We start from the raw sequence: 288,358 nt of genomic DNA, 5'->3' as shown, positions 1-288,358 counted from the left end.
TACTACCATAATAATTAGCAATACAGTCATCACTGTGTTCATTTTTCAGCCTGCCTGTGCACCTACAGTATTTAGACATTATTGCAACATCAATAACCTAGCCAGTATCAACACTAGTTGCTGTTACAACACCATTGTTGGAGGTGTGGCCCCTTTTCTGCCACGTGCCATCAAACGCCACTGTGAGGTCACGACTGCCGTCATTTTCTTCCACTGCTTCTTCCACAGCAACCTGCATTGACTTCTGTGCTACATCTTCAACTGCAGATCCTAGTACATAATTGTAAGCTTCAAACTTTGAAGGTGCACTTGGAAGATTTAGAACACCACATAGCATATCACCAGCTGCTTTGCCCTTACCAATTGCTCGCAATCCATAAACTAACCTAATATTTACACTATAAAGTTCAGTTTTCTTGTATCCATTATTTACAGTTACTGAAACCGAACTTGGAAACTTACAGCTGTATTTACAAACACTGCATATTAAATTAAACTGGGCAGCCAGGCCAACATGGGATTCTACTTTCAGAGAAACGTTTCCATGACATTTTTTGCAGCACAAACTGTTTTCAAGAGCTTCACACAATATATTCGTATCAATGAGTTCAAAAACTTCATTCCCTCTATCAAGTAAATTATATTTCTCTTCCAAATCTCTTAGTTTTTTATGAGAAGCACTGTTTTCATTTGGTGTAAGTTCGTTCGGCAAATCAGTAATAAGTGGATTCACATTTTCCAACAGTGATGATGATGAACTGCTTTGCTTTGCTAATGAATCATTATTTCTTTTCTTTTGCCAGTTCACACGCTTTTTAAATACTTTTGCTTTAGCTCTAGGCATTTTCACTGCGAAAAATGAAGCACTAAATACGAAATAACTCAACAACAACTACTTTCTTATATCACACTGTTTACAAAACAGTCCCGCCACAAAGTCAAAGAGTAACTTGAGGAAACCAGAGAGAAACATTTTCGGGCAACTAGTGTATAAATAGTCGCTGGAAACCGGGATATTTGAATTCATGTCACTTTAAAGGTACTGCGAAAAAGTTCATGGTCAGCCACGAGAGACGTGTATAACTAAAGCGCAATACCCGATCTCACAAATATATAAAAATAAAATAGTTATAATTGTAGTAGAGCTATGTATGATACGTCATTTTAAAGAGGAAACATGGCAGAATATAATACGCCAATAAAAAAAAATTCGATTTTTTAACCCAAAATCCGATTCCGTATCCCCTTAAGTTATACTGCCCAGCAGGAATTTCTTCCATTTCTCCATCGCAGTATAGTTTATTATTTATCAATGTAATATTTGGAGCTAGAAAAGCTGAATAAAAACCAACTAATGCAATAATATTAAAGCCGTCTCATATAGTTACAGTCAATCTTTTTTTGACAGCATATGACTTACCACTCAACTGAAAAAATCTACTTATTTATTAGTGAAAAATTATTTAATTAAGCGAAAACTGATTGGGAGCCAAACGTAAGAATTCCTGAAAAGAAATCAAAAAATAAACACAGTAACCTATTACCAAATTCAATTCGATGTGCAATAACTAGCCCTAGTGGATGTGGAAAAACAACATTAATATTGACAATGATATTTTAACCCCTGGTTGGCTGAATTGGAATAGAATCAATCACTTTTACATTTATTCTAATAGTTTAGAACAGCCAAATTACTTGGAATTTATAAAAGGATTTGAAAAAATTAAAGAGAAGGTCATCACTTTTATTGCAAATAGTGAAGAAATTATTCCATTAGACCAACGTCAAGATAATTCTGGTTTATTTTTTGATGACTTCATTCCAGAAAATCAAGATATAGTTAGAGAATATTTCAGTAGAAAAAGACATAAAGGAATAGATTGCTTTTATTTGGCTCAAACTTACTCAAAGAGATCCAAACAGTTAGTAAGACATAATCTAATTGTTTAAAATATCTTTAGACAAGATTTTACAAATTTAAATCACATTTAACATGAGTTTGTTGGAGGCGATTTGAAGTTTGATGAATTTAAAAAATATGTAGTAAATATTAGAATGAACAGGTTGGTTTTATTATGACAAATATGACAAGAAAACTAAATGATGGGAAGTTCAGAAATCAAATACAGCATTTATTAAATTTTTATTCTACATAAATGGACAGCTTAAAAATGATATTGCATATCTATTAGACCACAGTGATAATGTTTCACCACAACATATAGACGCATTTAAAAAAGGTCTTGATTATATACCAGATTATGAAAATTTAGAAAAAGGTAATGAACATAGCACTAATTGCCCATGGTCTGTTGAAGAAACTACAGATGGTCTGCATACATGCAGTTGCTATTATATCGAAAAGTGTATAATAAGAATGCGTTAAATGGTGAAAAGATATACAAAGGAACCGATGCTTTAATGAATCTTTTAACTGAAAAGAATATTATTATGGCTGATATGGATGAGAAATTCAGTTTAGTTGATATATCAAATTATATTGATATTTTGCATAATTCAGGAGCTATTTATTCTGAAAATAACCCAAATAGAGTCATAACAAGTGCTGGAATCAAATATAAAGTTTTGATAAGAGAAATTGTTAATGACTATTTTCCAACTTCAGAAGACCATCTATAGATTCTTCAGAAATAAGTTCACCTGAGAGAAAGGTGAAGCCTTAATAAAAAAATATACAGAGAAACCTATTGAATATGTTTGGATGTATGATGTCCATCAATTATTTGATAGATCAACTGTGATACATGGGGAAGAATTAGCTGCAAATAAAAATTTTCACAGTGAAAAAGTTGGAATAATGCAAATGCTGACAAATAAATTTAGTGATTTTGTCATCAACAATCCAAAAGGAATTCCAAATTTGATTAGAATTTTGAACAATCTTCCTCGTACTTTTTGGAAGTACGAGAAACATGGTAAACAGTTAGTCAATTGGGTTTTAAATAATATACCAATGCCTGAGATGCAGCTACCCAGCTATGAATACTGCAGGTCGTTCACTAAACTTGAGGAAAGACTAGTGCATAGTGAACCGGGAATTATTCCACTAGATGAAGCTTGTGAAAAACATTATATTGCTTATCATGATAATAAAAATTTAGAAAAAGGACATAAAGGGGATAAAGAACTTCAGTTAGTTGCAAAAGAAAGAATGCATGCAAGTGACGCTTCTTTAGGTGAAAAAGTTGCAGCAACGGCAATTTGAGGTATAATGTATGGAAGGAAAAAATTAGAAATGGGCGCAGATCGTGCTGGCCTAGGAATAATGACAGTGGTTGGGGAGTTTAATCTTTATTAAATTTTTAATCTAGATAAAATGAATAATTTTTCAATTGATTATACTTTGCTTCTGAGTGGCAAAACTAAGCAAAAATCAATTGAACTCAAGTTCAATAATGAACAATTAAATGGGATTGAACCATTTAAAACCGATGTACAAAAAAGAAAGAAAGATAAAAAAAAGTTGGTGGAAATTTTATTGTTACATGAACTATTCCCATTGTGAAAAGTATTGTTGAATATCTAACAAAAAAGAAACACAAAGGTGGATTTCTTCCTTTACTATCTTACCTTGCAACAGTTGGCTCACTTGCTGGTGGATCTATAGCAATCGCAAATGCTGTAATAAACAAGAAGAAAGCCAATAAGGAGCTAGAACAAAAAAGACATAATTTGGAAATGGAAAAGAAAGCCAGAGCTGGGCTCAAAAAAGCAAAAAAAATTATTAAAAAATTGAGCACTCCTTTATCTAATTTCTAAATAGAAGAATTAGTTAAACAATTAAAAATTAAACACTTTAGAGATATTTATATGATTGATAAATTGCCAAATGAAGTGAACAATTTAGAATGAGGAATAGTTAATTTAGATACTTATGATCATGTTGGCACTCATTGGATTTGCTACTATAAAAATAATGATAAAAATTCAGTTTTGGCTCATATGGAGGAAATATTCCCAAACAGCTCGTTAACTATTTGGGAAAAAATTATCTGTACTACAAAAGCGAGAGAAGTCAAAATTTCTATGAAATAATTTGCAGTAATTTGTGTTTGTTTGTTATAGAATTGTTTTGCAAAAATTATAAGTTTAGTGATATTTTAGATTAACTAAATGTATATTTTTGGGAACAAATTGGTTTTTTTCAGTCATCATAAGGTTTAATCACACAGTTTCGTAAAGAACTGGCTTCAGCACCATTTTTAAAGTAGCTAAAGGGTATATTGATTTTAAAGGCAGAAGAATTGTAGATATAAAAGATCTGGTAACTGGTTATGTTGCAGTTACCACACAATACTTAGAAAAAGAATATGTTACAAAACCTGAATACACAAGCATTTTAACACATTTCAATAACTATTTCACTGCTGCAGAGCTTAATGAAAAAATTTATCAGTTTCATCAAGATAACTATAACTCCAGAAAAAATTTCTTTACAAAAAAGGAAGTAGGAATAACTTTTAAAGATTATTTTTCAAAGGCAGATTTAACACCATACCTAAATCAAATAAGTGATCTTCAGAAAAGAATGTATGACAACCATAAACTGAAATTTTTTGTTTAATACTGGTACAGTAATATTGAAATGCATATTTGTGTATGTTGTAAAAATCAAGATAATTATTTTATTTGGAGCCAATGTAAATCGTAACCTGTCACCCACTGATTTTAAAATAGAGATAAAAAGATTCAATGCTGATGAACTGCAAATTTTATATCCAACACAATTCACTAATCCATCATTTGAAATGAGAAAGAAAGATGAAATGTAAATTATATTATAACATTTTTTAATCTATTTAAATGAACAATAACAATTCGCACTCAGCTCTTCAGAGTGATCACATTTATTGTTGGAAGTGTAAAAAATTTAGTGAAACACATAATCCTCACAGAGTAACAACTAAAAATGGCAGACAGAGGATTGAACGTCTTTAAATAGTAATTTTTAGGGGAACGTGGGGGCAGCAGAAGCAGTCTTCCTGGCTGTGCCAATCTTCAGACTGCATCTGCTTCAGCAGGTGGTGAAGGGGTGAATAAATCGATCCATCAAGAAACCATTAATGAGTTACATAAACTGATGAGAAAAAATTTTAAATGACGAAATGTAATTTATTTCGCTATTGATGATCTATGGCAAGCTGATCTAGTCGAAATGGACTCCTGACAGTTGAAATGAATTTCGAAGATAAATCGAGGATACAAGTATTTGTTATCTGTTATCGACGTCTTTTCTACATTTGGTTGGCCTATCCCAGTTAAAGATAAAACAGCTAGGAATGTAGTTGATGCATTTGATAAAATATTCATCGCCCAACGCCTTACAGACAGATAATGGCAAAGAATTCTACAATAAAGAGTTTCATGAGCACATAAAAAATATAGCATTAATCATTATTAAAGTTTTACAGAATTAAAAGCATCTGTTGTTGAACGATTTAACAGAACATGAAAAGAAAATATGTGGAAGTAATTTGCTGTTCAAGGAAATTATAAATGGGTCGATCTAGTTTCGAAATTAGTTGATGAATACACAGTTCATCGAACTATAAAAATGAAGATAATAGAAAGACCCACAAGATAGGCATCATTGTGCCTAGTGATAAGGCTAAATTTGAAAAAGGAGATAAAGCGAGGATCGTTGAACTTAAAGAACTTTTTGAAAACGGATATACTACCAACTGGTCAACAGAAACTTTCGATATTGAGGATGTTACTCATTCCAATCCAACCATGTGTAAACTTAAAGATGTCGAAGGTAATTTTTATGCGCAAGAGCTGCAGAAGACGAAATATACAGATGGGTATCTTGTTGAAAACGTTTTGAGAAAGAAAAGACTTAGGTTTGTGTAAAATAGCTGGCCTTTGATAATTCACACAACAGTAATGTGAATAAAGATAAAGTAATAGTTGGTGATTGATTGCTACTTGATTCAGTATATATTTTTGGTTTCATGATTAAAGAATAGAGATCTGCCTAATTGATAAAAACAGTATTTGGCTGCAAGTTTGAAGGGGTGAACAAATCGTTCACCCCTAGTTTTCCAAATATTTTTTTGCAAATCTACTACAAATTTTTCTATAGAAAGTTACCAAACAGTATGAATGAGGAAACTGGCACTTTCATTCTTTCTATCTGTAGGCTATCCTGATGATGAAAAAGATATAATCTCTACCTTCATAAATCAATTAACTGTTGAAAGTGTTAATTATTTATACAATCTCATTGGAGATGAAATTTGTGTTGTTAACGAATATTTTAGAAAACAATTGTGAGTTATTTTTTTCAGCCATCAAATAATTGACTGCTGGATTGACATCTGTAAAAGTCGAGAAATAATAAGATTCCTGTGAAATTCCTGTTTCTGCATTTGCTTCAGCCAGAATTCCAAAAATGAATGAAACACGAAATTCCTTATATCTGCAGTAGATCTGCTAGAATTCTTTTTTTTTTTTCTTGAAAAAGTAGGGTCTAAAAAACCATTCTCTGTAATTCTATAAAGAAAGTTAAATTTTTGTGAGGGGAATGAACAGACGTGATTCAGAGCATCACAGTAGCAAACATTGCCATGCCGACTTTTATTAGTTTAAGATATGCAGAGGGGGAATAATCCCCTCTGGAATTCCATAAAGAATTGACAGTCTGAAAAATCGACCATCATAAAAGTTGGTGACTGGGTGAATCACCCAGTATATGTTTTTCATGATTAGAGACTGACCTCATTGATAAAAATAGTATGCAGCTGTGTATTTAAATGGAGGAACGAATCTTCAGACTGCATCTGTGTTTGGGCACTGGATTTCGAGGAATAATTAGATTCCTGGTAAATCTTTACCACCTGAATTCCATAACCTCTTTTATATTGTGTTAACTTTTCTGGCAGGAAATCTTTCCTGTCTGAAATTCCATAAAGAATTAAAATTCTACTACATGAACTGTCTAGATTTCGTCATAAATATTTTTTCACTTCTCGCAGGGAAGGGAAGATTACAAGTGAACAAACACTGGGCGACACTAGTAAGCCATAATGCAGTGAGATGAACTTACTGAGCGACTGAATGATGAAAGTACTAGACTATATGTGTACACCATCCAACTGAAAAAGATATCAGCAGTGAGAGCTCCGTCTCGGAAACGTCTGTCTAGGGAGTGAAAAAGTCACCCTCTCAGTTTCTGCGTCACTTGCAATGCACATATTTATAAATCTCAAGTGGATATTTATCGAATAACGCAATTGCATAAGAAAACATACTCGACAAAAGCTTACTTCTACAAAATTCAAATAATACCCACAACTGTTAAGAGCTCCTTTAAAGTAGCATATTGTGTTACATTTCTTTTCATCTGTTGAAGAGGTCTTCATTTGTACTGTGTGGCAGTTCATGAGTACTTTTCAGTAGAAGTAGAAAGACATCATTGTTCAAACTACGACCAATCAATGTGATCTAATGGAGGTTAGACTTATTCAGTAATTATTCTACAGCTGTCTCCATTTACTTAATTTTATGGTGCCTTTTAGGAACATGGCTGCCAAGGAGGGGAAGGAAGCCAGTGTGCACTCCATGTGCACACCAGAGGGAGTCATTCTGGATGTGGAAAGGCTGCTTCCAGATGCCATGAAGAGTACAGGGTGCAGCCAACTGCAGGTGGTGGCTCATGTCGGTACCAATGACGTATGTCGCTTCTGATTGGAGGAGATTCTCTCTGGTTTCGGGCGGCTAGCGGAATTAGTAAGGACTGCCAGCCTTGCTTGAGAGATTAAGGCGGAGCTCACCATCTGCAGCATTGTCGATGGAACCGACTATCGTCCTTTGGTGCAGAGCTGAGTGAAGGGTCTGAATCAGAGGCTCAGGAGGTTCTGTGACCGTGTAGATTGCAGATTCCTTGACTTGCGCCATCAGGTGGTGGGTTTCGAGGTTCCACTTAATAGTTCAGGAGTCTACTACACACAGGAAGCGGTTACATGGGTAGCGCGGGTCCATGTGGAAGGACTGGGTGGTCTTTTAGGTTTGAGGGTCTCAAGGAACAACCGAAAGGGTATCCATCTAAAAGGGGGCAGATAAAACACCGTAAGTTAGTTGTAGAAACGATCGGTATTGTAGTTGTAAATTGTCATAGCTGTGTTGGGAACCAGAACCCAAGCCCTAATAGAAAGCACTGAAGCTCAAACAGTTACAGAAATCTGGGAAAAGCCGGAAATACGTATAGCAGAATTTTTTTCAAACAATCTAGCAGTGCTCAGATAGGATATATTAACTACAATTGGTCGTGGAGTATTTATTGCTGTCAAAAGTAGTTTGCCTTGTAGTGGAACTGAAGGAGATAGTTCCCGCGAAATAGTGTAGGTAGAAGCTACACTTGATAGTCTGACTAAACTACAGTATTAACTGGATCGTTTTACTGACCCCCTGAAGTAGTAAGTGGGTATGTTGAGCGCAGTCGCAGACAATCTTCTGATGGAAGATTGTCGGCAAGCAAACCCAGCGCACCCGCAAATGAAAATTCAAAAAAGACTCTCGACGAGCCCTGAAAGCCCTCTGAAAAGCTACTTCAAAACCATACAACGAACTCCAGATCGTGAAATTCGTTCTGATTACTTTTAGTTTTCTGCATTCATTTATATTTTAGTTTAATGTCAACGTCTTTAAAAAATTGAAAGTCCCAGTCAGTTATTATTTTATTACACTTTTCTTGCAATATAATTTTAAATTTATTATAGAGCTCAATAGAAATTTTCTCGCCATATCTAGTTTTTAAACGTTCACAATCACTAATAGAATACCACTCATTTACTTTAAGCTCACTAATCTTTCTAAACAAATTAGAATTGCTTGCATTATTTAACTTCTGCATTAGAACCGCGATTTATATAGCTTAAAAATTTAATAAAATTAAAATTTTAATCTTATTAAAATTTTTTATATGATAAATAATTTTCTGTAACCATAAGGCACAGTTTCATAATTTTTTAGTACCACTCTTTTATCATACCGAAATGAGAATTCTTTTTTAACGTTTGTTGACCAGATTTTTAGTATCAACATCTCTAGGTATCTGATTGTCTTCTAGGTCTATCTTTTCTTTCACTACACTGTCTATTAGCCTTATCATCTATTTTCCATTCGACTTTTGAATATTCTTGTAATTTAGAGTGAATCCCTTTACTTTCATCTCTGTTTTTTATCGTTTTTCTCATAATAGTAACTTTTCAGGCCAGTTGAAGCCCAATCCGAAACACAGTTATTTCCCAATTCATACAGCCTGTTTCCATAGTATTGTCACTGTCATCGATATATACTACAGAATCGGTATCAAAATATATAACAGATTCTGCTAGTTTATCTAACATATCATGTGATCTAAGTCTTGCATTTGATGTGCTAAATGCAGCTATGAAAACATTTGTAGTTGTATTATTTTCCACATAATAATCCTTGAAATTATATCTCATCTGAATCATGTGCTCTGTAATAAAATTGATACCTTAATTATCTAATCAGTCATCCAGCAGTATCTCATAAGAATGCTGTAAATTTGTTACATATTCTGTTCGACTCATATTTCACATTTGTCCAAATTTCCTCCATAATGAATTAAGACATATCTTAGCAACAGCTCGTTTTCCTGGATTTTCCTTTATCCTGTCAGGATCTAAGTCAATATCCATTTTCTCTTTAACTGTTTAGATATACTCTTCATCATTTTCAAAATTATGTGCACTGGTCTCTAATTTTATCTTCCAAAAATCTCTCACATAATTTTTAAAAAACCTATTGCTTTTATTTTTAAAATCACATCTTATGCACATTTAAAATTTCAAATCATTTTTCTACAGCTTTCTTCACTTCAGCAGTCGTTCAAATTCCAATAAAATTTCTTTCATCATCGTTGTGATTGCATTTATCTATTTTTTCTTTTTTTCTTGAGCACATTTGACACACAATGGAAACAACAGTTTTTCATTTTTATCGATTCGTATATTTACAGGCAAAACAGGGTAATACAATCCTCTGGAGCCAATAAATTACATTTTATTAAGCCATACCAAATTTTAGAATAATATTTTGGTCTATATATTTTTCTAGGATGTTGTTCAGGATAAAAGTCATGAAAACGCAGAGTAGGATAAAGACTACATACATCAATATCTCTTATTTTTGTGCTAACACCACCTGTTTTAGATCTTAATTTTACTGCATTCGTTTGACCACCATAAAAAGCATCTCTTGGATTGAATGGTTAGACAATTTCAGGTAACTGCTTTAATTTCTTAAGCTTTTTATAATCTGCTGAGTTCCGTCAATCACATTCCCACATCTCTACCAGACTGTATCCAGCATTTCGTATTTCTGCACTTCTTCTCAAAGTCTTTTCATAAAGGTCATCCATTGTCTCCTTATTTTTATTGTTAATCGTCTCACTTTTGAAACATTTTTTACATCCATGCCAGTAACAGCCATGATATTGATAAACAGTATTAGCTTCTTTATCAAATCCATCTACTTTTGCACCAATTATTCTTACTTCCCCACCATCAAGAGCATGTTGAATGTTATAACTGTTTAATCAAGTTATGGACTCTTTATTATAATTCTCTTTCTGTTCTTTATCCAATACAGCAATCGTATCTTTTGCTAAACATTTAGATCTGTAAATAGCCATGCAGACTCCAGCGATTGCTAAATAACAGAATGGATCAATGTTGGCAACGTCTAGAAACTGTTTTCTTAGTTCCAAACAGCCTCTTCTTAATATATCGACATCAGAATTACAGTAATCGTTAATTTCTTTCTTCATATTGAACACATAATTTTCTTTGACTCTTGAGCTGTGCCATTTGAGAGACGCTTTGCCTTTTGGCTTGATAGTGGCAACACAGTAATATTCAGTGTCAAGAATCAGGCCAATATAATTTTCATTTTCTGTTGCATTGAACAAATGTGGGAAGTAGCTTTTCTTCAATTCTTTCAAATCAAAAGTTTTTGGAAAGCTACTGAGCGGTCCTTAAATAAAGTTACTCCTATCTATAGCTCAGCTGTTTGATATCCAATAACATCAGTTTAGTTCCTGTGTAGATGGTATATGGCCTTATTGTATTTTCTACACAGTACTTCAAAATGAATTGGAAATTGTAACCTTCTGCATAGTGAACTACAAATGTGTGATAACTGTTTCTTTCCGATATCATCCAACGACAGAATTCATCATTTGTCTTAAATTTATAAGCAGTATTGAGCTCCGTCTTTAGGCCACAAGTGGCCCTTCCGGGACCGTCCGGCCGCCGTGTCATCTTCCGAAGAGGATGCGGATAAGGAGGGGCGTGTGGTCAGCACACCGCACTCCCGGCCGTTAGGACGGTATTCTTTGACCGAAGCCGCTACTAATCGGTCGAGTAGCTCCTCAATTGGCATCACGAGGCTGAGTGCACCCCGAAAAATGGCAACAGCACGTGGCGGCGGGATGGTGACCCATCCAAGCGCCGGCCACGCCCGACAGCGCTTAACTTCGGTGATCTCACGGGAACCGGTGTAGCCACTGCGGCAAGGCCGTTGCCTTATAAGCAGTATCACCTCTAAAATTTTGAACAGTTATGAGATTTGGAATGTTGTTCCAGTTTCTTGAGTTGCTTCATTATCAAATCACATATACCTCTCTGTATAAGTACAATTCACTCTCATAGGGAATCCACCTTTGCTACATTTAAAACCTTTACCTGCAACTATTTTATTGCATTCGAAGCATTGGTAAACATAAAAATCTTTGAATTCCCCATTAGTATAACAACCTTGGACTATAAAACCCTCATCAAATTTTCTTTCACAGATACCACCTTTTTGCATTAGATCTATTCGCCGTTTTCAGTAGACAGCATTAGTGGAAAGTAGTCGTGCAAGTTGTAGGTTGTAAGTGTCATACAGTAACCTTAGAAATTTGAGAACATAACGCCATCAAAATATTAGTCGATATTTTAATTGCATCTTAAAGTTATTCTGAGCTGAATATGTCAACTTACAAGCCCAATTCTCGTCCTCTGCGGGAGGTTTTAATTTTCTGATTTGATATGAAGAAATCTGCGGCTGAGACTCACAAAAGCTGGGCAAGACCTATGATGAGACGCCTGTTAGTGACAGAACTTTGCAGAAAATGGTTTCCATGCTTCAAGAACGGTGATTTTGAGGTCGAAGACCGGCATGTTTGAGAAAGAGATAAAGCTTTCGGTGCTACTGAACCAATGGTAACAATCACAGGAGATCATTATCGAAATCAATTGATGTGTTTCAGCAGAGCACTGAAAGAAAAACGGCCCCAGTACAGCAATAAACATGAAAGGATGTTTTTGCGGCATGACAGTGCACGACCACAAATCGAAAATCCAGTCAAAACATACTTGGAAACGTTGAAATGGGAAGTTCTACACCACATGCTGTATTCTACGGATATTCTTCCGTTTGATTACCACCTTTCTCGATCTATGGCACACGACCTAGCTGACTAGCACTTGCAGTCGTATGAACAAGTGCAAAATTGGATCGATTCATGGCTCTCCTCAAAAGATGCCCAGTCTCTACACTGTGGGATTCGTATGGTGCCATAAAACTAGGAGAAAGCAGTGGTCAGCGACGGCCAACACTTCGAATCGTAAAGTTTTTTTAAGGTTTTCACAATGAAGTCACGATCTTCGAGAAAAATCGTCAGAAGCAAAGTTGTAGACCATATAACATTTATGATTTGTAATTATTACTACTTATTTACAGTTTCTGCAAAGTTCAAACCCACATTTATGTTCTTTAGATCTAAAACAAATCTTTTTGCATCTTTCAAACTTGAAAGCTGTATCACAAACTTCTTGGTGATTGTTAAAGCATTCCTCATTGTAACAGTATCTGTTGCATTTCTCATAATAAATCTTATTTTGTTCACTTTGATGTTCTGGACTTTGGCATAATATGCATATTTTCTCTCTACTTTACATCTGTGAGCATCCTTGATGTTATATGGCTTATTACATTTATCACAGAAATACACTGCTCCTAGCGAAGCTGTCATACTGTTAATTACATCAAAATAGCTGTGATCTTTATACAGATGTATGTTGATTTCTTTCTCAGTGCCACTATAGATAACCAAATTGAAATTTTCAGCACATACTACATTTATTGGGATATTTAACAATTCTTCAATATTTTAAATGACATTCAGAGTAAACCCTTCTTCATTGTATTTAGCCAACTGTTCACATAATATGTCAGTTAGCTCTCTTTGTAATTTCTATTTATCTCCTTCGCTGATTTTCTTACTTTCGCCTGTACTTAGCTCTCTTTCAAAAATGTTGTTTTTATGCCCCAATCACTGCTCTAGGACAACACAAGTTATCATTGTTATTAATTCTTGTGATACATCTTTTAGTCTTTTAGTCTTCAGCTATATTTTTTTATCTTTACCACCTCTATGAATTGCTATCATGTGAATATTAAATGAGGCATCTGCTGTATCAATAGTCTCATTAGATGTTAAGATATCTCTCATTTTATTGCACAAAACTTGAGCAGACTGTCGAGTATTATTTGTTGCTTCATATCCTGTGGACATTGGAGAAAACATTTTGGGTTGTTGATTCTTAAATTCAACTTATCCCCTTTTCTAAAATTAATTATCTTTATAGCTACTTTTACCATGGAATTGTGCGCTTTCGTTATACAATCTGTTTTCTCGCTGATGCTATCAAGTTTGCCAATACTACCATCATTAAAGACAATTTTGTAGTCAACATCTAATTTCTTTAATCTCACATAAATGCATTTTAGATGGCTCAGTCTCTTTTTCTTGCTCAAATATTTTGCTACTGAAAGGGTAAATTTGATCTAGTCTCAATATTTTTTCCTCACTTGGTGGATGAGGCTTTTCAAAAAAAGGCATCATCAAATATGTAGAAATAATTTCTAGTGGGTACACGTTGTTGTTTCGATCTTGCTGCTTGGAATACTTCTGGATGATATGTAAACTCTTGTAATCCAATGGCATTAATTAACTCTGATTTCTTTAATCTACTGTTTCCTCTAATGTCAAAATTTTTAGTTAGACCTTCGAGTTCCTTTACTGTCAAATCAGCGAGAGTTCTTGTAGGAGAAGGCAGATTATTTGAAACGATTAACTTAATTAAATCAGCTTCATTAATTCCATTATAAACTGGTATATTATTCCTTCTGCGATTATCGCGAAGTTGGGCAACTGTAAACATCGTCAACAGACGCATAAATTTAAGTAAGACAAAAAACAATAAGCCCTCAAAAAATTAAGCTTCAGTTAATTTCTTGTGCTTGTTTGGACATAAATGTCTTTTGAGACTACTTTTAACTATTTCGTTGCCACAACACACTATTTTCTTATTTCGATTATCTTTTAGTTGAAAAATCTTGCATTTACTTGCGAGCTTGTCCCTAGATGTGTTATTCGAGTAAAAACTATCAAAATCTTTAATTTCTTGACAAACAATACATTTTTTAGAATAAGCATCAGTTTCATCTCTTTCAGCAGCCATAGCATCAGTTACTTTTTTCAACATTTTAGTACACTCTTCACTAGAAATTTGTTTTAAAAAATTCTTATGATTAGATATATCCTGTTTAAAGTGCTCTTTTTATATTATTATATATATTTCTACCATAGATTCTAGCACATTTTTCACAAATATATGAAAGCTTATCCTCTGAGTATTTGTGTAAATGAAAGTATCAGTTGACTTCTCCACTTCGCATTCCTTACACTTCTTCAACTTTTCCATTTATTAATAAAAAGTTTCATGCTTAAATGAATCCACTTTCTTATTGCTGTGCACTAGATAGTTGTGTAGATAAAATATTTACACTCTTAATTTTTTCATTGTAACTAGCATTCCTACTATGTATTTTTTATTTCACATACACATTTCATGAAAATTGTGATATATAACACACTCTTAAGGAAATTACAGATGGAATTCCAGGTGCCTGAATAATCAACAGAATTTCAGTGACCATAACGCCGACCGCTGGAAAACAAATTTCATTTCATTAAAGTATTTTCATTCTATATAAATGGAGGTCGAATCATTTATGCTGAATACCTTTGAATTCATTGAAGACAGAAAATATGAATTAAATGTGCGTTCTTGGTTTGGCGACATTTGGGATCCATTATTCAAAAAGAAAAACGTTTTGATCACTAACGATATTGCAGCGTTCTTGTGCGAAATTCCTGGCATCAAATATTTGACACTGGGAATTTTGCCGAGAAATGAAAGACATTATGTCCAATTTCTTAAAGAAAGTTACATTCCTTTCATAGAAATTCAACACAATGATCCTCTCGCCGTAGAATACGAATACATCCAAAATGAGAAAAAAATCTTAAGGCCAAGTAACTTAGTCCAAAAAATGGATTCCTTTAATTGCCAATAATTTTAAAGAATCTGTGATAATGTTCAACACAAAACCGTGCAAACAAGTGAGAAAGTAATACTTGAACATCGAGAAAATATTTGTGGATTACTTAAAACACACAACATCTGCTGAAAAAGAGAAATCTCAAAAAATTATTGAACAACAGGCAATAGAAATAGAAACATAAGATCAAGAATATTTCCAATTAATAGATGTAATATCTGATGTAGTAGAGATGAAGAAAGAACAAATTATATGTACTGCACTATCAAAACAGTATGCGAATAAAAAGTCAGAGCCGTATTACCTGAAAATCATCTCCCAAAAAGATTATCAAGCTATAACAGCAGAAGACCTAAAGACGATAAAATATGTTATGTCAGAAAATATAAATGTACTGATTATAATTAACAGAGCAAATGCTTAATATTTATTTTGGTGTAGACAAAAGAAAAGAAATATACAATATGCTCTTCAACAGTCTATCTTACTTTTACTGAGAAATCATGTGACCAATCCAATGATATTGTTGATGAAGTAAATGAGTGAAAAAATATTTATGACGAAATCTAGACAGTTCATGTAGTAGAATTTTAATTCTTTATGGAATTTCAGACAGGAAAGATTTCCTGCCAGAAAAGTTAACACAATATAAAAGAGGTTATGGAATTCAGGTGGTAAAGATTTACCAGGAATCTAATTATTCCTCGAAATCCAGTGCCCAAACACAGATGCAGTCTGAAGATTCGTTCCTCCATTTAAATACACAGCTGCATACTATTTTTATCAATGAGGTCAGTCTCTAATCATGAAAAACATATACTGGGTGATTCACCCAGTCACCAACTTTTATGATGGTCGCTTTTTCAGACTGTCAATTCTTTATGGAATTCCAGAGGGGATTATTCCCCCTCTGCATATCTTAAACTAATAAAAGTCGGCATGGCAATGTTTGCTACTGTGATGCTCTGAATCACGTCTGTTCATTCCCCTCACAAAAATTTAACTTTCTTTATAGAATTACAGAGAATGGTTTTTTAGACCCTGCTTTTTCAAGAAAAAAAAGAATTCTAGCAGATCTACTGCAGATATAAGGAATTTCGTGTTTCATTCATTTTTGGAATTCTGGCTGAAGCAAATGCAGAAACAGGAATTTCACAGGAATCTTATTATTCCTCGACTTTTACAGATGTCAATCCAGCAGTCAATTATTTGATGGCTGAAAACAATAACTCACAATTGTTTTCTAAAATATTCATTAACAACACAAATTTCATCTCCAATGAGAGTGTATAAATAATTAACACTTTCAACAGTTAATTGATTTATGAAGGTAGAGATTATATCTTTTTCACCATCAGGATAGCCTACAGATAGAAAGAATGAAAGTGCCAGTTTCCTCATTCATACTGTTTGGTAACTTTCTATAGAAAAATTTGTAGTAGATTTGCAAAAAAATATTTGGAAAACTAGGGGTGAACGATTTGTTCACCCCTTCAAACTTGCAGCCAAATACTGTTTTTATCAATTAGGCAGATCTCTATTCTTTAATCATGAAACCAAAAATATATACTGAATCAAGTAGCAATCAATCACCAACTATTACTTTATCTTTATTCACATTACTGTTGTGTGAATTATCAAAGGCCAGCTATTTTACACAAACCTAAGTCTTTTCTTTCTCAAAACGTTTTCAACAAGATACCCATCTGTATATTTCGTCTTCTGCAGCTCTTGCGCATAAAAATTACCTTCGACATCTTTAAGTTTACACATGGTTGGATTGGAATGAGTAACATCCTCAATATCGAAAGTTTCTGTTGACCAGTTGGTAGTATATCCGTTTTCAAAAAGTTCTTTAAGTTCAACGATCCTCGCTTTATCTCCTTTTTCAAATTTAGCCTTATCACTAGGCACAATGATGCCTATCTTGTGGGTCTTTCTATTATCTTCATTTTTATAGTTCGATGAACTGTGTATTCATCAACTAATTTCGAAACTAGATCGACCCATTTATAATTTCCTTGAACAGCAAATTACTTCCACATATTTTCTTTTCATGTTCTGTTAAATCGTTCAACAACAGATGCTTTTAATTCTGTAAAACTTTAATAATGATTAATGCTATATTTTTTATGTGCTCATGAAACTCTTTATTGTAGAATTCTTTGCCATTATCTGTCTGTAAGGCGTTGGGCGATGAATATTTTATCAAATGCATCAACTACATTCCTAGCTGTTTTATCTTTAACTGGGACAGGCCAACCAAATGTAGAAAAGACGTCGATAACAGATAACAAATACTTGTATCCTCGATTTATCTTCGAAATTCATTTCAACTGTCAGGAGTCCATTTCGACTAGATCAGCTTGCCATAGATCATCAATAGCGAAATAAATTACATTTCGTCATTTAAAATTTTTTCTCATCAGTTTATGTAACTCATTAATGGTTTCTTGATGGATCGATTTATTCACCCCTTCACCACCTGCTGAAGCAGATGCAGTCTGAAGATTGGCACAGCCAGGAAGACTGCTTCTGCTGCCCCCACGTTCCCCTAAAAATTACTATTTAAAGACGTTCAATCCTCTGTCTGCCATTTTTAGTTGTTACTCTGTGAGGATTATGTGTTTCACTAAATTTTTTACACTTCCAACAATAAATGTGATCACTCTGAAGAGCTGAGTGCGAATTGTTATTGTTCATTTAAATAGATTAAAAAATGTTATAATATAATTTACATTTCATCTTTCTTTCTCATTTCAAATGATGGATTAGTGAATTGTGTTGGATATAAAATTTGCAGTTCATCAGCATTGAATCTTTTTATCTCTATTTTAAAATCAGTGGGTGACAGGTTACGATTTACATTGGCTCCAAATAAAATAATTATCTTGATTTTTACAACATACACAAATATGCATTTCAATATTACTGTACCAGTATTAAACAAAAAATTTCAGTTTATGGTTGTCATACATTCTTTTCTGAAGATCACTTATTTGATTTAGGTATGGTGTTAAATCTGCCTTTGAAAAATAATCTTTAAAAGTTATTCCTACTTCCTTTTTTGTAAAGAAATTTTTTCTGGAGTTATAGTTATCTTGATGAAACTGATAAATTTTTTCATTAAGCTCTGCAGCAGTGAAATAGTTATTGAAATGTGTTAAAATGCTTGTGTATTCAGGTTTTGTAACATATTCTTTTTCTAAGTATTGTGTGGTAACTGCAACATAACCAGTTACCAGATCTTTTATATCTACAATTCTTCTGCCTTTAAAATCAATATACCCTTTAGCTACTTTAAAAATGGTGCTGAAGCCAGTTCTTTACGAAACTGTGTGATTAAACCTTATGATGACTGAAAAAAACCAATTTGTTCCCAAAAATATACATTTAGTTAATCTAAAATATCACTAAACTTATAATTTTTGCAAAACAATTCTATAACAAACAAACACAAATTACTGCAAATTATTTCATAGAAATTTTGACTTCTCTCGCTTTTGTAGTACAGATAATTTTTTCCCAAATAGTTAACGAGCTGTTTGGGAATATTTCCTCCATATGAGCCAAAACTGAATTTTTATCATTATTTTTATAGTAGCAAATCCAATGAGTACCAACATGATCATAAGTATCTAAATTAACTATTCCTCATTCTAAATTGTTCACTTCATTTGGCAATTTATCAATCATATAAATATCTCTAAAGTGTTTAATTTTTAATTGTTTAACTAATTCTTCTATTTAGAAATTAGATAAAGGAGTGCTCAATTTTTTAATAATTTTTTTTGCTTTTTTGAGCCCAGCTCTGGCTTTCTTTTCCATTTCCAAATTATGTCTTTTTTGTTCTAGCTCCTTATTGGCTTTCTTCTTGTTTATTACAGCATTTGCGATTGCTATAGATCCACCAGCAAGTGAGCCAACTGTTGCAAGGTAAGATAGTAAAGGAAGAAATCCACCTTTGTGTTTCTTTTTTGTTAGATATTCAACAATACTTTTCACAATGGGAATAGTTAATGTAACAATAAAATTTCCACCAACTTTTTTTTATCTTTCTTTCTTTTTTGTACATCGGTTTTAAATGGTTCAATCCCATTTAATTGTTCATTATTGAACTTGAGTTCAATTGATTTTTGCTTAGTTTTGCCACTCAGAAGCAAAGTATAATCAATTGAAAAATTATTCATTTTATCTAGATTAAAAATTTAATAAAGATTAAACTCCCCAACCACTGTCATTATTCCTAGGCCAGCACGATCTGCGCCCATTCCTAATTTTTTCCTTCCATACATTATACCTCAAATTGCCGTTGCTGCAACTTTTTCACCTAAAGAAGCGTCACTTGCATGCATTCTTTCTTTTGCAACTAACTGAAGTTCTTTATCCCCTTTATGTCCTTTTTCTAAATTTTTATTATCATGATAAGCAATATAATGTTTTTCACAAGCTTCATCTAGTGGAATAATTCCCGGTTCACCATGCACTAGCCTTTCCTCAAGTTTAGTGAACGGCGTGCAGTATTCATAGCTGGGTAGCTGCATCTCAGGCATTGGTATATTATTTAAAACCCAATTGACTAACTGTTTACCATGTTTCTCGTACTTCCAAAAAGTACGAGGAAGATTGTTCAAAATTCTAATAAAATATGGAATTCCTTTTGGATTGTTGATGACATAATCACTAAATTTATTTGTCAGCATTTGCATTATTCCAACTTTTTCACTGTGAAAATTTTTATTTGCAGCTAATTCTTCCCCATGTATCACAGTTGATCTATCAAATAATTGATGGACATCATACATCCAAACATATTCAATAGGTTTCTCTGTACATTTTTTTATTAAGGCTTCACCTTTCTCTCAGGTGAACTTATTTCTGAAGAATCTATAGATGGTCTTCTGAAGTTGGAAAATAGTCATTAACAATTTCTCTTATCAAAACTTTATATTTGATTCCAGCACTTGTTATGACTCTATTTGGGTTATTTTCAGAATAAATAGCTCCTGAATTATGCAAAATATCAATATAATTTGATATATCAACTAAACTGAATTTCTCATCCATATCAGCCATATTAATATTCTTTTCAGTTAAAAGATTCATTAAAGCATCGGTTCCTTTGTATATCTTTTCACCATTTAACGCATTCTTATTATACACTTTTCGATATAATAGCAACTGCATGTATGCGGACCATCTGTAGTTTCTTCAACAGACCAAGGGCAATTAGTGCTATGTTCATTACCTTTTTCTAAATTTTCATAATCTGGTATATAATCAAGACCTTTTTTAAATGCGTCTATATGTTGTGGTGAAACATTATCACTGTGGTCTAATAGATATGCAATATCATTTTTAAGCTGTCCATTTATGTAGAATAAAAATTTAATAAATGCTGTATTTGATTTCTGAACTTCCCATCATTTAGTTTTCTTGTCATATTTGTCATAATAAAACCAACCTGTTCATTCTAATATTTACTACATATTTTTTAAATTCATCAAACTTCAAATCGCCTCCAACAAACTCATGTTAAATGTGATTTAAATTTGTAAAATCTTGTCTAAAGATATTTTAAACAATTAGATTATGTCTTACTAACTGTTTGGATCTCTTTGAGTAAGTTTGAGCCAAATAAAAGCAATCTATTCCTTTATGTCTTTTTCTACTGAAATATTCTCTAACTATATCTTGATTTTCTGGAATGAAGTCATCAAAAACTAAACCAGAATTATCTTGACGTTGGTCTAATGGAATAATTTCTTCACTATTTGCAATAAAAGTGATGACCTTCTCTTTAATTTTTTCAAATCCTTTTATAAATTCCAAGTAATTTGGCTGTTCTAAACTTTTAGAATAAATGTAAAAGTGATTGATTCTATTCCAATTCAGCCAACCAGGGGTTAAAATATCATTGTCAATATTAATGTTGTTTTTCCACATCCACTAGGGCTAGTTACTGCACATCGAATTGAATTTGGTAATAGGTTACTGTGTTAATTTTTTGAGTTCTTTTCAGGTATTCTTACGTTTGGCTCCCAATCAGTTTTCGCTTAATTAAATAATTTTTCACTAATAAATAAGTAGATTATTTCAGTTGAGTGGTAAGTCATATGCTGTCAAAAAAAGATTGACTGTAACTATACGAGACGGCTTTAATATTATTGCAATAGTTGGTTTTTATTCAGCTTTTCTAGCTCCAAATATTACGTAGAGAAATAATAAACTTTACTGCGATGGAGAAATGGAAGAAATTCCTGTTGGGCAGTATAACTTAAAAAACTTGGAAAAATTTATTCATTTGAAAAAGCCTAATATTCACATTAAAGCATATGAAATTTTAAACGCCGGCCGCGGTGGTCTTTCGGTTCTAGGCGCTGCAGTCTGGAACCGTGGGACTGCTACAGTCGCAGGTTCGAATCCTGCCTCGGGCATGGATGTGTGTTATGTCCTTAGGTTAGTTAGGTTTAAGTAGTTCTAAGTTCTAGGGGACTGATGACCTAAGATGTTAAGTCCTATAGTGCTCACAGCCATTTGAGCCATTTTTTAACAGATTTACTATTGAGAGTGATGCTAAGTTATATAAAGATATAAAAGATAGTATTGGAAGTGTGCTTGGATGTAGTGGCCAAATTGTTGAGGCTAATGAAAAGACTGTTGCTAAAGATGTTCCTAAAATTATTTGAATTAATAAACATAAATTTTAATTTGGCTGATGGGACGTTTGTAAAGCATTTTCACAGAGAAACTAATGTTATTGCTTCATTCAAGCCTAATGCAGAATTTGGTGGGCCAATTATTCACGAAGCGCATTACCCCATAAATATTCAATTTTTTGCTCCAATTCCAGATTTAGAAATTACTATAACCAATGAAAATGAAAATTTGATGGACTTAAATGGTGCTTGTGTAACAGTTGTTTTAGAAATTTCTTAATGTTTTTTATTCTTAAATAAATCATGAACAAAGCTGAGAGTTATCATTTTTACTCATTCCCTGTGAATGAGAAGACTAGAAATGATTTGAATCTCCTCAACAAGAACGCAGAGACTAATATAAAGATTTGAGATGGTTGGGTTCATCCTAAACATGCCCAATTATACACGAACTTCAGTACTATTGGAACCGATGGTACAGATTATCTAACTTATGATGGAAAATCCAATAAAAATTAATCGATAATTATGTATCAAAACTGTTTGATGTTATTACCATAAAAAAGGAAACAATATTTTGTCGAGAGTGGAATTTCCATTTATGTCTTCATCAGCTCTTATTCGATTGACTTAGACTCTAGCCAATGAGCTAACCATGGAAGGACATATTCTTAATAATGGAAAGATAAAAAGTAAGAAAAATGAAGTGCTTTATCGATTAGAATAATGTGGCGGTTTTTTTAAAGATTATAAAGAAACAATGTGGTAAGGAGATTTAACAGTAATTTTTACATGGGCATTGAGAGCTGGAGATTCTGTTCTTTGTTGGGGAGATCGTACCCAAGCAGGAGTTGAAGGTGTGACAACACTTCCAAAAGGAGGAAAAATTGTTGTATATTCGATGGAAATTCGTGTTCCTGCAGTTAAATTTGAACCAGAATATTCGCTTGAATTAGAACAAAATAGACTTAAAACGTCAAAAATTCCCATATCTTTCTTTGAACCACAAACTATAGAGATTGCTGGCTTAGATGAAAAGAGAAATTTTGAGTTAGATATTACAGATTTCTATAACTCTGCAGACTTTGATATGCCTTATTTCATCTTCGTTGTTTTCCAGACAAAAGGAAAAATAATCAACTAAATTGACTCTCCCTTATTCGATCATGTTAAATTACAGAATACCTATATTAAAAATGGAAGAAACGAAGTTTATACTCAAGAAATGTGGAATCAAGATCCAGCAAATAATTATCTAAAAGCATATGATAATTTCTTAAATTTAAAGAGAACTACACAACTCTATCGTGATATTAATGTAGGTCCATTCAACTTTATTGAAAATTAGCCTGTGTATGTCATAAATATGTCTAGAAGAATGAATGTGTTAGCTACACAGAAAACTACAGTGAAGCTGTGTACAAATTTTAATGATAAATTCCGAAACATACACTTATGTATGTGGTAATGTATGGTAAAAAGAATTTGGCATATGATTCACAGCATAGAATTTTGGACACAAAGTATATATATATTTTAAAAAGCTGATAAAAATGCTCTTAACATCGTTTTAAGAGACAGTCTGTACTCCTTCCGATCTGATCATGTAAGCATAGGAAAGTTGTGGAATTATTTCAAAGAGATAGTATCGACAGCTGTTGAGAGATATATACCACATAAATTAATAAGTGATCGTAGTGGTCCCCATGATATACGAAAGAGGCCAGACCACTGTTGCTGAAGCAGCGAAAAAAGCATGCCAAATTTAAAAGAAAGCAATATCCCCAAGACTGGCAAAGTTTTGCAGAAGTTCGAGATATAGTGTGTACTTCAATGCGAGATGCTTTTAGTAATTTCCGCAACGAAACTCTGTCTCGAAATCTGGCAGAAAACCCAAAGAGATTCTGGTCATACATAAAGCACACTAGTGGCAAGACGCAATCAATATCTTCACTGCACGATAATAATGGTGAAGTAACTGATGACAGTGTCACTAAAGCAGAGTTATTAAACATGCTTTTAGGAAACTCCTTCATCAAAGAAGACGAAGTAAATATTCTTGAATTCCAATCAAGAACAACTGCCAAGATGAGAAACATGAGAAAAGATATCCTCAGTGTCGCAAAGCAGTTTAAATCACTTAATAAAGGCAAGGCTTCCGGTCCAGATTATATATCAGTCAGGTTCCTCTTAGAGTATGCTGATACAATGGTTCCATATTTAGCTATTATGTACAACCGCTCGCTCACAGAAAAATCCGTACCTAAAGATTGGAAAATTGTTCAAATCACACCAATACCCAAAAAGGGAAGTAGGAGTAATCCATTGATTTACAGGCCCATATCAATAACGTCGATTTGCAATAGGGTTTCGGAACTTATATTGTATTTGAACATTTTGGAGTACCTCAAAGAAAACGATTTATTGACACATAGTCAGCACAGATTCAGAATATATCGTTCTTGCGAAACACAACTAGCTCTTTATACTCATGAAGTAATGAGTGCTATCGACAGGGGATGTCAAATTTATTCCATATTTTTAGATTTCCAGAAGGCTTTTGACACCGTTCCTCACAAGCGTCTTCTAACTAAACTGCGTGCCTATGTAATATCGCCTCAGTTGTGCGACTGGATGCGTGATTTCCTGTCAGAAAGGTCACAGTTTGCAGTAATAGACGCAAAGTCATCAAGTAAAAGAGACGTATCCAGCATTCCCCAAGGAAGTGTTATAGGCCCTCTATTGTTCCTGATCTAGATTAATGACATACGAAACAATCTGAGTAGCCGTCTTAGATTGTTTGCAGATGATGCTGTCATTTACCATCTTGTAACGTCATCATATAACCAAAACGTATTGGAAAATGATTTAGATAAGATATCTGTATGGTTCTAAAAGTGCCAATTGACCCTGAATAAGGAAGAGTGTGAAGTTATTCACATGAGTACTAAAAGAAATCCGCTAAATTTCGATTACGCGATAAGTCACACAAATCTGAAGGCTGTAAATTCAACTAAATACTTAGGGATTTTAATTACAAATAATCTGGAATGATAACATAGGAAACGTTGTGGGTAGAGCAAACCAAAGACTGTGATTCATTGGGAGAACAGGTCTACTAAAGAGACTGCTTACCTCACGCTTGTATGGCCTATTCTGGAGTATTGCTGTGCGGTGTGGGATCCGCATCAGACGGGACTAACGGATGGCATTGAAAAAGTACAAAGAAGGGCAGCTCGTTTTGTATGATCGTGAAGTAGGGAAGATAGAGCCACAGACATGATAGTGGCAATTATTAAAACAAAGGCGTTTTTCTTTGCGATGAGATCTTCTCATGAAATTTCAGTCACCAGTTTTCTCCTCTGATTGCGAAAGCATTCTGTTGGGACCCATCTACATAGAGACAAATGATCACCACGATAAAATAAGAAAAATCAGGGCTCGCACAGAAAAATTTAAGTGCTTGTTTTCCCTGTACACTGTTCGAGAATGGAACGGTAGAGAGACAGCTTGAAGGTGGTTCACTGAACCCTCTGCCAGGCACTTTATTTTGAATAGCACAGTAATCACATAAATGTAGATGTTATAATCACTACTGCAAATAAGCATCACATTTGAGCGCAAAGGTCTCTATAGTGCACTGTCATGAAATTCAGCTAATCTGTACGCCATGAGAGTGTTGTGGGAAGTAAATAAAAGTATATCTCAGTTTTAGAGAAACCTCAAATATCTGCATTGAAAGTCCCAGTAATTGTACCGTTGAGGACAATGCAGAACTCACCAGTACCTCAACTGGCTTTAAGTGCTTTGGCAAAGATAGTAGTTGTCTCCTGGTCACTATTGCCGAAGTCGAAAATTACGTTGCAGAAAAGGAGAGTGACGATTTCTTGATCACAAACGGAAATGTTACTTACCGATTACTTTATGGGGATAAAGGACAGCAGCAATAAATTTTTTTGTCTGAACCATGTACTTTGCAATACTGTCCAAAAAGCCATCAAATGTATCAGATGAGCATTCACTGGGCACAGTGGTATCGCGCCAAGTGACTATCCACTACTGCCTAGTATGTATCTTCAATCACTCCTTAACCACATGTGTTTTCCCTGAGGCTTGGTAACATGGACCATGGACTAGTAAAGCCATTACCTAAAAAGTGCATTGTCACAGCACCTTCTCATGACTGACCAATTTGAATCCTTCTAACACTGTTGAAGACTTCACACCATATAGTCCACAACCAGTTAACTCTCTAGGTAATTACAGTCAACCTTCTAGTCGAATAACAATCAGGTTTCCATAAATATCGCAGCATGTCAACTCACTTAATAAAGAACAGATGACATGAAGCTTGCCAAAGATAGACAAGAGAAGACTCTCATGCGCTTATTAGACTTGAGCAAAGCCTTTCATTATGTTGTCAACGACAATTTACTTGCCAAACTCTATGCCTAATTTTCTGGCCCAGTACAGTGCTGTGATTTCTTGCACACCCAAAGTATCACATCCAGCAGCATAATGGAACAAAAATGGAGACAGGTAACAACAGGTATTCCCTTCAGTTCGACGTTAGGGCCTGTATTCTTTTCATTGCATGACAATGATGTATCATCACTTTTGTCGTGCTGCAAATACCACATGTATGGTGGTTACCTCCAGTTATATTTAAGCGCAAAACTAGTAAACTAGGAAACAGATTTGGAGAATTTAAATATCGACATGTGTGCAGTTTCAAAATGGACACATAATACGAGGTTAAACTTTAGCCCATTTGAAAATCAAGTGATCCTGTCTGTCTTCTGGGCTCACTATCCGAAATATCGGAAATCTCTTACATCTTTAATCCCAAATGTCATAAATATCAACTTCTCTAAAAATGGTTCAAATGGCTCTGAGCACTATGGGACTTAACATCTACGGTCATCAGTCCCCTAGAACTTAGAACTACTTAAACCTAACTAACCTAAGGACATCACACAACACCCAGTCATCACGAGGCAGAGAAAATCCCTGACCCCACCAGGAATCGAACCCGGGAACCTGGGCGTGGGAAGCGAGAACGCTACGCACGAGCACGAGCTGCGGACTATCAACTTCTCTCCCTCATCAAAGATTCTAGGAACAATAACAGCCAAAAATCTGAGGTGCAGTGTGCAAGAGGACATCAATATATATATGTGTTCTCTCCTCCTCTTTAGACCTCAAAATGGAGCTTGTATATACACTTATGCTTCCCATTCATTACAGCGATGTTTTGTTGCAAGGTCATTCAGAAGAGGGCTCATGACTCATGTTACTGGCTATGAACGCCTGTGAATAGATGTATATTGGGACACGAGCGCAGTTTTATAAATAGGGACATTTTATATACAAATAATGTACAAAATCAAAAGCATCATTTTCTAAATAAAACGAAAGGGAAATATGCACACAGAAAATGGCATTTTCATATATAAATAACCGCAAAAACTCAATTTACACGCTCATGCCATCATAAGAGGGCAAACTGACTGGAATAAATTTAATAAAGTAAAGTAATGCACAGTCAGATTCAGAGCAAAAATTTCAGTTAATGGAACACCTTATCATTATTTTTAAGCTTCTTCATACCTTTATAAATCATTTTAATACTACTATCATCAAAAAACTGAAAGTTCCAACCAGTAATAAATTTTGAGTATCTGTCTCATTATTAAGCTTCACAAAAATGTTCTCCCCATATCTAGTTTTTGAATATACTGTAATAAACTTCATTTACCTCTAGATCACTAATGTTTTTAAACTGAATGGAATAACTTGTGTAATTAAGCTTCTTCAGTAGTATGTTCATTTTTATAAATTAAAAATTTAGTAAGTTGATAAATTTTTATCCTACAAATATATCTAATGTATGGGACTAATTTGAATTTGACATTTTTGTTGAGAGAAGTAATAGACCAGGAGCGACAAGTTGAATGAAATATTTGTAAAAAAATATTCTAAATCATATAGAACATTTGAGAAGTCAGTACTATATTGACAGAATTGATATATTAAAACAAATTTATGGAGAAGAAGAATGCAAAATTAGATTTAGTAGTTACAAGGAAAGTTATATAGAGATTCTTCTATTATTTTTCAATTGCATTCAACTTCCTAAAATTCTCTTGTTTAGTTGGGGGATATTGCATTTATTATCTGGTAGATAGTTACCTGCATCAAAGCGATCAATAATTGATTTTGTATCTTCATAGAAATATTCCGTTTGTATAATAGATTTGGCTGATAGTTGTCCACCTTCTTTAATATACTCTCATAACCGGCATAGATAACAACTGGAACTTTCTGTGTATTCCGATAATTTCTAAAAAGCACATATGATCTTTTCTGTGGTAACTGCACATTTAATGGTTCTTTAACTAAGTAGTTTGGTGTGAGTCTACCTAATTTTTCATTCCTACTGAAGTGGAGTAAGCACATATCACAAATATATTTTGATTCTGTTTTGAGATTTGGACTGAAATGAGTTGCGATAAATCTTTAATCCAACAATACTATGAGTTTCCAACGTTCTATTGTTTTTAAAATATAATAAATTTACATGTTTATCTTTTTTACTTTATTAAATTTTTAATGGAAACACTTGATCTTTTCTAGCAACTGAATAAACGTTAATAGATACATTAATTCCACTCTCAGTTTTTGGAATGTTGTCAAACACCACAGGAAATTAAAAATTTTATAGTGTCTGATCAAGAACAAGACCAACACTTCTCTACTTTACGACCTATTGTGGAATTTATTTACAGGATATAATGCAGATTTTATAGACCACAGAAAACATTTTTGATCATTTTTTAAATAATGCAAACGTGTTTTTTTTCTGGTAATTCGGTCTTAGAAGAACCTCTCAGTGTGACATATATGTTAACTCCTCATCCAAGTCCAATAATTTTATTTAATGTCTATCATCCTGTTCCTTGTAAATTAGATAATTTGGTTAAAAATCTCGTTTTCCATGCTCTAATTTTTTAATCTGATCCTTCTTCATAATGATAGTATAGGTCTTGTTTTGTTGTCCAAATTGCTGAACTTTATCATGTCTGCAATCTCTTCTCACAAGATTAATTAAAATTTATTTTCAAGCTATGAAATACTTTTAAATTTTCTTTAATTGTTTTCAAAATTTTTGCTTTTTTGCATTAAAGAAATGATTAGGTGCAACTGAGTTTATATTAATTTCAGAAGTTATAGTTTGCAATCTGCTTTTAAATGCTGTATCAACTAGATAATTTCTAATTGTTCTTCTGTCTCTGCTTATAAAACGGAAACATTTTTTGCAATGATTTAGATTCTTTACTTTGGAAAGTTTCATCATCATTTCCAATTTAATAAAATGGTAGTTCTTTTCAAAGATGGCTGTTAATTGCAGAATACATCTTAGGTATGTCAGTGGGGGCAGATTCATTTACACGGACTGACATGCCCACTGCAATCAGCTGACTTAAATATTACCGAATAAACCAGCCAGCAAAACCATTTGCAAAGAAGGCACTTGCTAAACAGTATTTTAAAAATAATATTAACGAAAACAGAAGGGCTAAGGAGAGTGACACTGCTAAACAATTTGTTTCTTTAGAAAAGGAAGTAGCATTTTGTAAGAGTGAAAGTTCAGACAGATATCAGCAGAACCATTTCAAAGAGGAACTTATTTTAGAAAGTAAATATGTAGATCAGGAGGTGGGGGTATATCAGCACTGCAGAACAGATGAGAAGCTACCTGTAGATTGTGGAATTAATATTATGGAAACACAGGAGAAAGAGGATGACAGTGTTGAGGAGTTTTCGAATAATGTAAGTGGTGTTCTTTCAGAAAGTGAAGACAAGGAATCAGGAGAGGAAGAAGAAAGGGGTAATACAAATAGTTCTGTCAACACTGCAGGAAGAGTTGCAGAAATGGAATGTATTTTAGGTGAAGAAGAGGAAAAAGACAGAGATCATTCTTCCATTACGAATAATTTAGTGAAAGAGGCTAGTAGTGATAGAAATAAGGTGGAAGAGGAGTTATTATATGTACAGTTAATTTCCACAGGAGGGGTAGGTTTCGATGGGACATGATATGACTTCGCTTTCTGATTTACCTTGAAATCCTCTCATAAAAGCTTCATAGATTTTTTGATGACATAATACAACTTCCCATTCTGATTTATCTTTAAATTCTCTCATAAAACCTTCTGATACACCCTGAAAGCCTGATATATCAATCCAATTTACCTTATCTGGATATTCTCTTATGAAGTTTCTAGACAATTCTTGTTCATATGACAATAATTTCCCAATCTAATTTATCTTGAAATTCTCTTATAAGAACTTCAGATAATTTTTTCATGTGAGACATAACTTCAGTTTGATTTATCTTGAAATTCTCTCATAAAATCTTCCGTAATTTTTGATTTTTTGATTCCTTTTTCCAACTGATTTCATCATGATGTTGTCTCATAAAGTTTTTCAGGTAATTCATAATATGGTATTTCATCCCATTGAAATATATTGAATGGATTTTTCTTTTTATTATAATCAATGATATTATTTCTATATGTTTCAGTTGTTGTTGGACACAATTTATACTATTCCTTAAAATGTAAATTTTGAAAATTATGACAATACAATTCAATAAGTTATTCGTTTTCTAATGCAGACAAACCTTTAATTCCTAGTTCTCCTGCTCTTGCTTTTAATTCATTGGGTTTTAGACTATTTAGACTCACTAATTTATGTAGAAAAAATTGTATTGGATTTTTCAAAATTATGAAAATAGTTTTGGAAAGAATATTTTACGGCATTTTATCTTTTATTCGTTATTAAACTGCAAGAGCTGGGATGGTGGACCCTGAAATATTTAAATGAATAAAACGAGATTTAATTAAATTAATAAAAAGTTTAATTCAAAAATAAACTTTACACAAAATTGCTTTTTATAGTATTCATAAACAATACGTATTTCATTACCTTTAAGATAATACAAATAATTCACATATTAGTCAGTTAATTGATTGATAAATAGAGATGTATGTTCGTTAGGATAACATATGGTTAGAAGGAATGAAAGTGCAAGTAACCATTTATATGTATAATTTTTTAATTTAGTAATAGCTATTTTTAATAAATGGCAGCTATTGTAAGAACATATAACACTGAAATGAATATACTGAAATTAAATCAGAACAACAAACTTTCATGCAACAAGAAGCAAGTGTGTGTTATGGTTGATAAATATAATGAACCCTTGTTTAAAGGTAAAGATGCTGCTGAAATATTGGAGTATAAAGAGACTATATGTAGATGTTTATGATGAAATAAAATATAGAGATATTTTTAACTGCAGTTATTTGCTGGAGTTAACAGGCTATCAAGTTTTTAAATTAATCTAGTTTACATTTTCATTTTATCTTCTAAGAAAGAAGAGGCTAAGAAGTTTAAAAATAGGTAGCTATTGAAGTTTTACCTTCAGTTAGAAAATATGATGAATACAAATCTACAGATGACTATATGACAAGAAGATAAAGATGAGGATAAAGGTAAAGATAAAGAATAACTAGCTACAGATTTGAAAAATCTATTAAAAGTCAAAGAAGAAGAAAAAGAAGAATTAGAAAATGAAAATACTAAGCTACATCAATTCAATATGAATATGATATTCTTTATTGACAAGTTTAAAACTAAAAATGGTTATATTTAAGAGTTACCTCGGGAAGATATTCTTGAATCATTAATTTTAAAGTAGGAAAAACAAGCAATTTGTCTGTTAGAAACTCTAATTTTAATTCTTCACACAATGAACAAGATAAATTTTATATATGTTACTATGATAAAGTAAGGAACTCCATTTATGTGTAAAATTTTTATAAGGTATTATTATTTTTTCTTACCCATCTGTTGTGTGAATTACCAGATCCTAACATTTAACATACACTTCCCTTCTGTTTCAATTTTGTTTTCTAAAACATATAGATCTGGATATTTTGTTTTCATCAAGTCTTGTTCATAAAAATTTTCTTTTGTTTCTTCACCATTTAATTGTCATAATTTCTATGTGGTTGATTTAGAATGAATAACAGATTCAATTTTAAAAAGTTCTGTTGACCAAATAGCTGTAAGTTTACTGATTACAACTTTATCTCCTTTTTTCAAATTTCGACTTTTCATTAGGTACAACAATTCTTTCATTAATTTCTATAGGCTTCATTTTTATTGTCAAATGTTTTGTGTTACTATATTCATGAACTGATCTGGAGACCATGTCTATACATTTATATTTACCATTAAGAGCAAATATTTTCCATGTCTTTTCTTTCAGAGTTCTGTTAAACCTTTCAACAACATTTGTATTTAATTCAGTAAAAGTTGAGGAATTATTAATATTATTTTCTTCATAACTTCTTTAAAATCTTTATTATTGAATTCATTCCCATTATCTGTTTGTAAATTTTTTGGTGACCTCCATCTACATATTTTTTCAAAAGATTCAGTTACATTCTTACCTGTTTCATCTTTAACTGGAATAGCCCAAGCATATTTAGAAAGTAGATCAATAACAGTTAGCAAATATTTATATCCTTTATTTATTTTTGAAATATCTTTCAAATTAGCTGAATTCATTTCGTCTAAATCAGCTTGCCATAAACCATCAATACCGAGAGAAATACATTTCTTCTTTTAAAATTATTTCTCTTCAGTTAATGTAATTCATTCATAATTTCTTCATGAGTGAACGTTTCATTCACCACTTCATCCACAAAATTTTTTGAGGTATTTACTCTTTTTACTTTTGCATAGTGTACAAACATCTTCAATCCTCTGATTCTGTGATGATCTCATGTTCTAGTAAACTTTTTACACTTCGAACAGTAGATGTAATTGTTTATATATATATAGAATAAAAATTTAATAAGATTTAAATTATTTCACCAAACATCTGCAGAAACAGTTATAACTATTGATTTATTACAATTATTTATTTCATTTAGCCTATCAGATACACTTACAGAAATATCAAAAACATCAAATTTCAGATCTTTGTCAACATTCTTACCAACGACAATAATTCTCTAATAAGTGTAAAATCGTATTCGAAATTGTGCATTCTTTGCTCACCTCCAATATAAATATAAATTCAATTATTTGTTTATCATATACTTTATCTTTAAGATTATTTAACTCATTAAGTATAGAGTTAAAACTGGTTTTGAGAAATAATCTGAAAAAGCTTTTTACTTCCTTCTTTGTAAAGCAATTTGATAGATTAGTTTTATTAAGTTGATTCATCTTCACATGAAAATCCTTTTTACTGACATAATTACTCAGATGTGTTAGAATACTAGTCTATTCTGGTTTTACACCAAGATTCGATAACTCATTCTGTAAATATTGTTTGTTCACAACATTTGTTACAACAATTGGATCACTTATATTCATAATTATTCCACCTTTAAAAGCAATATAATCTCTAGTTACTTTGAAAATGTTATGTAAATCATCGTGAAATTGATTAATCATTATCTCTTTTAGTGTCTACTTATGACCGAATATCTCTAAATTTGGTCTGTAACAACTCTAATGATAGTTGTAATTTTCTCTCATTCTGATGCTAATTGTTCCTTAATTTTCGGGTCTATATCTGTTTGAAAATGTTTGATTCCTTTGAAATTCCCAACTGTCTTTAGGATGTAACTTACTTCCAAAAACATCCATTTATTAAAGCGAAAATATCGTTAAACTTATAATTATCAGTTAATAGTTTTATCAGAAATATACAGAAATGACCACATATTATTTCATTAAAATGTTGCATTCTTTCAATATTGTGTAGATATCTATTTCGAAATAATTAAGTAATTGTTTTGCTGTATTACCACCAAATGAATCAAAAAAAATTTTATATTTTATTAATGTAATAACAAGTCAGTTGAGTACCAACATGATCAGATGTATGTAAATTAAATATTCCACATTAGCATTCTCTATTAATATGCCAACAAAATGATTAATTTTTAACTGTTTAACTAATTCTTCTATATCCAAATAACTTACTGCATTACAATACATATAGATCACTTTTTTTGCAGTTTTTTTACTCCTGTTCCTTTCTTTTCCATTGCTAAATTATGTTTTTTGTTCTTCCAATTCTTTCTTGCCTGTCTTAGATTAAGTTAGATTAGTACTTGTTCCATAGCTTATGAATACGACACTTTGTAACGATGTGGAACGTGTCAGGTTAATAAAAGGTGTCCATACAAGATATTACATTACACAAGATATTACATGATGTAGTGCCCCCAGCAGTTTACGAAAGTCTGGAAACACTTGTGTTCCAGCCATTTCGAACAAGTGTTATTTTAAAGCAGGGCATAAGGATGAGCATGGGATACTGCACCCATTTATTGTTTGTGCAAGCGAAACTGGAAGGGAGATAATTCGTCGGCACTGGCAAGTGTTCAGCACGACCTGCCAAGAATAACCAAATATGGCCTGGAAGCTCCGTGGCTGGCTGCAACCGATAACAGCGAGGCTGAAGAGCGATTCCACGATACTTATCCAGAAATATCGTATTCATAAATGATGAAATGATTAAGGGAATCAAGAAAATCGCTGAAGTTAGTCTCAAATCGTCGACGCCGCCGTCTACAAACGCTGACGCTGCTGCACACCAACGCTGACGCTGCTGCACACCAACGCTGACGCCGCCATACACCAACGCCGACGTCGCATCACACCAACGCCGACGGGGCCGTCCACAAAAACCGACGCCGCCGTCTACCTACGCCAACACCGCCATCCACCAACGCCGACGCCGCCGTACACCAACGCCGACGTCGCATCACACCAACGCCGACGCAGCCGTCCACAAAAGCCGACGCCGTCGTCCACCTACGCCGACGCCGCCGTACACTGGTGCCGACACCGCCTTCCACCGACGCCAGGTGAGCTACTACTGTCCTTTGATTGTTTGTGAAGTGTGGGGGGTTGTGGAAATAAGCGAGTGTACTTTTAATGATAACTAGATTAAAGGCAAAACAAAACACAAAGGAAAAAGAACGTCAATCCGTAGAGTCTGTTGGGGCTATGAGAATTGAAAAACAGGGCCAGATTTAGGCGAATTAATGAGGTTCATCAAAGCACAGTTTCAATCACAGAACACAAAACAGGACGAACTGAAGGCAGAATTAAACTCTAAGTTAGATTTGCAAAACACAAAACTAGAGGCTCAAGTTAATATATCCTAAGTAATCAGATGCAAGAATGGAAAAAGAATTGAAAAAAGAATTGTCCGATTCCTTGAGTGAACAGACAAATATTTTATTTAAGGACATTTAGAACAAAGAAATGAAGCTAATCTAAAAGGTTTAGTTCAAAAATTAGAAAATGATGTAGACTGTAAATGTAGCAATTTGGCAACACAGTTTAACGAAAAATACGACTCTTTGAAAAATGTATGTAATGATACATTTGATGTAGTCGAACGAGAATTAACTACGCTAAAAACCAATGTCCAGAGACAAGAGAAGTTGCTCCCCCTCATACAGGCGCAAATTTCAGGGGTCAAATCATGGGTAGAAACTTCAAAGAAAAGGTAATGACTGCAGAGCTTATAAATTTGAACGGCTTAGAAGAACAAGTACAAGAATTAATAGGACTAAAGTTTGAAGAGAAACTAAGTGTTGATATCTCTTCGCCTATAGTAACTTCCGATTTAGATAACACCACGAAAGACTTAGAAAATTTGAGGAAAGAATTCAAGCTTATGCAGGAGAAACTAGAGAAAGGCACAGTTTCCCAAAATATTATATTAAATAAGGACATGATAACTGATTTGCAATGGGGATCAAATTCAGGCTTGTCGAGACAGTTTCCTAAATTCAAACCAGACGGGGAGGTACACCCCACTCATTTCTTAAAACGGTTTAACCAAGCCATACCAAAAAATTGGGAAGATGCTAAGAAAATAGAGTTTGCAGTAGGTTATTTGGAGGGTGAAGCTTCAGAATGGGGCACAATAAATATTGAAAACTTCACATCCTGGGAAGATTTTCAGAGAAAGTTTAAGGAAAAATATTGGTCTTCAAGTGCACAAGAGAAGTTGATCTCAGATTTGTGGGGTCCTAAATACTATAGTAATGCCTGGCGTACAATGTACAAGTATTTTGACTGGCATTTGACAAGGGCGAAATATTTAGATCGACCAATGGAAGAAGAGGGATTAAGTAGTATTTTAATAAAACGTCTACCTACTTATGCTAGAAAAGATATTCTGTGCAGTGGGTGGAAAACAGTGGAGGACCTGTAATCCTTTTTAGATGCACTCGATGCAATCAATAAAGACAGGAACAACAACTTGCATGTGCAAGAAAACCCGAATTTTAGGAGGAATAATATGAATCATAATAATCAGTCAAAGCATTATGAATCCTATCTGGCCCGAGTCCACTGACCTGGCAGGAATGTAAATAGAGGGGGTTGCTCACGAGGACCATTAACGTCCAACCTCAGTCCGGTAACTACGCAGGAATTCGTGCCCAGCAACAGCTGTGGAACAGGGGGTAACGCACTTCCATCGTTTGGAAATTGTCCCATGATTGCTGCCCACGAGGAAAACGTGGAGAGATCTGGACCCAGCGCCAGGGCCCAGGTCGTCGAAATACATTGAGAGGCCTAAATAAGAGGGTACAGGTTTCCTTTATGCATAAAGTACCTACCAAGGAGTGGCTACTGCTGGAGGAAACGAACAAAATAAGTACACCACCACAACCTATTATAACAGGAGAGATAGAAAACCACAAAGTAGACATATTCGTCGATTCTGGTAGTGAAGTATCACTTATTTCTAAGGAATACTTTAATACATTAAAAACTAAAAGTAATTTACCTGTTTTACCAGTAACTGGGGTTTACATAGTTGGTATAACTGGAAAGAAGAGTAAGGTTGTTAAATACGAAACCTTGGCACACTGCCGTATAAGTGATATGACATTTCGACAATCTTTGCTAGTAGTTGAAGACATAAATAGAGACATATTGTTTGGTTTAGACCGGTTAACCGATTTTAATGTTATACTAAATTTCGACGAGAACTGTATTTATGTGGGGGAACCCGAGAATAAACATTGCATTAAGTTTGTGACGGTCAACGATGTGTATAAACAAACATCTGAACACCAAAGATTACAATTAACCGCGTCAGCTCAGTAGTCTCCAGAGATAGAGTTAACTAATACTGCATGTCCACAAGACGACTTTCACAAAAAGGTAAGTGAATCTGAAGTGTTAAATATCGACCAGCAAACGGATTTAGTGAGAATTTTGTCTAAATACCATTCAGTATTTTCAGAGAATCTGGGTACCGTTAGCGATTATGTTTGCAAATTTAAGATTAAGTACGAGACTCTGTTTTTTGCAAACCATACTCTATACCTATAAGTCTTAAAGAAGCAGTTAGGGAGGAGATTAATAAAATGATTGATCAATATATAATACAAAGGAGTATGAGTGTCTATAATAATCCCTTAGTAGAGGTGAAAAAAGCTACAGGTGAAGTGAGATTGGTGCCAGATGCACACACTCTCAACCATCATATTGAAACCGAAAGAGATCGCCCAGTTAATATAGATGAATTATTAACTAAATTTAAGGATGCCCAGTATTTTAGCTCTGTTTATCTGACGGCTGGGTATTGGCAAATCCGGTTACATCCCAATTCAAAAAAGTATACTGCTTTTTTGTACAACGGAAAATCTTACCACTTTAATGTACTACCTTTTGGACTAAATATATCAGTATTGGTATTTATAAGAGCACTTGATAAAGCTATTGGACGAGAGTTATTGTAAGAACTAGTTATTTATGAGGATGACATCTTGATTATTTCACCTACTTGGGAAGAACGTTGTAGGACATCGAAAAAAAAACTTTGGAGCGATTTAAGGAAAAGAGTATCACCTTAAAGTTAAGCAAATCTCACTTTGCGAGGCAGGAATTAAAGTTTTTAGGACACATCGTGGGAGTAAAAGGCCAGACCCTGAGAGAATGGAGGCTATTAAAAACTGTCCACCTCCTCGAAACGTTGAACAACTAAAAGGGTTTCTGCGAATGGCAAGTTATTATCGACGCTATGTGCAAAGCCAAGAAATGAACCACCCTAGACTATTAAGATTATTACATAAAGGTATATCATGGAATTGGGACCAAGGGACCCAAGAAGCCTTTGACAAACCAAAACAAGCTTTAGTAAATATGCCTATCTTACAACATCCTGTAATGAATGAACCTTTTAAGATAGCAACTGATGCCTCAGATTACGGTATTGCAACAGAATTATTCCAAGGGGGATGGGGGATAGAAACCTATGATCATAGATCTATAGCATTTATTAGTCGAAGCTTAAATAAGCATGAACGAAATTATACTGCTATCGTGAAAGAATTTCTAGCGATAGTGTGGAGTATACAAAAGTTCCAAACTTTGATACGGGGTTCGGAAATCTACATTTATACCGAACACCAGGCTTTGTCATTCCTAATGAGTAGTAGATTATTACACAGTAGACTAATGAGGTGGATGTTGTTTTCACAAGAATATGATATTAAAATACAATATATAAAAGGATCAGAGAATATAGTATCCGATGCTTTGTTGCGACTACTTCAAAACATGAAAGATCTACAACATACAGAAGGACCTGGGGTAGTTTTCGCAATCAATTTTATAACAACAGAATATCCAACAAAGGAAGTATACGAGTTAGCCCAAATCATAACGGAAAATATTAAACATGACCCTTATTTTACAGAGATCTATGCCATGTGTATAAGAGAGTCATTACTGGTAAACAAAAGGGAACAGTGGAAGGTAACAAATCACAAATTGTTCTGGAGAAACAGCAAAGAGTCAAGCTACTGGCGGCTGTGTATGCCACAAATAGCAGAGTCTAAATTAACACACTACATTCATAGTGGATATGGCCACTTTGGCGTAAAAAAGTGTGTAGCTCACATGAATAAGTTTTATTATTTTAAGCGATTAGGATGTAAGGTAACTGCTACTATTAAAACGTGTGACATCTGTCAGAAAACTAAGGAGAATAATACCCATGTAAAGTATAAGATGTATCCGATTATTCATAAAGCATTAAATGACCTCACAGCTGCCGATTTTTTTGCACCTATACCCAAAGGGAAGGGAGGTATGGCTTATATATTAGTACTTATAGAATGTTGGTCGAAATATGTAAGACTGTATCCCATTAAGAAGGCTAATGCGCAAATCCTGATCAAGTGTTTGCAAGAATATTTTATAGCTACAAGTAAACCGAGGCGTTTTCTTTCTGATAGTGGACCTCAGTTTACCAGCCATGAAGTTAAGGAATTTTTAGCCTGGGAAAATATACGACACATTTTAATACCCAACTATAATCCATCTTCGAACCCTTGTGAAAGAGTAATGAAAGAGATTGGTAGGTTGTGCCGCACTTATTGCCACGACACTCATACCTCATGGGCGGAAAGAATGAAAGATTTTGGGCTTATTCTAAACGAACTACCGCATTTGTCTTCATGAATGACGCCCGTAGAAGCCATTGGCAAGCCATTTATAGGAGAACCTCTAATTAAGTGTTTTGCGTGGCTGGAGCAAAAAGCTACTGATCAAGCAACTCAGGAAAGAGTTAGTAGAATCTTACATACGAGCGCCCAACAAAGGGCAGATAAATACAATGCAACCGCAACTGACCCAGAATACCACGTAGATGACTTAGTATTAGGAAAACAACACGTTTGAAGTTTAGCACAAATTTTTTCTGAAATATGTAGGACCCTATCATATTCAATCAATAGTACACCAAAAAACCCTATATTTAGTAGAGCATGTGATGGGAGAGGAAAAGGGAATGTACAATGTTAAGGATATAAAACGATATGTACAAAAACCCCAGGGACGTTGACGTTCTGTGTCAACGGGCAGAGTGATGTCCGCCGGTTCCCGAGTTGGGTTAGGTGTTACTTCCACGGTAGTTTTCCTATACCGAACTCCCTTCAGATCTTCGACTATCCTGTATTCTATTTATAGCCCTTAAGCTATCCTATCATATTAGTATTAAAAGAGCCCAATTATGACTAATTTAAGGAGTCACAATAAACAGTAACTTCTAAGCATGAGATAACACTAACAGGGTAACATTGTAACAGGAGATATAATATGATGGTACTATTTAGGAAGAATGATACATAGATGACATAAACTGAACATGTGTATGAAATATAGAGTGAAGTGACTAACTGAATAACTATTTGATTATAGTGTATATAATTTCTATTTTTATAGAATGTTTTATATTTTTTGTAACGTGTGATGTGATTGGGGAGGGTTTATATCTAATTTTGAAAAGGGTGAGTAGCATAGGCACAGACACGACCTACACACCATTCCCTTCATACAACCCTCACAAACAAGTGTGACTGGTTCTTCATCATTTGCAGTTCCATAGGAGTTGCTAAGATCTTTTCTTTGGGGACTTCAAAGGTGACGGTGAGAATGTCCATTCTGCAGGAGACGCCGAACATCATACCTCCTCTGGCTTCTCACTTAAGTACCGGCAAAGTGGGTATCCTGGGGAAGGGGGGTCTGAAGGGTTTCCTGACTTGGGGCTGTCTTCTTTCTTTCTTCGATCTTAGCAACCAATTCTTTTATTTCCTTTCTTACTTCTCTTAAGAGTCCATGCTCATATACTTCTATCATTGAAGTCCTTCTCTTTCCCGTGATTTCTATAAATCTTCAACTAAGCACTCAAACAATTAAATACAAAGACGCAGACAAGTAACACACAGGGAGATGTAGCAACCGTCACAGATAAGGGAGGAAGTAGTGCTCCGGAAGGGCTCGAGTACATATGCTAAGTAATGATGGTTGCACATTTCAAGTGAAATCGTATAGTAAGCTTAAGCTAAAGGAACAAGGGGGAACGAAGTGTATATCACGCTGTGTTCATAGCTATAGCAGTACAAAGTAATATGAATGGAGATAAAAAGAAATAGATATTAAGCCAGAGGTATCGAGTCAAATAAGCTAAAGAAATAAGGGGGGACAAAGTGTATACCCACCTGTGTTCATAGCTACAGTAGTACAAAGTAATATGAATGGAGATAAAAAGAAATAGATATTAAGCCAGAGGTATCAAGTCAAATAGGTTTCTGATGAATAATAGGATTGTGCAGAGCGAATAGCCCAAAGAAAAGAAATAAAGTTACAACCATGGACGAAACATATTTAGTTATTAAGGCCATGTAAGTGAGCTGTAAGCAATAAACAAGCGAAGAATTTCAGCAGGTAGGCGGAAGGACTCAGGAGGAGGAAAGGAGAGGTAGATAGAAATTTTACCAGGAAATTTTAAATAAAGTAGTGTGCAGAGGAGTACGAAAGAGGCAAGACTATGAATCATTGTTAGAGAAGATAGGGAGGGCGCATACGATATAGATGAAATGAGAGAAAGAGAGGCAGGTAGGCAGACCCAGAGGAGGCTGACCTATACTGTGTGAGCAGGGGTACCAAAAAGGGGATTTACCTGTATCATAATTTAGTATAAATAGAAGGGGCCAACCTACCCAAGGATGAGGAAGACGATGATTTCATAGTATCAACCCTTATGTAGATTGGAACCCAAAGGGAGAGGGTGGTATAGTGACCTGAGATTGTAGTCGAAAGTTTCTCCTGGTAAATTTGAATTATAAAATGTTTTAAATAGAAAAGACGAGTGCTGTGCGAGGAGATAGGAAAAAGAGAAAACCCCCAGTACAACAAATTTTTTTCAGACCCGGAAAACTGGTGGTTATCATTGCAACAGCTTCTTAAAAAATGTAAAGACTCTACTCAGAATAACGCCTGAATTTTGAAACTGGATAAGGGGAGGGATTTATTTTGGCTCAATCCTGGAAGCAAGAGTAGATAAATCTACTGGAAATAGCTAATACCTGTTGCACTATTAGTTTATCATACTACTATGTCTATGATAGATGTTACCAACAGCTTAATGAAATACCGGAGATGGAAGGGAGTTTTTGTACCTAATGTTTTTATGTAGTACAAAGTAACAAGCTAAGTGTTAAGAAAAAAAATTATTAAAATATACCTTGTGTGCAAAATAACGAGTGTTCGGGCTAAGAGGAGGGATATGTAGTGCCCCCAGAATTTTACGAAGGTTTGAAGACACTTGTGTTCCAGCCATTTCGAACACGCATTATTTTAAAGCAGGGCGTAAGGATGAGCATGGGATACTGCACCCATTTATTGTTTGTGCAGGCGAAACTGGAAGGGAGATAATTCGTTGGCGCCAGCAAGTGTTCAGCGCGCTCTGCCAAGAATAAGCAAATATGGCCTGGAAGCTCCGTGGCCAGCTGCAAAGAGTAATGTAGCATTGTACTGTTAAAAAACAGCAGTGAAATCTTCGGAGAAGCCTCCGGTGCTAGCAGAAGACATCGGCGCTGCAAGAAAGCAGAACCAGCATTCTTCAACAAGTAAGTCCACGAAAACGCTTAAGCTGTATAGAGAGAGCTTAACATCACACCGGGCCACCTTAATGACAATATTTTTAATATTTTTTTGTGGGGGTTGGGGAAATTACCCACTTAGTATATCCAAAAATTCATCTAATGAGTAGAAGGAGTTGCCATTAAGAAATTCTTTTAATCTTCTTTTAAATGCTATATAGCTATCTGTCAGACTTTTGATGCTATTAGGTAAGTGACCAAAGACTTTTGTGGCAGCATAATTTACCCCCTTCTGAGCCAAAGTTAGCTTTAACCTTGAGTAGTGAAGATCATCTTTTCTCCTAGTGTTGTAGCCATGTACACTGCTATTACATTTGAGTTCGTTCAGATTGTTAATAACAAATTTCTTAAGTGAATATATATATTGTGAGGCTAAAGTGAAGATCTCTAGCTCTCTAAATAAGTGTCTGCAGGATGATCTTGGATGAGCTCCAGCAATTATTCTAATTACACGCTTTTGTGCAATGAATACTCTTTTACTCGATGATGAGTTACCCCAGAATATGATGCCATACGAAAGCAGACAATGAAAATAGACATGGTAAGCTAATTTACTCAGATGTATATCTCCAAAATTTGCAATGACCCTAACAGCATAAGTAGCTGAAACCAAACATTTCAGCAGATCTTCAGTGTGTTTTTTCCAGCTCAACTCCTCATCAATGCATACACCTAGAAATTTTGAATATTCTGCCTTAGCTACTGATTTCTGATCGAAGTCTATATTTATTAATGGCGTCATTCCATTTACTATGTGTAACTGTATATACCGTGTTTTGTCAGAGTTTAATGAGAGCCCATTTGCAGAGAACCACTTAATGATTTTCTGAAAAACATTGTTTACAATTTCACCAGTTAATTCTTGTCTGTTGCGTGTGATAGCTATACGTGTATCATTGGCAAAAAGTACCAGCTTTGCATCTTCACGAATATAGAATGGCAAGTCATTAATATATATTAAGAACAGCAGAGGACCCAAGACTGAACCTTGCGGCACCCCATTGTTGATTGTTCCCCAGTTTGAGAAATCACCAGTTTTTTGCATATTATGTGAACTGCTTATTTCAATTTTCTTCACTCTTCCAGTTAGATATGATTTAAACCATTTGAGCCTTACCCCATTCATACCACAGTAGTTGAGCGTATCTAGAAGTATTCCATGATTTACACAATCAAAAGCCTTTGAGAGATCACAAAAAATCCCAACGGGTGACTTCCGGTTGCTCGGAGCATTTAATATTTCATTAGTGAATGTATATATAGCATTTTCCGTTGAAAAACTCTGACATTTTGTTAAAACTTTATTTTTACAAAGGTGTGAAGCTACTCTACAATACATTACTTTCTCAAGAATTTTGGATAAGGCAGTCAGAAGAGAGATTGGGAGGTAGTTGTTGACATCAGACGTATCCCCTTTTTTATGCAGCTGTTTAACAATGGCACACTTCAGTCTGTCTCGAAAAAAACCCTACTTCAGAGAGCTATTACATATGTGGCGAAGAATCCCACTTGTTTCTTGGGAACAAGCTTTTATTATCCTGCTGGAAATGCCATCAGTTCCACGTGAGCTTTTATTCTTGAGAGACTTTATTATCTTCCTAATTTCAGAAGGAGAGGTGGGTGAAATTTCAATTGTATCAAATGGTGTGGGTAAGGCCTCTTCCATTAACTGCCTTGCTTCTTCTAATGAACATTCGGATCCTATTTTCTCTACAACATTTAAAAAATTATAATTCAATATGTTTTCGACTTCCAGCTTGTTGTTTGTCAAGTTTCCATTTACTTTGATGGTAATGCCGTCATCCTGTACTCTTAGTTGCCCTGTCTCCCTCGTAATAATATTCCAAATTGTTTTGATTTTGTTATCAGAGGTATTAATCTCAGACATGATGCACATGCTTCTGGACTTTTTAATAACCTTTCTTAATGTAGCACAGTAGTTTTTATAATATTTGGCTGTTTCTGGGTCATTACTCTTTCTTGTTGTTAGATACTGTTCCCTTTTGTGCTTACAAGATATTTTTATTCCTTGAGTAAGCCAAGGTTTTTTACATGGTCTCTTATAATTAGATTTAACTACTTTCGTGGGGAAACAGTTTTCAAATTCTCTTACAAGTGTATCATGAAATAAGTTATATTTTAAATTAGCATCAGGTTCCTTGTACACCTCATCCCAGTCTAACTGCTGAAGATTTTCTTTGAAATTTCTAATTGTTGAGTCATTAATTGAATGCACAACTTTGGAGGGTAGTTTTGAACTATTGAATGAAGCTATGTCATATACTGTAACTAGCTGAGCACCATGATCAGAAAGGCCATTCTCAACAGGACAAGAGTTTATGTTTTTAAACTTATCTTGGTCTATAAAAGTGTTATCTATCAATGTGCTGCTGTCCTTTACTACCTGAGTAGGAAAATTAATGACAGATGTCAAATTGAAAGAAATGAGCAAGACTTCCAAGTCGTTCTTCATATTACACTCTTTCAGTGAATCAGCATTGAAGTCCCCACAAATAATAATTTGCTTTCCCCTATCTGACAGATAGCACAACAATGCATCCAAGTTTTCCAGGAATAAATGAAAGTTTCCTGGAGGGGATCTATATACTGTCGCAATTATAAAAGAGCCCTCCTTCAATTTAAGGTGACAGGCACATGCTTCTATATGTTGCTCTAGACAAAACTGTTTTGTATCCAAGCTTTTTACACAGTGATACCTTTTGACATATATGGCAACTTCTCCTCTCACCTTATTCTCTCTACTCATATGTGCAGCTAGTTTATAACCACTGATATTTACCTTTTCCTTATCAGACACAATATGATGCTCAGACAGGCATAGTATATCTATTATATTATCAGATTCAATGTCATCTAAACAAACCAGGAGCTCATCTACTTTATTCTTCAGTCCCAGAATATTTTGGTGAAAAATGGTAACATTATTTTTTACTTTACTTTTGTGAGAATCTACTTTTTTCTTTAATCCACCAATATTTTGGTTAAATATGGTAACATTATTATTTACTTTCCTGTTGCGAGGATCTTGTGAGTTTTGGACCTCTTTAGCACCTGCCTGCCTGAACTTCTCACTGGACACTGATATTAGTCTAATAAAGAGTTACATCCATGAGTACTAGTGACCCCCCTTATGGATTTCGCTAACAACCCTGCCAGTTTACCCTTCCCTTTCCTATTGAGATATAGGCCATGCCTTGAGAAACCCCCCTATTAATAGCCTTGACAGGAACCAATCCAATGTCTGACAGAGTGGCCGCCCTGTGCAACTGATCCAACTCCATATTTACCCTCCTGACAGAGCGGTTCAACTGGGGCTGATTATGCCACACGAAAGCAGGCACCAGCGGAACATTGGTCTGGGTCGTTGCAGAGGTTATTTTCACCAGGTCACACTAAATACTGTAGCCCTGATCCCTATCAATACTCTTTCCCACTCTATCCACTATCATCACATGATCCTGCTTTGAGAAACCCTTGCACAAGGAACCTATATCCTTTGCCACTTGGCTGAGACATGCACTTAGCTTGAAAAAGTTTGTGACCTGGTACCTGTCAACTAATTTTTCCTGCAAAATGTGGCCCACACCTCTTCCATGGCTGCTACCTAGCAACAGAACTTTCCTCTTACTTTCTACTTTTTTTGAAACAGTTGGTTTCCTAGTGAGATTCTGTTGCATCTAAACTACATCTACTTCTACTGGAGCCTCTTCCTTACTTAAATGTGGTAGCAAGGCAAATCTATTTGTTGTGCCAATGAGGAACTGTCAGACACTGTCTTTTCTCTGTGGTCCCTGTTCCCAGCTACCACTTCCCACCGCTGTTTAGTCTCTTCCCCCCTTAACCTCTTCAGTTCCTCCCTCACTCTGTCCAAAACAGCCTGAAGGGCTCTAATTTTCTCCTCCTGTTCAGCTATAATCCTATCTCTTGAGAAAACCCTGCAAAAGAATGGAGGAGCATCGTTTGCTTCCCCAATTCCCACGCCGTTACAATTTCCCCAGTGAAACCACCTGTCACAACAGCTGCACAAAACCCCTGAACTAACTTCCCTACTGCAGCTCACACACTTAGCATCCGTGGTAGTTTGGAAATTAGTTAGGAGATTTACTAAATGATAACGATAATATATTAAATATAGATGCAAAAGGACACTACATATGTTTTGGAAACTAATATGTAAGTAAACTATTACCAAATACACTTAAATTTATGGTATAACGCTAAATATGCAGGATCAAAAATTGGGCCTAAACAGCTGAATGTAAGCAAAACAAACTTTTTGCGATTACTGGAAGAATACGCAAATAAAAGAAAAACCTTTAATGGGAAGCTTGAAGAGCACACTAATGAACGTATTTAATTAGTTAGTCTATACTAAATGCACTTAAGATTGCGGTATAACGCTAAGTATTCACATTCGGAAAGTAAGGCAAAGCCGCGAAGTATAAACAAAACGAACTTTTCGCGATTACTGGAACAATACGTAAATAGAAGAAAAACCTTTAATGGTGAGCTTGAAAAGCACCGTCATGAACGTATTTCATCAGTTAAACTCTAGCAACTGCATTTACAATTGCGGTATAAAGCTAAATATACACACTTAAAAAATTAGGCCTAAGCAGCAGTAAGTAAACAAACGAACTTTTCGCGATTACTAGAACACTACGCAAATAAAAGAAAACTTTTAATGGTGAGCTTGAAGAGTACACTGAAGAATGTATTTAATTAGCTAAAAGTGTTCAACTACAATTAATTACAATCTAAATAATTTATCTTTCACGAGAGCTCTGTCTCCGTATGTGCGGCCTTATGCAAGGCTACCAACACCGACTTATTATTTATTACTGCATTTGCTATAGCAGCAGCTCCTCCAGCTATTGAGCCTGCTGCAGTTAAATATGGTAATGCACCCAGTAGTAATGGTAATAATTCACCTTCATGTTTTGTTAGTCCAGCGTCATCTTTCAGTTTTGTTAGGTATTCTGTAATCTTTTAAACAACTGGTATACCTAGCATAATATGTAAATTTCCATCAGTTGTTTAATCTCCCTTACTTTTTTGAGCATCAGTTAAAATTGATCAATACTATGTAGTTGTTCATTATTTAGTTTAACTTTAACTGATTTCGGTTTAGTTTTACCACTAGATAGCAAAGTATAATCAACACTGAAGTGATTAATTTATATAGATAAAAATTTATAAGGATCAATATTTTTTATATTCCACATCCATTTTCGTCCACACCTAAGCACATACCTAATTCGCGTTTTTCATATACTGTCCATTTAACTGCAGTTGCAACTAATTTTTCACCTAATGAGGCGTTGGAAGTGTGTAGTCTTTCTTTTGCAGGTAAGTGATGTTCTTCATCAGCTTTGTGTCTTTTTTCTAAATATTTACAATTGTGATAGGCAATGTCATGTTGTTTGGACGATTCATCTAATTTATTTATTCCTGTATCCTCTCTACCTAATATTTCACCTAATTTGGTCCCAGGGCAACAATACGAATAGCCTAGTAGATGCATTTCAAATGGTAATTTGTTAATCAAATTGTTTAGTAAACCTTTCCCATATTTTTCACTTTCCCAAAAGTATGGGGAGGATCAATCAAAATCTAATAAAATATGGAATGCCCCTTGGATTCTTAATAATAAAAATCACTAAATTTATTTGTTAACATTTAAATTATTCCTACTTTTTCATTATCATACTTCTTATTTCCAGCTAATTCTACTCCATGAATTACAGCTAATCTATCGATTAATTGATGGACATCATTCATCCAAACATATTTGAGTGGTTTTTATGTATATTTTTTTAATTAATCCTTCACCTATTTTTCATCTATTCTTGAATATATATATTAACTTGTAATATTTTGAAAGATAAAATTCGACAATTTCTTTTCTCAAATTTTTATATTTACTACCTTTACTTGATATTATTTTATTTGGATTGTTATCAGAATGAATGAATGAATCAATCAATATATCTGCCTAATTTGATAAAACAGAACCTGTAAATAGTTTATTCATATCTTCCATAGTAATCAGTTTTTTAGTTAAAAGATTCATTGATCCATCTGTACCCTCAGATGTTATATCACCTATAGTTAATTTAAACCTTTCAAATTTTACTTGTAATCTACCAACACCTTTAAAACTGCCAACAGGTTTTAATCCAAAAACTTTATCTTCACGATAGTTAATATATTCTAGCACTGTTTCACTTCCATTTATTTTTTTTTGTGGGCTGTTTCTCTATATTTTAAACCTCTTCTCCATATTTATGCAACAAATCTTGTATTTGTGACTCACTTAATGTATAATCCGTATCAGAATGCTTAATTGCTGCTATGTCATTAAATTCTTCTAAACAATGTTGATTATAAGGAACCATTTGTTTTTCAACTTCTGTATTTTCTTCAATAGCTTTTAACACATTATCACCTAATCCTTCAATTCCTTGTTTTACTTGTTCGATTGCATTGATAGCAGATTGATCTTTTTTATACTTTTCATATTCTGTTCTTGGTTGTCTTTCCCCATTTTTTAAATTCGTCTGTTAATTGTTCTTCTACTTTTCTGTTTCGACTAGTTTTTTCAACAAGGACTGGATAGTATTTTGTAAACGTTTACTGCAGAAGGTAAAATATTAAGTAAAATTATTATAGGAATGTATTTATATTATCTCTTAACTTACCTTTATTCTATTTTCTTGGTAATAAAACCAAATTCCTCTTTATTCCAACATTTCGTACATTATTCTTCAAAATCATCAAACTTTAAATCACTTCCCACAAACTCATGAAAAACATGATTTAAATTTGTGTCATCTGATCTGAAATATTTCAAAAGTTAAGATTATCGCTGACTAACTGTTTTGATATTTTGAATGAGTTTGAGCTACATAAAAACAATCTACCTTTATCTTTGCCTCTAGTAGAATATTCTCTAACTACATACTGATTTTCAAGAAAGAAATCATCGAAAACTACAAACGAATTTTTTGGCACTGATCTAAATTCCATCATTATTTTCAACAAATTTGCTATTTTTTCATTATGCTTGTTTTCTATTTTTTCACACCTTTCCATAAATTCCGAGTATATTGGTGGGTCTAAACTTTATGAATAAACATTCATGTGATTAATTTTATTCCAATTCAATCACCTGGAGCTACAATATAATAGTCAGTCATTAATGTTTTTCTTTCACATCCGCTTGGTCCAACAATAACAGATCAAACAGAATTTGGTAAAAGCTTGCCATGTTTACTTTTTTATTTCCTCTCTAGAATACTTATTTTTGGTTCCCAATCGGGTTTTTTATATTCAATAATTTTTTTAATAGTAAATTAAATTATTTCAGTTACATGATAAGTAATCTGTTCTCAAAAAAGACTGACTGTACCCATGTGAGACAGCTATAGCAATGATGCACCAATTGGTTTTTATTCAACACTTTAACTCCAAATTTTACATGAAAATAGTAAATTAAATTCTAGTTAGAGATGACAGAAATTCCTGTTCATCAGCATAGTTTAAAAAACTTAAAATTTATTCATTCAAAAAAGGATGATATGAACATTAAAACAGATGAAATTGTAAACAGAGTAACTACTGAGATTGATGAAAAATTATACAAGGATAAAGAAGATACTATTGGAAGTTTATTAGGAGTTAGTAACCAAAATTGTTGAACTAATGAAGATACTGTTGCTAACCATGTCCTTAAAATTATTCTATTCGAATTAATAAATGTAAATTTGACTAATGGAATATTTGTTAAATATACTGATAATTTTCATCAATAAACTAATGTTATTTCTTCATTAAAACCTAATGCTGAATTTGTGGATCAGTAATTTATGGACCATATTAACCTGTAAATATTCCTGTTTTTAATCCTATTCAAGACTTAGAAATAACTGTAACTGATGAATATCATAATTTAATTGACTACTGTAAATGATATTTTAGAAATGTTTTAATAAATATTATCCTTAATAAATGATGAACAAAGTAGAGAGTTACCAGTTTCACTCATTCCCTGTGGATGAGAAGACTAAAAATGATTTAAATCTCCCCAACAAGAACATAGACATTAATATAAATATTGGATATGGTTGGGTACATCCTAAACATGCACAGTACTTTGGAATTGTTATAGTTGATCCTGATGGATTGAAGTCAGATTATCCAACTTATGATGGACAAACCAATAAAAAATTAATTGATGATTATGTAGGAAAACTTAGGTTTTATCACCATAAGGCAAGGAAACAATAGTCAATAAAATTCTTCTGGGTTTGAGGCCGAATTGTCAACAATAAAATTCCAACATTTCCGCAAATATTGCAAGACGTCTTCCTTAGGGTGTATCGCAGTTAGCAATAAACCCTGAGGAAGGCGTCTTGCAATAGCCGCCAAAACGTTGGAGTTTTGTAGTTGACAATGTGGCCTCAAACCCAGAAGAATATTATTAACTATGACAATGTCCGCAGAGGCCTGTTTACAAGAGAAATAATGATTTGTCTAGAATGGAATATCCATATATTTCTTCATTGGCTCTTATTCGACTGGCTACAACTAGCCAATGAATTTACCATGGAAGACCATGTTCTTAACAATGGAAAGATAAAAGTAAGAAAAATGAAGTACTTTATCCACAAAAATTATTTGGTAATTTTTTAAGGTATATAAAGAAGTCATGTAGGAAGGAGATTTTACTGTAATTTTGAGTTGGAGTCTAACTGCAGGAGATGCTGGAGTTGAAATCAATGGAAATCTGTGGTCAAAGTTGAACAGAAAATTCACTTGACCTAGAACAAGAAAGTCTACATTATTCGAAAATTCCCATACCTTTTTTTGAAGTACAAACCGTAGAGATTCCTGGAATTGATCCATAGAGAAAAAATTATATAACTGCAGAATTGATATGTCTTATTTCATCTTCGTTGGTTTCCAGACAAAAGGGAAAAATAAGCAGTCAGTTAACTCTTCTTTATTCGGACATGTTAAATTACAAAATATCTGCACAAAAATGGAAGAAGTGAAATTTTTCCTCAAGAAATGTTGAATGTGGATCCTCCAAACAATTATCTAAAGGCAGATGATACTTTCCCAGATTTTAAGAGCACTACACAATTGAATATTGATGTTAATGAATGCCCATTCAGTTTTATTGAAAATTATCTATGTCATAAATATGTATAGGAGAATGAGTGTTTTAACTACTCATAAAACAACGATGAAGCTGTGTGCAACTTTTAATGATGAAATACCGAATGACATATTTGTGTATATATTAATGTGCAGCAATAAGAATTTGACAGATGATTCAAAACACAGATTTTGGTTGAAAATTTTTAATTACATAAATGAATAATAAATTTGAAAAAGTTTTATAAGAGTAAAGAGAATCAATTTCCTTACCTATATGAAGTATTTTCCGAAAGCTAGAGCAAAAACTGAAAAATATACTATATCAATCAGAAGATATCTAATTACTTTATTATATTTGTTCCAGATATCTCTTAGTATGTAGATTATGTTAACATTTTGAATTTTCAAAATGGATAAATATTTGTTAGATAAATTAACAAAAACCTTTTGCCCTGGACCCTGCGAGCTATGCAACCCAACTTACTTCTATGTATTCCGGGTAGTGGTCTCTAAAGTGCAATGGTACTACCCAAAGAAGTAATCAGAATTAAATTGTCTCTAAAAATAAAAAAAACTATGGCAAAAATAAATTTCAGAGACCCAGTGATCAAGTACTAATTTTATGTGATGTGTGTGTTTTGTATCAAACAGTAAATTTGATGTATATTATATGTGCCAAACTGTACAGCAGATGCATTTTGTGTGTGTCAAACCGTACATCAGTTAGAAAATATGTCAACAGATGGCACTTATGTTTGTTCCATTCAAATTAACAGAGGAATATTCTTGATTTTAAATTAGAATTATGTTGATTTGAGTGCTTTAATTATCATTACATGTTATTTACATTTCATCCCTTCAAATAAAATTCAAAAATTTGAAGAAAATAACTTACTTACACCAAAAATAAACAGATGAAAATGACTAAATTTCTATCAACTTTGCAACTCGACTATCAACTATACATACGATTTTTGAACACTCCTGCATCAGCCAAACTTGACAGAAGCATTGACTGAGTGGAGTGCGCATTACTGGAGGTCATTAAGATGCAAATATGTCAAGAGAGCTAGTCATCTGGCTAAAGAAATCAAACCTTTCCTATTTACATAAAAGTGGCCATAATGAATGGAGTAGTTCTGTTAATCCAGAAGTTAGTCTTCATGTAGCACCATGTACAATGGGTCAGAGGAGTCCTAGAAAATACAACTTGTGAGAGTTGTTTTGCAGTTTTGGAAATAATTTTAATGATCTAGAATTTCAGCTACAATATTAAACTTATACCTGTCAGTTTGATCACACGGCGTGGGATAAGTATGTTAATTGACTTTTTGCGATTATTTACATATAAAAATGCCGATTTATGTGTGTGTAATTACACTCTGTCTCATCTAAAAAATGGGTCTTTTGATTTTTAGCGCGTGTTTGTATATATAGTTTCCATATTTGTAAAACTGCGCTCGTGTAACCAATATGCATCTACTTCTGCAGTTGATATATCTGTGATGTTCAAGTCTTTCATCATATTTGACCATCATATACTCAGCTAACACGGCTGTAGGTAGATGAATGAACAGATGCCCATACACTCTGTCTCCTCCACTGTCTTGTCACTTTACAGTGTCCTTATCTCTCTTCCCCTTAACCTTGTTTGAAAAACATGCAGAAACACTCCTCCCATCAGAACAAAATCCTTTCTGTCCCACTCCATCATTCAGCCACTTCCTCGATTATATCAGAGAACTGAATAACATCTCCAGTTTCAAAAGACAGTTAATGATATCCCCACTGTAGCCACAATAATGTCTGCCGGCCGGGGTGGCCAAGCGGTTAAAGGCGCTACAGTCCGGAACCGCGTGACCGCTACGGTCGCAGGTTCGAATCCTTCCTCGGGCATGGATGTGTGTGATGTCCTTAGGTTAGTTAGGTTTAAGTAGTTCTAAGTTCTAGGGGACTGATGACCTTAGAAGTTAAGTCCCATAGTGGTCAGAGCCATTTGAACCATTTGAACCACAATAATGTCTCTGTAGCCATACACACCCATTATGCCATTACATCTTGGTTTCCAACTAGATCTGCTAGGTGGGATTGACGGAGGACATCGAAAGGGTCCAAAAAAGGACAGTTCGTTTTGTATTATCACGTAATAGGGGAGAGAGTGTGGCAGATTTGATACACGAGTTGGGGTGGAAAGCATTAAAGCAAAGGCATGTTTCGTCGCGGCGAGATCTATTTACGAAATTTCAGTCACCAACTTGCTCTTCCAAATGCGAAAATCTTTTGTTGAGCCCAACCTACATAGGTAGGAATGATCATCAAAATAAAATAAGAGAAGTCAGAGCTCGAACAGAAAGGTTTAGGTGTTCGTTTTTCCCGTGCGCTGTTCGGGAGTGGAATGGTAGGGAGATAGTATGATTGTGGTTCGATGAACCCTCTGTCAAGCACTTAAATGTGAATTGCAGAGCAATCCTGTAGATGTAGATTCACCACTGCTCCTAGTTGGTGTAGCCTACTTAAGTTGACCTCCCTCAGAACTTACTATACCAGATAATATTACTTTTGTATACCTACAAATACTTTTTATATGTGCTACTATCACTATTATTATCATTTTTATTATCATTATAATTATTATTATTATTAGTATTATTATAATTGTTGTTATTGTTAGTGGGAAGTGGGAGAAGTAGTATACTCTAGCTTCACTAGTTCTTTATCATAAATATTTTTAAACATTGTTTCTGCATACAGTCAAATAATTTTCGATTTATTATGCTATTTCATTACTATTCATCATACAAAATTTATTGTTATTACCCATGTAACTGTTAAGTAAAGTAAAAAATAGTGTATGTGTGAAACCCTGGTCCCTTATGGGATCAGATTTGATAGATGAATAAATATATAAAATAACAATAAGTAAAGTATAAGATTTTATTGAATTCATGGCAACCTGACGAACATTAAAATTTGAAGAGTAATGTAGATGGCAAAAAAGAGGACATTTCCGTTAGACTCAATTAACAGCTCACTTTGTAAGTTGTGTGTGCGTTTCTGGCAGTCATGATAGCACAGTTATAAGCTGTCTATTCACCAGTTTCCAAATGTTTCACGAATCTGAAAAGTGCATAGGAATTCTAAATGGTATAAAGATGCAGTAGGAAAGTCAAGTAATTTTTTTTAAAATTGTGATGCACAAAACTAAGAATGTAGAACAACTAGTCAGTTTGAACCTTGCTAGATTGGTACAAATTAGTCACACTAACTAGAAATCAGTTGTTTCTCTCCCAGTGTTTGGGTGCATTACATGACATGCCTTTAAGAGGAAAAACAAATTCAAATGGTGTTTTTGATATTACGTTAATTGCTACTAATTCAGGTTAGAGTTTACAGTGACTGGTATTAATATTGAATGAAATGACAAGTTTAGTTACCAGGTAATAGCTAGTAACAGTGAACTTGCAGTTTTTGTTGATTCACTGTATAGTCGGGTGGTGAAACACTGTGGAAACATTTTGAAATTACCTTAAAACTGTCACCTCTTTTTCTCATGGAAACCAAAATGGCTTCGATTCTGAAACAAACTTTACTGTTTGTACATTATCCTACATGCTGTGCATGAGTGAGATCATGACATGGTTTCCACATAAATCGCTTTGGAAATTGATGTTGGAGCTTATAGTGGAGGTTCAAATACAGATCTTGTAAAAATAAGTAGACTCTGAGGCTACTGCAGGCACAGAATATTTTGAACCTTTGGGTGGACGCCAGTGGGGTTGTAAGAGTCCGGCAATTGAACTGCATTATGGCTTGTAAGGACACAGATGGAACATTACCAACACTCTATGACAAAGGAAACAACGCACCATGAAATAACTACCTGAATGGAACGGAGATTGGTAGATGTAATGTACATGTAAAGACAAACGAATAATTACAATTTTAGAAAAATTGGATGATTTTTTCATGAGAAAGAGCTTAATAAGTTGAGCAAGTCAATAACGTGTTATTCCAACTATGGCTCTTATAGAAGCAGTTACTCAGCTTGCCACTGACTGACAGAGTTGTTGGCTGTCCTCCTGAGAGATATTGTCCAAACTGTGTCCAGATGGTGTGTCAGACTGTCAGAATCCTGAACTGAATGGTGGGATGTGCCAATAATGCTCCAAATGATCTCAATTGGGAAGAGAGCCAGCGATCGTGCTGGCCAAGATGTGGTTTGGCAAGCATGAAGACAAGCAATGGAAACTCCTGCCGTGTGCAGGCGGACATTATCTTGCTGAAATGCAACTGTAGGACGGATTGCCATGAAGGGCAAGTAAATGGGGCGTACAATATCGTCGATGTACCGCTGTGATATAAGGGTGCTGTGGATGACAACCAAAGGAGTCCTATTATGAAATGAAATGGCATGGCATCCTAAGACCATCACTCCTGGTTGTCGGGCCATATGCTGGACGACAGTCAGGTTGGTAGCCTATAGCTATCTGGACTATCTTCAGACATGTCTCCAGCCTGGAATACCATTGACTTCATTAAAATCATCTTCAGTGATGAGTCTTACTTCCAACTGTGCCCCAATGGCGAGTGAAACCGTGTCTGGAGATGCCCTGGACAGCATTGGTATACCAGCCTGACTGCCACCCGCCATATTAGACGACAGCTGGGAGTAATGGTCTGGTGTGACATTTCGTTTTGTAGCAGGGCCCCTCTGGTTGTCGCCTGCCGCATACCTACAGCACAGCCGTATGTGACGATATTCTACACCACAACCTAGTGGACTGGGTCCTCCAAAGAAAGGAGTTGTGTTGCACCATGGCTTCAGCTGGTGTGACATTAAGAAACTATGACCAACTTAACAGGCAACATCACAGCAGGGGTGATATAAGAGGCATCAGCAATAAGACTGAATAAGCACTCTTGCAAAAGGAACTGCGTTCAGGCTGTGCTGAAATCTCAGAAGGTGTACCTATGTCTTATAAAAACAGAAATTATTACATTTTCCCCTTCCGAGAACATCATCAACGTCATGGCTTGTTATGGAACAGACGTACTTAACAATTCTTATTCACGTAGGAATGTCGAAAAACTGCCTAGCAACTATCCACCATGTCATTGCAACCCCACCCAGGTGGTGAACTGCAGGCCTCCTGACCACCCACTGTAGAGGTCATTCACTCCAGCCTCTCCAATCCGTTCATTTTTCTTTCACAGAAGTTCATGATTAAAACCTGGTAGGCCACTGCTCTAGACAAACAAGTGAACAGGCAACCACTTTGTAGTTCTGCAAGTTTATTTTTGTAGACTGAAGAGAGTGACACCGTTTTTTTTAAAGATTTCTTCTGTGTCCACTGTTGTAGTTCCTGCTATTTGATTTACACTTTTATTGGTTTCCATTATTTGCTACTTATGTAACTGGGTATTCAACCTGCCCAGCTAGCTGCACATGTCAATGTGCCACTTTCAGGATTTGGGTATGCAAATCAACCTAAGCTCTAATTCATCTCAGGGATTAATGATGAGGGCTGCTGAACTGACCAACAAGAAGGTGGTTTCTAGGTGGTTTCCAACATTCAACCAGGTAAATATTTGGCTGATACTCATGTCCCACCTCAGATACACATATATAACAAATCATCCTAACACTTCTGCACGAGATTTATTCTGGACACATACAGATGGGGTATGTGGATATGTAGATTCTGTACCGGAGGAACAGTGGCGCCAGGAATGGCGTCCAGTCACCCACTGTTACTTAGAACTGGCAGAACCCAAACTACAATGCCAACGACCCCATCGATAAATGGGACAGAACGAAGAAGAATAACTAGAAGAACAAGTAGTTGTGATTAAGCGAGTTATAATGCCTTATACTATTTAATAAAGTCATTTGCAAGTTTTTCATGGATGTTAAATTCATGGTAATGGCTATCTTTTAAATAAATGCTCTACTATCTTTTTTAGTATAGTTTCATACAAGTATTAAGTGTTATTATAATTGGTTTTGACACAACTGGTCTTCATTTTTAGTTTTTTGTGACCAGTTGAACTTATTCTCTTTTCTGACATATATATATATATATATATACAGCTGTTAAAAAAGTTTTAAATTTAGTCAGGGTAGTGCAGTGACTGCATTTTTTGCTGTCCCTTGATGCATTACTCTACTTACAAGACACCATATCTATCCCAATATGCGGTCGTCATAACCTTACATGTTGAAATTGTTTTCTCAGGATCGACTTTGACTTCTGATGTTGTGTAATGCCATTCCAGTGACTGACATTTAGACTCTGGGGCCATGTGAGAAACCCACGTTTCGTTGCCTGTGGTAATGTTCTTTAAAAATTGATTGTCTTCGTTATGATACTGATCCAAAAAAACAAGATCAGAAGCCATTCTTTCCATTATGTGTTTCTCAGTAAGTAGCCTTGAAATGCAATGTGAACACTGTTTGCAAAATATCAACTTTCCAGAGACAGTTTTGTGCAAAGTTGTTTTACCCACATTTCGAAAACTCAATTGCTAAAATAGACTTGCGAGCTGCTGGTCTTCACAAATCTTTTTGCCCACAGCTATGATGTAATCTTTTGATATCACTGATAAACAGCCTGATTGCAGTTCATTGTGGGCATTTTCCCTTCCATTCTTGAAAGCTCTCACCCATTTACACACTTTGCTGTCACTCAACACACTGGGGCCATACATCTCACGTGTCTGTCAATGAACTTCTGCTGCTGATCAAATGTTTTAAACAGTTTTCATTAATACTATAAACAGCACACAGCAACAACCATCTACTATTCGCATGGGCTCATGAACTAACAGCTCGAAATAATTTTCAGAGAATGCATTTAGGACAATTTCAGATAAGTTTTATGTGTACCTCCAGATTTAAACATTTATTTTCACCAACATATCGAAGGTAAATTAAAGTCACCACAAACTATAATTGTATGAGTAGGATAAGTGTTTGAAATTAAACCCAAGTTTTCTTGAAAGTTTCAGCAGATGTATAATCTGAATTAGGAGATCGGTAAAAGGATCCAATTATTATTTTCTTCCGGTTGCCAGGAATGATCTCTGCCCATATGAAATCACAGGAACTAGCTACTTCAATTTCACGACAAGATAAACTCAGCAGCAGTTATAAATTTTGCCAAGAGCAGAATGTGTAAACATGTGAAACAGAAGCAGAATTTAATAATAAATCATTCTTAATATTAAGTGTATACTGAGTACTAGCAGGTAATTTCAATCTGTTCTAAATCTCAATAAAACTTTCAGTAGAAAACTGAGTAAGAATGTAGGGAAGTTAGCAAAGAGAAAGCAAGTTTTGTTGTTAGGTAGTTCTTGTGCCAGAGGTGTAGGCCAACCTCTTGAGGATGAAACAGGATCATAATACAATGTCACCAATTTTTTTACACCTAGTGCTGCTCTGGGTGATGTGGCATAGGACTTAGGTTTACTTTGTAAAAACTTTAACAAGGAAGCCACAGTGATTATTGTGATTGGGCTAGACAACAGTACTGACAAATCATGAGTACAATACAGAGTGTGATCTACAGAGATTGCATCAGCATCGGGACATACCAGTGTGAGGTTTGCATTGCTTCTGAGGCACCATGTCTGATCTCATTTTAACTCTTCTGTCATGAGAGTTGGTTGGGGACAGGATCACGTGTTGTGGTTCCTATTGATTCTCTCATGAGGTATATTTATACTAACCATGGCCTAGAGCTTAGCAGGAAATGGAAGGGTAAACTGGCTGGGCAAATAACAGGAAATTTAAGTGGGGGGGGGGGGGAGGAAGCACTGCCATGAGGGGTAAAATACCAGTGGTTACAGGTGTTGGAGCAGCACCTTTTTTAGGACAGGCAGAACACAAATGAGACAAGCTCTGAGATATGTCAGGATTGAAACGAATCTTGAATATGAGAAAGAAACTAAGTAGCAGGATTCTGGGATATTGCATCAGCAAACAGAGTTGTTGGTCAAAAATTTTCATCAATCATGGGAAATTATATTTCCTCTCAGTTTTATTTCAGTCAATGTGAAATGGCAACTACTTTTAGGGCATTAAAGATATGAGGACTAAGAAGTAAAATCAATGAACTATTTATCTGAATATCCAACTCAGTTGACATAATCTGCCTCTCTGAACACCATAAGACCACTGATAGAGATGTATGAAGTGTTGCAGTATTTAAGTTAGCTTATCACTTTTCTAGGACAGGGGAATTGCCACATTCATCTGGAACTCCCCTACATTTAATAACATGGACATTCATAAATTTTGCCTATAACAGCATGTGCAACAGAAGCAGAATTTCATATTTAATGTACATTTTCTTGAAAATTCTTTCAGTAAGAACTTATTGCAGTCAATAGCACTATCATTAAAATTAATTCATAGTGTTAACTTTCCAACTAGAACAGCTAAGGGCTTAAAGATAGGCATTGATTATATATTTATAGAAATGTCTGATGAACAAAATTATATTATAAAACCAATAATAAGTAGCCTTGCAGACTCTGATACGCAGTTCCTTTTGCTAAATGTTAGTACTGACTGGGATATAAAACCTACTAAATTTGAGTTCAAGAGTGTACCCAATAAGCCAAAAATTGATGTTTTTGGAAACTTCTCCCATACACAAATTGGAGTGTTGTTTGCAATGCTCACAGCTTGAATGACAAGTACAACACTTTCATTAATAATGCCCTTCACTTATCTGAAAACTTTTTCCACCCAAAACTAACCCAGATTAAACAAAACTATAAAAAGCCACGAATTACTCAAGGAATAAAAGCATCCTGCTAGAAAAAAAGGAAATTTTCTCTGTCAAACAGAAACAGCTCAGATGTAAATGCTATAGATCGTTATAAAACATACTGTAAAATATTGGGTGCAGTAATACGAACATCAGAGGAAATGCATTATCTGAAAAGGATAGTCACATCAAATAATCCAAAGAAAATATGGGATATAGTGAAGGAAGAGACTGGTAGAACCAGCACATAACATTAAAACTAAATGATACACAGGTAACAGATGTGTGTAGTGTTACAGAACTTTTCAATAAGAACTTCAAAGCTGTTACTGAAATGATGGGGTACTAAGTTCAGTAGATGCTGCCACAGAATATCTCAGACCAAGCACTGTAAATAACAAAAATAATATGTGTATGAAATAATATGAGTATGACGCTTACAACACCAGTAGAAATGAAGGCCACCACAAATTTCTTAAAATAAAAAAAATAAAAATTAGTGGCTATGGTAATATATCAACATAGTTAATCAGTGTGCTCTGACTTGACATTTTAAGTTATTTGAGTAACTAAATTTTACTGAAGTTTAGCCTTTCTAGAAGAAAGGAGGTAAAGAAATACCATCAAACATCCATCCAATATCACTTTTGCCTGCATTCTCCAAACGTTTAGGAAATATAATACATTGCTGTCTTCTTCACCATCTGGTCATAAATAAAATATTATCTATGTCACAGTTCTAATTTCTAAATGGCTCCTATATTGAGAAGGCTATCTACACATACATTCACAATATGCTTAATTCATTAGAAAATAAATTACAGGCTATTGGTATATTTTGTGATCTGTCAAAGTCATTTGATTGTGTAAATTGCCACATCCTATCAAATAAACTAGAATATTATGGTGTAACAAGAAATTGTGCAAAATGATTCAAATCCTATATGTCTGACAGAAAATAAATAGTGTCAATAGGAAAGAGACGTGTGTTAAGCTATCAGGCATCATCCATCTAGGAACCAGGTCCTTACTTTTTCTTATGTATTCCAATGATATTTCATTAGTAACATTACCAGATGCTAAGTTTGTTTCGTTTGCAAATGGTACAAAAATTGCAGTAAACATTAAATCAAGTATAGCCTTTGAAAGGTCAGCTAACTAAATTTTCATGGACATTAATAAATTATTTCTAGCAAATTGTCTGTCACTAAACTTTGAAAAAAAACATGCTATCTGCAGTTCAGAACTTGTATAATGTTTTCTCCAGTATATGCCTAAAATATGATGACTATCCGATACAAGAAACTGACAGTGTTAAATTCATGGCCTTACACCTTAATGATGACTTAACAAAGAGGAGCATACCACAGAACTGCTGAAGTACATAAATAAATCTCTACTTGCTATGCAAATGTTGTCAGACATAGGTGATATAAAAATAAAAAAGCTAGAGCACTATGCTTAATTTAATTCCATTATGTCATACAGAACTGTTTTCAAGCCAAGCTCACGTTTTCTGAGCGCAAAAATGCACAGTATGGATTATTTGTCAAGTGAACTCAAGAACGACTTGCAGAAGGACTTTTAAGAAACTGAGGATACTAAGACTGCTTCCCAATACATTCATTCCTTAATGAAATTTGTTATTAAAATATATTTTTCAAAAAAAGAACAGGTCAATTCATGGAATCAAAACTAGAAAGAAGAAGTACACATTTTCAGCAACATGCCAGCAGCCATAAAAAGTTTAACTAATAATTAAGTTCAGTTTGAGAAGAGTCAAAGGGTTTATTTGTGGAGAACTCCTACTCCATTGATGGACTTCTTAGTAGAACCAGTTGGTGTGTATATGTTATTAATAATATCACATAATATGAATAATTCATACAATCTGATTTCTGCAAAAAATTTTGTGCTGAAACGCGATCTTTATAAATAAGTTCTGTAGCCTGTTATTATTTCATGATGTCTATCTACAATAGCTTATGAATTATCATATGCACATATGTTTACTGAACATTTAATATTTGGTGACAAGTTTCAAATATAAATATGCTTAATTTTTTTTTTTTCTTTTTTGACTGGTTTCCCATTTGCAAAGGCAATTTCATTTGGGATTTGTGGAAGGTACATTATTATACCTTTTCATATTTTGTAAATATTTATTCTGTATTCTTGTTTTCTGAGATGTTCCACATCCCAGAGAATCTTCTTACTATGGATCAGTTGGGATGCAAAATACCTCACATCACATGCACTGCTACAGCAGTGTTGATTTGATGGATTGAAGTCCAAGGGCAGTACAGAGATCTTAAAAAACCTAGAATAGCCTAATATTCCATTAATAATGAGTTAGAAGAGGTGTGAAGGAAGCCATAAGTGCCTCCCAAACCTATCTGCACATAGACACTTGTCGGTCTTGTTCTTTTGTAACTTACTTCTGCTACGGCGGAGATGGTTTAAGCCATCTGTAACAGCCTCTCTGCTACAGAGCAGATGGCCCACCGGCTGCTCTTGAGACTGGCAACTCCATCTTTCTGAGGGCCTCAATGCAAACTATAACACCCACAGGCCTGTTCGACAATAATTATGATTCTCAATCATCCCTCACACGACTGCCAACCCTATCCTGCCCTCAATCCACTTGGTGTTTTGTAAACTGCAACCACTCCTAAACTTCCAGGAATGAGATTCCATGCTGCTGTTTCAAGAGTTTTCCTTATTTTGACACTCCACCTGAAACTGCCGCTATCCATCATCCATTTTGGTGTTTGCTAGGTTTTCACTTACAAAAGTGCTGGTATTTTCCGTCTTGTCCTCTTGTTCCCATTAGAAGGAATGTGAAACTGAGTTTCTACTGAGTGCATATTTCCACGTGAAAAGTGAAGAGATCTTATGCTGTGGTTGTTGTTCTACATCTGGTCAATTATATTCAAGATCCAGTGTTGGATATGTTTAATTTTTAGTATCACTGCACCAAAAGCCTTCTACTGTCATTGCTTCCACTAACAAATGAATTTGTTTTTCTCACTGGACAGTTATTCAAACAGACTGCATAGTTATTTAAACCAAATGAGGTTATTCTCTTAGACGAAGCCTTAACTCTTTCTGAAGAGAAAACCGCTACAGGTTGTAATGTGGATACTTAAGAAGTCTAATACCTCCCATTATATCAACATTTGTCAAACATCAACTTATCAGAATATAATGAAATAGATTTATCTTACAGAACTGTCACAATGATATACTTTCTGTACATACAATGTCTAAATCTCACAACTCTATGATGTGCAATGAACTGTAACCAAAGATGTGAAACTACATACAAGTGCAACTCTATAGCTCCATTTTGTACAAATTAACAGGGATGAATACATGTGTGAGCTACACCTGTATCCCTATGTGGCACCCAAGTTAACTTACCATTACTCATCATACATAATTAATAAAGTGATGAAGGATTTCATTTAATCATGTTAAACAAATGATTACTTCATAAACTTAAATCACAGGGTCATTTTCATAGAACAAACATGTACACACTGAATCCAAATGAGTAACATAAATGTGAATGAACAAATGCTTTTTGGAGTCAAGAATAGTTATTTTGATCTTGAAATGTAATCAGTCTCATCTTTCAACAAACTGCATTCATTCAAGTAATTCCAAACGAAAAGGACTGCAATTCTGCAAAGGACAATATCTAAATTATACTCAATTTGGACACAATTCCACAATAATGTTAGTCAAAATACTTTTGCCTGATGTCCGATCATATGGATCATGCTGCCTTTAAACAGAACTACTTCAACCAGAAGTGCCACGTGGTGCTGAGCTAACTTATCAAACAGCAACTGCTAATGATTCTTCTTAGTAATTTTAGGTGGGCTACAAGTTTGGCTGTAGACGTATGTTGTTCTTATGAAATAAACAACTATGAAATAGACAACGTTTTTTAAAATTAGTTACTTAACATTCAGTTACAAAGTAATTCTCACACAGTGAATCTTTGTACCTCCAATGACAGATTTCGCTAGCAAGTGCAAGATAAGTGTTTGGTAATGGTTGTTACGGCACTAATGATATTTGACAGAAATTTCAACTGAAACATGAAAAAATGGTCAATACACCACATGATGCTGATGCTGATGATGACGATGATGACGACACTCATCAGTTATTCATAATATTTGTTTCAGTCTTATTATCTAAGTACCACTAAAAAAATAGAATTTCATTTGGAAAAAGTAATAGTGTCTAAACTTCAGTCCATTTTGTCATTTAAAATCCTATTTGATTATGCTACCACTTTTTACTGCATTCACTCTATTGAGGAATTCCATATTATCATATACAGTGATGGGACTGTTAAAATGGAAGAGTTATGTGCCAGAATGTAAGCTTCAGTATGAGTAGTGCCATCATAAGTTCCTGCATTAGAGGCTCTGTTCTTACTTGAGTAACAATGATTATATCTGTCATTTCTGCAAGTCATTACTGAGAAAACAACATACAGTCTATTATTACTAAAATAAAAGATCCACCTATAGAAAATGATGCAGAAATGTGTAAGTATATTGTAAGAATATTGTAACAAAATTATCATAAGGAAAATTACATAATTTTAAATATAAGCATTTTAAATCCCAGTCACAACCAAAATTTGTTATGTGTGTATGAAGAACGAGAAACCATAAATAATAAATACTTAAAAGCCACTGTGATAGTATAGACAGAAACACATTATTATGTTGCAACATCTATAATGATAGAAACGTTCTCACTTCACTAGCTGAAAGCAATGCAAAACTGAAAAATGCCTATCACTTAATGACAAGTATCTTAGATTACGAGTATGACAAAATGTAACTAGCCACATGTTTTGCAGCAGCAAGAAAAAGATAGGAAACCAAAAATTGACCATAAAAATAAACATTTTTATATATAGGGTGTTCAAAAAGTCTCTCTATGCGTGCTGCATGCTGCAGTGAATATACCAAAATGAAACTCAGTGAAATACAAGTTATTAATTTATTAAATATTCATTTTTACTGAGATAAACGAAACAGTGGAATGTTGGGAGAGTCCACTTGGAGGGAAGTAACCCAGACAGGCGACCAATCATACAGCACGTGCAGCTAACAATCACACGGAACTGCAGGGAGACTTTTTGAACACCCTATATAACAGAACTGTAATGAGAGATTTCTGGAAACATCACTTTTAATCACAAAAATAAAAGAAAATATACACTAAGAATTAATTTTTAATCTATACAGCAGACAATTAAAAAGAAGACAAATAAAAACAAAGCTATTACAAAGAAAGATCATTTGATGTATTTGCTTATTACATTGAAAATTATGCATCTGATTACGTTTCACACCCAGTGATAATGTCACCTAGTGATAATGTTTCAAATATCCTTTTGTTTTATACAATCAACTGGAATTATAATTTAACTCTAGATGAGGCAGTACTTTCAAGTCTGTTTTTGTTCTGCCTTCACACAGTATCCAAAACTAAAAAAATATATAAGATTTAATGCATAAAACCAATCTTCATTATGTAATCATCATGTACAGAGCTTTGGAACACACACAAAGCATTTCACGAGAAATACAGCTCCTAACATGAGAGTAGAGTATTAGTATAAAGTGTGAACAGGCATGATAAATAAAATGTAACAAATGGCAGAGTATTATAGCCTGGTACCTGAGTATGAGTATCTCACAAGCTGTGAATCTTATGCCTGTTCATGTGCTACTATTGTCAACCTCTATGGAAGTTGGCTGACAGATGGTGAAACCACAAGCTGACAATAAGGTGTAAGACACTCACACCTCTCCAATGAACTTGAGGGTAAGAGGTCTGCCCATTCTGTACAGTGAGATAAGCAGCAATCTGTGTCAAATATGAGGATGCAGACATGGTGCAGGCTCAAGTGTTCAGAACCACACAATTCAGCAGGGACTGTTGAATGAGAGGGTTCAATGCATATAATGGCCACATATTCATAGGTTGATCCAACAACACTGTCTATTACAATAGCAGTGGAAATGGGATTATCGAAATTGGATTGCAAATCAATGGAAACATGTCTCTTTTTCAGATAAGCGACACTCTTTGTTACACTAGGTCAATAATGGTACCAAGATCCACCTTTAATGAGGTGAATAGTTGCTTGCAATACGCACAACACAACAGAAGCAGGAAGATGGAGACAGTTTATGCTGTGGATAACATTTACTTCGGTTACCATGGGACAGGTAGTTATAATTGAAGGCCCCAGGACGACAGTGAACTACATGAACATTACTGCAAACAATGTGCATGTCTGAAGTCCTCCATGATGGTCATGGTGTCTTCTAGCAGGATAATTATCCAAGTGACAAGAGCAGAACTGCACTAAAATGATTTGAGCAATGTTATAACTTTAGTCTTGGTCATCCAATTCACCTCATGAGAGGCCGATCAGACACATCAAGGATACTACAGGGCACCAGCTATGTATCCACAAACCACCAGCCTACAATTTATGGGAATTGTGTGTAGACATATAGCCCAACATACTACTGGAAACCTACCAAAGAATCGTTGAGTCCACATCATGTCAAAGCACTGCTGTATTGCAATCTGAAGGTTGAGTAAAATGCTAACATGCAGCGGATCACAATTTTTTTACTTACCACTGCATATTTACCATTATCAAACAGATTGAAATGGAGGATAAGCACAAAAAATGGATACTTAATTACATACATTGTACTACTGTTAAGAAAGTGAATCTATGTCCAATACTTGAATCATTATCAGATTTTTCTGACCTTTCTCTTCTTCACTAGCCTGAGTGAAGAATGTGCTACAAACATTACATTTTTTGCTGTCTCTAGGGATACTTTCATTATCTTTCCAATAATGAACAACAAACGAATACATTTCCTTGGCATATCTAGGGTCCTGATTACTGCATGGTATTTATTTGTAAAAGATTTCACTAAATGAACGAACTTCTGGTATCAAGTATGACTAAAGCATAGCAACATTATTCACAAAAAAAGTCACAACTATGTGATTCATCTGTAGGAACTTTGTGAATATCTTCTTTAAAATGTCAAACTGCAGAAACGTATTAGTCATATTTGCGATCCCTCGCTAGCACATATCAGTACATGCCTCTTCAGAATTCTAGCACATGTTAAGGATTTATCACACAACACAGAATTCTAGCACATGTTAAGGATTTATCACACAACAAATTTGCAACATCTCCCACTACACATACCTGTATGGATCTTGATAACATCTGCTAAATAAATTTATTTGTGCCGAGAACAATATTTGTGAGGTCCCTTTCTAGTGTGTATTAACACATGTTTATTGCGATTACCTGACTGAGTAAATAACTTTCCGCAAACACTACATTTGTGTGGTCTCTCACCAGTGTGGACTATTGCATGGGCCTTCAGATTACGCAAGTGAATAAAAGACTTTCCACAGACATCACATCTGTGAGATCTCTTTCCGATGTGTATTAGTTCATGTTTCTTGAGCGTACCCGACTCAGTAAATGATTTGCCACAAACATCGCATTTGTGCGGTTTCTCTCCAGTGTGTCTTCGAATATGGGTCCTGAGGTTACTCAACACAGTGAAACATTTGCCACATGTATCACATTTGTACTCTCTCTTTCCTGTGTGAAGTAATGCATGGGTCTTGAGATTACCCAACAAAGTAAAAGATTTGCCACAGGCATCACATTTGTGAGGTCTACTTCCAGTGTGTACAGACATATGATTTTTTAGAGTCCCTGACTCCGTAAAAGATTTTCCACAAATATCACATTTGTGAGGCCTCTGTCCTGAATGAATTAAGGCGTGATTCTTGAGATTACTGGACTGAGTAAAAGATTTGCCACAAATAACGCATCTGTGAGGTCTCCTTCCAGTGTGTATTAATGTGTTTTCTTAGAGTACTCAAATCAGTAAAACATTTGCCACAAACATCGCATTTGTGGGGTCGCTGTCCAGTGTGTATCAAGACATGTTTCTTTAGATTAACCAACACACAAAATTTTTTGCCACAAACTCTACATTTGTGTGGTCTCTCCCCAGTATGTGTTAATGTGTGGGTTTTAAGATTACTCGATCCAGTAAAAGTTTTGCCGCAGATATCACATAAATGGGGTTTCTTTCCTGTGTGTGTAAAGGAATGTATCTTCAGAGAACCGCGTACAGTAAAAGATTTGCCACAGGTTTCACATTTATGAGGTTTCTTTCCGGAGTGTATTAATACATGTTTCTTGAGATTGCACGACTGGCTAAATGATTTTCCACAAATATTGCATCTGTATGGTCTTACACCAGTATGTACTAACGAATGGGTCTTGAGATGATCCGACCGAGTAAAACATTTGCCGCACTCATCACATTTGTGCAATCTCTTCGCAGGAAGTAAAACAGTGTGGACATTGAAATTACCACTTGTACCGAAGGTTTCACAATCACCACTCCTGTCTGCCACCCCTGTAGGAAGTGTCACTGTATGGATGTTAGATGTGTCATTAAAAGATTTCTTCAAAGGTTCCAAAGTTTCCTTGGATGAAGTCTGCTTCTCCATGGCAGAAACTGCTCTTTGATTTTCCAAGACGATAATATTTTCATGGTCTTCACTGTAGTCATATTTCTCATTATTGCCTGCAGATAAAAATTCATCACACTCACTCATTTTCAAATGTTTGTCCAACCTATCATTACTGGGGAATACCTCACCACAGGACTTACAAATGTATGCAGGAACCTGCACACCATCAATGTGGGTGAAGACATGCATTATAAGTCTGTATTTTGTAGGGAAGCTCTGCAGACAGAAACTACAGCTGAACGTATCAAATTCCATTCCCCTTGAACTATAACTTAATCTGGTGGCGAATAAGGTGTCTTCTTGTGACGTTAATCCTTCTATATGAGTACCGCATGTGGCGAAATTTGTTGATTTCTCTGTGTCTGTCTCCATCTCATCAAGGACCACTCCTTGACCAACCGTTTCTTGAAAAGTAATGTCACCGCTCTCAATAGTACTTTGAATTAACCTGAAGCATAAGGCGAAAGGCGTTACATGTTAATTTGTAAGATGAATAAAAACAACATTTCAGCATCCACAAAAGTAGGACTACAAGGGAAAAGTAACAAAAAAGTTATGGACAGTAGAAATTACTTAGTCGGTAAATTTGATTACAATTATCAAGATATTGTACAAGAGTGAAAAAGTTTTCCTAAGGTCAAACCCTTTTATAAATAAAAGGACTAGAAGAATATCAAAATGACAGTCCTAATTCACTGCTTATTTGTTTTGCAAAAAAATTTTGTTGGTACTGTAGCTTACAATTCTCCCAACATCGTTAAAATACTGTTCTGCAAACTAATGGACCACACCAAAATATTACAGTTGTCAAAATCATATCCCCCAACTTACTACAAATTAGTTTGCTTGTATAACAAATACCAACAGCTAAAGAAAAACACAAAAAGAAATTAATCAAGATTTTAAAACACAAAAATTAAATAGGCTTATTAGCGCTTATTTCTTTGTATTGGAAAACATGTTCAGCTTTGGATAGAAATCTTTTACATCTACCAACTCAACTATTTTGCGAAGTAAAAATGCATGTTTGGCTATTTGATTTAAAGCGAACCAATAACTACTGTAAGCTGCAACATATTTTTTTTTTTTTTTTTTTTTTTTTTTTTTGTAGGTAGTGGCCAACGGCTGTACATAAATAGGGAATAATATCTGGTCAATAAATGCAAAAATATTTACGTAAATTTATGCGCTGAGAATAAATATGAGTGACACATCAGCACATTGATCCAACATTAGACTTGCAACCTATGTGAAGCCCTGCCTAAATGGATGTACTGTTTGACAGGAAGGGTACTATTGTTAGCTTGCCAAAACATATACAGCCACTATTGTAAATTATCTTTACAACCTCTGAACATCTGGTCAACTGGGATACAAAAACATCCTTAACTGAATCGCACACAGGTGCCAATGGGAACATCATCATCAATCAGGCACAGTGGAGTCTACCATACTATACTAGTGGTGAGTAATGGCACCAGGTGCTTATGATATTCCTGTGGTATCTGGATGCAGTCATACCAACTTCTGTAATCCCATTTCAGCTGAATAGAAATATGACATCTTCAAGCTTCCTTGTGAGTGCATTATATGTGCTTGTGTTTGGTGGGGAGGGGATGATTAGGAGAATGCATGCGTTTGTGCAGATGTGTGCTACTATTAGTCTTCTAGACAGATTTTTGCTTCTAACGTTTTTTTTCTGCTTGATGGATATATAATTTTTTTGGCATGTTATCTGGGAAATGCTGAGCAGCTGTCTTCGATACATTTTCAGCTCTTTATATCTCATTTTAAATCTTCTTGATACTTTTTCTGTATATTGACTTTTAGAGCTCTGTTACTGCAAGAGTAAGTTGTTATATTTCTATTTTTGCATATTTACATGCTGCTGTCTTGGGTTTGGAGATGTGTTTATGTAAAGTTTCATTTGTTCTCTAACTGATGTAAAGGTCTTTTGACTACGTTACTCAACATGTGTTAACTTGTATGCATAAAACTTTAATAACATTTTAAGTGTCCCCATTATTGATACTCTTGTGGTAGCGATTTATATATTATTATTATGTGGACTTTTACTACTTGTGCCCTATTTTATTTTGTAGTTGTAATTTTATTTTAGTAGTCTCAGTACTATTAGTAGGTCTTTGCCACTGGTCCACAGTAATTCATTCGGATATATTTGTTTACTAAGTGGGAGACTATGCTTTAGCAGGATATACCTCAGCTACACCTGTGTTTGACTGTTTGGGTAATTCAATTATATATGTTGATGTGGACTTGCTGCTGAAGCTGGAAGTGAGGATTTTTTTAATGTAAAGTGAACCTTATGTAAGTTGAACTCATTGTGAATTTCTGTCTACATCCTCTCTCAGTATGACTCACTCCTACCTCTTCCTCTACTAAATGCAACAAATTACAATATGAGGAAACTGACCCCTTCTCATGGTTTTTTTTTTACTGGACATTATATGTCATTCATGTACCTACACTTACACATCAGTATAGAACTAGTTAACCTGCTTAGAATAGCACTGTGATATTGGCACCATACATAACAAATTGTTCTTTAAGGAAACTCACAATAAAATGTGCTGATGTCTAAAATCCCCAGTCGCCAAGTTTACGTACATTAAATCTCATTGGTTACTGTATTCTCTATTTAAAAGAATGCACCTACCAAGTATAGTCTAGGGAGGTACATTTCTTATACAGTTGGTGTGAGGTGGCCAAGTTATACAGAATAAATAGTAGTGAAACCAGGGTAAACATGGCTTAAAACAGCTCCTGCTTTCAGAATCCATATATGTCAGGTGCTGACTACCCACCTAAGAGTACTCTAAACATAACTGCTAAAAGTGCCGCCAACATAATTACTCACACACTTGTACATGATGCTATTGGCTTAGGGAAAGTCAGTGTATTTTAGCTGTCATAACTTTACTCAGTTATGCGTGGCCTCCTTTGTAACAGACATCCATCAACTGCTGTCAAAGTTTACAAAATGACTTATGAGGAACTATATTGTTACTAAAGTTAATTATGTTGTGATATTCTATGATATGAAGTGTATAATTACTGAAGTTAAGGCTGTTGTAATATTAACTGTGCAATTAAAAAGTCAATGACAATACCATGGAAAAATGTTATTTTATGCCAAATTCTGTGACTGCTTGATAATGGCCAAATCATTCCACACATTTCAGTTGCATGACACACCTTCATACATGAACCATTGACTATGCTAAAGTGGTGTGGCTTGCATTCCTTAATGAAACAGATAACCACTCTGGTGGGGTGCTAGGGAAGGTCCACAGAAATATATGACTACTGAAGAGGGCCACCAGCCTTTGCAGTAGTTGGAGGGGCTGTGGTTTGGATGACTAAATGATCTGGCCTTGCACCATTAGACAACACGGTCCTGATACACTGGCGTCCAAAGTTAAAGCAACAGATCATTCCCATATCTCATTCATAATATAATCACACAAACTGTCAACGGAAGTCCGTACAATCATGTTCTGTATGGAAGATGGCATTACGGTCAACAGACAATTATGCCAATGATTACGTCAGGGTACCTAGCAAATGGAATAGTGTTTGCCACGTAGTCCCACATCCACAACTGCTGCATATACAGCCACAATGGTGCAGTATGGCACAGAGAAGATGCCTACCAAACTCTCTGTGCTGGAGAGCCATGGAAAAAATGGAAGCAGGACAGTCTCAAACTGATGTGGCCCTATGGCTTAATGCAAAGCACTCTGCTGTTCCTGAATGTGATGACGGTTTATAGAGACTTAAACTTCATCCCAAAGACCATGGCATGGCTGACTACAAGTGAAATCAGAAAGAGAGTACCTTTATTTGACTGTAAGGGCACTATGGCACCGCCTTAGTACTGCATGGCAACTGGAATCTGACCTCGCAGCATCCACTTGATGCGATGTATCAGGGCAAACAGTGTACAGAGACCTGCTGCATGTGCACCTCTGAAGTGTCTTCATGGAAGAGAACATCTAGAGCAGAGTCATTAACATGCCACCTGGACCATCAAACGGTGACCCAAAGTTCTTTTGACAGTTGAGTCCTGATTTGGACTGGAGAGTGATTCTCAATGGATTGACATCTAGAGTGAGTGGGGAACTCAACTTCTGGGCCCAAAAATTGTGGAAAGATATTTGTACTGAGGAGGATCCCTAATGGTGGCGCCAGGGATAACATTGACCACTCAAATACCTCTTCATGAAATTCTACAGGCAAGGTTTAACTGCTGTCAGGTATCGTGACAAGATCTTGGGATCTATGTGTGGTTGTTGTGAGGTGCTGTGGGTTCAGACTTCTTATTGAGGGACGATAATGCTTGACTTCATAGAGCACAGGTGGTTGATGTTTCCTTAGAAACGGAAGGCACTGCATGCATGGTGTGACCTGCTCACTCTCCTGATTTGAATCCCATAGAGCGTGCCTAGGATGCATTAGGAAGACAGGTTGCATCATGTCAGCAACCACCCACCACTCTCCAAGACCTGCGATCAGCTATGCAGAAAGAATGGGTATTATTGCCTCAACATGAGATTGATGACATCATTCACAGCACACCCCATAATTGTCAGGCATGTATTGCTGCCAGAGGTGATGACACTGCATATTGAGCACATTAACCAGTTGTTGGAATGTGTGTGTAAATTAGTTAAGTTGGAAAAATGCAGAACATTTTGTCTATTGTTATGCATGTTGCAGCTGTTTACATTATGGGGTTAAACAGCCCACTGGTTGCAATGGATTTTATAGTCAAATTGACCATGGCTTATATTACATACATAAAAAGTTGAGCATTACAGCTCGTCATACAATTTGAACACCAAAAAGCTCTTGTATGATGAGAGCTGAAATGCTCAACTTTTTACGCATGTAATATAAATTCTGATGAAGACTCCCTTAGTTTAGGGGTCGAAAACATGGTCAATTCGACTATAAAATCCATTGCAACCAGTGGGCTGTCTTTACTACAAAAATAATTTCACACAGCTATGTTTAAAGTTCTGTATTCTTTACATTGTTTCTACTTTACTATGACTTGTTTATAATGTTTTGTGGAAAACTAAACTCAACCTTGCAAAATTTCCATTTGTTGCTTTAATTTTGGTCATCCGTGTGTGTTAGTTCTGTGAACTAACAAAAGCAAGCAGAAAACTACACCTGTTATAATTCCTGAGGACATTCACCTCTCCTGTATGTTTCCATGATGGTAATGTCCTCTCAGATAAAATACTCCAACAGACAAGCAGTCTGCTATTTAGATCTCTGTGGAGGAGCTACTCTAGAGGACATCTTTTCAGGAAAAACCACTAGTATGTTTACATGTCAGAGCATGGACTGTTAAATCCCTTAATCGAGTAGGTGGGTTATAAAACATGATAAAGGGAATGGATAGGCTGAAAATAGATATGGTAGAAATTAGTATTCTGCAGCAAGAGGGAGACAAGATTCCTGTTCAGATTAGCACAGAGTTATCACCACAAAATGAAATAGTGGTTATGCACGAGCAGGACAAATATTAGGTAAATCAAAGTGTATGAATGTGGGTAAACTATTATAAACACTATAGTGAACTCAGTATAACAACCAAGGGCTGTCCAAAATAGTATATATATCCATTAGCTTTGCCAGTGACAAAGAAACTGAAAAAATGTATGAACTCAAACCTACATAAAATTTTGAAGTGAAGCAGGGATTGACAAATAGCTTCAGAAGTTCAGATGAAGAACAGTGTAAGGGCAACGGACAAATAATTCCTTGGCTTTAATTATCTTGTGCAAGGAAGAGCAAGCAGTGCCTAATTCAGAGGACAACTTTCTGTGCATACTGAAGTATTTTACTATAATGCCCACAGGTGTGCCATCAAATCTTACTTAGAGTTAATCGTCTGTAGTAACTAATGCTCCTTTTCCTGGTTCACAATGTTCAGATCGCAGATTTTAGCCACCCTTTGTCACAGCTTAAACTGCAGTTGTCCCTTGTCCAGTTCTAAAGGGAGACTGGATTTGCAATGTTGCAAAACTATTGACAGGACATAATTAATTTCTTTATTTTCTGAGTGTATCCTTCACAAACATTCATCTGGTAAAAACTCATGTAACTGCTGTGTGTGGACCTACATATGTTCCTTATGGACCACTGTGAAGTGCCATTTCAATGGACTTATTTGATATGCATCACACACATTTGAGCAATATTCTAAGGTGCATCACACATTTGTTTTATAAGTGTAAACTTTGTGACCTGAATGCATTTGCCTGGTATTCTAGCACTGGACTGTAGTCAGCTACCTCTTCAGTGAGGTCTAAGTCAATGCGACAATTCCATTTTATGTCTTCACATATAGTTATCCTCAAGAATTTATGAGAGTTGACTCATTGATTTGGAAATAATTATAACAGTCTTGATCACAAAGCACATTTATTGAAAGATGATCAGTTTTGATCATCACGTGATCATCTTCAAGATCATTATATAGGATATAAATTAGACGAATACATGAAAAGAATTTAAAATTAGCTATAAAACTACAAAATGAAGATATACCCATTCTGATGGACAGGGTATGTATGGAGCAGGAACTGCGGAATGATAATAGTCATCTGCTGGAGAGAGCAGTGCAGCGATTTCTTAAATACTGAAGGCTCTGCCTACAGCTGCCAGCATGAGGTCAGCATTGGCTAATCATGCATAAGTTGAGAGAATTGTGTACAAAAATATGTACTTATTTCTAAGTAAAATGCTAAAGCAAAATAAATTAATTTTACAATAAAAAAAGAAACAGCTTGTAAACACACCTATCGTCAAACAAACATAAATTCGCTGTGTATAGATTGCTGTCTAGGGGCATGTTGAAAAATTATTATAGTGGTTTCTATGAAGATGATGGAGGTCATACAAAAGATGTAGCATCAGGGTGATTTCCAAAGAGATGGCTGTCAATATCAATACACGAAGTCCACCATATGACCTCCCACAGATGTACAAGGCAGTTGTTTACCATGGAGATGGAAGATACTGATTTTGGGTAGTTTCCAGTGAAACAGCAACAAACATCGGTAAATGAAGTAAATAGTGTTTCATACATGCAGTCCCAGAATATGAGTAAGTAGTATCCACATCGTAATATTCCAGCAAATATTAACAAATATGATAGGAGAGGCTAGCAACATTGAAGGAAAAACTCATGCCCATATTTCTAAAATAAACTGGTGAAATTGAGTAGTGTCTAAAAGAAATAATTTAAAATGATTTCTTGGAGAATAAATGAAAGTAAAAAATGTAGTGCTATGAGTAACATAATACACCAATTATTTGTCATTGCAGTAATAGTTTATGAAGATGTAAGGGAAAAAATTGAATTTAAAGAAGAACTGTCATGAGGCAGTATACAGAAATAAAATAATGAAGAAGTACACTAATATGGGTCACAATAAAAAGAGTGTGGAGAAGTGTGTAAAAAAGGTTTGTACAGTTATAAAATTAGTACGTCAGAGTTGTTGTTGTGGTCTTCAGTCCTGAGACTGGTTTGATGCAGCTCTCCATGCTACTCCATCCTGTGCAAGCCTCTTCATCTCCCAGTACCTACCGCAACCTACATCCTTCTGAATCTGCTTAGTGTATTCATCTCTTGGTCTCCCCCTACGAGTTTTACCCTCCACGCTGCCCTCCAATACTAAATTGGTGATCCCTTGATGCCTCAGAACATGTCCTGCCAACCGATCCCTTCTTCTAGTCAAGTTATGCCACAAACTCCTCTTCTCCCCAATCCTATTCAGTACCTCCTCATTAGTTATGTGATCTACCCATCTAATCTTCAGCATTCTTCTGTAGCACCACATTTTGAAAGCTTCTATTCTCTTCTTGTCCAAACTATTTACCGTCCATGTTTCACTTCCATACATGGCTACACTCCATACAAATACTTTCAGAAATGAGTTCCTGACACTTAAATCTATACTCGATGTTAACAAATTTCTCTTCTTCAGAAACGCTTTCCTTGCCATTGCCAGTCTACATTTTATATCCTCTCTACTTCGACCATCATCAGTTATTTTGCTCCCCAAATAGCAAAACTCCTTTACTACTTTAAGTGTCTCATTTCCTAATCTAATACCCTCAACATCACCCGACTTAATTCGACTACATTCCATTATCCTCGTTTTGCTTTTGTTGATGTTCATCTTATGTCCTCCCTTCAAGACACCATCCATTCCGTTCAACTGCTCTTCCAAGTCCTTTGCTGTCTCTGACAGAATTACAATGTCATCGGCGAACCTCAAAGTTTTTATTTCTTCTCCATGGATTTTAAAACCTACTCCGAATTTTTCTTTTGTTTCCTTTACTGCTTGCTCAATATACAGATTGAATAACATCGGGGAGAGGCTACAACCCTGTCTTACTCCCTTCCCAACCATTGCTACCCTTGCATGTCCCTCGACTCTTATAACTGCCATCTGGTTTCTATACAAATTGTAAATAGCCTTTCGCTCCCTGTATTTTACCCCTGCCACCTTTAGAATTTGAAAGAGAGTATTCCAGTCAACATTGTCAAAAGCTTTCTCTAAGTCTACAAATGCTAGAAACGTGGGTTTGCCTTTCCTTAATCTTTCTTCTAAGATAAGTCGTAAGGTCAGTATTGCCTCACGTGTTCCAGTATTTCTACGGAATCCAAACTGATCTTCCCCAAGGTCGGCTTCTACTAGTTTTTCCATTCGTCTGTAAAGAATTCGTGTTAGTATTTTGCAGCTGTGGCTTATTAAACTGATTGTTGTGCTGCTACAGAGTATTAAATTAGTCTCCCCGCTGGAGATGTTAGCTGCAACTCGTAAGACCTGAAAAAGCACAGTAATATGGTTCACAATAAAAAGAGTGTAGAGAAGGGTGTAAAACAGGTTTGTACAGTTATAAAATCAGGACGTCAGATTAAGCATTCTAAAGTAGATCATCAAAAAGTTCAAAAAAATGTTTGTCTTTGAAGTCCAACTGCCTATTTATTTTGTCTTTGAAGTCCAACTGCTTATTTATAACAGATGAGGGTTTGTTTTCATAATGTGAATTTCTTCTAACATATTAAGAAGTAGCCCTTTAGATGCATTTATAAAATTTACATGTTCTACAAATGCAACCTTCATGTCTGCTTGTGTCTGTATGTGCGGATGGATATGTGTGTGTGTGCGTGCGAGTGTATACCTGTCCTTTTTTCCCCCTAAGGTAAGTCTTTCCGCTCCCGGGATTGGAATGACTCCTTACCCTCTCCCTTAAAACCCACATCCTTTCGTCTTTCCCTCTCCTTCCCTCTTTCCTGATGAGGCAACAGTTTGTTGCGAAAGCTTGAATTTCATGTGTATGTTTGTGTTTGTTTGTGTGTCTATCGACCTGCCAGCACTTTTGTTCGGTAAGTCACATCATCTGTGTTTTTAGATATACTGCATTTATTGAACATGATCTACTTCATTTATCAATGTTTGTGGTTACTTCAATGGAAACAGCCCAAGATCAGTCTTCCGTCTCCATGGTAAACAACTGCCCAGTACATCTATGGAAGGTCATCTGCTGGACAATACATATTGATATTCATAGCCATCTCTTTGGAAATCATCCTGATGCTATATCTTTGGTACAGACTTCATTATCTTCAAAGAAACCAACAATATCGAAATTATTTTCCAGCATGTCCATAGAAGGCACACCACACACAAAGAATGTAATGTTTATTTTTTTTAAATGAACACACCACCATTTGACTGTATTGTTGTTTATTTAATTATAACCCAGGTTTAAGCCTTTTATACCATTTTCAAGTGATTATATTTATGTCATTAATACATATTGCAGGATATCAAGCTCAACATTGGCCACAAATTAAGAAAAATATTTCCTTCCCACAAAATGCCAGATGTAAAATAATCATCTTGTAAAAACATCAGAAAATAATAGTAGGAGCATGCCATATTTAATAAAAAAAAGTCAACCTGTTTTTCTTAAATATTATTAATTGGGTCATAACTAAATAAAATAACAATAGACAAAAGGTGGTGTATTCATTCAAAAATTATTATATGTCTGCTGTCCAACACAATCAAAAACTGTCTGATGTGTGTGTGTGTGTGTGTGTGTGTGTGTGTGTGTGTGTGTGTGTGTGTGTGTGAGAGAGAGAGAGAGAGAGAGAGAGAGAGAGAGAGAAACTGTTATTATTTTAGTGGCTAATATAATCAGAGCATTATTACTGATAAGATTTAGTCATTAAGTACTTTCTTCCTCACTGCAAGGGCTCTTTGTATGTGAAAGTTTTCTTGTAATGTCAGTAGTAGTTTGTTGTGATTATTTACTCTAATAAATCTCATGTCTAATTCCATGTTGAATGGTTTATGTCCATGTTTTATCAGGCATTCAGTGGAGGTACAAAGACTATTTTCATACTCCCGGCTTCTTGTATGTTCTTTGTACCTATTTTTAAAATATATACCTGTCATCCCCAGATATACTGAGTCACATTCTTGGCACTCTAAATGGTGCATACCTACTCATTGATATCTAATGTGTGCTTATTGTATAACTTGACAGGAAATGCCTGACATGGCTCTGTCATTGGCATTCCTTCTGTTTTCTGTTATTTCACACACACACACACAAAAGATTAAAGATAAATAAACAGCAACAGTTGGGAACACTACACACTTTGAACACACGCATTTTAATCACAAAATTAAAAGTGTAAGTGATGTAAATAATGTGTTGTAACAAATGTGGGTGAAAAAACGATAGATATCGACCAGCTGGGGCATGGGGACTAAATACACATCTCCAGGACCAGACATAAGGACTAACAGCACTGGAAATCGTAAGAACAGAATGATTATTTTGTCTCATGACATCTGTGCTACAAAAGTGGATTGAAATTTAAAAAAAAGATAAAAACATGAAAAAGTCTCACATAGTAACTCATTATAACCACTGCATAATACATTTATTATATGTATAAAAAGAAACATGTATTATAGGCCACTGAAGATGCTACATGTATGGCAATAAACGAATTGCATTTCATTTAGTTACAGAGCTGGAACATACTTCCATTAATTTTGAAGCAACTAAGGAATGACAAAAAAACAGAAAAAATTATGATGTTTATTTTTATTGTAAAATCATTTTATGTGATTCTGAAATTTTATTTACTATATTTACTAATAAATACATTTTTTGGTACATAATTCTCTCGATTGATACCTGATTGGCTAATGCAGACCTCTTGCTCTCAGCTATAGGCAGAGCCTCCAATATTTATGATATAGTTATACTGCTCTCTCCTGCAGTTGACTGTCATCATTCAGCAGATCCTGCTCCATACACACACAGTCCATCAAAATAGGTATATCTACATTTTGAAATTTTATGCTTGAAACTAAGTTCTTTTTATGGATTCTTCCGATTTATATCTTTGTACTGTATTACAGCTGCAGTTTTGATGACGATCATGTGATGATCAAAGCCACTTGCTTTTCAATTAATGTACCTTGCAGTTTAGACAGTCATTATTATTTTCAAATATTACATTTGGAACACTGATATCTCCTGTAATGTTTTCAAATATAATTGACTCACAGATTTTGTAGTTGTAGGATACTATGTTCCAATTTTATGCTTTTTTGGGGGATGAAAAGACTGGGAAAATGGTTAACACAATGTCTGATTTTCTATCCACACTGTCTGCCTTATAGTCTACTCATACTATTCATCCTGTAATATCACTCTACTTACTGGCATTCAATCATTGGTTATGATTGTGTGATGACAATCCTTTCATTTGATCTGAGCCCAACTGATAAGTATTCATTTGACTGTAATGGCCAGATAAACTACTGATGATTTGTTTTGCCACTAAATCACCTAAGTTTGTGTGGTCCAAAAACAAACTGTCAATAGCTCTAGCATGGGCCCAAGAGTACCTGTAGGGAATTTTACTGCAGCAGATTTCTAAAGTTGATCATCAATGATTTTCAAGTGTTCTCAGTTAGTACTATCTGAGAGATAATTGACATTAAAGTCTCTTACAAACAATTCACCAGTTTACATGTGGAATAATCGGGTCTACTGCCAGCTGTTTGTGTCACTCTGGCACAATATTTCAGCCACATAACTCATTGCCTACTTCAGGTTCTGCCCGAGACTGCCGTATTGGAGGATCTTGTCCAGTATTTATGCCCAGAGGGCGCTGGGCACTCTGCCGTCCACGCCCACCGGGCGCTGCTAGTAAGGTGTTGTCTCTTCCCCGGTGCTCCCTCCGAAGTCCGCGCCCAACTGGGTCGACATCTGTGACAGCTCTCTGAGGCGCATCCTGTCGGGCATTCTGTTCGCAGTCTGCACCCACCTGGTGCTGCCCCTGAGGTTTCGGCCCTTCTCTGGTGCTCCCACAGACGTCCGCGCCTGGCTCATCCACCATCTGTGGTCATGGCAGCTGTCTGGGGCCGGACCCGTGTTTGGCGTTCAGTTCATGGTCTGTGCCTGCCTGGTGCTGCTTGTAAGGTGTTGTCTCTTCTCTGGTGCTCCATCGGACGTCCGCGCCCAATTCAGTCATCATTTGTGGTTGTGGCAGCTCTCTGAGGCCCATACTACGTCGGGAGTTGCGTTTGTGGTCCGCGCCCACCTGGCACTGCTCCTGCGGTGTTACTACTTCTTGAGGAGTTTCTTAGTTCCTTTTGTTGGGCCCTGAAAAGCTCCAGAGCTGGACTCCACGCTGAGCTGAGCTGGTAACCACTGTACCGGTTTATTAGGTTGTCTGTGACCTTGATCTCGATGGCCTCCTTTATGACACTGTCCTAAAATCTTGGCGTCTATGTCACAAGTTTGGTGTTGTTCTAGTCCATTGAGTGACCGAGCTCCAGACAGTGCTCCACTATGGCAGATTTGGTTTCCTGTCCAAGTATGGTGTGCCTCTGGTGTTCTTTGTACCTGACGTCCACCGTCCTGGTTGTCTGGACAATGTATGACTTTACACGAAAGGAACCAAGAAACTCCTCAAGAAGTAGTAACATCGCAGGAGCAGTGCCAGGTGGGCGTGGACTGCGAACACAACTCCCGATGCGGGACGGGCCTCAGAGAGCTGCCACAACTGCAGATGATGGACGAGGCGGGCGCGGACATCCGTCGGAGCACCAGAAAAGTGGCAACACCTCAGGAGCAGTGGCAAGCAAGGGCGGACCACAAACGGAACGCCAAATGCGGGTCCGGCCACAGACATTTGCCACGACCACAGATGGTGGATGAGCCGGGCACGGACGTCCGTGGGAGCACCAGGGAAGGGCCAAAACCTCAGGAACAGCACAAGGTGGGTGCGAACCGTGAATGGAGCCCCCGACACAGGACAGGCCTCAGAGAGCTGCCACAGATGGCGACCAAGTCGGTTGCGGACGTAAGAGGGAGCACTGGGGAAGAGACAACACCTTACAAGCAGCACCAGGTTGGTGCGGACGGCAAACACAGTGCCCAGTGCCCTCTGGGCATAAATAATGGACAAGATCCTCCAATACAGCAGTCTCAGGTAGCACCTGAAGAAGGCAACAAGTTACGTGGCCGAAATATTGTGCCAGAGCAACACAAACATCCAGCAGTAGACCCGATTGATTATTCCACATGTCAAGATCTCGCTGGGAAAGCCTGAAGAGTTAATTCACCATTTAATTTTTTATAACCTTACTAAAGATGTCTCCAGCTGCTTTATGTAAGTCAACATACTTCTTGAAGATATACTGTAAACTGCCAGCATTAATGCCTGTGAGTTTCCTTTCATTATTGTGGCACAATATCCGAAGAGTTGATCAACACTATGCTCATTATTCCGATGGGGCAAGGACTCCTATGTTTGAATATACAGCCACTCACCATTTCATCTTACGGGTTCTACAGTAGTATGACAATAGCTTGTAACCATCAAATTGAATCTGCTGAATTTCAGTGACTTCCATATGATAATCAGTTGGCACTACTCAACTGCTGACATTTCAGCTGCAGTTTCATTTTCCAGTGAGGATATTAGAAGTTCACTCCCTTTATTAAGGAACAGAGCCACAAATTGGCTGTTGTCTATAATGCATTACAGACTATACTGCCTTGTAATATTGTTGCATATCAATAATAATGAACAATTATGAAAGTACAATTTATATTTCAAATACAGTACACATTCTTTTAAGGTGAGCTCACTCAAGCCAAATTCTCACATAACACCTGCAGAATTTCTGTTCTGGCAGTGATATACATGATCTTATACAAAGTTTCATTGGTTAATACAAATTTCAGTTAGCATGAATTATGAACCTGTTTTTAGTTGCATCACTAAATTTTTTTCATTTAACCTGAATTGACAAAGGTTTCTCTCTTTTTTCTATTGTTTCTCTGCCGTAGTTGTGTGAGTAACACTGCTCAACAATCACCATCAACAATGACAACAATTATGACACAAAAAGTATGGAAAAACTAAACCCCATTAATAAGTGCAATTCTGAGTTTATATGTGCTTTTACAGTCTTTAAAGAGGGCTAGTATTAGTAATATTAAGTTACAAGCAGTAAGAGGGTAGTCATGGCCACGAGGAAGCAGAAAGCATAGATCTCCTTACAAAACTTAAAATTCTGTGGGAAGTGGCTCATGGTGTATTGCAGAACAGCACAATCACCAAAACATTTAGACTTAGCAAATATACATTATCTATTCTACTTAAAGGTCAGGAAAAAGTTCTTAATGCTGCTATACTGGGTTACAGGTGCAAATGTAAGTAACTTCACAGTGTTATGTATGAAGATGCTGAAACTTTACTTTTAGAATGATTCAACTACATGTGCACTTCCAATCTACATTTAAGTGGAATTATAATTCAGTCAAAAGAAATGAGGCCGCAAAAAATTTAGATGTTGAAGATTTCAATTGTTTTGCCAGTTGGCTATACTGGTTGCAAAAGGTAAACCAAATTTCATCATTAGGATTTATGGTGAAGTTAACAAAGTTGATGAAGGGGGCAAACAACTAGTTTCATGAATTTGACCAAGTGAGTGAAAAGTATGCTTCATCTTATATCTGTGACATAGGGAAAAACTTGGCTTTTTTGGTTATTTTTTCCGAAGTCATCCCCTGCAAATAAAACATGACTTGTAAAATAGTGGAGCGTGCAGTTAACAATATTTAACTATTGTACTTGTATGTAATCCATGGGACAGAGACAAATAATATACTTTTGTGATCTGTAACTCTGAGAAACCACTGTTTGAAGAACATAAACATCTATGCTTTACCTTGCATCTACTCTCACTATAAGAAGACTTGGACTGACATATCATTGAGTGACTTCCTTGTTTTCACTTTAACAAATGTAAAGGTTCACATTTTACCTCCAAGTACACCAAGTCACCTTCAACCTTTGAATGAAGCAGTTATTGTTCTCATTGTGGGAGAATGCAATTTGTGTTGCTGTAAAATGGAAGTGCCAATCAAGATTTCACTGTATGCTATAAAAGCTAGCTCAACATCCTGGAAATCAGAGTCATCATAACACATACAGACCTGTTTTTGCAATGCCTGGAAACATAAAGATCCTAAAACTGTTGATGAGTTAGATGGTGACAATGTTATCATTTCAGCACACAATGGAATATTCTGTAAAACACTGCAAATCCTGGCGTCAATTTTGAGGACTTTATTAATGCAGACAGTGATGTGTGCTCTGGTAGAACCTGAAGTATAAACAGTTTTGACTGACATGCACAACAATGTGAGGAGGACAATATCATTTTGTCTACCCACTAAGAAATGTTACACGCTTTGGGCGTTTTGTAACGCTTTGTTTCAACATTTGAAACATTTACAGCTGGTCAATGTGACATATAAATTTTTGGTGCCTACAGTGTCAAGTCTTTCAGTGTCACACAAATTTTTAAAGGGGATCACTTAAGACTATTTCCAAGGGTTCGCCCCTCTCATTTCTCCCTCATACCACAAAATTGTCATCTGATCTAGTACAAACTGAAAAAATAAATTCCTTTTAAAGCACAGTTTCGTATATAATTTATATTCAAAACCTTACACCTGTGTCATAGAACAAATTCTACATCGAGAATACTTTACACAAGTTTAAGGGAAGAAATGCTTCCGATAATTATTACAGTATTTAAAGAACATCAAAATATGAACAGGCTGAAATGAACAAACAGTACATGAGACTATGTTAATCAATTCAACTGTAAAAAGCTAAGGAGCATATTATTAGCAAAATGAGAAATATGCAAAAGTGAAATGGCAAAATGAGCACTTCTCAGTTGAGAGTAAATCAAAACAATCAGAATGGCTGAAAGAGAGCACAATAACATGAGCCATACATGAATAAGAGCTAAGCAACTAAGCAAATAAGAGAATAGGCAAAAATGAGATGCCAACAAAATGAGATGCCAACAAAATGAGAACTGGCCAAACTCCGTCGGCACTTATATACGGTTGGGCTCGCGGCGGCACCTTGCGGCCCATACGCAACATGCATGCCTGTGACTGCAATGCTCTCTTAGCGCTCGCGGCGGCGTCTAGTGGCCCGTACGCAAGTTGTGCGATTGCTGTTGCAGGTCGACCCTTAATCTATGATGTTACATTGGGAACTTAGCTGGAATTTTCTTTCCTGTATATGCCAGTTTAATATACAGGATATTTGTCACTAGAAAATGATCTGGGAGTACTTTTTTTCAAGTAAAATAAATAAACCTTTTCAGTTCTCACATTTGTTATATGTGTTACTATTGCAAACTAATGTTATAAACAGGCTTGATGTACCTGGTAACACCATAAACCTTCACTTTAATCTTCTGAGATAACAGAGGTACTGCAGTGTTTGCTATGACAATGTGCATAGTTTTACTGAAGTACTTATGTATGTATATTATGTGAATGGTTAATGCATAGAAAAATCTATACTCCAAAAAAAGTTTTATACTTGAACTCCCAGTTTTTAGTCCCTTGGGATTACTGTTTACTTTACTTTCTCACAGAGTAAACAAAATTTTATATTGCTCAAAATATTCTGTGGAGAATAATAGAAATTTACCTTGTAGTAGTAGATATATTCCTTGTTGAGACTGCCACCTGAAATTTAAAAAAAAGCTTTGATTTGAAAGTGATAAAACAGTAAATAAATAAAATTCTATAAACGTCCATTAACATTTGATTATTTGAAATAGTGCTTGGAAACAGCGTTAATGCAGACATGCTGTAGTAAACGTAGCAGTTATTGAAGAAAATTTTAATGAAGTAAAAATTAACACTTTATTTCAACAATTTTTGTTTAGCAAAGTAAATAACTATCAAAACCAGTGGTTAAATCATAACCAGACTTCCTATTTATACTTGAAAAACGAAAGTGGCCTGAAACATCCATCTCTCATCGGTCATGTGCATTGAGTTAGGTGAAGAGAAAAATGTAAAATCAGTAAACTGGTAAAGAGCAGAAATGAAAAAGTTTTCTAGCTTAATTGTTATTAAATGTATTATCACACAACAGCAATTTTAAATATTATGCTGCTCTAATCTGACAGCTCACTTAAAGGAACATCATAGTTAAACATCTGGTCAGTTGCACGCACAGAGGAAATTTAAAGGTATAATATGAAGTGAATCTGATAGGCGACAGACATGCATTTCTTATACATATGAAATAAATATCACTGTTAACATGAGGACAGTGTCGTCATAAAACAAACAGTTGTGAATTCATACGACTTAGAGTGTGCTGCGTCTTGAGAATGACAGAAGAGTAGAAATTACAATAGTGAATAAATACGTTTAATAACAGAATGAGATTTTCACTCTGCAGCGGAGTGTGTGCTGATATGAAACTTCCTGGCAGATTAAAACTGTGTGCCCGACCGAGACTCGAACTCGGGACCTTTGCCTTTCGCAGGCAAGTGCTCTACCAACTGAGCTACCGAAGCACGACTCACGCCCGGTCCTCACAGCTTTACTTCTGCCATTATCTCGTCTCCTACCTTCCAAACTTTACAGAAGCTCTCCTGCGAACCTTGCAGAACTAGCACTCCTGAAAGAAAGGATATTGCAGAGACATGGCTTAGCCACAGCCTGGGGGATATTTCTGGAAACATCCCCCAGGCTGTGGCTAAGCCATGTCTCCGCAATATCCTTTCTTCCAGGAGTACTAGTTCTGCAAGGTTCGCAGGAGAGCTTCTGTAAAGTTTGGAAGGTAGGAGACGAGATACTGGCAGAAGTAAAGCTGTGAGGACCGGGCGTGAGTCGTGCTTCGGTAACTCAGTTGGTAGAGCACTTGCCCGCGAAAGGCAAAGGTCCCGAGTTCGAGTCTCGGTCGGGCACACAGTTTTGATCTGCCAGGAAGTTTCACGTTTAATAACAGTTCAAAGTGAAAACATTTTCATTTTTCATAGCTGTGGGCATACAAAAAAGGAGGAAAAATAGTAAGGAAAAGACACTCACACAGGATAATACTGTTACAGCTATGTGGAAAATATTATACAAAAATAAAGTAAAAAAAAATACCATAAACTAAAATGGAGGCAACATAGTAACATGACTGGAGAATTTAAGGAACATTGTGTTACAATAACAGGGAGAAATCCAAAAAGATCGAAAATTAGAATCAGAAATGGATCACCTTGCAATAATAAAAGTAAGATTTCTGTCCAAGAATAATAGAAAAATGTATTTCTAAAAATTAAACGATTTGACACATTAAAATTTAAAGAAAGTAATGTACTATTCATCAAGAGCCTGACAAAAATGAATTCAGGAAAACGGAAAGACATGCAAGAGGAATTAATCAGTGCAGCAGAAGATTTCAAAGTGAACATATTAAGAAAACATGGTGGACAATGAAAAATGACATTACTTGAAGAAAGACTACAGACCTGCAAAAATGTTATACTAAAAAAAAGGAAGAACTATTTGAAGAATATAGCCACATCATATATGAAATAAAACAAAATCACCAGAAATGCTAAGAGAAAGTTGGAGAAAGAACAATTACATTTGACTGATCAGTATGTCAAGGAAAAACAGTACACTCTTCTATTAGTTATGTAGCAAGAAAGTAACCAAATTTTAGTCAGAGTATCATTGTTTTATGAATGAAGGCGGTGACCCGGCATCAACAACAGAGACAACTGCAAAATTTTAGCCATATTTTCTTGATAAATTACTTAATTTTGGGGAATTACAAGACATACTGGAATTTAGCATAGCTCTAAGGTAGTCCAAGAAACAACAGAGCATAAAATGATTAAAAAATAAACAGTTCTGAATTCCACAGATTTTAAAGCACCTGCAAAAAATAATACAATAACATAAATTCTAAAATACAGGAGGATATCAAGCAGTGCTTAGAAGAGGTAAGTTGTGTAATTAAAGTATCAATAAACACAAGCTAATATGCAAGCAAGGCCTGAAGACCTAAAGAACACTGGTGTAATCCGTAAATTTTAAAATGGCTTAAGACTCTACAGAGAGATCAACCTAATTCATAGTTCTTCCAAAATCTTAAATAGATAATAAAATAAAGGAGCCCTTAAAAGAACACTAATAAATACAATATGCAAAGTAAAATCACAGCTAAAATGTCAGATTCCTTTGAGATTAGGGTAGACATTAGACAAAATGATGGACTATTTCCACTGTTGTTTAAATGTGTACTTTGAAAAGTGATCAGAGAATAAAAGAGGTAATTGTCAGACTCTAATAGCAAAAGCAAAAACTAAATGGTTGGAAGATTGATAATCTCAAAACTGACTGCTGATAGTCTGCAGATGATTTAGAAATTTCAGAGGCACATAGGAGGCACAAAAACAGATATAATTACAGAAACAGTAAGAAAATAACAACTACAAACCACCTTTGAAAAGCAGACAACATGACTGCAACATCCAAATCAAGCATAAAATTTGGGAAAATCAGAAAAATACAAATTTAATTATCTATGAGAAGTTATTCAGCCAAATGGAGGAAAAAAAGAAAAAGCAGTTGCAAGTATGAGCAAACATCAGCTGTATGGAATGATGACAATGAAAATTTCTGCCAGACTGAGACTTGAACCCAGATTTCCCACTTATCGTGAGTGCTCACCTTACCGTTAGGCTAGTCGAGCATGTTCCACAGCCAGACCCAAAGTGCCATGAAACATGTCTACAACCTGAATTTGTATGTTTATTATGTATAATCCCATACAGGGGAGACATTTTAATTGAAAGTCTCTTGCCTGGTGTTGGCAAATAAATATAATATTGCACTGCCTGTGTTGTTCAGAATTATTATGCAATGTATCTCTGTACAAGCATGAATGTATGTCTGAAGGAACATTGCATTATAATTCTCAACAACACAGGTACTGCAATATTGCAAGGTTATAAGAGATGGACTTTGCATTTCACTTAACAAATTATGTTTTTAATAAACAAACTTCTCTGAAACTGCAAAAATTCATAACAACAAGGCAGTCATTTAGCCAGATTGAAGGTATGCAACAGAAAACCTAAATTTAGGGTCAATAAAAGAAAATGAATAAATTAGAGAAAAGAAAGAAAATATTATGAAACAGAACAACAGCATAAAAATTAAAATTAAGAAGTAACACAGAAGTATACAATCATGTACAAAGAGACACATTTATGGAAAGAGGACTAATTTCTTACAGGCACACTGAATGAATGGATTCTAGTTTACTGACAAAAAACTGTACAGCATTTTAAAAATTAAAAGAAAAAGCCAGCTGGCTTAGGAAAGTGCATGAAGGCTCAGAAGAGACTGGCATAAGCAATCAAAAAATTAACAGCAGACCTGAAAATAGAAACAAAATTTTGAGGTGAGTACATCTCAAACATCAAACAGTATCAAAAAACAAGCAAGAAATTGGACAGCAAAACTGCGAACACAGAAAAGTTAATGGATGAAAGAGTAACATAAAACTAACAAAGGCTTAGCTGAAGAAAAAAACAGTGGTTCCATGTTTGTAATATTTCTGCAACATAGCACAATGATACTATATGTACTGCAAGCAAATTACAGCAAGCTACTCACAGTCTCTCTCGTTTATGTAGATGCAAATATAAAGGACAGTGAGGTGAGAGTGTATTAATAAGTTATCAGAACTGTACTTAGGCTCACAGTAAGGTGAAAGATATAGTTACTGAACAACAGAATATCAGACTACAATTACTGTCTCATTACGGTCATCAATTTACTCAATCTGATGGCCACCCTGGAGAGCACCAACAACAGTTAAGTACACTGTTTTATGCAGTCTGAACAGAGCAAATAAAATCTCATTCATAGAACAGATCAGTCAAGTCTTTGTCAGTAGGGCTGAAAATTAATTTGGAAAAATGAAAATTCATCATGCATTCAGACTTAAAGACACTAATAGTAAACCAGCCATTTGCATATGACATTTATTATTTATTTATTTATTTACATCCTGAATCTTTGTGGTACATATACCATACCTTAGATGTTGGACAAAATGATATTACATTAATATACTGTTACATTGGTGTACACATTACATTTATAAATTGTTACATTTTTATATTGCTATATTGTTACATTACATTTTTATATTGTTACAACCAACTTATTTTTCAAGATACTGTGATACTGAGTAAAAACAGTTTTCCAAGAGATATGATGTTACAGATTTTTTAAAGCTATGGATTTTGTTTATGGCCTTTAGGTTACTTGGCAGCTTATTAAACAAATGTGAACCTGAGTGATATACACCTTTCTTGCACAGTGTGGTATAACAATGATGTCTGTGTATGTCACTATTTGCCCTTGTATGGTGTTCATGTACAGATTTATTTTGAATAAATACATTTCCATTTTTTAGCATGCTTTTTTTTAGGAACATTACAACTTCTAGTATATAGATACATGGTAGAGGTAGAATCCCCAGTTCTTTAAAGAATGGTTTGCATGATTTTCGGCTGTTGGCATTTTTCATTACCCTCACAATCTTTTTTTGTTTCCGGAATGTGGTTATGCAATGAGGAGAATTTCCCCAGAATATGATGCCATATCTTAATAGGGAGTGTATGCAAGCGTAATACACTGCTCTAACTGTTTCAGGACTTGTGTTGTTCCATATAATCCTCATCGCATAAGTCATTTTGGATAGTTTAGAATTTAATGAAGTGATGTGGGAATTCCATTTAAGATTGTCTTGTAAGTAGATGCCAAGGAATTTTGCTTCAGTGACACTGTTAATTCTTTGGTTTTCCATTGACATGTTTGGTTTTAATGGGTTTTTATTTTGTTGTGTATGGAAGTGTAAGACGACTGTTTTTTGAGGGTTTATCAGTAATTTATTCCTCATAAACCACTCTGAGACATTTTCACTTGTGACTTTAGCATTTAAACTTAGAGCCATTTCATTTTCACCTTCAATTAGTATGCTTGTGTCATCTGCAAATAGCACTGGTTCGGAGTGTTGAACGTGTAGGGGGAAGTCGTTTATGAAAATTAGGAAGAGAAAGGGACCTAAAATTGAGCCTTGTGGTACACCATGGGTTAATGTGGAAGGTTTCGATTGATAAGCGTGGAGTTCGTTTTTTCCCATGTGTTTTACTTCTGTTATCTGAGAGCGATTTTCTAGGTAGGATTTCAGCCACTCGTGTGGCAGGCCTCTTACACCATACCACTCTAACTTTCTTAGGAGAATTTCATGGTCTATTAGATCAAATGCTTTTGTTAAATCCAGGAAAATCCCCGAAACATTTTTGTGATTATCCACTGAATTTAAAATACGATTTATGAGGCTAAAAGTGGCTGTTTCAGTACTGCACTGAGGCCTGAAGCCATGCTGACATCCTGAAATCATATTTTTTTTGTTAAAGAAATCAGTTAGTTGTAGCAGAACTAGTTTTTCAATGATTTTTGAAAAACCTGATAAGAGTGACACAGGCCTATAGTTGACCATCTGCTGCCGATCGCCCTTTTTGTAAAGGGGTACAACTTTTGCAGTTTTTAACTGTTGTGGGAAAATACCACTTGATAGTGAAGAATTGCATACATCTAGCAGTGGTGCGAGTATCTGTTCAGCTGATACTTTTATAATATAGTCTGGCACATCGTCGACTCCGGCTGAATATTTATTTTTTAATGACTTTATACTGTTTAACAGTTCTTCCCTACTTATTGGACGGAGGAACATGGATGTATTTGTTACACTATTTCCAGAAATTTCCTGTAATATTTTGTTTGATGTTTTCCCCATTTGTTCCTTCACTAACTCACGAGCAATATTGGTGTAGTAAGAATTGAAGTGGTTAGCAATTAATTTTGGATCAGTGATCTTGCTGCCCGCAAGGGCAATCAAATGCAAGGGACTGTTCCACATCTACAGCTATACACCTGTGGTAGCTGTGCCACAGAAATGCATGAACAGACCAGAGCTGCTCATAGGTGGCATAAGCTAGCTACATTAGGTATCCCTTGGCACACATACTTACTAATAGGCAAAAATTTCCCCCTGCGGTGACATACATTTCCTGCGAACACCACAATGGACACTGATCTGCACCAACTAGTCCACAATCTGGCCATCTACATGACAGCACACAACACAAAGGTCAACTTGTTGATGCACTCACAACTAGCAAACAGCAAGCACTGCAGCAGCAGCTCATCCAGCTACCGGTGTCAAGTTCGCGCAATTGTCACTGCAGCATCAGCACTCTGGCAGTACCCTGACAAATGTCAAAGCAGCAGCTTAGCAGCATTTGGTGATATCATGGCAAGTGACAAATTGTCAGCCTCCCTGTTCATACCCAACTGCCAGTTGCAACTAGCCTAGGCATATCCAGCTGCAGTGGAAAATCAAGGGGTTCCTTCATAATGGAACAGGCTGGCAGTGTGAAGTACCTAGATGATATGAGTCCCAATCTATCCCCCCCCCCCTCCTCCTCACAAATCTACACTAAGAGACTGCCAAAAGGCCAAGGTGCTGTCTCTTAAGATGGCAAACAGTTCAATGATACAAACATATATCACACATCACAAAAATTTGGACCTCGGACTGTGCTGCACATTTACATGGACTTTCACTGTGATTGATGTGAAGGAGCCCCAATCATGGGAGAGGATTTCCTCAAGTTTTATAACTTAGTAGTTGACACTGCGAATGCCAAGCTGACTGATTCAACAAGAACTTTGAAGATAACAGGACAGTGCCAGCCAGCCACATTCTTCAGCCTGCTAACATCACTAGGATGCATGTGAAATCTAAACATCTGTCACACTAGCCAGCCGAAGGCTAGACACCAATGCTTTCTCACAGCTCCTGAGCTCCACTCTCCAGGAGGGGATGTGTGTGGCAGTCGTGCTGCAGAAATGTGTGAATGGAACAGAGCTGCTCACACCTGGCACAAGCTAGCTGTGTCTGCTGTCCTCTGGTGTACGTACATACATACATACTGATAGGCAAAATCCTGGCAATGTGTGGGATGCACAGGTGGAAGGCACCAAAAAGCAAGAGCAGTGCAAGCTAAGACACTATTCAGTACAGGTGCATTTCCTAGATTCTGTCTCTGTGAGCTGGGGACAATGTGCTTTGGTCCCAATGTAAGCTCCCCACTAATGAGGTGTGGAAGTTTGTTTGGCTCTCTCCATTTGTTTTCACTTTTGTTTCATCATGTCTGCGAAATACGTGGCCCCCATGATTGCAAAGAAAATTCACTGCATTCTGGGCATGTATCCATTGTTCTTCCATGGTCATAATTCCTGTCAACCTATCATCGCCATAGCCTACATCCTGTACATATTGAGTGGATATGACAGTGAAGTCAGCTCACTGCACAACTGACATGTAAGTGGAGAAACCACAAATTCCCACTTCACACCCTGTGCTGTGTGACTGGTAAACTTTTGTGTGGGCTAGAATCTCTCAAATTTTATTTCCTTGCTATCTTCTTGAGATATACACTGGAGGAAGCAATATATTGGTTGATTCTTCAGGAAAAGTATGCTCTTGAAACTTTATCAGTAAAGCACCCCAAGACACAGAAAGTCTCTGTTGCAGTGTTTGCCAAAGTAGTTGGCTTAGCATTTCCATACTACTTCTGTGCTTACTAACTTCAGACAATGGCCTTGCAGCAATGGTAACACCGGTTCCCATCACATCATGAAAGTTAAGCTCTGTCAGGTTGGGCTAGCACTTGAATGGGTTACATTCGGTCTGCCAAGCACTGTTGGCAAGTGGGGTGTACTCAGCCCTTGTGAGGTAAACTGAGGGGCTACTTGATTGAGAAGTAGGAGCTCTGGTCTCATAAAGTGACATACAGCCAGGAGAGCAGTGTGTTGACCATTTGCCCCTCCATATCCGCATCTAGTGTCGCCTGTGGGCTAAGGATGGCATATCGGCCAGTCAGTACTGTTGGCCCTTCATGGCCTGTTCCGTCAAAGTTTTAGTTTTTAAATGAACTTGGAATGAAATGTATTGCTCTTCTTTGGATATTCTCTATTTCGTCAATCAATTCTATCTGATACGCATTCCAGACTGGCAATAAATATTCAAGTACTGGTAGAATGAATGTCTTGTTAGCTACCTCCTTTGTAGATGGGGATACATTTCCTGAGGATTCTTTTAATTCATCTCAGTCTGGCATCTAACTTACCCATGATTAATTTTCCACATTGAACATTACACATTTACACACTGAAAGACAAAAACAAACCACAATCAAAATTTTGTTCTGATGGCTCTGTCCCTCATAAGAATAAGAAGAAGAAGAAGAAGAAGAAGAAGAAGAAGAAGAAAAAACCACACATCACCAGCTGTCCATTAGAAATGTTTTCCAGTAAGGAGAGACCATCATAACTTGAAGCAGCAAGGAGAATTGCGGAACTTTTCCTAGGACACTTTTTCTCACAATGTGTTTCTTGTAAAATTCTTTTGTGCTGATAAATCTTGCTGGTTCAAATTATCAAATAATTATCAAGTGAATCCATGGTGGAACCCACTGCTGCACTAACAGGTTCTGCAACATGGGATTTAAGACATGGGAGAGCGCATTCTTGAGACTTTATTACCTCTTACTCAACTCTTGTGGTAGTTCTTCATTAGACTAAATAGAATATTGTCAATTTTCCAGAAAAAATTGTTCCCAAATGTGGGATCAATTTACATTAGAAAACAATGTACACTCATAATATTTAGTTTTATTTACTTATTTTTTTTATTATTTACTTTTCCCTGTGATAAATGTCTTAAATACAGAAGAAAACGTTGATAGTTTCAGTATTACCATCTTCTACTGTAGACATTGTGTACTGAATATTTCATGTTTTACATGCACCTTTGTTTTAATCATTTTCACTGTATCTTTGTCTGTGCTTTACTCTTACTGTACTGCAAAGAAGCTGGGATTTGGAACTGCTTTATGGAGCACCCACGAGATTAGTGATACTGGTTATGAACTGTAGATTAAAACTGAAGAAAGTGCAAAAAGGTGGGACTTTAAGGAGATGGTTCTATTCACTGGTGCAATACCTCAAGAGGATAACCTTCCCTGGATACATGGTTCTATAAGAATGTTTCAGGGCACAAGCACTAGCAAATATATCACATTACTATATCACAGGTAAATCTGATTATAATACTGTAGCAAGGGGAAACTTAATTTTATACCTAAAAATGGGGCAGTGAAGCAACTGAAAATGTTCCATGACAGGCACATTTGCATAGTGTACGGCTGAAAATTCCATCTATTGGTAATGTCTTACACCACGTTTTAGTTAACAGAACTGAACTCTTCAATCGACTTACTGCAGAGGAGGGAATCAGTGAGCATAAAGTTCTAACGGCATTAATGGCTACAGATACTGACAAGAATGTAAGAAATATAGGAAAACTGCTTAGCAAGTGACTGGTAACAAATTGCAGGTTATCTGAAAAGCCACTATGAAATGTGTGTCTCTGGTGCTGAAACAGGTGGAACAACTATGGATAAAATACAAAAATATTTTACAATTTTTTCTGAACATATGTAAGTCTAACAATGATTTGAAGGACAGTAAAGAGCCACTGTCACTCATAAGACTTTTGGAAACTGCTAGGAAAGCAAAGAGAACATTTATCACAGTTTTAAACATACTCATACAATTGCTGACAAATAACAACACAATGCAGCCAAAGACAGTGAAGGACAGCAATAAGAGAAGGATTCAAAGAAACAAAGGTTAAATTTTATTGAATGATTAACAAAAAGTCTAAAGAAAATCAGATGCATGGCTAACTGTCAATGTGTCACTTTCCAGCTAAGAAATACTATCTTTCAGTATCATACAGGAAACACTTAAACTGTATCTGACACACATGCATCAAACTGTGCATCTCTATTTTGTGAGTTCCAATGCAGCACTGCATAGTTCTTAATTGATTTACATTTTTTTTAAAGAAATGTTTGCAAAAGCATTTAAATTATACTACTGATAAAGCAAAACTGTGGAAAACATAAAATCATATGTCAAACTATTTAGTGAACACACAATGATATGGTTTGCCTGGGACATAACCTGATCCAGGCTATTGACAACATCATTAAAACCATTCAACTGGCTGGAATTACATGTTGTTGTTGTTGTGGTCTTCAGTCCTCAGACTGGTTTGATGCAGCTCTCCAAGCTACTCTATCCTGTGGAAGCTTCATCTCCTAGTACCTACTGCAGCCTACATCCTTCTGAATCTGCTTAGTGTATTCATCTCTTTGTCTCCCCCTATGAGTTTTACCCTCCACGCTGTCCTCCAGTACTAAAATGGTTATCCCTTGATGCCTCAGTACATGTCCTACCAACCGATCCCTTCTTCTGGTCAAGTAGAGCCACAAACTCCTCTTCTCTCCAATTCTATTAAATACCTCCTCATTAGTTATGTGATCTACCCATCTAATCTTCAGCATTCTTTTGTAGCACCACATTTCAAAAGCTTCTATTCTCTTCTTCTCTAAAGTATTTGTCGTCCATGTTTCACTTCCATACAAGGCTTCCTGACACTTAAATCTATACTCGATGTTAACAAATTTCTCCTCTTCAGAAACGCTTTCCTTGGCATTGCCAGTCTACATTTTATATCCTCTCTACTTCGACCATCACGAGTTATTTAGCTCCCCAAATAGCAAAACTCCTTTACTACTTTAAGTGTCTCATTTCCTAATCTAATTTCCTCAGCATCACCTGACTTAATTCGACTACATTGCATTATCCTTGTTTTGCTTTTGTTGATGTTCATCTTATACCCTCCTTTCAAGACACTGTCCATTCTGTTCAACTGCTCTTCCAAGTCCTTTGCTGTCTCTGACAGAATTACAATGTCATCAGTGAACCTCAAAGTTTTTATTTCTTCTCCATGTATTTTAATACCTACTCCGAACTTTTCTTTTGTTTCGTTTATTGCTTGCTCAATATACAGATTGAATAGCATCGGGGAGAGGCTACAACCCTGTCTCACTCCCTTCCCAACCACTGCTTCCCTTTCATGTCCATAAACTCTTATAACTGCCATCTGGTTTCTGTACAAATTGTAAATAGCCTTTCACTCCCTGTATTTTACCCTTGCCACCTTCAGAATTTGAAAGAGTATTCCAGTCAACATTGGCAAAAGCTTTCTCCAAGTCTACAAATGCTAGAAACATAGGTTTGTCTTTCCTTAATCTTTCTTCTAAGATAAGTCGTAGGGTCAGTATTGCCTCACATGTTCCAACATTTCTACGGAATCCAAACTGATCTTCCCCGAGGTCCGCTTCTACCAGTTTTTCCATTCGTCTGTAAAGAATTCGCATTAGTATTTTGCAGTTGTGACTTATTAAACTGATAGTTCGGTAATTTTCACATCTGTCAACACCTGCTTTCTTTGGGATTGGGATTATTATATTCTTCCTTAAGTCTGAGGGAATTTCGCCTATCTCACACATCTTGCTCACCAGATGGTAGAGTTTTGTCAGGACTGGCTCTCCCAAGGCTGTCAGTAGTTCTAATGGAATGTTGTCTACTCCCGGGGCCTTGTTTCGACTTAGGTCTTTCAGTGCTCTGTCAAACTCTTCACGCAGTATCATATCTCCCATTTTATCTTCATCTACCTCTTCCATTTCCATAATATTGTCCTCAAGAACATCGCCCCTATATAGACCCTCTATATACTCCTTCCACCTTTCTGCTTTCCCTTCTTTGCTTAGAGCTGGGTTTCCATCTGAGCTCTTGATAATCATGCAAGTGGTTCTCTTTTCTCCAAAGGTCTCTTTAATTTTCCTGTAGGTAGTATCTATCTTAACCCTCGTGAGATAAGCTTCTACATCCTTACATTTGTCCTCTAGCCATGCCTGTTTAGCCATTTTGCACTTCCTGTCGATCTCATTTTTGAGACGTTTGTACTCTTTTTTGCCTGCTTCACTTACTGCATTTTTGTACTTTCTCCTTTCATCAATTCAATTCAGTATCTCTTCTGTTACCCAAGGATTTCTACTAGCCCTCATCTTTTTACCTACTTTATCCTCTGCTGCCTTCACTATTTCATTCCTCAAAGCTACCCATTCTTCTTCTACTGTATTTCTTTCCCCCATTCCTCTCAGTTGTTCCCTTATGCTCTCCCTGAAACTCTGTACAACCTCTGGTTCTTTCAGTTTATCCAGATCCCATCTCCTTAAAGTCCCACCTTTTTGCACTTTCTTCAGTTTAATCTACAGTTCATAACCAATAGATTGTGGTCAGAGTCCACATCTGCCCTGGAAATGTCTTACAACTTAAAATCTGGTTCCTAAATCTCTGTCTTACCATTATATAATCTATCTGAAACCTTCTAGTATCTCCAGGGTTCTTCCATGTATACAACCTTCTATCATGATTCTTGAACCAAGTGTTAGCTATGATTAAGTTATGCTCTGTGCAAAATTCTACCAGGCGGCTTCCTCTTTCATTTCTTAGCCCCAATCCATATTCACCTACTACGTTTCCTTCTCTTCCTTTTCCTACTGTCGAATTTCAGTCACTCATGACTATTAAATTTTCATCTCCTTCACTACCTGAATAATTTCTTTGATCTCATCATACATTTCATCAATTTCTTCACCATCTGCAGAGCTAGTTGGCATATAAACTTGTACTACTGTAGTAGGCATGGGCTTCGTGTCTATCTTGGCCACAATAATGCATTTGTAGTAGCTTACCCGCACTCTTATTTTTTTTTTTTTTTTTTTCATTATTAAACCTACTCCTGCATTACCCCTATTTGAATTTGTATTTATAACCCTGTATTCACCTGACCAAAAGTCTTGTTCCTCCTGCCACCGAACTTCACTAATTCCCACTATATCTAACTTTAACTTATCCATTTGTCTTTTTAAATTTTCTAACCTACCTGCCCGATTAAGGGATCTGACATTCCACGCTCTGATCCGCAGAACGCCAGTTTTCTTTCTCCTGATAACGACGTCCTCTTGAGTAGTTACATGGACTTCACAATTATGTATGCCAACATGTCAGCATGTGTTATGCTATAGCTTCACCCTTTCATTAAGTGTATTTGAGTTAAGCTGTCTCTATACCAAATTAGGTACTATGCAGTGTGATTGGGCCAGGCATACAGTTAAATTGGCTGTAATTCAAATTTGGTATGTGCCACATAATAATCAAGAGTACCATGTAGATGAGCACAACACTGTACTCTTTTTTTATGTCCGTCATATGAGTACACAGAAAGACTCAGTTGTATTTTCCTATTTGAAAGTGGTGCACGACTTCGCCATATCATGTTTTTATTCATATCTATCATGACATTTACGTTAGAATGTTTTCTAAGGCTGGAAAGTGATAGCACTGGGACGCATTTGTTTTGAGATGTTATTTTTAAGAAAAACAATTTACTTTCAATGACAGTAATTTTAACGTAATTTCATAAGATGTTGCGAACTATACTAGTTTGGTTTGGTTCTCAATGTTTTAAATACACAATGGATCTGTGCCTTTCTGTCTTCACCAGTCTGTTTGTATCACACTGTCTGGGCTTGTGGACAGGTAGTGGTGTGTATGGGTAGGTTTCAGTACAAGATGAACTTCGTCTCTGGGCATACACTCAATTGCACCATTTCAACCCTACAATTTTACAGGTGACATAATTTTGACCAGCATGTGGGGATCCAGAAATTTCGACACTGCTTTCAAGTATTATGTGTTTTCATGAATGGGAGACTAACTTTGTCAGCTCTATTTTGTGCTGATGTTTGATGGTCAATGTGGCAGTTTACTGATGACTTTAATAGTGACATAATTAGGATTTGGATTATAGTTCTTTCAAACTAGCTGATCTAACTGGGAAATTTGTCAAATATTATTCATTCTTCATGCAATGTTAATTGTATTTAGCTATGATTTCAAGTCTTAAACCTTGCAGCAGAAACTTATACACATTTAATAATTACACATATGGACATCATGTTTAGTGTTTTGTGTGAACTGCATACAGCATTCAACTAAATTTCACCACTGTGTTGAGTATATTTCTTATTATTTTGCTTCCACTGAATTTTTGTTAATTTTATTGAAATTATTGAATTACACAATAACTGAAGCAATATATGCCAATATTCATGTATGTACATGCCAGGGTAGCTGAGAGCGCTAACGCGCTGCTTCCTGGACTCGGGTAGGCATGCCAGCCCTGGATCAAATCCACCTGGTGGATTAACGATGAGGGCCAGTGTGCCAGCCAGCCTGGATGTAGCTTTTAGGCAGTTTTCCACATCCCACTAGGTGAATACTGGGCTGGTCCTCACGGTCCGCTTCAGTTACATGGTATACAGACATCTGAACACATTTGCACTATTCCACAGATTACACTAGATGCGGACAGTTGGGGTACACTATTTCCTTCCTGGAGGGGGGTGCAAATGCCTTTAGGAGTGGTGACCCCATCGTAATAATAGCCTATATATATGAAATGGTACTACAGATGAAGTACCATTGCTCCCCAACCCGACCAGATGTTGGATAGCAGGGAAACAGAGATAAGGCAATTCACGTATGTAATTAATGATGGCTTGACGAGCTGTTGTTGACAGCTAGTTCCATTATTAGGCCACATGCCCTGTGATAGATGACTCTGACCCATCCTTACGATTGACGAGCCACACTTTGTCATCTGGGTCTTTCTTGTATCAATTCAAGAATACTGATGATACACATCATGAGTAAATTTTCTCAGTACGGCAGTTATCTTGCAAAATCAATAAGTGGGTTGAAATAACCAGCAGAGACACTATGGTCACTGAAACTGAAGCTAATACACAGATCCGAAATACTGAATTTGGTCTTCTGAAACTCTTTCATTATGAAACTGTGGTGTACTGTAGCAACTAGATTTCTTCAGAAGGAGGTAGAGCAGATACAACAATACACAAACAATGCTGATGATGATGGCCCTTCTAAGCGCTTCAGTCTGGAACCGTCCGACCGCTGTGGCCGCAGGTTCGAATCCTGCCCCGGGAACGGATGTGTGTGATGTCCTTAGGTTAGTTAGGTTTAAGTAGTTCTAAGTTCTAGGGGACTGATGACCTCAGATGTTAAGTCCTATAGTGCTCAGAGCCATTCGAACCATTTTTTTTTGTGATGGCCCTTCAGAGTTTTTTGTCTGTCAAATGGTGATGCTTAGGGCGCACTTTTCTTCGGTGCATAAGACTTGGCATGATTACCTTGTGGTTCATCATGAACTGCTAATTGTGTTGGCATTCATATATGCATATTTGTCTCTTTCTGTTTAACATACGATGTTTAACCACATGTGAGCCATCACAAGAAATGTCTCTGGATGCAGTTATTCAGTTTAAGGCACAGCAGATTTAACAACTGCAGCTCAGTGTCCAACAACTAACTACATTACTGTCGAACCATGAGACCTTTAACACTCAGGTGCATGTAGCAACAGAGAGATTTAAATTCTACCATCTTAAGGAGCACCCTGAACATTCTTTAAAATAGTGAATTGTTGAACTTAAAGGACTAACATGACATTGCAGGTTCAAGTATTTTTCTAGACTAAGCTATTCTTATCTTACATGTTGCAATAAGCTAAAATGTGTCAGATGCACACATTTGCACTGCTCTTCTAAAACTACCAGATTCTGATCTGAAAACAATTTTGTCTATTGTTGAATCTCAAAGTATTATGGACACAACTGAAGCTGGTTTTGAGTCTACATTTACTTCTCTTGGTCATGGTGCAGAAGGCAATCAATCTAAATTGAATGTAAAAGCGAATAAAAACAGCATTAAGATTAACCATAAAGATAAAAATAATTTTTTTTCAGTCTCATAGCATATGTGGTGTACTTCAGAATAAAGTGAAGAACCTTGACCTCAGTGTTTTTATAGGCATAGTAGACAAGCTCGTCCTTGTAATTGAAAGTGTTCATGAGAAGCAAGGTCATATAGGGACAATATGTTTACAGACATGCAGGTCGCAGTGTCATTGTAACTCAAGGCTACAGCATGGCTCTCAGCAGGTACATATTATTGCATCCAGGAAAATACAACCAGTGCCTACTTTTGCAGGCTTTCCTGCTTCACACAAGACATCTATTGTAGCTTACATACTGGAAAACAAACTTTTGGCCAGTTATGAGTGGCTCAAAATACAATAGTTTCAATTAGACACAGGTGCATCTGTTTCCTTGATCAAGAAAGAAACCTATGAAATGATAAGTAGCCCTGGGCTCTAGGAGTCTACTTCTGTTTTGTCTGCATATAACAGACATGAAATACCAGTACCAAGAGTGTACAGTTTGCCAGGAACTTTTCATGAAATTACAAATAATGCAATTACAATGAAATGAACACCTGTAGCTGCTTACAGGCGTTGACATACATCAACAGGGACAGATGAAAATTTGTGCCCCAACCGGGACTCGAACCCGGGATCTCCTGCTTACATGGCAGACACACTATCCATCTGAGCCACCGAGGACACAGAGGATAGCGCGACTGCAGGGATTTATCTCTGGCACGCCTCCCGCAAAACCCACATTCTCAACGTATTGTCCCGCACTACATTTGTAGTGCCTGCACCCATTATACTCATTACTCGCGGCACGTTGCCGATTCCCGTAAGAGTTCGGGCACTGTTTGTGCATTCGCACAGAAGAAGAAGACGGTGAAGTGGCCGGTGAGCCTTGACTATATATTTATTAAGATGGTATCTGTTCTTTCGGACATGTCGGAAAGAACAGATACCATCGGTGACCATGCAGCTCGTTAGAATGAAATTACAATGAAATGAACACCTGTAGCTGCTAACAGGTGTTGACATAAATCAACGGGGACAGATGTGGCTCAGATGGATAGAGCGTCTCCCATGTAAGCAGGAGATCTCAGGTTCGAGTCCCAGTCAGGGCACACACTTTCATCTGTACCCTGTTCATGTATGTCAACGCCTGTAAGCAGCTACGGGTGTTCATTTCATTGTAATTTCATTCTAACGAGCTGCATGGTCACCGATGGTATCTGTTCTTTCCGACATGTCCGAAAGAACAGATACCATCTTAGTAAATATATAGTCAAGGCTCATCGGCCACTTCACCATCTTCTTCTTCTGTGCGAATGCACAATCAGTGCCCAAACTCTTACGGGAATTGGCAACGCACCGCGAGTAATGAGTATAATGGGCGGGGGCACTACGAATGTAGTGCGGGACAATACGTTGAGAATGTGGGTTTTGCGGGAGGCGTGCCAGAGATAAATCCCTGCAGTCGTGCTAGCCTCTGTGTCCTCGGTGGCTCAGATGGATAGAGCGTCTGCCATGTAAGCAGGAGATCTCGGGTTCGAGTCCCGGTCGGGGCACACATTTTCATCTGTCCCCATTGATGTATGTCAACACCTGAAAGCAGCTATGGGTGTTCATTTCATTGTAATTTCATTCTAATGAGCTGCATGGTCACCGATGGTATCTGTTCTTTCCAACATGTCTGAAAGAACAGATACCATCTTAGTAAATACAAATTATTCTTCATTTCATATGCTATGTTCCACAAATACTGCAGACATTTTTTTCATTTAGACTTGTCTGACTCTTTCATCCTGTGCACACAAGACAACACATTAAAATCAGTGTTTCAGTGCCTCACATTAATTTTTGTGACTTGTGTAAAAAGTACAGTGAAATGTTTGTACCAGAATTAGGAAGGGCTAAAGAAGAGTACATTCCAGCTAAACAAAGTGTGCAAATATGATTTTTTTCATGTAAGACAGGTCCCGCACAAAATACCTAGAGAGGCTGCACAGGAACTACAATAATTGAAGGGCAATGGGGTGATACAAGCAAGTCAGCAGGCACCTCCTTGGTCATTCACAAAAAGTCATGAGTTTTACAGCTGTGTGCTGATTTCAAAGCAACAGTAAACTCACTAACTGTCGTGGATTCATTTCTTCTCCCATGAATGGAGGAATTAATGGATAGATTGGGACAAAGTAGATTTCTTTCTAAGACTGATACACATGAGGCATACTTAACAGTTACCACTAAATCAGGAGTCCGAGCAATATTTTGTCATCAACATTCACTTGGGTTTGTTTCAGTTTCTAACACTACTGTTTGGAAGTGGCAGAGCTCTTACTATATTTCAACAGTTCCTGGAACAATTAACAGCCAAATTCCCTTTATGTACATACTATCTTGATGGTATTGTTGTCATGGGTCATATGCCTTTTGAACATTTGGCAAATTTAGATGGTTGGTTTCAGGTTCTTGCAGCAGCTGGTTTGAAATGTAACACAGGAAAGTGCTCCTTCATCCACAAAGAACTTGAATATTTAGGGCATGTTATAAATGCATAGGGTGTTCATCCTGCTAATTCACACTTGTCTGTGAAAAATTATCTGTCACCACACTATAACATTAAAGAACTACAGGATGTCATGGGAAACCTCACATAGTATGTGAAGTTTATTCCAAATGCTGAATCAGTTATGCTGGTAAGTGTGGGGTCCCAAGAATATCAGGACGTATTTCAGAAGTTATAGGGCACATTGTCTTCTTCATTTTGATCCAGTTAAGCCCGTTGTGTTAACTGTGGATGCAGCTTCTTATGGGATTGGAGCTATGCTCTCCTACAGAATCTGTTTATATGATGGATGCACTACTCTTGCCTCAGATACTTTCAACAAAGCACAGTGCAATTACAGTCAACTTGAAAAAAAGGCACTCACCATTATCGACTGTGTGTGTGTGTGTGGGGGGGGGGGGGGGGGGGGAGCAGAGGAGGGTTAATTGATAGATTGAAAGAGAAAAAAATTATTTTCACTCACATTTTAATTTTTCTGTGTTTCGTTTGTTGTATTGTGGAACTGCATTTCACAGCAAAACTGTGACAAGCCTTGGGTCAGTGTGACATGTCTACTGCTGGATAATGCCACCAACACATGCCCAGTTCACATGCAAATCACTCCCACAGGCAATGGTACTGACAAGGCAACACAATGCCAGAGCATCACTGACAGAAGTATGTAACAACAACGACGACGCTGTACTATTCTACATATAAGTAAATTTTTTTCCATCTGATTTTTCGATAACTAGTGTTTTTTTTTTTGTTTGGTTTTAGGGCGCAAAACTGCTATTGTCATTAGCGCCCAGCCTGTGACTTAGGAAACAGTAAAAAAACCGAAACTGAAAATCAGCATCAATGGGAACAAAGTCATAAAATTGGAGAAACTAAAAGCAGAAGGAAGGCTTAAAAATCCACTACAGAAAGGGGGTGGTTGTCCCCAAAAAAAGCTTCAAATGACTGACGTCATTTCACTAGCACTAATGAACTGGAGAACGCGGTCGGCTGAGCGCGTGTCATCTGCTAAAATCGACGATAGATCAGGCGATAGCTGTAGACGGGCGCGTAACGGATTAAAATAGGGGCATTCAATTAAAAGGTGTCTTACCGTCCACAGCTGAGAGCAGTGGGGACAGAGTGGGGGAGGATCGCCACTTAAAAGATGTCGATGGCTAAAAAGACAGTGCCCTATCCAGAGTCGAGTTAAAATTACCTCCTCCCGACGACGCGTTCGGGAGGAAGAAGTCCAAGCGCAAGGAAGAGCTTTCACTTCCCGCAATTTATTATTGGGAAGTGTTGACCAATGCGCATGCCATAAATGAGCAACTTTGCGACATAAACTGCTCCGTAGATCGGTGAAGGGAAGCGACGGAATAGCTGGCCGAGGAAGAGAGACTGCAGACTTGGCCGCTATATCGGCCGCCTCATTCCCGCAGATACCAGCGTGTCCCGGGAGCCAGAGGAACGCCACCGAGATGCCCCCCAGATGGAGCAAGCGCACACAGTCCTGAATCCGGTGGACCAGAGGGTGCACAGGGTAAAGAGCTTGGAGACTGAGGAGAGAGCTGAGAGAATCTGAGCAGATAAAGTACTGTATCCGCCGATGGCGGCGGATGTAGTGGACAGCCTGGAGAACAGCGTAAAGCTCCGCAGTATACACCGAACACTGGTTGGGAAGCCGAAATTGATTTGGGGAGTCGCCAACAATATAGGCACTCCCTACACCTAACGATGTTTTCGAGCCGTCGGTGTAAATAAATGTGGTGTCCGTCATTTGTGCACATAGAGCTGCAAATGCCCGACGATAAACAAGTGTAGGGGTACCATACTTGGGAAATCGACAATGGTCATGGATCAGGCAGATCCGGGGATGGAGCCAAGGCGGTGCTGTACCCCAAGTTGTCAAGAAGGTTTTAGGAAAGCGGAAGGAAAAAGAATGGAGCAGTTGACGGAAGCGGACTCCCGGGGGTAGTAGGGAGGAGGAGCGGCCAGCATACCCTACATCAAATGAGGCGTCGAAAAAAAGGGCATGGGCTGGATTAGCAGGCATGGAAGACAGATGGCTAGCATAACGACTTAGAAGGACCGCTCGCCGATTGGACAACGGAGGTTCAGCAGTCTCAGCATAAAGGCTTTCCACAGGGCTAGTGTAAAAAGCTCCAGACACTAAACGTAATCCACGGTGGTGGATAGAGTCGAGACGCCGAAGAATAGACGGCCGAGCAGAGGAGTAGACTATGCTTCCATAATCCAATTTCGAGCGCACTAAGGCGCGATAGAGGCGGAGAAGGACCACTCGGTCCGCTCCCCAGGAGGTACCATTCAGGACACGGAGGGTGTTAAGCGATCGCAGACAGCGAGCCGAAAGATAGGAAACGTGGGAGGACCAGCACAGTTTTCTGTCAAACATAAGACCCAAGAATTTAGCGACGTCTGAAAACGGAAGGTTGACAGGTCCTAGATGTAAGGAGGGCGGAAGAAACTCCTTACGTCGCCAAAAATTAACACAAACGGTCTTACTGGGAGAGAAACGGAAGCCTGTTTCGATGCTCCAAGAGTGGAGGCGAACGAGACATCCTTGAAGACGTCGTTCAAGAAGGCTGGTCCGTTGAGAGCTGTAGTAGATCGCAAAATCATCCACAAAGAGGGAGCCCGAGACATCGGGAAGGAGACAATCCATAATTGGATTTATAGCGATGGCAAACAGTACAACACTCAGCATGGAGCCCTGGGGTACCCCGTTTTCTTGGGAGAAAGTGCGGGAGAGAGTAGTGTTCACCCGCACCCTAAATATGCGCTCTGCCATAAATTCGCGAAGAAAAAGGGGCAGCCGGCCTCGAAAGCCCCAAGAGAACAGTGTGCGGAGGATGCCTGTCCTTCAACAGGTATCATATGCTCTCTCCAGATCAAAAAATATTGCTACCGTTTGGCGTTTCCGGAGAAAATTGTTCATGATATAAGTGGAGAGAGCAACAAGATGGTCAACTTCAGAACGATGCTTTCGGAATCCGCATTGGGCAGGTGTTAAAAGACTGCGGGATTCCAGCCACCACGCTAAACGGTAATTCACCATACGCTCCAAAACCTTACAGACACTACTCGTGAGAGAAATGGGGCGATAGCTAGAGGGGAGATGTTTGTCCTTTCCAGGTTTCGGAACAGGAACGACGATAGCTTCCCGCCATCGTCTGGGAAAAGTACTGTCGGTCCAAATTCGATTATAAAGGCGAAGGAGGTAATGCAGACTATGGGTTGATAAATGCAGCAACATTTGGACGTGGATACCATCTGGTCCTGGGGCGGAGGAGCGAGAAGAAGAGAGTGCATGTTGGAGTTCCCGCAAGGAGAAAACAGTATTGTAGCTTTCGCGATTTTGAGAGGAGAAAGCAAGAGGTCGCACTTCCGCTGCACGTTTCTTCGGGAGAAACGCTGGCGGGTAACTTGAAGAGCTTGAAATCTCGGCAAAGTGCTGACCCAACGAGTTAGAAATTGCGACGGGGTCCACTAATGTGCCATGCGCGACAGTGAGCCCAGAGACCGGGGAGGAACTAGGCGCGCCTGAGAACCGTCGAAGCCGACTCCAAACTTCCGAGGAGGGAGTGAAGGTGTTAAATGAGCTAATAAAGAATTTCCAGCTTGCCTTCTTGCTATCGCGGATGACACGACGGCATCGCGCTCGTAGCTGCTTATAGCGGATACAGTTGGCCAAGGTAGGATGGTGGCGGAAAATGCGGAGAGCACGTGGCCGCTCACGTAGTGCATCACGGCATGCCTCATTCCACCAAGGAACTGGGGGGTGCCGGGGCAATTCGGAGGTGCGTGGTATTGAATGTTCTGCAGCTGTAAGAATAACGTCGGTAATATGTGTGACCTCATCGTCGACGCTGGGAAAGTGACGGTCATCAATTGTCGCTAGAGACGAAAAAAGTGTCCAATCGGCTTGAGCAAACTTCCAGCGTCGCGGGCGCATATATGGCCATTGAGGCTGCAGTCTAAGGACACATGGAAAGTGGTCACTCGAGTGTGTATCATCAAGGGCGAACCATTCGAAGCGCCGAGCTAGCGGAACAGTACCGACCGCAAGGTCCAAATGAGATAAATTTGCCGTGGAGGCAGACAAAAACATAGGGACCCCAGTGTTGAGGCAAACTACACTCCTGGAAATTGAAATAAGAACACCATGAATTCATTGTCCCAGGAAGGGGAAACTTTATTGACACATTCCTGGGGTCAGATACATCACATGATCACACTGACAGAACCACAGGCACATAGACACAGGCAACAGAGCATGCACAATGTCGGCACTAGTACAGTGTATATCCACCTTTCGCAGCAATGCAGGCTGCTATTCTCCCATGGAGACGATCGTAGAGATGCTGGATGTAGTCCTGTGGAACGGCTTGCCATGCCATTTCCACCTGGCGCCTCAGTTGGACCAGCGTTCGTGCTGGACGTGCAGACCGCGTGAGACGACGCTTCATCCACTCCCAAACATGCTCAATGGGGGACAGATCCGGAGATCTTGCTGGCCAGGGTAGTTGACTTACACCTTCTAGAGCACGTTGGGTGGCACGGGATACATGCGGACGTGCATTGTCCTGTTGGAACAGCAAGTTCCCTTGCCGGTCTAGGAATGGTAGAACGATGGGTTCGATGACGGTTTGGATGTACCGTGCACTATTCAGTGTCCCCTCGACGATCACCAGTGGTGTACGGCCAGTGTAGGAGATCGCTCCCCACACCATGACGCCGGGTGCTGGCCCTGTGTGCCTCGGTCGTATGCAGTCCTGATTGTGGCGCTCACCTGCACGGCGCCAAACACGCATACGACCATCATTGGCACCAAGGCAGAAGCGACTCTCATCGCTGAAGACGGCACGTCTCCATTCGTCCCTCCATTCACGCCTGTCGCGACACCACTGGAGGCGGGCTGCACGATGTTGGGGCGTGAGCGGAAGACGGCCTAACGGTGTGCGGGACCGTAGCCCAGCTTCATGGAGACGGTTGCGAATGGTCCTCGCCGATACCCCAGGAGCAACAGTGTCCCTAATTTGCTGGGAAGTGGCGGTGCGGTCCCCTACGGCACTGCGTAGGATCCTACGGTCTTGGCGTGCATCCGTGCGTCGCTGCGGTCCGGTCCCAGGTCGACGGGCACGTGCACCTTCCGCCGACCACTGGCGACAACATCGATGTACTGTGGAGACCTCACGCCCCACGTGTTGAGCAATTCGGCGGTACGTCCACCCGGCCTCCCGCATGCCCACTATACGCCCTCGCTCAAAGTCCGTCAACTGCACATACGGTTCACGTCCACGCTGTCGCGGCATGCTACCAGTGTTAAAGACTGCGATGGAGCTCCGTATGCCACGGCAAACTGGCTGACACTGACGGCGGCGGTGCACAAATGGTGCGCAGCTAGCGCCATTCGACGGCCAACACCGCGGTTCCTGGTGTGTCCGCTGTGCCGTGCGTGTGATCATTGCTTGTACAGCCCTCTCGCAGTGTCCGGAGCAAGTATGGTGGGTCTGACACACCGGTGTCAATGTGTTCTTTTTTCCATTTCCAGGAGTGTAGATCTGCTTGGTGGAAGACGTCTAGCAATAGTGAGCCACGTGGACAAGGATGTGGAGATCCCCAAAGCGGGTGGTGGGCATTGAAGTCCCCAACCAGCAAATATGGGGGTGGAAGCTGACCAAGAAGATGAAGGAGATCAGCTCGTGCCATTGGTGTAGAAGATGGAATGTATACAGTACAAAGAGAGAACGTGTATCCGGAAAGGGAAAGACGGACGGCAACAGCTTGGAAGGAAGTGTTTAAATGGATTGGGTGATAATGGACAGTTTCATGGAGAAGAATCATGAGTCCTCCATGTGCTGGTGTGCCTTCAACAGAGGGGAGATCATATCGGACGGACTGAAAATGAGGGAGAACAAAGCGGTCATGGGGACGCAGCTTTGTTTCCTGAAGACAGAAGATGACCGGCGAGTAGGATTGTAAGAGGATCGACAATTCATCCCGATTGGCTCGAATACCGCGGATATTCCAGTGGATAATGGACATAGGGTGAACAGAAAATGGAGGAATGTGACCAAGGTCGCCGTCAACTCAACGACTGCTCTGAGCTTGCGACCGACAGCATGGAATGGCATTCAGCCGAAGGCAGAAGATCCTGATCCATAGGTTGGTCAGGAGCAGCTCCTACCACCAGCGACCGGCCGGTTGATCGGCCACCAGCAGTGCGCCTCGGCGACACAGAAGATGGCCGAGGGCGACTTCCGCCAGGTGGTACTGTAGATGGGACACGCCTTGGCGGAGAAGGAGAGGAACTGGGTTTCTTTGTAGCCTTCTTGGAAGTATGATGTTTAGAGGAAGGAGGAACCGATGGTTGGGAAGTTGCCGTACGTAAAAACTCTTCACGAGTATGCTCTTTTTTCGAAGTCTTGGTGTCTGACTTTTGGGCTCGAGATTTAGCAGAACTCGACGAAGGGTGAGCCAGAGACTGGGCAGGCGAAAGTGGTGAGGTTGAACGGGCGATCTTTGCACTGGCCGATCTGACGACCGTGGCACTAAAGGTGAGGTCGCAAGTCTGCGTGGCCACCTCCTTTGTTGGCCGATGAGAAGCAAGGACAGCGCTGTATTTTCCTTTCTGAGGCACGGTGGGCTGTCGACTGGCGAATAATTTTCGAGCAGCAAAGGTCGACACCTTTTCCTTTACTCTAATTTCCTGGATGAGCTTTTCGTCCTTAAAAACGGGACAATCTCGAGAGGACGCGGCGTGGTCACCCATACAGTTGATGCAGCGAGGGGATGGAGGTGGACAAGCACCCTCATGGGCATCCCTGCCACACGTAACACATTTGGCCAGATTGGAACAGGACTGGCTGGTGTGATTGAACCGCTGGCACCGATAGCAACGCGTAGGGTTCGGGACGTAAGGGCGAACGGAAATTATCTCATAGCCGGCTTTGATTTTCGATGGTAGTTGAACTTTGTCAAATGTCAAGAAGACAGTGCAGGTTGGAATGATGTTCGTGTCAACCCTTTTCATAACCCTATGAACAGCCGTTACGCCCTGGTCAGACAGGTAGTGCTGAATTTCTTCGTCAGACAGTCCATCGAGGGAGCGTGTATAAACTACTCCACACGAGGAATTTAAGGTACGGTGCGGTTCCACCCGGACAGGGAAGGTGTGTAGTAGTGACGTACGCAGCAATTTTTGTGCCTGGAGGGCACTGTGTGTTTCTAACAACAGGGTGCCATTCCGTAATCTGGAGCAAGACTTTACAGGACCTGCAATTGCGTCGACACCTTTCTGAATAATGAAAGGGTTGACCGTGGAGAAGTCGTGACCTTCATCAGACCGAGAAACAACAAGGAACTGTGGCAACGATGGAAGAACTGACTGTGGTTGAGACTCAGTGAACTTACGTTTGTGAGCAGATATAGTGGAAGGTGAGGAAACCATTGCGGAAGAATCCCCCATGATTACCGGCGTCTCCGATGGCGCGCTCCTCCCTTGTGGTGGCCCTCTCTGAGGGCACTCCCGCCTTAGGTGATTGTTCACACCTCAGGTCACACCTCCCGACAAATGGACGGAGGGACCAATCGGCACTTTTGGAAGGTATCAGCTCGGGTAATCACCCCTCCCTGGGCCTGGCCGTTACCAGGGGGTACGTACGTGTCCTACCTGTCTACCCGGGGCGGGGAATTACGCGTTACCCCGTCACCGGCTACGCATGGAAGTGCGTGGGTTGGACTTCAGACACGCACAGGAAGGAAGAAAGAGAAAGGGAAAGGAAAGAAGAGAGGTCTCAAACGCCGCAGCGGAGAAGGTAGAGAGAAGAGGTAAGGAAAAGAGAAGGACAAAGGAAGGATGAAGACTTACAAGCAAGGAAGGAAGGCGCAGAATGTAGTATATGTACAAGCGTCCGTCTCCGGACGTAGGCACAAACCATAACCCCAGAGAAAGGGAAAGAAAGAGCCAGAGGTGAAGGGTGGGGGGGGGGGGGGGTGGCGAAGATGGGGGATGGGGAAGGATGCGGAAAGGGAAGGTATGCAGCCCGGAAAGGAAGGAAGGCCACATCAGCTCGGGGTCCCGTGCTCGCTACGCACGTATCCACAAAAGAGTTGTGGATCCCCTGGGGGGGATAAACTAGTGTAATTGATGTTCTGATTTCATTTGTTTTTTGTTTCATGCCATTGTGTTAAGAAAACTGTAAACAAGTTTCAATGTGAAGATTAATGTTTATGTCAAATGTCAAGCAATATTGTAATAGAATTGAAATGTAACAAATGTTGAGACTGTTGTAAGATGTTAAAATTGTAATTGTGTGTCTGGTCCATACGTAGGCAACGTGTTAGGATGTGTAGAATGCAAAACCTCGGGTGAATACCCGGCCTGTCAGGGAGCGGTAAAAGGTGGATGGCAAGTGAGCGCGGGAAAATGCGCACGGGCACTGCACGGCACAACGGGCTCAGCAGTAGTAGTTGGAGTTTGGCATTGGTCTGAGCAACACCTTCTAGAGCGAGGAGGCCCTCCTGGACTCACGATTTTGAAATTCTTCAAAATTCTCCTATTGACTTTCAGCATACTGGTGTAGCAAATGCTTCTTATACAGCTCTTCAAGTACTTCACTATATTTCCACCATGAGTGGTCCTGTAGTTTGAAAGAAATTCCCCACCTAGTGGCAAGTTGCTTCTATTTTCATCATCATGTGCTATCTGTGCAGTCAGGTGTCCTGCTTCTACATACAGAGAAGGATAATGCAAGGGTCACAGTTCCTCATTCCCTCTGGCAGAAAGTTTTGTCTTTATTGTGCCAAGGACAGTGGGACATAGTTCACACAAAGCAACTTGCCTGACACCATTGTACTGGGCAGGGCATGGATGCCCAGATTCAGCTCATTGCAATGCTTGCGCAAAGTATCAATGCACTATGCCGCAACACTTTTTCAAGACGCTATATCCATCCAGACCACACTAGCACATCAATACTGATTTTGGGGGTTGGTTCTGGAACACAAGATGGTCACTGGTGGTAGATGTATACAGCAAGTGTCTGTTTGTAGTACCCCTAACATCCACTACTACTCCTAGTACTGTGACAGCTTTGTACACTCACTCTCTCTCTCTCTCTCTCTCTCTCTCTCTCTCTCTCTCTCTATCTATCTATCTATCTATCTATCTAAGGTTCTTTCCAAGGTCCTTGTCTTTGCCAACACATCACAATTCCTACCAGCCAAATTCTAACACTTCTGTGTGGACAACAGCATACTTCACACACTACTACTCCTTTTCACTCTTAAATTAATGGCAAAGCTGAATGGTTTGTTCCAATGCACAAAAGTTACATTGAGAAACTTCATTCCTCCCACACACAGAAGCAAGTATTAAACATTTTTCTTTCCTCCTGCTGATCCTTGCTATGCCATGGGAAGTCACCAGCAGAATTATTACATGGTCATTGTACCCTGTTGCATCATCTGTGGCTCCCAAAGGAACAGTTCGTTCTACCACGTCAGACAAAATTTCAGCTGCTGTACAAAGTTATGACAAGAAACAGCATTGGGAGCATGGTGTCATCACACAACTATTGGGTCATTGATCTTGTATCATTCATGGTTCCTCTGAGCTGCACCAGCATCACCAGAATCAGGTGTCATGCTCGTATATCAGTGATCCTGCCACAGAAGAATCGCCCATAAGCGAATAGAAGCCACAACAACATTATGGTCAGTAATACCTTCTTATAGATTAACTTCCTCAAAAAGATCAGGTCTGTTTGTCACCAAGATGTCTAATATGTTCCCATCTCGAGTTGGTTTTCTAACCAATTGTTCAAGGTTGTATGTTGAGAGCACTTCTAGAATAAGGATAGAGCAAGGTGTGTTCTCTAAAATGGTCATAACACAAGGACATGAAACACAACCATAATTCTGCAGGCGATTGGTGTGAGCACTATTTGCCTTTAATTATGTGCATGTCTGATGATACTCCTGGTAAATAGAATGGATTTGTGTGTTTTTTCAATCACTTGAAGGCGTTTATGGCTTCAGAAACCTGTGATAAGTCACTGGTTGATGGGAGCAAGTTCTTTCACACAATCTGTGATGTATGGTACAGATGTTCCATCCAACCCAGGTTTCTTTCCTCCATTACATGATCACAGAACAAAAAATGAAGAATTCACTCACATCAATATTTGTCATTTTGTAATTGGTGGAGTTGCTGAAAGAAGGAACTATGTTACAGTGTTCCTGTGGTGTACTGTACCAACTAGATTATTTCAGGAGATGGTCAAAGGGTTTATCACTTTGTGCACTACAGGATGATAGTTTCACATCAGAGTATAATTGTCTTTAACTTGATATAAAGATCTGAATAACTGTTCTATTAACACACAGCTGGAGCTGTGGTAAGGTGATACTGTTGTTGTAAGCTATGATTACAAGTGGCCACTGATTACATTGAGGCTGGGTGATTACATAGAAACTGGGCTGAGCAGCACTTTACTCAGACAGTCTATGCCAGTATGTCTGATTTGTTGCTGTGTTTGGTACCATCTGGATTTACTTGTGCCGCCATGAGTTAGTAACTTTTGCATGAGAGACAACTGCATTCTCCCCTCCCCCTTCCCCCAAACTTCTGCACTGTTATTGTGGCATGCTGTGTCATATGATAGCAGGGTGGACAGGGAGGGATAAATGCTGTATGTAGATAAGGAGACAAGAAGTATAATAAATATGACCAATGGCAGCTACCTATCTGCAGCCTGGTATCCACCTAGTGAATGACCGAAAATACCAATCAAAAAACTGGACACAGTGTGCACACCTGCATCCAGAAACGTGGGGACTGTGATTGGGAGGGCAGTAGGGGGAACTCTGGGTGCTCTGTGATGGCTGGCCTGAGGCAGTGCTCCACAGACATTGACTCTGGCTGCAGGACTGTGTTGGCACCAAAGGTAACAGTGACAAAGCTGGAGTGTTGATCTCCATCACCACAGCTCAGTAAGGTGTCGACCAAGACAGGCAGAGGGGCAGAGGTGACTGCTGCTGTGTACCCTGTGGTGCTCTTGACAGGGGATCTCAAGTTGATTCAATATTTCTAGATTTCCGGAAAGCTTTTGACACCATTCCTCACAAGCAACTTCTAATCAAGCTGCGGGCCTATGGTCTATCATCTAAGTTGTGCGACTGGATTCATGATTTCCTGTCAGGAAGGTCGCAGTTCGTAGTAATAGACGGCAAATCGTTGAGTAAAACTGAAGTGATATCAGGTGTTCCCCAGCGAAGTGTCCTAGGACCTCTGCTGTTCCTGATCTATATAAATGACCCGGGTGACAATCTGAGCAGTTCTCTTAGGTTGTTCGCAGATGATGCTGTAATTTATGGTCTAGTACGGTCATCCAAAGACCAGTATCAGTTGCAAAGCGATTTAGAAAAGATAGGTGTATGGTGTGGCAGGTGGCAGTTGACGTTAAATAACGAAAAGTGTGAGGTGATCCACACGAGTTCCAAAAGAAATCCATTGGAATTCGATTACTCAATAAATAGTACAATTCTCGAGGCTGTCAATTCAACTAAGTACCTGGGTGTTAAAATTATGAACAACTTCAGTTGGAAAGACCACATAGATAATATTGTGGGGAAGGTGAGCCAAAGGTTGCGTTTCATTGGCAGGACACTTGGAAGATGCAACAAGTCCACTAAAGAGACAGCTTACACTACACTCGTTTGTCCTCTGTTAGAATATTGCTTTGTGGTGTGGGATCCTTACCAGGTGGGATTGACGGAGGACATCGAAAGGGTGCAAAAAAGTGCAGCTCGTTTTGTATTATCACGTAATAGGGGAGAGAATGTGGCAGATATGATACACGAGTTGGGATGGAAGTCATTAAAGCAAAGATGTTTTTCGTCGCGGCGAGATCTTTTTACGAAATTTGAGTCACCAACTTTCTCTTCTGAATGCGAAAATATTTTTTTGAGCCCAACCTACATAGGTAGGAATGATCATCAAAATAAAATAAAAGAAATCAGAGCTCGAACTGAAAGGTTTAGGTGTTCGTTTTTCCCACGCGCTGTTCGGGAGTGGAATGGTAGAGAGGTAGTATGATTGTGGTGCGATGAACCCTCTGCCAAGCACTTAAATGTGAATTGCAGAGTAATCATGTAGATGTAGATATAGATGTATTGGGCTTATGGGCGAATCTTCTGTGGCAGGATCACTGATATAAGAGCATGACAGCTGATTCTGGTGATGCTGGTGCAGCTCAGAGGAACCATGAATGATACAAGATCAATGACCCAATAGTTGTGTGATGACACCATGCTCCCAATACTGTTTCTTGTCATAACTTCGTACAGCAGCAGTGGAAGTTGGGAAAAAAAACACCAGCATAGAGTTCTTGTTTGGGAAAGGAAATAAAAATGTCATTAATGAATATCTTCATAGCCAGCTCCAAGCATTCACTACGGGACACAAAGATATTGAGCATCTTTGGACAGAATTTAAAGGTATTGTCCACTATGTGCTAGAGAAGTATGTGCCTAGCAAAAATATAGGGGAGGGAAAGGATCCACCTTGGTACAACAAACATATTAGGAAGTTGCTGAGAAAGCAGAGAATTTTGCAGTCGTTTTAAACATAGTCACTACACCACTGACAAACAGAAATTATGCAAAATAAAAGCAGCTGACAAAAGGTCAATCAGAGATTCTTTTAACGAATTTGAAAGCAATGTTTTATCTGCAGATTCTAAAAATAACCCCAAAAAATTTTGGTCATACATAAAATCTATGAACGCTACAAATAATTCAATACCTTCTCTTGCTGACAGTATGGGTAATGTAACAGATGATGATAAACAGAAGGCCAAAATTCTAAACCTAGCTTTCAAAAACTTGTTTACAGTAGAGGACTGCAGCACCATTCCCCCTTTCAGTTATTGAACAAACGCAAGGATGGCTGACATAGTGTTTAGTGTACCTGGGACTATAAAACAGTTAAGATCCTTAGATACCAGGAAGGCACCTGGCCCAGACAGTATCCCCATAAGATTTTATGTTGACTATGCTACAAATATAGCACCATTCTTATCCATCATCTATCAGAGATCATTGGAACAGCGTAAAGTTCCACGGAACTGGAAGAAGGACCAGGTCATAGCAATGTATAAAAAGGATAGAAAATCAGATGCACGTAATACCAGCCAATGGCACTGATGGCGATTTGTTGTAGAATCATGAAACATATTTTGTGTTCAGACATGACATTTATAGACTCTGAGAAGCTCATCTGCAGAAACCAGCACAGTTTTGGGAAACAGCGGTCATGCGAAACACAGCTGGCCCTCTTTGTGCATTATATACAACAGGCTCTAGATACTGGCTCCCAGGTTGATGCCATAGTTCTCAACTTTCGAAAGGCATTCGACTCAGTTCCACACTGTCGCTTGCTCCAAAAAGTGCGCACTTATGACCTATCTGATGACATATGAGGTTGGATCAGGGCCAGCGGAAGGCATGTGTGAAACTTGCGGCCGCATGGGGCAGATCTTTCCGAGGGGTGGCAAATCTGCCACCTTCCCCCTCCCCCCCTTTTTTTTTAAGGACAAACACAACATTCATGCCCAAGAGGGGATTCGAAACTAAACCTTGGAGGGAGCAGCTTCGGGTGAAATTTGGCCTGAAATTCAATTTCAGTTGGCTCAATTCTTATGACTTCATCTCCTGAACAGTGTATCCTACAGTAATATAATTTTTTGTTTACGTGCAGGGGAATATCAGGAAATTGTCTGCAAAGTGTGTTGCAAATAAAGTTAGTACACTGACATCAACAGTTAGTTTCACATAATCGTTCTTTACAGGCTGGATTGAAACATGTCCGATGGTAGAAAAAGACTGCCTGGCAGTGAATATAGGAAAAGATGGGCACTGAAGGAAGATGATGATAAGAAGCAAAAGGATGCACTACAATGATATTTCAAGCCAAAGAGAGAGCAACCTAGAAGCAGCGAGCTATTGCAGCTACATCTTTATCTTCAGGACATGACCAGAAAGTTGACGAACACAGTACAGCAACCACCGCATACAGTAGCAATGCTGATGGTGGGCCATCCACAACATGTTCAACAGACCTCGTCTGGACTCAAGACCTGCTTTGTGATGAAAGCTCCAAGATTGAAACATCAGGCAGAACTGAAATTACGCGACTCAATTCGGAAAATACTGGAGGAACATCAGCCGAGTTACTCACCGCTGCAGAAGGGATTGAAGGCGAGCCTAAACTGGAAGACACAATTGACTCAGATCCTGGAAGATGGCTGGAAATTATTACCGACTGCATTTGAACTACTTTGGTCATGCGAGGTCCTCCTGAGCGCATTAAGGAAGCTGAAGAATGTCCTAAAAATGCAAACAACCAGTGTTTCAGCCCTGTGCACTACAGATATTCTTTGAAGGATTTAGAAGACGCAGATAGACATTAGTTGGTGTACTCAAAGAGCAAGGATGCTGTATTCTGCTTTTGTTGCAAACTTTTTTCGTCATCTACAGTAAAAATTGCAAAGAACGGTATAAGCGACTGGCGGCACCTTGCTTCGTATCTCAAAAGTCACAGGAAATCTACCGAGCATTTGAATTCACATAAAAAGTGTATCGTGTTTTCCAAGGCACTGAAAAAGTCATGAACTGTCGACGCCCATCACCAAAGGCTTCTGAATACTGAAAGCTAACATTGGAAAAATATTCTTGAGTGCTTAAAAGCAATAATTCATTTCCTGAGTCGGCCATATCTGCCTCTGAGAGGAAGTACTATACACCCTTTCAGCCTTTCTGGTAATCTGGTATGACATTCTGCTTCACATCAGTGTAGTCAGTGAAGACCCTCCAGACCACTGACATAAATGTTTCTGAGGCCATGGAAATGTTTGAAAAAACGAAAGCATATTTTGATACCTGCAGAACAGAAGAAAAGTTTGTGTCTTTCTTCACAGATTCCAAAGAATTGGCTACAGAATTAGAGCTATAAGTTCTAATGTTACCATGGATAAGTGTTTCCCAGCGATGAAGTATGAAGACAATACACTTTACCTATGAAGGAAGGGATGACACAATAGAAGACCCAACAAATCATTAAAAGATTGAATTCTACTATTATTTTTTAGATATAGTAACCACATCTTTGGATGAGAGATTCAATCAACTGAAATCTCATTGTGATTATTTTGATTTTCTCTATGACATTGGTGAGCTGAAGAATGCACCTCCTGACAACCTGGACACACAGTGTAGAAACCTCGCAGCGATTTTGCAAGATCATGAGTCAAGTGAAATTGATGCACTGGAGGAGTTGAGGGAAGAACTAAAAGTGCTTTCAACATTGTTGAAACTTGGAATTGGTCCAAAAGGGACTCTGCAGTTTATAGGAAGACATAATTTTTGCCCTAATGTTAATATTGGTCTGAAAATTTTCCTAACACTCCCAGTGACAGTTGCGAGTGGAGAGAGGAGTTTCTCAAAACTGAAATTGATAAAGACATACCTCCGATCAACAATGGGCCAAACTCGTTTCAATGATCTTGCAACAATATCGATTGAGCACGAGCTTGCAGAGGACTTAAATTATACAGATCGTGTGAAAGAGTTTGCACAAGCAAAAGCCAGGAAGGTTTGATTTGTCTAAAATTTTTATATTATAATCAGTGTCTTGGTTATTTACTATGTTTTTCTTATTCTGTTCAACATTAAATAGTTATTGTGAATATTATTGTTCAAACCAAATTATCATTAAATTGTAAATATATTGTGTTTTCCGTTGAATACACTATCTGTTCATATTCATTGAAAAATGATTATTTACGTTAACTGTAAGTTCATGCGGCACGGGATTAGCCGAGTGGTCTAAGGCGCTGCAGTCATGGGCTGCGCAGCTGGTCACGACGGAGGTTCGAGTCCTCCCTCAGGCATGGGTGTGTGTGTTTGTCCTTAGGATAATTTAGGTTAAGTAGTGTGTAAACTTAGAGACTGATGACCTTAGCAGTTAAGTCGCATAAGATTTCACACACATTTGGACATTTTTCTAAAATCACAAGGCTTATTAAAATGAGTTAGATTTCTTCAATCAAGTTTGACTCCATTTTTGAGCTGGTGCCCAGCGACTGTTTTGTATAAATCTGTAGAGAGTGTCACCAATCAGTTGCAATTTTTGTTTTTATTTTCCAGATCTACATAGATTTTGGGCACAGTGTGGCTATTCTCAATGCTTTGAGTTATGTTTATATCTATATCGTCATGCTGAACGTAACTGTCAACATGACGGTTTAGATGTAAGCACACATTAAAAGCTTTGAGACTAGCCATTCAGTGGCCGAAACCTAGGTAGATCTGAAAAGTAAAAACAAAAATTGCGATTGATTGCTGACATTTCCTATAGATTTGATTAAATAAAATTCCGCAAATGAAAAGAACTGGGTTGGGGTGGGGGTGGGTGGGTGGCAATTTAGCAGTTTGCACGGGGCGGCACTTGGGCTTGCACCGGCCCTGGGTTGGACAGATACTTTTCTAACAGACAGGGAGCAGTATGTCATCCTGAGTGGGGTGACTTAAACAGAAAAAAAGCGTAACTTCAGGTGTGACACACGGCATCATAATAGGTCTGCTGCTTTATACTATTTACATAAAAGATCTGGTAGATGGTATTGACAGTGGCATTAGACTGTTTGCCGATGATGCTGTATTCTACAGGGAAGTAGTATCACACAAAAGTTGGGAACAAATCAATGAGGATTTGTGGAAAATAAATGCATAGTGTAATGGCTAGCAGTTATCTCTCAATATTAGTGTAATCTACTGCATATAACAAGGCAAAAATCCCCATTAATGTATGAGTACAAAATAAATGCCCAGTCTTTGAAGCAGTATCATCTGTCAAGTATCTGGGTGTGACTATTTGAAATGATCTCAAATGGAATGATCAGATTACACAAGTAATGGGTAGGGCGAACTCTAGATTGTGGCTTATTGGAAAAATCCTGAAGCAATGTAGTCCTTCAACAAAGGAAATAGCTTAAAATATGTTAGTTCATCCAGTCTTGGAGTATTGTTCGTCTGTATGGGACCCTTACCAGTTGGGTCTGATTCAAGAGATTGAGAAGGTCCAAAGAAGAGCAGCAAGATTTGTGATTGGAACATTTAGCCATTATGAGAGTGTTACAAATCTCACAGAAAGTTTGATATGGGACACACTGGCAGATAAACGGTGCACTAAGCGAAAGGGGCTGCTCACTAAATTCCGAAATCCGATCTTTGCCGAGGGTAAGAGAATATATTATTATCACCAACTTTCAGATCGTGCAATGCTCACCATTCAAAGATAAGGAAAATTAGAGCTCATACCGAGGCATTCAGACAATCGTTTTTCCCTCACGCAATCCACGAGGGGAACAGACAGGGGGAAATATGACTTAGGTGCAAATTGTGCCCTGCACCACAAACCGCTTGGTGGCTAGCGGAGTATATGTGTAGATGTAGATGTAGATGTAGATCCTTCAATGAGACACAGATCCATAAACTAATGTGCCCAGCTTGATGCAGTGTTCCTTAACTTCTGGAAGTTGTTCAGTACAACTCTGCACTTTCATTTACCAAACAAAATATAAGCTTACTGAGCATCAGACCAGGACTTAATAGCAAATAAAACTCAGGATGACATAGTGGATAACATCAGAAGCAGTTGGGAATGCCAGTTGTCTCTGAACATAAAGAACTATAGTGTATTTTCTACAAATAGGCAGAAAAAGTGACAATAATTGCTTACATTATTAGTAATAAAACACCAGGAATGAAAACAACAGTAAAATACCTTGGAGTGACCATTCACAGTGACTTGAAGTGGAATAACCAGTTAAATAAATAAAAAAAGCATAAATCAAGCTGAGATTCATTGGCAGAATCTTAACGAATATAATTAAAAAAAGGAAGAATGCTTACAAACCAATTTCTGACCTAGTCTCAATATTACTCGTTCGTCTTTCACCAATATTCATTTTTATTAACATAGGAGATAGAGATGATCCAAAGAAGAGCCATGTTTTTTTTTTTTTTTTTTTTTTTTTTTGTCAACAAGATCATTTATTAAGCACGAGAGCTTAATGGAGATGATAAAACAAACGCCTGTAAAAGACACTACAAGAGGTATCATGCACCATAGTGAGGTTTAATGTTTAAAATCTAGGGGCATACTTTCAATGTCTTGCAAAAGTCTGTTATGTCCCGTATGCATCTCATGAAATGACCACGAAGGGAAAGTCATTAGAGCTCACAGAGAGGCTGCTTGGCAGAAATACCCTATGCCAGGTCCTTACACAGTACAGATGTAAACGTATCTGGGTGTTGTTACTGATGTTGATGAACAGCTCTGTGAGCCTCTTACTTGCAGCCACAGTGTGGCTTAATGTGTTGTAGGACTATTAGTCAACTGAGTGACACTTCTTCCCTTCCCTAATTTACCCCTACTTCTCCCAGATAAAGGAACTGCTCTTACAGAAGACAACACCAATACTGCTGCTATCATCATGTCAGAGTCAACAATTAAGCTTACAAACACACTCTGAAATACTGAAACTTTCGTTGGGTGCCATCCACAAATTGATGACAGCAAATTGACATGAGTTGTGTTTGTGGACGGTAAGTTCCAAGACTGCCGATTCCTGAACTAAAGGACATTTGCTTGTATGTCCGCATGCAATTGAAGCTGATGCTAGAAGGACATCCAGAAGTTCTTCAAAGGAAGTAGTCGCTACAGAATCTTGGACAAATAATTCTGATGAGCAAGTTCCTCCCAAAATGCAAAAATGGGTTTTCTGCTGGAAAATGTATGGTCCTCTCATTTTTTGATATCCATGGAATGATTATCAGCATGTTGTACCTGGACACACATCAATAGCAGCACATATTACTGAGATGTACTGGAAACTTTGAAAGTCCATATCAGGAGCAAAACACATATACACATGAACAGCATGGATGCTGCACCATGATAATGCATGTCCACATACTGCAAATGTTGTTGCTGAATATCATGCAAAAATCAATTTGAGGCGCTTCCTTCACCCTTCCTAGTCCATATGTAGCCCCCTGTGACTTTTTTCTTTCCCCTAACCCGAAGAAACACATCTATGGGTCTATGGGAGACATTTTTCATCATCAGAAGCAGCAGTGAAGGCTATGTAAGTGATTCTGAATGACCACTCAAAAAACGGTTTCCAGCAAGTCTTTGTAGACTGGCCCCAGATCTGAGACAAGTGCATCACATACAAAGGAGACCACGCTGAGGAGAAACACCAAAATTATGAGAATGAGTAAATGTATGTTGGTGAAATAAATCGTGGTCACCTTTCTCTGAATAGCCTTCATACTACAGAGAATGACAGTGAAGGTGAAGTGGACAGTGAAAGTGCTGTTTGAGAGATAGAAATAATGCCACATGTGGAGGCAACGGCATAGTTGGAAAAATTGTTTACCCAGAGCATCAGCTGGAAACGTTTACAGTGAAACTGATGTACGTGAAACGGCTATACAATTGTGCTGCTTTCTAATACTACACACGTTTGAAATAAAATAAACTTACATACAGTTTTAATAAATGAATGTGAGTAGGCATAAGTAAACATAAAGTGCCAAAGAAACTTTTTTGTTAGGGCCACAATAAAAAATTTGTATATTATAGTAGACATTAGAATTTTTTGATTCAGTAGAAGATTTCAAGAATATCCAGATTTTTCAGTAATCCACATTACATCTGGTCAAACCTAATCCGAATGAATGAGGTAGTCTAGTGTACTAGAAGTGAGGGTACTATTTGTAAATTCTAGGAACTGCCAAATTTTATAAATTTTTTAGTTATTCTAAAATGAAATATGAACGATTTTTTATTCATTTAATTGGTGAGGGTCATCATTTCTTCTCCTTTCTGTAACATTATTCTCCATGTTTCATGTTTATTTAACATGATCAATAAATTTTGGTGCACCATTTGCTTGAATACAGTAATTATTGTATGAAGATTATTAAGGGACATCCTGTTTCATTACAGTATGCCTTGTTTACAGATTTTACTGGCACTGTGGATAATCTTTCTGATGTTGAATTGATGTTTGTTACTGAATGTATGATGGATTCGGACGCAGCAAAAGCTGAGTCGAATTGTGTGTTCCCTTGTTCAGCTGGACTGCTGTTCCCTTTGTAGAGTCTGAATTTCCTGATTGGGTGCCACTGAGAAGCTCCCATTTTGCAAATTTAACTGGGCCTAGCAACCCATACTCTGTACAGAACAAGCTAAGAAAAGCTGACATGACATATAATATGCAGAAAATCTACTTGTCCCCCTCCAACAGGGCTCCATTAGAAGCGTAACTATGAGGGTATAAGTAATTGAGCTTAGGGCCTCAAAGTGTACAGTTGTGTCACCTTTCTGTCTGCATCTTGAACCGAAGGACCAATGCAGGGAGTTGGTGTGCAGCCAGCATCCACCCTCAGAGGGAGGGTGGACTGCAAGCTGTCCATGATCTGTATGGGGGATGCACACCCTTGTTGCCACCTAGACATTGTCAGCCATCTATCAGCTTTATCCATGGGGAGGGGTGAATACGGTTGATCAGAGCACTGCTGCTCAGCAATGGACTTCTGGCATTATTTACAGCACCCAAGCACACAACATGAGGACCATGAGCAAGAGCAGAGGTGTGTAGCCAACAAGACTCCAGAGGTCCGGGTGTGTGTGTGTGGTGGGGGGGGGGGGCGGGGGGCGGACACCTGCTCATTCTTTACCACTGGCAGTGTGTATGGCGTCACCTGCTGGTGGACTACTCAGCATCGCAGTAGCTGCAGCTGGTGTCTCACGACCAAAGACATCAAAGGCAGATCAGGGCGTCAGTTGGGTTTGCAAGGACACAGTGCAGCCATGACAGCTTGTTGTATTTTATTTATTTATTTATTTATTTATTTATTTATTTTATTTTATTTTATTTTTTTTTTTTTTTTTTGGTCATCAGTCTTCTGACTAGTTTCATGTGGCCCTCTCCTGTGCTAACTACTTCGTCTCAAACTAGCAGTAGCAACCTACGTCCTCTATTATTAGCTGGATGTACTCCAATCTCTGTCTTCCTCTACAGTTTTTGCGTTCTACAGCTCCCTCTAGTACCATGGAAGTCATTCCCTCATGTCTTAACAGTTGTCCTATCATTGTATCCCTTCTCCTTATCAGTGTTTTCCACATATTCCTTTCCACTCCGATTCCATGCAGAACCTCCTCATTCCTTACCTTATCAGTTCATCTAATTTTCAACATTCATCTGTAGCACCACATCTGAAAAGCTTTGATTCTCTTCTGTTCTGGTTTTCCCACAGTCCATGTTCCACTACCATACAATGCTGTACTCCAGATGTACATTCTCAGAAATTTCTTCCTTAAATTAAGGCCAATATTTGATATTAGTAGACTTCTCTTGACCAGGAATTCCATTTTTGCCACTGCTGGTCTGCTTGTAATGTCCTCCGTGCTGCGTCTGTCACTCGTTATTTTACTGCCTAGGTAGCAGAATTCCTTAATTTCATCCACTTCATGAGCATCAATCCTGATACTAAGTTTTTCATTGTTCTCATTTCTACTGCTTCTCATTACCTTTGTCTTTCTTTGATTTACTCTCAATCCATACTCTTTACTCATCAGACTGTTCATTCCATTCAGCAGATCACGTAATTCTTCTTCATCTTTACTCAGGATAGCAATGTCATCAGTAGATTGTATCACTGATATCCTTTCACCTTGAATTTTGATTCCACTCCTGAACCTTTCTTTTATTTCCATCATTGCTTCCTTGATGTACAGACTGAACAGTAGGGGCAAAAGACTACATCCTTGTCTTACATCCTTTTTAATATGAGCACTTCATTCTTAGTCACCCACTCTTATTATTCCCTCTTGGCTGTTGTACATATTGTATATGATGTGTCTCTCCCAATAGCTTACCCCTATTTTTCTCAGAATTTTGAATATCTTGTACCATTTTACATTGTCAAACACTTTTTCCAGGTTGACAAATCCTATGAACGTGTCTTGATTTTCCTTTAGTCTTGCTTCCATTATTAACCGCAATGTCAGGGTTGTCTCTCTCATGCCTCTACTTTTCCTAAAGCCAAACTGATTGTCATCTAGCACATCCTCAATTTTGTTTTCCATTCTTCTGTATATTATTCTTGTCAGCAACTTGGATGCATAAGCTGTTAAGCTGATTGTGCGATAATTCTCACACATGTCAGCTCTTGCCATCCTGGGAATTGTGTGGATGATGTTTTTCCAAAAGTCAAACAAAAATTACATGAAGCAAAATGTAGTGTGAGGAGGGCTATGCGAGAGGCGTTCAATGAATTCGAAAGTAAAGTTCTATGTACTAACTTGGCAGAAAATCCTAATAAATTTTGGTCTTATGTCAAAGTGGTATGTGGATCAAAACAAAATGTCCAGACATTCTGTGACCAAAATGGTACTGAAACAGAGGATGGCAGACTAAAGGCCGAAATACTAAATGTCTTTTTCCAAAGCTGTTTCACACAGGAAGACTGCACTGTAGTTCCTTCTCTAGATTGTCGCACAGATGACAAAATGGTAGGTATCGAAACAGATGACAGAGGCATAGAAAAACAATTAAAATCGCTCAAAAGAGGGAAGGCCACTGTACCTGATGGGATACCAGTTCAATTTTCCAGAGTATGCGAAGGAACTTGCCCCCCCTTGTTGCAGTGGTGTACTGTAGGTCTCTAGAACAGTGCAGCGTTCCAAAAGATTGGAAAAAGGCATAGGTCATTCCCATTTTCAAGAAGGGACGTCGAGCAGATGTGCAGAACTATAGACCTATATCTCTAACGTCGATCAGTTGTAGAATTTTGGAACATGTATTATGTTCAAGTATAATGACTTTTCTGGAGACTAGAAATCTACTCTGTAGGAATCAGCATGGGTTTCAAAAAAGACGATTGCGTGAAACCCAGCTCGTGCTATTCATCCATGAGACTTAGAGGGCCATCAACATGGGTTCACAGGTAGATGCCGTGTTTCTTGACTTCCGCAAGGCATTTGATACAGTTCCCCTACAGTCGTTTAATGAACAGAGTAAGAGCATATGGACTATCAGACCAATTTTGTGATTGGATTGAAGAGTTCCTAGATAACAGGACGCAGCATATCATTCTCAATGGAGAGAAGTCTTCCAAAGAAAGAGTGATTTCAAGTGTGCCACAGGGGAGTGTCGTAGGACTGTTGCTATTCGCAATATATATAAATGACCACATGGATAACATCGGAAGTTCACTGAGGCTTTTTGTGGATGATGCTGTAGTATCTTCGACTCATTCGTGGGAAAAGGTGAACTCTGATACAACATGCCATTGCAAGAAACGTGTTGTAAAAGGTATAATGTGCTTAAATTGTAAAACGGTTTTTCATTATTCATGTATTAATGTCAGTCCTAAAAGGAAACTATGGTTCTGCAATAGCTGTTTCAAAGGCGACTTAGGCCAAAAACCTAATATGAGAAACACCAAAGACGAAGTTATCAGTGCTCTACTGGAAGAGTTTTCAGTTATAAAACATCACGAACACGAACAGTATGAAAAAGAAGCAAAGAGTCTTAGTGTTTTACCTCAAGTTACTGTAACTTTTGTTAATAACAGTTCTGTTGTTTATGTTTGTAGAAAGTGCGGGAAAAACACAAACAGTTGTGTAACCTGTTGCGAGTGCGAAAGAAAACCTCAGTCTAAAACTCCCGACCATGTTCCAAAACTTTACATTTTAGGCGATAGCCACAGCCGCGGTATTGTCTCACGCATAAATAAAGCTTCAAATGTGAAATCAATGAGCTTTGTAAAGCCTGGGGCGCCCCTCTCAGAAATAAGAAAACTAGTTTTTTCTGAAGAAATAAAAAAGCTGTCTTCGAAAGATTTTGTTGTCCTCTTTGGTGGATCTAATGACATTTATCAAAATGATACATCTAAAGCCTGCTGTGAATTAAACAAGTGTTTATCTGAACTAAGTCATACAAACGTTATCCTCGTTAATATACCACAAAGGTACGACTTGATGTCCTGGTCGTGTGTAAACAAGGAAATTAGTGCCGCCAATGAACTTTTTTCCAGTATATGCAAACAATATAGAAATGTTTCTGTTGTTAATATTAATACTATTGGACGCAGATTCCACACTACTCACGGGCTGCACTTAAATGGCCTTGGAAAGCAACTTGTTACATTAAAGCTAATGGAAATTATTCAGAGACTGCAACACTTACCAACAACATCATCAGTGGTACCTGTATCATCATCACAGAAAGTATCTCTAGGAGTGACTAATGCAGAATCAGATACAGTAACAGAAAATGCAGCAGAAGTACCTAAAGAAGCAATACTAACAGAAGTAGAATCAACAGCAGCGTCAGAAGAACCACGTTCAGTAACAGCAGAAGTAACTCCTCCAGCATTAGAACCAGCTCCTACAGCAGTAACACCCTCTCCCTCACCAGCAGTAGCAGCACAAACTACTTCACCAGCAATAGCGGAAGAAACACCATCAGCAACAGCAGAAGCAATTCCTCCAGCAGTAGAACCAGTTTCTATAGCAGCAGCACCATCTCCCACACCAGCAGTAGCAGAACCAACTCCTTTACCAGTAACAGCAGAAACAACTCCTCCACCAGCAGCACCTAAACCAACTTCACCAACAGCAGAAACAGTACCAGCTCCTCCTCCATCACCTTCAAGAGTAGCAGAAAAGAATAGACCAGTCACAGTAAGTAAAGTATCATCTTTGTCTCATGATGAAGTGATACCACATGATTTGGGAAAACATGTTCCCATAAAACTTGTAGACAGTAAAGTGAAACAAACTTCCAACCGTGTTTCAAACAGACCCAAAAAATTACCAAAGAGAAATTAAGATTTTTTATGGTTTATCCCAAGGAAGTCCAACCGCCACCTAACATAGATTCCAGGGCTGAAAAAACAATTAAATGTTCTCCATTGCCCCATAATACTGTACTCCTCCCCTCCTGTGACAGTAACTCTATCTTATTTCTGCACTTAAATGTCAGGTCTCTGAAAAATAAAGCTGATGAGCTTGGTATACTATTAAAAAGTAACAAAAGAATGATTTTATGTACAAACGAACATTGGCTAAAGGAAGAGGATATAAAACTGTATGTACCATCAGGTTTCAGATTAGCTACATACTTCTGCAGACCCAGTGAATCCTATGGGGGTTCATCCATATATATTAGCAATGATCTAGACTTAAAGTTTTCTGTTCTTGAAGTTAGTGACCTATGCATTAAAGGTGTTTTTGAAGCAGCTGCTTGTATTATACCTAGTATACAGCTCATAACTGTGTCTTTATATCACACTCCTGAAAGTAATGTAGAACAATTTATAGAACGTTTAGAAAAACTTGTGATCAGTATACAAAAATATACTAAATACAAAATTTTAATCTTTGGGGATCTAAACATAGACATTAGGAAATTGACAGCCAGAAATGTTAATTTAGTAAACATGTTAAGATCCTATAATCTCTTTTGTGCTAACGAAAGTCCTACAAGGCACTCCTCCTGTCTTGACAATCTAAAAACAAATGTATACAAATGTGATTTTGAGCTAGGCTTATTTAATGTCGATTACCTGTCAGACCATAGAGGTATATGGGTGAAACTAATTACTAAAAAACCAAAAGAAGATGAGGAACAAACTCAGTGTGTCAGACTATCTACAGATACAAATATTAGCAAGTATAGAGAAGAACTTAAGTCTATAGATTGGAATACTGTTATGCATTCCTCCAGAAATGTTGATGAAGCCTTCAGCACATTCCTCAAAATCATTTCTGAAATCTTCCACACATGCTGTCCACTGGTTAAAAAACAAAAAAACAAAAAAGTTAGGAAACCTAGCCACTCAACTTTACAGAAGTGGTTTTCACCCCAATTACAAAAACTGAGACTATTGGTAATTACTTGTCACGATAAGGTCAAAAAGGGAGCAGTAGACAAAGAAACTTACAAAAACCTGAAAAGAAAATATAGATCTGAAATTAAAATAGCCAAGTGCAAGGCAAATGGTGATTTCATTAAAAAATCACACAATAAATGTAAGGCTGCATGGAAAGTAATAAAAGCAGAGCTAGGTATGGATATAAACTACAAAGACAACACAAATGCTGCTAACGTCACTGCTGATGATTTCAATCACTTTTTTGTCAACTCTGCCAATCTTAGCCTTCCAACCAACAGCAATCAGAATTCCAATTCAACACATACACCTATTTCTCATCCCATATCTGGCAGAAATATTCAACAAAACATTACAAACACAGTGTCAGCTTGTAAATGGAGAGAAGTGCAAGTAACTGATATAATTAAAGCAACCTCTAAATTAGGATACTCTAGATCTGAAGATGTGTATGGCCTGTCAAACTATGTAATTAAAAAAGTTGTAGATCTCATAACATGTCCTCTTTGCATACTGATAAACTGGATGCTCTCGAGTGGACACTTTCCAGAATGTCTCAAAAAAACAGTTGTCATACCATTATACAAAAAGGGTGACAAGTCCTGTATCAATAATTATAGACCAATTTCACTTGTGCCTATTCTCTCAAAAATAATAGAACATTGCATACTGCAGCAAATATGCATACACCTATCAGACAATAATATATTAAATGATTCTCAGTATGGATTCAGGTCAAACTTATCAACAGTCAAAGCAGTTGAAAACCTTATCTCTTTTGTACTAAGTGCATTTGAGTCAGAATTATCTGCTGAAGCCATTCTAATTGACCTGAGTAAGGCTTTCGACTCAGTTAACCACAAATTATTATTAGGTAAACTGTGTTGCTATGGAATCAAACACTTGGAACTCTCACTAATTGAATCATACCTCAGCAACAGAAAACAAATAGTAAAGCATAATGACCAACAGTCACAGACTTTTAAGTATAAAACGAGGTGTTCCTCAGGACTCAGTGCTTGGCCCTCTACTATTTATATTGTTTGTAAATGACTTTCCGAATAACTTACCCTGTAAATCTATCCTCTATGCTGATGACACAACATTAGCTAATTCTGGAAAGGATATAAACATATTGAAGGAGGAAAGTGAAGAGTGTCTCAAAATATCTAATATCTGGTTTAAAGCTAATGACTTATCTATGAACCATGAAAATACTGTCAAGATAATCTTCAGTTTATCAAACAGTAACATGGATTTATCATATGTTAAACTACGAGGAATACACATTGACTCAAAATTAACTTGGGACACACATACAGGTTATGTATGTCGAAAGCTATCACGAGTTATCTACCTACTAGCCAAACTACACACGTGTTACACAAGATTTATTGCTTCAGTCATACTATGCCTTCTTTCATTGCCATCTGCAATATGGCATTCTTTTATGGGGTAACTCTCCAGGAGCCAAAAAAATTTTCACTTGGCAGAAGAAAGCAATTAGACATCTTTACGGAATCACTGACAACAAGACCTCATGTAGACCTTATTTTAGAGACTTAAAAATTCTCACAGTTCCATCTCTTTATATATATTGTTGCCTATTAAACATAAATGAAAACTTAAACCACTTCACTATAAGGAAATCAGTTCATCAACACAATACTCGACAAACAAATATGATTGATATACCCACAACCAGGCTTAAGAAAACCCAATCTAGCTATGAATACATAGGCATAAAATTATTCAACACTTTACCCGTACAGGCTCAATTGGTTTCAGTGGATATTTTCAAAACTAAAACCAAAGTGTGGATGAAGAAAAATACTTTCTACAGTGTAGAAGAATTTCAGAATAGTTGTAAAGATGATCTAATTTATTGATAAACTTGGGCTTACTGTTATGTATAGTTATGGATGTAGAGGCAGCTAGCTATAAGCTAATAGGGTACAACACTGTCTTTTTTTCCATGTAATATTTTTGTTATATGAAACATAATGTACAAATAGCTATAATACTTCTGACAACATTGATTGCATGTTATTATGGCTTACTGTTACGTATGGATCTAGGTATAAAGGCTGTTGTAAGCTAATAGTTTACAACATTGCTATATTTTTACTATGTAATATTTTGGTATGTAAAACATAATGTACAAATAGCTGTAACTCTTCTGACGACATCGATTGCATATTAATGCTGAAAGATGGATAAAATAAATAAATAAATAAATAAATAAATATTGAGAGGTTGTAACAATGGAAAATTTTACTGAAATTTAGAAGGGTCTGCAACGAATTGACACATGGTGCAGGGAATGACAATTGAATCTCAATGTAGACAAGCATAATGTGCTGCAAATACACAGAAAGAAAGATCCTTTATCATTTAGCTACAATATAACAGATCAGCAACTGGAAGCAGTTAAATCCATAAATTATCTGGGAGTAGGCATTAGGAGTGATTTAAAATGGAATGACCATATAAAATTAATTGTCGGTAAAGCAGATGCCAGACTGGGCTTCATTGGAAGGATCCTAAGGAAATGCAATCTGAAAACAAAGGAAGTAGGTTACAGTACACTTGTTCGCTCACTGCTTGAATACTGCTCACTGTTGTAAGATCCATACCAGATAAGGTTGATTGAAGAGATGGAGAAGATCCAACGGAGAGCAGCACACTTTGTTACAGGATCATTTAGTAGTCACGAAAGTTTACAAAGATGACAGATAAACTCCAATGGAAGACTCTGCAAGAGAGACACTCAGTAGCTCGGTACGGGCTTTTGTTGAAGTTTCGAGACCATACCTTCACTGAGGAGTCAAGCAGTATATTGCTCCCTTCTATGTATATCTCATGAGGAGACCATGAGGATAAAATCAGAGAGATTAGAGCACACACAGAGGCATAACAACAATCTTTCTCTCCACAAACAATACGAGACTGGAATAGAAGGGAGAACCGATAGAGGTACTCAAGGTACCCTCTGCCACACACTGTCACACACTGTCAGGTGGCTGGTGGAGTGTAGGTATAGGTGTAGAAATGTCTTTCTTCCCAACTTCTGTTATTGTCCTTTTTAGGGATGTCCATTCCTCTTCAACTGTGCTGCCTGTTGAGCTATTCCTTATTGCTGTATCTATAGCCTTGGAGATCATCAAGCGTATCTCGTCATTCCTTAGTACTTCTGTATCCCACTTCTTTGTGTATTGATTCTTCCTGACTAATGTCTTAAACTTCAGCCTACTCTTCATCACTACAATGTTGTGATCTGAATCTATATCTGCTCCTGGGTATGCCTTACAATCCAGTATCTGATTTCGGAATCTCTGTCTGACCATGATGTAATCTAACTGAAATCTTCCAGTATCACTGGGCCTTTTCCAAGTTCTACAGCCTCCTCTTGTGATTCCTGAACAGAGTATTCGCTATTACTAGCTGAAGTTTATTATGGTACTCAATTAATCTTTCTCCTCTCTCATTCCTTGTCCCATTCTTATATTCTCCTGTAACCTTTTCTTCTATTCCTTCCCCTACAACTGCATTCCAGTACCCAATGACTGTTAGATTTTCATCTCCCTTTACGTACTGTATTACCCTTTCAGTATCCTCATACACTTTCTCTATCTCTTCATCTTCAGCTTGCAATGTCGGCATACATACCTGAACTATTGTTGGCAAGGTGGCTTGCTGTTGATTCTGATAAGAATAATCCTACCACTGAACTGTTCACAGTAACACTCTCTGCCCTACCTTCCTATTCATAATGAACCCTACTCGCATTATACCATTTTCTGCTGCTGTTGATATTACCATGTACTTGTCTGACCAGAAGTCCTTGTCTTCTTTCCACTTCACTTCGCTTCCCCCTACTATATTTAGATTGAGCTTTTGCATTTCCCTTTTCACACTTTCTAGTTTCACTACCACATTGAAGCTTCTGACATTCCTTGCCCTGACTCATAGAATGTTATTATTTCATTGACTATTCAATCTTTTTCTCACGGTAACCTCCCCCTTGGCAGACCCCTCCAAGAGATCTGAATATGGGATTATTCCGGAATATTTTGCTAAAGGAGAGATCATCATGCCACTTCTTCAATTACAGGCCACATGCCCTGTGAATACACATTACGTGTCTTTAATGCAGTGGTTTCCACTGGCTTCTGCATCCTCATGCCATTGATCTTTGTTGATTCTTGTGCCTTCAGGGGCAGTTTCCCACCCCTAGGACAAGACAGTGCCCTGAACCTCTGTACGCTCCTCCACCCTCTTTGACAAGACTATTGGCAAAATGAAGGTGACTTCTTACGCTAGAAGTCTTCGGCCCCCAATGCTGATTGTTAATAAAAATTTAAACGGCAGCAGGGTTCAAACCCAGGATCGAAGAAGTTTTGATTATGAATCAGAGACACTACCCAAAGATCACAGGTGCAAAACTGCCTGCTGTATAAAGCTGCTTAAATAAAATCCTGTCAATACTACCACTGTTTGACTGTAAACTCTGGCATGAATCTGGTCTCTGTCCCATCCTGACATGTAGTGTCTTGGAATAGGCTAGGTTATTAGTTATAACGGGAAAATGTATAATATAAATTGTACATTGAATTTTCCTCTCCATCCCATCCACAATCAATCCGAACACCAAAACCACGTCCTAATTCTCCACACACAGTACATGAAGGGGCTCCATTTGCTGTATAAAAGAATGAAAAATACACAAATCATCAATAACATTCTTACTCTACATATACGTGTCCTAATCTCTCTGAAAAACAATGTCCTTCATCTTCCCTCAACACAAAATTCCAGCTCTTTCTGATAATGCTCTGTTGCACTGCAAAAAAGAAGTATGGGTGAATGCAACATTTTTACTGTTTTTTCTTGGCAAGCACAGTGCTGAGCCAAGACAGGCTCCAATGCCATGTCTCAACTGAAATGTAAACTGAGAAGGAAAGCTAACACTCACGCATTACCACACAACACTCAAGTGGAAAGTTCAGAGTGTGGCCACAGCAAAATGACCATACTATAATATCATTCTAACAGCAGTGCAAGATAAAGTAAGACTAGGTAAAGTACATGCAAGGGCATCTCTACAATATGCAGACATTGCAGAAAGTGCAAGCTGAAGATTTTAAAGAAATAATTAGACCAAATTTGCTTATGATTACTACTCAATGATGTCATAGGCATAAGATAACCAGTGTAAATACTTGGATTTCTGAAGCTGAGACAATTAGTAACCGTTAATCAGTCATCAGTTAGTATGGCAGCCTTGTAAGTTTGCAGTGAACCTACTTCAAAGTTGATATATGATGTAATTCCTATGGTTCACCTGGTGACTTCAACTTCGAGACACCAGCTTGCCAACCTGGTGCACTTCCCTGCTGTGCTGCTTGTTGTCATTGATATGAAGATTTATGCACCTACAATCAATAATTTACTAGGGTTAAATCAAGGGTGACTTGTGAGCTGCTGATTTCATACCTTCAGGGAGAGGTGCATTCATGTTGCTACCTTGTTGTACCTGTGAGCAACTACTGGAGTTCTGGCTGTCTCTTGATGGGAGGCTATGGCATACTTCTAAGTGGCTACTGTCATTTTGTCTGGAGGTGTTGGCTGCTGACAAGAACATGAGCTACAAAGTCAATACGGGTGCTTTGGGTGAACAGCCCACTAGGCTGTTAGTGACTCGACTAGACAGGCAATGCCTGCAGACAACTGGGATGGCATCCTACTCGATGTTACCCTCACTGAGTGGTATGTTTCCTACTTCCTGACCATGCATGCCACTCCGCTGCCACTGAGCAACACCACTGGTAAGTTATTTCCGTTGTATAAATCCTAACAAATATATTTTCACCCAACACTGCCTCACTGACGGGTTCAGGCTTGTCACAACCCACACCCTGTGCTTGGCAGCCGGCCCACACAGAGGGAACAGTTCCCTGTATTTCCAAAACTTCTCACTACAAGTCAACTTCTTCTAAAATTAGTTGTAGCACTCTACTGTCCATTAAAATTGCTACACCAGGAAGAAATGCAGACGATAAACGGGTATTCATTGGACAAATATATTATACTAGAACTGACATGTGATTACATTCTCATGCAATTTGGGTGCATAGGTCCTGAGGAATCAGTACCCAGAACAAATACCTCTGGCCATTATTACAGCCTTCATACATCTGGGCATTGAGTCAAACAGAGCTTGGATGGCGTGTACAGGTACAGCTGCCCATGCAGCTTCAACATGATACCATAGATCATCAAGAGTAGTGACTGGCGTATTGTGACAAGCCAGTTGCTCGGCCAACATTGGCCAGACGTTTTCAATAGGTGAGAGATCAGGAGAATGTGCTGGACAGGGTAGCAGTCTAACATTTTCTGTATCCAGAAAGGCCCGTACAGGACCTGCAACATACACTCGTGCATTATCCTGTTGAAATGTAGGGTTTCGCAGGGATTGAATGAAGGGTAGAGCCACGGGTTGTAACACATCTGAAATGTAATGACCACTGTTCGAAGTGCCGCAATGCGAACAAGAGGTGCGGGTTGTAACACATCTGAAATGTAACGTCCACTGTTCAAAGTGCCGTCAATGCAAACAAGATGTGACCGAGACGTGTAACCAATGGCATCCCATACCATCACACCAGGAGATACGCCAGTATGGCGATGACAAATACGCACTTCCAATGTGCCAATGTGCGTTCACCGCGATGTCGCCAAACACTGATGTGACCATCATGATGCTGTAAACAGAACCTGGATCCATCCGAAAAAATGATGTTTTGCCATTTGTGCACCCAGGTTCATCATTGAATACACCATTGCAGGCACTCCTGTCTGTGATGCAGCATCAAGGGTAACTGTAGTCATGGTCTCCGAGCTGATAGTCCATGCTGCTGTAAACGTCGGCGAACTGTTCATGCAGATGGTTGTTGTCTTGCAAACGTCCCCATCTGTTGACTCAGGGATCGAGACGTGGCTGCACGATCCGTTACAGCCACGCTGATAAGGTGCCTGTCATCTCCACTGCTATGAGGCCGCTCGGATCCAGCACAGTGTTCCGTATTACCCTCCTGAACCCACTGACTCCATATTCTGCTAACAGTCATTGGATTTCGACCAACGCGAGCAGCAATGTCGTGATACGATAAACTGCAATCACGATAGACTACAATCAGATCTTTATCAAAGTCAGAAACTTGATGGTATGCATTTCTCCTCCTTACACAAGGCATCACAACAACGTTTCACCAGGCAACGCCGGTCAACTGCTGTTTGTGTATGAGAAATCGGTTGGAAACTTTCCTCATGTCACCACATTGTAGGTGTCGCCACCAGCACCAACCTTGTGTGATTGCTCGGAGAAGCTAATCATTTGCATATCACAGCATCTTCTTCCTGTCGGTTAATTTTTGCATCTGTAGTGTGTCACCTTCATGGTGTACCAATTTTAATGGCCAGTAGTGTATTCAACTGTAAGTGTCCTCTCCTTGATCCTCATAACTGCCCATTTATCTTAATATAAACATTCCCACAGTCACCATGTTTTTCAGTTACCTACTGCAATGTCCTTGTATTATTCTTCTTAACTTCATTCATAATCAGTGCACTGACTTCTTTTCAAGAACCTGCTAATCTTGATCACCAACTTTCTTCCATCCACTTCCAGTTAATGATACTTAATCATTCCCACAGATGATTTTTATCTTATGGAAAATATGTACACATCTAAATTACCTATATATTCAGCATAACAGAACAAATTTCTCTACATAACAAATACCAACCATAAACAGTCTGGTGACTCCATTTTGCTGAGCAACAACAGGATGGCACACACTTACACAGCCATAAGCAATATTTCAAAAAACAATATTTCTAAAACTGATTTTATGACCTTCAAATCATGTGCTCTCACAAATCAACTTCCATGTTCCATCTTTCAAGCAAACTCACCATCGCACATAACTGTTGGAACTTTACTGTGGAACACAGTCTTCCAGCTAGAAGCACATATGTATTTATGCACAATGTCACCAAAACTTCTGAGAAATTCAAACAACTGAAAATTGCAGTGCCTAATCATATAAAAATCGTGAAAGTCAATGAAACTCCTTGATCCCAACATCAAACCATTTAACCATTTAATTTCATTCACTAGAGGATGGGGGAGCTGTTTTTACCACTTTCTTCCTCACTAATGCCAAAGTAACATAAGACTTCCATTACAATCAACAAAATCACAAAAAACAACAGAGAGGTGACTATGACATGAATACACAACAAAATAAAGCCTGAAAAACAAATGGTTGTGCGGAAAGAGTAAATGTGAAGTAGGAACCAATTTTCCCATGACAGTCAGCTGCACTCTATTATATATCACATGGGCTGTGCCTACCATGATGAAGTTTGGCCTCTTGACTGGTATGCTTGCACAAGCACCAGACACTTCTGTGTCTTAAGGGTACTTTACAGCCATTGTAAATTTTATTTGTGAACATTGTGAACAAGAGTGGGTCCAGTGCCTAACCTTGTGCAGTTCTCTGCTTTATAATGCCCAATATTACTTTGGTTTTACTCCTGTGAGAAGTTTATCAATCTGACCATCTGTTTTCTATTGTGCAACAGGAAAAACATTAATATCACAAATTTTAGTTTACCAAGTACAATTTCATGCTTTAAACATGCAAATCCTTTATCAAAGTCACAGTACACACCAAGAAGATAATTCTTCTTGTTTGGCCCTGCAAGATTCCAATACTGATGCCACACATGTGCAAAATCATTTACCAGAAGTCCAACCCTGTGAGTTTTTCTGTGACTGACAAATATTTATGTAAGTCAGCACTTACCACAGAAGTATCCACATTATAAATAGACTGAGATCAGTTTATAAAGTGTGATGTATCACATACAAATATTATCACTTTTAATAGATCTCCCACCTATGAAAATTTTTGCCACAAATTCACTGAATATGAAGTTGAATGGATTCTTCTGCATTGTATTAATCAAAACTTATTGAAAAGGGAAATATTTCTTAAATGACCTATACTAACAGGTTTTACATTTCTACTGCACATGAATTTAGTGCATCCATCTCAGTTATGCATTAAGTAAATGTTTGACATAAAGAAGCTTCACTGAAAAAAGAATTAAACATACTGTTACAAGTCCTGCTCAAATGCTGTTCAGAACAATCAGTAAATAATAGATGATAATGCAAATCAAGTGGAGTAGTACAAGAATACTGGAAAATTAATAACAGTGTTAAAACTCACAGTCTGTTCCTATTACACTACAATATAACCTTTAAACTGAACAATTAACAACATGCAAAATCAGAAAAGTGAATGCTTACAATATTCTCGGTTTCATCCACTTCTAAATTAAGTTTGGGATCCTCCTTGATATAATCAGTGGGCCAAGAGATTCCCAATGGATCGCCAAGAAGCTAAAAAAAAGGAAACAATCTTTCAAATTAAACTGCTGATACACTGGTGTACATATTCCACATTATCAATATTTATTTTTAATGAATTTTATTCAACTTTTCAGAGATTCTTATCACTTATACACTCAGAAATTTCAAAAATTTAATTTGATGAGCAGCTATTTTATCAACATACATTCTCCTGATTTCACCCTGTGCTCCACTGCACTACAATCTTTACAGAGAATCAGACAGTGTTTTCTCTGATGCAGCATACTTCAAGGTATTTAATGACCTCTACCTTCAACTGCCAATTTCACAGTTTGGCTACAGTCATAGTGTTGTGCTCTCTCTATCCACTCACGTACCACCTTGTCCTAGATATTTAATGACCTTACCTGCCTGTTTATTGCTGCTGGGTTTATCAAGTTAATGCACTGGCATGCTCACAGCTGTGTCTGGAGTGTGTTCTGGCATGAGAGATACGTTTCTTCTAACAATATGTTGTCACATAATTTTCAGACTTCTTGGTTTTTTCTTCTGTCCAGACATGACAGATTTTTGTGCTGGGCCAAATAACCCACAGATTTTGAGCTGCAGAAATAAAATTTCTCATCATCTACCTTCATGATCTGCGAGAACGCTGTTCTCCAAATTGACACTGGTAACGTGTATTATAAGTCTCAATTTTAACATTGATGGAGATGGTGCACAAATTCACAATATTTTTCACACTTTCACCATATTCTGGATGTACTAATGATGAATTGTTTTACATTCATCTATAACTTGTTGAAAACTTCTCTAGGCTAGTAAATAACAAATTCCAAACATGCACCACTCCTCACAGGCAAACTTCACTTGCATGGTAGGCTATGAACTCACCACATGTCAACACCTCAGCTTTGGACTTTGCTATGGTTGTGACCTTATGTCATTTACCCACACACAGAATCTCTCACTCAAGTTGACACCTTGACTATTTCTGTTAATTTCCCATGTACTGTGTTGAACACTCTTGGCAAAAAGCAGAACCTTGTCACAAACCTCTATGTATTGTAGTGTCACAATCTAGTTGTAAGTGAAACTTGTAGGAATTTGGAAGAATGCCGCCATGAAGTGTAGCATTAGCCACCATTGGCTGGTAAGTGTAGTGTGGCGACATACAGGATACAAGAATACAAATGCAAAACGATCACAAGCTGGACTATCCATGCTTGATGAATTCTGCACTGTGCAGTGGTAATGGCACGTGCAGGAAGGATGATTTCACAGCAGCTGGGAAAGACTCATGCTGTGAGCTAAGTGACCAGGGGCTGGCTAATAATGAAACAAATGCACCTCAGAGCCACATAAATAGCTGTGAATTTTGAGACAGATTCAGAGTGCAGCAACACCACCACGATGCTAGAGCCACATTAGATGATGAGACAACTGGGCATTTCCAGCTGCAAACCATTAGTTTGAGACTGGGTCAGGCCAGTCACTTCATACACTAAGTCTCCTTCCAGGACTTTGTGCCACAACATCAGTGACCTGCCATCAGTGCCTACTGTCAGCAGACTCCTGCAGGGGCAATGGGTCATGTGTCATGCATGGCAGTCTTCACACACATCTGCAATGGATATGAACCTGAATCACTGAGTGCAGCTGTTCTGCAATGCAATGAAGTGACAGCAGAAGCGCAGAGCATTACTGATTGGCCCACTGCCAGACTGCTGGCTGCTGCTCAGCCTTATGTTGGAAATGCAGGGCATGTATGCATGAATTTCCTCACTAGGATGGTAGCCAACCTCCTGTAAGCTATTACCAGTCAGGTCACCAGAGTGGGGCATTGTCTGCCCCACCTTGCTAACAATGTGATGTATATTTGAAGTCTAATAAAATATTTCTCTCAACAACCTGCCCAACATTCCACACACTCACCTCAGTGGCTCTTAAGTAGTGCAAGGACTGGGATGTTTGAGCTCATTATGATGATGTTTGGTGATAGCAGACAGTGCCTACAACTGCCATCCATTGATCAAAAATATGACTTGACTACTGGGGAGGTGCATTTTTGCTGACACATGGTGTGGTGAGTGCAGTCTTTTGTTTTATTTTGTTTGACTGTGAGGTCTTGGCAAGTCAGTAGATTCTGCCACGGCCAGATTTGTGCATGTAAGTTCAATATGTTTCAGATGAACACACATGATATTTTGAGGTGGTATAAATATATTTGTTAGTTTTCACCTGGTTGGCGTGTGCGATATGAGCATCACAAGCAAGATGAGTGGTTCATTGTCTAGTAGTAAAGCTGTTGTGAACCATGAATAGTGATTCAGGAGGTGAAGCTAAGTTTAGTCATCATTTTGATGTGTTGTAGTAGTAGTAGTAGTTATGAGCAGCCACTCAATCAAGATTGATTAAATATAGTAAGGAGTAATAAGATAGTGTTACAATTAATTGTTCTCATAATTGGATTTTTTTGTGCAGTGTAAAGAATATAACTCAATATTTAACCATGTAAAGTAGTGGGAAGTACTGGACAGTAATGTGTTTAAATATTTCTCTTCCCATTTGTGCTTGTACAATAAATAAGAGGTAATCATGCTGTGGTCAGAAGCACAGTGAGCAGAGTTTTCAATTCGTCAGGGGTTAGAACACAGGAGAAACTGAGAATTTTAAGAGATGAAGTAGATAAGTTATGATTGGAGAAGGTGGAGTTGTCTAAGAGATTAGAAGCACTTGACACTTAGAAGAAGGAAATAGCTTATCATAAAACTCTGGAGTATAGAAAGAAGTTGTGGAGAGAGCATGATGAATGGTTGGTTGAAAATGGGTCTCAAAAAGTGATGAATATGTTGATTACGAGGAAAATGAAAGAAAGGGAAATAGAAGAAGCAGAGGGGAGGGAGGGGGGACCTGAAAGGTAGAGGAGCAGGGGAAAGAATGTCATGGATGAGCTGACAATCTTTTGAGTGGGAAGATTAATTTAGTTGTAGATGGCGACATAATACATGTTCCCAGAGAGTTATGTGAGGCATAGAATTCTGACACAAAAGGAAAGGAAAGTAATGCAGAAGTACCAGCTCCAATATCCACTGGAACTGTGGAATCAGAGGTGGCAGAAATGAGTGTAGGCAGGAATGAAGTGATTAAGTGTGGGGACAGTAATATGTATGATTTAAATACAGTAGTATCTGCACTGTTGGTTGGTAATAAATGCTGTACTGAAGCCAAAGAACCTGAACCACATGTAGAGGAAAATGCATGTGCCAGTGATTTTTGTATTGTGCAGAGTGGAACTTTAGACAATGTTATTGTTTGAGATCCTACAGGCAATGCACAAGAAGTTCTTGTTAGTTGTGCTGCAGATGATGTGGCAGAAACATTACAGGCACACATACTTTCCTGGAAGCAGGAAGCATGGAGGAAAATGAAGAGGAGACAAGTTTGTTGAGTGAATGATAAGTCGACAGGGCTGAACCTATTGAAGACTGCCAGGAGTTCAGAATGTAACACGAGCACAAACACTGGGTCAAACCTTGCAGGACAAGCAGCTGACATCTGCAGTGAGCTGTTTATAGTACATCTGATGTCTGAGGCACACGAGGAGTATGAAGTGCGTGAAGGGTACAATGTGCGCGTGGAAGTAAACATTCTGACTGAACATCGTGCCACAGTAAACCTTCAGTGACATAAAGCTGCTGTCAATGTTGATCTGCCATGAGGAGCATCTGTTGTACAAGACAATCCAGTTAAATCATGAGCAATAACATTAAGGCTTAATTCACATGATACAGTGCCACCAGGCAGGGGGAATGTTTTTGGAGAGCATAAGTAGTGGAAAACCATGCATTTCAAGTGGAATTCAGCCTGTTGTGAGATCTACAGGGAGAAGAATAAGTGAGACCTCTGGCTGAAATGCCGTGAATGGCAGTGCTATACATGGGTTACTCAATAGGATAGTTTTGGGAATCTGTTTGCTGGAAAGCACAGGAGGAAATGTTGTTGCAAGGACAAGATGTACATGTGTGGGGGGTTGAAGACTGTGGTGTCTGGCTTCTGAGGTAGTCAGGATCAATTTGTGGGCACTCAGGTCTGGCATTAAATGATATAACAGGAAATCTGGACAAAGAAAGAAATATATTTCAACATACAGGATACACAGTGCGTGCCTAGGGTGGAAGTTATCAGGTGTAGGCCAGTCTAGGAGGATGAATAAACTAAAAAAAGTGGGCAGCCAGAAGGGAAGCATTAATTTCTGTTGGTGGCCAGTAATGAGGTATGGAGGGGGTGGGGGGCAGGATTTGCAAGGAAGCAGAGTTTTATGTAGTAAATGTAAAGTGTTTAAAATTGCTACACTGATACAATTGTGGTAAAATGAAATGTTGTGTGGCTAAGGCCTCCCGTCGGGTAGACTGTTCGCCTGGTGCAGGTCTTTCGATTTGACGCCACTTCGGCGACCTGCGCGTTGATGGGGATGAAATGATGATGATTAGGACAACACAACACCCAGTCCCTGAGTGGAGAAAATCTCTGACCCAGCCAGGAATTGAACCCGGGACCTTAGGATTGACATTCCGTCAAGCTGACCACTCAGCTAACAGGGCCGGACGACAATTGTGGTAGTATGTCTATATTGTAAATCAAAGCTGATAGTCATGGTGAGGAACTGGACTGGAGCGGGACCTGAGGGGCTGGTACTCCCCTAGGGAGAGGGTCATGTATTGTCACTACCTAGTATTAAATTAAACTTTTAGGAATTTGTGAGAAAGCCACTGTGCAGCATTGTGATACCTGCTGCCAGCCAGTAACTGCAGTGTCGCAACATATTGGTTTTAACAACATATACACAGAAGGTTTTGGAGCTGTGCTAGCCAAGCTTGGTGAAACCTGCACCACACAACAGTAATACCCAGAGCAGGCAGGACAGTGTGTCCACACCATAGCAAGACCATGTTGTGAGTTAGGTGACCAGGGCTGGCTAATAATGCATGAAATGTGCCTTGGACCTGCATAAATAGCTGTGAATTTTGAGGTAGTTTCATTCAGAGAACAGCAGCACCTCTACAATACCAGGACCATGCTACATGACAAGACGACTGGGCACCACCAGCTGCAGCCATGGGTTCGAGACCAGTTTGAGCCAGCTGCCCTCTGTACTAGTCTCCTTATGGGAGTTCTTGTCACAGCACTGCTGACTTGCTGTCTGTCCTGCTGTCACCAGACTCCTGTCAGGGGGCAGTGGGTAACATCTCATGCATGGCAGTCTTTGTTTTGTGTCAGTGATGCATATGAGCTGATCCTGAGTCACTGGGTGAGGCAGTTCCACAGTGGAATGCAGAGACGACAGAAGAGCAGAGTACCAGTGACATCATGGCCTTAGTGCACTGTCAAACTGCTGGATGTCATTCAGTGTGATGTCAGGAATGCAGGATGTGTATGTATGCATCTCTTTGACAGGGCAGAATCTTGTTCCCTTTGGGCTATAGCCAGCTTGAGTCAACAGAATAGGACATGTGTGCCTCATCATGCTAATGGCATGATGTATATTTGAAGCTTAATGAAATATTTCACTTGACCATCAGCATGGCACTGGGCCCCACTGGATGGTCATTCTACACACTCACCATTGGACTCTTCAATGTTTTAAATATACTAAATATCTCTCTGGCTTTTCTACCTAGGTTCTTGTGCCTGCCCATCTCCTGAGTATGCCCAGCATCTTTCTTGATTTCCACCAGTCCTTCAGACTGTTGTGCAGCCTTTGACTGTGACTACTGTCCCGTCTTAAGAAATACTGAAAAAATAAAAAAAAATGAGTTTCCTAAACGCCCGGAACTTTTCCCAAATATGGCTCATAGTAAATATGTGATTTACAGTCCACAATCCTGCCTATTAATCTCCAGTTTCTTCAATTTCTACATCTATGCTATACAAAGAACTTAACAGGATGTGGCAGAGGATATTTTTGGTACCATTACAACTGTCATTTCCAACTTTCCTGCAACACAAAGACAATTGTAGACACATCCAGAGATTTCAGAAACATTTATTTAGTTCAGGCATGGAACCATGGAAATAGCGAAAAACAAGTGTCAAAGCATCCGTATGACATCTAATCTCTCCTGGTGAGCCGTCGCAGGCTGGTGAAAATGTCCTCCGCTCCGCAATATATAGCGTACTGTAACTATTCTGCGCATGCGTCGAAAACTTGATAGTTGAACAAACACTGCCCGCCGGCAGCGCCCTTGCTGGTGGAATAGCGGAACTCAGTCGCCCTCTGTGTTGCTGTTTGCCATGGCCGTCGACGCACTCTGTCATCTTCAATTTGAGCAAATCGTGGAGATGATGGGATTCCATGCACTGTCCAGCTGGTAGCCGCTGTCACAGTTTAACAGATTTTCCGCCAGTCGTATTTCTACGGATTCTTTAATAACGGAGTCCCAGGAAGATGTTGCTGTGGACAAAATCATTGTTTTCTCATACTCCATTGAATGTCCAGTAGAAATACAATGTTCAGCAATAGCGGACTTGCTTGGCTGCAAAAGGCGGGTGTAACATTGATGTTCAGTGCAGCGTTCTTTCACGGTGTGTGTGGTTTGACCTATGTAAGCCATACCACATTGGCACGGTATCTTGTAAATTCCGGCCTTTCGTAGTAACAGATTGTCCTTAACTGATCCCACAAGGTCCGCAATCTTCGATGGTGGGTGGAAAACCACTTTTACCTGAAATTTTCGGAGGATTCTTGCTATTTTAAATGAAGGGTTGCCAACGAAAGGAAGAAAAGCTAAAGATTGTTCCGGCATGTTCTTCTCTTTATTCACTTCCTGCTTCTTAGTTTTAACTGTTAGTGCCCTGTTAATCTGCCGGATGAAATACCCATTTTCGCTGAATACTGTCTTTAGATGGGCACCCTGTCTTTAGATGGGTGCCCAGTTGAAATATCGTGTGAAGTATTGAACGACAACCAGCTGCAAGCCCGAAATTTGTTTGAACAGTCAATTCGCCAGGAAAATTTTAAAACTCACATCTAATCTCTCCCATTTTACCACCCTAGTAATTTTATGGAATGAAAACTGGAATACATATTATAATGTCACACTCTTCTTACAACATCCTGTACAAGTGGACCTATAGCACAAGATTCTCAAAAAGTGCATATGTTATCTACAAGTTTTGAGGCTTGTTCTTGATACTGCTTCATTTGAATCCTCTATGAACTACAAAACAAACACAAAAATCAACTAGAATCCATTTACAGTTCCTATTTGACATGTGTAACATTGACATTTGAATTTTTTTGCATGTGGAGGAGGAACACTTTGGACTAGTTTGATATAGCCTACCATGACTTCCTCTCCTGTGTCAACCTCTTCACGTCACAAGGGGACCCACCATGGGTTGCTTTCTGATATAGTTGACAACTGCCATGATGAAGGAAGGTTGAAAATAGTGGGCCACTTTTTTTGGCTTAGGTACCAACACTCAATAGTTTTTGAGAAAATGATGATCTAACTTTCAATGCAACTTCTTCAGTCCACTCATGCATCGTAACACCAAATGAGGTGGTACACGGAGACTAAAAGCACAGTTTCGAAATTTTGCACTGTGTGTGCGAATCAGTTTGGATGTTTTGTTTTTCTTTCATTTGTCATGAAAACACATCACGCTAATATTTTTTATGACATCACAAAATATAATGGCATTACTGAAATTTTTGCTTTGTATCTTACTTTTATGCTTCATGAGAAGTAGTGCTTCATAAAAAACATCAAAAGCATAAAAATTTGGAGCACCATGAGCAACTTGCGAATGTATATATACCACAACCATAATTTTTTGTGTGAATAGTAGTAGGAAAAAACCTCACGATCTGGCGATAATTTCGTGGTAAACTATGCATATCAAAGCATTTTCTCAAAAGCTGGAGCCTGCAACTGATTAGGGATTAAGATGTAATTTTAATTCCATCACTTCTATTTGTGATTTCTCTTTGCTGTGGGATGAGAGTAGGGCACATCTATAATCGGCGAATGTAATTCATCACATGTGAGTAAAATTATACATTGCAGTGTTCACCTAATGCCATAAACCTGGGTGGAATTAATTTTAATGAACATGCCAGTACCCCAACTTCATTGAGAAGAAGTCCACCATATAAGAAGGGGCCTTTCTTCCACCACACATGCCAATAATTTACAGAAATGGCTCCATTTTTACATAATTTTGCAAAACTTTATCCAAAAACTGATTACAGGTTTCCTTTATCAGCTTCCTCAGGCTTGTGGCTGTTGTGCACACATTCTGATCTACTTCCATTAATTGGCTTAAATATTAATATACTTGACAACCAATTTGTCATGACCTTCCTGCAGACAAACGAAAGCTGTTCCTAGCCGTTTTCTGGAAGGTGTTAATCTGTGTCAATTGCGATGATAAAATCTATTTTTAATAAGATTTGAAAATCTAAATTTCTTTTCCCATTAACTCCATTATATATCACAATGGCACTGAAGATACTGATGTGACATAATTTTGCAACAACAAAAGAAAAATAAACATATTAGAACATGTGACAAAAAAATTTTAAAACTGTGCTCTCAGCCACTGTGCCAACAATGCAGCTGGTTGCCCACTGTGCTAGTAGCCTGATGAAGTCATGTCTAAATTTTGATTATTTCCACGGAAGCTGTTGCGTGTTGGCACCTATGCCAAAATAGGTGCCCATTTATTTTTACCCTTCTGTTACCCTGACACATTTTGACTGTATCATCAGAGAGAGACTTATGGTGGGTTCCCCTAGTCACAGTAGCACTGACGCACAACATCCTCGATTACTTGTTGGATGTACTCCAATCTGTCTTCCCCTACAGTTTTTATCCTCTGCCAATCTGTCTAGTACCATGCAAGTTATTCCGTGACATCTAAACATAAATCCTATCATCTCCCTTTTTATATTAGTGTTTTAGATTAGTGCTTTTCTATGCGAATTCTGTGAAGAACCCTTATTTTTTATCAATTTATATAATTTTCAGCAGCATTATGTAGTACTGTATCACAGATCGTTCGGTTATTGTCTTCTCCATATTCCAGCCCCATCTATCTAGTAATGATTATAATACCACCAGACACATCTGGGTACTATTACTACAAACACAAAGATATATAAGACATTTATGTCATGGCACAGCTCTCTGAAAATCATAACTTGAAAGCTTTCCTCACTTCTTAGGCATACCAGAGTCTTCAGTCAGATATCTGCACATATTTCCTTTACTTCCACACTTGTTTTTAATCTTTCAACAGAAAGTAGATCTGATTCTCCTTGTATGCCTGTCTTCTCTGGCATACTTTCATTTTGTACTCCTGACATAAAATCTACTCTGATTTCAGTCATAAGGATCTGCTGTAGCCAGCGATCACACTCCCATATACTACCTAGTCAAATAAGTGGCCAGGTGACAGGACACTTAAAAATTAAACACAGATCATACAAATACAAATAATTTCAATCACAGCTGATAATCAAAAAGAGAAAGTGCTTCCCAGTCAATAATCAAATGAATGGCATTCCACAGAGTATCTCCAGAATTTACCAAACTTAATGTACAGAATTTCTTGCTCTGCACCACATTTTTTCAGTGCTTGCATTGCACCCTCTGTGTTTTTTATGTCATTTAATGTTAGATTCTTACCACAACTGACAAACTGCACCTTGCAGCAATGTCTACAAATGAGCTCCTGTTGTCTTAATATTAAAAAATAGATACATTCAGACAGTGTTTTTCATTCATTAGACCAATGAAAATAATATTTTCCTGAGACGTGCCAATAATTATGTAAAAAATAAATAACTGGCCTGTCTGAAACTAGTTCCACGTGAATTGATGTACAAGTCACACTTTTCCAGTAGAACATGTGGGGTTTTTGTGATGAAGAGACAAATTTTCAATATTAAATATTTGCAGTGACATTCTAAACAAACATACAATTATTACTCTCCCTCTGCTTAACCTGTGGTTAATAATTCCTTCAACACAATGAATTCTTTTCCTCTCTCCTTTTTTTAATGAATGGTCTCAATCAGTTTGTTACAGGTAATGATCCATTTACTATAAAATAGCTGTGAAAAGAGCAACTATCATTCTTACTGTACATGAATCTCAATGTGGACAGAATGTGTTTATCCAGTGTTTCATTACTGAAGCTTCATGATGCAATTATGTAGAACCTGATTAAGAACAGCATATTTGCTGAGATTTTAAAACTTCACAAGCCTGGTCACACTGCTGTACTAAAAGTGATTGAATCTGAGCAAGTCCAAGACTTTGTGGAACTAGACTTTAATATGACTGCTGTTGCGATGCTGACTGTGGACAGTTCTAAGGGAGTACAGCCCTGGATGGCACATGTTGACAACAGCTGCAAGCAGCAGTTTAAGCGGTACACGATGTACCCCCATCAGTTGTCCTGCTAGTTTACATGAAGCCTTATGTTAAGTGCTATGTCACACATGACCACAAACACTTTTTTTCCCACCAAGTGACATGCCAATATAGTCATAGATCAGGACAAACACAAGTTGCCTAGAAAATAAATAACTAAGTAAATTCTGTTGCACACAAACACAGATTTGAGAAAATGGAAATCCACATTATTTCACGTTCTGAACCATCACCTGCCTGTTCTGGCAATAATTAAAGGAACCACAGACAAGTTGAAAAATCACAAGGCTACACATACAGTGCACAGTTTTGCTCACTTAAATCAACTCTCTTCAGACAGACAAACAGTAAAATGCTTAGTCACTCACAAATCAAATGAAACGTGTCTTCCAAAAGTCACAACTGAGAATTACATTCAGAGGAGTAACCATAAACAGCCTACATTGTTACACATTTTTAATAAAAAGTACCAATTCTGTTAAACACTAGCGCTTCAGTCACATTACTTAATCAAAACACATATGAGCAACTCGAACACCCCAAACCTCAGAAATCACATCTGCATATTATGAAGTACAATGACAGAAGTATCTCTATTTTAGGCATAAGCACTTTGCAAGCAAAATAAAAAAAAAATACAATTACATTAGCGCTATTTAATACATTCGACTCTCAATATTTTTTGCATGTTTGGATTTGACTTCTTGTGGTTGGATATTCAACACAATGTACACACTACCAATACTAAATTTTCCTATGCCAGCATTCTGCAACTGTTGGAACATATGGATATTTGTTTGATGACACACTCTTAACATGCGACAAATTCTCAAGAGTACATTGTGTCAAAGACAATCCTCAACCAAAAATTTTACCATGCACATCTGGTACCTCATGCCATTCATGATGAAGCTACTTGTGACCTCAGTAGACTGGAACAAATCAGTATTTTGAACCCATTTCTACATGCCAATGGGCATCTCCTCCAGTTATCACTCAGAAATCGAACAGGAAAATCTGACTTTGTGCAGACTTTAGATCCACAGGTCATGCTCAAACACGTATTCATTCTTTCCCATTACAACATATCAAGGGGCTTGCGGATTGCCTATCGTCAATATCTATGTAAATACTCTGCAAACCATGGTATGGTGCATGGCAGAGGGTACCCTGTGCCAGTGTTAGTCATTTCCATTCATCTCGCAAATAAAGAGATGGATAAACGACTGCCTTTAAGTCTATGTATGAGCCCTGATTTCTCTCATCTTATTTTCCTGGTCCTTATGAGAAATAGACACTAGTGGCAATAGGATCACTCTGCAGTCAGCCTCAGATGTCAGCTCTATAATTCCAGCAATAGTGTCTCACAAAAGAAGCATCACTGTCAAATTCCATCATAAGGATTTGCATCCCAGTTCATGAATACCTATTGGTAACAAATCTAGAAGCATGCCTCTGAATTGCTTCAATGTCTTCCATTAATCCTACCTGGGGGAGTTCCCAAAACAATGAGCAGTACTCAAGAATGGGTCACACTAGCATTCTATATGCTGTCTTCTTTATAGATGAGGTATACTTTCCCAAAATTCTCCCAATAGAACAAAGTCGGATATTTGCCTTCCCTACTACCAACCTGAAGTTCCATTTCATTTTGCTTTACAATGTTACATCTAGATATTTAATCAATATGATTATCAAGCAGGACACAACTAATGCTATATTTGAATGTTTTTTTTGCCTGCTCATCTGCATTAACTTACATTTTTCTGCATTTAGAGCAAGCTGTCATTCATTTCACCAACTAGACATTCTGTCTAAGTCATCTTGCATCGTTCTACAGTCACTCAACACTGACAACTTCCCATACATCACGATGTCATCAGCAAACATCTGCAAACTATGGCCTGACAGAAGTGTGATATGACAGCTCTTACATTTTCTCTCTCTCTCTCTCTCTCTCTCTCTCTCTCATATTATATCACACTTCGGTCAGGTCATATAAAGAGAAAATAAGAGTGGTCATATCACACTTCCCTGGGGCCACTCCTGACAATCCCTTCACCTCTGATGAACATTCATTGCCAAGAACAATGTACTCAGATCCACATATCTGGGAACCTAATCCATGTGCTCAGACATTCATCAAAAATCTGCAATGGGGCATGATATCAAACACTTCCCACAAATCTTGGAACATGGAATCTGCTTGTTACCCCTACCCGTGGTTTGTAGGGTATAATGTGAGGAAAGAACAAGCTGAACTACACACAAGTCATGATTTTCTAAATTCATGCTAATTTGTGGAAAACAGTTTTTCTGTCTTGAGGTAATTTATTAGGCTATATCTGAACTCAGTTGGATGCTTTTCTGCCAAAACAGATTTAGCTGATGCTTATCAGCTTTCCCCAGAAGAAGAAACAAAAAATATTTGGCCATTATGCACATCATCATATATCAGTACCAATGACCAACACCTTCTATGTGGAAGTACATCATTCCTGCATCGTTTCAATGCTTTCAGGACCAACTGAAGTCCAATGATCCATTCTCTTCAAATTATCTGAATGACATCACTGTGTCTGAACAATGGAACAGAATTTCAAAAATTAACAATCTCTTTATTCCAGTTTTAACTCGTGCATGATTCAAGTGTAATCTGTGGAAATGTTAATTTTTCAATACTCAAATTGCCCATTTGAGACATCTTATTGACACCCACAGTGCTCCTGCCTCAATTAAGCATTTTTAGGCAATGCAGAGACTACCTTACCTAAAATTATTTGGGAACTGCAGGCAGTTCTTGGGAAACTCAATACCATCCTACTTTTATTCTGAACACTGTGTAAGCTGCAGCTCCTTTGCTCACCTCTGCATAAAAATGTTCCTTTTCAATGGACTGGAGAATACAAATGATCATTTCAAAAGATGAAGTATGGATTGCTTAGTTGCCCAGGTATTTCATTTCGATCCACAGAAACCAGTATTACTTGCTGTTGATTCATCATCACATGGAATAGGGGCAGTTTTGTTTCACAAATTTGGAAGCACTGAACACCCCATAGAATTCATGTCAAAGATGCTTAATACCACTCATGTCAATAATAGTCAACTGGAAAATGGACACTAGCTGTCTTAACACAGACTACTCTTTTCCATTCAATGAAAGATGACTACTACCAAATGATTGGCAGTGCAACCTTCACATCAGTGTGATGGAAGAACTCCCAACAGTCACATGCCAGAATTACCAAAGGTATCTTAATTACAACCCTCTCTTGTGAATTCTGTCTCTCTGCAGGAAGTGTGGTATCTGCCACTATTCATCCACTTCACTGGAAGTGGCACGTCAGTGGTAGTGGTAGGCGTCCTGTGAAGGGTACATTTCCTAGACTTGCAGTGTGGGATTGAGAACTGTAGGCTCCCCCTAAATGAGTAATGTGTGCTCTAAACATGAGACTTCTACCCAGGTGTGACTGTGTGAGAGGTGCACAGAAGGAGTCGTTAGATTACACAACTCTTCATATAGTACAGATAATGACATCTGTAGGAGACACAGAAGTTGGTTCATTGATTTCCTGGGAGGGGGTGAGGGGAGGAAACCAAACAGTGAAGTCGTTGGTCCCATTGGATTAGGGAAGGATGAGGAAAGAAGTCAGGTTCCCTTTCAAAGGAACCATCCCAGCATTTGGTTGAAGCGATTTAGGGAAATCACGGGAACCCTACATCAGTATGGCTGGACATGGGTTTGAGTTCAGTGAAGTATGTCAGTCAGTGCTTTGTTAATGTGACGAGTATGCAGCTCAGTTGTCAAGAAATTTTGTGAAGTTGTAAACTGTTATTTTCATCCATCAGACGAACTCCAGTCCAAGTTAAGTTAATTTAAGTAATGTTCAAGAATATAGCATCGTTACAATACCACTGAAAAGATGAGCGAAATCTGCAACAGTGTCAGTGGTGTCGAGTAACTACAGAAATCATTAAAATGAGGCGAAGCTCCATGGCCTGATGGAATCCCTATCAGATTCTATAGTGAATCTGCAACTGAATTAGCCCCATTATTAACTATCATCCATCACAGATCCTCAAACCAAAAACCATTCCCGGTAATTGAAAGAAGGTGCTGATCACACCCATCTACATGTAGGTTGGAAATGTAATCCACAAAACTACCATTCAATGTCCTTAACATCAATTTGTCACAGAATTAGTGCATATTCTGAGCTGAAACACAATAAAGTACCTCAAACCAAATGGCTCTGAGCACTATGGGACTTAACATCTTAGGTCATCAGCCCCTAGAACTTAGAACTAGTTAAACCTAACTAACCGAAGGACATCAGACACATCCATGCCTGAGGCAGGATTCGAACCTGCGACCGTAGCAGTCCCGCAGTTCCGGACTGCAGCGCCTAGAACCGCAAGACCACTGCGGCCGGCTCAAACCGAATGACCTCCTCTCTACGTCAATCAGTATAGATTCTGGAAACTTTGATCATGTGCAACCCAAGTCATACTTTTCTCATGACATACTGAAAGCTTTGAATTGAGGCAGCAAAGCAGCTGCAGTATTTGTTCATTTCCAAAAAGCATTTAACTCAATGCCATGTCCACAAAAAAAATGGCTCTGAGTACTACGGGGCTTAACTTCTGAGGTCATCACTCCCCTACAACTTAGAACTACTTAAACCTAACTAACCTAAGGACATCACACACATCCATGCCCGAGGCAGGATTCGAACCTGCGAGCATAGTGGTCGCGTGGTTCCAGACTGAAGCGCTTAGAACTGCTCAGCCACACCGGCCGGCCACATCCACACTCATTATAAGAAGTATGGTTGTATAGGATACAAGCAAAATTTGTGACTGGACTGAGAATTTTTTTTTAGAAGGGAACATACAGCAAGTTATCTTCACTGGAGAGTCATCAATACATATAGAAATACACTGCTGTTTGTAAAAAGTGAAACACTTGACACTCTGAAGCAGTGGTCTGCAACATGCCATGACAGTAGGACATGTAGAACAGAAGAAGCATAAATAGTGCTTTAAATGGCAGAGAAGCATTGTGCACATAGACCCAACAGCGCCCTCTTTTATGTGACTGGACAGGTCAATGTTACACAATCCTCAGTCAGTATGGAGCCATCTTATGAAGTGGAATAATGTAACCAAATGCCACTATGCCGTGCCAACATCACTGGGTGGAATATAGGCACGTGAGTATGCTTGAATGGAGGCAATTATTGGTCTCCAGGAGGCAAGTCTGTCTGTCTGTTACACTACGTTTTGTACAAGGCACACTGCTTCGGTAGCGAGATGTACATGGAACCAGTGGAGAAAAGAGAGCTGCACACAACACCAATAGGGTACGCAACATAAAGTGACCACAGTGTGAGACTACCACCATCTTGTCCACTTGGCTGTAATGGGGGAACAGCTTCATCCATAGTGCTGGCGCAATGCTGGATCACTGCAGCCAGTGTGGACATGTCTGTATTGATAGTCTGATGCTGTCTTTTGTGGGCTGCTCAAATGGCATCAGCTTCCACTGATCAAAACCCACCGATGCCGCACACAGAAATGGGCACATGATTGTAGTGATGTGCTGAGTGCCAAGATGTAGTATTTCAGTATATTGTTAGGTGCCATGACAGATGTCAAGCATGATGATTTAGAGCACCATTGCCTATAACACATGATCTCGTCTCCTATGTCTTCAGGGCAATCCGAAAAGCTAAGACAGGAAGGTTTTACAGCCTAAGCATTGCCCCTCCTGCAAGGTGTCCACATGCCATATTTTTAGCAGGACAATGTCTGAGTGTACGTGGTAAGAAATGTGCAAGCCTTCTTCAAAGAATGACAGATACCAATGCTTCCCTGGCCTGCCCATCCCCTGAAATATCAACCATCGAACATATCTGGGATATGTTCAGTTGGCAATTTGTTTGTTCAGGTCCTCCTGCAGCCACAATTGCTGCTTTGCGGGTGTGCTACCAAACAATATGGCAGAGTATTCCCCACAGCATACTCAGGTGCTTTTTGATTCCCTGCCTCAATGGCTTGCAGCACATTGTGACACTTCTCCATACCGAATTTCCAGAGTCACAGTGCCTATACAGATTTGCAATGCTGATCATTGTGTAGTGTCATGTCCCAGAATGGCAGTATAAATTTCATTGTGATCCCATCACTCAGTCTTGGTGTTTCACTTTTTCCAAACAATAGTGTAATTTTGGGTGTGCCCAAGAAAAGTGTGTTGGGACCCTACCTGATGATGTATATTAATGACCTTACAGACAAGATTGGCAACTTGTTTTACATGTCCATAAATGTAAAAGTGTGCACTTCACAAGAAGGAAAACTGTGGGATCTTATGACTATATTATCAATGAGTCACAGTTAATAATTAAGGTAAAAGAAATGGAAAGAAAACAGGATGGGAAAGAGATAGGAAGGAAATAATGACTTCCAGCTGCACAAGGCACAGTAGCAATGCAACAATGAGAGCTGAATATTTGTGCCAGACTGCAGCTTGAACTATTATGCTACACTTTCCTAGAATGGTTGCCTTAACAGCCTTCACCATCACAAGAAGCTTTCTGTCAGATCCAAAGTCAAAACTTCCTGCTTGCTGTACCGCAACAACCTCTGTCCATTAACCCCCTACTTGCAGATTTCTGATTCTAGTAGGCATTCAGGTGTTGGTTGCACATCTGCACTGAAACTTTTTCATCAAACAGCTGTTGCACCCATTCAAATATACATATGGGTGGTGTGACTGACACAACAGACACCACTCTTATCTGTACAGCTAGGTGTAGCATTTTGTAGGGATATTAAATAGGAAGAACACACAGGCTCAGACATAGGTAAGGCAGATGATAGAGTTTTGTTTACTGATAGAACACCAGGGAAGTGCAATCTGTCTACAAAGGAGATTGCTTACAAACCACCCATGCAACCCATCTGATAATACTCTACAAGTCTATGGGAGCTGTACCGAGTAGGACTAACAGCGAATACTTAACATATAACGAGAGGGGTGGCACAGATGTTCACAGGTTTGTTTAATATGTGGGAGAGTGTCATAGAGATTCCAAAGAAACAGAACTGGCAGAATATTGGAGACAAATATAAACTATCCTGAAACATCTACTTACAAAGTTTCAAGAACTTGCTTTAAATGATGACTTTAGAAATGTAATACAACCACTTACACACCTCTCCTACAGGGATCATGAGGACACAATTAGATTGACTACAGCACACAGGGAGGCATTTAAGCAATCATTTTTCCCACACTTCATATGTGAATGGAATGGTTAAGGAATGGAATGGAAAAGATCCTAATAACTGGTACAATAAGATATACCCACTGCCATGAACTTCACAATGATTTGCAGACTAGAGATGTAGATGTCCAATCATACAGCACAGAAGCTGCAACATGGATCATTATGTATTTAGGATTACCAATATGAAATTCTCATCATCCTATGTCCACCCCCGGTAGCTGAGTGGTCAGCGCGACAGACTGTCAATCCTAAGGGCTCGGGTTCGATTCCCAGCTGGGTCGGAGATTTTTCTCTGCTCAGGGACTGGGTGTTGTGTTGTCCTAATCATCATCATTTCATTCCCATCGATGTGCAAGTCGCCAAAGTGGTGTCAAATGGAAAGACTTGCACCAGGCGAGCGGTCTACTCGACGGGGCACACTCGTCACACGCCATTATATTATTATCACTCTATGGCACAACATGCACATGTAGGCAAACTGTCTTGTTTACCTATGGCCTGATCCAGATTTTTATGCATCAGAAGCTTCTTGTTTTCAAATTAATCAATCTGATTCATAAGCACTGCAAGCTTTCTTATTGATTGTTAGATTGCACAAGCTACTGAACAGGAACACTCACTCACTACAATTGTTGAAGAACTAAATTTGGATGGTTCAACCTTGGAGTCCGAAATCTATTTCAGATGCAGTAGTAATGAAGTACTATGCTCTTTGCAGCAGCCTTTCTCTTCAGAATAGTGTAATTTTATTGTGTACTCTTACTGTACAAACACGATTCCTAATTCCCTCATCAGTGCAGCAAAATGTTTTTAAACTCTCTTGGCGAATTATTAACATTACACAGCTGGCACACCAGCATTATATGAGGCCTGATCTTGACCAAGTAGACTCAACAGACGACTGTCCCCTGCCACAAATATACAAACAGCCATGCAGTGCTGTAACAAGGATTTTTTTACTGGCCTCGACCTGAAGGTCCTTGGAGACACATAGGTATTGATTTTGCTGGTCCTTTCTGGAACACATGGTGGATAATTACCCTGGAAGCACACAGCAGACATCTAGTTGCCATGTGCATGAAATCAGTAATGGTGTTGGCGCTATAAAAGCATTCACTTCTGAAATTCGTTTATAAAGGTTTCCACAAACTATCGGTTTGGACAATGGTTCACAATTATGCTTGCTGCAATTTCAACAATTTGCCCAACAAATTGGGATTCAAGACGTCCAAATGGCTCTGTTCTCTCTGCAATTGGATGATGAACTCAAAAACTTGGTTTGCACTTTCCCAGCTCAAGTATGAGAACTTTGTGCTTCACACTCGAAAGAAAATGCTTTGTTATTGTCCAACACCTATTGCATTCTGCTTCTTTATGGCACTTCAGCGACCGCACTATGATATGGTTGCTGTCACTATACTTTGCTGCCTCTATTGCAGCTTTGATGCTCCATTGCAGATGCCAGTTTCAAAACGAAGCTCTACACAATTGACAAAGTTTTATATCATGTCTATAACAAACCTTAAAACTGCAAAACTGGCACTGTTAGTCACACAACTGGCTAAGTTCATTAAACACTATCATTTGCAGCAAAGCAGTCACCCATCAACGGCCCCAAAACCAACTTCGTTTTCGTGATTATTGTTATCCAGCTGTAGATTTTCATTTTTCATAAAACATTGCTTGCAACCCCATCTGCTTCCCCTGAGCAGCCTTCGCCAGTCTGCCACTGAGGTCAACACTTGCCTGCCTATGCAACCACTGCCACAGTGACCATATCCATCATTTTCCACAGTGAAGTTAGTCACAGACATCGATCCAGCATCAGCCTCTCAGTTTCCAGTGTCCTCAGCAGCATCACTGCTGCACCCATTTGTGTCATTGGATGGATATCCACCCCCAGCTTTGTGGCAGATGTTGCTGTTGGCTTGCAAGATGAATCTTGGGATGTAGGTTGGTTGGTACCATCTGCCATCATGCCACATCGAAGTCCATTAGCTGCTCAATAGCACAACCCTCCCTCGCCCTCATCGTTCATCCACATACTGTGCGATGACGATGCAAAATTTGTGGGTAGAGGGGAAGTACTATTGACAGTGTATTTGTCAACTGTGCATAGCACACCACATGCTCTCATGTCTCTTTGGAAGAAGATATATTTAAACAGGCTGCTAGAATGCCATCATGAGCCATGCTCCCTCTAGAGCTCACTGTCTTGCTATCGGTGGTGCTGCAGATACCCCTAGAGGATGACATCTTCACTTCTACCCACTGCACACCAATGTATCCCTCTGCATATCATTGTAAGATACTGCACACCAAACTCTGCACAGATCTACAAATATGTAGTAGTATGATGCTGTTGATATTTAATGACAAACTGTTTGCCAGCGATCAACATTAGTGTACAAGAGACACTGAGGAACAAATACAACAAGGGATACTAAAATTGTGTGCATTGGCAATTACCTCTGTACATAGTGCACATAAATACACTCATGTTTTAACAGTAGTCTCCTCATGACCGATGCCAAATCCAAAAAGCTACATGACTCAAAATTTCAGCTAAACTTGCATCAGCTTGTTGATTTGCCCAGTTATAGACAGGCACATGGAACAATGCTGCCAAAAAATGCTACAACAGCCTGAAAAATTGGTAGTAGCCAAACACTGTTTAAATAAGGTACACAGGATGACATTTGATGAGACCGTGATAGTTGTAGAATGTCCAATTTTTGGACCATTGTTTGGATGAAGGCAATTGAAATTAAGTTGGCAAACAATCTGATAGACAGAGACAAGGGTTTTTCTCTTAGCAGTATGTGAAACTATGTAATGCCTCACATAAAACTTCTTTTTTATGAGTGCGCATCCCTAGTGTTCGAGGACAGTCTTTGAGTGCAATATATGTTGTTAATAGTGGTGGTCTACTACAGACAGCGCCATAAGCACAGTCTTGGAGCAGCAACTGTGGTGGACTGTGCATGCACCATGTACATTATGGAGTCCTATACAGAACACTGATTTCCAAACCATAGCATAGATTTCCAGTGGGATTCAGAAGCAATAACATCTCTCTTAGCAACAGTGGGCATATGTATGGCTGAAATACTGAGTAATGCCGATTTCAGAATCCAGCAGCTAACCCAAGGAGACACCCAAAGCTATTACATCAAGAAAGCCTACACAGGCACAATTGTTAACTTGTCTACAGGCACACATCTACAGTCCAGTACACATTAAAATCCCCAGGCACAGTATCATAACATGCCATTTGCGGAGCTGATCGGGGCAGCTAAGGATGTTGTCTCAATCAGCCAGATACAGCTATGACATTTCTGCTGCTCCTGAAAACAAATTACTCCACAAAAAATCTTCTCCATCTTTTTGGCCCATATAGTGGCTACTTTTCCAGCTCAATATTATGTGAAAATCAAAACGTATTTCTATCAGGCACTGTTTATAATGAATATGTTTTACAGACTTTTTGTTGATATAAGGTGATACAGCACACTTTCTAAACTAATTAGAAGTATTTTGAATATTTTTCAACCTGCTTAGGTTGATGCACTTTCCAAAATGCTTCCTCAAATTGAGGTACCATTTCATCCAATGTTATACATTTGAAGGAGACCAAATTTTTACCAGATGTGCATGACATGAAGGCTGAGGTATTAGACCTATTTAATTCCACCTATTAGGTATATTACAAGGATAAAAAATATCACATCTTACATTTTAATTTTTATAATTTTTTTCCTCATAAAAATGTTATTTTTTCTACAATTTAGTTGATTATGCAATAAAGCTTAGGTCTACTACATAAATATGGACTATTGCAAGTTACATGAAATTAGAGCAATGCTTTATGAACTTTAGGAAATATTTGTACTTGAAATTGCTTACCCGATAGGCTTGGACAGTTTATATATGCAGAACAGAATACTTTTGAGCTGGGTGGTGATGGCTCTTCGCGTGCAGGTACCGATTATTGTGCATTGGTTTCCAGTACACTTTGTGTCCCAGTTTACCTTTGGCAGCTCTGTATACTTCCACATCCAGAAATGGCAAGGTACCATTGTTTTCAGTCTCATGTGTGAACTTCCTCCAGCACTTAAATAGCCGGCACAAAAATATAAAGTTCACACATGAGACTGAAAACAATGGTACCTTGCCATTTCTGAATGTGGAAGTATACAGATCTGCTGAAGGTAAACTGGGACACAAAGTGTACCAGAAACCAACAGACGCTAATCGGTACCTGCACGCGGAGAGCCACCACCACCCAGCTCAAAAGTATTCTGTTCTGCACATGTTAACTGCCCGAGCCTACTGGGAAAGCGATGAAAATAATATCAAAGAAGAATTAAAGGAGCTACAACACACATCTTCTTCCTATCTAGCCACCATATAACCACAGGGTTAGATAAGTTGCGTGTAGGAGATTACACTCTAGTAGCTTACTCATGTAGAACTAATATGGGAAAAGGAGCAGTTCTTACATACACTATATGATCAAAAGTATCCAGACACCTGGCTGAAAATGACTTACAGGTTTGTGGTGCCCTCTATCGGGAATGCTGGAATTCAGTATGGTGTTGACCCACCCTTAGCCTTGATGACAGCTTCCACTCTCGCAGTCATACATTCAATCAGGTGCTTGAAGGTTTCTTGGTGAATGGCAGCCCATTCTTCATGGAGTGTTGCACTGAGGAGAAGTATCAATGTCAGTTGGTGAGGCCTGGCATGAAGTCAGCATTCCAGAACATTTCAAAAGTGTTCTATAGGATTCAGGTCAGGACTCTGTGCAGACCAGTCCATTACAGGGATGTTATTGTTGTGTAACCACTCCGCCACAGGCCGTGCATTAGGAACAGGTACTCGATCATGTTGAAAGACCCAATTGCGATCCCCGAATTGCTCTTCAACAATGGGGAGCAACAAGGCACTTAAAACATCAATGTAGGTCTGTGCTGTGAGAGTTCCACGCAAAACAACAAGAGTGCAAGCCCCCTCCATGAAAAACATGACTACACCATAAAACCACCACCTCCGAATTTTAATGCTGGCACTACATATGCTGGCACATGATGTTCACCAGGCATTCGCCATACCCACACCCTGCAATCAGATCGCCACATTGTGTACCACGATTCTTCACTACACACTACATTTTTCCATTGTTCAATTGTCCAATGTTTACACTCCTTACACCAAGCAAGGCGTCGTTCAGCATTTACCGGCAATGTTTGTGGCTTATGAGCAGCTGCTCAACTGAGAAATCCAAGTTTTCTCACCTCCCACCTAAGTGTCATAGTATTTGCAGTGGATCCTGATGCAATTTATAATTTCTGTGTAATGGTCTGGACAGATATCTGCCTATTACACATTACGACATTCTTCAACTGCCGGGGAGTCTCTGTCAGTCAACAGATGAGGTCAGCCCGTACACTTCTGTGTTATACATGTCACTTCATGTTTCCACTTCACTATCACATTGGAAACAGTGGACCTAGGGATGTTTAGGAGTGTGTAAATCTCACGTACAGACATATGACACAAGTGACATCCAATCACCTGACCACATTTGAAGTCCGTGGTTTCTGCAGAGTGCCCCATTCTGCTCTTTTACGATGTCCAATGACTACTGAGGTCACTGATATGGAGTACCTGGTAGTAGGTGGCAGTACAATGCAGCTGATATGAAAAACGTACGTTTTGGGGGATGTCCAGATACTTTTGATCACATAGCGTATATTAAGACAGAACAAAAGTTCAAAATCATTGACATTAGTTGATTTTGTAGTGCTCAGCACAGACGTGTGTGCTTGTGAATTACTACTGAGAAATAGTTCAGTTTTAATTCTAACTGTGTACAGATCAATACTGGGAAATTTTGAGCTTTTTATAAGGCTATATTCTATATTATGCTATCTATCAGACAACAGCAAGCAGTTAAGAGTCTGTAGTGAATTCAGTGAAGGTTTTCTAAGGGATTTTAAAGGAAAAATCATCTGGTAACTGTACTTGGATCCTACAATTTGCTCTCAGTAATTAACTTTCCAACACAAGTGGATAAAAACAGTAGGAAACTAATGATGTTTTCTTTGGTAAAGCTCAAAGCAAGAAAGTAACTATTTGCATAGTAACAAATGCTGTCCTTAATCACGATGCATAGTATGGATACCTGGCAGTGGAAATCAGACTAATTAATGTCTTCATGACAAATATTTTTAGGAACAGTTCACAAGAGATGATCTGAGGTGCAATTTCCAATGAACCCAATGCTAACATAAAATTTAATCTATTCCACATTAAATCTGCATCATAATTTGAAAATAGTTCTCCACAAAATCTAATCAGAAAGGACATTAAAAAACCATGGTTCATTACCAGGATTCAAGCACCTTGTGAAACAATAAGGTAATCTCTCAGTTGGGAAGAAGAGGTAGACATCATGCAGTAGTTGCACACTTCAAAAACTAGTCAAAATTGTTAAGAAAAATTATTAACAAAGTCAAGGAACATGTTTATTATTCCAGGAATAATTTTCATCATCACTGATATGCAAGTCGCCTGAGTGGCATCAAGTAAAAAGACTTGCAATATGGCAGTTGAACCCCAAAAGTGGATATCCTGGCCAATAAATGCCATATGATCATTTTATTTCTTTTTCATGTCAGGAATCAGAATTCCAAAAAGAAGAATTAAGGCTATATTGAACATAGTGAAACAAGAGACAGGACAACCAGCCACGGAACAGGATAAAATCACTTTTGAACTGCAAGGAAGGGCTATAAATGATGATTTCTCATTAGCAAACATATTTAATAATCATTCCTTGCCATGCGTGGTAGCCGTGCAGCCTAAGGCACCTCATCACAATTTGCGCAGCTACCCCTGTTGGAGGTTCAAGTCTTCCCTCGGGCATGTGTGAGGATAATCTTAGCAGTTTCGTCCCATAGGACCTTACCACAAATTAACTAATTCCTTAAATATAGTAGAAAGTAGAGGGACAACCAGTACAGAAGAATAAGCAACTCTCATAGAGTTCAGTCAAATGGATTTATCACGAACTTCTCCTTCTGAAATTAAGAAATATATATTCTATCAAAAATAATAGCTCACCTGGTTTTGATGGTGTTGCCAATAGAGTACTAAGGATTTGTTTCCATACACTAAGCCCTGTCTTAACTGAAATATGTAACGCATGACTAATGCGAGGTAGTTTTCCAGAGACTGAAATATGCCATTAGCAAAGCCCTTAAAAGAAAGATGAAAGGAGAGATGTCAATAACTGCTGTCCCGTTTCACTGCTGACATTTTTGAAAATATGATGTATTTTAGAATATTATCTCACCTGAGCAACAATAATATTCTCATCAAATCACAGTTTGTGTTTCAGAAGAATTATCCTACTCACAATGCCATTTACATGTTCACTCGTCAAATTTTACAAGCATTAAACCATGACATGGTGGCAACTGGTATTTCATGCAACATATCTAAGGCATTTGACTATGAATCATAATTTCTCCAGGATAAACTGAAGTTTAATGGGATTGATGGTATAGCTAACCAGTGTTTAATGCCATATCTGACCAAAGGAATACAGAAAGTTGTACTTAGTAATTCAACCAATGTAGTCCAGAGCCATTATTCCGACTGTAGAGCAATCGTGTATGAGGTTTCCAAAAGCCCTATTGCTCCTCATACATGTACACGATCTTCTGTCTAATAAACAACCAGAATTAGTTCTTTATGCGGATGACACTATCACTGTACTCAGTTCAAGCATACATACAGAAACAGAAGAAATAGTAAACAACGTTCTCAAAACTATCATTGACTGGTATTCTGCAAATGGTGTCACCATCAACTTTAAAAAACACAACATGTTCTGTTTTGCACATCTAGTAGTACAACGCCAATGATAAGTGTAACACAAGGTAAGCAAATAATAAATAGGGTGGAAACTTCCAAATTCATTGTTTGCATTGATGAGAACCTAAACCAGTAAGCTCACATATTCCAAATACTGTCATTCTATAATGTTGTATGAAATAATGTTCTAGAGTAACTCATCTTTTATTAAAGACATTCATTTCTCAAAAATGTGCTGCAAGAGTAATATGTAGAGCACACCCATCATCATCTAGCAGACATCTGTTTAAAGAGTTGGGCTTCTGGCTACTGCTTCACAGTATATTTATTCCAACCTGAGATTTGTTGTAAATAATCCACCGCAGTTCAAAAGGAACAATAATGCAGATAATTACAATACTGGAAGGAAAAATGACATTCAATACTCCACATTAATGTCGAGTTAGTACAAAAAGTGATGTGCAATGCTGAAACAAAAAATTTTGATAACTTACCCAGGGATGTAAAACACCCAATAGATGGCAAAGATCAGAAAACCAACTAAAAAGCATTCTCATTGACAGTGTGTAAAAGGTGGTGAATATGAATTACTAGCTTGAATCTGTATACCAAAAACAAAATAAATAAATACAAACTTACAAATATTCATCATGTAGCCATATTCATATTCAAAAATTAAGTTGCACTGTGCATGTAAAAAGACTTGTTCCACATCATTACCATTTACCACGGAAATGATCTATGGAATAAGAAGCTAACTACTGACCACGTTGTAGCACCTGTGGCGAAGCAAGCTGGGATAATTTTACTTCCCCTCTTGTTTTGCCATCTGCCTCCTTAAAATTCACTTTTTCATTTCTAACTAATTACCATTATCATAAGTGAATACAATCTGCATCTTCATAAAAGAAAAAGATAGGACCTTAAAGGATATAGCACCAGATCTAATTTTGCACTTAGTTTCATGTATGAAATTGATTTTCTAATTTATTTCGACTATTCCTTGTTAGTGTCTTTTATTATAGGATGAAATCAGTAACTGTCTCATAACTTAAATTCTATTGTTGACGTATAAACAAATATAAATTCTGTACTAATTATAAACACTTGGAAGATGAAATACTAGTAATCTTAAAGGATCTATTTGAAAACATGTTAGCAAATTCAGCCCTTTATTCGAAAGTATTATCCAGTTTCGTCAAAAGTATTGTTTGTGTAACTATATATGTTAATTTTATCATTTAAACAAATAATTCAGCTTAAACCTTGTAGTAGAAAGAAACTGTTAAAAAGAATGAATTTTTCAAGGTATTCCGTTAATTTAATGAGTTAAGTTTTAATTGTAATTTCTGTAAATTAAACTTTGAACAATGTGTAGTTTCAGCACCTATTATTGTGATGATTTTTGGTCACAAGAGTGTCAGCCCATGATCAAGTTTCAGATGAGAAACCTGTGCTGGTTAGAACAACAACAATGCTTCAACTTAACTATGAAATAAGTGTTACACAATTAGGCTTTGTGTTGAAACAATGACAATGTCTGCTCCATACGTTCCTTTCTGTTCTTCAAGAAAATTATGGTAGTGGTATGTGGAGGTTTGCCTGAAAACTATTAATGAGGCTTATCAAAAGTTAAACAATAGTGCACTGGTCATATAACTGTGTATTATTGCGGGGTTGTTAACAGTGAAATTAAAGTACTGTCAAACGCAACTGTACACCTGTCGGCTACATTATTAACAATATTCAGTATTGGAATTACAAACCCCATTTTTCAGCCAGCATAGCGATGCAGTACGTTGACACCAAGGACAATCAACGAAGAAATAAAGAAGGCATACCATAACGCTCTTGGTGTGAATGAGTTTATGATGTTTTAATGTTATTTGTAGTACCATTATCAGTATTATTTACAGTGTTACAAACATGTGATATTTATATTGCCATCTCTCATTGTCTCTTTTCCCAACTTTGCTATGAAGACGATCTGCTACTCACAAGAAACTGCTATTATTATTTTTTAAATAGACATTGTTTTTCTCATCTGTTTAACCTTTGGTTAAGAACTGTATCCACATAACATTCTTCTCCCCCCCCCCCCCCAAATCCTCTGTTTTTTAATGAATAGTCTGTGTGTTAAAGGTTTACTATAAAATGACTGTGAAAAGAGCTATCATTCTTACTGCACATGAATCTCAATGGAACAGAACATGTTTATCCAGTGTCTCAATAGCTGAAGCATTGTTTTCTCCTCTGTAATTACTACTTCCAGAATAAAAGATCTTGATCATGATTTAACTGACTGCCTTTAAACATTAATGCTGGGCATAAGTCTACAGACTATCGGTTCATGGTGTAATTTGCTGACTTTTCTCTTTTGCGGAGTGTGGTTCAGAACAGAAAAGCTGCACTTTCTTGCTGTAAGTATAATTTGACATTTTATAACCTCTGATCAATTCACATCTGTTCCTCTGTTGTTTTCTCATGTTTGTATTATGCTGTGTTAAAGGAGGGAAAAAAATCGCCTGTACTAAATTTCTGTGGCAAAGTACATTTATTACATAAATAGTCAGCAATTTCGGCTTTGTATGTTGTTTGCAAGCTCATAGGATGCAGCTTATATTTTGCCAATATATACCTGAAAGATGCTACACAGTCACATCCCAAAAAGATTAGGAAGTGGCATCTTGTACAAATTAATAAATTTAAAAACTGGAACTTCAAAAAAAAAAAAAGAGTACTGCAATAGCCTATGGCTATAATGTCCGTGAGTCACAGTCAGAATCAGTCAATTAATACAGATACCTGGATATAACAATCTGTAGGGATTTAAAATGTATCAGTCAAAAGGTAAAGTTGTAGGTAAAGCAGGAGGCAGACCTGTTCAGTGGTGGACTAATGACAAAATACAATCAGTCTGCAAAGGAGATTGCTTACACAACACTTTGCTATCCATCCTATAACACTGCTCAAGTGTGTCGCACCTGCAGCTAAAAAACTGTACATGCAGATGCTTTTAGGTAGAGTGTGAAAGCCTATCTATATATTTACAAGAAGTAGCCTTCTGTGGTAAATCAAGGAATATACTAACCCACTATGTGTCAATTCCATTGGGACGTTGAAAAGCAGACCAGACTATATTTACATACCCAGAGATATTTAAGCAGTCATTCTTCCTACACTACACATGTGAATGGAATGGGAAGAAGCTCTGATAACTAGTTCAGTGACAGGCAACCTCTGCCATGCAGCTCATGCAGCTCACAGCAGTTTGCAGAGCATACATATGGATTTGAACCTAGATTTATATGGTCTTCATTCTTTTTTCATTTGTCAGTCAGTTGTCAAGCAGTAAACAATATAAATCACAGACTAGTTCTGTACCTTTAGTGCAACTGTGACTGTCGATGTGGGTGGCATTAAACAAGTGTAGCTCTTCTGAGAGATCATCCAGGCCCAACAATTAACAAGCACTTTACCAACAGTGGAGCAAGCAACTGGCTCAATTATTTCTACATTGAAACATACATCTGTATGATTTTACTGCAGTTCACACTTAAGCATTGCTTTCAAAATATTATTCTACTGTACCACTTTCAAATATTATGTGAGGAAAAATAAACACCTAAGTCTTTCTGTGCACTGTGTATGCCCTGATTTCTCTTATTGTATCACAATGGTTAACTCTCACTCTATAGTTGGGAGTCAAGAAAATAATTTAGCATTCAGAGGAGAAAGTTTCTGATTGAAGCTTGATGAAACGATCTTACCACAAATAAAAATGCCTTTGTTTCAATGACTGCACCCACTGCTCATATATCATATCCATGACACTGTCTTCCCTATATTGTGAAAATAAATGATCCCCCCTTCTCTGAACTTGTTTCATGTTCTTGATCAATTCTGTTTGGTGCAGATTCCATATGTCACAGCAGTTCTGAAGAGAATGGACAAGAGTAGAGCAGGATGTCTCTTTAGTAGATCTATTGCATTTTCTAATTTCTCTGCCAATAAAACAATCTGCTTCTCTTCCCACCAGAACATTTTCTGTGCAATGATTCTAATTTAAGTTGCTTGTAACTGAAATTTTTATTTGCATTAGGAACAACAGAGGGCCACAACACCTTAAAGATGACTTCCTGTTAATTTCAATGAACTGTGATCTTTCTGATATGAAATCATGAATCCTCTCACACAATTAAGAAAATTCTACAAAGGTATGCAATTTTATTGGAAACAAGTTGTGAGGAACCGTGTGGAAAAACATAGGAATATGGAATCAACTTGAGATCCCATCTTGATTGCACTCATTACTTCATGTGAATAAAGAACCATCTGTGTTTCACGAGGAATAGATATTCTAAATTTGCACTGATTGTGTGTCAACAGACAGTTTTCGTCAAGGTATTTCATAATCTAGAACACAGTATCTGCTCCAGTAGCTGGGTCATATGTTGCACGTATGGCAAGACTGCGAAACAGTTATGATTTCATGGTTGTGTGGACCTCCCTCAGGGGTGAAGAGAGCTTCTAGAGGTTGACTTGAGCTATACATCACAAAAACGAACTTAAAATATATGAGTGGTAGAGAAACATTTAATTTTCACCTCAAAAAATTAAGTTACCAAATCGTTTTTGTTTGTTTCTAGATATACATCTATAATCTTGGTATACATTACATCCCCATGCCACAGTACCAAACTGGAGCCAATCCCAACAGTTAAGTACATCATCTGAATCAGACTGACACAGCTCCAACATTTCTGCTGCTACTGTACACAAGTTACTGTGTGAAACATCTGAGCTTTCATTTCCTTTTTTTTATAGCATTTTAATGTGGAACAGAGATTACAATGTGTACCAGTTCATAGCAAAACTGCAGACATGTACCTGGAAACAAACCAAAAATAAATTTTCAAGGTGAGTGTCAAAACTTTAAGACTGCCCCTCGTATGTATCACAGGCTATAGATACAGATGTAAAGGTGAAATGATGGTTAATCACTCTATGTATATACACTGAATGTCTGTAACATAAAATACAACACTGGAAACTCAAATATTTTGCACTGAACACTTAGGGAGAAGGTGCACAAATAATGGTTATCAGGTTTCACTACTTTATAAAAATAATAACCTTTTAGTATAAATTTTAAAATTTTAAAAATGATTTTCTTTTTATACACTGAGTAATCCACAACTCATAAGTACACACAAGCTGTAATGTCAGTCACTGCATGCTGAATGCAATGCAGTGTATTTGACTTGGTACAGTCCTGACACCTCAGTTTAATATTGGCAAACGTGTGATCCAAAGTAGACATTTGCTTATCCTGTACAGCACTGAGGAGATGAGGTGGCATTTGTTCATGAAACACTTGGAATCCTCGTATATGGTGTTTTATGCCCATGATAATGAGTATCTGTCCTAATTCCAGTTAACTTTGGAAACCAGAATTCTTGTATAATCTCTGATATGCTACAGTCCCTACATCTTGCAAATACTGTCATCCTAAGTTCAGTGTTGGTCAACTGGCAAGTGCTGTCATATTCTGTACTCACTTGTCTGCGACAGATTGCTCAGGTATTGTGTCTACAGGACACTTGTGTTCTGTCAGGGGTTAGAGCAAAATATCCATGCAAATGATAGAATGGATTGATTTAGATGGAAAACGGGAAAGCCCAGCTAGTGCCAACCTGTTACGCAGCAAAGTGAACTGGTTACCTTTGAAGGGTATAAGCACTGTCATGTTTATGGCTGAGAAACTGGAGAGCAGATGTAGCAGAAGTATACATTCCCATCCTCTCAAAAGTGGAGCACTTCCACATACTACACAAATGCACATCAATGTCCTACATAGTACAACAAAAACAGACAGATGTGCAATTTTTATTTTTTACAATATTCTTCATACGATATCACTTTGGAAGCATTTATTCACAGATAAATATGTATGATACTATGATTTTTCTAAATCCACTTGACTCTAGTTCTTATGCCTCATATTTTTCATAAAAATCTAATGTGGTTTGTATATTTGGAAACCATCTTGTCTCATTTGTATATGACAATTTGTTGACAGTGAGGTGCACTTCAAAAACAAGTTTCAGAGATAGAGAACAACTTTTCTCACAAGTTCAGCATGTGGATCAGGAGTTTGGCTGGAGAAGAATGAATGGTAATGGCAAGTGAGTACTGTATCAAACTGAAGCTTCACAGATCAAGAGTTGAATGCTGTTTGTATACTACTTTTGTTATTTCTGTTGGTGACAAAGTGCAGTGATTTACATGACTGAAAATAATGGTAAAGACTGATATTTTAAATTAGATAATGGTTACAAAATTAGTAGATGAGAAACCAGTGATGCAGAATGATCATGACCTAAGTTTCCCCTTAAAGTTACTGAAAATTAAATGTCTCTGTGACAAGTTGAGCTTCATACAATATTCATGGTGCAAGAACAATTTACCTTACTGATAATTCTATCATGACTATCATTCTACAAACATAATAAATAAATGTGTTTTGCACCTTCTGTACACTGAACAGGAATTCAATTATTACCCAATTTTTTACCAATACATTGTAAACAGTTATTAGCAGTCATCAAAAATGAAACTACAGAAAGTATGAAGAAAAAGAGACAAGAAGAAAAAATTCATTCTGTAGTAGGATCAAACTCATGAACCTCAGCACACTTATTTGTGACCATACAAACTGCACTGTGGTGTTATTTTGCAAGCTCTGATCACTTTAACAGATTTCATTCAGTTGACATGTGTTAACAAAAGACAGTGGGACAAATGGTGTTAGGGTGAAATAGCTGGTTCTTTCTTGTTGTAATTTGCATACAATAAATTTCCACAATAAACATTTGCTTTGCACATTGTTAACTTTTCTGTATGCACTGTCACTGCTTTCTCCTTTTCATCAAAAATAATTTAGGTTTTGTTAACAGCAAGTTTTACACTGTCTAGGGGCTATGCACATTACTTTATGAGGATTGTGGCCATGCCTAGTCATGTAACCAAGTCGATTCCCACTACTGTCATGTATATGGTTCACTTTTGCAAATAATACTACGTTTTATTTTTTGACGTAATAGTTGAAACTTCATGGCTAGCCCTAGTAGTAAGTGCACTGGAATGTAACTCCACATGCAAGGCAACTACTGGGTGTATTGAGTAGCTCAGTAGTTCCCATTGTTGGTATCATGCACTGGTAACAGATGATTGCAAGTAGCTGAAGATGCTCCACAAGAATAGCTGGAAATGACCTTGAAGCAACCCCAAGATTTAATATCTTAGTTGTAACAATGAGATCAGTTAAGTTGGATCTCCTCATTATCTTCAGCTGGGAAAAAAAGTCTAAAGTTCAAGTACACTCTGCAGTTGGCCACAAAGAACAATAAGCAAACAAACTGTGGAAAGTTGCAGAGAGCAACTGCATCACCATTTAACTCACCAGCTCCTTCTTGGGCACCAGTGTGTACAGTGGGAGTGGTTTGTAGCATTCTCTCTTGGCCTCCAGTATGGTGCTGAGATGCACATTCATAGAATTCTGACAACAGACATAAAATATTATGTTACTGGTACCTAGTTTGATCATGGCAAACAACAAAGGCAATATGTCTTGATGGCATTTGAACATTTCATACATAACATACAAAGGTCCCACACAACTTAAAATTTACACAGTGCGTCACTCAAATTTTGAAAAATATAAAGGGAAAAAAATCTATATTCATTCACAAGGTGTAGCTTTTATTGAAAAAAACAGTGTGTTCATAATCCTGCAGGCCAATCTTCAGATCCTTATCATCATTATTTTGTCTTTATAGGTACATGGCAGTTTTCACAGAGCCTATTACAGAAATACAATTTCATTTGATAATGGAATTATTGTGATTAACAAGAGGGCCTTGTGGGAAAGCTCCGTGTGATTTTCTTCATATTTAAAGGATTACAAAGTCAGTGCACAGTCATCAGTTTCATAAAGTAATGTGTTGAAATTCTGAAAGATACCTTGAAACAATAATCTTTGAAGATTAGAAAATATCTGAGGGTCATTAGATACCAAAAATTTGCAGCATTTATAAAAAGAAAAATCACTGAAAGTTGAATGCATAGAATGTACTCATTCAATCACTGGTTCACTTCTTGCTACCCTCATGCCACCCTCTTTGTCCATTTTGTCTACTGTGATTTGAAAGGCTGATACCATTCCTATACATGATGACCATCATGCACAACAGCCTAAACACCAGGGGGGCTAAAAAAAAAACACCTTTGTGCCATTATCTCCAGTCCTACTGAAGCTTTATATAAACAGATAAATTTTAATGAAATTAACATTTCAGTTTTAATTACTGAGCATTTGAAAAAGTGAAAAATTAAACAAAAACTGAAGCAATTTTTATTTCTAAAGGTTCAACAATATCATTGATGTACACAATTTTTGCTTTTAACAGTCAGGCATTTTAAATGCCTGAACCAAATATTAATTTAATATCATATGATGAGAAATTTTAAATAAAGAATGCTACTTTTATTACAGTGTCATATCCATTCGATACGATGTGACATATTGACTTATATTTCACTTCTGCTAAAGGCTCTGCATTAAGGTCATAGTGTATGCCATTGGTTCCACTGTAAGAAACTACTCAAAATCCATGCCATGTATCATACAAAGTCAAGAGATGGGGCAGGTAAAGATTTAGTTTCCGCTTGCGAAGCCTATACTTACTTCTTCAGCCTGAATCAAGACTGTGTGTACAATACAAACAACTGGAGCATCTACACAACCACTCACTCCAATTGGGTTGCACCAATACAGTGTAGGGCATGTGCACAGTTGTTATCTCTGAGGACTTGCTAGATTTAGCAATGATTGGAAACGTGTTTATGAGTGCTATGGACTATGTAATCAAGGTGTATATTGAAATAAGAGAATCACAAAGTCTAGTAAATAGGGATGGTTTCAAATTAAATGAAGCTCGGGGTCTGACACTCAATTTGTTAATATACTGCCAGGCAACACATCCAATTGATATAAAAACTGGTGAAAGGACATGTATTTCAAGGAATGCCAGTGGGAGATCTGAAAAACAAAAGATCATCAAGAGAGTTGGGTGCACCTGAAATTGAATTCATAATCAGCTATAAATGTAAACTCATTTAAACTCTTATCATACATATTTAAATTTAGAAAATAGCTTAAATTTCCAAGTTAATAATCGCATCCTTTCTATCAAAACCAAATTTAACGGCTTATTTTCTCCTTTCATTATGACCCCTTACATAACAGAAAACAGTACAAAGATGTGAAAATTTATAAAACTCAAGTGGAATTTTTACACATTTGTCATGCATACTCATTTATTCAACTGTTAAATGTTACATCGACATTCAGTGTATGTAATTTTCATCTTCTTCAATATTTAAATTCTATTTGGCATCCTTTATATTAGAACTGGGCAAATATATTCTGATACTGTAAATAATTTCTCCTCCTAATATTATCTTTATAAATGTTGGTGGTGTTTTGAAACAGTGTTAACGTGAACTTCACAAGAGTGTAAATGTACTACGAGGCTATTACCAGTATGCCCAACTGTTTGAAGAGCTGTCTGTGAGAGGTTCTAGTTTAGATACCAAGCATTAGGTGCTTTTCAATAAAATTACATTTTCAAGAATTGGAGTTTGTCCATTAGACTTGATTATAACACTTGCATTGACAACAAAAAGAATTACAACTTCTTATTGGAGATATTGCTCTAAGCTGTGCCTTTTGGAGTAACGGGTATCATTGCTGACTGACATGCTGCAGGTTGTCAGTTCAAACCAGAACATCAGAAATTATTTCTGACTTTTCATCCTTTCCCAACAGATCTGTTGCAAATACGCTTCTCGGGTTTGCCACCGGATCGTATTGTGTAAATCTCTCAATATTTCTTCGATGCAACTGCTCGACATCATCAGGTGGTGGAAGCTGCTGCTGTCACTGATGATAATTGCATAGCGGTGTCAGAATTTGTCATGATGGGAGCAGGCAATACGTGTGCGTGGGAAGACGTTCGTAGTTGGAGGAAAGTGGCGCTCCTGGTGCTCCCTGCTGGGAGCTACAGAAAGGCCATCCATGTGTGTGCTATGGGCAATGACAGTGCTGCCGGGCACTCCTGTGGTTAAAGTATGAACTAAATCTCAACTACGCATTGCATCACTTGAGGAAACAGAAGTTCTTGTTTTCCCTGTGTTTGATTTAATGGCAGCCAGTGCTGGATTCCAGGCAGTGCTCAGTTGAAAATCTGCATCCCTGTTGATAAGATTGTCCACCGTGCAGATATGTATAGCCTCCTTAATAACACAGTCCCAGAAAGATGACGCTGGGGATAAAATTTCTGTCTGTTCGTAAAGCATACGATGTCCCGTGTCCAGGCAATGCTCCGCTACCGCTGATTTATCAGGTTGCCCCAGGCATGTATGATGATGATGATGATGTTCGACGCAACGTTCTTGCACAGTTCGGCATGTCTGTCCAATATAAGATTTTCCACATTGGCATGGGATTTTATACACACCATGTTTCCTGAGGCCAAGGTCGTCTTTGACCGAGAACAATAAATTCCTCAGTTTTACTGGTGGCCGAAAAACACACTTGACATCGTGCTTTCTGAGGATTCTTTCTATTCTCGAAGACATGCCACCAAAATAGGGCAAGAACGCTGTTGCAGTGGGTGCCTCCGTTACTTCATTTACATCCCTGCTTTGAGTTTGCTTGGAATGGAATGCATGGCGTATCTGCCTATCGGAATAGCCATTCTGTTGGAATACTGTTCTCAGGTGTTTTAGCTCACCAGATAGACTGTCCACATCTGAGACTACATGTGCTCTATGCACCAAAGAGCATAGGACACTACCACATTGCGCAGGATCATGGCAACTTGTGGCCTGCAAATATAGCTTTGTACGAGTTGATTTGCGATAGACGCTGTGTCCCAATGTACCATCAGCTGTTCTTCTGACTAAGACGTCCAGGAATGGTAAGATGCCATCCTTTTCCCCTTCCATAGTGAACTGTATATTGAGATGGAGTGAGTTCAGATGTTGGAGAAACACAGGTAATGTCTCTACTCCGTGGGGCCACACCACAAAGGTATTGTCTACATACCGCCAAAAGTATTTAGTATTTATTGTTTCTGGAAAGTCTTCAAAAATATTATGTTTGTAATGTTTGTGTATTCTAGAATATACAATATATGTACAAATAAAAGCACTCTCCACCCATATGAGTTCTGTTCCAGCTGTAGTTTGATTTTCATAATAAAAATGCTTTCTGTGCAAAGTGTTTTATTTTGTTAACAGCCTAGCATTTGGATTTGGATGTCAGTGTTCAGTAGAGATGGCAGGTACTTCAAAATATCTACATAACTGTGGCTCCAATTGGCCAATATAAAAGCTGTCACCTACATGAGCCAGAATAGGAATACAAGTGGTACATTGCTTCCAGGGTCCATATATTCGAGATACCAATGGATTCCAAAACAGTGATGAGTCAGTTGCACATCAGGCATCCAACAGTGTTTTCCAAAAATGCTGGCCAGGATCCTACAAAACTTCTCAAATGATCTGTCAGGGTTTGCAAATACAATAGGCATGATGACAATGTTTTTGGTGAATGTGTACTTTCACATGCATAGCACAGCCCAGCATCAGTTCAAAAACAACAGAGAGAAACTCAGCATCTATCAGTAGGAATTCCACTTAATGAACAACAATTCAATAATAGTGCCCAATCTCATGTGAAAATGACATATTCCTTCATACAGAACATTTTCACCTTCTGCCACATTGTGAATTTGAATATACAGAGGTCAACAAAATCTCACACTTGATGCAGAAGACATGGACTGCTCTCTTCTCATAACGGTGTCACAACAACCAAGGAATTCTTTAAGTGGTGCCAAGCACATTGAGTAACTGGAACAGAAAATGAGTCACATGAGAAAAGTACAACTGATTCCCAAATTTGTTCTCTGTGACAGTTGTGGAAGACTTTGCCTCTCACATATGTCAGGTAGTGAGAGAAAACATACAGCATTTTATCACTACAAGAACTGTTGGATGAAGTAAGCAAGTTACAGGTGCCATGAATATTGAACCTACACATCAGGAGATAAGAGAGGATGCTGAAGAAGGGGTATGAATCTTTTAACATCTATCTCCATCACAATTTGAATGCACCAGGAAGAATGGACTTTGTCAACTCCGATTTATACTGCAGCCATCAAACAACCACCCAGCATTCAACCAACACAGGTACAACCAACTCCTCTGCCAAGAATAATGTCCCTCAGAAGAACAGGCATAAGGAGGACAATGACATGCCAGTGTGTTTCCACTGTGGATGCCCTGAATACCTTGTACATTACTGCAGAGAAAGAAAGCAAGTTTTCAACAACTTATACACTGACAGACCCCAGTCATTACAGCAGTTCTATTCACACTAGTCAACAGCAGATGGCTGCCATGGATAAAAATCCTCCTCTCACTGACGCCATCATCGGCAGTCAACTTGCCTGGGTACTCGTCAATTCAAGGGCTTCCTTTTCTGTTATGCCTAATATTTATCAGCTAAGAAAGACTACATTCTGTGATATGAAATTGATTGCTCTGAAAGTCTCAAAAGAGAAATATGTCCAGCAGACAGAACATGCTGCAAGAATAACTAACACTAGCAGACACAGTCCTTCAAATTTGTCATTTTAGCAGAATAAAGTCATAATGTTATTCTCAGATGGCATTTATTTGCAGGAATTAACAAACCATTGTAGACTATGGAAGATCAGAGTTCCAAATTAACAAAGCTGTTCCGACAAGTACATATAACAAAGACTGCTCTGGATAGTTGTTTGCTTTTGGAGACATTGTCATCCTGACGTCAGCTAAGTTAAGTTCCAGCTGTCAGTTGAGATACTCAGTTAAACTATCAAGCTTTAGTCAACTGCAAAAAGCTACTTGGGCTCATAAAAGAACTCTGCATGGCAGTGATGATCATTGTAGGTGGTTATGGAAAACTTGGGATCCCTAACTGCATGAGCTGCCACTACTCATTGTTAAGTGTATATGCATAGGGCAGCTCAACCAGACCAGGAAGGGCAGCTTAGGGCCATCAGTGAAAATTATGCTGTCACCATTACAGTCAATGAAGGAGAGGAAGCTACTACCAAACTGTCAATAGTATGTGGACTGACCGAGAAACATCGGCAAGTCTGAGCTGTTCTGCACCAATTTGTTGAAGCTTTCAAACCCATAGCAGAGCCCAATCGGCCCATGATAAAACACGTCAACACTGAAGATCATCTACCAATTAGCCAACACTCATATAGGCTGAACAGTGGATAATGCAGGGGGCAGAGAGGGGGCGGCAGAGAGGGGGCGGCAGAGAGGGGGGGGGTTGATGGGGCCGGCAGAGGGGGGCGAGGAGCGGGCAGAGAGGGGGGGGGGGGAGCGGGCAGAGAGAGGGGGGGGAGCGGGCAGAGAGAGGGGGGGTGGAGGAGCGGGCAGAGAGAGGGGGGGTGGAGGAGCGGGCAGAGAGAGGGGGGGTGGAGGAGCGGGCAGAGAGAGGGGGGGTGGAGGAGCGGGCAGAGAGAGGGGGGGTGGAGGAGCGGGCAGAGAGAGGGGGGGGTGGAGGAGCGGGCAGAGAGAGGGGGGGTGGAGGAGCGGGCAGAGAGAGGGGGGGTGGAGGAGCGGGCAGAGAGAGGGGGGGTGGAGGAGCGGGCAGAGAGAGGGGGGGTGGAGGAGCGGGCAGAGAGAGGGGGGTGGAGGAGCGGGCAGAGAGAGGGGGGTGGAGGAGCGGGCAGAGAGAGGGGGGTGGAGGAGCGGGCAGAGAGAGGGGGGTGGAGGAGCGGGCAGAGAGAGGGGGGTGGAGGAGCGGGCAGAGAGAGGGGGGTGGAGGAGCGGGCAGAGAGAGGGGGGTGGAGGAGCGGGCAGAGAGAGGGGGGTGGAGGAGCGGGCAGAGAGAGGGGGGTGGAGGAGCGGGCAGAGAGAGGGGGGTGGAGGAGCGGGCAGAGAGAGGGGGGTGGAGGAGCGGGCAGAGAGAGGGGGGTGGAGGAGCGGGCAGCAATGAGGGTGGAGGAGCGGGCAGAGAGAGGGGGGTGGAGGAGCGGGCAGCAATGAGGGTGGAGGAGCGGGCAGAGAGAGGGGGGTGGAGGAGCGGGCAGAGAGAGGGGGGTGGAGGAGCGGGCAGAGAGAGGGGGGTGGAGGAGCGGGCAGAGAGAGGGGGGTGGAGGAGCGGGCAGCAATGAGGGTGGAGGAGCGGGCAGAGAGAGGGGGGTGGAGGAGCGGGCAGAGAGAGGGGGGTGGAGGAGCGGGCAGCAATGAGGGTGGAGGAGCGGGCAGCAATGAGGGTGGAGGAGCGGGCAGCAATGAGGGTGGAGGAGCGGGCAGCAATGAGGGTGGAGGAGCGGGCAGCAATGAGGGTGGAGGAGCGGGCAGCAATGAGGGTGGAGGAGCGGGCAGCAATGAGGGTGGAGGAGCGGGCAGCAATGAGGGTGGAGGAGCGGGCAGCAATGAGGGGGGAGGAGCGGGCAGCAATGAGGGGGGAGGAGCGGGCAGCAATGAGGGGGGAGGAGCGGGCAGCAATGAGGGGGGAGGAGCGGGCAGCAATGAGGGGGGAGGAGCGGGCAGCAATGAGGGGGGAGGAGCGGGCAGCAATGAGGGGGGAGGAGCGGGCAGCAATGAGGGGGGAGGAGCGGGCAGCAATGAGGGGGGAGGAGCGGGCAGCAATGAGGGGGGAGGAGCGGGCAGCAATGAGGGTGGAGGAGCGGGCAGCAATGAGGGTGGAGGAGCGGGCAGCAATGAGGGTGGAGGAGCGGGCAGCAATGAGGGTGGAGGAGCGGGCAGCAATGAGGGGGGAGGAGCGGGCAGCAATGAGGGGGGAGGAGCGGGCAGCAATGAGGGGGGAGGAGCGGGCAGCAATGAGGGGGGAGGAGCGGGCAGCAATGAGGGGGGAGGAGCGGGCAGCAATGAGGGGGGAGGAGCGGGCAGCAATGAGGGGGGAGGAGCGGGCAGCAATGAGGGGGGAGGAGCGGGCAGCAATGAGGGGGGAGGAGCGGCAGCAATGAGGGGGGAGGAGCGGGCAGCAATGAGGGGGGAGGAGCGGGCAGCAATGAGGGTGGAGGAGCGGGCAGCAATGAGGGTGGAGGAGCGGGCAGCAATGAGGGTGGAGGAGCGGGCAGCAATGAGGGTGGAGGAGCGGGCAGCAATGAGGGTGGAGGAGCGGGCAGCAATGAGGGTGGGGGAGCGGGCAGCAATGAGGGTGGGGGAGCGGGCAGCAATGAGGGTGGGGGAGCGGGCAGCAATGAGGGTGGGGGAGCGGGCAGCAATGAGGGTGGGGGAGCGGGCAGCAATGAGGGTGGGGGAGCGGGCAGCAATGAGGGTGGGGGAGCGGGCAGCAATGAGGGTGGGGGAGCGGGCAGCAATGAGGGTGGGGGAGCGGGCAGCAATGAGGGTGGGGGAGCGGGCAGCAATGAGGGTGGGGGAGCGGGCAGCAATGAGGGTGGGGGAGCGGGCAGCAATGAGGGTGGGGGAGCGGGCAGCAATGAGGGTGGGGGAGCGGGCAGCAATGAGGGTGGGGGAGCGGGCAGCAATGAGGGTGGGGGAGCGGGCAGCAATGAGGGTGGGGGAGCGGGCAGCAATGAGGGTGGGGGAGCGGGCAGCAATGAGGGTGGGGGAGCGGGCAGCAATGAGGGTGGGGGAGCGGGCAGCAATGAGGGTGGGGGAGCGGGCAGCAATGAGGGTGGGGGAGCGGGCAGCAATGAGGGTGGGGGAGCGGGCAGCAATGAGGGTGGGGGAGCGGGCAGCAATGAGGGTGGGGGAGCGGGCAGCAATGAGGGGTGGGGGAGCGGGCAGCAATGAGGGTGGGGGAGCGGGCAGCAATGAGGGTGGGGGAGCGGGCAGCAATGAGGGTGGGGGAGCGGGCAGCAATGAGGGTGGGGGAGCGGGCAGCAATGAGGGTGGGGGAGCGGGCAGCAATGAGGGTGGGGGAGCGGGCAGCAATGAGGGTGGGGGAGCGGGCAGCAATGAGGGTGGGGGAGCGGGCAGCAATGAGGGTGGGGGAGCGGGCAGCAATGAGGGTGGGGGAGCGGGCAGCAATGAGGGTGGGGGGAGCGGGCAGCAATGAGGGTGGGGGAGCGGGCAGCAATGAGGGTGGGGGAGCGGGCAGCAATGAGGGTGGGGGGAGCGGGCAGCAATGAGGGTGGGGGGAAGCGGGCAGCAATGAGGGTGGGGGGAGCGGGCAGCAATGAGGGTGGGGGAGCGGGCAGCAATGAGGGTGGGGGGAGCGGGCAGCAATGAGGGTGGGGGAGCGGGGCAGCAATGAGGCGTGGGGGGAGCGGGGCAGCAATGAGGGTGGGGGGAGCGGGCAGCAATGAGGGTGGGGGAGCGGGGCAGCAATGAGGGTGGGGGAGCGGGCAATGAGGGTGGGGGAGCGGGCAATGAGGGGGGAGGGAGCGGGGCAATGAGGGGGGGGAGGAGCGGGCAATGAGGGCAAGGAGGGGGGTGGGAGCAGAGAGGGGGAGGGGGGAGGAGGGGTTTGGGAGCAGAGAGGGGGGAGGGGGGAGGAGGGGGTGGGAGCAGAGAGGGGGAGGGGGGAGGAGGTAGAGGGAGCAGAATGGGGGCAGAGAGGGGGAGGGGGATGGGGGCAGAGAGGGGGAGGGGGATGGGGACAGAGAGGGGGGAGGGGGAGGCAGAGAGGGGCAGGAGGGGGCAGAGAGGGGGAGGAGGGGGCAGAGAGGGGCAGGAGGGGGCAGAGAGGGGCAGGAGGGGGCAGAGAGGGGCAGGAGGGGGCAGAGAGGGGCAGGAGGGGGCAGAGAGGGGGAGGAGGGGGCAGAGAGGGGGAGGAGGGGGCAGAGAGGGGGAGGAGGGGGCAGAGAGGGGGAGGAGGGGGCAGAGAGGGGGAGGAGGGGGCAGAGAGGGGGAGGAGGGGGCAGAGAGGGGGAGGAGGGGGCAGAGAGGGGGAGGAGGGGGCAGAGAGGGGGAGGAGGGGGCAGAGAGGGGGAGGAGGGGGCAGAGAGGGGGGGAGGGGGCAGAGAGGGGGGGAGGGGGCAGAGAGGGGGGGAGGGGGCAGAGAGGGGGGGGAGGGGGCAGAGAGCGGGGGGAGGGGGCAGAGAGCGGGGGGAGGGGGCAGAGAGCGGGGGGAGGGGGCAGAGAGGGGGGGAGGGGGCAGAGAGGGGGGGAGGGGGCAGAGAGGGGGGGAGGGGGCAGAGAGGGGGGGAGGGGGCAGAGAGGGGGGGGAGGGGGGCAGAGAGGGGGAGGAGTGGGCAGAGAGGGGGAGGAGTGGGCAGAGAGGGGGAGGAGTGGGCAGAGAGGGGGAGGAGTGGGCAGAGAGGGGGAGGAGTGGGCAGAGAGGGGGAGGAGTGGGCAGAGAGGGGGAGGAGTGGGCAGAGAGGGGGAGGAGTGGGCAGAGAGGGGGAGGAGTGGGCAGAGAGGGGGGGAAGTGGGCAGAGAGGGGGAGGAGTGGGCAGAGAGGGGGAGGAGTGGGCAGAGAGGGGGAGGAGTGGGCAGAGAGGGGGAGGAGTGGGCAGAGAGGGGGAGGAGTGGGCAGAGAGGGGGAGGAGGGGGCAGAGAGGGGGAGGAGGGGGCAGAGAGGGGGAGGAGGGGGCAGAGAGGGGGAGGAGGGGGCAGAGAGGGGGAGGAGGGGGCAGAGAGGGGGAGGAGGGGGCAGAGAGGGGGAGGAGGGGGCAGAGAGGGGGAGGAGGGGGCAGAGAGGGGGAGGAGGGGGCAGAGAGGGGGAGGAGGGGGCAGAGAGGGGGGAAGAGAGAGAGAGAGAGAGAGAGAGAGAGAGAGAGAGAGAGAGAGAGAGAGAGAGAGAGAGAGAGAGAGAGAGAGAGAGAGAGAGAGAGAGAGCAGCTTGTCGAACCTTATGGCATCACTAACCAAATAGGTTGCTTAGGTGTTTGGAGGAATGCAAATACAGAAAACAAACAGGATTGCTTCTGTCACTGCTCCTTGCTTTCTTTCCACAAAGAAAATCAAGTGCAAAATGAATGGACACATTCTGGCAACCCACTAAACCTTGTATCATAGTGCTGAAGGTACACAAAACAAATTATTGGGCTGCACCAGAAAATCGTTTGGGAGAAGCAAAGGATGATTCTTTATGAAGAATTATTTTATTAACAAGAAATGAAGTTTAGATGGTAAACAGATGCACGTGAAGTGCAGTTTTATCTCCAAGTGAGAGTATCAGAAGTGGCTATATTTTTTCCAGTGGTGTAGATAATTTTAGAAGCAGAGTGGATGAAATAAATACTGAGGAGGTAAAAGAAAACGAATAGCCAGAACCAACAGTTTACATAAATTCCACCTGTTATGTAATTTATAAAAGTAGAAACTGAAAAACTTTAATACCTGTATAAGGCAGATCATTTGTATTTTACCCTGTTCTAAATGAATTTGTGGATTTGAGATCAACGAGTTGCCACCTGGAATTAATGTCAGCAAAGTGAAGCACCTGTGTAAAAGACTGAAGTTTATTTGGAAGCCAGTTTGGCACAACAGTGCACCTGTGACACGTATACAACAGTTCTATATTTGAAAGAATGCTAGGATGCTGTTATATGAAATAGGAGATTATGTGATGTTATGACAAACTGCTGTGAAACTGTGAAGAACTACTACAAAATTTACATGCTCCTGGGATAGACCATTTCAGATACTGAGTTTCACATTGTTAATTGATGCTCCATCCCTCAGCATCATTTATGGTTTAGGGACTAAAAGCAAATGTTATTATAAGCCTTAGGTGGGAAATAATGTAAGTATTTCCTAAGTCAACCAATTATTTAGCCATACATTTATGATTATCCTTATCAAGCTCCTGATTAGCTAGAATATTTTGCTTAAGTCTTGCATGTGTGTCTTCAGTGTAATGTTTGCTCTGTGCCATCAAGGGCTTCAAGAACATTGGTTTGATATTACCAAAGCATGGGAAGAACTACTCCCCTACAGGACTGCTTGCTATGGACAATAGCCTGACTGTTGTGGGTATCTGGACTTCATCAAACAATGTTAGCCACAAAGCGGACACATTTTCTCCACTGTGCAAATCTGTGTTCTAACTTGGTTCTCTGTGGTTGTAACTTGGTTCCATGTGATTAACGGTCACCTGTATTACTAATGAATCACTACTTTTACATATCTATGTTACCTTATACCCATCATTCCAAAATTAACTGGTATGCCCTTTTCACCCTCATTTTCCTGTCTCCCTTATTTCTCTATATTTTATGATCTACTACTACTGAATGGCTTTGTCATAAGTTTGTATTATTTTGTTATGTTGAGAAGTTGTTGCTACATAGTTTTCCTCTTTGTCTGGTATTGCAAAGTTGAGTTCAAAGTTTATGAAATTTCAAAACTTTCATTACAAAAGTGAAAATCACATGCTAGTTTTGAGGGAATCTGGAGAAATAAGATAGTAGTCTCTGGCAAAGCAAACAACCTATTGTTCAGCCAATGCTCACAAGTGCAACCCATACCAACCCACACAACTCATATTGAAGTAAGACATTGCTGATGCAATTTAGCATCTTTACTTAGGCTGGAATTACACTATCAAATTTCTTTTTCAAAGATGTGATCAAATATTCCGTCAAAGATCTTTGACAAAGATCTTTGACAAAGATCTTTGACAAAGATCTTTGACAAAGATCTTTGACAAAGATCTTTGACAAAGATCTTTGACAAAGATCTTTGACAAAGATCTTTGACATAGCACTAGAAGGGGTATTACACTGTCATCATATTTTTCGTCAAAGTTCAAGATGGCTGACAACAACTTGTTATTAACTGCAGCAGTTGCATGTACCACAACTGCACTGTGTGCATATGCGGAAGAGAAGCGGGAGGGGGGGGGGGGGGAAGGAAACATACCTGGGTGAAGCCATGGGTTTTACGACAACACGATAAAAGCATTCAACAAAATTTGTTATGTGAGCTTATAGTAAAGGACGTCAAGTCGTACATCAATTACTTAAGAATGGATGAGCATACATTTCTGTATGTGCTCAATGAAGTGTATCCTCATATCACAAAGTTCAATATTCACTAAAGAACTGCTACATCTGTAGAAGACAGGCTCACTGTAACACTCTGATTCCTTGCTACAGGAGAGGGTTAGGTTAGGTTATGTCAGGTCTCCAATCTTCGTAATTTATTTTTGTATTCAGCATGCCTCACGTTGTAAAGCATCTCATCAGCTTCATACATCTCTATTAATTTTGTAGTTGTCGGCACACACCAACTGTATTTACCTGCAATGTTTATAAAAACACTACAGACGACAGAATGCAGCGATGCTAGCGCTCCATGTGGTAACATGTCTCATTGCAGTGAACAGAAGAGAAGTGACTTCTTTGATCAAATCTACAGCGAGGCCCTAGATTTGATCAAATATTTGACGACATTTGACAAAGTTCCCTATTACACCATCAAAGATATTGGACAAAGATATTGGACAAAGAAATTGGACAAAGAAATTGGACAAAGAAATTGGACAAAGAAATTGGACAAAGAAATTGGACAAAGAAATTGGACAAAGAAATTGGACAAAGAAATTGGACAAAGAAATTGGACAAAGAAATTGGACAAAGAAATTGGACAAAGAAATTGGACAAAGAAATTGGACAAAGAAATTTGACAAAGAAATTTGAGAGTGTAATACCGGCCTTACTCATGAGTGACACAATTCAGTGTCTTTCGTAGACCGTGTTTCTCCTTGGAACATACTTAAGAATGTTCACTGCCTCACTTACACCAAATTCTGTACCAAAGCCTCACTTACACGAAATTCTGTAGGTCCCCAATTTATAGCTGAATGAATGGAACATTTGTTCCACCACATAAGAATCAGCTACTTATATGCCATCCCATATCCCATTCTGGTGGTTCACTTTTGTTACAAACAGAATTTCACTCCACACACATACCCAGTAATATTTAATAGTGGACTTCCACTCAAGGACTCCATTATAATACCCTGGACTGGATTTCAGTTCTCCACAGAACTGAAATAAATTTGAATGCCACTACTGAACCAGTCCTGTTATTCATTCCAGAATTTAAGTTCTCCCTCAATACATACGAGTACTCCGTCTTCCTTCGGATATTAACTACATTGAATTGCTCAAGTCCTTTGATCACATGAAACAGGAGCAGCAACAAATCACTGGATAAAGCTGCCACCCATTCCAACAGTGCAATGTTTCACTTAACGTAACTATTCCTGCAGTGAATTCCATCCTGCTTGCTATTCTTATACTGAGCGTGACTGTATAGTGCTATTTCACACACAAATTTTATAGCATAACATGTAAAGACACTTCACCTGGTTATGTGTCTTTGCAGTGGATTGTACTGAGATGAAGTGCAAAAGTTATTGACTACTTTCATTTTTCCTCTGTCATGAATTGTACTTTTGTAGTCTCACCTATGATTGTATTCTTTAATTAGAATTATTATTTTGTATTTGTCTTATCAGATGCCTACTTTAGTGGCCATTTGAAAGAATAGTCTTTTACTGTTGTGCTTATCTCTTCATTTGCTGTTTTATTGCACTAGTTATGTTTAAAACCTTTCTAGTCAGTTAAACTGAACTTCGTTACCTTGCTATTGTGATCATACAATTTGCATCAAAGGAATCACAATTCATCTCCTGAAAATGATTTATTATTTACTTATAAGATGATTTAATGCAATGAGAAGTGCCATGTTTCATAGTTCTCTCATTTTATAGTTTTCTTATAAAATCTGTTTAATTTCATATGTTATTCTGGTTGATGCTGAGAACGATTTAATCAAGTACTTAACTTGGTGCCTTCAAGACTGACCACATTCTGAGGAGGCCTTTCAACATCACACAGCCCCCTTCTATTGCAAATCACGCCAGGTCCATTACCCCTTCCAATAATACTATAAGTCAATCATTTACTTCCTTCATGAATCTTAAAAACCCATCCATAAACATGTACTGATTATTTTTACATTATGTTCTAATCCTTATTGTACAAGTGTTTTCAGTTGCTTGTACTCCTTAAACCTGTGTCTGAAATGTGATTCAACTACCTTTGTAACACCACTACCATCACAATCCAGTGTCCTGAACTAGTCACTGCATTGTGACAAACAATTGTACTCACATTTCATGATCTGAATTGTTACATGAAATTGAAATACTGTTATCTGTATGTTTTAGGGCCCTCTGAGACAGTTGCAATCACCTGTGGTGACTTCTTTCAGGCAGAGGAGAGGGACTGTACAAGGTTCCATCCAGGCCCCAAAAACATGTAATTTTCATTACTTAAATTGCATAGAAAGGCCACTTTTTTCATCCATCACCTTTCAGCTGATGCTGCAACAATAGGCCACATCATCATCAGCAGTAAAGCTGCCTTGCCAATTAAATCATGCTGCAGGATCACCTGACTTGTCAGACTAAGGGCTCTCCATGGAATGGCCAAAAAATGTCTCTCTGTTCTGTTCTGAGCCACCACCTACAGCAGATGCTAAATGGCTTAGTTTCTTTACCTTGACATTTTTCCCCTCTTCTCCAACATTGACGTGGAGCTATTGGAGCTATCTTCTCTCATCCCCCCCCCCCCCCCTCCACCCTGCCAATCTTCACCATGTAATCCCAAAGACCAACATACTGATAGGGTTTCTTTTCAGAACATGGATACAATATATTAATTACAAGCCTGAACCACTTTCCAGTACTGCCTACACCCCCCCAGTAGCTATTCAAGGACTTATGTACCAAGATTCATCTCTTGCCAGAATTTCTGCAAGAAATAACCCAATTTTCATGCAATGATGTGTAAGAAAGATATTTCCTTGCCCTAAAGGAGGCACAAACATCTTCATTCTTAAGTGTTGTATGATCTACATCTACATTCATACTCCGCAAGCCACCCAACGGTGTGTGGCGGAGGGCACTTTACGTGCCTCTGTCATTACCTCCCTTTCCTGTTCCAGTCGCGTATGGTTCGCGGGAAGAACGACTGTCTGAAAGCCTCCGTGCGCGCTCTAATCTCTCTAATTTTACATTCGTGATCTCCTCGGGAGGTATAAGTAGGGGGAAGCAATATACTCGATACCTCATCCAGAAACGCACCCTCTCGAAACCTGGCGAGCAAGCTACACCGCGATGCAGAGCGCCTCTCTTACAGAGTCTGCCACTTGAGTTTATTAAACATCTCCGTAACGCTATCACAGTTACCAAATAACCCTGTGATGAAACGCGCCGCTCTTCTTTGGATCTTCTCTATCTCCTCCGTCAACCCGATCTGGTACGGATCCCACACTGATGAGCAATACTCAAGTATAGGTCGAACGAGTGTTTTGTAAGCCACCTCCTTTGTTGCTGGACTACATTTTCTAAGCACTCTCCCAATGAATCTCAACCTGGTACCCGCCTTACCAACAATTAATTTTATATGACCATTCCACTTCAAATCGTTCCGCACGCATACTCCCAGATATTTTACAGAAGTAACTGCTACCAGTGTTTGTTCCGCTATCACATAATCATACAATAAAGGATCCTTCTTTCTATGTATTCGCAATACATTACATCTGTCTATGTTAAGGGACAGTTGCCACTCCCTGCACCAAGTGCCTATCTGCTGCAGATCTTCCTGCATTTCGCTACAATTTTCTAATGCTGCAACTTCTCTGTATACTACAGCATCATCCGCGAAAAGCCGCATGGAACTTCCGACACTATCTACTAGGTCATTTATATATATTGTGAAAAGCAATGGTCCCATAACACTCCCCTGTGGCACGCCAGAGGTTACCTTAACGTCTGTAGACGTCTCTCCATTGATAACAACATGCTGTGTTCTGTTTGCTAAAAAATCTTCAATCCAGCCACACAGCTGGTCTGATATTCCGTAGGCTCTTACTTTGTTTATCAGGCGACAGTGCGGAACTGTATCGAACGCCTTCCAGAAGTCAAGAAAAATAGCATCTACCTGGGAGCCTGTATCTAATATTTTCTGGGTCTCATGAACAAATAACGTGAGTTGGGTCTCACACGATCGCTGTTTCCGGAATCCATGTTGATTCCTACATAGTAGATTCTGGGTTTCCAAAAACGACATGATACTCGAGCAAAAAACATGTTCTAAAATTCTACAACAGATCGACGTCAGAGATATAGGTCTATAGTTTTGCGCATCTGCTCGACGACCCTTCTTGAAGACTGGGACTACCTGTGCTCTTTTCCAATCATTTGGAACCCTCCATTCCTCTAGAGACTTGCGGTACACGGCTGTTAGAAGGGGGGCAAGTTCTTTCGCGTACTCTGTGTAGAATCGAATTGGTATCCCGTCAGGTCCAGTGGACTTTCCTCTGTTGAGTGATTCCAGTTGCTTTTCTATTCCTTGGACACTTATTTCGATGTCAGCCATTTTTTCGTTTGTGCGAGGGTTTAGAGAAGGAACTGCAGTGCGGTCTTCCTTTGTGAAACAGCTTTGGAAAAAGGTGTTTAGTATTTCAGCTTTACGCGTGTCATCCTCTGTCTCAATGCCATCATCATCCCGGAGTGTCTGGATATGCTGTTTCGAGCCACTTACTGATTTAACGTAAGACCAGAACTTCCTAGGATTTTCTGTCAAGTCTGTACATAGAATTTTACTTTCGAATTCACTGAAAGCTTCTCGCATAGCCCTCCTTACGCTAACTTTGACATCGCTTAGCTTCTGTTTGTCTGAGAGGTTTTGGCTGCGTTTAAACTTGGAGTGAAGCTCTCTTTGCTTTCGCAGTAGTTTCCTAACTTTGTTGTTGTACCACGGTGGGTTTTTCCCGTCCCTCACACTTTTACTCGGCACGTACCTGTCTAAAACGCATTTTACGATTGCCTTGAACTTTTTCCATAAACACTCAACATTTTCAGTGTCGGAACAGAAATTTTCGTTTTGATCTGTTAGGTGGTCTGAAATCTGCCTTCTATTACTCTTGCTAAATAGATAAACCTTCCTCCCTTTTTTTATATTCCTATTAACTTCCATATTCAGGGATGCTACAACGGCCTTATGATCACTGATTCCCTGTTCTGCACTTACAGAGTCGAAAAGTTCGGGTCTGTTTGTTATCAGTAGGTCCAAGATGTTATCTCCATGAGTCGGTTCTCTGTTTAATTGCTCGAGGTAATTTTCGGATAGTGCACTCAGTATAATGTCACTCGATGCTCTATCCCTACCACCCGTCCTAAACATCTGAGTGTCCCAGTCTATATCTGGTAAATTGAAATCTCCACCTAAGACTATAACATGCTGAGGAAATTTATGCGAAATGTATTCCAAATTTTCTCTCAGTTCTGCCACTAACGCTGCTGAGTCGGGAGGTCGGTAAAAGGAGCCAACTATTAACCCAGCTCGGTTGTTGAGTGTAACCTCCACCCATAATAATTCACAGGAACTATCCACTTCTACTTCACTACAGGATAAACTACTACGAACAGCGACAAACACTCCACCACCGGTTGCATGCAATCTATCCTTCCTAAACACCGTCTGTACCTCTGTAAAAATTTCGGCAGAATTTATCTCTGGCTTAAGCCAGCTCTCTGTACCTATAACGATTTCAGCTTCGGTGCTTTCTATCAGCGCTTGAAGTTCCGGTACTTTACCAACGCAGCTTCAACAGTTTACAATTACAATACCGATTGCTGCTTGGTCCCCGCATGTCCTGACTTTGCTCCGCACCCTTTGAGGCTGTTGCCCTTTCTGTACTTGCCCGAGGCCATCTAACCTAAAAAACCGCCCAGTCCATGCCACACAACCCCTGCTACCCGTGTAGCCGCTTGCTGCGTGTAGTGGACTCTTGACCTATCCAGCGGAACCCGAAACCCCACCACCCTATGGCGCAAGTCGAGGAATCTGCAGCCCACATGGTCGCAGAACCGTCTCAGCCTCTGATTCAGACCCTCCACTCGGCTCTGTACCAAACGTCCGCAGTCAGTCCTGTCGACGATGCTGCAGATGGTGAGCTCTGCTTTCATCCCGCTAGCGAGACTGGCAGTCTTCACCAAATCAGATAGCCGTCGGAAGCCAGAGAGGATTTCCTCCGATCCATAGCGACACACATCATTGGTGCCGACATGAGCGACCACCTGCAGATGATAATGCTGAGCCAGAATTTTACACTAATGCATGTGGTTATGGAATATGTGCAGTTCTACTCGAAGTACAAATTAAGAAATGTTCTGAAAAGGTGACATCTTATGCTTCCAGAGTACTCTTCAGGTTTGAGATGAACAACTCTACAACCAGGAAAGCGTGCCTAGCAGTGTTATTGGACCACCAACATGCTCTCACCATATTTTTTTCATAAACCATTCACCATTAAACTGGAACATTACACTTCATGTCAGCTAAGTAGCCTAAGAAATCTAACAGAGTGATAGCCAAGAGGAGCATGAAGCTTCAGGAATGCTTTGACAAGTACAGCAGTGACAATGGAATCCCACTCATCACTGCATTAAAAGACTTTGCTGCTGAATAGAGGGAAGATCCAGCACTACTAAAATTAATTAATTTATTTATTTAGCCATCCATGGACATTTTAAAAATGAATGGATGTTGTCAGTTGTGTACATTCATAGATTTACACAGTTTGTTGTTACATGTAGTTAAACATTGTGACATAAGTTATTTATAATCATTTTTGCTCCTTATCAAAATATTGTAAAACAAAAGCTATTTACAATCATTTTGTACTAAGGAATTTACTTATGGTGTAAAAGCAGTGTTCCTGCAAAAACAATTTAAGATTTTTCCTAAAGCGGTACGTGTTATCTGCTTTTATTTTTTGCGGCAGTTTATTATACTGTTTTACACCTTCATACAGGAAGCTATTTTGAGTCTTATGGTTATTCTTCCTGTCGAAGTGAAGACAGTGACTTGTTCTTGTACTATAGTTATGAAAACTGCTTTTTGTGCTGTAATTTTCTATAGTTTTCTTGATGTACACCATGGTTTGGAATATAAATTCGCAAGGAACAGTTAGAATTTCTCTGCAGTGGGCCCGCTTACTGCTTTTTTTGTTATAATTCTTACTGCTCTCTTTTGCATTTTAAATACTCTTTGTAAATTCTGAGCACTGTTTCCCCAGAAAATAATACCATAACTGATTACTGAATGAACATAACTAAAGTATACAGTTCTCAAACATTCGCTACTGCATGCGGATACTAGAACTCTTAAGTGCATAACATGTTGTGGATATCTTTATCGAGAGTTTCATAGCATGTTCATTCCACTTCATTTGGCTCTCAATGTGCAACCCTAAAAATTTTGTTGTAGGTACATCACCTATGGAGATGTTATCTAGTTTTAAATTTAAGGTATTGTTTTCTGTTCATTCTAAAGCTTATTGTACTTGTTTTCTTTACATTGAGAGTTACTTTGTTTTCCTGAGACCATTTGTGAACATCCCTCAGCACTTGAGTAGAGTTTTCCAACATTTGTGCTGGTGTCTTACTGGTGATTACTATGCTGCTGTCATCCACAAACAATATCTTCTCTCCACAGCTGATATGTTGCGGAAAATCATTTATATACACCACAAATAATACAGGGCCTAGTAACTTCCTTGAAGGACCCCAGTATTGATATATTGTGGATCAGATATATGTTTCTCAATCTACTTTGATCCACTGGAGATGTGTGTGATCTCTACTGACTGTACTGTTTTCTAGATATGAACAAAACCTTTTGAGAACCACTTCCCTTACTCCTAGTGCCTCTAATTTATGCGGCAGCTTCTGGTGGTCAACTGTATCAAATGCCTTAGACGGGTCTAGGAAAAGGCCAGTTACATAGCTATTCTCATCTAGTGCTTCTAAAACTGTTTTTGTAAATTGTGCTTTTGCATATTGTGTGCCTCTACCAGGCCTGAAACCATGCTGGTCATTGCACAGGAGGTTGACTTTACTTAGATAGCTCAAAAGCCTGTTTTTCATTATTGTTTCTATCACTTTGGAAAAGCAAGACAATAGGGATATTGGTCTGTAGTTCTCAATGTTTCCTACATCACCTTTCTTGTGAACTGGTAAAATTTTGGCATGCTTCATGAAATATGGTATCCCGGACAAGCCCCCAGTTAAAATATGCTCACAATTTTTTATTTACTTAAATTTGACGTATTTCGTGACTGCACCTTTTCTGTAAAATGTTTACAAGGCGATATTTGTCTTGGCTTCAGTTGTCTAGTGGAAGTATGATTCCACAATGCAGTTTCGTCAGCTGCAGAAATGACCTGGTTCAATGTGTTTGCCTCATTTTTTGGTGCTTCAAATACCATTTCTTCGAATGTGGTTTCTTCTTAAAGTTTATATAAAAAAGTGGTAACATAATTCGTTCTTTCTGTTCACTAACAAATTATTTATGACGGCAACCTGCACATTGTTCTACCGTCAACACCATGGACACCAAGAGTTCACTGCCGACTGACTACAGTCAAAGACGACTCCAGTGTCAAAGACATTTTACACAACACACAAGCTTCCACTTGTAATCAGTCTCTTTGATATTCTTCGTCACATTTACTAATAGTAATCAATATGCTGTCACTCTCAAAAATATAAGTAAATTAGCATATAATAAGGCAAATCACAATAAAAAAATTCTGACAAAAATATAAGAAAACATTTACAATTTGGTATCGACAAATCCGGTAGAAAATAACACATCTCCCAGATCCATTACATTCAGATAGTCAGGGAAGCAATCAGATTTGAAGGATTCATTTATGATCTCTGTTAGTGGAGTTTTGATACCGTTTATATATTTTTTAGCACACACATTGGGATTTCATCTAAACCTGCCAAGTTTTTATTCTTTAATTGCCTTACAACATTGCATACTTCCTCCTCAGTAGTTGGAAGCAATACCTTTGAGTTTGCTGTATGCTTCTGCATTGGTTGATTAGCACCTTTTGGAAAAATTTTCTGTAAGTTTGTTGCAATGCTGCTAAATTCACATAATTTGCTAATTCTTTCAGGTTACTTCCTAAGTTTTCCTTATTCCTGATTTGCATGTTTGTACCTCTCTGCTTCATAGTTCCTGTTTCTTGTTTCACTACAGCCCATGTAGCTTTACTTTCATTATTGGCTAAATTTATGAACCTAATGTTGGCTGATTTTTTGCATTGTTGAGTACCCTCCTGTAGATCCTTTTGTAGTTTCTGTAGTAGTGCAAAAAAAACTGGATCACTATAGTCCTTTGTAATGGAGTTTAGGTATTTACAAGTTTGAGCACTTTTTCTAATTCCATTAGTAATCCGTTTATTGTTGGTGGGTGTTCTAATGGCAGCTATTGCTCTGGGGAATGTTTCTTCAAATTTTAATTTAAACTCTGACATAAAATTGGAGAACTTGCTATTCACTTTAGTTTCTATGTATACTCCTTCCCAACATTCATGTGCTAACTTTAAGGAAAACTCTTGCAAAGCTGATGGAGAGAAGACTCTTTTATATACATACAGTTTTGATTCTTTTTCTACACAAGCTTTTACTTTTTAATCTCTCAGTTTTCTCTGCCTACATCTGTAGCTACATGGTCAATGGTAGATGATGAAAGTGAGGTTATTCTTGTTGCACAGTTGGCTAGTGATGATAGACCAAAACTATGTAGGATATTCATAAACGTGTTACTGGTGTCATCTGTTTCAGTTGTATTTATGTTAAAGTCCCCACACAAAAGGATATTATGTTTCAGAGTCAATGCTAGTTCTAGGCTTTGTATAAGTTTTGAAAAGAATATCTCTAAATTACCAGTGGGAGAACAACATACACATAATAGTTAGTTTCTTGGGCATATTTATAGCAACTATCTCTATTGCTGTCACTTCAAAGTATTTGTCTACACTTAGCATGATAAGAATGGCATTGAATTTAAAGTCAGAAATGATATTAACATAAATACATGATCCTTCACCTTTCATTGTGTTTCTGCAATAAGAACAAGCTTGGACATAAGACGGTAAAGTAATATATAAGATTTCACTTTTACGCCAGTGCTCTGTAATGCAGATGACAGTGCTGTCTAAGATTTGTAACTCGACTTCCAGCTGTTTTTTACACTCTGAATATTTTGGTGGAAAACCAAAGAAACCATGACGAATCAGGAACTGATTAAATGAGAATTCAAATTAGTAAATGAAACGCTATTAGAGGCACAGTCATTCAATTGGCTGGAAATGGTTTCTCATCATACCAACTTACCAACAGTCAGCTATTCTGCATTATTTCCATGATGTTCCCCCATCTGTTCACATGGGTTTTATGAAGACTAGACAGAATCACATGCAGATATCACTGGTCCAGTCTCTACCAATCTATTAGACATTATGTGAGCCACTGCAAGGAATATCAGTGACAGAAACACATGCTGCAACCCTCTCTCATACATCTGGTACCAATTCTGTCTGTAGCAGTCCAATTCCACAGAATAAGAATTGATATCTTGGGAAAGTTCCAAGTTGACAAATGGAAATGAAGGATAATATAGTCTCCACTGACTACCTCATCCACTACACTGTACCAATGCCATGTCAACTACCAAAGCTTCATAAATTACGAAGTTCCTTGTACAACAAATTATTTTGAAGCATTCAGCGTCCTGTATGATGATCTATGATTATGGAAAAGATTTGTATGAGAGATAATTTCATGATGCAGCATCATCTACAGAAAGACAAATGGCTACCATCCTCAAACGAATGGCTTCACAAAATGTTTCAGTATGAGATTGGTAGATATGCTCCTGATACACAATGATGTCAAGCAGAAAGATTTAGATACAGTAATGCCCATTATGATATTCACATACAACACAGCAAAGCAAGACACTACAGATTTCACACTGCTCTTTCTGCCCCATGGCCATGAGGGTAAAGCCACAATTAGTATACCCTTCCTGTTGCAAGCAGGTGATACTCATGATGACTACATAAAACACCTCATTACAAGCACTGAAGAACAAAGACAGCTGGAGTGCATAGATTAGATTAGATTAGATTAGATTATTTGTTTCTATTAAAAAAATTGTCAGTGGAGTAGGAGTTGGACACTAGTAAGTCTTTCAGGCTCCTTGTAAACTGATCTTTATTTGTAACTAAATTTTTTATGTTTGCTGGCAAATTATTGAAGATGAGTGTTTTGAGTAGTGGACCCCTTTTTGAACTGAAGTCCTTGTGCAGATCATTTTTGTTCCTGGTATTGTATGTATGACCTGAGCTGTTTGTTGGAAAAAGAGGTATTATTTAGGACAAATTTCAGTAAGGAGTAAATATACTGAGAGGCAGTAGTTAGTAAACCCAGTTCTTTGAAGAGATTTCTACAGGATGTCTGTGAATTTACTCCACAAATAATACGTATTACATGCTTTTGGACTCTGAAAACTTTTCTTTGACTTGAAGAGTTGCCCCAAAATAATATACCATATGACATTATGGAATGAAAGTAGGCAAAGTATGCAAGCTTTTTCATTTTTTGTCACCTATGTCAGCTATCACAACAATTGCAAATACAGATTTGTTAAGGCGTTTCTGCAGTTCTGTGGTGTGCCCCTCCCAACTGAATTTATTATCAAGTTGTAATCCTAGGAATTTAAGACTGTCAACCTCTTCTATCTGCTCTTCTTCATACATTATGCATATGCTGGGTGGAAACATCTTACAGGTTCTGAATTGCATATAGTGAGTCTTTTCGAAGTTTATATCAGTGAGTTGGCTTTAAACCATTTATTTATATCCATGAAAATATCATTAGCAGATCTTTCTAGAACTACACCTGACATACTATTTATTGCAATACTTGTGTCATCTGCAAACAAAACGAACTCTGCTTCTAGCAGTGTAACTGATGAGAGATCATTAATGTACACAAGAAAAAGCAATGGCCCTAAGATGGATCCTTATGGGACACCACATGGAATTTCTTCCCATTCTGATGATGACTGATGACTTAATTCACTAGTCCCTAGCACTGACACCCTTTGTTTCCTGTTAGTGAGGTATGACTTGAACCATTCTGCAGCACTGCCCGTGACTGCAGCACTGCCTACCCTGGACACCTGCGATACTGCCTGAAAGACTTAGTATGGATTTTTATTGCTGAAAGTGAAACTATTAGCAAAGTTACTGAAGCACTACTTAGGGACCATATCGTATCTTTTGTTGCTCATTACATCCTTTGTTGCTTGCTGAACATCACACGTCAGCAAGGGAAAAGTGCAGAAACATCACTGATATCCCCTGTATGAAGCCCTACTACAGTCTTGAAGCACAGATCAATGACAGGGGTTTCTCATTCAAGGAAATTTAAGACCTGTGTGAAACTTCAATGAGAGGAACTACTTCCAGAAGGTTCCCGAAAGTTCTTATATCTGAAGTTTGTATAAATTGTAGCGAACTTCATTTAGAAGCTCAGTTCAGTTCAGGCAGTACACTGATATTCATAATAAACATGCTTTCAGTGCCAACTACTGTTGTTCATTGACAATTCTGATTTTGAATTTGGACTTGAGTGTGGATACAATGTGACAATATGATAGCAAGATCAACAGCAAACCCCATATTGATTCCTGTGGTACACCTGTACCCATTCTGAAGATCCTCTTTCCTTATACACACACCCTGAATCATTTCAGTTACATGGAATGAAAACCTGTTGCCAGCAAGATCTCTGATAGCACAATATTTCAGCATCTCTAAGGAAATAGTGTGTCCTCTAATTCTGATTTTTTTCACTGCAGCACTGTTGTGCTATAATTATCTTCTGGTGCCATAAACCATTCACATGAACGGACACAGGCAGACAGTGTTTGTTGGTAATGAGGATCACCCTGTGGCTAAACATGCCTTGGTGCACAGCCAGCACATCTTGGCACAGTGTTACACCGTCTGGGTTATCTGGATACTTCCCACTGACACCAACTTATCAGCACTCCAGAGATGGGAGCTTGCCCTTCAATATATTCTCTCTTCCCGTTACCCACCAGGCCTCAACCTCTGCTAATTTGAAGTTGCTGCCCCTCGTACGTCACTTGTCACTGAACAACATGTTTGCCTCTCTACCTCCACCTCGAATGACACTTCTGCCCAACCTCTTTGCATTTATACACACACACACACACACACACACACACACACACACACACACACACACATATATATATATATATATACACATACACATACATATATACACATACACATACATATATACACATACATATACATATATACACATACATATACATTTACATATATACACATACATATACATTTACATATATACACATACATATACATTTACATATATACACATACATATACATTTACATATATACACATACATATACATTTACATATATACACACACATATACATTTACATATATACACACACATATACATTTACATATATACACACATACACATATATACACACACATACACATGCACACACATATACATGCACACACATATACATGCACACACATATACATGCACACACATATACATGCACACACATATACATGCACACACATATACATGCACACACATATACATGCACACACATATACATACATATATACATACATACACACACACATACATACACACACATATACATACATACACACATACACACACACATATACATACATACATACACACACACACATATACATACATACATACATATATATACACACATACATATACACACACACACACACACACACACACACACACACACACACATATATATATATCTAAAAAGAAAGTGATGAGACTTACCAAACAAAAGCGCTGGCAGGTCGATAGACACACAAACAAACACAAACATACACACAAAATTCAAGCTTTCGCAACCAACGGTTGCTTCGTCAGGAAAGACAGAAGGAGAGGGAAAGACGAAAGGATGTGGGTTTTGAGGGAGAGGGTAAGGAGTCATTCCAATCCCATGAGCGGAAAGACTTACCTTAGGGGGAAAAAAGGACAGGTATACACACGCGCACACGTACATACACACACGTACATACACACACGTACATACCGTATGTGCAGGTGTAGGTGTGTGTGTGTGTGTGTGTGTGTGTGTGTGTGTGTGTGTCAACATGCCAACGCTCTCGTTTGGTTAGTTACATCATCTTTATTTTTAGATATACTTTTCCCATGTGGAATGTTTCCTACTATTTTATATAACTTCTGCACAATTTCAGTGCAGTAATGTGTTGAAACTTCCTGGCAGATTAAAACTGTGTGCCCGACCGAGACTCGAACTCGGGACCTTTGCCTTTCGCGGGCAAGTGCTCTACCAACTGAGCTACCGAAGCACGACTCACGCCCGGTACTCACAGCTTTACTTCTGCCAGTACCTCGTCTCCTACCTTCCAAACTTTACAGAAGCTCTCCTGCGAAACTTGCAGAACTAGCACTCCTGAAAGAAAGGATATTGCGGAGACATGGCTTAGCCACAGCCTGGGGGATGTTTCCAGAATGAGATTTTCACTCTGCAGCGGAGTGTGCGCTGATATGAAACTTCCTGGCAGATTAAAACTGTGTGCCCGACCGAGACTCGAACTCGGGACCTTTGCCTTTCGCGGGCAAGTGCTCTACCAACTGAGCTACCGAAGCACGACTCACGCCCGGTACTCACAGCTTTACTTCTGCCAGTACCTCGTCTCCTACCTTCCAAACTTTACAGAAGCTCTCCTGCGAAACTTGCAGAACTAGCACTCCTGAAAGAAAGGATATTGCGGAGACATGGCTTAGCCACAGCCTGGGGGATGTTTCCAGAATGAGATTTTCACTCTGCAGCGGAGTGTGCGCTGATATGAAACTTCCTGGCAGATTAAAACTGTGTGCCCGACCGAGACTCGAACTCAGGACCTTTGCCTTTCGCGGGCAAGTGCTCTACCAACTGAGCTACCGAAGCACGACTCACGCCCGGTACTCACAGCTTTACTTCTGCCAGTACCTCGTCTCCTACCTTCCAAACTTTACAGAAGCTCTCCTGCGAAACTTGCAGAACTAGCACTCCTGAAAGAAAGGATATTGCGGAGACATGGCTTAGCCACAGCCTGGGGGATGTTTCCAGAATGAGATTTTCACTCTGCAGCGGAGTGTGCGCTGATATGAAACTTCCTGGCAGATTAAAACTGTGTGCCCGACCGAGACTCGAACTCGGGACCTTTGCCTTTCGCGGGCAAGTGCTCTACCAACTGAGCTACCGAAGCACGACTCACGCCCGGTACTCACAGCTTTACTTCTGCCAGTACCTCGTCTCCTACCTTCCAAACTTTACAGAAGCTCTCCTGCGAAACTTGCAGAACTAGCACTCCTGAAAGAAAGGATATTGCGGAGACATGGCTTAGCCACAGCCTGGGGGATGTTTCCAGAATGAGATTTTCACTCTGCAGCGGAGTGTGCGCTGATATGAAACTTCCTGGCAGATTAAAACTGTGTGCCCGACCGAGACTCGAACTCGGGACCTTTGCCTTTCGCGGGCAAGTGCTCTACCAACTGAGCTACCGAAGCACGACTCACGCCTGGTACTCACAGCTTTACTTCTGCCAGTACCTCGTCTCCTACCTTCCAAACTTTACAGAAGCTCTCCTGCGAAACTTGCAGAACTAGCACTCCTGAAAGAAAGGATATTGCGGAGACATGGCTTAGCCACAGCCTGGGGGATGTTTCCAGAATGAGATTTTCACTCTGCAGCGGAGTGTGCGCTGATATGAAACTTCCTGGCAGATTAAAACTGTGTGCCCGACCGAGACTCGAACTCGGGACCTTTGCCTTTCGCGGGCAAGTGCTCTACCAACTGAGCTACCGAAGCACGACTCACGCCCGGTACTCACAGCTTTACTTCTGCCAGTAATGTGTTCATTGTAAATAAGTGTTAAAGTAGTTGTATTACATGTTTATTACCTTATAAACAAATAAAAAAACTATTTTAAATTCAGTGCATTAGCATTTGTAAAATGACTCTTTCATATAGTGTTCATTAAAAAATGATGATCATTCCACTGTGGAGTGGTACATTAATTAGCTTATTTGTTGTAGTTGTAAATATTTGTCATGTATTATTGTTTTTCTGACATGTTCTACATCCTGGAGGACCTCCTCACTATGGATCAATTGGAATGAAAGTAAATCTAATCTAATCTATGCTTCTTGACAGTCAAGACACTAGCAAGCCGTGACATCAAAACATAAAATTCCCTGCCCACAACAGGTGAAGACGGTTGCTCGCTATCATGCCTTGCTGATTACTCAAACCGCACACCTCTCCATTCAACTCTGCACAAACATGAAACAAAAAGATTGCACAGAGTATGTGTTTCGTGACTTATTCCCTGCCTACTTAATTATTTTGTGATGATCGTCTTTCCTTGTCATAAATATGGAATGAGAAATGTCTATTGCCTAAACAGCATGTAGCACTACAGATTCCACCACTTAAAGGAAAGATGTCAGGACAACTCTTTATTCTGCTAATTACAAATCAATTCTCATAACATAAACCACTAAAACACAATTACTTACTGCCAACTGACCTTTTGTTGAAGAGAAAACACTATCTTTAACGCAGGGCATAAGACATGTATAGTCCATCTTCTTACAGTTCATAGCACTGTTTTTAGTACGGTACTGTCTTTTCAATTTTAATCATTTCAGAAAATGATAAGTCTTCTACTTAGTTTCAGGCAGATTCTGCTACACGGTGTTACCTTATGAGCATTAACCTTACATAATTCATATTCTCCTTATCTAATGCAATAACTTTTATGCAATGATCTGTCTTTCTGTTAAGATATTTTTAATATGTATATGGATCTTCTTGGCAAGATATAAATAAAAAATCGTTAAGACTTTCTTGTGTCTTTATTTAAACTAGGTGCTAATGTATTGTCTTTAGCCTAGGATACCATTTAGATTTCTTTTTGTTTTCACAGTAGCATGCTAAATTATTTCATTTTTTTTTATGACCGTTACTAAGCAAAAATTTGCTGATTATGTTCACTGGATCATCCCATTCTCTTTTTTCAATATCAACATTACTTAATTTTGTACATTCAACCAATATATATTTTCACTTAAGTTACATTTCCTTTTTATCTTACAGGAGCCTTTGTCTATTGATTTGTGCAGATTTCACACAATGCTGCAGCTAAAATGCTGCAAAACCAGTCATGCCTATATACAAGGTAAACATTAATAAAACACATACAAACTGCAAGGATGGATTCCTTACTGGAAATGAAGGAAAAAATCCTATGAACATGTGTCCAGAAATGCATTGTTGATATGGTAGATGGTGCTGATTAATGGAAATTCCTCTTACCACATGCTGTATGTTCCCTGTGTGTTGCAGGTTGTGAAAGCAACCTTTACTGGAACTGGAATCATCATCAATCTGCATAATCATCACCTGTGGGCTATAGACAATCCTCAGGGTATGGTTGAGGCACTCCATCACCATCAGTTCAGCATCAGTGTCAGTTCAGCATCAGTGGGTAGGCAGGGATTCTTGGCAATCACATACTTTGATTGCTTATTATTGCACAGTGCCTCGACAGAGAAACATGCCTGGACTTCCTGCAGAATACTCTGCCTGGGCTGTTTGAGAATGTGCTTTTGCCACTGTGACAGATGATGTGGTTTCTGCATGATGATGAACCACCCCACTTCGGCATTACAGTTCACTGAAATGTCAACAACCTCTTCCCCAAATGCTGGAGGGGACACTGACGCCATGTTGCATGGCCTGCTAGATCGCTGGACCTAACCCTCTGGATTTTTACCTCTGGGGGCATTATGTATGCTGAACCAGTTCTAGATGTGCAGGCCCTTCAATAGTGTATTAATGATGCCTATGACACTATTTGGAGAGGGGTCACAACTTTGCAAAAGAGTGTGGCAATCCATGATGTGATGTGTGAACATGTGCACTGCATCTCATGAGGGCCTCTTTGAACATCTGTTTTAACATGGACGTGATGCAACTCAGTGCTCTTCTCAGGGACAATTAGTTTTCACTGTACACACATTGCCCATTTCCAGAAGCACGTTCATAGGACCTTTTTCCTCCATTTCCAGTCAGGAATCTACCCCAGCACTTTGTTGGTTTTAGTTATATCCACCCCGCATAAAGGACTGACAGCTAAAGCAGTCTTATCTTTTCAAAACACAACAAGAGCCTTCAGGGATGTGGAGCAAGTTAAGGTATATACATTGATCAGCCAAAACATCATGACCCTCTACGTAATAGTCAGTACAGCCACTTCTGGCACAGATGACAACAGTGATGCATCAAGGCATGGAAGCAATGAGGCCCTAGTAGGTTGCTGGAGGGATTTGGTACCATATCTGCAAACACAAGTCACCTAATTCCCACAAATTCCAGGGAGGGGGCCAATGAGCTCTGATGCCACATTCAGTCATATCCCAGATGTGTTCTTTTTTTTGTTCAGATCTAGTGAGTTGGAGGCCAGCACATATCACACTTCTGGCCTTGTGACATGGCACATTATCTTGTTGAAAATGCCACTGCCATCAGGAAAAGCAACTGTCATGAAAAGGTTTACATGGTCAGCAACAAGTGTGTAGTATTCCTTAGCCATCATGCTGCCTTGCATGAGCTCCAATGGACCCATGGATGCCCCATGGTGGCTGTTCCCAGAGAATAATAGAGCTGCTGCCAGCTTGTCTCCATCCCGCAGTACAGGTGTTGAGTAGCTGTTCCCCTGGAAGACCATAGACTCATGCCCTCTCATCAGCATGATTAAGGTATCAGGAGTCATCAGACCTGCAATGCTCTGCTGCCACTGTGCCAGCATCCAGTGCCAACAATCACATGCCCATTTCAGATATAGTAGCTGATGGAAACTGAAATGCCATGTGGCTAGGGCCTCCCGTCAGATAGACCACTTGCCTGAAGCAAGTCTTTTGATTTGACAACACTTCAGCAACTTGCGTGTCAATGGGGATGAAATGATAAGGACAACACAACACCCAGTCCCTGAATGGGGAAAAATCTCTGAGCCAGCCAGGAATAGAACCCGGGCCGTTAGCTATGACATTCTGTTGTGCTGACCACTCAGCTACCAAAGGGGTACAGTAGGTGATGTACTAAGATTGGCACATGCAAGGGTCGTCAGCTGCGGAGGTCCACTGTTAGGAGTGTTTGGTGCACTGTGTGTTCAGAAACACCTATACTCTAACCAGTATTAAAAGATGTTAGTTCCACCACAGTTTTCTGCCTGTCTTGTTTTACTAGTCTGCCCAACATATGATGTCTGACATCTCTAATGAGTGGTGCCACCCAATCACATGATGTCTGGATGTGGTTTCACCTTGGTTTTGTCATATGTTGAAGATATTCAGCACAGCATTCCTCTAACAACTGAGAAGTCATGCAGTTTCTGAAACGCTCATGCCGAGACTACAGGCCATCATATCTGCCCTCAGCCAAACTCTCCGTGTGCCTTCCCATTCCAAAAACAGACAGCACACTAACATACTACATGCATTTGTGTGCATGTGAGAGAGAGAGAGAGAGAGAGAGAGAGAGAGAGAGAGAGAGAGAGACTAGTCATTCCTCACCAGGTGACTGCTATTGCTTGGATAAGTTGATATCAACAGATCAGTGTTTTAACAGAAGATGGTAATGTCACAGAAACTTAATCTGTATAATATATTAACAAAACGCTATAAAATACTATATTATGTTGTCCTACTCTTGATTTTGCCAGCTAACATTTAAGGAAATTAAAATGGATTTTACAGGGTGGCTCACGAAATGTGTTACCAATTGTTTCTTTCACAGTTTACAACGCACATTAAATATCCCGCTGGGATCTCTACAGCAGTACCAGCAGAGCTTGGAAAAACAAATGAGTTCTGAAATGATGTGTAATTCACGATACTGCCACTAGGAGACTAGTAAGCAGCAATGGCTGACAATGGAAGACTGATGACACAGCAACAATCGGCAACTGTGCTACTGTTTCATGAAACGAAAAGCCTTGTTGTGACTCAGAGATGTTTTTGACAACAGTTTAACACACGATGGTTCCCTGGCGAGGAGACCATTCACAGGTTGTACGATAAATTTGTACAGGAAGGAACAGTATTGGAAGCAAAGCGACCTCGGCCTAAGCCTGTTTGTTCGCCAGATAATATCGAAGCGGTACGAGTTGCTGTAAAGAGAAGTCCCGGGAAATCGTGTAGAAAGGCAGCAGTGCAACTGGGAATATCCAGAGACTCCAACACATTCTTAAAAGTGACCTCCATATGTACCCATACAAAATGACCTGTGCACAGAAGTTCACTGAAGAACACAAGCAGCAGAGACTACTGTTTGCTTAGTGGGCAGATAGGGAAGAAACTCTCAACAACGTTTGGTTTTCAGACGAGGTGCATTTTCATTTAGACAGTGTGGTTAACAAACAAAATGTACACTTTTGGGCCACTGAAAACCCAGAAGTGCTTATGAACGACAACATCATGCTCCGAGGATTACAGCATGGGCAGCAATATCCAGTCACGGACTTATTGGACCCTTTTTCTTTGAAGAAACTTAACAGCGAGTGTTATTTGAGCATGCTTTGCAATAGCTTCATTCCACGGCTTCTTGCTACCGCCTTGCCCTTCAACACGCAGTGGTTCATGCAAGATGGAGCAAGGCCACATACTGCAAACACTGTGTTGGAGTTTTTACATGAGCATTTCGACATGCGGATCATTTCACTCAGGTTTCCAGGTAACTTCAATGATGGACAAAATTGGCCCCCCAATAGTCCAGACCTCAATCCATGACTTTTCTTTGGGGATACCTAAAGGAAAAACAGTTCCTGAAACGTCCATGTGATTTAATGGAACTCAGAAGACTTATTCTTCAAGCTTGCAGTGAAATTATGGAGGACATGTGCCATAGGGTAATGACTAACTTCAGTGTTCGTTAGAAGGAAGTTAGGAAACCAAATGGTGGACATATTGAGCATGTGCTGAGCTACAATAAATCTCCATGGATGGCTCTTCATTGTTGTATGTTCCTTTCAGACTGTATTGACAAAGTTTATATTCAAAAACAAAATGGTAACACATTTCATGTGCCACCCTGTACTGCTACAATTAAAAATGTACCTACAAAGTTATACTCAGAAACTGCTGTGTATCTCCTATTGGTAGCTTCATCTTGATTTGGTTACATTGGAAATTTGGAAGAAGATGGTTAAACACTTATTCCTATTTACAATATATTACTACTTGTCATGCAACCATAGACCTTTTGATCATTAACTTGACAAACAGACGACTAGTACACAGAGTGCACCAAAATGGGACATATTCAACTGAAACTGAGTGTTGCTGTCAGCAATAAAAAGCACTGAGGAGGAAATGTGTTAGCAAGTGAACTTCGAAATTGCTTTAAAAGGCACCTTTTGTAGAATATCCTTACTGCATGCTTCTGCTGAACAAACATTTATTTTAGATGCCCACACCAGATAATATTTCAATAAAACAACAGAGTCTGAAAAATATGCAGAATAACAAATTAGTTTTTGACATGACATGTTGAGGGATACTCATGAGGGCCAGCCATAGTGATTGGATCTTTTTCATTAGTTTATCTATTTGTTGGATCTATTGAAATTTGTTACCCAACTGGACCCCTAAGAATTTTACAGTGTTTCTTTCACTGTGTGACTGTTACTGTTTGCTTCTGGTGGTAGGAAGTCATTTTTTCTTGTCTGCAATATATCAGCCTTTGTGAGATTATAACAAACTGTTACCTGTAAATCACCTATAGTGCTGTTCATCTATTATCTGAGTTGCATGTTGTAAGGCTGACAAGGGATCCTTGATAGGAATGCCTGTGCCATTACAAAACATGGAAAGGATATAATGAGTATTAAAAATCTGAGTGGCAAGTTGCATGGAGAGAGGGTGCATGAAGAATATCAATGAAGGGAAGGCCAGAATGTGGAAGATTGCAGCAGTGGAAAAAGTCTGAAATAGGTACACAGTGGAACAATCCAGAAGATTCACAAATTAGCTCACCATGCCCAGAGCTAATCAACTAATGACAAACTTGTCAAATGTAAGCAAACCAATGCACAGCATCATTTCAAATTGGATCATCTAAAGAACAGCTGGGATGAAGGTGCATAAAAGGCTCCATCTTTGTTCAAAATCAACAATGGTTTTCAACGCGAACAACAAGGATGAAGGTAATATGTTATGCAGCAGAGAACAGGCACAATTTCTTGGTTACATTACATTAATACTTGTTCCATAGATCATGAATACGACATTTCATAATGATGTGGAACATGTCAGCTTAACACAAGTTTTCATTACACAATATAATTTCTTTTTATACTTACTACTTCACATCTAAAAATTCATATGTTCAGTAGAAGAAGCTGTCATTGAGAAAGTCTTGTAATTTGTTTTTAAATGTTGGTTGGCTGTCAGACTTTTAATGCTATTTGGAAAATGACCAAAGATTTTTGTGGCAGTGTAATTCATGCTTTTCTGTGTCAGTCAGATTTAACCTAGAATATTGAAGATCATCCTTTCTTCTAGTGTTGTAGTTCCACACTTTCTTATTATTTTTTAACTGGGGTGGGTTATTAATAACAAGTTTCATAAGCAAATATGTGTATTGCTAAGGTATTGTGAACATCCCAAGTTCCTTAAATAAATGTCTACAAGGTGATCTTTGGCAGTCTCCAGCTATTGTTCCAATTACATGCTTTGGTGCAATGAATACTTTTTCTTTTAATGATGAAATACCCCAAAATATGATGCCATATTAAAGCAGTGAATGAAAATAGGCATAGTAGGTTAATTTACTAATATGTATATTACCAAAATTTGCCAATAACCATAATAGCATAAGTTGCTCAACCTAACCGTTTCAACAGATCATCAATGTGTTTATTCCAGTTAAGTTTCTCATCAATACACACACCGAGAAATTCTGAACTTTCGGCCTTAGCAACAAACCTCTGTTCAAAGTCTATATTTGTCAATGGTATTATGCAATTTACTGTGCAGAATTTATGTACTATATTTTCTCAAAATTTAGTGAGAGTCCATTTGCAGAGAACCATTTAATAATTTTCTGATAGACATTATTCACAATTTCCTCAGCTGATTCTCGTTTGTTGGGTGTGATTACTATACTTGTATACCAGCAAATATATAACAAGGGACCCCAGACTGGACCCTGTGGGACACCATTCTTGATACCTTCCCAGTTAGATGACCCTGCTGATTTTTGCACACTACCTCTACTGTTAATTTCAACCTCCTACATTCTTCCAGTTAAAGATGAATTAAACCATTTGTGCACTGTCCCACTCAAATCACAATACTTACACTTATTTAGAAGAATTCCCTGCGTCACACAGTCAAAAGCCTTTGAGAGATCACTAAAAATACCAATGGATGATGATCAGTTATTCAGAACATTTAATATTTCACCAGTGAAAGCATATATAACATTTTCTGTTGAAAAATCGTTCTGCAAACCAAATTGACAGTTTGTTAGCACTTCATTTTTAAAAATATTTGATGCTACTCTTGAATACATTGTTTTTCTAAGAATTCTGGATATAGCTGTCAGAAGTGAGATTGGGCAGTAGTTGTTAGCATCAGACCTATTCTTGTTTTATGCAGTGGTATAACAATAGCATATTTCAGTCTATCTTGAGAAGTGCCCTGTTTCAATGAGTTATTACATGTATGGCTGAGAATCCTTATCTCTTGGGAACAAGCTTTTAGGACTATGTTGGTAATGCCATCAATTCCATGTGATCTTTTACTTTTGAGTGAGTTTATTATTTTCCTAATTTCAGTAAGAGAGGTTGGTTGAATTTCAATTTTTCAAATTGCGTAAGTATTGCCTCTTCCATATACTGCCTTGCATTCTCTAATAAATAGCTGGACCATATTCCTCTGCAATGCTTAAAAATGATTATTAAAAAGGTTTTCTACTTCTGACTTTTTTGTTCAACTTCTCATTGAGTTTGATAGAAACACAGTCCACTGTGCTCTCAGTTTCCCTGTTTGTTTCCATTTTAACAACATTCCAATCTTTTTTTTTCAAATTTTATTATAAGAGGTGCTAATTTCAGACAATATGCATGTACTTCTGGACTTTTTAATAACTTTTCTTAATACAGTGCAGTAGTTTTTATAATGTTTCATCTTTCTTGGATCATTATTCCTCCTAGCTATGACATACATTTCCGTTTTCTTTTTACAAGATATTTTTATCCGGTTGGTAAGCCATGGCTTTTTGGGTGGTATCTTACAATTCTATTTCACTGTTTATTAAGGAAACAGTTTTCAAACACTCACAAAAGTATCATGAAATAGGTTAAATTTTAAATTAACATCAGGTTCATGTACACTTCATCCCAGTCTAACTGCTGCAAGCTTTTGTTAAAATTTGCAATTGTTAAATTGTTAACTGAACACACTATTTTGAAGGACTTTTGCATTACTGCATGGAGATCTGTCATATACTGTAACCACTTGTGCATCATGATCAGACAGATGATTCTTAACAGGAAAAGTTTTTACTAGATTAAATTTATTTTGGTCTATAAAAACGGTGTGCTGCTTTCCTGTACCACTCGAGTAGGAAAATCAATAACTGACATCAAATTGAAAGAACTAAGTAATACTTCAAGGTCAAGCTTTCTATCAGACTCTTTCAGAAAATATACACTGAAATCTCCACAAACAATAATTTGCTTTCCTCTGTCTATCATAGCACAATAAAAAAAACCAAGGTTAAAAAAAATAGTTGAAAATTTCCCAATGGGGACCTATACACAACTACAATTATAAAAGTGCCATTATTTAGTTTAAGCTCACATGCACATGCTTCTTTCTATATGTTGATCTACACAAATTTTATTAGTTTCAAACTTTCTCACATTCAACATATATGGCAATTCCTCCTCTCTCCATAGTGTCTACTTTCAAGTGCTGAAAGCTTATATCCACCTACATTTACCTTTTCCATACTATGACTATATGATGTTCAGACAGACATAGTACATCATTCCACCCTTTGTTTATAAATCTTCTAAATGAAAAAGAAACTCATCTACTTTGCTTTTTAATCCCCTGATATCCTGATGCAATAAACTAACATTTTTCACTGTGCTTTTATGAGAATCTTGTGACATTTTAACATCTCTAGTACCTGCTAGTCCGAGTTTCTCATTAGGCTTAATTTCATTCAATGTTTAATCAGTGGACACTGATCTTAGCCTAAAAAACGAGTGACTCCCATGAGCCCTTAAAGATTTTGCTATCATCCTAGCCAATTTACCCTTCCCTTTCTTGTTAAGATGCAGGCCATGTCTTGTTAAGTTCCACCTAGTAATATCATCAAGAGGAACCAAATCTATGCCTGACAAAGCAGACATTTGAAGCAGCTGATCTAGCTCCATATTGGTCCTCCTGACAGAGCTGTTCAAGTGGGGCTTATCATACTACATGAAAGCAGGAACCAAGCCAACATTTGTATGGTTCTTTGCAGATGCTATTTTTGGCAGGTCATACTCAATATTGTAGCCCTGATCCCTATCAATATTGTTTCCCACTCCACCAACTATCACAACATGATCCTGCTTTGTAAAACCCTTGCTCAATTATCCTACATCCTCTATCACTCGGTTTAGACATGCACTGGGCTTTGAAAAAACTTATTTTCTGGTATCTGTCACCTAATTTTTCCTGCAATATCTGGCCCACACCTCTTCCATGGCTACTACCTAATAATAGAACATTCCTCCTACTCTCCACTTTTTTTGAAACAGTTGGTTTCCTGGTGGAAGTCTGTTGAGTACTGACTACACTAACATCTACCTGAGCCTCTTCCTTAGTTAACTGAGGTAGAAAGGCAAATCTATTGTTTGTGCCAATGACAAAACCGCCACAGTGTTCTCTTTCTGTGGCCTCTGTGCCTTGCTACCACTTCTCACCTGTCTTCATCCTTTTCCTCCCTTATCCCTATCAGTTCCTCCTTAGTACTATCTAGTTCAGCTTTAAGGGCTCTTCTCTTCCCTTCCTGTTCAGCTATTTTCCTACCCCTTGACATACTCTGCAATACAATGAAAAGGACCCATTTTTTTTTATTTAGGGCGCAAAACTTCTATGGTCATTAGTGCCCAGCCCGTGACTTAAGACGGTAAAAAACCGAAATTGAAAAACAGCAGCAATGGGAACAAAGTCATAAAATGGGAGAAACTAAAAGCAGAAGGAATGCTTAAAAATCCACTACAGAAAGGGGTTGGTTGTCCTCAAAAAAAGCTTCAAATGACTGACGTCATTTCACTGTCACTAATAAACTGGAGAACGCGGTCGGCTGAGCGCGTGTCATCTGCTAAAATCAACGATAGATCAGGCGATAGCTGTAGACGGGAGCGTAACGGATTAAAATAGGGGCATTCAATTAAAAGGTGTCTTACCATCCACAGCTGAGAGCAGTGGGGACAGAGTGGGGGAGGATCGCCGCTTAAAAGATGTCGATGGCTAAAAAGACAGTGCCCTATCCGGAGTCTAGCTAAAATTACCTCCTCCTGACGACGCGTTCGGGAGGAAGAGGTCCAAGCGCAAGGAAGGGCTTTCACTTCCCGCAATTTATTATTGGGAAGTGTTGACCAATGCGCATGCCATAAATGAGCAACTTTGCGACATAAACCGCTCCGTAGATCGGTGAAGGGAAGCGACTGAATAGCTGGCCGAGGAAGAGAGACTGCAGCCTTGGCCGCTATATCTGCCGCCTCATTCCCACAGATACCAGCATGTCCCGGGAGCCAGAGGAACGCCACTGAGACGCCCCCCAGGTGGAGCAAGCGCAGACAGTCCTGAATCCAGTGGACCAGAGGGTGCACAGGTTAAAGAGCTTGGAGACTGAGGAGAGAGCTGAGAGAATCTGAGCAGATTACGTACTGTATCCGCTGATGGCGGCGGATGTAGTGGAGAGCCTGGAGAACAGCGTAAAGCTCCGCAGTATAAACCGAACACTGGTCGGGAAGCCGAAAGCGATTTGGGGTGTCGCCAACAATATAGGCACTCCCTACACCTAACGATGTTTTCGAGCCGTCGGTGTAAATAAATGTGGCATCCGTCATTTGTGCACATAGAGCAGCAAATGCCCGACGATAAACAAGTGTAGGGGTACCATCCTTGGGAAATTGACAAAGGTCACGGAGCAGGCAGATCCGGGGACGGAGCCAAGGCGGTGCTGTACGCCAAGTTGTCAAGAAGGTTTTAGGAAAGCAGAAGGAAAGAGAATGGAGCAGCTGACGGAAGCGGACTCCCGGGGGCAGTAGGGAGGAGGAGCGGCCTGCATACCCTACATCAAAGGAGGCGTCGAAAAAAAGGTCATGGGCTGGATTAGCAGGCATCGAAGACAGATGGCTAGCATAACGACTCAGGAGGACTGCTCGCCGATTGGACAGCAGAGGTTCAGCAGTCTCAGCATAAAGGCTTTCCACAGGGCTAGTGTAAAAAGCTCCAGACAGTAAACATAATCCACGGTGGTGGATAGAGTCGAGACGCCGAAGAATAGACAGCCGAGCAGAGGAGTAGACTATGCTTCCATAATCCAATTTCGAGCGCACTAAGGCGTGATAGAGGCGGAGAAGGACCACTCGGTCCGCTCCCCAGGAGGTACCATTCAGGACACTGAGGGTGTTAAGTGATCGCAGACAGCGAGCCGAAAGATAGGAAACGTGGGATGACCAGCACAGTTTTCTGTCAAACATAAGACCCAAGAATTTAGCGACGTCTGAAAACGGAAGGTTGACAGGACCTAGATGTAAGGAGGGCGGAAGAAACTCCTTACGTCACCAAAAATTAACACAAACGGTCTTCCTGGGAGAGAAACGGAAGCCGGTTTCGATGCTCCAAGAGTGGAGGCGATCGAGACATCCTTGAAGACATCGTTCGAGAAGGCTGGTCCATTGAGAGCTGTAGTAGATCGCAAAATCGTCCACAAAGAGGGAGCCCGAGACATCAGGAAGGAGACAATCCATAATTGTATTTATGGCGATGGCAAACAGTGCAACACTCAGCACAGAGCCCTGGGGTACCCCGTTTTCTTGGGAGAAAGTACAGGAGAGAGTAGTGTTCACCCGCACCCTAAAAATGCGCTCTGCCATAAATTTGCGAAGAAAAAGGGGCAGCCGGCCTCGAAAGCCCCAAGAGAACAGTGTGCGGAGGATGCCTGTCCTCCAACAGGTATCGTATGCTCTCTCCAGATCAAAAAATATTGCTACCGTTTGGCGTTTCCGGAGAAAATTGTTCATGATGTAAGTGGAGAGAGCAACAAGATGGTCAACTGCAGAACGATGCTTCCGAAAGCCGCATTGGGCTGGTGTTAAAAGACTGCGGGATTCCAGCCACCAAGCTAAACGGTAATTCACCATACGCTCCAAAACCTTACAGACAACTCGTGAGAGAAATGGGGCGATAGCTAGAGGGGAGATGTTTGTCCTTTCCAGGTTTCGGAACGGAAACGACGATAGCTTCCCGCCACCATCTCGGAAAGGTACTGTCGGTCCAAATTCGATTATAAAGGTGAAGGAGGTAACGCAGACTATGGGTTGATAAATGCAGCAACATTTGGACATGGATACCATCCGGTCCTGGGGCGGAGGAGCGAGAAGAAGAGAGGGCATGTTGGAGTTCCCGCATGGAGAAAACAGTATTGTAGCTTTCGTGATTTTGAGAGGAGAAAGCAAGATGTCGCACTTCCGCTGCACGTTTCTTCGGGAGAAACGCTGGCGAGTAATTGGAAGAGCTCGAAATCTCAGCAAAATGCTGACCCAATGAGTTAGAAATTGCGACGGGGTCCACTAAGGTATCATGCGCGACAGTGAGCCCAGAGACCGGGGAGAAACTAGGCGCGCCTGAGAACCGTCTAAGCCCACTCCAAACTTCCGAGGAGGGAGTGAAGGTGTTAAATGAGCTAATAAAGAATTTCCAGCTTGCCTTCTTGCTATCGCGGATGACGCGACGGCATCGCGTACGGAGCTGTTTATAGCGGATACAGTGGGCCAAAGTAGGATGGTGACGGAAAATGCGAAGAGCACGTCGCCACTCACGTATTGCGTCATGGCATGCCTCGTTCCACCAAGGAACTGGGGGGCGCCGGGACAATTCGGAGGTGCGTGGTATTGAACATTCCGCAGCTGTAAGAATAACGTCGGTAATATGTGTGACCTCATCGTCGACGCTGGGAAAGCGACGGTCATCAAATGTCGCTAGAGACGAAAAAAGTGTCCAATCAGCTTGGGCAAACTTCCAGCGTCGCGAGCGCATATATGGCCGTTGAGGCTGCAGTCTAAGGACACATGGAAAGTGGTCACTCGAGTGTGTATCATCAAGGGCGAACCATTCGAAGTGCCGAGCTAGCGGAACAGTACCGACCGCAAGGTCCAAATGAGATAAATTTGTCGTGGAGGCAGACAAAAATGTGGGGACCCCAGTGTTGAGGCAAACGAGATCCGCTTGGTGGAAGACGTCTAGCAATAGTGAGCCACGTGGACAAGGATGTGGATATCCCCAAAGCGGGTGGTGGGCATTGAAGTCCCCAACCAGCTAATAGGGGGGTGGAGGCTGACCAAGAAGATGAAGGAGATCAGCTCGTGCCATTGGTGTGGACGATGGAATGTATACAGTACAAAGAGAGAACGTGTATCCAGAAAGGGAAAGACGGACGGCGACAGCTTGGAAGGAACTGTTTAAGGGGATTGGGTGATAATGGAGAGTATCATGGACAAGAATCACGAGTCCTCCATGGGCTGGAGTGCCTTCAACAGAGGGGAGGTCATATCGGACGGACTTAAAATGAGGGAGAACAAAGCGGTCATGGGGATGCAGCTTTGTTTCCTGAAGACAGAAGATGACCGGCGAGTAGGATCGTAAGAGGATCGACAATTCATCCCGATTGGCTCAAATGCCGCGGATATTCCAGTGGATAATGGACATAGGGTGAACAGAAAATGGAGGAATGTGACCAAGGGTGCAGTCAACTCAACGACTGCTCAGAGCTTGCGACCGACAGCATGGAATGGCATTCAGCCGAAGGCAGAAGATCCTGATCCATAGGTTGGTCAGGAGCAGCTCCTGCCACCAGCAATCGGCCGGTTGACTGGCCACCAGCAGTGCGCCTCGGCGACACAGAAGACGGCCGAGGGCGATTTCCGCCAGGTGGTGCTGTAGATGGGACACGCCTTGGCGGAGAAGGAGAGGAACTGGGTTTCTTTATAGCCTTCTTGGAATTATGATGTTTTGAAGAAGGAGGAACCGACGGTTGTGAAGTTGCGGTACGCAAAAACTCTTCACGAGTATGCTCTTTTTTCGAAGACTTGGTGTCTGACTTTTGGGCTTGAGATTTAGCAGAACCCGACGAAGGGTGAGCCATAGAGTGGGCAGGCGAAAGTGGTGAGGTTGAACGGGCGATCTTTGCGCTGGCCGATCTGACGACCGTGGTACTAAAGGTGAGGTCGCAAGTCTGCGTGGCCGCCTCCTTTGTTGGCCGAGGAGAAGCAAGGACAGTGCTGTATTTTCCTGTCTGAGGCACGGTGGGCTGTCGACTGGCGAATAATTTTCGAGCAGCAAAGGTCGACACCTTCTCCTTCACTCGTATTTCCTGGATGAGCTTTTCGTCCTTAAAAACTGGGCAATCTCGAGAGGAAGCAGCGTGGTCACCCATACAGTTGATGCAGCGAGGGGATGGAGGTGGACAAGCACCCTCATGGGCATCCTTGCCACACGTAACACATTTGGCTGGATTGGAACAGGACTGGCTGGTGTGATTGAACCGCTGACATTGATAGCAACGCGTAGGGTTTGGGACGTAAGGGCGAACGGAAATTATCTCATAGCCTGCTTTGATTTTCGATGGGAGTTGAACTTTGTCAAATGTCAAGAAGACAGTGCGGGTTGGAATGATGTTCGTGTCAACCCTTTTCATAACTATGAACAGCCGTTATGCCCTGGTCAGACAGGTAGTGCTGAATTTCTTCGTCAGACAATCCATCGAGGGAGCGTGTATAAACGACTCCACGCGAGGAATTTAAGGTACGGTGCGGTTCCACCCGGACAGGGAAGGTGTGGAGCAGTTAAGTACGCAGCAATTTTTGTGCCTGGAGGGCACTGTGTGTTTCTAACAACAGGGTGCCATTCCGTAATCTGGAGCAAGACTTTACAGGACCTGCAATTGCGTCGACACCTTTCTGAATAATGAAGGGGTTGACCATGGAGAAGTCGTGACCTTCGTCAGACCGAGAAACAACAAGGAACTGTGGCAACGATGGAAGAACCGTCTGTGGCTGAGACTCTGTGAACTTACGTTTGTGAGCAGACATAGTGGAAGGTGAGGAAACCATTGCGGAAGAATCCCCCATGATTACCGGCGTCTCCGATGGCACGCTCCTCCCTTGTGGGGGCCTTCACTGAGGGCACACCCGCCTTAGGTGATTGTTCACACCTCAGGTCACACCTCCCGACAAACGGACGGAGGGACCAATCGGCAATTTCGGAAGGTATCAGCTCGGGTAATCACCCCTCCCTGGGCCTGGCCGTTACCAGGGGGTACGTACGTGTCCTACCTGTCTACCCGGGGCGGGGTATTACGCGTTACCCCGTCACCGGCTACGCATGGAAGTGCGTGGGTCGGCCTTCAGACACGCACAGGGAGGAAAAAAGAGAAAGGGAAAGGAATGAAGAGGGTCTCAAACGCCGCAGCCGAGAAAAGGGCAAAGAGAAGAGGGAAGGAAAAGAGAAGGACAGAGGAAGGACAGAGGAAGGACGAAGACTGACAAGTGTAGAAAGCAAGGAATTTGGAACAGTTTCGAGCGTCCGTCTCCGGACGTAGGCACAAACCATACTCCCAGAGGGGGAGAAAGGGAAGGAAAGAGCCAGAGGTGGGGGGGGGGGGGGGGCGAAGATGGGGGACGGGGAAGGATGCGGAAAGGGAAGGGATGCAGCCCGGAAAGGAAGGAGGGCCACATTAGCTCGGGGTCCCGTGCTCGCTACGCACGTGTCCACAAAAGAGTTGTGGACCCCCTGGGGGGAAGGACCCATTTTCTTCTCCAGTTCCCATGCCACTACATTCCCCCCAATATAACCATCTGTCACAACAGCTGCATAGAATCCCAGAACTAACTTTCCTATAGCAGCTCAAACACTTCTTGCTCATGGTTGTTTACAATATTTTTACAAAATTTACCTAAGCAATATCAGTAATATTCTATTAACTAGAGATCACGAGCCACTTAAGTTATACACAAAACTAATATACATGCATACTATTAATATAGCAATGTAATGCATGTAAACTAATGTTTAAACCCAAAACTTGAGTCCAGGAAAATTAGGCCTAACATCATATATGCGTGATATGGATTGGTTGGCTGGTTGGTTGATTGATTTGGGGGAGGTGACTAAACAGCGAGGACATCAGTCCCATCAGATTAGGGAAGGAAGTAGGCTGTGCCCTTTCAAAGGAACCATCCTGGCATTTGCCTGCAGCGATTTTGGGAAATCACAGAAAACCTAAATCAGGATGGCTGGATGCGGGTTTGAACCGTCGTCCTCCCAAATGCGAGCCCAGTGTGCTAACCACTGCACCACCTCGCTTGGTCATGATACGGACTTTACGCATTTTGAAAAGAAATAAGAAAACAGCCCAAGTTCTTCACTTAATACTTATGCAATCATCTTAAATTTATATGTAAATCTATCTCTGAAGTACGTGGAAACCAGCCCTTACATTATCTTTTTGCTTTGTTTTTGTTTCAGAAATACTTTGAAGTGAATGAAACCTTCAATACATAATATAAAGTAGGCTCTACTGAACTTCCCCATGGTGTAATAACTTCTTTAACAGTATTATAGAATGAACTACTTATCTTCATGAGCTCAATATTCAAGCATGTGTGGTCTGTGCCAGGGTTCCATTATGATTACCATTTGTCACTGATGTTATATAATTTGATGAAGTAGTACTTCAGTGAGATTAATACAGAACTGAATCAGCAGAGTATGGAATTTCATAACATATTTGAGGAAGGACATAAAATTATAGGCAATGGGCATAGTTTGAACTTACAAGTGATGGAAACAAAATCAATAGATTTGCACTGAAATTAAGTCATAGGACTAATAACTTCAGGGTGAAGATTAACCACAATTTTGAGAAATTTATGAAGTTTTTAACATGGTCAGAGGGCAAAATTCACTAAATGGATGTAATTAACATTGAAATAAATAATAAAGTCAATTTAGAGGAGGAAGAGGAGGAGATTAGTGTTTAACATCCCGTCGGCAACAAGGTCATTAGAGACAGAGCACATGCTCGGATTAGGGAAGGGAATCAGCCATGCCCTTTCAAAGGAACTATCCTGTCATTTGTCTGAAATGATTTACGGAGATCACGGAAAACCTAAATCATCATGACTGGAGACGGGTTTCAACCATCGTCCTCCCGAATGTGAGTCCAGTGAATAACACCATAGCTCTAATGCTGTACTGATTTATTTTGCCTTTTGTTTTCTTTAGTATTATATCATTGAGTTTCTGTAAATTTTGTTGGATTGAATCTCTACCATGAGAGTGATTATTCTTTTCTGTGTAAAAAACTTTGATGTCATGATTTGATTCTATGCAATGTAGTGTATCTATCATTTTAAATTCTTTGTATCATTTGGAGGGAGACAAAGTTTACTGTATATAATTGTAATTTTGTTTAAATTTTTGTAGAAATACCAATATGTGCAAATGTTCTGTTGTAATTAACATGTTTGGTTTTTTATGTAATTGCTGATCCTCACTTAGGTTTCTTAGTTACTTTGTATGTGAAAGGTGTTGTGGTTCCCCTAGGGAACGGAAGCATGCAGCACACACAAATTGTGGGAGGCCTAGGAAGATAAGGTGGAATTAAGAGTCAGTCAGGGACGAGCTACCAAACTGTCAACTGATCATGTTCAAGTTGTATATTGTGCTGGTGCCAAGAGAGGCTTTCCGTGCTGCTTTCCAACGCCTTGGTTGGATGGATAAAGAGCTGGAACTATTCTGGAATTGATATCTGTCATGGCCACCAAGAAATGACAGAGTCCAGCAATTCTATCTGCAAATCCACCTACCAACATGCAATTGCCACCATATTATGCAATCGCTGAAAAGGAACCAAGGAATAGTATAAATGTGTGGTGAAGGATCAGCTCATTAGATTTTTTAGTGTGTGCAAATATAAGGTAACTTACACTCAACCTCTTATACATACCTTGATTTTTTATCCCTAGTCACACAACCACTTACGGTCCCTCCCATGTCAAAAATGCTTACCGAGTGCCCATATTGTGAAAATAGGAAAGCCCAGTGTTTTACTAATTAATGCCACTTGAACATAGTAACATGAAAGTTAAACTTTATGTAACACAACTGAGTAATATAGTAAATGATGCTTATTGAAAAAACTTTCTAATAAAACTGTTTATTAATATTTTGTTGCCAACTTCTAAAGCGAATGTTCTCAAAACTGTGGCTTATAGAGTTTTGCATATTAACTGATCACAGTGCAGCCTGTTGAAAATCACCCAAAGGTGAGCTATTGTCTTATAACCACATCAAGCTGTATTCTACTGCAGTAAAAGTTGAGAACTATTACTGTTGGAAGTTATATGTTCATGCTTGTTAAGGGCTTGTTTCTTTAGTGTATTGAAAGTGTGTTTAATTTGCTCTGCTACAGTGGTCAAGATTAAGTGGCCCCCTCCATTGAAAGTAGTTCAAATACACAAAGTTACTTAATTATAGAAAGTTTCAATTACTCTTGCTATTCAAGTGAAATTCTGTACAATATTGGGTTCCTCTTGTGTATTAAAAGTGCATATTAATGGTGTAACAAGATCAACAGTTTGTCTATTGTGCTCATAGTAGATAATGATTAATAGAAAGGCTACTATCTATGAAAACAGTAACTTCTTTGTTCAAAAGACAGTGAGAAGTAATTTGGTAGTGAATTCCATTTAATTTTCATTCTAAGTAGATAGGTGTTAGTATTGAGAGACTTAATCTATGCACAATAACTAATTTTGCTGTGAACCATATTTCATGTCAGATAAGAATATGTTTGCAAAGTGATATTGAACCTATATCCAATTTACGATTCTGCAGTGAATATTAATAGTAACATTATTGAGACCATTCAGTTTGACTAAGTCCTCAAGGTAACAGTGTGTTTCATTATCTGTTGTCCTTATGCAAATAGTCTTGTTCTCCTACAACTGTTAGCACTTTCTTTAACGTCGACATCTGCTAGTGACAGAGTTCATTGCACTCTCTTATGATAAAGTATAGATGGTGTTTGTCCATTAAAGTTACTTATATCTGTTTCTTGAACAGGAATGTTACTCATCCTCATGCCTAATCAGGCTGCCAACCATTTTCTTTATTCTTTGAACAGTGTGGATAGGTTAAATATTGTTTATAACTGTTTAATTATTCACATAATTCTGACTTTCGCTTCCGATAAGCCATCTCCGTTAGGTATATCACAGTTAACATAACAAAATTCCTTTCAGAGGGTAACAACACTGCTCTGTTGCTTTATACCATAACTGCTTTAACAAGATAGTTTTATTCCACAACCTCCATCCAACTTTAAGGTTATGGTATAGCAGTAGCATATGGAAGTGTTAGAAGTGTGCTAACCACTGGACCGCCCTGCTCGGTAAAGTTGATTTAGAGAAATATTGTGCCTACAGTAAGATATAAAATGTCAAAGAAAATGTGGAGCAAATAAATAGTGGCTTTCAGTATCAAAAGAGATTCCAGGGAAACTGGATTGAAAATACACTGATGGAAAAAATAATCTCATCATCAAATGGTAATCAATATAGAGTAATGAAATTTTGGCAACACACTTCTTTGAGTAATATATTTAAGTGATTAACATTGTCAGATCATGAGTTAATGCAAGTGTGAGATGAGCCATTGAAACTGTGAAATGCTGGTACAATAACAATGTAACTGCCAGTCTACTGAATCCAAGAATGCAAACGTGCATGCATTGTGTTTTACAGCTGCCGGATGGAGTTCCATGCCTATTGCACTTGGTCAGTCAATACAGGGACAATTAGTGCTGTTGGTGGATGTCGCTGGAGTTGTTGTTGGATGATGTCCCATATGTGCTCAACTGGAGACAGATCTGGTGATCAAGAAGATCAAGACAACCAGCTGATACTATGTAGAGCATGTTATTTACTTAACATCGGTATGCTGGCAATTTATCCAGTTGCAAAACACTCTCAGAATCCTGCTCGTGAATGACACCAAAACAGGTCAAGGCACCAGACTGATTTACAAATTTGCAGAGTCTGTGGGATAAACAGAAGAGTGCTCCTGCTGTCATCCAAAATTGCACCTCTGACCATAATTGCAGGTGTAGGTCCAGCACAAACAGATTGGCTGCAGGGCCTCAACCAGTTTCTTATAACTGGCACACAGCCATCACTGCCACCAAGACAGAACCAGCTTTCATCAGAAAACATAACAGACATCCACACTGGCCTCTGATGAGGCACTGAAGTCACAAATGGCAGTAGTTTGGGGTCACTGGAATGCAAGCTACAGAAAATATGGCTCTGAGCTGTCGTTGAAGTAACTGATTTGTAACAGTTTGTTGTGTGACTGTGGTGCAAACTGCTGTTCAGATTACTGCTGCAGATGCAATATGATGCACCAGAGCCATTCATTGCACATAACAGTCTTCCCTCTTAGTAGTACCACATGGTCATCCAGGACCTGTTATCTTCCAACCATGTGTTCTTCTGACTACTGATGCCAGTAATCATGTACATTGGCTACATTCCTACTAAGTCCTTCAGCAATATTGCAGAAGGAACACCCAGCTTCTGGTAACACTATTACATGACCTCGTCCAAACTCAGTAAGGTGTTGATAATGGTGTCTGTCACTATAAATGAGTTCTTTACTAACATCAGCTAGCCACTTCCACTCTCAAACATAACATTTACACCTGTTACAGCATGTATTTAAAGCAAGTCCAATTTGCATCCACAGTGACATTACAACTGCCACTCTAATGTGACTGGTGTGAAATCTGAATAGCCGTCATCCTTCAGATGTAGAAGCACACCTACCAACTTTCGTTTAGGTCAGAAAACTCCTTCTCTGGTCTGCAATTTCTTTTCCATCAGTATTGTTGGAATAAGCATATCGAAGAATTGTTCATTCTTTTCAGGTTAAGATAACGGAAGTAATTCCAATTATTTCTGTACACAATTATAATAATAATAATAATAATAATAATAATAATAATAATAATAATAATAATAAAAGAATAGGTATCCGGTATGTTCTGCCAGTCGTAAAAGGCGACGAAAAGAACAAACCACTAATAGGGCTAACCCCCCTTTTAGTGTGATTAGTTGGTTCAGGACAGAACTAAAGAAGCCTCGGACAAGCACCGTCATGGTCGGGGATGACGCTTGAACCCTATGCCCGCCCACAATAGTAACGACACTGCTAGCCAACTGGAAAATGATTTAAATCCAAATAGAGGTGTTTTGCAGGATATGCTTCCTGCAACCACCCTAGAAGGAAAACAAAGACAGAGGATGAGATGGTCAGATGAAGTTAATCGACACCTCATGTTCTGTTATTACCAATCAACAAACCTAGGAACCAACACAACTGGATACAGATCACAAGTATACACAACATTTATTACCAGATACCCAGAATTAAAATTTTTAACAGAACAATGTCTCGCCAATCAGATTCGTGTAATAATAAAAAAAGGATACCCCAGTCAGAATTAGAAAACATCAAACAACAAGTACAACAAATACTGGAACAAAATAATGTGCAATCAGAAGAAGAAGAAAATACAGTAATGGACTCAAACATCCCAGAGCAAACAAACAAAGACCAACACGCATCAATTAAACAATCACAGGAAAACGAAATCTTAAGACAGCCACCAGAACAAGCACAAATAGAGAAGAGACACACATGTTAGATATAGAAGAGAAATTTCAGCTGACATATATAGAATACAAAGACACAAATACAGACATTAGACCATTCTTGCATAGACCGCCAAATAACCCACAAGTCGAAACAACAACAAAAACTATCAACACAATCATACACAACAAAATAAATGAAAACACAACTATGGAAGAGTTACAACTACTGGTTTATATATGAGCACTCACTACACTAAATATAAACACTAGGCAGAGATCAGAACAAACCAACACACAGAAGAAACCCACAAAACCAGCATGGCAACACAGGCTACAGATCAGAATAGAAAAACTGAGAAAAGACATCTGACAGCTAACACAATTTATAAGAAATGAAATGTCAGAAAAAAAACTAAAAAGGTTGGGTAAAATCTCACAACAAGAAGCGATATAGCAATTAGATGAAAAGAAGCAGAAATTACAAGCATTGGCCAAACGACTTAGAAGACACAAAAAAAGTGAAAATAGAAGGAAACAAAACCAAACATTCAACACAAACCAAAAGAAATTTTACCAGACAATAGATAACACACACATTAAAACAGGCAATCCACCAAACACAACAAACATGGAACACTTCTGGAGCAACATATGGTCAAACCCGGTACAACATAACAGGCATGCACGGTGGATACAAGCAGAAACAGACACATACAAGATGATACCACAAATGCCTGAAGTGATAATTTTGCAACATGAAGTCACCCAAGCAATTAATTCTACTCACAGTTGGAAAGCCCCTGGGAAAGATAAAATAGCAAATTTCTGGCTAAAGAAGTTCACCTCAACACATTCACATCTAACTAAATTATTTAACAATATGAATTAATAGAGGGAAACATTCCACGTGGGAAAAATATATCTAAAAACAAAGATGATGTGACTTACCAAACGAAAGCGCTGGCACGTCAATAGACACACAAACAAACACAAACATACACACAAAATTCTAGCTTTTGCAACAAACTGTTGCCTCATCAGGCAAGAGGGAAGGAGAGGGAAAGACGAAAGGATGTGGGTTTTAAGGGAGAGGGTAAGGAGTCATTCCAATCCCGGGAGCGGAAAGACTTACCTTAGGGGGGGAAAAAGGACGGGTATACACTCGCGCGCGCGCACACACACACACACACACACATATCCATCCACACATGTGTGTGTGAAATTGTGACAGGATGTCATGCAGAGGAGGTATTCACGACTTTGAAAATTGGCTATAAAGGAAAGTAAGTTCACATAGGTGAGACTGGTGCAAATAATGGTGAGACAGAGACTATACAGGCAGGAAATGATAAGGGTGATAAAATGAAGGGGCCCACAATATAATGCTCAGTGCAAAATGAGGTCAAAATTATTAAAAGAGAAAATCATATAAAGTGCATAATGTAAATATCAATGATTGCCCTGAATCAAAGGACGATGCAGTTAGTACAGATAAGAGGCTCAACAATTCTGAGGTCTATGGTAATTTACTTTCAGTTGATTGTATTAGTAAATGTACTATCCTACCCAAAACTTTGGAACTCAGCTAGAACCAGAGTCAGAGAAAAAGAATGCAAGCAGCATATCCACTGTTTTTTAGTTAATGCACTGTGGCAAATAGTGTTTTCCCAGGTGGGAGAATCCATTCTTCATTTCTTGGGCCACTTTACCTTCTATTATTCTTTCTGTAAATCCAACTCCAAGTAATTTTCTTCTACTGTCTACAATCAAGATAATTATTGAAAACTGAACTGCCCTTCCAGTACCTTAACACTTAAAAAGCCTAAAGGATCAAAGCTACTGATATTTTAATTAAATTACTGGCAGAAATGCTTCATTTTTGTATTTGTAGAACTGTTGTGCATAAAATTTTGAGCAGAATAATTTGCCTAGTTAAGATGAAAGTAATAAATATTCAGGTAAGCTGGGTTTGAAATTTATCAGTGACTGTAATTACAGGCACAAAGAGAACTACAAACATGAGAACAAACAAAGTAAGATACAACAGCAACAATAAAAATGTTTCCAGGGCTCTCGGGTGTCCAGCCAGATGCGATCATTGAAGTCCCACAATATTTCGGCGAATAATCTTATCGCCCTCATCAAATGGAACCAGCTCTTTTTCCTTTCTGCCATCATCAAGTGGTTCCATCACAACCGCTTGAGAGCGGAAAGGTTATTCGCCGAAATATCATGGAACTTCAACAATCACAACCGGCTGGGCACCCGAGAGCCTTGGAAACAACACATATGACAGGAAAGCCTCCGATTATATATCAACAATAAAAATGTTCCCAACACTAACAAGTGATAAAGCACACAGAAATACTTCTAAAAATCCATTCCTTAAATAAGATGAAATAAGTTCTGTTGTCTAGTGATGTTTCAAGAATAGAGAACAGACCACTATGCTCAAATGGAGAAAAGAAATTGTAGAAAATATAATAATGCTTTTAAATAGTTTTGTATTAACTCTTATGCAAAGTAAATGGATTATTTCTTGTCAGCAACAATTTTCCTATTTGGATCAAGGAGCACTCTTCTCATAAGTAAATGAATCGGGAACATCAAGGTAATGGCGCTAACCTTCAGGAGGAAATATTGCAAGGTATGGAGGGTCACTGAAAATAGGAGACAGGGCAATGATTTAGATTGACTGCAGTGTGTGTCATGAGCTTGGAACAGGGTTCTATGTTCACAAGCAAAAAAGTGATGCAGTAATAGCATTCAAACATCCCAATAAACAAACAAGGTAATCACATTTCAGAATCAGTGGTTACATATCCCATTTAGAAATGCAAATGAACGCAGAAAAAAAGGGGTTGACAACATGAAAGAAGAAATCCACTGTCAACTGGAAGATAGACCACTCACTAAGCAGGCATAATATAAAAGGAGTGTTACCACACTTTAATGCCAAAGTAGGAAAAAATGAAATTTACAATCTTGCCATTGGCAATTTCATCTTAATACGACAAACTTTTTTTTTTTTCAGGTGAAAATTCTGTGTGTGTGTGTGTGTGTGTGTGTGTGTGTGTGTGTGTGTGTGTGTGTGTGTGTGTGTGTGTGTGTGTCCGCGTGTGTGTGAATAGATTTTTATCAAAAATGGTTCAAATGGCTCTGAGCACTATGGGACTCAACTGCTGAGGTCATTAGTCCCCTAGAACTTAGAACTAGTTAAACCTAACTAACCTAAGGACATCACAAACATCCATGCCCGAGGCAGGATTCGAACCTGCGACCGTAGCGGTCTTGCGGTTCCAGACTGCAGCGCCTTTAACCGCACGGCCACTTCGGCCGGCAATAGATTTTTATCTGTCCATTTACATTATATTATTAATAACTGACTATTTTTGTTGTTATATTAAATATCAAGATCTAGCTACGTGATGGAAAACGCTCTGTTGTTGGCTGATGTTGGCTGATGTTCTGATGACATCACAGGCTAGGAGTAAGATGAAGTTATAGTTGTGTTATAGGAGTGTTAGCAAAAGTTACAAGGTTTTACTGCAAACAGTATAGCTATTTACTGATGGAAAGTGCAAATACAACTTTGAGGTAACAATAGAAAGGAATTTTGTGAACGCTGATAGCAGAAGCCTTGTGAAAGTGATGCATTTATGTTCCATCCATTTAGAGCAGCGATATGTGCAAAGATGGACATTCTTTTCCCTGCTCCCTGCAACATTTTTAACTAACTTTTTTGCAAATGGGTCCATATATTATAACTAGATAGTTGACAATCAGTCATGAGCTATGACCCAAAGCACAAATTATTCTTGGTAAAACTTAGCGATGGTTTCCTGCATAGAAGGCAGTCAGAAGAGATACTGCATCCATCAAGCAATTCTGTGGCTCAATGGACAGTGCATTTGACTGCACTGCAATGGGTCACATGTTCGAATCCTGGAATGGGCAAATATTTTTAAAATGTGTTAAGAAGAACTGATTGTAGCAGTTGTTTCCATTGTGAGATGTATTATACATTGCTTCATATTAGTCAGTCTGAGAAACAGACAACACACAGCATAAATGCATACACTTTGCGAACAAATAATTCACTTTTTGGAAAGCATTTAGTAGTGAAGATATGGTACATCCACAGTACAGCAAAGTGTAGGATGATGAGATTATATGGAGAGATACAAAGTGTGTGCAACATTCAGGTTACACAAATGTAAGGGCTATGATGTTTGTGAGTGTAAGCTAACATTAGTGTCTGAAGCAGACTTACTTCATCTTTATGTAAGATGATGAAACTGCAAAAGTTTAAACAATAAGGATCCTAGTTTGACAGTACAAAGATAAAAAACAGTTTTTAATACAGTAAAAAGTGTGGGGTCACATTAACTAGATAATATCTTTTTCAATGTGATTTGGGTAAATAGTGAGTGAAAATAGAAGTGCATGTAACACATCTATATTCTATGTCTCATAAATGTGGTGAAGTTTTGTAATTGAGATTTGATTTTCATATGCTCGGACTGTTGAGTTGTTTTACAAATAAGATAAAAATGTTCTTTTGGCTTAGATTCAAACCAGGATGTATGTAGACTGTCTCATAAAATTTGACTTCTTACAGCTGAAACAACTGAGCTACTGTATAATTGAGATTTAGTTGGGTAAAACAACAATTTTCACAAGGAGTTTAATTTCATTGGAAGACGCAATCCTTCATTGTAACAGTGGGAAAGCATATATCAAAGATAAGTTATTGTTAACTTCCCAGTCCGCCCCTTTTTAATTAAGTTAGTAAACTAATGTGTTAAGGTAGTAGCAATTTACCAGTGCAGTGCAACCACATTTTCCACATCTTTTCATTCTGTGAAACACTAACAAACAACTTTCAGGAGTTTCTGTAGATGCATTTGTACAGTAACACCATTGTAACCCATTTTCCAAAACGTAAATTCCAAAACAAGACACCACTGTGAACTAGCATTATGATAGTAGGAGCAGCAAGCTAGCCAATGATGTCACAGGCATCACATGATTCAAATGGAACATTTTAGTGGGGATTCAAATTATCTGAATTTCATTTCCGTTCTTATAATAGAATACTGAAATTCAAGAGGGAAGGAAAGCATGTTCGGAGCATAAAACAACAATCATTTAAGGCAATTTCCAGAAAACAGCCACATATCCTATTATGAAACAAACAGAAATGCTACCCTGTCTGCAACACGTAATCAAGGTGTTAGGAAAATAGAACAGAAGAAAGCCAGAAATTATATGCAGTGCATAATGGAAAAAGCATAGCAGAAGGAAGCCATTTTGAGAAATTAGTCATGAGGAATATGTCAACAGCAGTAACAGTTGCTTCTGACATGTGTGACAGCAACAACAGTAATAATAGTAGAGATTTTACTTACAAAAACAATGCTCCACTGGATTGTACTACATATATGTTGCATGAAATTTAAGTACCTGCAAATCAAAATTATATTTTCATACATTCTGCTCAGGTGAATACAGGGTTATAAGACAAAATTAAACAGGGGAAATGCAGGGGCAGGTTTAATAATGAGAAAAGAATAGGAATGCAGATAATATACTATGAACAGCATAGTGGATGGATTATTGAAGCCAAGATTGATGCAAATCCCACACCCACCATAGTAGTACAAATTTATATGCAACTGTATCTGCAGATGAGGAGGAGACTGAGGAAATGTATGTTGAGATGAAAGAAATTTTTCAGATAGTTGAGGGAGCTGAAAATTTAATAGTCATGGGGGACTGGAATTCGATAGCAGGAAAGGAAGAGAAGTAGGTGAATTTGGACTGGAGTGAAGGAATAAAAGAGGAAGCTGCCTGGTTGAATTTTGCACAAAGCATAATTTAATCATAAATAACACTTGGTTAAAGATTCATGAGGGAAAGTTGTGTACATTTAAGAGACCTGGAGACACCAGAAGGTTTCAGATTGATTATATAATGGTTAGACAGAGATTTAGGAGCCGGATTTTAAATTGTAAGACGTTTCCAGGGGCAGATGTCGACTCTGACCCAATTTATTGGTTATGAATTAACTGAAGAAACTGCAAAAAGGGTGGAATTTAATTAGATGGGACCTGGATAAACTGAAAGAACCAGAGGTTGTAGAGGGTTTCAGGGGGAGCATTTGGGAATGATTGACAAGGACAAGTGAAAAGAATATAGAAGAAGGATGGGTGACTTTGAGAAACGAATTAGTGAAGGCAGCATATGATCAAGTAGATAAAAAGATGAGGGCTAGTAGAAATATAAACATGAAATAAATAAAGCAGGCGAAAGGGAATACAAATGTATAAGAAAATAGATTGACAGGACGTGCAAAATGGTTAAGCAGGAATGGCTAGAGGACAAATTTAAGGATGTAGAAGCACATATCACTGGGTGGGGCAGGGGGGGGGGGGGTTAAGATAGATACTACCTACAGGAAAATTAAATAGATCTCAAAGCACCTGTATGAATATCAAGTGCTCAGGTGGAAAACCAGTCCTAAGCAAAGAAGGGAAAGCCAAAAGATGGAAGGAGTATATAGAGGGCCTATACAAAAGAGATGCACTTGAGGGCAATGTTATGGAAATGGGAGAGAGCTTAGAGGAAGATGAGAAGATAGATATGATACTGAGTGAAGAATTTAACAAAGCACTGAAAGATCTAAGTCGAAACAAGGTCCCAGGACTAGACAATATTCCATTAGAGCTGCTGTTACCCTTGACAGAGCCAGCCATTACAAGATGCACAAGACAGGTGGAATACCCTGACTTCAAGAGGAATATAATAAATCCAGTTTTGAAGAAACTAGGTGCTGACAGCGGTGAAAATTACCGAACTATCAGCTTAATAAGTCACGGCTCCAAAATACTGACATAATACATTTACAGAAGACTGAAAATACTAGAAGCACACATCGGGGAAGATCAGTTTGCATTCTGTAGAAATGCAGGAATACACAATGCAATACTGACCCTACGACTTACCTTAGAAGATAGGTTAAGCAAAGACAAACTTACGTTTATAGCATTTGTAGACTTAGTGAATGCTTTTGACAATGTTGAATGGAATACTCTCTTTCATATAATGAAGATGGTAAGGGTAAAATATAGGGAGCAAAAGGCTATTTACAATTTGTGCAGAAACCAGAGGGCAATTAGAGTCGAGGGGTATGAAATGGAAACAGTGGTTGAGAAGGGAGGGAGACAGGACTGTAGCCTATCCCTAATGTTATTCAATCTGTGGTTTGAGCAAGCAGTAAGGAAACAAAAGATAAATTTGGAGTAGGAATTAAAGTCCAGAGAGAAGAAATAAAAACTTAGGCAATGACATTGTAATTCTGGCAGACACCACAAAGGACTTGCAAGAGCAGTTGAAGAGAATGGAGAGTATCTTGAAAGGAGGATATAAGAAGAACACCAACAAAAGCAAAATGAGGATAATGGAATGAAGTCAAATTAAATCAGGTGATGCTGAAGGAATAAGATTAGTAAATGAAACACTTAAAGCAGTAAAAGAGTTTTGCTGTTTGTGAAGCAAAATAACTGATGATCGAAGTAGGGAGGATATAAAATGCAGACTGGCAATAACAAGAAAAGCATTTCTGAAGAAGAGAAATTTGTTAACATTGAGTACAGATTTAAGTCTCAGGATGTCATTTCTGAAAGTATCTGCGTGGAGTGTAGCCACATACGGAAGTGAAACATGGATTATAAATAGTTTAGACAAGAAGAGAATAGAAGCTTTCAAAATATGGTGCAACAGAAGAATGATGAAGATTAGGTGGGTAGATCACGTAACTAATGAGGAGGTACTGAACAGAATTGGGGAGAAGAGAAATTTGTGATACAACCTGACCAAAAGAAGGGATCAGTTGGTATGGCACTTTCTAAGACGTCAAGGAATCACCAATTTAGTGCCAGAGTACAGCTTATTGGGTGAAAATCTTAGAGGGAGACCAAGAGATGAATACAATATGCAGATTCAGATGGATTTAGGTTGCAGTAGATATTCAGAGATGAAGAGTAGCATGGAGAGCTGTATGAAACCAGTCTTTGGACTGAAGACCAGAGCAACAAGTTCTGACTATTAATAATGAGGCTGTTATCAGCAATGAACGTAAATGAAATTCATCCCAGGAACTGTCTTAATCTCACTAAAGAAACTCTCTCAATGTTCACAACATAACTGTTGCAATTCTTAGGTTGTGTATTTTGTTATCACACTTTTCCGCGTACCTCTCTGGCCAAGGTAGTATTTGGCAAGCATGAAGACAAGCAGTAGAAACCCTTGCCGTGTGTGGATGGCCATTATCTTGCTGAACTGTAATCCAGGATGGCTTGCATTAAGGGCAACAAAATGGAGCTTAGAATATCATTGACATACTGCTGTGCTATAAGGGTGCCGACAATGACAACCTAAGGGGTCCTCCTATGAAAAGAAATGGCACCTGATCATCACTCCTAATGGCCAGGCCATATTGTAGGTGACAGACAAGTTGCTATCCCACACCTGTGGAAGTATTAACAGAGGAAGCAAAGTTACTCGCAACGGTCCATACAGCTGGCTGAGCCCTGGAGCACATTTACACAGTCTTCATGTCTGACAAAGTTGTTAGCAGAGTTGAGTCTGGTCATGGCCCTAGCTGGCCACGGAGGTCACCTGATCTGTCAGTGTGCCATTGCTTTGGGACCCCTCAAGTCTGAGGCATACTGCAACAACTCTCAGAGTCTTCAAGATCTGTAGCAGAACATTTACAATGAGATAGCAGCAAATCCAGGAGTCCAGTTTTGATCGGCCTCCAGCAACTTGCTGACCAGTGTCCAAATGTGCCAAGAGATGAACGGTGTTCACTTTCAACATCTGCTGTAGTCAGGTTAGTAACCCAACAGGCGTCTTCTGAGCCCTCGGAGGCAGTTATGAATAACTCTGTGCAAGTGAGGTAAGAGATGATTCAGTTGAGGTACTGCAAACTGTTCAACCCAAAAGTGATGTAAACGTAAGCTTGGAAGCAAGTTAGAGTTAAGCATGTGTCAGCTGTGAGTGTTTTTTTTTTTTTTTTTTTTTTTTTTTTTTGTTTTGTGGTTTTAGGGCGCAAAACTGCTATGGTCATTAGCGCCCGGTCCGTGACTGAGGAAAGAATAAAAACTCAAAATGGAAAACAGCAAAAATGAGAACGAAACTCAAATAATTGGAGACACTAAAAGCAGAAACAAGGCTTAAAAGTCCACTACAGAGGGGTTGATGGTCCCCGATAAAACTTCAAATGACTGACGTCATGTCACTGTCACTAATAAACTGGAGAATGCGGTCGGCTGAGCGCGTGTCATCTGCTAAAATCGACGATAGATCAGGCGATAGCTGGAGACGGGAGCGTAACGGATTAAAATAGGGGCATTCAATTAAAAGGTGTCTTACCGTCCACAGCTGAGAGCAGTGGGGACAGAGTGGGGGAGGATCGCCGCTTAAAAGATGTCTATGGCTAAAAAGACAGTGCCCTATCCGGAGTCTAGCTAAAATCACCTCCTCCCGACGACGCGTTCGGGAGGAAGAGGTCCAAGCGCAAGGAAGGGCTTTCACTTCCCGCAATTTATTTCGGGGAAGTGTTGACCAATGTTCAAGCCATAAGTGAGCAACTTTGCGACATAAACCGCTCTGTAGATCGGTGAAGGGAAGCGACTGAATAGCTGGCCGAGGAAGAGGGACTGCAGCCTTGGCCGCTATATCGGCCGCCTCATTCCCACAGATACCAGCGTGTCCCGGGAGCCAGAGGAACGCCACCGAGACGCCCCCCAGGTGGAGCAAGCGCAGACAGTCCTGAATCCGGTGGACCAGAGGGTGCACAGGATAAAGAGCTTGGAGACTGAGGAGAGAGCTGAGAGAATCCGAGCAGATTACGTACTGTATACACTGATGGCGGCGGATGTAGTGGACAGCCTGGAGAACAGCGAAAAGCTCCGCAGTATAAACCGAACACTGGTTGGGAAGCCGAAAGTGATTTGGGGCGTCGCCAACAATATAGGCACTCCCTACACCCAACGATGTTTTCGAGCCGTCGGTGTAAATAAAGGTGGCGTCCGTCATTTGTGCACATAGAGCAGCAAATGCCCGACGATAAACAAGTGAAGGTGTACCTTCCTTGGGAAATTGACAAAGATCACGGAGCAGACAGATCCGGGGACGGAGCCAAGGCGGTGCTGTACCCCAAGTTGTCAAGAAGGTTTTAGGAAAGTGGAAGGAAAGAGAATGGAGCAGTTGACGGAAGCGGACTCCCGGGGGTAGTAGGGAGGAGGAGCGGCCTGCATACCCTACATCAAAGGAGGCGTCGAAAAAAGTGTCATGGGCTGGATTAGCAGGCATGGAAGACAGATGGCTAGCATAACGGCTCAGAAGGACCGCTCGCCGATTGGACAGCGGAGGTTCAGCAGTCTCAGCATAAAGGCTTTCCACAGGGCTAGTGTAAAAAGCTCCAGACGCTAAACGTAATCCACGGTGGTGGATAGAGTCGAGACGCCGAAGAATAGACGGCCGAGCAGAGGAGTAGACTATGCTTCCATAGTCCAATTTCGAGCGCACTAAGGCGCGATAGAGGCGGAGAAGGACCACTCGGTCCGCTCCCCAGGAGGTACCATTCAGGACACGGAGGGTGTTGAGCGTTCGCAGACAGCGAGCCGAAAGATAGGAAACGTGGGATGACCAGCACAGTTTTCTGTCAAACATAAGACCCAAGAATTTAGTGACGTCTGAAAACGGAAGGTTGACAGGACCTAGATGTAAGGAGGGCGGAAGAAACTCCTTACGTCGCCAAAAATTAATACAAACGGTCTTACTGGGAGAAAAACGGAAGCCGGTTTCGAGGCTCCAAGAGTGGAGGCGATCGAGACATCCTTGAAGACGGCGTTCAAGAAGGCTGGTCCATTGAGAGCTGTAGTAGATCGCAAAATCGTCCACAAAGAGGGAGCCCGAGACGTCAGGAAGGAGACAATCCATAATTGGATTTATAGCGATGGCAAACAGTACAACACTCAGCACGGAGCCCTGGGGTACCCCGTTTTCTTGAGAGAAAGTACGGGAGAGAGTAGTGTTCACCCGCACCCTAAATGTTCGCTCTGCCATAAATTCGCGAAGAAAAAGGGGCAGCCGGCCTCGAAAGCCCCAAGAGAACAGTGTGCGGAGGATGCCTGTCCTCCAACAGGTATCGTATGCTCTCTCCAGATCAAAAAATATTGCTACCGTTTGGCGTTTCCGGAGAAAATTGTTCAGGATATAAGTGGAGAGAGCAACAAGATGGTCAAATGCAGAGCGATGCTTTCGGAATCCGCATTGGGCAGGTGTTAAAAGACTGCGTGATTCCAGCCACCAAGCTAAACGGTAATTCACCATACGCTCCAAAATCTTACAGACACTACTCGTGAGAGAAATGGGGCGATAGCTAGAGGGGAGATGTTTGTCCTTTCCAGGTTTCGGAACGGGAACGACGATAGCTTCCCGCCATCGTCTGGGAAAGGTACTGTCGGTCCAAATTCGATTATAAAGGCGAAGGAGGTAACGCAGACTATGGGTTGATAAATGCAGCAACATTTGGACATGGATACCATCCGATCCAGGGGCGGAGGAGCGAGAAGAAGAGAGGGCATGTTGGAGTTCCCGCATGGAGAAAACAGTATTGTAGCTTTCGTGATTTTGAGAGGAGAAAGCAAGAGGTCGCACTTCCGCTGCACGTTTCTTCGGGAGAAACGCTGGCGGGTAATGTGAAGAGCTCGAAATCTCAGCAAAATGCTGACCCAATGAGTTAGAAATTGCGACGGGGTCCACTAAGGTATCATGCGCGACAGTGAGCCCAGAGACCGGGGAGAAACTAGGCGCGCCTGAGAACCGTCGAAGCCGACTCCAAACTTCCGAGGAGGGAGTGAAGGTGTTAAAGGAGCTAATAAAGAATTTCCAGCTTGCCTTCTTGCTATCGCGGATGACGCGACGGCATCGCGCACGGAGTTGCTTATAGCGGATACAGTTTGCCAAAGTAGGATGGTGACGGAAAATGCGAAGAGCACGTCGCCGCTCACGGATTGCGTCACGGCATGCCTCGGTCCACCAAGGAACTGGGGGGCGCCGGGGCAATTCGGAGGTGCGTGGTATTGAACGTTCCGCAGCTGTAAGAATAACGTCGGTAAAATGTGTGACCTCATCGTCGACGCTGGGAAAGCGACGGTCAGCGAATGTCGCTAGAGACGAAAAAAGTGTCCAATCGGCTTGGGCAAACTTCCAGCGTCGCGAGCGCATATATGGCAGTTGAGGCTGCAGCCTAAGGACACATGGAAAGTGGTCACTCGAGTGTGTATCATCAAGGGCGAACCATTCGAAGCGCCGAGCAAGCGGAACAGTACCGATCGCAAGGTCCAAATGAGATAAATTTGTCGTGGAGGCAGACAAAAACGTAGGGACCCCAGTGTTGAGGCAAACTAGATCCGCTTGGTGGAAGACGTCTAGCAATAGGGAGCCACGTGGACAAGGATGCGGAGATCCCCAAAGCGGGTGGTGGGCATTGAAGTCCCCAACCAGCAAATAGGGGGGTGGAAGCTGACCAAGAAGATGAAGGAGATCAGCTCGTGCCATCGGTGTGGATGATGGAATGTATACAGTACAAAGAGAGAACGCGTATCCAGAAAGGGAAAAACGGACGGCGACAGCTTGGAAGGAACTGTCTAAGGGGATTGGATGATAATGGAGAGTATCATGGAGAAGAATCATGAGTCCTCCATGGGCTGGAGTGCCTTCCACAGAGGGGAGGTCATATCGGACGGACTGAAAATGAGGGAGAACAAAGCGGTCATTGGGACGCAGCTTTGTTTCCTGAAGACAGAAGATGACCGGCGAGTAGGATCGTAAGAGGATCGACAATTCATCCCGATTGGCTCGAATGCCGCGGATATTCCAGTGGATAATGGACATAGGGTGAACAGAAAATGGAGGAATGTGACCAAGGGTGCTGTCAACTCAACGACTGCTCAGAGCTTGCGACCGACAGCATGGAATGGCATTCAGCCGAAGGCAGAAGATCCTGATCCATAGGTTGGTCAGGAGCAGCTCCTGCCACCAGCGATCGGCCGGTTGACCGGCCACCAGCAGTGCGCCTCGGCGACACAGAAGACGGCCGCGGGCGATTTCCGCCAGGTGGCGCTGTGGATGGGACACGCCTTGGCGGAGAAGGAGAGGAACTGGGTTTCTTTGTAGCCTTCTTGGAAGTATGAGGTTTAGAGGAAGGAGGAACCGATGGTTGTGAAGTTGCCGTACGTAAAAACTCTTCACGAGTATGCTCTTTCTTCGAAGATTTGGTGTCTGACTTTTGGGCTCGAGATTTAGCAGAACCCGACGAAGGGTGAGCCATAGAGTGGGCAGGCGAAAGTGGTGAAGTTGAACGGGCGATCTTTGCGCTGGCCGATCGGACGACCGTGGCACTAAAGGTGAGGTCGCAAGTCTGCGTGGCCGCCTCCTTTGTTGGCCGAGGAGAAGCAAGGACAGTGCTGTATTTGCCTGTCTGAGGCATGGTGGGCTGTCGACTGGCGAATAATTTCCGAGCAGCAAAGGTCGACACCTTTTCCTTCACTCTTATTTCCTGGATGAGCTTTTCGTCCTTAAAAACTGGGCAATCTCTAGAGGAAGCAGCGTGGTCACCCATACAGTTGATGCAGCGAGGGGATGGAGGTGGACAAGCACCCTCATGGGCATCCCTGCCACACGTAACACATTTGGCCGGATTAGAACAGGACTGGCTGGTGTGATTGAATCGCTGGCACCGATAGCAACGCGTAGGGTTTGGGACGTAAGGACGAACGGAAATTATCTCATAGCCTGCTTTGATTTTCGATGGGAGTTGAACTTTGTCAAATGTCAAGAAGACAGTGCGGGTTGGAATGATGTTCGTGTCAACCCTTTTCATAACCCTATGAACAGCCATTACGCCCTGGTCTGACAGGTAGTGCTGAATTTCTTCGTCAGACAGTCCATCGAGGGAGCGTGTATAAACGACTCCACGCGAGGAATTTAAGGTACGGTGCGGTTCCACCCGGACAGGGAAGGTGTGGAGCAGTTAAGTACGCAGCAATTTTTGTGCCTGGAGGGCACTGTGTGTTTCTAACAACAGGGTGCCATTCCGTAATCTGGAACAAGACTTTACAGGACCAGCAATTGCGTCGACACCTTTCTGAATAATGAAAGGGTTGACCGTGGAGAAGTCTTGACCTTCGTCAGACCGAGAAACAACAAGGAACTGTGGCAACGATGGAAGAACTGACTGTGGTTGAGACTCAGTGAACTTACGTTTGTGAGCAGACATAGTGGAAGGTGAGGAAACCATTGCGGAAGAATCCCCCGTGATTACCGGCATCTCCGATGGCGCGCTCCTCCCTTGTGGGGGCCCTCTCTGAGGGCACTCCCGCCTTAGGTGATTGTTCACACCTCAGGTCACACCTCCCGACAAACGGACGGAGGGACCAATCGGCACTTTCGGAAGGTATCAGCTCGGGTAATCACCCCTCTCTGGGCCTGGCCGTTACCAGGGGGTACGTACGTGTCCTACCTGTCTACCCGGGGTGGGGAATTACGCGTTACCCCGTCACCGGCTACGCATGGAAGTGCGTGGGTCGGCCTTCAGACACGCACAGGGAGGAAGAAAGAGAAAGGGAAAGGGAAAGGAAAAAAGAGGTCTCAAACGCCGCAGCGGAGAAAAGGGTAGAGAGAAGAGGTAAGGAAAGGAGAAGGACAAAGGAAGAACGAAGACTTACAAGTAAGGAAGGCGAAGAATGTGGTACGTTTACAAGCGTCCGTCTCCGGACGTAGGCACAAACCATTCCCCCAGAGGGGGAGAAAAGGAAGGAAAGAGCCAGAGGTGAGGGGGGGGGGGGCGAAGATGGGGGATGGGGAAGGATGCGGAAAGGGAAGGTATGCAGCCCGGAAAGGAAGGAAGGCCACATCAGCTCGGGGTCCCGTGCTCGCTAGCTGTGAGTGTGGAGTGTGCTGCCGTTGCAGGAGGTGGCAGTGTGCTTCTCCGGTCCCACCTGCCGCGGCAGTTGCTGCCCGTGGGTCCCATCGCCCGCCGCACTACTGTGCTGCACTGCCCCTCCTCCTGCAGGTGAGTCTGCTGCATCACCTGCCAGTTGCTGACATGCCCACACTACTCAGTGTAGTGTGGGCTCAATTAACAGTCTTAAATTTTCTGTTGTATTCCTAATAAGTATATAGCTTGATCAGGAAACACAATGACCCATTAACTGTATACCCATTCTTCTGTCTTACTCAGTCCTAGGGGCTACCACTGACATTAACTCATAAGAAGAGTATCATATGCAATCTTTAACTCAAATTATTTTGCAGTAGATATCTCCAATAGAGATGCAGTTTGCAGCAGATGAAAATATGATACAGTCTTAAGATTTTGTTCACATACATGGTTATCAGGAGAAAGAAAACGTATTCTATGAATCAGAGCATGGAATGTCAGATCCCTTAATTGGGCAGGTAGGTTAGAAAACTTAAAAAGGGAAATGGTTAGGTTAAAGTTAGATATAGTTGGAATTAGTGAAGTTCGGTGGCAGGAGGAACGAGACTTTTGGTCAGGTGAATACAGGGTTATAAATACAAAATCAAATAGGGGTAATGCAGGAGTAGGTTTAATAATGAATAAAAAAAATAGGAATGCGGGTAAGGTACTACAAACAGCATAGTGCATGCATTATTGTGGCCAAGATAGATACGAAGCCCACGCCTACCACAGTAGTACAAGTTATATGCCAACTAGCTCCGCAGATGAAGAGATTGATGAAACGTATGATGAGATAAAAGACATTATTCAAATAGTGAAGTGAAGTGAAAATTTAATAGTGATGGGTGAGGAAACGTAGTATGTGAATATGGATTGGGGGGAAGAAATGAAAGAGGAAGCCGCCTGGCAGAATTTTGCACAGAGCATAACTTAATCATAACACTTGGTTAAAGAATCACAAAAGAAGGTTGTATACATGGGAGAATCCTGGAGATAATAGAAGGTTTCAGATAAATTATATAATGGTAAGACAGATTTAGCAACCAGGTTTTAAATTGTAAGACATTTCCAGGGGCAGATGTGGACTCTGACCACATTCTATTGGTTATGGACTGTAGATTAAAACTGAAGTAACTGCAAAAAGGTGGGAATTTGATGAGATGGGAATTGGATAAACTGAAAGAACCAGAGGTTGTAGAGAGCTTCAGGGAGAGCATTAGGGAACGACTGACAAGAATGGAGGAAAGAAATACAGTAGAAGAAGAATGGGTAGCTTCGAGAGACAAAATAGTGAAGATAGCAGAGGATCAAGTACATAAAAAGACAAGGCCTAACAGAAATCCTTGGGTAACAGAAGACATATTGAATTTAAGTGATGAAAGGAGAAAATATAAAATGCAGTAAATGAAGCAGGCAGAAAGGAATACAAATGTCTCAAAAAAATTAGATCGACAGGAAGTGCAAAATGGCTAAGCAGGGAAGGCTAGAGGAGAAATTTAAGGATGTAGAGGCTTATCTCACTAGGGGTAAGATAGATACTGGATTTTAATTCCAACTCCAAATTTTTCTTTTGTTTCCTTTACTGCTTGCTCAATATACACATTGAATAACACCAGGGATAGGCTACAACCCTGTCTCACTCCCTTCCCAACCACTGCTTCCCTTTCATGCCCCTCGACTATTGTAACTGCCATCTGGTTTCTGTAGAAATTGTAAATAGCCTGTCGCTCCCTGTATTTTACCCCTGCCACCTTCAGAATTTGAAAGAGTATTCCAGTCAACATTGTTAAAAGTGTTCTCTAAGTCTACAAATGCTATGAACGTTAAGTTTGCCTTTCTTTAACCTATCTTCCATGGTAGGTCGTAGGGTCAGTATTTCCTTACGTGTTCCAACACTTCTATGAAATCCAAACTGATCTTCCCCGAGGTCGGCTTCTACCAGTTTTTCCATTCGTCTGTAAAGAATTTGTGTTAGTATTTTGCAGCCATAGCTTATTAAACTGATAGTTTGATAATTTTCACACATGTCAACACCTGCTTTCTTTGGGATTGGAATTATTATATTCTTCTTGAAGTCTGAGGGCATTTCACCTGTCTCATACATCTTGCTCACCAGATGGTAGAGTTTTGTCAGGGCTGGCTCTCCCAAGGCTATCAGTAGTTCTAATGGAATGTTGTCTACTCCCGGGGCCTTGTTTTGGCTTAGGTCTCTCAGTGCTCTGTCAAACTCTTCACACAGTATTGTATCTCCCATTTCATCTTCATCCATTCCACAATCTTGCCCTGAAGTACATCGCCCTTGTATGGACCCTAAATATACTCCTCCCACCTTTCTGCTTTCCCTTCTTTGCTTAGTACTGGGTTTCCTTCTGAGCTCTTGATATTCATACAAGTGGTTCTCTTTTCTCCAAAGGTCTCTTTAGTTTTCCTGTAGGCAGTATCTATCTTACCGCTAGTGAGATAAGACTCTACATCCTTACATTTGTCATCTAGCTATCCCTGCTTAGCCATTTTGCACTTCCTGACATCTCATTTTCGAGACGTTCGCATTCCTTTTAGTCTGCTTCATTTACTGTATTTTATATTTTCTTCTTTCTTCAACTAAATTCAACATATCTTCTGTTACCCAAGGATTTCTACTAGCCCTCATCTTTTTACCTACTTGATCCTCTGCTGTCTTCATTATTTCGTCTCTCAAAGCTACCCATTCTTCTTCTACTGCATTTCTTTCCCCCATTCCTGTCAATCGTTCCCTAATATTCTCCCTGAAACACTCTACAACCTCTGGTTCTGTCAATTCATCCAGATCCCATCTTCTTAAATTCCCATGTTTTTGCAGTTTCTTCAGTTTATCCAGGTCCCATCTCCTCAAATTCCCACCTTTTTGCAGTTTCTTCGGTTTTAATCTACAATTCATAACCAATAGATTGTGGTCAGTCCACATCTGCCCCTGGAAATGTCTTACAATTTAAAACCTGGTTCCTGAATCTCTGTCTTACCATTATATTATCTATCTGATACCTTCTAGTATCTCCAGGGTTCTCCCATGTATACAACCTTCTTTCATGATTCTTGAACCAAGTGTTATGATTAAGTTATGCCCTGTGCAAAATTCTACCAGGCGGCTTCCTCTTTCATTTCTTCCCCCCAATCCATATTCACCTACTACATTTCCTCACCCATCACTATTAAATTTTCACTTCCCTTCACTATTTGAATAATATCTTTTATCTCATCATACATTTCATCAATCTCTTAGTCATCTGCGGAGCTAGTTGTCATATGAACTTGCACTACTGTGGTAGGTGTGGGCTTCATGTCTATCTTGGCCACAACAATGCGTTCACTATGCTGTTTGTAGTAGCTTACCCACACTCCTTTTTTTAATTCATTATTATACCTACTCCTGCATTACCCCTATTTGATTTTGTATTTATAGCCCTTTATTCACCTGACCAGAAGTCTTGATCCTCCTGCCACCGAACTTCACTAATTCCCACTATATATAACTTGAACCTATCCATTTCTGTTTTTAAATTTTCTAACCTACCTGCCCGATTAAGGGATCTGACATTCCATGCTCCGATCTGTAGAATGCCAGTTTTCTTTCTCATGATAACGACGTCCTCTTGAGTAGACCCCACCCGGAGATCCAAATGGGGGACTATTTTACCTCCGGAATATTTTACCCAAGAGGACATCATCATCATTTAACCACACAGCAGAGCTGCATGCCCTCAGGAAAAATTATGGCTGTAGTTTCCCCTTGCTTTCAGCCATTCATTGTACCAGCACAGAAAGGCTGTTTTGGTTAGTGTTATGAGGCCAGATCAGTCAATCATCCAGACTGTTGCCCCTGCAACTATTGAAAAGGCTGCTGCCCCTCTTCAGGAAACACACGTTTGTCTGGCCTCTCAACAGATACCCCTCCGTTGTGGTTGCACCTATGGTACAGCTATCTATATCGCTGAGGCACACAAGCCTCCCCACCAACGACAAGGTCCATGGTTCATGCAGGTAGAAGGGGGGAGGGTTAAGAATGACTAGAAAATACATTTTCATAAACTTCCCTTATATCAACTTAAAAATCTGTTGCTGCAAATAAAACTAAAATAGATACATAGTGCAGTTCCTCCATAATAAATTTATGCCGGTTTCATCTTTGTACACTGATTAGTATACATGTTTGAATGAGATGAAGGAAATGGAAGATGACATGTCTGTTTTGTGTAGGATAGGGCAAGTGTATGCTGAACCTCCAGTTCTGGCCCAAGTGTCAATCTAAGTAATTTTGAATAGACCATACATTACATACTTCAGTTTTAGTTTTAGGGAAGATTAATGCTATGTATCTACTAATGTTTAATTGTTTCACATTCAGCTGTAAGTTGTGTGCACATATCAACAGTTCTCTAGGCTGGCCAATCTGAAATTCACAGCGTACAGTGAGGTACTCTGGACCACTTCTCAAGAAAGAACCACCACACCAGTTTTTCAGCATTGTTCTTCAGACCATCTTTCATTCACTGCTGGCTACAGGCCCCACCGTGTGCACCATCTCAGCTTTGGACTTTGCACAGCTGGGATAGACTATCTAATATACTCAAACACAGAATCCCCCATTGAAGTTAGTGCCTTTGCTTAAGTATTATGTTGAACTGTCATGCATAAATATCACACCCTTGCCCCAAACTCGTATGAACACTAAACTTGCTGGAACTCACTCTCTCAGTTCCACCTTCATTCTTGGCCACATACATCTTTTTAACACTCTCGCACTGTTATGCAATGACAGTCTGTGAATACTCTCATGTTGAAAAAATGGGTTCCTTAAACTCTTAGAATTTCTCCAATATATGTCTCATAGTAAATATGTGATTTACGATCCATATCCCTGCCTATTGATCCCTAACTGGTTCTACATTCGCATTACATATGAGTTGTGTGTGGCAGAGGGTACATCTGTTACGACAAGTTTTACTATCCACTACCCCGTATTTCCAGGTGGTGCTTGGAAAGAAAGTGAGTGAGAATGCATCTGTGTTAGCTATAAAACCTCCAGTTTTGTTGCCACAACCACTTTATGAGATTTATCTTTGAATAAATGTTACCCTGTCCAAATCTTCTTTCAGTTTCTCAAAAATCTGACACACACACACACACGTGTTTTGGCATGTGTGATAGGGACACCCTTTACTCATTTGATGTTCCTTACAATGAATTCCTTTCCTGTGACAACCTGTTCATGTCAAGAGTAGCCCTGCACCAGAAGGCTTTTGATACCGTTCCCCACAAGTGATTATTAATCAAATTGTGTTCGTATGGAGTATCGTCTCAGTTGTGTGACTGAATTCGTGATGTCCTCTCAGAGAGGTCACAGTGCGTAGTGATAGACGGTAAATCATCAAGTAGAACAGAAGTGACATCAGGCATTCCACAAGGTAGTGTCATAGGCCCTCTGCTGTTCCTGCTTTACATACATGATCTAGGTGATAATCTGAGCAGCCCCCTTAGATTGTTTGCATATGACACTGTAATTTACCATCTACACTCCTGGAAATTGAAATAAGAACACCGTGAATTCATTGTCCCAGGAAGGGGAAACTTTGACACATTCCTGGGGTCAGATACATCACATGATCACACTGACAGAACCACAGGCACATAGACACAGGCAACAGAGCATGCACAATGTCGGCACTAGTACAGTGTATATCCACCTTTCGCAGCAATGCAGGCTGCTATTCTCCCATGGAGACGATCGTAGAGATGCTGGATGTAGTCCTGTGGAACGGCTTGCCATGCCATTTCCACCTGGCGCCTCAGTTGGACCAGCGTAAGTGCTGGACATGCAGACCGCGTGAGACGACGCTTCATCCAGTCCCAAAAATGCTCAATGGGGGACAGATCCGGAGATCTTGCTGGCCAGGGTAGTTGACTTACACCTTCTAGAGCACGTTGGGTGGCACGGGATACATGCGGACGTGCATTGTCATGTTGGAACAGCAAGTTCCCTTGCCGGTCTAGGAATGGTAGAACGATGGGTTCGATGACGGTTTGGATGTACCGTGCACTATTCAGTGTCCCCTCGACGATCACCAGTTGTGTACGGCCAGTGTAGGAGATCGCTCCCCACACCATGATGCCGGGTGTTGGCCCTGTGTGCCTCGGTCGTATGCAGTCCTGATTGTGGCGCTCACCTGAACGGCGCCAAACACGCATACGACCATCATTGGCACCAAGGCAGAAGCGACTCATCGCTGAAGACGACACGTCTCCATTCATCCCTCCATTCACGCCTGTCGCGACACCACTGGAGGCGGGCTGCACGATGTTGGGGCGTGAGCGGAAGACGGCCTAACGGTGTGCGGGACCGTAGCCCAGCTTCATGGAGACGGTTGCGAATGGTCCTCGCCGATACCCCAGGAGCAACAGTATCCCTAATTTGCTGGGAAGTGACGGTGCGGTCCCCTACGGCACTGCGTAGGATCCTACGGTCTTGGCGTGCATCCGTGCATTGCTGCGGTCCGGTCCCAGGTCGACGGGCACGTGCGACCACTGGCGACAACATCGATGTACTGTGGAGACCTCACGCCCCACGTGTTGAGCAATTTGGCGGTACGTCCACCCGGCCTCCCGCATGCCCACTATACGCCCTCACTCAAAGTCCGTCAGCTGCACATACGGTTCACCTCCACGCTGTCGCGGCATGCTACCAGTGTTAAAGACTGCGATGGAGCTCCGTATGCCACGGCAAACTGGCTGACACTGACGGCGGCGGTGCACAAATGGTGCGCAGCTAGCGCCATTCGACGGCCAACACCGCGGTTCCTGGTGTGTCCGCTGTGCCGTGCGTGTGATCATTGCTTGTACAGCCCTCTCGCAGTGTCCGGAGCAAGTATGGTGGGTCTGACACACCGGTGTCATTGTGTTCTTTTTTCCATTTCCAGGAGTGTAGTATAATCATCAGTCTAACAATTCCAATTACAAATTGATCTAGAGAGAATTTCTGTATCATGTAAGTTGCAATTGGCACTAAACAAAGAAAAGTGCGAAGTCATCCACATGGGTACTACAAAAAATCTGAAATTTTAGGTATATGACAAATCGCACAAATCTAAGGGTTACCAATTCAACTAAATACCTAGGAATTACAATTATGAGCAACTTAAAATGGAAGGACCACATAGATAATATTGTGGCGAAGGCAAAACAGACTGCACTTTGTTGACAGAACACTTAGAAGATGCGACAAACCCACTAAAGAGACAGCCTACATTACACTTGTCCGTCCTCTGTTGGAACATTGCTGCACGGTATGGGATCCTTATCAGATAGTATTAACAGAGGACATCGTAAAAGTGCAAAGAAAGGCAGCTTGTTTCGTGTTATCGTGCAATAGGAGTGACAGTGTCACTGATATGATACTTGAGTTGGGGTGGCAGTTACTGAAACAAAGGCGGTTTTCTTTGTGGCAAGATCTGTTTACGAAATTTCAATCACCAACTTCATCTTCCTAATGCAAAAATATTTTGTTGACACCCACCTACAAAGCGAGGAATGATCATCATAATAAAATAAGAGAAATCAGAGCTTGAACGGAAAGAGTTAGGTGTTCCTTTTTCCCACAAACCATTCAAGAGTGGAATGGTAGAGAAGTAGTATGAAAATGGTTTGATGATCCCTCTGCCAGGCACTTAAGTGTGAATTGCACAGTAACCATGTAGATGTAGATGTAACATCCCCAATCATCTGTTGGTTATATTCCAATCTCTGTCTTCCCCTTAAGTTTCTTCACTCTACAGTTCCCTTTATTAACATGGGCATTATTCTCTGGTATCTTATCACCTATCCTATCATTCTGCCTCTTCTTCCAGTCAGCGTTTCTCACTTTGCTTTGGCAATACTGCAGGGGAACTCCTTATTTATCATCTTATCAGTTTACATAATTTTCAGCAGTCATCTCTAATACCACATCTCAAAATTTTCAGTTCTCTTCTCGTTCATCTTCCAACCACATCTACCTAGCAATAATCCCAATACTCACCCCAATTGGTCTTACTTCACACAGCTGGGTACTGTTCTTGGGAAAAAAATCTAAGTAGTCTTGCATTGCATCTTGGCACAGGTCCTGTCATATAAGACTCTTCAATCAGATAATTATATAGATTTCCTCTATTGTTATTCCTGTATTGGTCTTTCAACACAAGATAGACCAGATTCTGCATATATGTTTGACTTCCTCGGCATAGTTTCTCATTCTACTTTTGTCATAAAGTCATCTTTGATGAATGTGGCACAAGGATATTTTAAAGTTAAATTCACAAAGCATTGATACACATACTTGAACTTAAAGCTGAAAATCAACAAAAAGGAAGAGTGCTTTCTTGTCATTAATAAAACTGAATATTTAATTTCATAGAATACCCCCAGAATGTTCTACATTTGGTACTATATACATAAATTCTTGCTCTGTCATTGTGTCTTCCCATTGAAAGCTGTCAAGGAAAAGCAATGTTCCATTACAACACAAATTTATGCCATGAGGACTGGATAAGTCCGTCCGTCCTTACACAGGGTGGCCAAAAACAAGCGGAAAAGCTAGTACAGATGTTGCAGGGTAGGTTGTGCTGAGGAAAAACAGTTAAAAATCTGATATGTTGCACCATTTCTGATTTACTAAACACTGAACTTAGCCTATCAGGTCTATGCACATGCAAAGTCAACCAGACTGCTAGGAACAGCATTGCCAAATGTGTCAAAAGACATTCATTTATCTGTGAATTTACATGGAAAGAGGTGTGATAGGACAATGACAGAGGTAGGCTTGACAAATTTCCCACAGCAATGAATTTAATGGTATTTGTATAGCTCTCTTGTTCAGCGTAACGAACCCAATGAAGAACAAACTTAAGAACACATTGTCCAGCAGACTGCTTGAATTTGTGTGTGCAATACATTATCCATGAACTTCAATGCTAATTAAATCTGGGAATGTGCAATATATCAATTATTTTCTTAACAATTATTTCTCTGTGCAACTGTCCCTGCAACATTCGTACAAGCTTTTCGAACTCTTTCCAACCACCCTCTGTACAACCAATATATGATTTTGGTAAAGTAAGCAGATTTGTACCAGGTATTGATTTAAGGCATTCATTAATAATACAATTAACCAGCAACAGTTATGCTTCTTACAACTGCTTTTCAAATACTATTCATAACAACCAACACATAACAGAACAAGGTAAGTAGTTAATTGAAATTCTACAGAAATTCTATAAAATTGCTCGTATCATAGGTTTCCATGGTTCACCATCTATGGTCATTTAACTTTACTGCTACCATAACATATAATGATATTCTTATTGTATTCATGCTTAAGACAACACTGATGTAAACACTTACATCATGTCCAGAGCCACTGACATTGTGTTTCAAGTCTGGGTCTTGCTTTATTTTCAGACTAGGATTTTCAGTCATTAGCGGATCTTCAACAAACTGAAAAAAAAAATAAATAAAATAAAAAAATTATATACATTTCTTATGTGACTCTCTTAAGATGGGTGCTGGAAGAGGAAGCGAGGGAGAACATTATCAAACAAGTATCACACAGAAGGTAGTTGTGCCAAAAACTATTGTCCACAAGTATTCAATTACTGGTCCAAATAGCAAGAAAATGTAGATGCCACATTATAGCATTTCAAGCTGAAGCTCTGTTTATTCTGGAGGCAAACATATCAAAGAGATCATCAACAGCATATCAACAGCAATTATTTCTTCCTTATCTAGCAGCCATACCATACACACTCACAAGAGATTCTATTTCCTTAACTAAAACTTCTCATTTTACAATAGAGACATGATATTGCAAACAACAAATTTGCATTAATACAACACCATTTCACTTCCAAACACACAAAATATGCCATGTAAAATGACATCACAACTTCCTCCTTTTCACCAATATTAGTCATTCAATCTTGAGCAATATTTGAACACTTAAGTAGTGTGCCAGCGTTTTAGTTTTATTTGACACCATTGCCAGAGCTGTTGCCAGCACAAACCCAGGTTTGTAAGCATGTGTCAAGATTCCAATGAACAGTTAGGTAGTTTCTTATGAAAGTAAACTGCATTATGTGGATATGTTAGCATTTCTACTGGTATTTTGTTGCAACAGTTTGAATACTGTGAAGAATCAGATAAAAGTATTTTTATAGAAGTGTACTGCATTCACAAATGACTAGCGAGTGTTGTTTGCACACACTAAGATATTTGTGACTATATGACAGAGAAACTAAAGTAACATTACTAAACTGAACTGTGGTTGCATATGAAGTCAGTCTTTTGTAGGAATGGAAAATCCACGATGGAATGTAGCAATGTTATGAAAAAGATAGTTTCTACTCACCACACAGTGGAGATGTTGAGTCGCTGGCAACTGAAGTCAGACTGCGAACAGCAGTGTATGATGTGAGGGGCAACCAGATAGTCCCTGCATGCTCACACAAGTAGCCTCTAGCCTGCTATACCTCCCTCTGCCTGGCTAGCCTCTTGTTATATTACATCCTGAATTTTCCACTGTTAAATTTCACCTGGTGGCCTTTCTTCCACCCCGTAACCCAGTGCTGTTTTCCTTTGCTGCTAAATTCTAATGCTGTACCATACTCAATGTCTGCCTTTTCTTTTCTTTCCTGTGTTTCTCTTGTCACCTTACAAACTGCACTACATCCTCTACTTACAAACCACACTGTATCAACCACCTTGGCCATGCAAAACAGGCAAGACCAGGCCAATTATAGATGCACTGTCCCAAGTCCCACTTTACTCCTTATCATATGTATCATATCATATATATGATTAATCCCACACCTTCAAATTGATCACTCTTCCTGTGTCACTCTTGCATATCTTTGTGCATTATTTCCCGTACCTTTCCTGTGCCACCCAAACTTTTATCTCATCCTACCAAACCCTCCCAACCCCCACTCCTCCTCCTCCTCCTCCTCCTCCTCCTCCTCCTCCTCCTACTCCTCCTCTCCATTCCAATTAGCAAATACTAACATCACATAATCTAGCCACATATGCCATCCCCCTGCTTCACACTTACCCATTCATAAACCTGGAAACCACATTACAACCTTCTCATTTATTTTTTTCTTTGATCTCATTGTGCCCTCACACCAATTTCAGTCTGTTTCAACTTTTCACTATCAACCTCCTCCCTATGATTTCATTTTGTTTCACTCTACTTCATCTGTTTAAATATTTTTGTGATTTTTCCCACATGTTTGGGTGAATTTTAAAAATATTTTTGGACACATTTCTATGTTATTTCTGTATTTTTACATGTTTTTATCCACCACCATGGCCTTGCGCCTTCCACCTGCATCATATAGAAAATTCTGCTTATTGCTAGCCATAACCCAGTCCCAGATATTAATCCTGTGTTATTGCTTGGCTCATGGGATACTCTCAAATGGCTGTAGCATCAAATTACCTATTTCTGGGTGCCAAAATAACCTCCATCTGTTCAGTTTCCACCAATCCTTAACCCCCACCAACATGGTCCTGCAATACCATATCAGTCAAGCCCAAACCACCTTGCAATGCCTTATTTCTGTCTTCAAAATTCTCATGCTATGCAATCCCAAATTTATGGATCCCATAACACACAAACTCTTGACCTTCAGGAGCTACAGAAAATGCTCACCATCTCAAAAAAAAAAACTCTCCACCTTGTTCACTTCCTACTTCCACCGTTGACTACCACAATCCACCACCTCTACAACACTTCCCAAATCTGCCCCATGTCCCCCCCTCCCACCACCACACAGAATCCAAAACCTAAGCAGACCTGAAACACAGTCATGAACCTTTCCTTCTAAAGCCAGGCCCACAGTAGTATCAGTCCTCTCAAAAGGCACCACCTTTTGCCACACACCAAAATTCAATCATGCAGGACTTCTTTAAGGTGTTCTCTCCTTCTCCCAGTCTCTACAGTGTAAACACTCTTGTCACTAACTTGACCCATCAGATTCAACCAAAGACCTATGTTGAACCCCACCTGACTTGGTTCACTCCTCCATTCAACTGTGATACACCCCCACTGCCCCCAAATCACCACCTGTTAACTTTTCAGGAGTTATTAACCTTGAACCTTGCCTCACCATCACTCCTCAATCCCCTCAACTTGCAACCTAACCTTACATCTGCAGAAAGAACAGCAATCCACCACCTAAAAACTGATCCTGACCTTACAATCCTACCTCCTGAAAAAGGATCCACCACTGTTTTGAACTGCAAGGATTACCTGGCAGAAGGACTCTGCCAGATGTCAAATTCATCCACCTACAAACACTGCCACAGTCACCCCATTCCTGAGATCCAGCAGGATCTTCACTGTCTCCTCAATTACTTAGGCTCACTCCAGAACCTCTCTCCAGAGGTCACCTCTCTCCTCAAGCCTACCACTCCCCACACTCCTGCATGTTTCATAAAGTTAATAAACCCAGCACCCAGGACACCCCATTGTGGTCAGTTAGTGTGCCTTCACTGAGAGAATCTCTCCTCCCACAGACCAACACCTTCAGCCTATTACCCGCAACCTACCTTCCTACATAAAAGATAACAACCATTCAACCATTTACTGGGTGTTGTGTGATGTCCTTAGGTTAGTTAGGTTTAAGAAGTTCTAAGTTCTAGGGGACTGATGACCATAGATGTTAAGTCCCATAGTGCTCAGAGCCATTTGAACCATTTTTCTCAACCATTTCCTCTGACTCTCCATACTACTTCTTACTTTACCACTTAGTGAACTGCTCATCATTACTGATGCCACCTCTCTTTACACTAACCTCCCTAATGTCCATTGCCTTACCACTGTGGAACACTACATTTCCCAACACCCAACAGATTCCAAACCACCAGCCTCCTTTCAAGTACCATGATCCACAATTACTTCTCCGTTGAAGGCATTACCTGCAAATAAATCCATAGTATAGCCATGGGCAACTGAATGGCACCGTCCTAGGCCAACCTATTCATGGGCCATCTACAGGAATCCTTCCTAAGCACCCAGAATTCCAAACCCTTCACCTGGTTCAAATTCACTTATCACATCTATGTTATCTGGATCAAGGATGGCACCCTATCCACATTCCTCCAGAACCTCAACACCTTCTTCCCCACTTGCTTCATGTGGTCCTACTCAATACAACAAGCCACCTCCCTCAATGTTGACCTCCACCTCAAAGATGGCTTCATCAGTAACTCTGTTCATATCAAACCTACCAACCACCAGCAATATCTCCACTCTGACAACTGCCACCCATCCCTTACCAAGAAGTTCCTTCCATACAGCGTAGCCACTTGTGGCCATTGCATATGTAATGACAAGCATTCCATCTCAAAATATACCGTGGGCGTCACTGACGCCTTCACAGACCATAATTCCCCTTCCTTCTTGTACAAAAGCACTCTCCCAAGCCTTATCTTTCCAGTCAACCACCACCTCCAAAAGCCCCACCGTCCGGCCACAGAGGAGCACTCCGTGCCAGCTGGGACTGGAGCAACTGAATTTACATTCTCGATTCTCCACCAGGGTTTCAACAACCCCTCATCATGACCTGAAATGAGGAATGTTCTACCTTCTATCCTTATCTCTCCCACAGTGGTATTCCACCACCCACCAAACCTACACAATATCCTCGTCCATCCCTACACAATCCCTGATCCCAAGCCCTTGCCTCGTGGCACATGTTCCTGTAATAGACACAGATGCAAGACCTATCCCATACATCCTCCCACCTCCATCTACTCCAATCCAGTCACAAACGTCCCCTACCTCAAAGGCAGGTCTACTTGTGAAAGCAGCCATATCATGCTCTAACCTCCAAGTTCATGTTGGTAACAAAAGTGGTCAGGGGAAGTTAAGATGGTGAAAAAGTCAATTTGTGTAGCTAATAATGTAACAATGTTTTCATTTTGATCATGGGAGAAATATTGGGTATTTAATGTATAAATATCCTTCGCATACTTGGCATTGAAACACAAACTGAATTTTTGTAGAGAAATACTGTTTGCTGAGAGAAACACCCACAACCACACAATAGGCAATTTAACAACAGTTTTCATCAGTTACTTTTGCCTTGGCATTTCTGTTATTGATATATACATTGCAGGACTCTTGGACACAATAAAACTTAAAGTAATAGAAAATGGAACTGTCTGATTCCATATCAACCTAGACCTCAGGCTAGGCTACAGATCAGTCTGCCACCACAATCTAGATTCAGCCTTTGAGACAAAATCATTAATAATATTTGAAGACAGACAGTACAAAACAGCTGTATGGAGAACGATAGAAGAAAACGTTGAAGGTAGCAAAATCAGGACATGAGGAAAGGGCCACCCACACAAAGTTAGTAATTCATACAATTTTGCCACCACAACCAACATTTGTTTCCCAGACAAAATGATTAATAAAACTTTAACATCAAATTTGCAGATGTGCTCTATAATGCACATATATGATTATATATCAATAACTGAAACATATGAGCCAAAACAGGATGTGAAGGAAAAGCCATCCACAAAACATGACTAGTTCATAAAGTAAAGGCTTGACGAACTATCTAGTTTAAGCTGATCACTGACTACACTAAAATATCATTAATCTGGCTATCTCCAACTTGACTCAGAGACATGTCAGAAACATTTGGTTTCTACTCTGAGCATTACAGCACATGGACAGTTCTTTGTAAAGTTTAAACCATGAGTCTATTGAGAGAAGTTGTGGGTTTGAGGTTCTACATTATCAGTGGGGGGCTAACATTAACACAGTTTCAAAGAAACACACACAGAGCTCAAAGGACTGGAGTAATCAGGTCCCCGTGGCCAAGACTAGAGCACCACAGGAGCTTCTGGTTACAGCCACAACGCCAAAGGCCCATACACTTTTCAAAATGGCTGGACTTCCTGGTTTGTATACAGCCATAATTAAATACTAACAGAGCTGGAGTAGTATGCCTGGGTGAAAGACAAGTGTGGGTACTGGCTGCATAGCTATCTCCATTCACCTTAACAAAATGTGTGATGTGTTGACTGTAGTTTATTGGACATCCAAACCAGCACAACTCTATTTGTTGGTACTGAAGGAACCTTTCTGCAGAGTCCAGCTTTGCACAGATGGAGGAGTTGCCCATCACTCTCATGGAAACAGCAGCCTTCTGTGACGTAATACATACCACTACAAAGTAGCGATACAGGACCCTTCTACATCTTACAGACAAATGATACTTGCAACTAAAAGTTATTTATATAAACAGAATAGAATGATGTGAAACTACTTATCAAGTCTAAATGTACAGGGCAGAAGTAGAATGTCAACAGTATGCACCTGCCAGGGTCTCATCTGTGATGTGGTGTAGACTATGTACCCCAGCTGAGAGTTTTGTTCATGTATGCAACAAAAATTACTGGAATTTCACATCAACCTGTTGCGCAAAAAACAGTTATTGATAAAGGCATACACACTTTTCAGCACCTCCATGCAATCATCAGTGGGTACTTTTCTTCAGTTCTTTAAAATGTAAACACGTTTCAAGCAATAATCACTCTTAATGAAACTGGACCTAAAAACAGTTTATGTCTGTTGTGGTTAATACATTATTTTTCTAAATTTTTGAGTTCTGCACAGCCATCTTTATATTACTGTATACTGGTAGCTTTACTAAATTATGTTCTGTGAGTTTAGTTTGTGACTTAGCAAATCTCTATCAAGGGTGATTTTGTTGCCAAAAAATATTTTGCAATTACATTTTATTATTGCTTATGGCTATTTCTGAAATATCCACTCTGCTTTATTGTGGAAATACACAAATACGAAATATGTTGTTGTGTAGCTTGACTCCTAAGTTACACCTCTTCAGTTTACTGAATGCAGTGTTAATGTACTGGTGGTGTGTCTAGTCACTATTGACATTCACTTGGTCTCATATCAGTTTGTAGCTGAATTGAAACTATTTACTTTCTGTTATTGCGTGCGCGCACGCGCACACACACACACGCACGCACGCACGCACGCACGCACAGACAGAGAGAGAGAGAGAGAGAGAGAGAGAGAGAGAGAGAGAGAGAGAGAAGGCGGGCACAAGCATATAAAAACAATCCAATCTACTTCCAAGCCATGTTGTTGTTAACATGGGCACTGATCTATGGTGAAAACTGACATTTTCCACAAGCACACAAATCTTTACATAAGTAAAGAAGTAAAATGTGACATACTTAATCTTAGAGTTACAGAGGATTTCAACCTAAACCCTTGATTTGTAGCCTTGCACTAATCTCAAATTCCATATGGAATACATGCCAGAATGATAGTCCATGCAACACTGGGTGTTGGATATTTATTGACATGAAAAAGTTGGTAATGTGGAATGAAATAAATACAGAATCATAGTCTGAAATAATGAGCATGAAGATATTCATCAAAAGTGTGGAAGAAACTGCTGTTTGATGATCCAACACCCACTCATTAAAGTAGAGTAATGCATAAGAAGTGGCCAGGAAAACATTGTGTACCAATTTGTCAATCATACCATAGTGAAAGGAGGTATACACTTGCGAGCTACATAAGCTTAGAATGGGAAGCAGGGAAAATGATGTAAAGGATGATCATGGCAATACAGAAGGAGCACAATATCACATTGTGCTAGTATAGAGAAGGAAATGGGCCACACCCTTTTATCATCAGGAACAATCCCTACATTCCTTTGAGGGTATTTAGGGTAACCATAGAAAATGTAAAACTAAACAACCAGAACCTCATGTATTCCAAAATCACGTCTAAGACAGTAGCACTGCTATGGCAAGAAAAATTCCTGTGACAATATACAAAACATGTCTTCCCAAAACTGTCTTATACAGTTATTTCAAAAATCACACATGAAAGGAAAATATTTATTCTGTAAGCAATAGATATGCCCAAGGTAACCAATTCCCTAAATGTAGAGGTTGGAATCTCCAGGCTACTGTAGCCTCATGGATCACTACTATTAAACAAATTTTGGAAGTCGGGATGATATTTCTGCCTAATGAAGCTGATAAGGAACTGATGAGAAACAACCTGGGCAGACTAAAACTATGCTATGGGAAAGAGAATATGGGCATATACGACACAAATTCATAAGTACTAAAAGTTGTGTCTTGTGGAAAATAGTGAGAAATGAGAAGCAATTCCAGTTGTTTAAGCCAGCACTGGCATGGTCTGGAATCCTAACATTGGTGCTATTTGGAGTATAGTACAATTTGTCTAGTTTTTATATATTTTGAATATTTTAACATTGAAATGAATCTTTAATCAATGTTAGTTATTACTATGGATTAATGTTATTGTCTTTTTAATATATAGTGACTATAATAAAATGGAATATTAATTACTAGTCACATACCAGTTAAAAATATTGCGTCATGCTTCTAATTTCTCATACAATGTAACATACTGAGAGAGGAATGTCTCTTACAGTTTCTACTAACAAACGGGTCAAGAATGTTCACAATTGGAGCCAGTTTTCCTACTTCCTTCCTGGCTGCTCAAGTATCTTGTTCATCACAATGAAAGCAGCACAACAGTAACCTCCATCTTTGGAGGGACATAGTAGCCCAAAAGCATCTTTCTCCCAGTTCCACCAGTTTCCCCAAAGACCTTCCAAATTCATTCTACTAGCCGTGTAGACTCCTGTGAAATGCAAGAGCCCATTGCCATTATTTCGTGCTCCGGTATAGGTTTTAGTACATTGTCTCATGCATACTTTCTCTCTGACACTCTAATCAAAACACACTAATGGTATAGCACATTATTTGCATCACCAATGACACCTGCAAGAGGGATAGTAATATTGTGCAACCTTGTTCTAGCATTATGTCATGGAAATACTTTTCCCTATTTAGTTGGTCCATATTTTCCCACATAAAAACTATCACAGATATCAGTTTCATAATTTTCATCTAATTCCTGCTCTGATGATGTGTCCTGGTCACTGACAATAACAGCATCCTCTTCATCTCCACCATCGGAATCAACTGGCCCCACGTCAAGTACATGATCAATGATCACACTCCTTTCTCCTCCTGACCCATAGCAAACCATATATAACAATATTTGCTGTTAATTGTATTATCAGATATCATATTATGCAAAACACACAAAAATGTGCCTTTTATTCTCATGGGGAAAGAGTGATGGGTTGGGGTTTCACAAATTACAGCATGCTTGAACTTGTTTCAACAGCATCTCACAAAGTCCTATTCTCAACTAAAGTTACAAGAACACATGTGTATCATTCGACTGATGTCTTAGAGCAGCTATCAGAATCACAAAGCAGTGTGATATGTCATTTAGCAGTGAACTACAAAAATTCATGAAAGAGGCACACCACACCTCTACACATCACTGCTTTGTTAATAACACCATTGCATAGTCACATGGCAGCAGATAGTTGCATAATAGATTCGAATGAAGCTGAAACCCTGCTGCCAAACAAAAGCTAAGCAAGATCAAAAGATCATCAAAGCAACTTATGCAAGAAGTGTCCAGTGAATTTACAAACAAGATGTTATCTTGTGAAAACAAAGTGGGAAATCCAGGTTCATGTCCCAGTTCAGTATAAATTTTCATATGACACTTTAAATGGTACCTCTATACTTATTACAGTTGAGTTTCAGAAATAAATTTCTGTATTTGAAAGTCTAGTTCATCATCAAATATAAAATAGATACATAAATGACAGATGGGGAGGGAACAGAACAAAAAACTGAAGATATTAAGCAGAGAGTGCACCACACCTGAAGTGCCACACTTCAGATTTAATAAAAACAATATGAAGTGGAAGTAGCCCTCCACTTCTGGCAACAGAACTGTTAGTTTAAGAAACAATGGTTTTTCCATGTGCAATTAAAAAAAGGCATAGGTCATTACAGCTTGTAAGAAGAGTCACAGGAAATACTTACAGAACTACAGACATAGGTAGCAAATGTCACATTGTTCTAGAACACTTTCATGCTCCTATACAACTATTTGCGTTTAGATGATTCAGTGCCTCTACTATTTTGTGAGTTATTACCTTTTGACCTTAAGTTATATGCATGCACTAAGATACAATAGAACCAAATGAGTCAAGTGGATAGGAGCAATGTATCCACCATGACTACAGGTAATCAAAACTAATGCCTGCCTTCTCTTCTCACGGTGAAGTCACATGCTTTCTCTTCTAGTGATCAAGTGACAAACAGCTAGAGCCAACAGACAAACTTTACAGAGAGATGTTTGCAATTCAAATATATTTTTTTAAGACTGATGGACTGACTCTCCCCCCCCCTCTCTCCCCCCCCTCTCTCTCTCTCTCTCTCTCTCTCTCTCTCTCTCTCTCTCTCTCTCTCTCTCTCTCTCTCTGGGCACTCTCTGTGACAATGAAAACATGATTGACAAGAGGATTTTATGGACAGATTCACTTCAAATTCCATCAGAGTTACAGATCTGAAGGTAACATTTTAGTGGGAGCTAAAGATATTAATTGTTAACGCCTACATGACATAAGTGTCAACATAGATACTTCGATATTACATTGGCATTATTAGACCTCTATGGTATCAGTATTAGAGCCTCAGCTGCATTTAAAAAAGTCTTTAAGACAAGCTCAGCAAAGTCATCATAGAACATGACCTCAAGGTTAGTGAGATCCCCAAGCCAGGGCATTACCCTCATACTTTAAGTAAAAAGTAATAACTACATCTCTAAAAAAAAAAAACGGGGGGTAGGGGCAGGGGGAGTTACTGACAGCTGTCAATACTACCAGACAAGCAGTTTAATAGGTCATGGTTGCAAAACACAAATGAATTAATTAATTTATTTATTTCTGTAGGACCAAACTGAGGAGCAAATCTCCAAGGGCATGGAACATGTCAGTACATAAAATTACAACATAAAAGTAAGAACAGAAAAATAAAATGTTTATGAACCCAAAAAACATCAAACCATAAGCTTAAGTAAATGCAATCAACAATATAACATAAGAATCAGTTCAATTTTCAAGGAACTCCTCAACAGGAACAAGGAGTGACCCATGAGGAAACACTTCAGTTTTGATATGAAAATATGTGGATTACTGCCAAGACTTTTGAATTCTTGTGATAACTTACTGAAAAAGGATGCAGCAGTATATTGCACACCTTTCTGCACAAGAGTTAAGGAAGTCCGATCCAAATGCAGGTTGGATTTCTGCCGATCACGAATGTACACCACTTATTGCCCAAACCGCCCATTTCCGAGACAAAAATATCCTTTTAGAATGGGAAGAGTTACCGCAAAATATAATACCATACAACACAAGTGAATAAAAATAAGCAAAGTAGCTTAATTTTTGTGTCAAATAATCACTTACTTCAGATATTGTTCGAATAGTGAAAATGGCAGCATTAAGTCTGAACAAGAACTTGAACATGGGCTTTCCATGACAGTTTACTATCTATCAGAACACCTAGAAATTTGAACTGTTCAGTTTCACTAACTGTATGCCCATTCTGTGAAATTAAAATGTCGAGTTTTGTTGAAAAGAACTGAGTCTTATGTTCTACAAGCCATGAACTTACATCATGAACGGCACTATTGAAACCAAGCCAATGTTGCACACAACATCCTTTACTACCAAGCTAGTGTCATCATCAAACAGAAATATTTTAGAGTTACCCGTAATCCTAGAGGACATATCAGTTATATAAATTAGGAACAGGAATAGCCCCCCCACCCCCCTCTGACCTTACCCCAGCCAGACCTCAAATCACAGCCATTCTCAGCACTGTGAATAATGATTTTTCTGTCTGTTGTTAACATAAAAAGTGAACCAGTTGTGAGCTACTCCCCATATTCCATAATGTACCCACTTCTGGAGCAATGTTTTGTGATCAACATAATCAATAACCTTAGTTAAATCAAAAAATATACCTAGCATTTGAAATGTTTTGCGTCACTCATCCAGTACCTCACAGAGAAAAGAGAATATAGCATTTTCAGTTGTTAAATGACTTCTAAAGCCGAACTGTACATTTAATAGCAAATTATGTGAAACAAAATGATCAATTACCCTTCCATAAATAGCCTTTTCAATAACTTTAGCAAACACTGATGACATAGAAATAGGTCTAAAGATGTCTTCGTTATCCCTTTCTCCATTTTTATGAAGTGTCTTTACTACTGAGTACTTTAACCGTTCATCAAACTGAACATTCCTAAAGGAAAAATTACAAATATGGCTAAGCACAGGGCTAACATGTGCAGCACAGTACTTCAATATTCTGCTAGGCACTCCATCATAGCCATGAGAGTCCTTAGTCTTCAATGATTTAATTATTGAGTCAATCTCCACCTTGTCTGTATCACAGAGGAGTATTTCAAACATCAATCTTGGAAAGGAATTTGCCAAGTGAGTTATATAATTCCCTGTAGAAACTAAATTTTTATTTAATTCACCAGTAATGCTCAGAAATGGCTGTACATATATCTGACATATCAGTAAAAGAAATACTTTTGCAACAAACTGACTTTATATTGTCGACCTTGTGCTACTGACCAGACATTTCCTTCACAACTGACCATATGATTTTAATTTTATCCTGTGAACTGGCTATTCTATTTGCATACCACATACTCTTTGCCTTCCTAATAACATTTTTAAGCACCTTACAATACTGTTTGCAATGAGCTACTGTAGCTTGATTGTGGCTACTTCTAACATTTTGATATAATTCCTGCTTGGTTCTACATGATTTCCTTGTCCCAATAGTCAGCCACTCAGGCTGCCTTTGACTGCTAGTACCCCATTTAGAACATTCTAATGGAAAGCAATAAGAAGTGTGTTAAGGAAAGCATTACATTTGTCATCTATGTTATAGGCACTGTAAACATCCTAACACTCTTGTTCCTAGATGAGATTTAAAAAACTATTGCCACTGAATTAACTTTTCTACACATTTTGTAATTATGTGTGACATTTGTTTGAGTACAAAATCCTTTTACTGTTAAAATTTCTGCATCATCGCCTGAAATGCCATTCATCCTTTTACTATCAGAATGCCCATCTAATAATGAAGAATGAATGAGAATAATATCTATGGCTGTGCTACTATTCCCCTGCACCCTAGCTGGAAAGAACGAAGTCTGCACCATATCATATGAATTTAGGAGATATACCAACATCCTTTTTCTTGCACAATCATATACAAAATTAATACTGAAGTCACCACATATAACTAAATTCTGGCACTTCCCCTAAATTAAATCAAGAACCCTCTCCAGCTTGAGTAGAAATGCTCTGAAGTCAGTCACTAAATTCAACTGTCCCTGTACAACATTCAAATACCTGTTCAGTGCAGTGCCGTGATACGTCTATGGACTCAAATGGAACACTGTTTTTTATGTATATGGCGTCTCTCCCACTCCACAAGGAACTCCTTGAAAAAAACAGCCAACAAATCTGTATCCTAGTAAGGGAAGCCTCTGAATTGTCAAATCATTTAAGTGGTGCTCCGATATACCAATAATTTCAGAGACAACATCTATAAGCAGTTCACTAACTTTATCTCAAATACCTCTTATATTTTGGTGAAATATGCTAATACCTTCTCTGCCTGGAAGCATGACATCCTCTGAAGGTGATTCCTTAGTTAGAAGGACTTCCTTTAAGCAGTATACCTATCAGCTGACTTCAATCTAAAAAAGGTGCAGCTCTAACACCAACTACAATAGGAATTTTTCCACGAGGAGTACCACCACCACCACCACCACCACCACCACCACCACCACCACCACCACCACCACCACCACCACACAGACAGCTATAAACTTTCCAGCCTCCACTTCCCAAACCTATTGAGGTGCAGGCCATGTCTAGTGAAACCCAATCTACTGACAGACTCAACTGGCACCACTAAAATGTGGCCCACACCCTCTGCCATCAGTGCCTTCTCCAGCCCCATGTTAATACACGTAACAGCCGCATTAAGATTATGCCGATCATGATGCTGAAACAGTTGCACAAAATGTACATTAGTGCCACCAGTTTGAGTAGCTGTCTTTACTAGGTCACCACCTACATCATATTCCCCGTCCCTATCAAGACTACTTCCTGCTCCATCCACAGTCACTATCTTATCCTCTTTCGTGAAATTCATACATAACTCCCCGGATCAACAGAAGCATTCAATTTCACCCGTCGGCTTTGACCCGTGATGTAAGGATATTGTCATGTGTGACATCACAACAGCGTGGAGTTTAGTTTGTGAGAGTGGCATGTTTGTAGGTGTCGTTTTGATGTGATCAGTGGTGCTCTCTGGTGGTGTGTTTATGGGTAGTGTGTTATGTGGCATATGGGGTTCATTCGTGTGGTAGCATTGCACATGTGTGGTATCAGTGATGACTGTGCTTTCAGCAGAATATTTTTCAGTGAGTTAAAGATTTTGGTTTTGTTATGTCAACATTATTGTAGTTTTGTTTCCGTTCATTGTGTGTGAATTTTGGTAAATTGCTTTGTTCATGTCTTTGATAGGTATGGATATGACTGACAAGGTCAACAGTTTTTGGTTGTTGGCGATGATGGGAGACAGTGCGTTGTCTCTAATAAAATTTCTTCAGCTATTTGGCCTGTTGGCTGAAGTCGTGAAGTGTTCAGTGTGTCGTGAAGAAATGAGGCTAACTAACGTTCCAGTGTCTCAGACCCAGGATGGCTATATGTGGAGGTGTCTTAAGAATAACTTATGGCGCTCCATTAGGCGAGGTTCCTGATTCGAGAAGTCTAGGTTTGTCATGAGAGAAATTGTATTAATGACTTATTTTTGTTATAAATCCTCTCATGTGCGCATGAGGTGGGTGTGAGTGAGCGAACGGTGCCTGATTGGTATTCTTATTGTCATGAGGTGTGTTCTGAATATATTAAGTACAGGGGTAGGTTGGGTGGGCCTGGTGTTGTTGATGTCGACATTGATGAGAAGAAAAAGTATGGGAGGGGCAAGTCTCTGGTCGGTTTATGGGTGTGGGGGCTGTAGTATCGGGAGTGGGGGGGAGGGGGGGGGGGATTTTCAGAATGTGTATTTAGGGTTGTGGAGGGCCTGACAAAAAGGAAATTAGTGAGATTGATTGAGGGTACCACTATAGTTTCTGATGGGTTTTCTTCTTATAGGAGGTTGGGTCAGCAGGGGTACAATCATTTAGTAGTGAACCACAAAGTTGAGTTTAAGAATTATGAGACGGGGGCCTGTACCAATACTATAGAGGGGTTTTGGGTGGCAGTTAAGTCAGTGATTGGGAGGGGGAAGAGGTGCTCTCCTAACCTTCAGTCTCATCTAGAGGAGTACTGTTGGCAGAAGAGCATCCCTGAGGGCTATTCTACTTTTAGGTTTTTTTTTAAGGGTGGTTATTAGGATGTATAGGCCAAAGGTTATGGGTCAGTTAGGTGTTGGCTGGGGGGTGGGGGTGGGGGGGGGAGGGGGCTGTGGCTTGGTGAGGGGGGGGGTTGTTAGTGAAGTTTGTAGAGGGATGTAGGGGGAGGGTGTTATTTGTTTTACTTTGTGTAGAGAACTTTTTTGTTACCGTTCTCGTTGAGTTTTAGTGTGTGATTGTGATATTTTTTTGGTTTTTGGTTTTTCTTGGTTTATGGGTCTTATTTCAGGGGTGGGTTGTGGGTGGGGTGGGAGTTTCATTTGGTTGTGGTTTTTTTTGTTGGTGTGTGTGTGTGTGTGTGTGTGTGTGTGTGTGTGTGTGTGTGTGTGTGTGTGTGTGTGTGTGTCGCAGGGGGGGGGGGGCGGCTGGGTGTGATTGTGGTGACTTACCTAGATGGCTCCACCAGAGCTTTTTAGTGGTGAGTTGATGTTTTTTCTTTTTGTTTGTTTGTTTGATGGTTGGTGGGGTGTATGTGAGCTGTTTGGTTGTTTGCATTGGTGATCTGGTATTTTGCCTTGCTCTTGACTCATGACTTTAGGGAAGAGTTTTATTGTGAAGTGTGGTTGTGGCTATGGCTGGTTTGGTATCGTTAGGTCAAGGGAAGTGTTCGATTCCAGTTTTGATTTTCTAGGGGTTTTTTTTTGTGGTAGGATTATGTGTGGTGGTGAAAGTTTTGAGATTTATAGTGTGGCGTTGGTCGTTTCTGTTGACCTATATACGTCAAGGGAAGTGATCGATTCCAGTGGATTTTTGTGTGTAGTGAAATTTGGGAAGGTTTTGGGGTGTTGTTATTTTAGTGTTGTTTGTCATTTGGTGTAGTGGCATGTGTTTATATTTAGTTTGTCCCCACACAAAAACCCCCAATTTCCCCTGCTTGTCCGTTAGTTTCATTACATTTTTGGAGGAATATCTGTTTGGTGGTTTTTTGATCTATTTTCATGTTTGTTGTCATGTTAGCGTGATGACATCATATGAGCAGTATGGGAGTTGTTGTGAATGGTCATTTCCGCCATATTGGTGACCTCATTGGTCAAAGCAGAGGGGTGGAATTGCACACTTCCATTATCCCAACTCCCCTATGCTGTCAGTCACCTGAGCCAACCCTGAACTTGGCTTCACAATGCTGGTGACCTGGCACTCACTCCCCAACACTTCCTGCAACTGGTGGCCCATACCTCGACCATGCAAACTGCTTAGCAGCATAGCCTCCTCCTCTCTGTTAGACTTTGCTGTTGACTTAGGCCTCCTCACTGCTGAGGACTGCTGCACGTTTCCCACACCTACACCTATAAGAGGCTCCACTCCACTCAACTCTGACAGTTGATCAAATCTATTGCATACATGCAAAGTACAACTGTCTGAATACCTCTTCCTCCTAGCTGCCCTCTTGCCAACTGCCCGTTCCCATTCAGCAGCACACTTCACCCTGCTCAACCTATCTAGTTCCTCCTTTGCATATTGTAACTGCACCTTAAGGGCACAGATCTTATGCTCCTGCTTCTCTATCAACTTATTTCTACTAAAGATTCTGGATTCCCAGGAGAGGATCTCTTTACAATGCCCACTGGCTTCCCCACTGCTTTCCTCCAATGACAATACTTTGTACAAATCTCACACTGTAACCCACTACACACAAGCCTGCAACACAGCCCACACTTCCCACTCACGGTAAAATTTTACAGTTACTGAAAAAACTAAATTCTCTATGTTACCTACGTTCAGTTACACCAGTAGAACTGTTTATAGATCTAAGAACAGCGGTCTCAAAATTCTCTCTCTACTACGAAAGCAACAACTTATTATTACTACTAAACCACAACTAATACCAACACCAAAACTTCACAAAATTTGTCAGCTAAAACCAAAAATTCAAGTGGCCACTCGAACACTCAATAGAGTTAAAACAGGGAATGAAAATTTTACTGAAATATTTCACCAGAGACAATAACAAACGTTAGTTGAAAACTAAAGCATGAAATTTACTAAACGACTTCAACACACAGAAAAAACTAAACACAGTGATTGAAGGTTTCCAAAAGTTTATTAAATCGCTATTCTGCCACAAAGAGCATGAAACACCATTGAAAACTATTAAATTTAATAACTGTATAACAGTGCACAAACAACTTTGTTAGTACTTAGCCTTATAACTGCTACAGCTGAAACCACATGCTGTGAAATGTAAACACACTACTGAGGCATGAGACTTGGATGAACAGTGTAAGCACACTCACAAATAACAGACCACTCAAGTCAATAACACAGAAAGAAAGAAAGACAGATTAATGAAAATCCACTAATAAGTTACTTTTACAGCAAATATTAACACAAACTTTAAAATAAGTAACTAAAGACTAAAACTTTATAAAATATTGATGAGCAATTTTTACAGCAGTCCAGCACATGTGACATAACACCAAAGACATCAAGAGAAGACATTATTGTTAGAATAGTGAAAAAAACTGGCATGAGGTTGAATTGATATCAGCTTGGGTGCTAGAGAGATGTAGTTACATGTGAGGCTGTACTGAAACTATCACTTATTTTAGAAATCAGGCTCAAAAGAGGCAGACCTATGCTTAGAGCATCTTTTGATGTTACAGAAAGCCTTTGACAATGTGGACTCAATATACCGTTGCAAATTTTGAAAGTAACAGGCAAAAGAGTTTCAACTTTTAACTGCAACCTTGGTTTCCGTACAAGTCGAAGGACATGAAATGGGAGCTGTAGTTGAGAAGGGAGTGAGACAGAATTGTAACCTATTCCTGATGTTATTCACTCTGTACGTCAAGCAAACTGTGAATGAAACTAAGAAGAAATTTGTAATGGGAGTTAACATTCTGCAATAAGAAATAAAAACTTTGCAGTAATGATGTAATTCTGACACAGACAGCTTGGGACTTGGAAGAGCAGAAGAATGGAATGTATAGTGTCTTGCAAAGAGATTATATGGTGAACATCAATAAAAGTAAAACAAGGATAATGGAATATAGTTGAATTAAATCAGGTGATGCTGAGGGAATTAGATTGGGAAGTGTAACACTAAAAGTAGTTGATGAATTTTGATATTTGGGCAGTCATTTTAATTGATAATGGCCAAAGTAAGGAAGCTATAACACACAGGCTAGCAATTTTATTTTGTCTGCTTTTTATCTTTTCCTATTTGTGAGGAAGAGGAAATTTTTAATGTCTAATATAATTTAAGTGTTAGAAAATTATCTGGAGAGTATCCAAGCATGAAGGTAAAACATGGATGACAAGCAATTTGGACAAGAAGAGAATGGAAGCTTCAGAAATGTGTTGCTGTAGAAGAATGATGAAGATTAGATGAGTAGACTGAATAACAGATGAGGATATACTGAAATGAAAGAGGGGGAAAAATGTCAACTTGACTAAGAGAAGGAACTGGTCGATAGAACATATTCTGAGGCATCTTGAAATGCTCAGTTTGGTAATTGGAGGAAATGGGGGGGGGGGGGGGGGGGTCAGAGACTATAAAGAAAGAACAAAGCGTGGTTATGGTAACCAAGGTTCAAATGTTTGTAGGTTGTCGTAGTCAAGCAGAGATGAAGGACTTGTCAAGGACAGACCAGTATACAGAGATGCATCAACCCTCTCTTCAGTCTGAAGACCACAATGAAGGTATAACATTTAAAAATGTTTTATTTTGTCTGCTTTTTGTCTTTTCCTATTGCTAAGAGACTGTCATCTTTACATCCCTTACAATATAAAACTATGCTAATGTGACAAGACACATTAGGTATCTATACCATTACATTCACCACAACTGAGTCACAATGTAACACTACTTAATGACAGAGTCATATAAATTTTAGAATTACAGTTACATAAATTCTAGAATTACCTCTTGATTCACATCCTCATCCAAGTCTTGTTTCATTTTCACACTTGATGAGTAAACATTGACCTGTAGTAACAACAAAACAAACTGTAAGCATTGTGTTTATGCAGTCACTATGTACACATAAAAATATCACATATTTAAGTCGAATTATGGAACTTGTTACGAAGAAATGACTAGTTCTACATAACTGAGACAGTAATTGTGGATGACAAAGCCAGAAAGGGATACTTCAATGATTGTCAGTAAAATGTTATATAGATGATTAATGACGACATAATTTAAAATTTATTGGGATATTGCATTTGAGCCATCTTCATATGCAGCTATATTCAATCATATTTCCTACTTTGGTAATCTTTATTTTTTTTACCATTAAATGTTTTACATGAAACAGGTTTCACCACATTCAAATAACTATAGTGTAATGAAATCAAAGAGTACAACTAGAATTTTAAATATTAAGGTCAACATTCCCTGTATCATAGAACGATTAAATTACAACATGCTTTTTTCATCCACTGGTCACATGATTTTATTTTGAAATTTTTAAATGACATGGATCAAGCAAGAAGTGAACAATAATTAAAACTTTTGAGGGCATTCACTTTGCAGGACTTTGCTGTCTTGGCTGCCTGTGCCTCGTGATGTCAGTGTCTGCTTTATTGCTGGTATGCTGCTTGTAAATTGCTTCCCTGACAACACATGCTTTAATGTTGTTCCTGGCAAAGACAGCAGAGCTATAAATATACAGATTCAAAGCTGTTAGTACACTGAGCTTGGTACAGAGAAGAGACTGCTCCTCTGGACTAGCCTTGGATATCGCACCCACTTTTACTTTGAAAATGTTGCTGATATGTTGGGAATGTCCACATATGAGTGCATCATGTGAGATTTGTGATTTGAAGGGCCCTAAATATGACATACAGAGATGATTATTACTAACCACACCTCATAGTTTCCACCTGAGGTAAGACACTGGTCTTTTGAGGACTTTATGAAAACTTCCCAGTTAAGTTGCTAAAGTTGCTGAATTGCAGAAAAAGTGACACAGTTGCTTCCTATATTCCTACAAAAATCTAACAGAAGCTGTTGTGTTTTGTCCATCATTATAGATGGAGATGTTGTCCTTGTGAGATGTTGGAATAGCCATTGTACTGTTAGACAGCTTTAAGGTAGTGAAAAACAGATACATTCACATAACAGAAGTAGCACACAAGATAAAAGTGCAACATAATACTCATCTCTGTGGTTATTCCAAACAAGAATTATAACAGAAGACATTACTGCGAGTAGATGTGATAACCCATTTCCAAGTGCCTACTTTTGGAGGCCTGTGACAGAGGCACAATACCTTACAAAAAGATGAATACCCTGAATATGGGCAGTGCAATCCTTGCACCAAGTTCATAAAAATAGTAAAAAATGTGACATTCAAAGCACAAAGGGTAAGAGTTGAAGGATATTTAGCACTATCTCGTTTTTCTTATCCTGTATTTACAGTGTAAGTGAAGTCGCACTTGACGTGATGCAGACTTACTTGACTGGGTAGTTAATGTGCACAAAAAAACTGGAAAGGCTAATTTTCCAACAAGACGTTCTCTATCAATGCTATATATCTGTGTGTTCAATACTTCTAGAGAATGTATCAAGAGCAAGTGTGCCACATGAGAATTTGTTTTGATTCAGCTAGAAGAAAGAAGTCTAGGTATACCATATTGAGCAAGGAAGAAGCGATGAGATATTTTAAAAACAGGTGCATCATAAGGAATTTTCCATATAATATTGGGATGCCAAAAGCTGAAAAAAGCTACATTTTTGAGAACCTGAGACAAAAACTAAGACCTAGCATTAACTTTAGTGTTTAATTCCACCAGAAGCTAACAGTGACATTTTGTTACAATTAGTTCTGTTACCAGCCGCCAAATGCATAGGCTCACCAGATGTGTTACAAATGCATCACATACTGAGCCCACAGTACACAGCTTAATTCTGTGATAATATTAAGACATAAATAATCAATACAGTATCAGTATATCAACATATTTTATAGATCTGATGGCTAAAATGCATTCCAAGATATTTTTAATTGTAATTATAATACTCCTATATTGAAAAGCATAAGCATTGCCAGCATTTCATCCTTTGCATTTACAATCCAATCTAAGGTTCATACATACAACAAAATTCACATACTTTCATGTAAGTTTGTATTGGACTCATGTCTACAATTTTACCTTTCCAGATAACAAGTAACTGGACACTCCTCTTGTTGAGTCATACTTAACCTTCCCAAATGATGATTCACCAATCTCAACAGCAACCCTGAATTATGGACACAGCTCTCAAAAAATGAAAAATCAAGAACTGTATGACTGACAACATGAGCATTGTTGGTACAATACTACATTGACTAACAATAACAAAAATGATATGTCATCAAAACAGTATCACAGATTTCCACGATTTTTTTCCCAGGAACCATGTGAATAGATTGTCAAATTCTGTATTGATGAAAACTTCACGTATCTTCACCCCTGGTCTGACACTGAACAACTTAGTCAACTTCATTTATTGATCACAAACATGACACTTGACCAATTTCACCAGCAAGTCACACAAGTGCAAGACTTTTATAGTAGTAGCTCTGTCATCCCCAGTGTTGCATGTTAAGACTACTCGTAAGCTACTTTGTCATATCCATTGCTAATGCCATTTTTATAAACAGAAAACAAACCTGTTCCCACAAATAACACAGCAACCTAACAATTTCAAATTGAAAAATAAATTTGTAGGCACTGACAACTACCACTCCAATAACTCAAACAATCTAATAAGCTAACAATCCACTGACTACTGACATTGTAGCATGCCAAAGAAACTTCAAAACACTGAAATCCACCACTTGAGAGCACCATTTACTGCAAAATGATCCATTTCAAACATCCCACCCAACCACAATGTTACGTAGAACAAGACTTATGTCACAAGCCAAAGCTGACAGTCAGTGGACATTTCAGTTGACTACAGCACACCACAAATTAGGTTTATTTGAACACCACATCACATACAAAAATTAATGAAACAGTCCCAAGAAATGCAAGGAAGTCACCACAGAGCCACGTTTAATACATACCTCATCTGTTTCCTCTTTCTCTGTCCAGTTAGCGTTTTTGTGGTTCATGATTGCACTTCTAAGTACCTAAGGAAAAAAAAAATAGGAAGCAGATAGAAACATTCACATTCGCCTTCCATTGTTACTATGAAATATAGGTCAAAGGTAATATCAGTGCAAACTGGTAGCAGCAATTGAGCCAATACACATGAAATAAATTTGACACAGGCTGAGGAACAAAGAGTCCAACAAATCACACACAGTGTCGACAAATGACTGTTGCTGTTTCTTCATAGCACTAGCTTATTGTATACTATCTTACTGTGAATATTACAGGTGACATACCTAGTTCCTATATTTTTTTTAATCACATTAGCATTACGACCAACCAAAGTAACTAGTACTTTAAAGTAAATTTGCCATTTATTACAGTCAACCTCAGTTCTACAGCTAAATAATGGAAGATTAAAATGGAACTTGAGCCTAATGTTATTTCCTCCATCAATGCTTGTGGATGTATCTTGAGGATACCTCAATGATACGATAATCAAAGAGGCTTATAATCATATTGTGATCAATATATGTAAGAGTATAATACATTTTTATTTCTTAATCTCACAGGCTGCACTCGGCATAATTAAGCTAGAAAATCACCCGTCGTTCCATATCTCTTAATTGCATTTAATATAGGGCTGACGGGAACAAAATGAAAACCTACCCTAAAGATTGTTCGCCACATTTTATTGGCCAATTTAATATGCATTTTAACGCAACTACTTCTTTATAAATTCCTAGTCCATATCCAAAGTGACGAACCCAAATTGGAGCTACTATTGCCATGCTGAGATCTTTCAGTTCATTAAATGAAGACATACTATAATATCTAAACATAGCACTGTGCAGAAATCATACTTGATCGTCATAAATATTTAACACTGATTAATTCCACTAAGAAAGCTGATTTGGCGAAGTGACTTCCTCTTTCCTGGACTCACAGTGAACCTTCTGTTGAGCTCTGAAGTTGTGTGATGCTTTTTGGCAGTGAAAATTGCGCTTACTCAGTAGCGCTTCCTGGAGGAATTACATTTTTCACATCCTTCCACAAAACTTCTCACATGATACTACATTAAAAACCGTAAGTTACCGCAGACTGCTGTCAACACATGATTTACTGAATTATGGAGTAGGACGAATAATGAAAGCATACTGAAAGTTCACAGCCACAGTAATTGCAGCAGGATGAATACATTCCACAGTATTGCCGTTCATCTCAACATAATCCTGGCATAATGTAGTAATGACAGACGCTTGAATTGTTTGTGCAAGGCCGGCCGAGGTGGCCGTGCGGTTCTAGGCGCTACAGTCTGGAGCCGAGCGACCGCTACGGTCGCAGGTTCGAATCCAGCCTCGGGCATGAATGTGTGTGGTGTCCTTAGGTTTGTTAGGTTTAATTAGTTCTAAGTTCTAGGCGACTGATGACCTCAGAAGTTAAGTCGCATAGTGCTCAGAGCCATTTGAACCATTTGTTAGTGCAACTGCTACCTTCATAAACATCACTACATCACATAGTGACAGTAACTCAAAACAACCATACTGTAATATATTGAATGTACAGTATTTAACATTGACTTCCACCGAAGAGGCATACACAAGTAGCGATTTTATCCAACAGACGGAAATAGCAATCAGATGACAACACGGTATACATACCAGTCGACCTCTCATTTTTCATACATTGTGAACAGCACAGGTTCTAAAATACTTGCTAAAAAGTTAATTACCCACGATCGCAATTCGATAATTTACAAACGCTTTGAACAGAACACAGGTGTTTCATTGTGATAAACAATTCCTGAAACAAGTACGTAGGAAATTCTTATGCTATCACAAATCATCACCAAACGCGTGAATAGTTAATTATGAATAAAATCGAGTTCAAGTGCGCCCAAAACACTAAACCCATGGTACTACGCGTAGCTACAAAGGCATCATCACAAGATTTTTCGCAAACTCCTTCACTCGTCGAAATAATAATATAAATGCTGAATTATTAATTTAGTTCCAAAATAAAGATTCCTCTTTCCATCATCTATGTTTTTAATCTCTAATCACTTATTCGTTACCTGGAGATGGTGCAGGTTCCTTTGAGCAGTTGCCAGCGGGCTCGTGCGCAAAGCAGAATTCGCGTACGAGCAGTGCCTTCTCCTGCTTCTGGCTATTTGTACCGTGGCTCTTTGCTCATGCTGTATGAGCAGTAGCAGCAGTAAGTTCCAAGCAGGCAAATGCCACCGGGAAATTTTTCTTTTTGCGCGCCCAAGATGCCAGTTTCGCGCATGCGCAGAACAATCTGAGTGACACAGTCTGTTGCGGGGAGGGGGGCATTTCCCATTTGACCCGCGTATACCTGAATGTTGTAACGCGCCGACTGGCGGTACCCAAGATCGAACTTATACAACGACAATGGGTCGTAATGTACCAACGTCGCTATACCGTTAATGTATGGCTTGCTGAGGCGCAAAATACTTGGGCGAACCAATCGACCACTACAGCTTTACTTAGGTACAGTTTTTAATTTCACAGTATATGTTATGACTGTGGATCGCTATCTGATTTTAGAAGATTCCAGTCGTAGCAGAGCGCCTGGCGACCACTCAAGTCTAGTTCGCACCGTAATCGCACTCTCACGGAACAAACTGAGGATAGATCACCCTTAGTATCTATCATTACTACTGCGGCAACCTCAACCACTGACTATGTAGCCAGCTCGAATATCGAAGAATGAAAGACAGCGCCCTTACTTTACACAACGTCGAGATCGAAAAATGACACGATTACCTACATTGCGAATAGACACATACAAACATTCTAATGACAATGATCACCAATATGAAGCAGTAATTACGAGATAGGCCGATTTAGATAACGACTCTCGTTATCTAAGCTACTGGTCGAATCCAAGCATCAAATCAATTTAAATACAGTACCTGTTTATATTACGTCGAGATAAACGCAGCAAATAGCTTGCAATTGTTCTGCCACACAACGAAATTCTCACAACGCAGTACATTACCTCTGGAGAAGACTCGTAACTTGTTAAGTACTTACCAAATTCCTATTCCATATGCCGTCGTGTTATGACCAGTTTGTATTAAGACGCTTCCACCAATATTGATAAGAATTGAAAAAGTTTATGCTTCCACTAAATCTCTTTCCACTTAGCCCAGCGTTGCTATGTAAATAGTAGACGTCACGTACTTCACAGATTTAATAATCTTTGTCCTTGGTGTAATCGTTGGCCTTTCCGTAATAAATTACAACTTCAATTCTGCTTGCATTTACTTAGACATTCTTTCCATCAATGAAATCGTTTTAACTTTTTAGAATATCTACCCTCTGTAGGTTTATCGTGATTCAACGCAATCAAAGAACTTTTGATTAGGCAAACTTACAAATACTAGCATATACTTGTGTCCTGCAACGCGGTATTAAGATCTCTGGAATTCACCCTTTCCTTTTCTCGAAATATATAATACACACCAGATACTAATTAAATATACGTAAGGTTTATGTTAACCCAAGAAAACTTGAATTTATTTTCTCTAGGTGTTTCAATACAATCTCATTCACGTAAATGAATGAGTGCCATCAAAGACTACACCCCACAACACGGAAATTCAGTAATAAAAAAATTAAACAAAAACCCCATCTGCTTCTGCCACTTTAAATCTAACCCTAAGTGACAATTTAAAACAATTCTGAACCTCTTCAGGCGTTGACAATACGCGACCCGCCAAGTTCCCTACTTGAATTGGGCCACTCGTCACTTTGGCTAATCAAGTTTTTGTTTAGCTGCGTGCTGCTCGTAAAATGGTTCCTTTATTTTCTCGTCCCTTATCCACTCAACTACCGGTGCACTCTATCACAATATAGTGAAATAGTTCGTATTTATTCGAGCCAATTCTCGGTCCGCTGTAAGATAGTGGTATTTAAACAACTACATACATGTGTTCGAGGCTTTCCCTTCTCGACACACACCCCCACTTCAACAAAACGGCTTAGAACCCAATTACCTCTGAGCGAGCCGCGACCACTAATCGTACAACACGGACAGGATATCGGTTCCACCGATTCCCTACAGCTCAGCACCTACAATACTTCTCTTTCTAACCAGGCTCACGCTGGATTTACCACAGCAAACTTTACGATCGAAACTGTCCACAAGACGACAATCAATTGATAGCTCGTGCACCTAAAATCGCAAAAACCAGTCAGTGTGTCACCAGCCACAGAATATCTATATCTACATCTACATGATTACTGTGCAATTCACATTTAAGTGCTTGGCAGAGGGTTCATCGAACCACAATCATGCTACCTCTCTACCATTCCACTCCCAAACAGCGCGCAGGAAAAACGAACACCTAAACCTTTCTGTTCGAGCTCTGATTTCTCTTATTTTATTTTGATGATCATTCCTACCTATGTAGGTTGGGCTCAACAAAATGTTTTCGCATTCGGAAGAGAAAGTTGGTGACTGAAATTTCGTAAATAGATCTCGCCGAGATGAAAAACGTCTTTGCTTTAATGACTTCCATCCCAACTCGCGTATCATATCTGCCACTCTCTCTCCCCTATTACGTGATAATACAAAACGAGCTGCCATTTTTTGCACCCTTTCGATGTCCTCCGTCAATCCCACCTGGTAAGGATCCCACACCGCGCAGCAATATTCTAACAGAGGACGAACGAGTGTAGTGTAAGCTGTCTCTTTAGTGGACTTGTTGCATCTTCTAAGTGTCCTGCCAATGAAACGCAACCTTTGGCTCGCCTTCCCCACAATATTATCTATGTGGTCTTTCCAACTGAAGTTGTTCGTGATTTTAACACCCAGGTACTTAGTTGAATTGACAGCCTCGGGAATTGTACTATTTATCGAGTAATCGAATTCCAACGGATTTCTTGTGGAAATCGTGTGGATCACCTCACACTTTTCGTTATTTAGCGTCAACTGCCACCTGCCACACCATACAGCAATCTTTTCTAAATCGCTTTGCAACTGATACTGGTCTTCGGATGACCTTACTAGACGGTAAATTACAGCATCATCTGCGAACAACCTAAGAGAACTGCTCAGATTGTCACCCAGGTCATTTATATAGATCAGGAACAGCAGAGGTCCCAGGACGCTTCCCTGGGGAACACCTGATATCACTTCAATTTTACTCGACGATTTGCCGTCTATTACTACGAACTGCGACCTTACTGACAGGAAATCACGAATCCAGTCGCACAACTGAGACGATACCCCATAGGCCCGCAGCTCGATTAGACGTCGCTTGTAAGGAACGGTGTCAAAAGCTTTCCGGAAATCTAGAAATACGGAGTCAACTTGAGATGCCCTGTCGATAGCGGCCATTACTTCGTGCGAATAAAGAGCTAGCTGCGTTGCACAAGAACGATGTTTTCTGAAACCATGCAGATTACGTATCAATAGATCGTTCCCTTCGAGATGATTCATAATGTTTGAATACAGTATATGCTCCAAAACCCTACTGCAAACCGACGTCAATGATATAGGTCTGTAGTTCGATGGATTACTCCTACTACCCTTCTTAATAATTCGTTGCTCAGCATTGGGAGGAAACAACTGTGACAGCCACGTATATGAGCAGGGGCCTAACAGACTAAATAACCACGCTGCCTCCGAGAAGTGTACCCAAATTAAAATACTTGTACTACCAATCCAAACTCCTGTCCCTCTCCCGAGCCTTAACCGCCAGCTTCGGCGCCTCACTACATCACGCATTGGGTCGCTCTACTATCAGACCTAGACGCACAGCGATATATCCACTTACAAGGGGAGGCCGCCAATTGTGAAATTCAGATTCGATTCATACTGCGCATAATAAAAGCTCATGGCCAGAGGTGTAATGTGGCAAAGCACCAAGATGCACTTCTCAGCCGTTGTCGAGAAAATCGACAGTTAAAAGAAACCGTTGGGGTGAAATACTGTCTACGATTAATAATTTTCTCCAGCTTCGTGGTGCAGCGGTAAGCGCTCGGGTTCGTAATCCAAAGGTCGCCGGAGCGAATCTCGCGATATATATATACTATTAATGAATTGCTGCCCGCATCTCGTGGTCGTGCGGTAGCGTTCTCGCTTCCCACGCCCGGGTTCCCGGGTTCGATTCCCGGCGGGGTCAGGGATTTTTGTCTGCCTCGTGATGGCTGGGTGTTGTGTGATGTCCTTAGGTTAGTTAGGTTTAAGTAGTTCTAAGTTCTAGGGGACTGATGACCATAGATGTTAAGTCCCATAGTGCTCAGAGCCATTTGAAACATTTTTGAATGAATTGCTTATGCATGTTGGTGAAGGCGGATCGCTCTCCAATTGTACCGCCTCCATTTTTCCGTTTTTTTAACAGGGTGTACCAAAGCTCTCCCGTCCGCACCGATTTTCGACGATGTTATAAGTTGCGCAAGGGACCGTATCTACCTTCTTTCGCAGTTAGCAGGCAACTACGCTGTTATGCGGCGGCTCGTTTCGGCCCATTCAACATCTGTCCTTCAAGTGTAACGAGCGAGTAACGGAGTTTATATTTCATACCTGCCACAGCAAATTTGTGTTCGTGGGGTCTCTATTCTAATTCGAACGTTTGACTTACGCTATACGTATTCGTTTCGGAATATCGTTTCTACGTCTTCCGTTAACTATACGTGGTTAACATTATGAAGACAATTAATAACATTTGTGAAATACAACTTTGTTTACGGAAAACATAATTATGTTCGAAGTCGCCAGTTTTTCCACGACAAACGACTTTCAACAACTTATTATATGCATAATTGTTGCAACTGATTGCCGGGAATTATATATATATATATATATATATATATATATATATATATATATATATTTGAATTACAAAAAACAAATACTAAAAAAAAAAAGGTTGCATGGCGCGAGATTCGATCCGGCGACCTTCGGATTACGAACCCGAGCGCTTACCGCAGCACCACGACGCTGTAGGAAGCTATTAATCGTAGAGTATTTCACCGCAACGGTTTCTTTTAACTGTCGATTTTCTCGACAACGGCTGAGAAGTGCATCTTGGTGCTTTGCCACATTACACCTCTGGCCATGAGCTTTTATTATGCGCAGTATGAATCGAATCTGAATTTCACAATTGGCGGCCTCCCCTTGTTAGTCGGTGAGAAGTCTACATCGAAACTAACTATTTATGTCATACCATAGGAACCATGGAGGTAAGAATAAGGGGAGATGGCGCTACGTATCCCAGCCGTACTACGTTATGAAGCCATGGGGGCGTGGTTCGCCGCCATGACAATCTGACCAAAACATTGCCAGTGTGCTACAGCGCTGCGTGTATTACAGTCGCTAATTGCACCATATACGCATGTAACGTCATCAGATTGATTGTTTCAAAGTTTTTGTTTAAAATAAAATCTCGTAAAGGCGAAATTCCGCGTTTCTTCTGATTAAAAATAGTTTTTAAATGTAATATTACGAATAGCTAGTTTTCAATGTAAACGATACAATTTTGTTAATTCAGTAATAAACGTGTATCACAAACTAAATAATAGAAACTGAAAACCAAGTTAGCTATACCCTCCCTCCAAAGCCCCATAAATACATCTTGTTTGTAATACGTACTGGGACATTTCAGTTACGTTACACTACTGGGAAATACTGTTCATTACCACCAATATTTACTGAAATACGGTACATAGAATGGCAAATCTACACAGTGTGCTGTTTAGGCCTATACTTTACGCCAGTTAATGTAGTGTTATCTTTTAATTTGGTACATGATGAAGACAAAGTGAGTTACTCAACACTTCGATTATCGACGATACGTACGTATTATACTGAAACGTGAACTTGAAAACTAAGAATTTAATTCTTTTAATTAACATACCTTTTGCAACTGTTTTGGGTGTGTAGGGAAAACTGATGGTACAGCATTTTCTCGGAGCCTTACTGTTGAAAGGGAAGTTCGGTCTATGTCCTCTTCTCGGAAATGCTGAGAACATATAGTGCTCCATTTAGACGCACGCCAATTCTTCCTCCTCACGGCATTCTCCCACAGAGCTTTCCGACTTTCATTTTTAGGAAATCTAAAATCATACAGGAGAAAAACACGCTATAGTACAAGTACCGATGTAGCACACGTTCATTCACAATGAAGTTGTAAAATCACACTTAACGAGACAACTTACACATGAAATGTTATTCCCTTCGATTTCGCATCACAATCAGAACGATTCGTACATCCGAACACCACACAAGTCATGATAATAGCGCAAAATCCTTCCAAAAGCGAGCGACACGCCGATGCACACAAGCTTACAGCAGCAATGTTTTGGTCGGATTGAGATGGCTACCCTCGGCTTCACATAGCTTCGCAGCTGTGACGTCACGGCGTCTCCCTCTATTCTTACCTCCATGATAGGAACCATTTAAAACGAACAAACACGCAGCGCCACGCCAACTTTTGACAATTAATTAATTATTCGTTGCTGCTGTCGGTTCTCTACGACAGCGGCCGGCTACTGCGCGTCGCTCAGGCAGCATCTCTGGACTCAGCGAAGGCGTGTTGTTGCATCGCTGAAGTCGTGCGCGCTCACCACCTATTTTTTCGCCGACGTTCGCGGCTCATCTACAACATATTTTTCTCTTAATACATCATACACGTACATTTACAGTAACCACCAGATATTATTAAGTTATCGAGTAGGATGCTCAACACTAGTAAGGGCGAACATAACCCGTGCGTTTTGACACAGCACAATGTTTCCCGTTATTGCTGTTCTGACTTCGTTTACAGTTCCCACGTCAAGTGGAAACAAAACAGATTTCTGTGGCTGGGAGTCATCAAGTGAATTAATATACTTCCTCATAATCATGCAAGACTAAAGTTAGTAATTTCTATTTTCTGATTTTATAATATTTCCACGTTATTAACAGTCAACCATTAATCGTCTTAATGAAGTCTCTTTTGTCGGTTTGGTGGAGAAATTTGCTTACATTAATTTTTTTCCGCCGAGGCAGTGAAACTATTTTAAACGAAGTGTTTCATTCCACATTATTGGCTAGTTTCAACTTCGTTCAATTTCAAGCGTACATTTTGTGGCAGGAATGGCATTATACCATAATAAAGAGCCAAACATGAAATAATACAGTACTGGTAGAAGTTAGGTACTTTAGTGTGAATATGGAGACAGAAATGTGCACTTTGAGCCGAATTAAGGATTTTAGTAAAATTTAAGAAATTACGATGTTGTATACGTACGAACATACGTAAATATTCACTTGAAGCTGACTAAGCAGGCAGATTTGGTCATTAGTTTTGAATTAAATACTTTGTTTCAAATATATTGATGACTGTATCAGAATTTTACAAATCTGCTTTATGTGAAACACTATCTTTTTCGATCACAAGACACTTGTCTAGTACTTCCTCTAGGTTTGACTTCATTTAATAATTTGTTTTGTTTACATCTTAAATTTATGGAATGCCCTTCTGTGCTAAATTGTAGACTTGCAGCATACCGTGTTTTATTGTTTTAACTCCCCACATGGATTTATATTTATTCCTGAATTGGAATATAAACTGTAAGTTGTACCGTTTCTTAGCCTCACAGACAACCTTGTTAGTTTTTTACACATTTTGAAATAGTCATGAAATAATTTACTGTCGGTTATTCAGGTGTAAGCTAATCGGGGAACTGTTTCTTTTATTTTTGCAAGAAATTTTTTTCCTTCTTTCTAGCTTTTTGCAGTGCTGTGTCGATGTACACCTGATTGGAAATGCTACATAACAATATTGCAGAGCACGAATAAAAAAATAAGTTCAAAATGGTTCAAATGGCTCTGAGCACTATGGGACTTAACTTCTGAGGTCATCAGTCCTCTAGAACTTAGAACTACTTAAACCTAACTACCCTAAGGACATCACACACATCCATACCCGAGGCAGGATTCGGACCTGCGACCGTAGCGGTCGCGCGGTTCCGGACTGTAGCGCCTAGAACCGCTCGGCAAAAAAAAAAAAAAAGGGGGCTGTGTTTAAGTCACGACACAGCAAAATGTTAGGGTACTTAACTGCAGAGTCTAGTGGAATGAATGTTACGCCAAGAACGCTTCCTTATTTGCATTCCTTATGTGGGTAGAATATGATAAAACAGTTGCTCCAGGTACAACACCCTAGTCCTCTCAACAACTTGCTTCACAAAATGCTACTCACTGGTAGTTGTAAAACATTATAGTGACTTTATTCAAAAGTATAGCGTATGCACTATTAATCTCGTGTTTCTCTCTCTGCTTATTATGCCAATGTGTTGTTCAACAAACAGTGTGACACTGCATTATAACCAAGTTATTCTATTACGGAAGTCTAAGTGGATGGAGATGTGCAGTTGCTATTACAAACGTTATAGTGCCAATAACGTAGAAAAATCTACCTAAATTCAACTGCCATGTAGTGTATGTTATTTTCACCATCTGTTCTAAAGCCAGTTTTCAGCATAATTCAGCAAATAAGACACGAGATTTCAAAAAAAAACCAAAGAACCGAGGGCAACGCAGGTAAGGGGAACGTTTCACTACGCTGCAAAGTTATTCATAATTCACCACCGTTGATACAGCAGCAAGCAGAAACGCCTCGTGACACTTCTTTCTGTCGACAACTCACAGCCAAGCCAGTTACCAATGTATATCAGGTGTTTCAGTTCTCCACAATGCTCTCATAGCCCCCTTGCTCTTTCCAACGTGTTTTATTCTTCCACCCTAAGTATTAGTTTTGTTATTGTTGTAGTCTTCAGTCCAGAGACTGGTATGGTCCAGATCTCCATGCTACTCTATCCTGTGCAAGCTGCTTCATCTCACAGTACCTACTGCAACCTACATCCCTCTGAATCCGCTTAGTCTATTCATCTACTAGTCTACGATTTTTACCCTCCATGCTGCCCTCCAACACTAAATTGGTGATCCCTTGATGCCTCAGAACATGTCCTACCAACCAGTGCCTTCTTCTGGTCAAGTTGTGCCACAAACTCCTCTTCTCCCCAATTCTGTTCAATACTTCCTCATTAGTTATGTAATCTACCCATTTAATCTTCAGCATTCTTCTGTAGCACCACATTTCAAAAGCTTCTAGTCTCTTCTTGTCTAAACCATTTATCGTCCATGTTTCACTTCCATACATGGCTCGCTCCATACAAATACTTTCAAAAAAGACTTCCTAACACTTAAATCTATACTCCATGTTAACAAATTACTCTTTTTCAGAAACGCTTTCCTTGCCATTGCCAGTGTACATTTTATATCCCCTCTACTTCGACCATCATCAATTATTTTGCCCCCCAAATAGCAAAACTCATTTACTACTACTAGTTTTACAGTACAAAATCTTAAACATGACTGCGATTCAGCAACTGTATAAATCTGAAGAGGTGGGAAAAAATCAGCCAACAAGTTGCAGAGCAAATGTTTATTTAGCCCTTGGCCAAGGTTTCGATACTTATAAAAATATCTTCTTCAGATGGAGTGGGCCTTGCTACATCACATGATGGTAAATACATTAGCTGAGGCCCAGTGGATCTTGTAATATATAAGATTGATATAAAAACCAGAAAACACATGCCATGACTTAAGACAGCCAGACTGCACTCAGTAATCAGAATAAATGCGCAAATGTAAAGGCTCTGGTCTATGTAAAATTGTAGCAGTAGTTTAAAGAATAAGATATATCTTTAACGTAAGTATTGGCTCTGGCATGGTTAATGCCTACATTACGCAAATAGGTCAATAGCTAAATAAGCCTTTGATTTGCAACTGGTTTGTCGATTTTTTCAATCTCTTCTTACAGTACTTACAAGTTAGTAGCAGACTATAGCCAGAAACCATGATTATTGGGCTCGTTACGTTACGTATGAGAAGCACAGACCAAATTCTGAACCGTTAATTCAAATGCTCACAAGAATACGAGGGTCGTTCACAAAGTAAGTTCCGTTTGGTTATATAAAACAAATGTGTACAGATACAGAAAAATATTTATTGTACAAAAATCTACAACTGTTAAACTACGAGGGTCACTCCAAAAGAAATGCACACTATTTTTGTAAAAATACAGTTTTCATTCTGTATGTGTGAAAGTTTCACAGTGTGTAGATACATCCTTCCCGCTTGTTTTCAAACTTAGTTCACCCTGTTGCCACGAGTGGCGCTATCACAGCACGTCTTCAAGATGGCTGCTACACTTGACGTTCGTCAGAAGCAACATGCTGTCATCGAATTCCTGAGCTGTGAAAACGAGACAGTGGGAAACATCTACAAGAGGTTGAAAAAGGTGTACGGAGATGCTGCTGTCGAGTGCAGTACAGTAAGTCGGTGGACAAGCAGGTTACGTGATGAAAGCGGCCACGGCAATGTTGAGGATTGTCCTCGCAGCGGCAGGCCTCGTACTGCACACACTCCAGACAATGTGCGGAGAGTTAACGAATTGGTGACTGCTGACAGACGCATCACAGTGAACGAATTATCACGCTACGTTGGGATAGGGGAAGGAAGTGTTTACAGAATACTGAAAGTGTTGGCGTTAAAAAAGGTTTGTGCCAGGTGGGTTCCCAGGATGTTGACAGTGGCTCACAAAGAAACAAGAAAAACGGTATGCAGCGAACTTTTTGAACAGTGCGAGAATGGTGGAGATGAATTTCTTGGAAAAATTGTGACAGGTGATGAAACATGGCTCCATCATTTTTCACCAGAGACGAAGAGGCAATCAATGGAGTGGCATAGTGCAAATTCACCCAAGAAAAAAAAATTCAAAACCACACCTTCTGCTGGAAAAGTTAGGGCTACAGTGTTTTTCGATTCCGAAGGACTCTTGCTTGTGGACACTGTGCCAAGTGGAACCACCATAAATTCTGATGCATATGTGACGACACTGAAGAAACTTCAAACTCGACTGAGTCACGTTCGACCACATCGGCAAAAGCGGGGTGTTTTGCTGTTGCCGACAACGCATGGGCACATGTCAGTCAAAAAACCATGTAAGCGATCACAAAACTCGGATGGACACCACTGAAATTTGTTGAACCTACCATTCTGGCGTTCTTTTATTTTCTCCTGACTAATAAACAACGTCACACGCTTATATTGGAGCGAAACTCATGCCTGCTTTTAGATGCTATTGATTACCACTTACCTGAAAATTGTAGCTGATAGCCATAAATAACATGTAGGAATCATATTAGTAGTCTTTCACATTAAGCAGCAGTTCGACAACCTGGCGACTGTGACAGAACCTGATTTGGTTCCATTATTGAGCGAGAATTTTTAGGATTTCTCTAGTAGGTTCTCTTTGCCACTGTGTAGCGTTAGTTTTTCTAACATTGGATGCCTCACTCTGAAATTTATAACGGCACACACAAGAGACCTTCCCTCAGACTCAGGACAAGAACACACTACTGACAAGAAACCAAAACTGTACTGGTGACCGAAATCTTTATCCCAACCTATCTGACTCAGACATACCAAGTGAGGTGAGAACGGGGACGAGATCTCTGGCCATTCTTAGAAAATGCCTGGTTGGAAAAAGCTCGGGTAAAGAGGCGCGCGGACAGCCTGTCATGCCACACTCTCTGCCTTCGACACTTCAGCCAGCCACTCTGAGACCACTGAGGGTCAGCTTGGGCATGGTGTGGGCCCTTGTGCCACAGAGAGCCGCCTCAGCTGACAAGGGAACCTCCCCATTGCACCCCCCTCAGCTTTAGTTATAAGTTGGCACAGTGGATAGGCCTTGAAAAACTGAACACATATCAATCGAGAAAACAGGAAGAAGTTGTGTGGAACTATAAAAAAAAAGCAAAATATACAAACTGAGTAGTCCATGGGCAAGATAGGCAACATTAGGGAGAATTTAACTTGAAGCTCGCTGTGGTCCTGTGGTTAGCGAGAGCAGCTGCGAAACGAGTGGTCCCTGGTTCAAATCTCCTCTCAAGTGAAAAAATTTAATTTCTTTATTTTCGAAAAGTTATGATCTATCTGTTCGTTCTTTGACGTCTCTGTTCACTGTAATAAGTGTAGTGTCTGTGTTTTGCGACCGCACCGCAAAACTGTGCGATTAGAAGACGGAAGGACGTGCCTCTCCAATGGGAACGGAAAACATTTGATCGCAACGTCATAGGTCAATCGATTCCTCCACAGGAAAACACGTCTGATATATTCTATACGACACTGGTGACGGCATGTGCTTCACATGACAGGAATATGTTGTCGACCCACGTAACTTGTACACTTGGCGAATGGGTAAAAAGATTCTTCTACCTTGCCCGATTTAGGTTTTCTTGTGGATGTGATAATCGCTCCGAAAAAAGTGATGAAAGCATAAGAGTTTGTCACATGAACGGCAACAAATGAATGCAACAGTTTCACAGTCGCACAGTTTTCCCTGTGCTCTGTCAAAACATACGTTTTTAACGTTTTCAAATTTTTCCGTGTGTAGACCGTCAAACCCTGCATATGTCCAAGCAAATATGAACATGTCCTGGAATTTTGGAGAGCGAAGTTGATTGTGTGTGAGTGCCTGAACTTTGATAATTGTCTGAAAATAAAAAATTAAAATTTTCACTCGATGGTAATTTGAACCCAGAACCTCCTGTTCCGCAGCTGCTCAAGCTAACTCGGGACCACGGCGCTCATGAGCCCAAAATATCCATGATGTTGCCTATCTTGCGCATGGACTACTCAGTTTCTATGTTTTGCTTATTTTTTTCGTAGTTCCACACAACCTCTTCCTGTTTTCTCGATCGATCTGTGTTCAGTTTTTCAAGGCCTATCCATTCTGCCAACTTATAACTAAATCTGAGGGGGGTGCGCTGGGGAGGTTCCCCTGTGAGAACCTGTCGCCAGCTATGAGGTCACTGGACGTGGACAACGGCAGCCGACCTGTCTCACCGGCACTGCACGTGTTGCCATCACCATCACTGCCCGCCTCACCAGGTTCAGTGAATTCTGGTCAGGGGAGTAACGTCGAACGGTTTGTCTCTTTACCTTTTCAAGGGGCACATGCCTTTCAGTTCTCACATTTATTAGAGAGGCATACCTCTGTTTTTAAGGCTGAAATGAATCAAATCAGGACGGATAATATTTCCATTAATGCTGTAAGCTTATTTGTCCGTCGCTGACGCAGAAGACCGCAAACCTTCTTTCCTTCCCGTCTGGGCAAGTTGTGCAGTGACTAGAGTACATGTAAGGCTTACTGCGACAGGGTAAATGCTAATTACAATGAAGTCGATAATTCGATTGTAAACTTGGCATTTTAATTTGATATACCCCACAACTGACAAAATTTACAATAAAAATGTTAATTTCTTTGCCCACCCACACACGCCTGAGAATGGCACATTAACAATTTTCAATTACGCGCCCCTATTACCGGCAGCTGCGTTGATAAATACTCGGCACCTCGCAAGGATAACTACCAGATCAAAAATACAAGGTAAGTTGTTGGAAGTGGTCAAGCGTTGGTGAAAATCTCTCTTCTGAGCACATAAAGACCTCTAACCGCAGGACTCTGCACGAAACACGCGTTGGTGCAGTGCTGTTATGTTGTTGTTGTTGTGGTGGTGGTGTTCAGTCCAGAGACTGGTTTGATGCAGCTCTCCATGCTACTCTATCCTGTGCAAGCTTCTTCATCTCCCAGTACATACTGCAACCTACATCCTTCTGAATCTTCTTTGAGTATTTATCTCTCGGTCTCCCTCTACGATTTTTACCCTCCACGCTGCCCTCCAATGCTAAATTGGTGATCCTTTGATGACTCAGAACATGTCATATCAACCGGTCCCTTCTTCTTGCCGTCTTCGCAGACGATGGCCAAGACGCCGTCTCCAAGTCCGTACCGCTCGATGCCTGAAGGCGAAGTCCTCTCTCTCCACAATTCTCCCGTCTCCCACGCGTACGAAAACGCTGCGGAAGAATACTCAGTTTCGGCCAATGTCGAACGCTCTATCATCGCCGAAATCCCTCCAACGTCTTTTCTGAGATCTAGCCAATGATCGAGTAGGTCATAATGCCCCTAAGCGAACGAAATTTTCGTCTTCGCCACGTGCTGCCCAGCACAGGCGGCTCCGGATGCCGGGCTATCCCCATAAGCGCCGTATTGTCCCGCGTTTCCGGTGGCCGCTGCCTGCCGCCCACGGCGGCCCGGCGGGCTACGGCCAGCTGCAGACTTTACATTCCACAATTCCCAACTTCCGACGCTTTTCACCAACGCTGTAAGTTAGTGACTTAATCATGCAGAGATGCAGGGAATACTGCTCGGGAGTGCCTCATATTTATCACAATTCAATAGTGTCACGATCTGACGCCCTTAACAGTCCCTTTATTATTAATACTAATGTTCGTAAATGAAAGGGAAGCAGTCGTTGGGAAGAGAGTGAGGCAGGGTTTCAGCCTATCCCCGATGTTATTCAATCTGTATATTGAGCAAGCAATAAAGGAAACAAAAGAAAAGTTCGGAGTAGGTATTAAAACCCATGGAGAAGAAATAAATTTGAGGTTCGCCGATGACATTGTAATTTTGTCAGAGACAGCAAAGGGCTTGGAAGAGCAGTTGAACGGAATGGACAGTGTCTTGAAAGAAGGGCATAAGATGAACATTAACAAAAGCAAAACGAGGATAATGGAATGTAGTCGGGTGATGCTGAGGGAATTAGATTATGAAATGAGACACTTAAAGTAGTTTTGCTATTTGGGGAGCAAAATAACTGATGATGGTCGAAGTAGAGAGGGCATAAAATGTATACCGGCAATGGCAAGGAAAGCGTTTCTGAAGAAGAAAAATTTGTTAACATCGAGTACAGATTTAAGTGTCAGGAAGTCGTTTCTGAAAGTATTTGTATCGAGTGTAGCCATGTATCGAAGTGAAACGTGGACGATAAATAGTTTAGACAAGAAGAGAACAGAAGCTTTCGAAATGTGGTGCTACAGAAGAATGCTGAAGATTAGATGGGTAGATCACATAACTAATGAGAAGGTATTGAATAGAATTGGGGAGGAGTTTGTGGCACAACTTGGCTAGAAGAAGGGATCGGTTGGTAGGACATGTTCTGAGGCATCAAGGGATCACCAATTTAGCACTGGAGGGCAGCGTGGAGACCAAGAGATGAATACACTAAGCAGATTCAGAAGGAAGTAGGCTGCAGTAGGTACTGGGAGAGGAAGAAGCTTGCACAAGATAGAGTAGCATGGAGAGCTGCATCAAACCAGTCTCAGGACTGAAGACCACAACAACAACAACAACAATGTTTGTAAGCTAACGTGTAAGTAGCCATGCCCTGGCACCTAACAATGTTTATTTCTGCAGTGTGTTTGAAACCTGTAATAGTGCTCTAAATA

At 39.6% G+C, this 288,358-nt stretch overlaps 1 protein-coding gene across 1 annotated transcript; it reads right to left on the bottom strand.

Moving 5' to 3' along the window:
• Positions 1 to 54,883: 54,883 nt before the first annotated feature.
• LOC126213086 (uncharacterized) lies at positions 54,884 to 273,185 on the bottom strand. The gene is made up of 8 exons (XM_049940680.1): positions 273,060 to 273,185; positions 270,958 to 271,023; positions 267,825 to 267,887; positions 248,878 to 248,970; positions 173,754 to 173,849; positions 140,602 to 140,694; positions 86,396 to 86,433; positions 54,884 to 54,976 (listed from the first exon to the last, which is right to left on the bottom strand). The coding sequence occupies exons 2-8, from the start codon at positions 271,003 to 271,005 to the stop codon at positions 54,946 to 54,948; spliced, it is 462 nt and encodes a 153-aa protein (XP_049796637.1). The 5' UTR covers positions 271,006 to 271,023; positions 273,060 to 273,185; the 3' UTR covers positions 54,884 to 54,945.
• Positions 273,186 to 288,358: the final 15,173 nt, after the last annotated feature.

This window comes from Schistocerca nitens, chromosome 11 (assembly GCF_023898315.1).
Source record: "Schistocerca nitens isolate TAMUIC-IGC-003100 chromosome 11, iqSchNite1.1, whole genome shotgun sequence".
Lineage (NCBI taxonomy): Eukaryota > Metazoa > Arthropoda > Insecta > Orthoptera > Acrididae > Schistocerca > Schistocerca nitens.
Note: the sequence above shows the minus strand (reverse complement) of the source record. Positions and strands in the feature narration are given on the sequence as shown.

Bases quoted from the DNA above. Each gene is read 5' to 3' on its own strand.
- LOC126213086 (XM_049940680.1), bottom strand. From the start codon at position 271,005: ATGAACCACAAAAACGCTAACTGGACAGAGAAAGAGGAAACAGATGAG. The intron at 140,695-173,753 runs GTGAGTTAAATG...CCTTTTTTTTAG, and splicing joins TGGTGCCCAAGAAGGAGCTG to CTTCTTGGCGATCCATTGGG. The intron at 86,434-140,601 runs GTAAGCATTCAC...TTTAAATTTCAG, and splicing joins TGGATGAAACCGAGAATATT to GTGGCAGTCTCAACAAGGAA.